The sequence below is a fragment of the Eleutherodactylus coqui genome, chromosome 4 (assembly GCF_035609145.1).
Source record: "Eleutherodactylus coqui strain aEleCoq1 chromosome 4, aEleCoq1.hap1, whole genome shotgun sequence".
Taxonomy (NCBI): Eukaryota; Metazoa; Chordata; class Amphibia; order Anura; family Eleutherodactylidae; genus Eleutherodactylus; species Eleutherodactylus coqui.
In genome coordinates, this window is record NC_089840.1 from 60,207,325 (window position 1) to 60,484,583 (window position 277,259).

Here is a 277,259-nt window from a genome sequence, read left to right on the forward strand (position 1 = left end):
TTCCTTAAAAGTCTGATAGGTTCCTACTCAAGTATTTCCATTACTCCTACTGAAATGGAGCGTTGACCACACATACTCGACCAGCGCTCCATTCCAAGTGAAGTTACTGCTGGGGTAGCAGCAATCCCTGCAGTAAGAGGTGAACAGGACATGGGAGTCCTGTTCTTGAGATCAACGGGGGTCCTGCTGAGACCTCCACTGCTCAGTAAGTTATTCCCTATCCTGTGGATAGGGGATAACTTGCTATTCTGGTAAAACCCCCTTAAACTAAAGGCTCTTTCAAACGAGCGCATGCGTTTTTACGTTTGCTCGTACACGTTATTAATTTGCATGAATAGACGATTTTCTGTGATCAAGTCCCAAGCTTAATTACTGTTTTCTCGTCCATTCACGCGGCCGGATGCAACGTATTAGCGAAAAAATACGTTGCAGCCTGGAAATCCCTCGCTCGACATAAATCCTTGGAATGATTTCAAAAGCCTAAATAGAGGCACCTGTAAGCTTTCCACTGCGTTGGATGCTGCTACACTGCCTCCCCCTCCCTTTTTTTCCTAGCTCCCATAGAAGTCTATGGGAGCCGCCAGCGTATATCGGTTAAAAGACAGCTCCAGACCTATTTTTTCATGTAGCGTATAATAGCAGTCGCCGATTTTGGTTGCGTATGTTCTATTTTTTTTCCGGTGCTTTGTTTTTACATGCCACAAAATCGCCCATGTGAACGAATGCATTGGAATCCAATGCCTCAGATGGTCGTGTCTGGGAGAAAAACATCACTGAATCCTAAACACCAGTAACAAATTGTCATTAATTCTACTATTGCGGCTCATTTCTGACAATGTGTATGATCTAAGACGGGACCATCCACATTCTTCCTCCTTTTTGTGTCTCCTTGGATCATTGAACATCTTCAAACAATCTGATTTGCAGCAAATGTTTTCGAAGCTTTAGCATCTTCCTGATGTTTGCTGTACGGCTCTGATTCTCCTCCTAAACTCTTTATTGCCACTTTAGGTTTATTGCTTATCCTACTTGCTAAATATTACTTCATGCTGGGCCACAGTTGTCTCTATCTTTGAGCACACTAGGCCGCCAACTTAACACCACGGATTAGCCAAAATAAATTGTCTTAAACTGCCCAAATACATGAGATTAGGATGAGCCATAATGTGGCCAATCAGTCTTACGGTGAATCGTTCTTATGAAGGATTCGGCCGCCAACATGCTAGATTGCTAGACAAATCTGGTCTATTTATCTCCAAGGACAACAATTGGACAGAATGTTGGATTATAATAGGGGCTATTGGGGTTCGGCCCCAGGCCTAAGGCTCCATGGCTGGCCTACTGCCGACCAAATGGTCCCTGTTATTAATGAGCCGCTAGTAGAAATGCACTGGAATAAAAATAAAATAAAACACAGCTTATACTCACCTCACTTGCATAGCTTCTTCTGCTCCTGACCTCTGCAGTCCATGTCGCTGGTCATCAGTTTGTTTCCAGGTAGACGGATCACATGCATGTCTCAAATGCTGAGGTCAGGGACTTGTCTAGCGGGGACTTGTCTGACCAGACATCAGCAGGGAACCACTGGTGCAGACTGCAGACGCAGAGGTCAAGAGCTGGAGGAGCGATGCAGGTGGGTGTAGCTAATGTATTTATTTTAGTGGTTAAAAAGCACATTTTTATTAAACAGGGGCTCAGTGCATCAGGTATGACTTATAGTAGTGTACACTAAGCCCCTGTCAGTGCATTGGATCCAGTGGGGAGTAAGCGCTGGGAGGGGAGAAGCCGTCTGCAGAATAGAACAGCTTCCTTTCATAGCTCGCAGGAGGATGGTTGCATATAAGTAGGACAGGAGTGGAATAGAACCAGAGGCGTAACTTGAATCTTCTGGGCTCTGATGCAAAATCTGTAAAAGGGACCCCAATTATAATGCTTTATTCATAGTACTGGGCTCACTATATGGAGAGGGCCCCCTAAGGCTCCTCGGCCCGTATGCAACTGCATCCCCTAAACTGACGCCTCTGAGTAGAACACATGGCTAGGATGAGACAGAATGGCGGCACAGCATTATTAAACATAAATTATTTCTCATACACACACTTATTAATAAACTGTAAATGGGAGCAGAACAGTTGTGTCTACAGCTGTTCTATAGAGAACAGCTGCAGCCTCATCTGAAGTGCCCTGTACTGTTATGCAGCTAGTTGAAGACAGATTTCTCAGCCACGTCTTCGCCTAACTGCATAGCAGAAGGGGTTTTGTAAGGAAAATGTACAGAATAGACTAATAAAAGCTATTGCAAAAATGCTTAGAATCGCCTATTCTGTACATTAAAAGATGTGTAGATATTCTTCAAATGTTATTTTGCCGCACTGAGTCTTGCAATTGATTAAATATAATTTTCTGCTACTTTTTTATAGGCTATGAATGATTGAACCCCAAAAGTGTTTTGAACTGTTATATCTTTTGCTTTCTACATGTCTGGTTCTTGGAGTGGGGGTCATAATTAGTGGAGAATTGGTAGGGAAATTGAAACACATAAACCTGTCTGTTTTCACATGGGCAATTTTGCTGTGCGAGTTCTGTCTGATTCTGAGATGGACAGAACTCGCACGGGAAAGAACCCATTCATATGAATTGGTTAATTCACATGAGTGATTATTCTCTCTGACCAATAGTTCGAGTTGGAAAAATTGCTGCATGTCCTATTTTTGTGCAATTCTTCTTCCAATATCACCCATTATTTTCTATGGAAGCACAAAAAAAGCATAGCAGGGGGTGGGGCTTGCGAATGCAGGAGGAGGCCACGTTTTAGACGAGCCTCTAATTCTACTAGGCTTGTAATCCACACCAGGCTAACAAATCCAACTCAGGAACATCCCTGTGAGAACATGGGGCACAAGAAAGGCCAAACAAAGCAACCAATGGCTGCAGAGGGAAATCCCAGCGGTATTGAGCACTTTCTAAGCACTCCTCAACATCCAAGATAAAATCAAAGAATAGGATTCAAGACAACGCTCCACAATTATGGAACAGAAAGCCTTCTGTAAAGGCGACAAGGGGAAATGTGAGTAAATGTATTTGTATAAATGTCTGTGAGAAGTTTGTATTTTTTATGCTTGATAAAGATGCTGGTGAGTGTCGAAACGTGTTGCATGATTAAAGGGTTATCTATCTACATCTGATGAAGGCTGCCTAGAGATTTTCTTTCCTATGGAGCACAGAGATTTTTTTTATTTTTTCTACATTGATATTCAACATCCAAGATGGCGCCGCCGTGCGCTTCCTCGATTTCACAGCATGCCGGGCCGAAAGGAGAGAACAATGGGTCATCCAGCCCCAGAATCGTGGCATCTGATGGCGAGCAGAGGTGGAATAGAAGGGGAGACTCCTCTCAATCACGCCGTACCAGAGCACCTCTCACACAGAACTCGCCATGTCTTGATGGGCTGAGGGAATCCCCCTTGGTGACTCCTTTGGTAGAGGGCAGCAGATCTACAGTGCTCAGCTTGGATGCAGGACACCACAAGGGCTCATCAGCGGGGTCCTCCGAAGCACTGGAGGGGGCCCCAGGCGAGGTGAGAACCCACCATGGCACTGGAACTGAAGCATCCCAGGATTCAGGGATGGTGCTGTGGCATGACTGCTCTCCCTTGTCACAGGACACATCACAGGAGGCCATAAACAGCTCAGTGTTACAGGGTGCTGAGAATGAAAAGGAGCAAGAACATCTAATCATGAGTAGAAAGGGAGGTTACTCCCACTACCAATACACCAGCCCTCAATTAGTGCCCGAACACTCTGCCAACACTGGGCCTCGGAGCCAGCCCTCATGGGCTTCATCACCAGGAGACTATTCTGGATCATCTCAGACAACAGCAACAAGTGGGCCATAGACTGAACACAGTAGAAGAAACTCAGGAACAAATATTCACCCAGCTTAAAACTCACAACCAAGTCATACAAGCTCATTCAACCCAAATTGCAAATATATTGAACCATATTGGCAACTTAGAGAATAGACACAGATGAAATAATCTGTGCATACGGGGTTTCTCTCAGGAAATAACAACTTCCCAGTTGGAGCCCTGGGCCCAAAGCTTTTTCAGTTCCGTTCTTCTGCGCTCTGTGAACAAACCCATAGAAACTGATTGTATACACAGAGCCTTGGCTGCTAAATCTCCAGCTCCGAAAAGACCGAGAGACATTATCTATTTTTACAGGGATAAAGAGGTCATATTAAAAAGCGCCAGTGAATTTGACAATTTGTCATTCCTTGGTACTCAAATAGCTCAAATTATGCCTGATCTGGTGGGACGTACCATACAACTCAGAAGAGCCCTTCTGAACACCCCGAGAGAGAGGGAGATTCCTTACCGTTGGGGCTATCCCTTTCAACTTTCGGCAAAAAAAGAGGGCAAATCAGCCATTTTCTGCTCCCTGGGCGACCTGCCTAATTTTCCAAGAACCTTTGAACTGCCAATGATTTCCCTTCTGGATTGGCCATCTGTCCCATCACTTCCAATTTCAGCTACAAGAGGACAATGCCAAAGGGAAAAATGTCGCTATTGAGTCCAAACCAATTGAGCGAGCACTAAAATGACCCCAATCATCTCTCATTGATGGTCCCGACCCGGAAACACGCCAATCGAAAATCTAGCGCGGTTGCCCTCATAACACTATCGTTTATTTGGCCATTTAAGGAACTTACCAACAAGAGTCAACTTTGTTGCATACAGACCTTTCATTGCCAATTTCTTTCTACTCTTGAAATCTTGATTAATGTTATTGTTGTTAGTAATGAGCATTTCGCCTGGTGATTGATTCATAAGCCTTTTGAGTTTCCGTTTATTAGCCATTTGGGATGCTCCTCTGATACTTCCCTCCTTTCCCCCTGATTTGGACCTACACCAGGATTTGTTGTCTTGGCACTCATTCTCTGCCAGTGGCTAACCTAATTTCCATGGGATTTACCTGGTCAGATTACGTTTTATCTACTCTATATCTTTACTTCTCTTTTCTTTTGCGTTCTTTTCTTTGTGCGGTGGTGGAAGCCCATCGAGACAAAATGATGACATGGCCTACATAACATTTTGCTTATACAGCATGAAGGGCTTTAATAAACCCGCAAAGAGAAATCATATTCTAGACCAGTGATGGTAAACCTTTTAGAGACCGAGTGCCCAAACTGCAACCCAAAACCCACTTATTTACCGCAAAGTGCCAACACGTCAGGGGGCGAGGTTTATCACGACGTATGATTTTACCCCTGTCGTTCTAAAAAGGACAGGGCCGCTTCAAAATAGACAGGGTGTGGATTTTAACTGCTTTTTAGATGCGGAAATACTGTGGAAAATTCTGCAGCATTTCTGCATCCAAAAAGCAGTCAAAATCTGCACCCCGTCTTTTTTGAAACAGCCCTGCCCATTTCTGCCACATGTAAACATACCCCAGCGATAATAGCGACCCCCCCCCCCCCCAGCAATAATAGTGACATCCCACAGCGGACCCCAGTATAATAGTGACTCCCCTCCAGCAGTAATATTAGTGACACCCCCCAGAGCGGGCCCCCAGCAGTAATAATAGTGACACCCCCCTAGCGGCCCCCCAGCAGTAATAATAATAACAGCCCCTAGCAATAATAATAGTGACACCCCTCAGCGGCCACCTAGCAGTAATAATAGTGACATCCCCCAGCGTCCCCCCAGCAGTAATAATGCCCCCCAGCAGTAATAATGCCCCCGCAGCGGTTCCTCCAGCAGTCATAATGCCCCCTTCCCCCCAGCGGTTCCTCCAGCAGTCATAATGCCCGTCCCAGCGTTCCCCCAGCAGTCATAATGCCCCTCACAGCATTCCCCCAGCAGTGATAATGCCCCCCAAGCAGTCCCCCCAACAATAATAATGCCCCCCCAGCGGTCCCCCAACAGTAATAATGACCCCCAGCGGTCCCCCAACAGTAATAATGACCCCCTTAGCGGTCCTAATGCCCCCCCAGCCCCACATACTTACCCCTCCTCCTCTTGGAAGCGCCACTCCTCTTCTGCCTGATTGCTGGTGCACACTGACGTCAGTGTGCTGTCGGATGCCTCCTCCCCTTGTTCTCGCGAAACCAAGTAGGAGACGTCGGGGGACGGGGAGGAGGATCCCAGCTGCACACTGATGTCACAGTGTGCGCCGCAATCAGCGCTGAGTGAATGCCTGCAGGGGAGCCACGGCCCCTGCAGGAATTCACTAATGGGGTGAGTGGCCGATGGTGAAGCGTGCCAGCAGGGAGGGCTCTGCGTGCCGCCTCCGGCACGCGTGCCATAGGTTCGCCACCACTGTTCTAGACCATGTCGCGGCAAAAATATATGGCCGTCTAGGGAAAGCGGAGTGTACCTTGTGAATGACGTCATATGACCCATGCTACGGCGATAGCCTGGTGAGGGACAGCAGAGTGTACCCTGTGACTGAAGTCTAGGTGACCCGTGCAGTAGGGCTGCTCACACCTAGAGTTCAGTACGTCATATGACGGAGGAATTAAATGTCAGAGCCCACACAGTAATGGATTCATCAAAGTAATTCCCAACAAATCGATGTCGGGCATCTTTATTTATAGTCCCCTTACAATGGGGTGTCGCAACATCATTGGACAATTAACTATGCAGTTTATTGGTTAGTTTCCAATCCAACATTTGTCATAGGTCAACTTAACCCTTCATTTGCATACCTTCCAGAATCTTCCAAGTCAGCAGTGAATAACCTCTTGATGGAGTGCTGAGGGGCCCAAGTAGCTCGAAGTTCTTATCTTATCAACACACATGTATTCCCTGTACTTTAGCAAAGCATGTGGTCGGCCATTTTGTGTAGTCCTTTTCATGACTCTGTGGCGTAATATTAAATATTACTTATATACCCACATTTACATACATATAGGCACACATACATACATGTGCACCTTCATATATACATACACATACATATGCACATATATATATATATATATATATATATATATATATACATACATGTATATCCATATATATACACATCCACATATTTCTAGTTTATGAACATTATTCTCTAGTCTTAGTGTGAGGCGTCAACCCCTCCCTTAGTATCTTGTTATTCCTAGGGCCCCTTCAGCTAACATGTGGAAGCTTCTTGATATTCTTATCTCATCTAGAAATATGTCCCTAGTTTGTGAAGTAACTTCTCCTGGTATATTTCAATGGCGTCTCTAATTGCGCAGTTTTAATTCATATAACAATTATAATACCTTAATTTCCATTACATCTCCTCCTCTTATATGATTTGAAACTGGGCAATGCAATCTTCCTGCGGTGGCTTCTTAACGTCCTCCTCTTCACAGTTAGTAAAATATATATATTCACAGAACACATTATATTCTATGTTGCTATTATCTTATGCTTTTGTCAAAGATGACTCCTGTGATAACAGGTGTCTCATTACCAGTTCCTGGTCTCGTAGGTAGTTATAGTGAATCACTTTTTAACATACCAGAGAGCATTACCTGGACCTTGGTTACTTGCTCCTTAAGAGAACAGCGACGCACATGATTTATTCTTACATCATGTATATACTCACCCAATATGCTACTTGATATGTCAACTCCTAAAGCTTCACACACTATACTCTAACTCCTAGAGTTTAAATTTCTAAGAAACACAACACTTTATTATCTTCCCGATCAGCCCTATTACTGCTACTCTTAATATTTCAATATATGTTAACTCAAAGACACATATACAATTTTATTATCATGACACAAATGTGTATTCTTCATTGTTTCCACTGTTTTGAGATCATCTCTGCTTTCCTACTATGTTATACCACGCAAATATCTCACTCTCCTTCCCGATCCCAAACTAAACTATCCTACAGGGGCAGGTTGCCTTACCTAACACTGGGAGAAGGGCATAAACGCCTTGGGCTCTCTTCAGGAGTCCACACCCTTTACCCATACAAGGTAACACCCCGTAGGGCATCCCCTCGCTGGAACCTATGGCAGCTATGCTATCCCTGGGTAGGAGAAGGAGCGTGCGTGTGTCTTCATGAGACAAGCAGAAGCGGAACACAATATTGTGAAGAGGTGTTTAGGAAACACATTTCAAAGTACAGTCCATCTTTGTTCAGCTGTCCATAACTCATGCAGAATGCAGTCTTTGTAAGCGAACAGTACTTGCTGCTTTACTCTGTGGTTCAATAGCTTCATAGATCAGGTAAGCTAGTATGATAGAGATCATGGAGATTTCTCCTTAGAGATGATACTGGAGGGACAACAATTCCACAATGTTAGAACACATATAAATATTAGACTTTTTAAAGTTTATATTTGTCTGTTTCCCAGTCTCAATCTGTGATTCATAATTTGTGTTTTTCATCAATCAGATAACAATTCTTCAAAAATGCTCATTATTGGTCATTAAGTTAGACTGAGCATATTTATACATCTCTCAACCTACATTCTATACTTTAACACTCTAATTAGGATGAGTAGCTAAGCTAGCATTTTAAAATTCTTAACACATTTTATCACAATCCAAACATTAAACACTGAGGAGAATAAATGGATGGCATCCACTGGGCCGTAGGTTTACTGCCTGAGCCTCATTTGCTCTGGCCTGAGATCATATCAGTAAAGTTCAGTACTCCCACTGCAATACCTATTGCTCCCAGTAGGGTGTCATACCATTACCCCTTCCCCATTATTATTATGAGGATAAGTATTACATTTATTTTACATAGGATACAATGATATATGATTACTCTCCTGCCATGGTCACTCTCTGGCAGTGACCAGCGTGAACCCAGTTTGTTTTCCCTTCAGGCTTCACTGAAGTGGCTGTTGTCATCAGAACATGTTAAGGACCCTCATAGCGTGGTCCTGGAGATTTCCTTACATGTTTCCAATATCCTGGCTCCAGAACATGTGTTGTATACACGGAGTCAGGATCTGGAAGGGAAGCAAACACTGGTTTATGCATCAAATATAAATGTTTCTACAGGGCCTGGACATATCCAGAGAAAGTACCATACTGTATAGAAGCCGTTATTTCTATTGTCTCTGGAATCCCATACCCACAGAATTACCTCGTTCAACAATTTGGTTGCTACCTCTGTAGTGGCAAAACGATACCTGATTGGACAGGCCTTAACGTATACAGATAAGCTGTCAACACAGATATGGCATAATATACAAATTTGCAACCTTTAGAAGTGGGTAGAGCGGCCCAGGTGTGCCTCTGTGCTGTCTTCACTACTCTCCCTATGTATGTAAAGCACAAGTCATATGCTCCTGGGTATACCTGGCAGCGACCGTGCTGAATCCAGGAACAATCCAATGTTGAGACACAAGGTTTCACATCAGTCTTTGACTGGTGTGTCTCTCTGTGTGCACAATGGGCCATCATTGAGTAGAGGGCATGAGAGAGACATAAGCAGTGGTCTCTTCACACAGACCGGCGTCCGTCTGGCTTGCCCCTGCCTTCGTCCAGCAGCTCAGTTATTAAGCTCACTGGAGGGGCCGGGGTTACAGGTTTGGACGTTGACTTAACCCTCTTACCCTAGGTCTTGCCACAGCTGCCTTGGCAGCAGCGCCCACACGTGCGTTTCCTTTTGCTTCTATTCTGTCCTCCTCTATTATCCCTAGCTATATGAGCAACATAAGAGCCTGCATATTAGGCCATAATCTGTGTATATGTCTGCCTTACCCTCTGCCGCTCTACATGCTTCTGTCAGGGCCTTCACTTCCGCCTCCTGTGCTGACAGATGAGGTGGAAATGGTTCTGCTTGTTACCTCATTCTGTGTGACTGCTACATACCGCTGTACCTGCCATGTTCCTGGTATCCTCAGCCATCTCCAAAACAAAACTTAAAATCTGGGTTAGCCATCAGTTCATCATTATACATATTCAAACCCCTCAGTTTCTTGTGACAGGAAGGTAATGCGGTCAGGTGACAGGAGTGCATCCTATTACTGTAACAAAAAAAAAACTAAAATATTCTGTCTTTCTCCCCCCTTCTAAATCCAGCGGAAGACCGAAGTGCGGTATAGCGCCCAACCCAGCCACATGGCTTCTGCCGGATTTAGAAGTACACCACAAAACAAAATATGGGGGTAGAAGTAACTGTACACATGTTATAAGTAAATACCATAATACTGCCCTGATACATATACTGGGCATGTCCTTGACATAAAAATGTGTTAATCCTACATATTTATTTATCTCTCCGCCAATTAGGAATGCCAGACAAAACCAAGACTCTGACCGTAATATACCTGTGAGGACTGTATAGCACTTGAAATAAGCAGAACTAATACATATATGTCCAATATATATCATACACAGCCTGAGCTGTACATTTTCTATGTATGTTATAATTATTTAGTACTCATCGTCACAATATTCTTTAGCACAGGTGAAATACTAATTTACCAAGGGTGTTACATGCATCATTCTGTCTGGTCAGCTAAAACTAAGAGTCTATATTGTAATGCTGACATTGTGTTCTTACCAAAACCGTCACTTCCCAGCAGTGGCCACCTACTGGTTGTGAGAGAGGCAGAAAACAAAATATATAAACCATGTACAAATACTATAGAGATATGCAGTTATTAAATGTAAAGGGAAATTCTATCAACAGCTCAGATAACAACAAAACATGTAATACTGCATTCTGAACATATTATGTGTGGGGGCAGCGGTTGGTGGTCTCCGTATGCAGATGTCTCACCAGTACAGCAGGGTAACAAGTCAGTAATATTAACCTTTGATGCTGGACCGTAAGCTGTCTATACAGCGACCTATATCTTCGCCCAATCTTTCTCAGCTGTGTTATAGTCTCTCTTTTCCTGGATGTCTAGTGTCTGAGCATAAAGTTGCTTGCGGAGATTGTCATTGTCAAAGTTAACTTGTATAAACTCTGTACACTGTCCCAGTCCAGTAATTGTCTGCGTATGCGAAGATGTTCCGTCATCTGTCACTACTGTGTCTGTATAGTCTAAGTTATCGACACTCTTATAAGTCAATCTATTGCAATCAGCGCATCTGACAGGGGTGCTTATTGTCTCCTGGATTATCTGCCTAGTGAGCGTTTGAACACATACTTCCCCTTCCCCCTCATTTCCCAGTGAGCCTTCCATGATCCACCTGGGTATTACTAAGCCTCAGGTGTATCCTGCATAATCATGTACAAATGTCATCACATAGGTGGATGCTTCCCCCCCCCTTTGTCTATGCACAGCCGTCTGGGGCTGATACCACCCCAGTGCCGTCACAACGGGTCACTAGGCGAAAAAATCCACCTCCGTCTGGTACCCTATGGGGCTGATACCACCCCAAAGTGACCAAGATGGGTGATGATATAAAGCTTAATATAATGGCTCACTTCATCGTCCTACCCAGGTTGCGCATACCCAGGTCACGGTGGTGAATAAGTTGAATCTCACCTACCTCAGTACCAAAAGAAAACTTATAACTCAGAGAAACAACAACATTTTAGCCGGCCGGCATCTATACAATGGCATCTGTGCCATACATGTATATACTTACGGGAAATGGGGGCAACTCAACTGCTACTGCTGTTCATACATCAGTGACTTAAGGGCAATGCAGTACATTGAGTCATTGTCCAATTCACCTCTCTGACAGTGAAATTGGATTACACATATACACTTATAATGCTGGGGAATTGTCAGCTGCTGAAGACCTACAGGCACCTCACAGCAATCTATCAAATGTGTGTTGTTAACAAAAATCATAAAAACTCCACTAGGAATGCAATTAATTAAATTAAATTAATTAATTAAGTAATAATGTAAAATATATATATATATTCTCCCCAAGTTGCGGTAACAGCAATAAACTCTTATCTATACATATTCAGTCTCTAAGAAGTCAATTGGCAGTCTGCCAAAATTAGTGTAATCTGCTACAGACGGGTTGCGGTAAGTTAACTCATTGCATCTGACAAAAATGCACTCGTCAACAGTAAGTTATTTGAATAACAGCGTCTTTAAACTAATTTAACTGCACTGTATCTTACGTTGTGTCACATATAACAGTCAAGTCAGTCTTGTCATCTGGGTCTTTATATAGCGTGCACGTGACATGTACATATATCTGCAGGCTGTTCCCTTCTGTATTGTCAGTCTATGTAATGCTTAAAAGGTCTTATTCCCTCAGTCAAGGGAGTCTCTGTACACACAAAACTTTGTCATCACATATAGAATAGTCATTAACACATTTAGACATACCATAAAAGTGTCAGTCTAAGACCTTGCAGCCAGCGACAGTCAATACAGAAAAAGTTACACAAATAAATCTGACAGACTCAGGAGGAGCACAGAGGAGGGAACAGATAAGCACATTTAAAGCAGCAACATTCACTAGTACACTAAACAGCGCATGACGTCACACACCAAACCACAGACCAGGGAGCAGAGCTCAGGAGACAGGCAGTAACACAATGGGTTACTTACCGCGGTCTCTCTGTGTCCTGGTCTCCACCTCCGGAGCGTCCGTGGCTAGGGGTGCTGTTGTGAGGCCCGCTTCATTCTCCACCAAAAATGTCGCGGCAAAAATATATGGCCGTCTAGGGAAAGCGGAGTGTACCTTGTGAATGACGTCATATGACCCATGCTACGGCGATAGCCTGGTGAGGGACAGCAGAGTGTACCCTGTGACTGAAGTCTAGGTGCCCCGTGCAGTAGGGCTGCCACACCTAGAGTTCAGTACGTCATATGACGGAGGAATTAAATGACAGAGTCCACACAGTTATGGATTCATCAAAGAATTCCCAACAAATCGATGTCGGGCATCTTTATTTATAGTCCCCTTACAATGGGGTGTCGCAGCATCATTGGACAATTAACTATGCAGTTTATTGGTTAGTTTCCAATCCAACATTTGTCATAGGTCAACTTAACCCTTCATTTGCATACCTTCCAGAATCTTCCAAGTCAGCAGTGAATAACCTCTTGATGGAGTGCTGAGGGGCCCAAGTAGCTCGAAGTTCTTATCTTATCAACACACATGTATTCCCTGTACTTTAGCAAAGCATGTGGTCGGCCATTTTGTGTAGTCCTTTTCATGACTCTGTGGCGTAATATTAAATATTACTTATATACCCACATTTACATACATATAGGCACACATACATACATGTGCACCTTCATATATACATACACATACATATGCACATATATATATATATATATATATATATACATACATGTATATCCATATATATACACATCCACATATTTCTAGTTTATGAACATTATTCTCTAGTCTTAGTGTGAGGCGTCAACCCCTCCCTTAGTATCTTGTTATTCCTAGGGCCCCTTCAGCTAACATGTGGAAGCTTCTTGATATTCTTATCTCATCTAGAAATATGTCCCTAGTTTGTGAAGTAACTTCTCCTGGTATATTTCAATGGCGTCTCTAATTGCGCAGTTTTAATTCATATAACAATTATAATACCTTAATTTCCATTACAACCATCTCCACAAAAAAAGGAGTGATGATAGTCCTATTGCAAGAAACACATTTCCAAGCTGCAAATGTTCTAAAATGTATGTCACACAACTACACAACTTGGCATCATAACCCTCACCCTACTACTAAGATGTGTGGCGTATCAATAGCCATTCATAAACAAATTCCCCACCAAACAATCTCTACAGAAGCAGACCATGAGGAGCGGTACATATTCCTCAAGGTAGCTGTGGGTACAAACATTTACAATAGCAAATATTTATTTACCCAATCAATCACAGGTGCCCTTGGGACTTAAGATGCTGAAGGCGCTATCGCGATTTGCTGCCGGCTCCAATGTGATACTGGGTAGAGACTTGAACCTTTGCTAGATTCGTCCACGGGAAGGTCCTGTGTCTCTTTTGCCGTTTAGTTGACAGGCTCACTTACCAACTTTGACTATCCAGAGACTTCCAATAAATAATCCCTGTCTGAGCATAAAATCAATGGGAGCCGTGCCTGCAGTTACAAGCACTGGCCACTCCATAGGGGCTTCAACTTCGACCTTTGTGTATTTGGGGCGGAGGTCTCCGTGCCAACCTCCCCAGCCGATCAATTATTGATGACCGATGATAGGAAATCAATAGTATTTTTGACCAGAAAACCACTTTAATGCACATGGAGAAACTTTGTGCCTGCGATGACAGCAGGTTCTCTAGTTTCTACTATACATGGGCTCCTTGGATTATGTATCGTTCCCCTCTTAGTTTGCAAACGTGGCTCCTTAAGTAATACTTAAGTAATATTTAATCTGGTTTACCTGCACCCGCGCATCTGACTTCCGATTCCTGACTCCTTATCTATGTCCTTTCTGCTTCATTCTTTACTCGGCCCTACTTTACCTTCTCTCTTATTGTAACGTTTCTAATTTGGTTTCCTTAAGTTTGTTGTCCCGAGTCACAAAGTTTATGGCAGAGACTTGGAGTTTAGTATTTAGAAGATCTGAAAAACAGAAGCTATGGATTATCGGGTCATGGAAATGTAAAGTTTTATGGGATTAACACTGTATATCTCGTCATCCAGAGGAATATCATGTCCTTTTCTTTACTTGAAAATGTAGTTTTGCAATACAAATATTTTGAACCTAAAAGATGAAAACTAATTGCATGTCATGCAATTTGCTTATCATTTTCATGCGCGAGCAAGTAGTGCCTTATGCGAGTACCTGCCCAATCGACTCTAAAGATTCGGCTGCCGGCGCGGGTGAGAGGTGAGTTGCGGCGGTGAGCAGGGGGGAGAGAGGGAGAGAGAGATCTCCCCTCCGTTCCTCCCTGCTCTCCCCCGCCGCTCCCCGCCTGCTGCCGGCAGCCGAATCTTCAGAGACCAGTGGGCAGGTACTCAAATAAGGCACTACTCACTCGAGTAGTTTGCCTTAGCTAATATGCTCGCTCATCTCTAGTTAGGTCCAATTGACACAGCCCTATTTTCTGTCTCTATTACGTCCAGGTTTTTTACGGGCATAGTAGGAACAGCATGCAATGTCATAAATCTGCATTGGTGTATTTAGATGAGTGTTTTTTTTTCTGCTGACCAATCGTTCATGTAAAAAAAATATTAATAAAAAGAAAATGCAGCATATCCTATTTTTCCTGTATTTTCTGACTGAAATCGTGCATTAAAATCGATGGGATCACATACAAATTCAGCATATATCCAGTTGCATGCATATTCACTGCATTTTTTTATGCATGTTGCCAGAAGATAGTGGAAAAAATGACCTCAGTTTTCATGTATATGAAAATATATAGATGCATCAAAAACGCGTGCAATATGTATATACACAGTGAAAACGCTACGCTTTTTACTGATTGAAGTTGCATACACCAATGTAAATGAACCCTTACTATGGGGGTCACATCTTTCACACGTGATATTTGCATTCAAGTAGCATGAAAATCTCAAGGTCCGTTTTTTACTGACCAATGTAAAACCCACCCTTGTGAATATGGCCTAAGGGCTCATTCACATGGACATAGGAGTGAACAGGCGCACAAATCTCCCGTTTGTGCGCCCATTCAGACGGTCCGTTCCGGCAAGTATACGCCAAGCCTGGAATATTGTCGGGCGGGGAGAGACAGTTTAGCTCTGCTAAACTGCCTCCACCTTTGTGCTAAGCTCCTGCCCCCTCCCATTGCTGGCAGCCGACAAGGGGTGGAGAGGGGTCTTAGCAACTAGCTCCCGCCCCGTCCCGCCCCCTCCTATTGCAAACAGCCAGCAAGAGGCGGAGAGGAGGAGGAAAAGGGGTGGGAGTTCAGCAGACACGCTGCTAAAGTCCCTCCCTTCTCCAGCAGCTTCCATAGGCTCCCATAGGAGTCTATGGGAGCCGTCGCTGTATTCCGGCCGGAAGATAGTTCATATAAAAGCACCCGGCCGAAATGTGTACCTTATGCGCTATCTAGGCCAGAGGCGGGCGCTTTTACGCCACAGGAATATGACCATCTAAACTGGGGCATTGTAAACCAATGTTTATATATATTTTTTTATTTTTCACTACTTTTGCACAATAAAAACACATTTTTAAAGAAAAGCAATTGAATCTGCATCGCTGCATTCTAAGACCCATGACATTTTTACTTTTCTGGCAATGGCTATGGCTATGTGAGGGCGTGTTTTTTGAAGAGTTGTAGTTTTTATTTGTACCACTTTGGGGTACATGTGGCTTTTGGATTGCTTTTATTGTGTTTTATGGGAGGTCAACAAAATGCAAAAAAAAAAAAAAATTCTGGCATTTACAAAATGATTGTTATGGCATTCACTATGTGAGATAAATAACAAAATATTTTAACTATCTGGGTTGTTACGAATGCGACAATACCTATCATGAAGTGAATGGGACTCAGAACGGCTGCTGTAAATAGGAGTATGATTGTGCTCAGATGTAAATATTGAATAGACTGCAGTGCTGGCACGAGTGCCACGGCCCTTCAATCGGCAGGGGCCCGGAGCAGCAGACCTCCAACAATCAGATATGCTGAGGATAGGCTATCAATTTTTAAAGTCTGGTTAAACCCTTTAAAAGGGAACTATTGCTTTGAGGGCACAGAGGAGGCACTGCTTGGTGGCTGTTACCTTTGGGGGACACTGTTACTTTGAGGAGGAAGAAGGGACACCATTTGCGCCACAGTTATCTTTAGAGGGCACTATTACTTTGTGGGGCACAAAAAAGGTACTGAGAGGGGACTGTGGGTAGCAACAAGTGTACGGAGAGGAGTTGTGACTGGAAGAGGTCGACATGGCAATCTGGGCCCAGGCTGAGAAGAAAAGGGAGATGGACAACTGGAATCAGAGGTGGCATAAAGTGAGATCACTGGAGGTAACTGCGCTATAATCACTATCACAGTTTAGAACTGCAATTTGACAGTTATGTGGTGATTGCCGCTGTGTTTAATACCGCCATCTTGGGGGTGGGGGTCAAGTTAAACTTTTGCACCCAGGCCCACCAGCCCTTAGCTATGCTCCTGTATATTTGTTCAGGGTCTCAGTAGTACAATTAGCAGTGGGGAGAGAGTGACTGAAAGATATCCTGTAATAGCAACAGTTTCTCATGTTCTGAGCTTTCAGGAAGCTGTAATGCATTCATCACTGAAAATCCCAGGATGTGGCTCCGGAAAAAATAGATAAATAATCAGACTGTGTAATCCCTATTTCCAGTGAGGGGGGGGGGGGGGGGGGGGCACATTTCCTGCTATTCTGTTTTTTCAAGGAAACTGGAATCCATCTTCAAATACACTAAAAATAACCATTGATTCATTTGAAATGGATGTTACAAAAACTTTCAACCATCAGGGAGGGACTAATTGTGTGATTTATCACAGTGTGACATTCATAAACTATCAGATGAAGGGATGGAAAAATGAAGTAACATACATTGAATAATATATATATAGGCAAGGTATATAATCCCTTGATTTATGTAACACATACATATCACACAACCCTTTATAACACTTGATATTGAGTTCTGTTCCCAATGGGGCTTACAATTTTGAAATTCACCTACTGTATTACTGTGTTCTTGGAATGTGGGAAGAAACTCACACAAGCATAGGGAGAACATACAAACTCCGTACAGATGTTGCCCTTAGTTGGATTTGAACCCAGGACCCCAGTGCTTGCAAGCCACCATGCTACCCATAAAAAATATTAAAAGTAAAAAAATCGGTATTGATTTATTCATAAACATCCAATGTATTAAAATATCACATTATGAATCCTACATGGTTAACTCCATCAGAAAAAAAATACGCAATGGTAAAAATTCACTTGGTCTCCAAGACAAACATTAATAAAAAGATTCATGCAGGCCCTTAAGACAGCGTCTCAGTGGGTCCCTATGTAGTATGTCACAACACATGCAGCAGTAAATCTGCAACAGCTCATACAATGCCCATATAATGGTAGATACCAGCTAACACAGGTGCTTTGTAGATGATATTGCTGATTACAGCACCATTATATCCAGTGATCACAAGTGACGTCCTTTTTGACTGAAGTAGTTGAGTTTCCTTTTTTTTCTTTATCTTGCTCAGTCCGCCATGATGACTTCTTCCTGCCACAACTTGTCTCCGATACAGACATCTTTGGTTTCTTGCTTTTTCATCACCATCCCTATGTTATATACACTTTAAACCAAGATAGTAATAATGCCACACAGAAGTACTGCTTATAGTGAGCCTCACGCAGCAAAAGTGCCCTCCTTTAGCAATAATGTATTTTTTATGTCCCCAATCAGTAATAATACCCCCTTTTGCCTGCACTCAGTAATACTGCCCCTTTTGTCCCTATTCACTAACAAAAGTCTTTTAGAAATAATGCCCCTTTCAGAAATTATGTCCCCATTTGCCCCCTTTTAGAAGTAATACCCCATTTCAGAACTGCCCCTTTCAGAAATAATGACTGTTGGACTCATTTAGTAATAATTCCCCCAGTGTCCCCTTGTATTTAAAGGGGTTGTCCCGCGCCGAAACGGTTTTGGTTTTTTTTCAATAGCCCCCCCGTTCGGCGCGAGACAAACCCAATGCAGGGGTTAAAAAAGAAAACCGGATAGTGCTTACCTGAATCCCCGCGCTCCGGTGACTTCTTACTTACCTGGTGAAGATGGCCGCCGGGATCTTCACCCTCGGGGGACCGCAGGTCTTCTGTGCGGTCCATTGCCGATTCCAGCCTCCTGATTGGCTGGAATCGGCACGTGACGGGGCGGAGCTACAAGGAGCCGCTCTCCGGCACGAGCGGCCCCATTCAGAAAAGAAGAAGACCGGACTGCGCAAGCGCGTCTAATCCGGCGATTAGACGCTGAAAATTAGATGGCACCATGGAGACGAGGACGCCAGCAACGGAACAGGTAAGTGAATAACTTCTGTATGGCTCATATTTAATGCACGATGTACATTACAAAGTGCATTAATATGGCCATACAGAAGTGTATACCCCCACTTTGTTTCGCGGGACAACCCCTTTAATAAAATAAAAAACAAACATGCTCCCCTCCCGTGTCTCTCCCTGGCAGCTGCAATGGGCGTACTGTCCCCCGCTGACTTTGGCTTTGTGCGGTCATGTCACAAGCACGTTCGCTGCTGACATTCCCGGCCTCACAAACACTGAGGCTTGAAATTGACTACAGTGATTACGATACAGAAATAAGTGGGGGACAGAGTGCCCATTACAGACGCCGTGGGACAACACAGTGGCCCCCAACATCTGCCCGGGTTTGATGGGTGCTGATGCTTGGCCTGCTACAGTCTTCTAGTTTAGTTGTGAGCGGTGAGAATGGGGCATGCCTACTGAAATCCAATATACCCAAGTATTTTTGCCCCGACATCTGCGATCGGGAGTAGAACCCCCATCCACATGAAATTGGTTGCTCTTTCTATAATGTATATGGCCAGCACTACACTATTAATGACTTATCCTCAGATCAGCTGACTGAAATGACAGTGGTGTTTAGATGGAACCCCTCTATCACTTCAGACCATACCAGGCACAGTGCCGTATATTGTAGAGTGGCTGTGCCTAGTATTGCAATTCAATCCCATTTACTTGAAAGGAACTGAGCTGCTTTCCGTTGATGTGATGATGAAGGAGACATCATATGTATGAAAAGAGCCCGCAGTGCTCTTCTAAATGCTGTAGCGGCTTCAATAAGCTGATTGGCGGGAGTCCTGAGCGGCAGACCCCCACAATCAACTATCGATGGCCTATCCAGGAAAGCTCCCTTTGACTCCTATGTTGTATATAGTTACCTTATATCACCAGCACTTACAATTCTGTGAGCAAAAACCATATAGTGACAAAAATTATGTAATGTTTTATACAGCCACAGAACAGAATGATTAAAAAAAACTTTAAAAAGAAAGCTCATAAACGTATTTAATCTTAATGTAATGTGAATGCAGAATTAATGCATGGAACAACTCAAGTACAATAAAAGTAAACATCAGCATTTTATGATCCACACCTGGAAAACATTTAAGGAGATTAACCACATCCTGAAATGCTATATGTGGGTCAACTTTTCTCCATCAGGCCGTGATTCAGACCACTTACTGCTTTTATTACCATTGCTACAGACGAAATTTTTTCATCTGAAGTTGGGGGATATTTACGAAAGACTGCTCTGCTACCATCAAGGTTAATGTATATATAATGCAGGGTAGGTTCATAAGCTTGTGCTATTGTTATTGTATTAGACACAAACTAATTACTGAAAACTGCATGTCAAAAATCAGGCCATTATGTCAATAACATTCTGCATTAATATTCTATACTTAATTGGAAAAATGTGAAAAATCCCAGCAGAAAGAAAAGTGTACATCCACTATTAACCCTTTCCAATCCACTGTCTGACCTCTGAAGACATTATGATTTAAGGCTGTACAGCTCCGATGTTGGAAGACATCCGTCGGGGTTCTCTTACTGTATATTGCCAGCCTCTCTGCCAGCCTCACCAATAGGTGGCGCTGCTAGAGGTATTGTTCCATCTCCCTTATTTGCATATTACCCAGAGGAGCATGAATGGCCTTTTTAAGTCTCCTCACTCACTGCTCTCCTTAATGAGAAAAGATAGCGTTCCTAACCCACATCATAGGCCTCTCACTAGCAAAGCCAGAAAACTACTGCACACTGATGAGGGGCAAACACCCCGAAACATCTGTCTGTGCATGGAATCTGGCTTGGCTTTCAATTCCCAGTCGTTGTTACAAGGCTTGTATAAAGAGTCTAACGCTGATTTGAAGGAATGCTGCCTTCCAATAGGTGGCGCTGCTAGAGGTATTGTTCCATCTCCCTTATTTGCATAATAAAAAAACACTATGAAAATACTTCTACTTGATGACATTTGTTTATAAGTATTTAAACACAGATGTACAGGAAAATAGAGCATGCTGCGCAATTTTATGTGCAAACGAAAAACGTGCACGAAATACGCTTATGCGAATGAATCCATTGAAATCAATGGGCTGTATTCCTTGCACATTGCAGGAATAAAACGCTGCGCAAATCCGTCCGTGCGACTCCAGCCTTATACTTCCTCTTTAAATCTCAATTGTCATTTATTTGAACTTTATTACATTTTGAAATGCTGTTTAAGCAATTACCGCCAGAATTGTCTGTACTTTAAGAATAAATGTGCAATATTTGCAAGGAAAAATAAGAAATCTCTTTTTTTCCAGGCTTGTATAAAACTTGATGGTGGGTGATGTCATGACAAACCAGAAGGAGGGTGAGTAATGAGAGCTGAAAATCCCGCAGCTGGTAACTTAATAATGTTTGACCTTGTGAATTTAACCTTGTAACCAATACCTCCTTTTGTTTCATTGGTGTAACCATATGTGCTTCCTATGTGAGAGGTTCCCATAATATGCAAATGCTGGAAATGTTTATTTATGCACTCTTGAATAAAGGTCAGCAAAATATATATTGCAACTGTGAACGTGTATATTATGGACTTCAGGCTAAACGGGTGGATTGTAGGATATTATATAAAAAATAATAGCGCTTTATAGAATTTATTCGAAATGTAGCTAAATATTCGATCTCGCTGAAACATCACATGAGGATTCTTCAGCTTTGTAAGGACATGTTCACATGGCTATCAGGAGTATCAGATTCGTGTTGGATTTTTTTGATGTTTCACACAGGTTTTTGTTGCTGTTTTTTGAGCCAAAGCCAGAAGTGGATTGAACAGGAAGTCCTTCCTTTATATTTTCCACTCATTTTGGCTAAAAAAACGCCACTAAATGTGCAGTATTTAAAAAAAAAAAAAAATCATTCTTCCTGTGAGCCATTGGATATAATAGAGCCCAATGAAGCAATCTGTAATGTAGCCCCTGTATCTAATTTGCCTCCATTTGTCCGTTCACGTGATCCTGAGGATAGACATTTCCGAGCATTCAGGTGAACGCCATGCCCATTATGTTCGTCCCACTTCTATTCCAGTCCTGTCCATCTCTTCTGAAATTCCTCAGGCTCATTGGAAGAGTAGGCAGACAGGACCAGAATTTCCAGTGCAGCCACTAGCTCAGGAACATCTTCAATCATGCATTGTGATCTGCGCATGCGCCAACTCCTGAATGTCTTCGATCGCACATTACAATGTGAACATGCACCCCACATGTACTTAGATCTGGAGTAGAGATGAGCGAGCGTACTCGGAAAAGCACTACTCGCTCGAGTAATTTGCTTTATCCGAGTATCGCTGTGCTCGTCCCTGAAGATTCGGGTGCCGCTGCGGCTGACAGGTGAGTCGCAGCGGGGAGCAGGGGAGAGCGGGTGGGAGAGAGGGAGAGAAAGATCTCCCCTCCGTTCCTCCCCGCTCTCCTCTGCAGCTCCCCGCTCCGTGCCGGCACCCGAATCTTCAGGGGCGAGCACAGTGATACTCGGATAAAGCAAATTACTCGAGCGAGTAGTGCTTTTCCGAGTACGCTCGCTCATCTCTAATCTGAAGGGATGCTAGAAAGTCTTATTTCTGTAGGTGCTCCTAAATATCAATACAATGTCCTGTGATATATTCACAATGCTCTTTTTCTGTTTCTATCCTACTCTTTGGACACCAGTAGTGTCTCTGTCTCTCATTCTTGGTTGAGCGATTGTCTACCGACAGTCAAGCGATTGTCTCTTGCCTAGTAGTCAAGCAATTGTCTCTCTCCCTGAAAACGCAATTTCAGGAGTTGAGCGATTGTCCCTCTCTTCCCCCACAAAATTAACATTTCAGTGGTTGATGGTCAACTGATTGTCTACAGTATTATTTAAAATTTAAGTAGCCATTATACTTTCTTGCATTTCAAAAACATTCTTTGGTTGCCTTTTTAGATGCAAATTCTTGTTATGGATACTTATAGTTAAGATGATTACTCGACTGGCAACCGCTCGACTGTTTAGGCAATGCAAATTCAAGTTAAAAGTAGCTGACATCTGAATTTGTATTGCCTAGACATTTAGCGCATGTCAGTCAAGCAATTGCCTGTAGCATGATCTAAAATATAAGTGGCAGTAGTCTATTGCTCGACTGTCGGCCACTCAACTGCTTGGGAAATGCAAATTCATGTTAAAAATAGCTGTAAAAGTCGCATTTTCAAAACCCTAAGTGGTTGCCAGTCAAGCAATTACCTATCGCATTATCTAAACTGTAAGTAGCCATAACACGGATCTGCATTTCCAAAACCTTGCGATTTTGACAGTCGAGTAATTGTCTATAGTATTATCTAAAAAAACAAGTTACTGTTTTTTACATACTGTCATAAAAAAAAGGTCCACTGGCAACTCCTCAACTGTTTTCAGATTATGGCTGCTTTTATTTTCAAAACTGCTCTAGGCAATTCCTTGACTGCCAACAGCTCAATGCTTTAGAAATGCAGAATCATGTTACAGTTACTTTTACTTAATTTACTTTTACGCTGTAGGTAATTGCTCTACTAGCAACCGCTCTACTCTTTGAAAATTATTTTTTCTGTGCCTGGGATGGAGATCTATCACAGGGCAACCCCTTTCCTGTGGGAACATTTAGTTTTCGTAGTCATAGCATTTGGACCGGATGGTATTGATGTAGTCACAAATCCCAAGGAAGTCTGAGCAGGGGTTACACTGATCTGATTTCACACTGGGAGTTTGTCATCTCAGTAGAGAAAAGTCCTGCAGCTGGGAAGCAGGATGATCATGTGTGCAGTATGCATGGGTTAGCAGTTAGGAGAGGTGGGAAGAGAAAACTATACTGTCTGAGATGAAACCAAGGGGATTATGGGAAATGTAGTAGAAGCAGCGGACAGAAAGTCTAAACAGATCTAAACAAACAGTGCACAATAGATACATCAAAATGCAAAAATCAAGAGGAAAGGTAATGGATGGACTAACTATAGTATTGTGTGATGATTTGGGATCATTTTGAAATTTGACTTTGTTGTAGGAAAACCCCTTTAAGAAGAAAGAGAGGTGGTGCAGGTTGTTTATGGAGAGGCGAGCTATAAAGACACCATGTTGGTACCAGACAGTGCCAGATTTTGCTCTTACTGAAGAACATGAAGATGTATATTTCGTATGTGAAAATAACCAGATGTAACTAACTGGTTTCTGGACTCTTAATTTACTAAGTTAAGGGATTACTTCTTAACTTTTCAGACATTCTCCAACTACATATCTTTAGATGAGCCTGCCACCAGTGGTCGAGCGATTGTCACTCTCTTTCCCCACAAAATTGACATTTGAGTGGTTGATGGTCAAGTTGCGTTTATAGAATACTCTTTCTTCGAGGCTTAGGTCTTGGACCCGCTGAGATGAGTTTTTGCTTTGGAAATTCTTGGTTAGATCCTTACTTTTGGAACTATTTATCCTTAACCCGTTTAGGACCAGCCACAGTAAATTTACGGCAGCTGGTCCTGGGCTTACAGCACCGCCGATAGTAAAATTACGGTGGTGCTCTAAGTCTCCTGCCTCTGCAATCAGACAGAGAGAGGAACGGTTTATCAGCTGTTAGTGACAGCTGATAACCCAGAGCAGAAGGCAGGAGGGCTTTTTAACCCTTCCTGCCTTCTGCTTCCCCGATAAACAGTGCTCAATGATCATTGTATGGGGAAAGTGAAAGTAACATTTACTTTCACTACGGGAGCCTCGGGGGGTCATGTGACCTCCTGGGATTCCCTGCTATGCAGAGCTGGAGGGTCAGACTAGACCCTGGCAGCTCTGCAGGTGACTAATGTCACCACAGGGGTTGCTTTCCCCTGTAACTAGGGCTCCTATGGACGCCCCAGCTACAGTGGGAAAGTGTCAAATAAAGGAAAAAAAAAAAAATTAATGTCCCCCAGAGGTCTTACATGACTCATGGGGGACACAGATAGTAAAAAACACAATTACATAAATAAGTAAAACAAAATAACAGAATAAAACAACAATACATACAAAAGAAAGAGAATAACACAAAGCAGACGCCAACAAAAACCGTCGCCGTATGCGCCCTATAAACCAAAACCATACATACTATATATCAAAATGTCCGAAATAAATAGAGGAACCCATTTCCATACTTTATTTTAGTGTAAATATAAAAATAATTAAGAAAAACTATAAATGTTAAAAAAAACTTCTTTTTTTTTTTAGCATTTTAGCCCCAATAAAACTAAAAAACGGGAAAAAAAAGTCTATGAAAAAGATATTAAAAAAATAGTCCTATATGTCACGGAAAAAAAATGCAGCAAAAATAATTTTGGTAGCTAAAGGAAAAAAAATGGAGCAGTAAAACCGCCACATGGGTAAAATCCCTAAAAAGTGTCCTTAAGTGTCCTTGGTCCTTAAGGTACAAAACAACCTGGTCCTTAAGGGGTTAAAGAAAGTATAGACATGCTGCAGTATTTCCCATCAGCCGGTGTTATTTTTGTGCTACAAATAGAAGGGAAACTCTTTCTTGGGATATGGTGACCAACATAGCACTTTTGAAAACATTTTAGAAGCTTGCATGATCATGAAGGACCCCTATAAAGATGTACCCTCTTAGTATCCTGACAGGGCAGACAAGAAAGATTCTGGACGATCCCATTGCAGTGAAGATGTAAAGGTCTGTGGTGGTCACATTGGGTCTTAGCTGCTCGGCATGGTCAAGCATACGCTGTTCAAGTTGACAGAAATAAACTTTTTATTGCTATTTTGGTGGAGGCGCAGGACATCCAGTGGACAGTCTTGATTAAATTTCTTTGTTTATTTTAGGAATGTCTGTGCAAAATAAAAAGAAACAATATAGAAGGCGGTTTACAGAGCCTCAGGATAACAGACTACAAATAACTTTGCGAATACAATGAAACAATTACTCAAAATTGGAGAAATTGTTCTCTATAGGCGTGGTCCTCTCCAGAGGCCAATATAAATAGGATGTAAGGGAATGGAATACATCACAGAAAAATATGGGTTGACTTATCAAACATATCCTCCATTATTCAAATAATTTTGTATTCAGGATAACAGAACGTACCTACCTACGTTCATGAGAAGAATGACTTTAACTGTGCAGTTTCGTATCCAGGAAGAGAGAAGGAATCCATAGTGATAGGGTCCCTCAAAAAGTATTGGGTGAAAGAATAATAGTGTGTTTATAATATCATTAGGGCCAAGTAGCAGCTATCCAAGTTTCTATATGTAATGGGTAGGCTTACATTGTATCTATTAAAGCAACCCTCCAGACCTGAACAAGCAAAGATGGCCCCACATCTGGTGCACACTGTGCATTAGTATGCATTGGTAGTCTAAGACACTACATGCTGATCTAACTGGACAGCACTGGTCAATCAAAGCAGTAGTGTCTTATATGCAAATAAGAAAGATGAAAGAATACCTCCCCAGTGCTACCTATTGGAAGGCAGCATTCCTGCAAGGCAATGTCAGACTCTTTATACAAGTCTTTATAACACTAACTGGGAATTGAAAAGCAAAAGCCAGAAAACTATACACAGACAGCTGTTTCAGGGGGTTTACTCCTCATTGGTGTGCAGTAGGTTTCTGGCTTGGCTAGTGAGAGGCCTATGATGTAGGTTGGGAAGGGTATCATCTCTCCTTAAGGAGAGCACCTAGAACGTTTGTGAGGAGCACCTTAGTGACCCGTATGCTTACACTGCTGCATGAATGGGGGACACACTGCTTTTACAATGGCTAGATGCACTAAACAACCACTCTGACCACATCATTTAATAGAATGCAATTTATGATCTGGGTAGGTATTATACTCAATGGTCTATTGAAAAAAAGGACAGAGAAAATGATAATTTGCTCCAAGTACATAATGTTTGATGCAGATTTGATGCATTAGTTGTGTCCATGTTTTAAACTAAAAGGGTATTGAACTAATGTAATACAGTTTATAAATAAAATATATAATTATACATTGGACATAATGGGGAAAGGGGCTCTATTACTTTGAGGGGGCACAGATGGGCTCTGTTACTTTAAAGGCCTTAAAGGAGGTGTTATTACTTTGAGAGGCACAGAGAGGGCACTACTACCTTGTGAGCAGTGCTATCATTAACTTTCGGGGTAACATAGTGGGTAATATTACCTTGTAATGTACACAGAGGGGTATTATTACTATGTGGGCGCACAAAGGAGGGCACTTTAACTACAGCTCTGCTTCCATGTCTCTTCCCCACTTAACCTTGCTGATTTGTGTCCTCTACCTAATCTTGTGTTAGTTCTGTGGAAAGTTTTAAATTAAAATCTTTTCTAATTTTAGCCTTTTCTAGTCCTTCTAACAACTCTTAAACTTTTTTTTCACTAATTTAAGTACTAGTCATTAAACTACAGACCAATACATAAAATGCGAGACAGGATTTCATCAATGTTTTGTCCTGATCATTCTGGCCATCCCCAGGCTTTTCTTATTGGCTCTTTTATTTTGAGGGGGTTCAGAAGGGGCATTTACTTTGGAGGTGGCACAGAAGGGCTCTATTACTTTTGAGGGGAATGGAAGGGGCTCTATAACTTTAGGAATATAAAGGGGAATCGGGATCTCTTACTTTAAGGGGCACAGAGAGGGCACTACTATGCAGTGAGCGCACCAGAGCTGCTATTAACTTTCAGGGTGACATAGTGGGTAATATTATCTTGTGAAGGACACAGATGGGTATTATTGCTATTTGAGGGCACAAAGGAAGGCACTTTAGCCTTTAGCTATGCGGATTTGTGTCCTTTATCTAATCTTTTATGAGTTCTGCGTAATGTTTTGAAATAAAATATTTTCTAGTTTTAGTCTTTTCTAGTTCTTATAACAACTCTTAACCTTTTCTTTCTCTCATTTAAGTGTTAGTCATTCATTAAATTACAGGCCAACACATGAGATGTGAAATAAAGTCTCATCACATCTTCTCCTGATCATTCCAGCCATCTCCAGGCTTTTCGTATTGGCTAAGTGTGATTACACTAAGGTTACTGCTCCCAGTGGGAAAATATTGCTAAAGTAATCTGGGTCTTCTGAGGTGAGATGTCTGGTAATAGTCAGGCTACGGGTTCCAGTAGCAGCTATTCCTCTTGAAGTTTAATTACAAATGCATCCAGGCCATCTACTTTACTCTGTGTACAGAAATACGTGTATAATATCTATCCCCAAACAAGCGACGTCTACTTGGCTACGTCTGACATTTTTTTTTCTTTTAACTGCAGTCACACTCAGATCACAGACTATTCTTCATTCTGCAGCCATAGAAAATGCTGCCTGTCAGACTAATAATGTAATTGCCTGTGAGGTGTGATTATATTTGACAGATCAAATATACAAGTGCCAGATGATCCTTTCTATTAAAGGCAGTGACAGACAGATGAGAAGTGCAAAATGACTAGATGAAAGGATGCCGAGGAAGGGAAAGGGAGAGGAAAGAAAGAGCAAAGGATGTAAGGAACACAGGGGAGATTACAAGGTTAAATAAAGAGACAAAAAGGGAGAAAAAAACATGAAAAAGACAGTAGATGTTTTGCAGGAAGACGTTATACTACACCAGAGACTGTGCGACACAGCCAGGAAGTCATCACTGGGATGGAGAGAGATTAGAATTGACATATGATCCAATAATTGTAAGACTCCAGTTAATTTATATAATATTAGTAGCTTCAGGGCTACAGAAAGTCTTAGCAGTCTAATGGAAACACATGCACTAACAAAGATGCTTGAAGCTTATAAAAGACAGGATCCATCATATGAAAATGATCTTTTAAGCAGTTTATAGGGGTTGTACCCGAATTAAATAATAAAATAAATGAATCTTGTTATTTGTAGAGCGCCAACTTATTCAGCAGCGCTTTCAAGTAATTATTTATTACCCCTCACCAAGCTGGGTACTCATTTTACCGACCTCGAGCCGGCTACCTGAACCAAGCGGGGATTGAACTTGCAACCTTTAGGTTGTGAACGAGAGCTTAGAACTGCATTTCTATTGGCTTAGCACTTTGCACCATCATGTTATCCCCTATTCACAGGATAAGGGATAACTTGTGATCAGTGAGGGCCTCACCACTGAGACCTAAGAAGGGGGTCTCCCATGCTCTCTGTTCTCCTCACTGTGGGCATATTGTGCCCTCAGCACTTAAATTGAGACTGGAGCTCTGCTCGCGCAAGGTTGCTGATACTCCATTCACTCTCAGTGGAACTGCGAAGATAGCCGAATGGCAAGATATTTGGGGCAGATATTTTCATCAGCCCCATTGACATGAAAGGAGTGGCAGCTGCGCATGTGCTACCAACACTTCATTCATTCTGATGTCATTGCAGGTGGAGAAGAAACTCCAGAGTGGTAGGTAAATGTGGAAATGGCACCGCTGTTCTTGAACAAAAAATATTTATTAAAAGAAACACAAAAGGCAATACAGAAAACTGCCCCCAATCCTCTGACACGCCCAAAAGCGGAGCACTCGTACTGATCAGGGCAACCCCACATCAGGAATTGGGAGACTCTAACTTATGGCAAAGGATAGATGACACTATAATATGTGAATGACCACTAAGACTCAAAGTAAAGTGCATGAGTCATAGGAGAAACAACTGTATTAACAGCTTGCAACTGGATGCATTAATTCACCTTCAGTTGTCCATTATACATTCGTGGCAGCAGAGCATTGGATTTTTTTTTGTATATAATCCATCTCCGTTTTACATTTTAGTATTAGCACATTTTTTGCCTAAACTTTTTCAAAGATGTGAGATTTGCGAATCCTGCTGACTTTGACAGGGAGTATTGACAATATTTTGTTTAGGGAACATGGCGGAAGTGCGGCAGAAGTTTCCGTGTGAATTCCACCTCAAAAACGTGTCAAAGTCTGTGGCTTTATGCTGCACTTTAAGGGTGCCTGTCCACGAATCACGCCGGCCGACACTTCCTATACCATTGCTATGGAAAGCGCCGGCACCTGTCCACGAGCGGAGAATCATTACGATTCACATGCTGCGAATTGCCCTGATTCTCCATGGCCAGCCTATCTATCAGATAGGGCTGACCGGCAGAGATTCATCGGTGGCTCCTGCTCCCGGGCGGCGGAGATCTGCCACGGGACTTCGCAACGCCCGTGGACAGGGGGCCTTAAGCTTGGATCCACTTTCAGATTTTGTCATGTCAATGGGCGAAATCCGTGTGCGTAATTCTGACGTGTTTCTGCGTCAAAAAGAGACATGTCACTTCTTGACGTGGAAATACTTGTTTCCGTGTCAAAATTTTGCCCTTCCATGCCAAAAACTGTGGCAGAAAGGTGCGGATTTTGACATGGGTTTGTCAGGCGGAATTGAGAAAGGAAAATTACGACGTGATTCTGCCATGTGCAGATACCCTTATAGGAACAGCCAAAAATAGACCCCCATATACAGTATGCTGTCAGGGGGGAAAAAGTGACACTTGGGTTTCAACCTGTCCGTTGTCCGTGAGATAAGTGGCATTAGGGGTCCTGATGAGATGCTTATCCCCTCTACAGACATAAGATACCCATTCGGCCTTGCCAGTGTGTATGCTTATGGGGAAAATGAGAAAGATACCCAGCATCTTAATTTTATATCCAGACTAAATGGAGTACTTAGTTGATAATTAATAGGGCAGAGAGGTTCTCTTTTATCATCCAGCGAGGGGACTCCAATATGCAAGACCATGGGGAATTGTTAGCAATGAAAAAAAAAGGGCATTTACTTGAAAACAAGCTTGTTGCCAGACTTGTGCTAAATACTAGACAAATTGCATGGAGCCAAAGAGACACGAGCCGTCATTAATCCACTACTGTTCATTTCTGTAGGTAGTAAATTGAACTGACGTCACCGCATAGACACACAGCTTCCTCTTTATATCACAGCCATTGCTGTCTTCACAAGGCAAGCGCCAATTGTTCTATGTCAGAAGTATAAAAGCTCTGTCCATGACATCAATGAGCCCCGTGACCCTACTGATTGCGAGCTGACTATGACACTAACAGGGCAGGGGGTCATAAAAGGCCAGCAATGAAAGGCCCATTGATGTAGATTGGAATGCCATTATCTTTCATTAGACACGGGATAATCCTCCAAGTTTTGCTATATATCCAACAATACACGTAATAGTAAGATTCTTCCATAAATAATTCTGCAACATGATGGCAACATAGTATTGCCCTATAGCGGAAACTTGGCATCAACTTCAGTCCTAGTAACATCTACATGGCATTTGTATATTTTCACAATATGCTACTTTGTTAGTGTATTGTCGCGATGTTAATTGGCATATAGAGAAAGTGGCTTTTGTGCTTTGTGTGTTCCGCTGGTTACAGAAAGAAATCTAAGCATATAAGTTACTGTTAGGTTTTGTTCACACCGTGCAGTTTTGGAGCAGTTTTTAACCCTATTACGACTAAGCAATGTACATTTAGGAACCTTTCACACATGTGAAATATTTCTGCAAGATGCACCAAAATCCGCATATAAACAGCAGATTAAGGCCCAATGTGCATGGGCGGGTTTGATTTGTGGAATCCGCAAAGCAAGCCGCCCATGGGGATACATGGGCATCTGCAAATGAAATAAAGCATGCGGATTTGTTTGCGAAAAACAAATCGCAGCATGCCCAATTTCAATACGGATCCAGCACGGACGGCTTCCATGGAAGTCAACGGAAGCCATCCTATCCGTGGCCTGTCCACAATCCAATTGCGGATGGGCCGTGGATTCCACGGAAAAGGAGTTAAAGAAAAGAGTACTGCGCATGCGCACTGTCCGGCACTTCCGCAGGCCAAGATATAGAAGACCCGGACACTACGCAGAAGACCCAGACAGGTAACGGGATGTTCTCGGCCGGGGGCAGGGTCAGATTCCACTATGGGCTCCCACATGTGGAATCCGCCCAGGAAAATGAGGCCTAAGTTTAGTTTTTAGGTGCAGATTGCAGACATATTCTGCATGTGTGAAAGCTCCCTAAATGTAAGGCGCATGTTTAAAGCTCCTGCAACCTAGCAGGAGGATGTTTGGTGCCCGGCTGTCAGAGGTAGCCAGTGACTCAGAGGAGAAGACAGCAGTGGTTTATAATTGCTTCTATGCTCTGTTTTCCAGCCTACATAGCGCTCAGTTACACCCAAAAGCCGGATTCACACAAACGTATGCATATCTGTGCGCGCATTTGCATTGCATTTTTGCAGAATAAGCATTGCCTATTTGTGTTCTTACGAGTGTTTTGGGTTAAGAGCTCCATCATGGAACGAATTAAACTCTTAACCCAAGGCACCACTGTATGTGATAATATAAAAAACTGTGCATATTCACTTCCTTTGTCACTCCATTGTCACAGCTGTAGTTAGCGCCGCTGTCCCCGCTGTCTGAGTTATATGATCGTGTGACACACACATAATTGTTGTGGACATTCCCTGATCTCAGTGTGTGTGTTCGAATCTAGTTAAGCGAGAAGACAAGATCAATCACTCTAGCTCGAGCACTTATAAGTCTGTAGGAAACTTTTGGCACTCACACATGTGGTCATCCAGAAGATGGCGCTGGCAGCACGGTAAGGTGGTAGGCCGCAGGTCAAAAGCTCAGCTACAGCACTTGTTTCACAGTCATATTAGTAAATCCCTAGTGGCGACTCTATCCCTTGAAGCTTGCCACCATCCCACTAGGGCTAAGCAGGACTCTGTAAATAGCGGGCTGAAACAGTCCCTGTCCTCTAAGTATCTCTACTAACTTGCTTCAGCATCTGGGTGCGCTCTGACACTCTTTGAACTCAAGACTTGTATGACTATGACATGCAGCCACACCATTCCATATTAAAAAAGGAGGTCCTGCTCATCCAACGGGAAAATGAATGAAGACACTAAATTTTAATTTAACTTGCTTTTAAAAAAAAAAATTATAGTCATGTGGACCAAAAATAACCATAATGCACAAAAAAATGCTGTAAACCCAGTGACATGTTTACAGTGCCTTCCGTCGTAGTAAGTGAAATAAAAACAACACCGTGTATTTAAAACCCCTAGGAGTCATTACATGGAACCAATTAAAGCCACATGATCATGAGACCAAAACTGCAAATGCAGGGTACTAATTATCCAATCAAACGACAAACTCTAACAATAAGAAAATACATGCACAAAAAACATATATGTACACAAAAACCACAAAAAAACAAAGTATTTTTGCATCTATACAACTTTAGGGTATTACTTCCCATGCTGTTCTGTCTCTAGTCCAACCAGCAGGGGGGCAGTATCTGAATGTCTGTCCCTCTGCTTTCCCGGGAGGATTGTATGAGATGGGCGTCCAGAAACATTCTGGCCAAATGGTTAGTACAAGCGTACACAGAAACACATGCTGTGACATCAGGAGTGGCAAAGAATATGGAGAATGTAGGCACTGTGTCTGCAGATCTGTCAGCCTGTGAAGATAGCCCTTCCCCTACAGCTAAGCAAACGTCCTAACATCTCCGTTACTACAGAAGCCCAAAACCTAACAACAGACAGTGGATTGCAGAGGAGTTGAAAGGGAGACTCCTAATAGCGGCCACTTCAAACTTGATTTACAGTGGTAAAACAGCAACATTTTTAATGAAAGTATATTACAAGATTATTGAGACACACACAGGCTATTAGATGAGCAGAAGTTGTCTGAAAAGTTAGTGCCCCTTTAAGTGTCCCAGTATATCCTAAATACAATCCAAGCAAATAAGAATTAAAATGCGGAGCCATTTTTATTTTGACCTAGATACAGGCAACTACAGAGTTGGAATAGTGGTGCTCAAAAGTGCTGTAGGCATTGTCATCGCCGTGTCTTATGTAAACGCCAGCATGTCATGTTCTCTCCTCATATGACACTATTCTCTGGTTGATTAACGGGAGCAGAATATTCAGAGGTTTTCCCTGGAGAGGCGTGATGTAACCGCACATTACATGCACTTACTTTAGTCTCAGCAGACTACCCGGACAATGACAATGTTTCCAAGATATACTTTACATTCTTAGTCCCAGGAGCTCAGGATGAGGTCATCAATCATAAATAGGAGTGCAAAGTAATGAACCAAATTCCCTGCCTAGATGTCATCGTATGCAAATAAACTAGAAAGAAGCCAGATGAGCAGAGAAAGTTGACTTGGCACAGAGTGCTTGCTCAGTGGCCATAGCTTATCCCCTGGGTATTGGCTAATGAAGGGAGATTATAAATAAAATTGAATCACGGGGTCTTGTAAGGACAGAACAATGCAAAGTATGGCCACAATGTAGAAGTGCTGAAGTCCTGACAGCATAATGGATAGTGAAAATGCTCACAGTTTGATCAATACTGGACATTAGGTAGAAGGGGTGCAGAGTGTTAAGGCAGCAAAAAAAAACAGTCCTAAGCTCTCGCTCACGACCTGAAGGTTGCAAGTTCAATCCCTGCTTGGTTCAGGTAGCCGGCTCAAGGTTCACTCAGCCATCCTTCTGAGGTTGGTAAAATCAGTACCCAGCTTGGTGGTGGTGGTGGGGTTATAAGTAGATTACCTGACAGATGAGCGTATAAAAACACATCTGTAATGCTAATTCGTATTATGAACTTGTTACATCTGTATGTCATTAATTAAAAAAAAAGATTATACTGTGTTTTTGAAAAACAGTTGCAAAAAATATATCCATGTGATTAGCTCCTTATAAGGGCTCCCACCCACTGGCGATATTTTCTTTCTTGCGCTGCAAGAGCACGAGAAAAATCTCGCAGCGCAGCGCAAGAAAGAGGCCAGTATAGAAGCGGCATATCGCAAATGGTTTCAGTGGGGCTAGCGACAGCTGTGGCAGAAGTCCGCGGTATTCTATTCTATTGCTTTCAATGGGATCGGCACTGCTGCCGATCCCATTGAAATCAATGGTTTCAGCAAGCCTCGCAGAATGACTATCGGGGAAGGGCTTGAAATATAAGCCCTTCCCTGATAATCATCAATAAGTCTGGAAAAAAAAAATTATACTCACCTCTCCTGCTCTCAGCCGTATCCTCCTGCTGGCTCCCCGGCACTGCTACTGAGCTCTTTCAGCAGTCGGGGATTTAAAAATCCCCGCCTCCTGAAAGGGCTGTGCAGATTGGCTGAGGGCTCAGCCAATAGCAGCTACTGCTTAGCTATTGGCTGAGTGCTCAGCCAATCACACATAGCTCTTAGCTATTCATTCATCCGCGGGGATGAAGGAAACTCCTGCCACAGCTGTCACAGCTGTTGCAGAAGTCCCCGGCATTCTCCATGTCTTTTTCTTAATGGGGCTAGCGCTGCTGCCGCTGGCCCCATTGAAAAGACTGGCGATATGTCTGCATGATGCCGATATCCCCGACGTCATGCCGATTTTTTTCTCGCACTGCGATGCAAGAATTTAACTTTAGAATTGCATCGCAGTGGAGAAAATATCGCCAGTGGGTAGGAGCCCTTACAGTCTCCTCAATGTAGACCTAAGAGCAGCTTCACATGGGTGCGTTTGTGCAGACAATAGAACCCATTGTTTTCACTTTCACATGTGCAAAAAAAACCCTTTGGTGCATTTGCGCACCAAAGGCACCATAGGAGTCTATGTAGGTATGGAGGTGTGCAAATGTGCAACCGATCACCGTGCAATAACGCATTGAACTGCGCAATTTTGCTGAGAAATTGAAAATACCAGGGACTAAGGCTCTTACCCACTTGCGTTTTTTTTTATGCTGCGATATCGCTGCGTTTTTCTTTAACGCGATTGTCAATGGGACTTTCTAATGTTAAAAACGCATCGCACAAAAATTGCAAAGCACAAACTTGTGATGTGTTTTTTAACATTAGACGTGCCTTTGACAATTGTGTTAAAAAAGCACAGCGCTATCGCAGCGTTAAAAAAACGCAAGTGGGTAGGAGCCCTAAGGCTGGATTAGGAGATTTGAAGCTTAAGCACCTTTCTTAGGCCGAATACACAAGACCAGGTCGGATTCCGCATACGGGGTCCTGCAGAGGAATCCAATCCTGTGCCTGGCCGGTGACCCCTGTGTACCTGTCTGGATTCTTGTTATCTGTGCTGTGGAGGTGCAGATTGTGCCGCGCTGCCGCTAGGTGATGATGCGGATCCCGCAGCCTTTCCGCAATGCCATTGCGGAAGGGGCGTGGATCGGACAGCTTACATTGGCTTCAATGGAAGCAGTCTGCACGGAATCCACGCTGGAATAGAACATTTTGCCTCCGCGATGGGAAAATCACAATTGATTTCCGCTTGTGGACAGGGAAAAGCAATTTTCAATAGCATGTCTATGGCAGTATTTGCTGTGGAATCCGGAGGCGGACGCCAACTCCAGATTGCACAATGCAAATACGTCTGTGTGCATTTGGTCTTAAGGTGAAGGTGCTCGATATAAACAGATGGGATCAGAGATTGGAGGGGAATAGAATTACAGAATTACTGTCCATTTTAAACTGCATGCCCTTTGGGCAGCAGAAAGAAGCTCACAAGAGACCAGAAAATAGTGCCTGTCATGGACAGGAGGAAAGCGCTGCCATGGCCATTGGGCAAAGGTGAGGCAAGATGGCGACCGTGAATCGTAGCACATTATTTAGAAGTAGCAGACATTGGCTGGTAGGTCATACATTAAGGTCGTACATAATCAACACTAAACCTCTAAAATGAATAAAGAAATAATAGTTGTCCTTACAACAGAAGAACGTGTCAGTCAACAAAACTTTCTGCAAGCTCCTGGCACAACCAATAATTAGTCTGGATCATAGGTTCCTCTTCTACTGTTCCAATCCATTTACAACTGTGGACCGATTTAGGTGGCAAAGTATAATGTGCCTCTGCTTTGGTAGTAGGAGAGCTTGTGAGTGGTGTATGTGAAAGGGGCCCTTGGGATGACAGAGGAACAATAGGTAACTGGGGGGCCTGTGGAGATCTGAGGCTCTGCGATACATAAATGGGATGGACAGTCTAAGCTCAAACCTGGGGACCACACGTTGAGCATTTTCCTTCATATTGCTCAAAGCCTGGGACACAGTGCTTCGGTTGCTGGATTCCATAATAGGCATGATAGGCCCAATCACAGCGCTGGCACCAGATGGACGTGGGCTTCCTGTGTGGTGCCATAATACATATGCGGGCATTTTGGACTACTTCAAACAATAGTCTTTTCTTTTAACTCATGGCACTGAGTGGTCACTTTAACAGCCACCAGTGATCGAAGGTACGTTAGCAGTGGCTGGACACCTGGAAGTAACAAGGCGCGAGTTCTCTGGGGAGCACAGCTTCAGCTCCGACTTTGACCTCTGGAGGTGATTTCCCATTACAAACTGTCCGGACTTCAGCAGTCACGACCCGGGTACCAGAGTGTGGGTTGGTGCTGTGCCAGAGAGCCTGGTACAACAACACAACTTGGCTGCCAACTCTATGCCGCTCTCTCTTCCCGATGTAGTGTACACTTTTTTCTTATCGGTGCGTAGTCCAAACGTTGGCATGCCCAATTATCCAACCGCAGCCAATCAGGAGCTACAGAATATCAGCATTAACAGTAGAACTCTAAATGGCCTTATCACAGCGTGGCTCGTAGGGGTCAATCCATACTGGCAAATCACAGATCACACAAAGCAAATGTCAATTTGGATTGTTACCTCACAACTCAGACCCTTTACATATGGGCAGAGTATACAGCCATCTGAACAATTTGGTATAATCTATTCCTAAAGTTATACCTCTTTGATTCTGAGCCGAGGAGTTTCCTGGTTCTGATTACTGAATCAAACTCACTCAGTAGACCTATCAGTGTACCTTTTCAAAAGCCTATGAATGCGCCCGATACTCAATTTTATCCCTCATTCTGATCAGCCTTTGCCAGTTATTGTATCTAAGTACTTAGTATGTTCTCTATATGTGGTTGACTTCTGTGATTTCAGCCCAGCTTTCTTAACTACTTTCCTAGATTATCCTCTTCTGCTGATACCTGGATCCTGTCCTTGGATTGTCCTGACTTCCTTGCCTGCTATTCTTCTTCCTGTTGTCCTCCTGATATTTGACCCTACTCTGTTCCTGACTCTGTTTGTGATTTACCCTTTGGCTCTGACATACTCTAACTTCCTCATACCAACCCCTGGCTTGTTTAACTCTCTTGCCTGTTTGCTCCACCAAGCAACAACTACTCTGGTGATGCATCTTAATAATTTCCAGTAGCAAAGGCTAGATCCCTTAAAAAGGGGTTAAAGGGTAAAGACCTGTGGTCCCTAGGAGCTGTTAACCAAATTAGCCAGTGCAAAGCAAGGTTTTGGACACATATTTGCCGGATATTGGCATAAAAGTTACACAGAGTTTAGCTTGCATTAGTTCCATCACAGTTAATCCAGTGAGGAAGGTTTCTGCTGCAGAAAGCTACCTCCCAGCTCAAGACTGAGGATCTATTTGATTTGAATGACCATAAATGGCTTAATTTGATTACTAATCCATTTGTACATTCTGGAAATGCTTTCTGTGAAACTGTGTGTATTAGAAACATTCATATGACATCTATCAATAGTAAATTGTGAATATGCAGCCTGTTGAAAATGAATTATTGTGCAAAATGTATGCACAGTTAGATTAATAAACTGCAGTACAATGGTTAATGCTTATTTATGAGTCCTGTAGTATAAAATTTGGGAAGAGATAGGAAAAAACTTCTCTTCTTGCGTGCATTGCCATAACCGATGGACAAGGAATAGAAATGACCTTTTTTCTTCATGTTGCTGTCAGCCCTCAAGCTTTACACAAAGGGAAATGCCATTCTTGCACTGCTCCAGAGACCTTGAGAGCTCGGAATGAAATCTCTAACATAGAAACTGAACAGCTGCCTCCACATCCATATATTTAATTATTGATATCCCCTGACCTTCCACCTTTCCCTTGGACCCACTCAGCTGCAACCAATTTACACAGATCAAGCAGATCTAATTGCCACAGCCATGCCTACTCCTGGGTAATGACTGATTAGGATCATGCAATGCTATGAGCAAGCTTTAAGCCTGGAAAAGGGTACGTTTTAGGCAATGACCTTCCTTGCATTGCTCCCTCTAAACTGTACATTCTGGAACTGATAGAGTTAAAGGGTCCAAACTCAGCAAACAGGAAGAGCTGTTAATGGGTTTGTCAATCCTCATTAATATGGTGTTTTAACTATTTCCTTCCCAGAGCACACAGTTTATAGGAAACTTGTCCCCCCAGGTACCATAATACAGTACATGTATATATTGAATTGTGCATGACAATAACGGTAAAGCAATATAGTCTTTAGTCAAGTCATGACTATATCAACTGCCCGCAGCTTTCTAATATGCTCAGATATGATATATTGATAATTCAGGTTCATTCTATAGAATGGTATCCTTCATTTAACTGCTGGGGTTATGAATTAAAATCTGAGCAAGGACAATATCTGCATGGAGTTTGTATGTTCTCCTTGGATTTGTTTGAGTTTCTTCTGGGTCATCCAGTCTCCCTCCACACTTCTAAAACATCCTTATAAGTGAATTTCGATTATAACAGGAGCCAGTGTAAGTGTGACAATCCCAGTACAGCGCTACAGAAATTGTATGCGCTATATGAATGAGTAAAATAAAGATAATAGAATTTATAATGTAAGTCAATAATAGAAGATAAATCAAAAATGAAAAATCACAGTAATACCCTCCCTTCCCATGATGTCTTGGAACAGCCCTGTTCTCATTTGCACAAGGAAACACTAGGAGCAATGGGATGAAACTGAAAGGGAGGAGACGCAAATTAGATATTAGAAAAAACATTCTAACAGTGAGGGTGATCAATCAGTGGAACAGGTTACCACGGGAGGTGGTGAGTTCTCCTTCAATGGAAGTCTTCAAACAGAGGCTGGACAGACATCTGTCTGGGATGATTTAGTGAATCCTGCATTCAGCAGGGGGTTGGACCAGATGACCCTGGAGGTCCCTTCCAACTCTACCATTCTATGATTCTATGATTTTATAATTAAACATATATAAAGAATTCTCTGTATGTATCCCAGGTGATCAGTCATTGCTCCATTCCTCCTTCTTCTTTCTGTGTTTGACTGTGAGGCAGCTAGCCATGGAAGGAGCCTCCCCCCAAGCTCCTTTGTCTGCAATGAGAGACAAACAGTAAAATCACACATGGCAGATTTGTTGCAAACTGAAAATAACCATATATTCGCGAGTATAAGCCGAGTTTTCAGCACAAAAAAATGTGCTGAACCCCCCACCCCTCAGCTTATACTCGAGTGAGGTAAAAAAAACAACAAAGAACGCAATACTCCCCTCTCAGCCGGCATCTGTGTCCCCGGCGTGATGCTCTCCCCGGTGGTGCGGCAAGCTGCTTCAGTCTTCCCCCCGCTGTCATCTCCCTGGCTTGCTTTAGAAATCCCCCACCTTCAGCGCTGTGTGAGGAAGCGCTGTGATTGGATCAAGCACCGGTCAATCACAGCTGTCCCTTGATAAACCAATCACAGCCATTCAGTTAATGACATCACTAAATGGCTGTGATTGGTTTATCGAGTGCCCGCTGTGATTGGCCGGCACTCGATCCAATCACAGTGCTGACAGCGGTGAATTTCAAAACTAAGCCAAGGAGATGACAGCGGGGAGAAGACTGAAGCAGCTTGCCGCACCCCTGGGGAGAGCATCGAGCCAGGGAGAGAAGTGCACCAGGGAAACACATACGCCAGCTGAGAGGGGAGATTGCTTCTTTCTTTTTTTTACCTAGTATATACTCGAGAATAGCTAGGCTTATACTCGAGTCAATAAGTTTTACCAGGTTTTTGTGGCGAATACACAAGTATATACGGTAATTAATTTAATCTTAATTGGATTATTTCTGCAGCAATGGTTTTTTTACAATAATCATTCAAATGAATAGGACAGTCAGGGAAATTTCTACATTACATTTGCAGAGTGTGAGATATATCAAAGAAGATTTAAGAACAAGGCCGGGTGCGCATGCCCCTTATGCCGCTGTCACAGAGTAGGCAGATGCCGGAGCCAGACATCTGTCATAAAAAGGGACTGCACAAGCGCTGCGGCAGCTAGGATGGGTAGGTCAGAGGCCGTGGCCATAAACTGTAACAAAACTACACATAATTGGTATCACCACATCTGTAATAACCCGCTCTATAAAATATTACAATATTTAAATTCCCTAAAAAACATAGTAAAAAAAAAATAGATTAAAAAATAACCATTTTCAATTATCTCATTTCCCCAAAACAGGAATGAAATGTAATCAAAAAGTCTTATAGTACCTGAAAATGATACCAATAAAAAGTCATCTAGCAAAAAAACAAGCCCTCATACAGCTTTTAACAGAAAAATAAAAATGCTATGGTCTTGAAATGTGGTCCCACAAAAAACTCTTTGTAGAAAAAAAGTGTTTATGTTGTGCAAAAGCAGTAAAACATATTAAAACATCTATAAATGTGGTGCTGTCATAATAGTAATGACCAAAGTATAAAGATAATATATTTTTAGCATGTGGTGAACGCTGGGGGAAAAAAAAATCACAAAAGATTTCACAATAGTGAAATAGCTTTTTTTCCCCATTGCCTCCCAGCAAAAAATGAATAAAAATTATTATGTATATGCACCAAATTGGGTTCCGGCAAAATACAAGGCCTCATGCAGCTACATTGACGAAAATCTAAAAAAGTTATGACTGCTGGAACACAAAAGAGAAAATGATTTACTGGTTCTCAAGGCTAAAATTAGTTATGTCACTAAGGGCTTAAAAATGGACTTACGACGACTGAGTTATAGAGCAAATATATATTTACATGAGACATAAATTCAAAATCTACAATAAAAAAGTGACATTTCCTGGAGGGTTTTTCCAATTTTAATGTGACGGCTAGGGGATTAATATAAACACAAATACTGTAAAAGTAATTTTAATTCAAGAAAAACCATCTGTTGATTCCATTGAGACGGCGCTGCTAGAGATCCATTTTCTCCATGTCTTTGATTGATAATTAGGTTCCTGTTCTTCCTGGAACTCAATTTGGTTCATGGATGTTAGTAACGGAGTAGGGGCCAATGAGAAGTCAAGGAAATAAATTAACTATTAGTCACTATGGACTCAGCAATCTGCCGTTCACTCAGCAACACGGGATTGGGAATATAGAACTGGACTAAGGGCCCTTTTACGCATTTAGATCCTCGCTGGATTGTGGGAATCTAAATGCTAATGATTCAGTGTAAATGTCTGCATGATCTGAACGATCAACGTTCTCCCCCCCTCCAAGTCGTGCAGCTACTTTGCATGTTTACTGGCCGTGGCTCATCCTAAAAACCATACACACACATATATTGTATATAGCAGACAGCATATTTTAAGAGAATATTTATAGCAGGAGGGATAAATAATGGGAAGGTGCCATGTGCTTCTCACACAGCAGTGAAGACTATTAGGAGTTTAAGGATTACTCAATGTAGACATTCAATGGCCACTGAGCCCTGTAGCAGATATAGCAAAGCTGTGATGAGGGCACATTACACACTGAGGGATTTCTGGCAGACGACACCTCTGTTGCCTTCTTCAGTGACAGGAGGAAGGCAGCACGTTGTATGTCATTTGTAAGTTTGGAAGTGCAGTCTATGGAAACTTATATGTCATTGTTTATTACTTTCACTCCATGTCATGAGTTGTAACAGAGAATAATAAACTTGTGATACCTCTGGAGTACAGACAGTAAATTGGACATTTGTAAAACCATCTTAAATACTCACTGTGATCGGTTCATATCTTACAGAAATAAAAGCGCTAGGAATAGGAGAAAACTACTGTTGCTCAATAAGGCTGTAAAGGTGGCAATAAACAACAAAAAGAAGGTATTTAAAGTACTAAAACAAGAAGGTAGCGAAGAAGCACTAGAAAACTATAGGGAAAAAGCAAATTATGTAAAAGCAGATAAAAGCAGCAAAGGTGGAGACAGAGAGGTTCATTGCCAAAGACAGTAAAACTAATGCTTTATTTACACGGGAAAACTGTCGTCTAAATGAGTGCATGAGCGGGTGACGTCACTCCTAGTGGCTAGCGCTCACACAAAGTGTTAAGATAGGCAGATAACATAAATGGCCCTTAAGCCTAAACTGTTCTTCATCTATATAAATAGTAAAAAGATTGATACTGAAAGTGCTGGCCCTTTAAAAAATAATGTAGGAAAAATTGTAAAGGCTGATGAGGAGAAAACAAATCTATTAAATTGTTTTTTCACCAGTGTATTCTCTCAGGAAAATGAAGTGTCAAGTGAAATGCAAAGTTATAAAGTAAACTCTCCACTAAATGTCATCAGTCTAATGGGCCATTTACATGGGACAATTATCACTCAAAATTCATTCAAACAAACGAGTTTCAGTGGTCATCTATTTGCTAGATATATGTATGATTTGCAGGCAGCTGCTATCCTTTTACAACAAATTTGACACAATCAAGATATACCTTCAAGATGGGCACCTGTGGTGCCAGCTGCCTCTGTTTGTTTTGCTAATTATGCTCGCTAAGTAAAAGTTGCTTTAAAAAAAAAAGATATAACTGAGTCCGCAGATTATCGCAGTAACAGATTTAATATTTCATATCACATAAATACCGCTATTATTCAAACAATCCTGGAGTAATAACAGTTCCAGTATATTAATAGTGATATCACAGTGGACCATAATCATACCTGTGAGAGCCTCACATTTCTTTTATTTACATTGTTATTATATCTGTTTTATAATTTAATATTAAAATACTGTGGTTTTTATGTGATATATTGAATCCATTTATATATATATATATATATATATATATATATATACACTACCGTTCAAAAGTTTGGGGTCACATTGAAATGTCCTTATTTTTGAAGGAAAAGCACTGTACTTTTCAATGAAGATAACTTTAAACTAGTCCTAACTTTAAACAAATGCACTCTATACATTGCTAATGTGGTAAATGACTATTCTAGCTGCAAATGCCTGTTTTTTTGTGCAATATCTACAAAGGTGAATAGAGGCCCATTTCCAGCAACTATCACTCCAGTGTTCTAATGGTACAATGTGTTTGCTCATTGGCTCAGAAGGCTAATTGATAATTAGAAAACCCTTGTGCAATCATGTTCACACATCTGAAAACAGTCTAGCTCGTTACAGAAGCTACAAAACTGACCTTCCTGTGAGCAGATTGAGTTTCTGGAGCATCACATTTGTGGGGTCAATTAAACGCTCAAAATGGCCAGAAAAAGAGAACTTTCATCTGAAACTCGACAGTCTATTCTTGTTCTTAGAAATGAAGGCTATTCCATGCGAGAAATTGCTAAGAAATTGAAGATTTCCTACAACGGTGTGTACTACTCCCTTCAGAGGACAGCACAAACAGGCTCTAACCAGAGTAGAAAAAGAAGTGGGAGGCCGCGTTGCACAACTAAGCAAGAAGATAAGCACATTAGAGTCTCTAGTTTGAGAAACAGACGCCTCACAGGTACCCAACTGGCATCTTCATTAAATAGTACCCGCAAAAAACCAGTGTCAACATCTACAGTGAAGAGGCGGCTGCGGGATTTTGGGCTTCAGGGCAGAGTGGCAAAGAAAAAGCCATATCTGAGACTGGCCAATAAAAGAAAAAGATTAAGATGGGCAAAAGAACACAGACATTGGACAGAGGAAGACTGGAAAAAAGTGTTGTGGACGGATGAATCCAAGTTTGAGGTGTTTGGATCACAAAGAAGAACGTTTGTGAGACGCAGAACAAATGAAAAGATGCTGGAAGAATGCCTGATGCCATCTGTTAAGCATGGTGGAGGTAATGTGATGGTCTGGGGTTGCTTTGGTGCTGGTAAGGTGGGAGATTTGTACAGGGTAAAAGGGATTCTGAATAAGGAAGGCTATCACTCCATTTTGCAACGCCATGCCATACCCAGTGGACAGCGCTTGATTGGAACCAATTTCATCCTACAACAGGACAATGACCCTAAACACACCTCCAAATTGTGCAAGAACTATTTACAGCAGAAGCAGGCAGCTGGTATTCTATCGGTAATGGAGTGGCCAGCGCAGTCACCAGATCTGAACCCCATTGAGCTGTTGTGGGAGCAGCTGGACCGTATGGTACGCCAGAAGTGCCCATCCAACCAATCCAACTTGTGGGAGATGCTTCTAGAAGCGTGGGGTGCAATTTCACAAGCTTACCTCAACAAATTAACAGCTAGAATGTCAAAGGTGTGCAATGCTGTAATTGCTGCAAAAGGAGGATTCTTTGACGAAAGCAAAGTTTGATGTAAAAACAATGTTATTTCAAATACAAATCATTATTTCTAACCTTGTCAATGTCTTGACTCTATTTTCTATTCATTTCACAACGCATGGTGGTGAATAAGTGTGACTTTTCATGGAAAACACAAAATTGTTTGGGTGACCCCAAACTTTTGAACAGTAGTGTATATATATAACTGTGTTGTAATGGTATATTCATAAGTATATAATTTGATATTACCTTTACTTGTTTTGTGTGTGGATACCTCACTGGTATACTCCATGTTTTGTTATTAGTATGGTGAGAGATCTTGTATTGTGCTTTCATTAACACTGATAAATGTAAGGTTATGCACATGGACAGAGAAAATACATGTCACCATTACACACTGAGGGTGCATTCACACGAGCATGTGCGTACATAGGTGCACACAAAACTGCGCACCCACGTACGTGCACAAACACGCGTGAATGCAGGTCCATGCAGCATTGCTTTCAATAGGCTGCAACTGCTGCCGGCGGCCCCATTGAACGCAATCGGATGCCGGCACCTCTGCAGTAATTTTCAGGGGAAGGGCTTTAAATATAAGTCCTTCCCTGAAAATCATCCCTGGTTTGTATAAAAAAATATATATATACACTCACCTCTACCACTCCGCCACTGCCGTGTAAATATTCCCCACTGTCACAGTATTTAGTGTCAAGGGGACTCCCCGCCGGGAGTTAAGAATCCCCTGCCACAGCTGTGACAGCTGTGGCAGAGGATCGCGATGTTCTCCCATTGCTTTCAATGGGACCAGCGCTTCTGCAGTCCCATTGAAAGCAATGGGCTGACGGCAAGCCCTGCAGGGATTTTCGGGGAAGGGCTTTAACCCTTTCCAATCCACTGTCTGACACCTGAAGACATTATGATTTAAGGCTGTACAGCTCGGATGTTGGAAGAGGTCCGTCGGGGTTCTCTTACTGTATATTGCCAGCCTCTCTGCTGTTGGAGCCTATCCAACGTGTCACCTCATGCAGTACTGGCTTTAGCCAGCAGATAGCGCCATTCTATAACAGCAGAAAAAGAGTAAGCCCCCTAGGAAAACTGGTATACAAATTGGATTGTAAAGGGTTAAATATAAGCCCTTCCTTGAAAATCATCCATAGAATGTGTTAAAGATAGAAAAAATATTTACTCACCTCTGCTTAGCTGCCAGGGCTTAGGCAGCCGTCTTCTCCCTGCACTACTCTGAATCTCTTTCAGCAGCTGGGGATTTAAAATCCCCGCCTGCTGAAAGGGCTGTATCTGATTGGCTAAGTGCTCAGCCAATCACAGGCAACACTGAGCCATTCATTGAATGACAGCTGAGTGCTGCCTGTGATTGGTCACAGCACTTAGCTAATCACAGGCAGTGCTTGGTCATTCATTGAATTCAATGACAACCGGATCTGCTCCAACCCAACGGACAGAGAGGAACATTTGTACCATCTTAAAAGAACATTTATAAATCAGGGCTACCATCCCACCTCACTTGATGACCAAATCACCAGAGCCACCAGGATACCCAGAAATCAACTACTCCAATACAAGGAGAAGGAAAGAAACAATCGTGTGCCTCTAGTAGTGACCTACAATCCGCAACTAGAGGTACTAAGGAAAACCGCAAGAAAACTCCACCATACCCTGCACAAGGATGACCGTCTGAAAACCATATTCCCGGACCCTCCGCTTCTGTGTTACAGGCAGCCTCCTAACTTGAGGAACTTTATAATCAGGAGTGCATTACCCTCTGACACACAAAAAGGAACTTATCCCTGTAATGTAAGGAGCTGTAAGACCTGCTCACATATACTGACTACGGACAGGATACGGATCCCCAACACACAGCAGGACTATAAGATCCCGGGGACATTCACATGTTCCTCGTCCAATGTTGTGTACCTGATCATGTGCAGTAAATGTCCTGTTGGGGGTCTTTATGTTGGGGAAACAGGACAGAAACTGAAAGCCAGGATGAGATCTCATCGCCATACAATTGAACACAGAAAAAGAGAATTACCTGTGGCCGAGCACTTCTCTAACCATGGACATGACATAGGAGATATGAGAGTTTTGATATTGAAGGGTGGTTTCAAGTCACAAAACCACAGAAGAATTTGGGAATATAAATTGATAACAACCTTTGACACGCTGAATACTGGGTTAAATTATTCCCCAGGATTTATACGTGAATGGGAGGTGTGAGACATTTATTATACAGATAAGACCCCCATCAACAGTAATTCAGGGACCATAAACTTTCACTCCCTTATCAGTATTTAGCTAAAAATGTTTGTGTATCTCTTGTAGAAAGTCAAGCCTGATGACCTCCCCCCCCTCCAACAGTAATTTAGGGACCATAAAACTTTCACTCCGCTATCAGTGCCTAGACAAAAAAAGTTTGTTTGCTGTTGCAGAATTCCTTTTAAGTGCGAACCAATCACATCCATATCTGTGCCTTGCCATAAGTATGTATGTTATAAGTGTGTATAAATATCCATGCCTCTTCAGATCCAATCCATAAGCCTGAAGAAGTACCCTGCGTTGGTACGAAAGCTCGCTATTATTACATCATGTATTTTTGTTAGCCATTAAAAGGTATCATATCTACAAGATTACGTCGTTTCTCTTACTGAGAACAATCACATTTTGAATTCAACTGTGACAGCTATGGCAGGGGATTCTTTACTCCACGCGGGGATGAAGAAATCCTCTGCCACAGCTTTGACAGCTGTGGCGGGGGTTCTTTAACCCCAGTGGGGAGCCCCCTTGACAATGAACACTCTGACAGTGCTGTTTTCAGAATTACAATCAGCATATCCGGTGGGTAGCCATGCCCAGAGTCCAATATAAGGCAGAGTACCACTGACCCAAGCTGATCCTGGCCAGATCCAGGTTATGATATTTTAATTAGCCTGATACCGGTAAGTTCAGATAAAGCTAAAATGAGACTTATCACCACATGAGCTCTGGGACAAACAAAAGTTTCAGTTCCAGTGGTTGTAGCATCCCGCCCGATTTCACCAGCTTCGACTCCCAGTGGTAGGGAAAAACATCCCCAAAGCTCCCACTTGCCAGAATGTGACATCACCTCCAAGTCCCCCTATTACAACACATTACATTGAATGTGGCCAATATGCAGGTACGGACATCACTTGCTGCATTTTTGTGGGGAGCTAAGACATCCAATGCAGTCACGGACTTACTGTATTACCAAATGTATTTGGATGCAGTCTAGCGAGCCAGAGCACATGAATAATGTATGAATGAATAATTACTACAGGAAACTCTGTTATTACCAGAGAGATCTGTCAAATAAAGCTGTAGTCAACGTGTCTGTAAAACATCTCCAGGAGAACTCGGGAGAAGATAGAAATTATTTGTATCGTCTCGCGCAAAATGATTGGCCTTTATCATACGTTTAGTGAGATGTGTGGCCAGAGAAAAGAGATGATGGATTGTTTGCCACAGGAGATGATCTCATGGTACTCTATTTCTTGTCTACTGGGACAAGACACCTACTTGTATACCGATAAATCAAGCCTAGTGTTAAGAGGGGGGAGGATGTCACAATGCCCCGAATCCTCAAATTGAGAGATATCCTCTAAATATGGAGTAATATCGAAAATGACAAAGTAGAGATAGATTTCTTCCATGGAATCAATACTTATTCAATGTGTAATATAGTTTATTGACTATAGATTGTATATTAATATTTTTCTATGCCATGTAATGTTGGGAACCCCTCTTACACCAACAGTTTTCTACCATGACACCTTAAGACTAAAATCAGCACTTCGCTGACCAGGACAATGGCAATCACTGGCTTCTGTGGTTTACGGCACAAGACTGCTGAGGTAGTGTGATTGGCTGCAGTGGTCATGTGTATATGAGTACATCATCACTGCTGTATGTAAAGAAAGCCCAAGGGGTAAGATGGGAATGGTGGTGCTGGTGAATACAGCTTTAAGTGGCTTCACATCTGTGTTGGAACCTCCGCTCGGAGGTTCCATCGTAGATCCGGCACAAAATACCTGAAGAAAAAGTGTTCCATGCCGGGCTTTCTCTTCTGGTAAAAAGTTGGGCAACTGAGCGGAAAGCGAACTGAGCCAATTATAGTCAATGGGGTGCATTTGGCGCTATTTGCTTCCATCGTGAGACGGAGCTGTTTCGCTAGGCGATTATCCTTTCCTGCTTCCCGCATGAAAACTGGAACCTCTGATGCAGATGTGAAAGCTCCCTTATTTTATAATATTCCAGTTAAAATAACTTTTAGGACTCGGACAACCTCTTTAAGTTCATGGTAGTGTAGCTGCTTCTCCAAAGGGGCATTGTTCCTGCACCTGAGTGGGGTCCTATGATTGTACAGTATCGTACCAAAAGTATTTGGACCCCCTTATCACTAGAAAGGATCATGTCTTATTAGCATGTCCCGTATCCTAGACCAGGGGTCCCCAACTACTGGTCCGCGGACCGGGGCCGGGCCGTTAGGTGGTTAGCGCCGGTCCGCGGCACCGACGGAACTTTTCTTCTAAACACAAGGCCTGCGGGCCGAATCCAGCCCGCTGCCTCGTGTTATGTGGCTCGCGGCGTGCCGACGCCGCTGACCACTGAGGCGATTACCAGCGGGGGGCGCCGCAGCTCCCCGCTGGTAATCGCGCTCATCCCGGCGCACACTGACGTCAGTGTGCAGCCAGGATCCTCCTCTCCAAGTCCCCTGCTCATTAGTTCCGCAGGAGAGGACTCGGGGAGGAAGCATGCCGGGCTACACACTGACATCAGGGCAAGCAGAGAGGGAGCGACGCTGACAGCAGGGAGGAGGTACGTATATGGGTTGGAGGGGGTTTATTACTGGGGGGGGCTGTTTACTACTGGGGGGCTGCTAATTACTCGGGGGGCTGGGGGCTGCCTGTTACTGGGGGGGTCTGCTTACTACTGGGGGGCTGCCTGTTACTGGGGGGGCTGCTTACAACTGGGGGGGCTGCTTACTGCTGAGGGGCTTACAACTGGGGGGGCTGCTTACTACTGGGGGGGCTGCTTGTTACTGGGGGGGCTGCCTGTTACTGGAGATGGGCTGCTTAGTACTGGGGGGGGGCTGCCTGTTACTGGGGGTGGGGCTGCTTACTACTGGGGGGCTGCTTACTACTATGCAGAGCTGCTTACAACTGGGGGGCTGCTTACTACGGGGGGGCTGCTTACTACTGGGGGGGCTGCTAATTACTGAGGGGGGGCGATAAATTATATGCTGCCCTATGTGTGTGCTGGGGGGGAAATAGATTATATACTGCTCTATGTGTGTGCTGGGGGGGGGGAATAGATTATATACCGTCCTATGTGTGTGCTACCAGGCGGGGGGGGGGGGGGGGATATATTATACTGCCCTATGTGTGTACTGCCAGAACATTCTAAATGTCATAGTTGAATAAGTATGCACTAAACTCCAACCCCCTTAATAACCCTGCCCCATATAACCAAAGCCTCGCCCATGTCCCGCCCAGCCCTGCCGGGCCTTGTAAAAATGTTCTTTCTTGAAGTCGGTCCCTGGTGCCAAAAAGGTTGGGGACCACTGTCCTAGACCATGTTACATAAAATGCAGACCCTTGGAGGTATCGGCCATAGTTTGTTTTGCTTATGCCTTGATCCAAAGAACTTACAGAGTTTACACGTGGTATCATTGTTAGTTGTCAGATTAGTGGACTATTGGTTTGTGACCTTTCCACTAAACCACAGATTAGCTGTGAGATATGTGATCACAAGATAAAGGAGAGAGCGACCTACTAAGTCTAAACCAAGATCCGGGTGACCCAGCATATTAGCTGAAAGGGACAAATAACAGCTGGGAAAAAAATTGCTCACAGAGTTCGCTTCCACTATCCTGGAGGACATTGAGAGTCTACAAGCAAGTGAAAACCAAGTCAATGACGACACCATACGACAGGAACTGAACATTATTGGATATACGGGTTATGGCTGTACACACAAGCCATCATGAAGCCACCAGAAAGTTCTGGTCCAAATTTTTTGGTTAGCATAGTGTATGTAACTTGACCAAAACCAGACGTATACCTGAATTATGTCAGATAATCATGAGTATAGATCGGGGATGAGTCTTTAAACTGTACGAAGTAGTAGATTGTGTAGATTAATAATCCCCCTTACATCCGCGGCGGGGGTTCCATTTTCGGGCAGCAGGAAAGGGGAATACCCTGGCCGAATGGATCAATTTTATGAGTGTACTGAGAAGCACCAAAGGACCCCATCAACTATAATGGGGTCCATTCATTTGTCGCTCATCTGCCCGGCATTTTACCGGAAGAAAAAGTGGTGCATGCAGCACTGTTTCTTCCAGTATATTGTGCCGAATCTGCGACTGAACCTCCGAACCGCGGTACCAGCAAAGACGTGAGCCTGGCCTTACATATTAATCACCGTTCATAATCTGATCCACCCAATTGTATCATCAAAAATTGAATTCCCATGTTGGCATTTCCTTGATCGTATACTGTGTATGGTAAGAAAGCTGCGAGCTATGAAATCATAAGGAAATTGCAATGCCTCGATATATGATGGGGATACACAACATGGCTGTTGGAGAATGGATCAGTGTAGGAGTATGGAGCCAGGTAAGTGACACTTATTTTGGAGCAGGACCCAAGGAAAACTTGTTAAACGTTTGTCTTTTTTTTACAGGAAATGCACTTTTTAATGCTTTTCTCTCTGTTAACTCTATTTACTTATTTATTCCAACATTCAGATTTTATGACTCTTTTTGTGAAGTCTGCCATACAATATGACTCTCTAGGGAGGCATTAACACAGGGGTGGTGATAATACAGCAACTGCAGGAACCTCTCATTAATAATAACTACACATCAGAGCAGTTTTCTGGATGACCGAGCTTTGTTTTCCTGGAAACAGAAACAAATTGAAAACAGCCCATCCTGCAGAGACTCAGCAATGATCTACTTGAAAGTGTAACAAATGCTGCATCTGATGATGAGAATACCAGGGATGTCTCCATTGTTGTATCCATCATAGACTCAGGATCCAGCTCTGAACCTATTGGGGTCCAATGAAAGTTTTAGGCTTGAGTTCTAACCTGCGATTGCTTTCTTTTCTGTTTCTTTTTGCTCAATTAGGACACAGCCTTGTTCAGTGACTACTGCTTAAATGGACACTAACTTTTCACAGAACTTCTGCTCATCTAACAGCCTGTGTGTATTATCAATCTTGTAATATAGTGTATTGTACCAGCATTATTCTTTTTTTGCTTTATCACTGAAAATCAAGTTTGAAGTGCTGGCCACTAGGGGTCCTTCCAGCACTTTTGCAATTCACCGTTAGTCATTTAGCTTTCCTAGTAAAAGGGACATGGGGACATTGCTAGTTGCATGCAACAGAGGGACGGGCCTTCAGATGCTGCCTTTCAGCCAATTGGAGCTAAGTTATGCAAGGCAGCATTAGAAGTGTGTAAGAGGAAGTTCTGGCCAGTAAAGTACTAGCAGCTTGGCTGGCTTAGGACACCCCCTACTGTAAATGGAAAAGCAGAAAAATAGGAAAAACTACAAGGAAAGCTGAGCGGATAGCGCTCAACCTGGGTGCAAACAACAGTAAAGCAACGGCCAATGAGAACTTGGGGGTGGTTAAAGAAAAAAGTCAGGGTTTCAAATTCACCAGCGTTATGGTGTGTAAATTACACTTACTCGAGGGAGAAGGAGTCCTGGTGGAGGCCCACAGACACCCCTTCAACGTCCAAGGTGACAAAATAGTGTGGATTGACAGTGAAGGAATCCAGTCCAAGGAGGATTAATATGTAGAGTTCAATTTATTTGTGAAACAAGTCACACAATGACAAACACAAAGAGACATAGGGTACAACGCGTTTCAGGGCCTTCTTTTTCTGTGAGCTATGTCTTTGTACATTTTTTCTCTCAGCTCTATGATTTTATGTAGCTGTTAGTGAGATAGCGTAGGTTCTGACGGACACGTGGTGGCCTTGCTGCAACCCGTCAGCTTATGTGTTTTGACCAAAATGCAAACTAACACCCGCATTTATCAGTAATTTTTTTCCATGCAGTTTGCATAGATGCTGGGGTTGCCCGGGGAGCCCTGTCAGTGTGGCGCACTGATGATACAGGGCAATCCACTGCTTTGCCATTAGGGGTTGTAATATTTGGTGTATTGCACTTATCTATGGCTGGCATCAGTTCACATGTGCAGACTATGTTGTCTGCAGTCACCCCTCCCCTAATCTTGGGTTGAGCTGAGTGGCTGCTAGAGATGAGCGAGCGTACTCGGCCTTGCCCCTTTTTCGCCCAAGTACCGCGATTTTCGAGTACTTCCGTACTCGGGCGAAAAGATTCGGGGGGTGAGTGGGGGGTGAGTGGGGGGTTGCAGCGGGGAGTGGGGGGGAGAGGGCTCCCCCCTGTTCCCCGCTGCTACCCACGTGCCGCCACGCCTCCCCCCGCCCCCCGAATCTTTTCACCCAAGTACTGAAGTACTCGAAAATCGCGGTGCTCGATCGAGTAATTACTCGAAACGAGTACGTTCGCTCATCTCTAGTGGCTGCACATTAGTCTGCACTGAACATTTAGCTCCCTCATTTTGCACTCTGGTTGTCTGCTGACTACTGGGGTATATGGTGATTGGGCCTGCCCTGCAGTATTGAGTAATGCATATTTGCTTCATTTTTTGTGAGTTAGGTCATTATAGTCAATGGGATCTATCAGCTGCCATTGGTTTCAGTCATTCAAAGGATCCGACATTCTGTTTTCTTGCTCCCATGAAAGAACAGAAAACTGACCAAAAGTGTAAATGGCCGTGAATTTATTTTTTCAGCATACACTTTAGTAAATAGCAACTTAAGAGATATCAACTATTCCCCGGGTGATACTGGAGTAGTGTCATGGCAAAAATTGGTAGCAGTTGTGCTGTAGAAGAACAAAGTACATAGCGTTATGACTGGAATGCACACTGGTTATAGCAATATGTACACAGTTTAGATGACTCATATGACAAATTAGCTTTCCCTTTACTATGTAGTAATCAAATAAAAGATACAGGTGACGAGAACAACCTATGTAGGCTACCTACTATCACATGAACCATGATTTGGTTACTCATCAGCTGTTGTGTGGCACTCCGCACCCTCCGCCCACGTGTAGCTCTCCTGCAGCTCCCACTTCTTGCTCTGCTGCACTTTATGTACAATACACAACTTTCTAGGAAACTTTCATTCTACACTGCTATAGAAAATTAAAGGGACTTTTTTCTCAAAACAATTAAAGGGAAGGGATTATGTGACAATAAAATTTTTTGGGGGGTGTTAAAATAAAACATACTCACCTGCCTTTGTTCTGTCCTGGCACTGCTAACTGGCTCCTGATGTTCCGTCCCTGTCCTCCACTGCCGGAAATCAGGTGCCCACTGCTGCCAATTAGAGGCTGCAGCAAACTCCTGGCATCCTGATGCCAGGAGTTTGGGTGGTGACATTGCAGTCTCTGATTAGCCGCAGCGATCACCTAGTTTTCAGTGGCCATCCACGAATGGGGCACTGGGGGCAGCTCAGCTGGGTCCTGGGGGGGTGGGGGGGTGGCAAAGACAGGTGAGTACATGGTCTTTTTTATTTTATCACCTGCTCAGCCTTTTAAGAAAAATTCTCATTGGCACACAACTCCTTTTAGGGGACACTTACCTCACAAACCAGTCATGCTGGATGATATTGCAGACAACATAATGTTCACCACAGCATTGCCAGACTTTTTTAAGTCTGTGCCATGTTCTCAATATGAACCTACTTTCAGCTGTGAAGAGATGAAGGTACCAATGGTGGATCTCCCAGTTATGGTATTCTCTGGTGAATGCCAATCAGGCTACATGGCGCTGGGCTGTGAGCACAGATCCCAATACAGGATGTCAGGGCCTCATGCCACCCTCATGGAGTCTGTTTCTGTCAGTTTGGTCACAAACATGCAAACCAGTAGCCCACTGGACGTATCTTGTAGAGCTCTTGGCAGTGCTTCTCCTGTTCTTCCGGTCTTAATGCTGGTTGATGCTGTTATGTCTGTGCTACACCATTGCACCAAGCCTTAGCGTGAATGCAAGACTGCGTTCACACAAACGCCATAAGCGCATACAAAATGCATACTGAACACCAAGGCAGGACTGCGTACAGAACTCACAGGCAGGCATAACATGTCCCTACTCTAAGGAGACAACCACCACGTGAAGCCTGCAAGCAGAGCGATCATCCCGATAAGGATGGCCCTGCGCTGGAACCTAGGGACCTACCTATACCTGGATGGCAAAAGATCCACAGCAGGACAGGACGCAGCTCACACCAACTCACAGAACAGGACTGTTCACACCTGATGTCAGGAAACCTACACAGACACTGGACATGTCGCTGTTCACACCAACACTCCAGGGACTTGCATGGAAGATAGAACAAGACAGTTCATACATCTTGTCTGGGACCAGCACAGACCCAATGAACACCACACTGTTCACATACATGTCTGGCCACTTGTACAGACATGTACCACACATCATGCATAAAAGCAAAACCCTAGAGTGACTGAGAAACGCAACACAAAAGCCTCACTCAGAGTTCACATGCATACAGATAAACCATTGCTAGCGCAAGTGTCCTCACACCAAGGGTAAAGAGCCAGACACCGTACTGACATACAGGGAACCGTGTCAGGCATCACCCATCTGACACACATACCCTGTTTCCCTGAAAATAAGACCTACCCTGAAAATAAGACCAAGCATGATTTTTAAATGGTGTCCAGGCAGATATACATGTAAAAAAGAAATATTTTGTAGCAAAAATTAATATAATACCTTGTCTTATTTTCGGGGAAACACGGTAAGACATCAGACAACTGGAGGCTGCACCTGTAAGAGGGAAGAGAAGAGGGGGTCTGCATATGATGCAGATGGGGACTACAGGTGTCCAGACCATCCTCAGGGAAAGTGAGATAGACACACTACAGACTAGACCTGCATAACACTAAACTTAGAGTCGGATTAACACAGAGTGCATAAATAGAATAAAATGACCACCATTATCTGGCAAGAGAAGATGGTATTTATGTGCAGCAGACCAGGGGGATTAGCTGGCGAATACCACACCCAGCTAGCTCAATTAACCCACAGCTGAGAAGGTGTGCTCATGGAATCTCATAGAATTACAGATCCCAGAATCACAACCTAACACTACCTACCCTTTAAAAAGAGGGGGCCTCTGGACCCTTAGGGCATAAAAAAAATTAGCCCCTCCTCCAACAGATACATGCATTATAGGACTTATCCTACGGGCCTGACACCAACAAATGAACATACAGGAAGGAGTAAACCATTGTGCACCTCTGAACAGGATCACTGCGCCTTACACAAATGGCTTCAGTCACAGTAGCCTGCAAAGAGAAGTGCACAAGCCCAGAGGGGAAAAAAATTGCAACCTCTCCTACTGACACAACCTCGCATAGGACTTATTTGTACAGGCCTAGTGCCGACACAGACGTGTCTGATATGATGGGAATAGAACGCAGGTACATACACAGTGGTCTGCAGCAAAAGGTCAGGCTGATCATTATGTTATGTCTGCTGTCCCACTCACCTTGCATATCCACACGCATAACCAGATGGAATAGCTATCGTAAGTATAAGGTATCAGTTCATGGATTGGCCAAATCACTTAAGCCCGCAAGCCCACTTCAAGGGTCCTCGTTGTCTCGCAGATCCCAACTCAAACAAGACAACATCCACATGACACCTGTCTGCAAGCAGGGCGATCGTCCCAATAAGAACGGCCCCGCACTGGAACCTAAGGACCTAACTCACCCATAGATGGTAAGCGATCTACAGCAGGAAAGGATGCAGTTCACATCAAAACACTAGGTATAGCATGCAACACAGAACAGGACTGTTCATACCTAATGTCTAAACAGACAAACAGACACATAGACAGACAGACAGACACACGCGAAAACCAAGCCCTAGAGCAGAGGTGTCAAACTTATTTTCACCGAGGGCCACATCAGCCTTCAAAGGGCTGAATCAAATTGTAACACAGTATAGTAAAAATGAACCCCATAGTGGCCCGATTAGTAATAAGATCCCCCATAGTCACAGTGGCGCACACTATTATACATATATATATATATATACACACACACACACAGGTGCACACTATTATTATACATATATACGCACAGACGCAGACTATTCTACACATATACGCACAAATGCAGACTATTCTACACATATACGCACAGACGCACACTATTCTACACATATACGCACAGACGCACACTATTATACACATATACGCACAGACGCACACTATTATACACATATACGCACAGACGCACACTATTATACACATATACGCACAGACGCACACTATTATACACATATACGCACAGACGCACACTATTATACACATATACGCACAGACGCACACTATTATACACATATACGCACAGACGCACACTATTATACACATATACACACAGACGCACACTATTATACACATATACGCTCAGACGCACACTATTATACACATATACGCTCAGACGCACACTATTATACACATATACGCTCAAACGCACACTATTATACAATATACGCACACTATTATAAATATATACGCACAGATGCACACTAATATACACATATACGCTCAGACGCACACTATTATACACATATACGCTCAAACGCACACTATTATACAATATACGCACACTATTATAAATATATACGCACAGATGCACACTAATATATATATATATATATATATATATATATATATATATATATATATATATATACACACATACTATATGCACACAAGGACATTTCTGCATTTTTATACTTACCTGCATCCAATATGGTCCCACTGGCAGGTATACCGGCTGCTCTCAGTCCTTTTTGGGGCCCTCCTGTATACTTGGGCCCCTGATGTCTCCCCAAACCTGCAGCCGTGAGCAGAGGTAGGGCAGCTGAGAGGAGGTCAGCGCTGACCAGGCTCTCACCCTGCAGCTGCTCCTCCTCAGCGTCACCCTCCTCGCTGCAGAGATCATGTCTTCTGCAGTCTTCTTCCCTCCTCCATGACTGTTGTCAGTGTGCTATCGGCACTCCTCTGTTTTTGTCTACTGAGACAGAACAAGCCGATAGAAGATCTCTTACTGACAACAGCACGGAGGGTGAGGGAACTTGCTGCACAGCCGGCAGGCCACAGAAAATGAGGTGGCGGGCCGGATTCGGCCTGCGGGCCTTGTGTTTGACACATGTGCCCTAGAGTAAAGGGATACCAGCTTCCTTTAGCAGAGGGACTGGTATATATATGCAGCAGGCCAGTGGAGATTGGCTGGTAGAAGTCCACACCCAGCCAGCACAATTATTCCACACCTGTGAAGGTGTGCTTCTGGAAACCTGCAGAACAACAGATCCCAGCAGCACAAACTTGACAGATGCCCTTCTACAGCCCTGTCCAGCTCTCCTTATGTAATGGCCAGTGTTCTGGTATCTACTCTATGCTATTGAGACTATGCTGGGAGATATATCAAATCTCCTTGCGATGGCATGTATAGATGTGCCATCCTGAAGGAGTGGGACTACCTATGCTATCTGATTGGGCAATAGGTACTGGCTTATCCGCGGCGGAGGATCAGCAAGTATTTACTATTGTTTTCAATGTGAAATCCCGCAACATGCGATGTGTTTTACAGTCCCATTGAAAACAATGGGCGATGCGATCCGAGGAATGTGAAAGTTAGGACATGCCACAATTTTTTCTCGCACCGCATCGGAGGAAAATCGCTCATGTGTATGACTCCATTCAAATGAATGGGGTTCATATTCATGCAAAATTTGTACCGTATATACCGGCGTATAAGACGACTTTTGAACCCCGAAAAATCGGGTCTGAAGTCGGGGGTCGTCTTATGCGCCGGTAATACAAAAAAAAAAAAAGTGTAAAAAAAAAAAAAATTATTACTCACCTCCCCCGGCGTTCTGTCGCGCTCCGGCAGGATGTCGCTCGCTCCAGCAGGCTGTCGCTCGCTCCTCGTCCCCGGCGCAGCATGGCAGCATAGCTTTCTGAATGCGGGGCTTGAAATCCCCGCTTCCAGAAAGCTAATACACACGCCGGTAGCCATGACAGCATTGAATGGCTGTGATTGGCTGAAGGCGCACGTGTTAGCAATCACACCCATTCAATGATATCATTGAATAATGTGATTGGCTGAAGCCACGTGCGCCTTAGCCAATCACAGCCATTCAATGATGTCATGGCTGCCGGCGTGTGTATTAGCTTTCTGGAAGCGGGGATCTCAAGCCCCGCATTCAGAAAGTTATGCTGCGCCGGGGACGAGGAGCGAGCGACAGCCTGCCGGAGCGAGCGACAGCCTGCCGGAGCGAGCGACAGCCTGCCGGAGCGAGCGACATCCTGCCGGAGCGCGACAGAACGCCGTGGGAGGTGAGTAATGAATTTATTTTTTTTTCTCCACTGAATACCGGCGTATAAGGTGACAGTTGGGGGGTCGTCTTATACGCCCCGTCGCCTTATACGCCGGTATATACGGTATGTCTTGCCACACACAAAAATAAAACATACTCACCTGCCTTTGTTCTGTCCCAGCACTGCTAACTGGCTCCTGATGTTCCGTCCCTGTCCTCCACTGCCGGAAATCAGGTGCCCACTGCTGCCAATCAGAGGTTTTATTTTAAAACCCCCAAAAACTTTTTATTGTCTCACAATCCCTTCCCTTTAATTGTTTTGAGGAGTTTGAGTGGTGACATTGCAGTCTCTGATTAGCCGCAGCGATCACCAAATCTATCAGTTTGTTCTCATTTGCTTCTGTTTAGATCCATTAAAAACGCATCCATTAAATGGACATCAAAAACAGAACCAAACAATAACGCTTCCATTCAGTTTTGTCACCCATTGACTATCATGTAAAATAATGTAAGCGTCCTTTCTGTTTGACTTCTGTTTTTTCTTCAAGGAAACGATAGCTCCGCAGTCTGTGCTATTAATTCCCTTTAAAAAATGGAAATCAAATGGAACAGGGGCAATCTGAGCTGAACTGAAGCACTTGAAATCAATGGTTACTTAAACGGAACCATTTGTTTCTGTTTCGCTGCACCGGGGATGGAACAGCCTAAACAGAAAACAAAAGCACAGATGTGAACAAGCCCCTACGAAGCTGCTGAGGAATGAGCATAATCAACCCTTTCCAATCCAATTTTGGATTAAGGGTTTCCTAAAAGGCTTTCTCTTTTTGCTGTTGTACAACAGTGCCATCTGCTGGCTAAAGCCAGTGTGTGTGCGCCAGAGAGGCTCCAACAGCAGAGTAGCTGGCAATAGACGGTAAGAATACCTTGTCGGACGTCTTCTGAAATTGGAGCTGTACAAGCTTCAATCAAAATGTAGGAAGGCGTCAGACAGTGGATTGGAAAGGGTTCATAGACACCAACACTATCAGACATTCTGTACTGACCGTAGACTTGCGTTCGTCAAGCAAACAAATACCCCCTCCTTACAAGGGTTGTTGTGTGCAACATTTCTGTGGATATTTTTGATCCTTTTTTTGGTGTTTAATGTTTAGAATTTTTTTTCTTATGAAGAAACAGTGTTGCCAGTAAAACCAAATTTGTGCCGCCCTGGACCCAGAGCAGATCCTCGAATGCTGACACATTGTTACCTTCGTAGAAACTACTAGCACGTTGTAAAAAAACGGAGAAAACATGCCTTTCATTTAGACATACAACAGCTGCAAAATCTGGCAAGTCTAACTTTTTGTTCTTATTGTTTGCACCTTGGTATTGACAGACATAGCTCTGCTTGCGGTAAGGTCTCACTTCTTAATTAACCATCAGCGCCATCTATTGGAAGGAAGTAATTGGAAACAGAAAGTTCAAGCTCCTTGTGGTTTCTCATGTATCTGCCTTCAATTATTGCTGCTTACTTGTAATCACATTTTCTTGGCAGAATACTTCACTTTATGTTCCTCTATAAATGTTGCATAAACAAAAAAAGATGGCGTGACATCTGTGTTCACTCAAACGGGATTAGATTTTAGGAAAATATAGCGCAGATCATAAGTGCTGCAGTACTAGTGCCACCATAGGACATCGGTAGGAGGCATCAACCCCAATATTATCAATGTATGATGCTTATTGCTGGAGGCTCTATAAAAGAAGAACAGAAACTCCTCAGGACCATCAGTCGTAGTTACCATGTACAATGGGTGAGCTGAGTCGTTGGTGGGTGCACATTATTTTGGTTAAGTGGGTCTGGCGTCTGTTAATGTTTACATGTGGCACATACACAGATCAGCCATAACATTAAACCCTTGCCGCCATAGCTAGTTTTTGATTTATTTTTTTTTGTTGTTGCTGTAAATTCCTGTAAATTTAGGATTTTTAAAAATAAATAATCACATAATGTATCAATAATAATCTTTATTTACATAGCGCAGCTTACAAAGTAGGGGAGAACAAATAAGACCACGGTTACATGAAGTAATCGATCGATGGAAACAATAGGGGTGAAGGTCCTGCTCCAACGAGCTTACATACTACAAATAATAGGGTGATACAGAAGGTAAAGGGCTGGAGATGTGCACGGTATGGCGAGGTGGAGAGTGAGGGATGCTATACACATAGACAATGGTCAGACATTAGTGGCTAATTCACTATGACGGCAGGGGGCGATTGATTGCGGCTAGCACAGATTGCAGTCAGTAGGTCAGAGAGCATGTTATCAGGCGGAGTACAGAGGGGTTTGGTTTAGGGTATGTGGTATGCCTCCCTGAAGAGGTGCGTTTTTAGAGCACGCCTGAAATTTTGTGTGTCGGGGATAGGGTTGCCACCCGGGTGGTAATTCACCGGCCTGACCAGTATTTTACCTGCAAGGCTGATACCGGTATTTTTTTTTTACAACCCGGTATTTTTAAATACCAGCCCCTACCACCCATCTGACACCGAGGCTGGTATTCTCAGTGATTCCCAAGCGGGTTGCCGCTGCTCCACGCTGATAATCACACTGGGTGGGTCTAATACTCGCCTACTGCAGGCATTCCGGTGCGCTTGCGGGTCTCCATCGTTCCTGCAGGCTGCCGCGATGTCCTCCATGCCGGCAGAGCATTTCTTTCTGGAAGCAGGGCTTGAATTCCCCAGTTGCAGCAAAGATAATGCTCTGATTGGCTAGCCAGCGCTGGCGTCAGCCAATCAGAGCATTATTTTTGCTAGAGGCAGGGAATTAAAGCCCTGCTTCCAGAAAGAAATGCTCTGCTGGCAAGGAAGACATCGCAGCAGCCTGCAGGAGCGACAGAGACCCGCAAGCGCACCGGAATGCCAGCGGTAGGTGAGTATTGGTGTTTATTTTTTTAGGTGTAGTGTGGTGTAGTTAAGGGTTATTTTTTTGTACATTTTTTCCCCAGAATTTTGGGTGGGAAGTAGGGGGTGCATCTTACGGTATAAGGGTTGGGGGGAACTATTACTACTGAGGGGGTTACTACTATTGCTGAGGGGGGGGTGGTTAATATTCCTGAGGGGGGGTTAATATTGTTGAGGGAGGTTATTATTATTGTGGGGTTAATATTATTACTGAGGGGGGTTAAAAATATTGCTGATGGGAGTTAATATTATTGTGGGGGTCGCTATTTCTACTGGGGCCATTGTGTGGGGTCGCTATTTCTACAGGGGCCACTGTGGGGATCACCATTTCAACTGGGGCCACTGTGGGAATCACCATTTCAACTGGGGCCACTGTGTCAAGTGATGCAGCAGCCAGTGAGGCTGCGATCACCAGAGGCCACCGGGTGCCCAGAGGTCAAATAATATGCCATAATAATCCATGCCCTAAGCCACGCCCCTTTTTAAACCATGGCCGGAATTATTTCATGACAAAGGTAGCAACCCTAGTCGGGGATAGCCCACATAACTTTGGATAGCGCTTTCCAGAGGACTGGTGCTGCACTGGAGAAGTCTTGGAGACAGGAATGAGAGGTTCGAATTAAAGGGGCACTTAATCTGATTTAGTTGGCGGAGCGGAGGGCGCGAACTGTGTGGTGGATTGAGATGAGGGAGGCAATGTAGGGCGGCGCTGCACTGTGGAGGGCTTTATGGATGAGGGTGGCCAGTTTAAATTGAATTCTGTATTTGACAGGCGGCCAGTGCAGTGAGGCTTGATCAAAAAGGTCAAAACTGGCTGCAGAGCGAAGAGGTTAAAAAAAACTTGGAAAAGCTCTTTAAAGGGCTTACACAAAAACTACAGGTTATCCCCTATCAACAGGATGGGGGATAACATGCTGATCGGTGGGCGTCTCACAGCTGAGAATCTCACCGATCTCAAGAATGGGTGCCCCATTTCCCTTGTCCTTCTCTTTGCGTTATCTGTGACTGACAGCCAGTGCCTCGCTACAAGAGCAGAGATTGGAGAGAACACGGGTCCCCACCACTAACCCCTTACGAACCACGATAAATTTTGATCATAGCATGTACCAAGTTAAGGCTGCTTTCACACTGTCATGAAAATCACACAAGAGTTGAGTGTTGTGAGACGCACAAATCTCGCACGAATATGAACTCCATTCTTTTAAATGGGGTCATATACACAAGCAATCTTTTCCTGCATCGTGGTGTGGGAAAAAATCGTGGCATGTCCTATCCTTGGGCGTTCCCTCGGAACACATTGCCCATTGTTTTCAATGGAAGAGGAAAACACATTGCGCGCAAGTGCAATGTTTCCATTGAAAACCATGGGAAACACTTGCCGATACAGTTGTGCTGGAGAATCGCAACTCTACTCAAGTAATGGGAGGCGGTTTTGACCCAACAACACCTCCATCTGTTAGTACCTCGCACATTGGTGAACGCAATATTAGGTCAAGTTTCACGGCCTGATATCGCGATCGACTGTGTGACGTAATCAGCCCTCCACCATGTAATCAGGGAAGGCCAATGGCTTGACTCGGCAACTGGACACCGGTCAATGGCGTCCAGGTCTGCTATGGACTGCAATAGTACAAAATATAGATAATACACTGCAGTACAGATGTACTGCAATGTATTATCTGAGTGACCATAAAATCAAAGGTTAAAAAAAAAATGTAAATAGTAAAAGAATAATTAAAAATCCTAATAATGTTTGCCCACTTTTCCCTTTGTTTGAGTATTGCTGCATCTGTAATGACCCGTACAATAAAGTGAAAATACTTTTTATCCCGCATGGCAAGTACTATTAACAAAAGGAAAAAAATGCAGACAAAATGCTTTATTTGTTTATTTTGCCTCCCAAAAAACTCATTAAAAGTTATTATGTACCCCAAAATTGTGCCAATAAAAACTAGAGCTTATCACGCCACAAACAAGCCTTCACACACCTCCGCAATGGAAAAATATAGTAATGGCTCTTTGAATACAGCAATGGTAAAAAAAAAAAATTCCTACCAAAAAAGGTGTTTATTGTGTAAAAACGAAAAAACCTAAAAAGAGTTATAATTTAGGTATTGTTGTGATCGTACAGATCTGCGGAGTAAGGGCTTATTCAGACGACCGGATTTTCACGCCCGGCCGATATACGGTGTCCCTCTCTGCAGGGGGAGGAGGCAGGCTGGGAGAAGTGCACTGAGCTCCCGCCCCCTCTCCACTCCTCGCAACTATTTGCAATGGAAGGGGGCGGGGCTAAGTTCTGTAGCTAAGCTCCGCCCCCTCCCATTGCAAATAGTAGCAAGGGGCGGAGATGGGGCAGGAGCTCAGTGCACTGCTCCCAGGTTTTTCCAGCCTCATCCCCCTGTGGAGCGGGACATCATATATCAGCCGGGCGTGATAACTCGGCCGATATACGGTCGTCTGAATAAGCCATGAAGCTATCATGTCATTTACACCAAATAATGAACACTGCAAAAAAAGGCATGATTGGTGTTTTTTACCCTGCCCCACCAAAAAAATAAAATAAAAGTTAAATGACTTGACGAGCTGTAGTTTTTATTGGTAGCATTTTGGGGTGCATACCGGTATAATGTATTGTATAACGTTTATTTATTTTGGGGGGACAAGAAAATCAAAAGACATCAATGCTGCCAATATGTTTTTTTTACGGAATAAATGACATAACTTTTTTCTGCGGGTCGGTATGGTTATGATGATACTAAATTTATACATATTTCTTTTAGGATTTCAACTTTTTTACAATAAAACCCCTTTTTTGGAAAATATGCATTTTTTTTTAGCATTGCTGCATTCAAAGTGCCATAACTTTGCAATTTTCCATGGACGCATCTGTGTGAGGGCTCGCTTTATGTCCTCACATGACGAGCTGTAGTTTTTATGGGTATCATTTTGGGGGTACATATGACTCTTATTCACTTTTAGGCTAGTTTCACATGGGCAAGTGTGATGTCGCCGCAGGAAAATCACAGCAAAATCGCAGTTTTGTTCATGCAATGATGCCGTGTCAGCGATGCTTCTCCGTGTGAAAAATTGTGCATCGCATCACTGCCGCCGCAATTTTCTCACGCAAAAGACAATAGGAGTTTCTAACGTTAAAACGCATTGCATCGCACAAAAATTGCAAGTTCGTGCTATGCGATGCAATGAAAAATGAGGCTTTATAGGGAAGCATGCACGATAAAAAAAAAGTGAAATGCAGAAAGATAGAGCAGGCGGCTATTTCTAAATCTTGCAACATTGCATCTCTCTATTGATCAGAGGTGTAACTTGAAGCTTCTGGGCCCCAGTGCAAAACCTGTAACAGGGTCCCCAACTATAATGCTTTATTCATAGTACTGGGCTCCCCATATATAGAAAAGTGGCCATATGGGCCCCTAACACTCATGGGCCCGGGTGCGACCGCATCCTCTGCATCCCCTATAGTTACGCCTCTGCTATTGATTGTCACTGAAAGCAATGGCAAACCAAGAGGCCACTGCTAGGCCTCTAGTTGCCATTGCAATCCTTCACCTTCCGTGATTTTATGGTGGAGGGCCAATGACATCACAGAGGAAGTTTCCGCCTTCTGTTAACTCCATACATGTTGTGATCAACATTGATGGCGTCATGTAGGAGGTTAATGGCGATGATCAGAGCCAATCCTCACAGACACAGTGGAAGACTGGCTGTCAATTACAATCGGCTCCCGCTGCAGATGGCTCATGCTCAGCTCCTGAGCTTGTGCCATCCAAATAATGTAAATATATGTCATTTTGTGGCAACCCCTTCCCACCCAGGATGTATATATGTGTTGGGGCAGGAAGGGGTTTATTCTCTGAATGTAAATAATATATTTTTTCATTCATTCTCAGTAAGTAGAGATTGTAAACCTTTTGAGGAATTGATCCAAAAAATATATATAGGGTGATTCTCTTGCTAGGCGACCCAAACAATTCCAACATGGACGAAGATTTAGTGAACCAACAAATCTCTCGATGGAATGGACTGTATCTGTGATGTTGAGACGCGACCGCCAAACAGGCGTTTGATGCAGTGTGCCACAAATACGTACTCAGTTCAACAACGCGTGTTTACTGTTCGCGAATACTGGCAAGTGGGTTCGCTTAAACATTGTCAAAGGGCATTCTGGAAAAGGTACAGTGAAGGAAGTGACCGACGAAATCCTGAAGTAACAAATTGTCGCAGTCGGCGCCAGGAAAGGTTTTAATTGCAATAACTGAACTTCGCGAACGATGATTACACAGGATGTAATCGGTCTGATTTCGATGGAGGCCATTGGGTGATGTCCACGTGTGCAGTCGGCATTTGGGTTGCATAAACCATGTTTTTGCTATACTGAGACGATTTTCTTGGCAGAACTGTGCCAGGTGATCACCAGCTATTTTTTTGCTGTACTACTTTTAGGCTGCATTCAGACGAACGTATATCGGCTTGGTTTTCACGCCAAGCCGATATACGTTGTCCTCGTGTGCAGGGGGGGGAGAATGGAAGAGCCAGGAGCAGGAACTGAGCTCCCACCCCCTCTCTGCCTCCTCTCCGTCCCTCTGCACTATTTGCAATAGGGAGAGGCGGGGCGGGGCTAATTCTCGGAACTTGGCCCCACCCCCGGCCCTCCTCTCCCCATTGCAAATAGTGCAGAGGGGCGGAGAGGAGGCAGAGAGGGGGCGGGAGCTCAGGTCCTGCTCCTGGCTCTTCCATCCTCCCCCCCCCCTGCACACGAGGACAATGTATATCGGCTCGGCGTGAAAACCGAGCTGATATACGTTCGTCTGAATGCAGCCCCAAATAATAAAATCTCTAAAAAAACAATCTATATATTTTCTTGCGCCACCTTCTGACTGCCATAATGTTATTTATCTTTCCGTCAGTGGGCTGTGTGAGAGTTTGTTTTTTGCAGGATAATCTGTGGTTTGTAGTGGAACCATTTTAGAGCGCGTATTACTTTTTGTTCGATTTTTATTGTATTTTTTTGTTAGAGACAGATTGAGCAAAAACATGCAATTGTGGGATAAATAATGTACTATTTTGATAGCTTGGACCGGTAAGACCAAATATGTTTTTGCTCTGATTTTTAATTGTGTATATATTAGCAAAAAGTTGTTTTTTTAACTTGAACTTTTTTTTAATGATAGTAAATAAAAACCTAGTTTTTCACTCATTTTTTTAATCCTCTAAGGCAGGGGTGTCAAATTCATTTTTACAGAGGGCCACATCAGCCTTATGGCTGCCTTCAAAGGGCCGATTCTATTTGTAAGGCAGTATAGTAAAAGTGAACCCCATAGTGGCCCACTTGGTAATAAGGTCCCCCATAGTGGCCAGTGGCACCCACTATTATACATATATATATATATATATATATATATACATACACACACAGGCGCAAACTATTATTATACACACACACACACACATATATATATATATATATATATATATATATATATATATATATATATATATATATATACAGTCGCACACTATTCTAAATATATATGCACAGACGCACACTGGTCTACTCATATACGCACAGACGCACACTATTCTACATATATACACACAGATGCACACTATTCTACATATATACGGACAGATGCACACTATTCTACATATATACTGTACGCACAGAGGTACACTATTCTACATATATATGCACAGACGCACACCATTCTACATATATGAGCACAGATGATCACCATTCTGCACATATATACGCACAGACGCACACCATTCTGCATATATACGCACAGACGCACACCATTCTGCATATATACGCACAGACGCACACCAATGTAGACATATACGCACAGATGCAGACCACTGTACACATATACGCAGACGCACACCATTGTGCATATATACGCACAGACGCACACCATTGTACACATATACGCACAAACGCACATATACGCACACTATTCTACACATATAGCACAGACACACACTATTATACAAATATATGTACAGACACACACACACACACACACACACACACACACACACACACATATATATATATATATATATATATACATATATATATACATACATACACATATTTGTGCCCCCGATGTCTCCCCAGGCCTGCAGCCATGAACAGAGGTAGGGCTAGTGAGAGGAGGTCAGCGCTGACCAGCTCTCACCCTGCAGCTGCTCCTCCTCAGCGCCGCTCTCCTCGCTGCAGAGATCATGTTATCTGCAGGCGTCTTCCCTCCTCCGCGGCTGTTGTCAGTCTGCTATCGGCACTCCTCTATTACTGTCTGCACTAGACAGAACAAGCTGACAGAAGATCGCTTACTGACAACAGCACGGAGGTGAGGGAACTTTGTGCACAGCCGGCGGGCCACAGAAAATGAGGTGGCGGGCTGAATTCGGCCCGTGGGCCTTGTGTTTGACACCTGTGCTCTAAGGGGACTTGAGCTTGCGATCGTATGTTCACTCAAACAGTATAATACAGGCACATCTTGATAGGTGATCATTCATGGCAGGCTTCAAAAGGTACTGGGCTGCCATGACAACAGAACAGTATCTAATGATCTCATCACGAGGGTGCCATTCAGAACCCACAGATGCTGATTGCAGCATTTAATGGGTACGCAGCTGCAATCAGTGGTTGATCATGACTGTTGCGGGTGGATATTAGCTATTCAGGATAGCCAGCACCCGCTGTGTATAGGGTGGAATTGGATGCTGATAGTGCTCCATATAAATCCCACACCCAGAGGGCGCACATGTAAGCCCTTTATCACTAAGATCGATTAATTTAAAAAAATCTGTGTCCACCAAGATCACCAGACGTGATGCCACTTGATTTCTTCTTGTTGGTGTACTGTAGGCCTTGTATACAGCAATAACCACAAATAATTGACACCCTGAAAGACAGAATACAGCAAAAAGATGCTGCTATTACCAATGTTATATTACTAGATGGTTTTGTCAATATGCAAACAAACATACAAAAGTGCTTGGATGCTGGAGGGACCGTTTTCAGCGTGTGATCTAGGCAGACTTCGTATTGCAAACATTAAAATGTTATTGAGTAATATTTGGGATTCCTCCAGTAGTGAGAAAATCACTCTGTAGTCGGACATTTTCTGCAATTTTATTCAGTTTTTAATATAGCTTTATTTCCAGGAGAAAACTGAAACATTATCAAAATTGACCACAAGATGGCAGCACAAACAAGCATAAACCACAAAGTACAGCGCAAAGAACCGCTATCCTACTAGCATTTATGATTAGTAAATTAGATTCAGAGCCATTAAGGGGCATGTGCATTCATGCAAACATATATTTTATTGCCCTAATGCAATAGATCATGTGTGTGGTCATATCCTCAAGTCTTTGTATTCTCTTTTGAATGACTTCTACTGTCTGTAGGTTAAAGATAAATAAATCTTATTATTTGTTTAGTCCAACTTATTCTGCAGTGCTTTCAGGTAATTTATTGGTGAACGGAGAGAGTAGGAGAGGGTAGAATGTGCTCATACAATGGTGGCAGCAGGGCTACTGTAGGTTGTAGGACTTTCTGAAGAGGGTTTCAGGTTCTAGTTGAAGCTTTCAAGGTGGTAGAGACTAATGTATTGGGCTAGTGACTTCCAGAGTATAGATGATGCACTGGAGACGACAGTGTGAGAAGCAGATCTAGAGGAGAGCCGAGAAAAAGGTCTTGTGTGGACCGGAGAATACATGTGGGGAAGTATCAGAATATGGAGGGGACAGAATATGGAGTGGGGAGGTATTGGTATGGAGGGGACATGTTGAAGACAGCCTTATAGGTCATTTATAACATCTTGAAGTAAATTCTCTGGATAACGGGTCCTCCACAAGTTCCTGTTTTTTTCAGTAGGGATTGGCAGAGGACCAACGCGAGGAGAGCTGGATTAGTCAAGCAGCAAAATCGAGAATGGATTGGTGGGGCGCAAGAGTGTTGGATGGGAAGCCACAGAGGATCTTGCAGTAGTCTATATGGGAGATAATGAGAATGAAGATGATGAACGATCTATCCAGGAGATATTTTTGAATTGGTGTTGAGGGCTTGTATGTACGGTTTGAAGGAGAAGGCGAATTAAATGTTACACCAAGACAGTGGACTTGTGGGATCGGTGAAAGTATGGAGCCATTGCTAGTGATTGAAAGGTCTAGTGGTGGTGTTGAGTCAGATGGAGGAAGGATGATGTATTCAGTTTCGTCTATGTTGAGTTTCAGAAAGTTTTTGTACAATCCCCCTCTATGCATCCAATTTCATTGAGGCTTTTTTTCTGGCATATTACTTCTACAGGAGATTAGCACTGACATACGATGTTATAGAGCATCACATTAGCGTATACAGTGCTGAAAAAGGCGCTGACACATGTCTATGGCTGTTTTTCATGCAGCCCTTTTAGCTAAAAACCTAAAAAAGGTTTCAATAAAATGGGAGAATAATGTCCTCACCCCTATACCTCTTTTAATGCACCCCAAGACTTCATTTGCTTTTGCAGCAGCTGACTGGCATTGATTTCTCCAGTTAGGTCTACAGTCCACTAGTACCCCCAGGCAATGTATGAATTGGGCCTCATTAGGCAGAAAAAAAAGTTATCATGTGTTTCCTAGTGAAGTGCGCTTATTTGCACCAAGTATTTCAATAACCTTCTCTATTACCTTTCTGTGTTGTTCATGCACTACATTCACTTGCTCCTTGGCCTACCCATGCCCATTCATGGACTTAGCATATTCTCATTTTCCATGTCTAGGAGAATACATTTTGTTTCGAATCACAGACAGCGACTCCTCCACAAGTTCCTGTTTTCTTCAGACCACAGCTTTCCTAACACAAACAAAAAAATGGTTTATTTAAGCCAAGATGGTATCATAAATTACATCCTGTTGTTTTCTTGCTCCGCAGAGACTGTAAGAGAACTCTGAGATGCCAATGCGCCCTAGGAGATGAAATCAGGAATCAAGGATGAAGCCGCCTCTTCAGGATGATAACCTCTATGACTTTGCACTGCGTCTGTGATATTAAGTACAATGCACAATAGAAGCATTACAGACTTTTATTGGAAAATGTAGAGAACACTAGTTTAGCCTTTATGGCGAAACATACAGCAGCAGTGAACCTGGCCTTAAAGGGTTTTTTCCGGACTAACATATTGACCATCTATGCTCAGGATAGGTCATCACTATCAGATCGATGGGGTCAACAGCTTCGGATCCCCACTGATTAGCTGATTGAAGAGGTTGCAGTGCTCAGCTTCTTCTCCAGCCACGGTTATCAGTCATACGGTCTAAGAGCAGCTCAGGCCCATTCAAGTGAATGGGTTTGAGCAGCTATATCAGGCACAACCGCTATGGAATGGCCTGTTTGTGCGATTGCATTGCCCTTACCATTACTGCACTGGCACTGACATCTTTAATATTGCTGTATGATATATTTTCCTTTAATTTGAAGATGGGGATGTACTGTGAATATGCATTGGTTGATGAGCAGTGGCATAGCTATTGCGGTCCAATTGCAACCTGACCCCTAAGCCAGGGGGGCCAGGGGTCCCCCTTGCCACATTAACAGAAGCTGCAGCAACCCAACAACCCCTTTCCTGGTACACCCACAACTCCATTCAGCAGAACTCAGTCACTTCTTCACTAAGTCAATTGTGCATCTGTCTGCCTATGTGACTTCCTGCTCACCATAGCCCGATTCCTCCGCTCTGTCTTCGCTACTTTAGGCAAATGAGTTGGAAAGAAAGGAGAGGGCTATGCTGTGCAAGACGTCATCTAGTTCCACAGCCAGCTGCACAATAGACTTAGTGAGGGTCTGTTCACACTGGCATTTTCACATGCGCTTCAGGTATATGAGAAACGTGTAAAAACGCATGCATTTTAAGCATCTATGTGCATTTTTAAGGATGTAATTGCTGTATTTGTTTTGATACGTTCTTCACTGTAAACTTTTTTTTTTTAGGTTGGTGGTTCCACACATTTTTTCCCCTGTTTATCACAACAAAAAAAAACATATTTGTTAAGCGTATGGAAACATACAGCCATGTGTTGACATATGTTTTCCATTGACTGCAATGTTTAAAAAAAGTAGACATTTCGACATATTTTTTGTGGGTCAGAAAAATGCAGCAGGCTACGCATGAAAACGTGTGTCAGGCTAAAAGTAGCCAGATTTATGTATAGTTTGAATATTACAGTGTATGGATTGATGAAACGCTACATTTTCATTTGTTTTTTGGACTATGCCAGTGTGAACACGTCCTGAGTAGAGATGAGCGAGCACGCTCGGATCAAGCAGTTACTCGAGCGAGCATCGCTCTTCTCAAGTAACTGCTTACTGGTCCGAGCAGGCTCCGGGGGGAGGGATCTCTCTCCCCGATCACACCCCTGCTCGGACAAATTAGCAGTTACTTGAGAAGAGCGATGCTCGCTCGAGTAACTGCTTGATCCGAGCGTGCTCGCTCATCTCTATTCCTGAGTTCTTTGTGACAGCACCAGTTGGAGAGGCAGATCTTCTACTGGAAATCAATGACGGAACCTCCAATTGGAGCCCTTAAGGGCGCATTAACTTGGGGCAGTTTTCCCACGGGACATTTGAACAACTATAATATGGTCAGATATCACATGTGAAAAGAACACGTCGCTTGCAATAGGATTATTCACATGAGCGATTTTTCATCAGTGTGCAGTAAGTTTCTGGCTTTGCTAGTGAGAGGTCTATAGACATGGCTCAGGAAGGGTTTTAGTCATTGCTATAAGGCCTGCTTAAAAAGTCTGACATTGATTTGCAGGAATGCTGCTTTTCAACAGGTGGCGCTGCAGTGGTATTGTTCCATTTCCCTTATTTGCATATTTCCTAGAGGAGCATGGATGGCCTTATAAGTCTCCTCCCACATCTTCTAGGTGCTCTCCCTAAGGAGAAATGATACCCTTCTAATAACAAGTTAACGGGTATAACAGTAAGAAAATGCAGTTGTAGAATAATAATAATCTTTATTTGTATAGCAACAACCTATTCTGAAGCGCTTTCGAGGCATAAGGGGAACACACACAAAACAAAAATTATAGACATTCCAAAAGTTACATGTGGTATTCAATTATTTGGAAACAAAGAGGGTGGGGTGATAACAGAAGGTAGAGGGGCAGGCAGCAGAGCAAGGGGGAACACAGCAATGTGACGATAACATGATATACAGTTTTTGGGACATAAACAGTGTGGGGGTAGTACAGGAGGTGTGGGGCAGTAAGTGGTACATGATAGGCGAAAGTGGAAAGCCATAGGGAGGGGCAGGGGGCAAGTTGTGAGGGTGGGGGACTAGATCAAGAGCTTTGTTATGTTCTTTGAAGAGGTGCGTCTGAAGTTCCGTGCATCGGGGATTGTCCAGATGTTTTAGGGTAGAGCGTTCCAGAGGGTCGGTGCTGCTCTAGAGAAGTCCTGGAGGTGAGAATGTAAGGTTTGTAGTAGCGGGGGGGTTTAGTCTGAGTGTTTAGGCAGAGCAGAGCGCGCAGGCTGGGTGATGTATGGACAGGAGGGAAGCGATATACGTTGGCGTGGAGAGATTTGTTGGGGAGGGTGATGAGTTTGAAATCCAATAGACATATAATATGTATTGTGAATTACATACATTATGGGATGACAGTAAAATCCATTGGTATAAGCAAATGAATAAAAGGGAAAGGTAGGTGAATAACTAGTATCAGGTAGTAACAAAGAGAAAAACTGTAGACAAAGCTCCAGCGCATTATCAATTATCTGATAAAAATAAAGCATCTGGCTCTGCAAGTACAGCGGAATACGATAATTACCCCGATACACACTGATTGCACGATATGCACGCTCTCCATATATGTAAGACTGTAGATGTGTTACTCACGGATAGCTCTTCATGAATAAACGTTCGGCTGATTAAATTGATAGTTTCTTCTATTTTCGGGACGTCAGTACTTTTCCAATGTCTAAGAATAACCAAGTTTGATAATGGCAGCACTTCAGAGCCTAGGATTCATCATTTCGGTAGGATTAGATGGGAGTTAATATTCATCAAGGCTAGGGAGGGTGATTTTTGGACTGTATAACCAACTGAGGAATACTGCTAAAGAAGAGGGCAGCTCCACAATATATGTAGTAATGAACCCTTGCTACCACCATTTCTCAAACAATCTGGGTATATTTTAGACAGATGGATTGGTGTGTAATACCATCTCAGCCCGATTTTCATTCTTGTTTCCACACTTGAGTGCCCTATGAGTGAGGTAGGAGGCTTGCTTCCACTTTTTGTCACTAAATTTTTTACTTACCCTCTGAAAGAGTGGAAAATGGGTTATTTTTTTTAAAAAGTGAGCATGATCGTGTACTAATGCATATATATGCCTTAATCCTTTAGTTCCTTTGGAAAATATGTAGAATATATGTAAGTTGCCTCGAAGAGGAAGGAGTTTATGTGTGTGCAAAAAATGCTGTATTTGTAAGTATTAGCATTATTGGTCCCCTAGGGTCAAATCATATTTAGTTTTAAGTTGCTCAAATGGAGCAAGAGATTTTTCCATTAATAAGTGTAGAAATACCCAGTGATCTCCAATTTGAAATATTCAGATATCGGATGGTATATTAGAGAAAGTCTAACGTAACATTATATTTGTGGTTTTGAAAAGTCGTGAAAATTTTTTGCCAGATATTTTTATAGATGTTTGAGTAAGCGGAGAAAAGTAAGGTGGAAAACGCAAGTGCCACAAAGGAAATACCCTGTTTCCCCAAAAATAAGACCTATCCCGAAAATAAGCCCTGTCGCGATTTTTGGGGGTTTTTTTTTGGAGGCTTGAAATATAAGCCTTACCTCAAAAATAAGCCCTAACTGCATTACATAAAAAAAGGAATATATTACCTAGCAGGCTTGGTCCATGTCCCTCCCACTGCTCTCCAGAGCAACGACGTGCTTCTTGCAGTCCTCGGCCGTCCACAGAAATCACGGGATTCATAAATCCACCTCCAGGAAGCGATGGCTCTGATTGCTTCTTGAGCGCTGCTTGGCCAATCAATGCAGCACTCGATGAACCAATTTGATAGCTATGATTGGTTCTTCAAGCACTGCATTGATTGGTTGCGCGGCAGTCGAAAAACCAGTCACAGCCATCGTGTTGTGGAGGCGGGATTTATGAATTGGTCAAGCAATGCTGCGGCTCAGCGCATCGGAGCTCTGGAGAGCAGCCTTAGGGATCAGCTTGCTGGCGCTGATTGGCTGAGACAGTCAATGAAGGGCTGTGATTGGGTATCGAGCCAGCGCCGAGAACCAATCACAGCAATCTATTGCTGGAGGCGGGGTTCTCAAACCAGGCCTACGGCAATAGACTTATGAGTGCAGGGGAAGCCCGGATCAGTGGCAGAGACCAGCGGCCGTGACCCGGACTGCAGCGGCTAAGTGAGTATTGCTTATGCAGCCAAAACGCTGACATAAAGTATGCCAGTGCTGCTGAAACCGGGCGGCATCTGCAGTAAATGCAGCGTGTGAGGGAGGCCTTAGGCTGGTGACACACTGCAGTATTTTGGCCACCTTTTTAAGTCCATAATACAGAAGTGGGTCCTGGCCTGATGGAGGGTCTCCTGACCTGAACTCCGAACAGCATGATGCTTGGAGTTTGGGGCAGGAGAGCCATTGTTCAGGCCGGGACACACTTTTGTATTACAGAAGCAAAACGGCAGCCAAAATATGGCAGCGTGACACTGGCTTGAGTGAAACTTTGATAGATCAGCTACTTCGGGGAAGGTTCTCCATCATTTCAAGTTTTCTCCATTTGTGGATAATGGGCTCTCATAGCCTTAGCACTAGCTTTGTAACCCTTTCCAGACTGGTAGGATTGACTTTGTTTTGCATTTGTATTTGAATTTCTTCAGAACTTGGCATCACATATGCTGCTTTTTGAGACCTTCTAGCTGCTTCATGCTGCCAGACAGGTTCTATTTAAGCAATATTTAGATTCAACAGATCTGTCAGTAATCATGCCTGGGTGTGGCTAGTGAAAATCAATTTCAAATGACATTTGGATTCATAACTGATTGATTTAGTAGCTAAATGGGGCAGTTACTTTTTTCAGATAGGACTAGGTAGGGCTGAACAGCATTTTTCCTTCAATATATGAAGTAATCACTTAAAAACAGCATTTTGTGTTTATTTGGGTAATCTTTGTCTAATACTGAATTAGTTTAATGATCTGATAAATAGTGGTCCCAACGGCCACCTAGACATGAGGCCCACACTGAGGAGCTGGCGGACAGAGTTGGCACTCATCATGGTGGCTCTACCAGACTCCTCCCGGAGGGGCGCACGCAACTTGGGTACAAGTACCGCTAGGCCTCTCCCAGGCAACGCTGGGACAGCGGTTACCTGTATAAGTGTGGCAGGCTTTAAATGTGTCACGCGTGACACCACCGTTCCTTCTCACCGTAGCTTGTACCCGGCGGATAAATGAAGAGAGTCCACACACACAGTTGAAGCTTGATGACTTGGTCACTGGGAACGGGCAATGACTGGTGATCTTTACTTAAAGCTTTGCAGATTACAGCTTGACACACCAGTGCAGGAAAGACAGAGGATGTGAGGTCAGGGAGTAGACACAGGATGACACCGGTCCTACAGGCCAAGTTATCTGTAAGGTACCGCTCCTGGAAAGGTAACACTCTGGAGGAGGATGAGGGTAGGAACACTCCACAGACACTCAATCAGTACTAGAAGACTGCTCTGCACGGCGGACTCCTCACTTCATTCTCTCTTCAGAGGCGGTTCCTGGTATAGAGGACTTCAGCATACCTCTCCTCTTCTTCCAGTTTTCTAATCCTCTCAATTGCCAACTCTCTTCTTGGGGCCATACATTCTTTCAATTAGCTAAATCCACCAGTTGGTAGCGTCTGTAAGCACTTTCTTTTAAAGAGGTTGTACAGGATTAGTAAAATATGGCTTTTTTCCTCTAAAATAGACCAATACCTGTCCATGGGTGGTGTGTGGTTGCAGCTTTACTCTAGATGCTTCAATGGAACTGAGCTGTCAATACCAGATACAACCTATGGCTAGTAGTTATGCTTTTACTTGCAGAAAGAAGCCATGTTTTTCTAATACTACACAAACCCCTTTAACCATAGACTAATTTGAATCCTAAGGCTTCTTTCCCACGAGCGTATATAGGCCAGTTTTCACGGTCGGCCGATATACGCTACCATCTGTGGCGTTAAAGCTCCTGAAGGGGCGCACAAATCTAATGTTTGTGCGCTCGTTTACACGGTATGAGCTCCAGTGCATATAGGCCGAGGCTACCATGCTGTTGACCCTTTCCCCTCGCTCCCCCCGCTCGCTCTATGCCATAGGAGGGGGGGGGGGCAGGATAGGGGCGGAGCCCTAACAGCGACCAACGTATTCCGGTCCAAAAGATAGCTCCAGTTCCAGGATCTTTTGGGCCCGACGTAAAAACGCCTGGTGCTATATTGCTATATTGGCCGGCCGGGCGCTTTTACGTCACGAGAATATGGCCATGTGATCTAATGCATTGGAAGCCAATGCATCAGATCACAGCACATATCGGCCGACCGTGAAAATGGCAGGCCTATTTACGCTCGTGGGAAAGAAGCCTAAGACTCATGTCCGTGTTGGTTATAAAAATGCAAATTAAACTCCTGTCCCGTTGGTATAGGACTCTGATCAAACTCCCTAAGTTTTTACCTCAGATCACAGATGCCTGTTGGAGATACCCGTTGGCTTTAGGAACAGTACTCCATATTTAGTGGGAATGTCCCCTTATTGCACCTCTATTCCAGGATGTATCTATATTATATAGATCTCTAAAGCGGTATTCTGTGTCTAGGATGTTGTTTTCAAGACTTTGCAGATCCATTGGATGGGTTATAGTTGATAGATTGGTGGGGGCCCACCGATTCCAAGAATGGGGAACCCGTGTCCCCTGTATTTCATATTTGAAAATACAGGTTCTCATTTCTGCAGGGAAGTGGAGCATGGAGCCACTGGTCCCTCATTTTCAGTATCGGTGGGGTTCCTAGCAGTTGGTCCCCCACCGATCTATCAATTTTCACCTATCCAGTGGATGAATGAAAACTTAAAACAATTACCTAACTACCTATTACTGGAATACCCCTTTAAACTTTCCTTCTAGTCCCATAACTCCAGAAATAGCTGTATTGTCTATATTCCCTGTTCCGTTTTTGTCAGTCAAAAAGCATTGTCCACGGGCGGGTCGGATTCCGTGTGGGGAATCCCGCAAGGAATTCAGCCCTGCCTGCAGGGACTGTATCCGAGCTTGTTGAACACCCCAATCCAAAACTTGGTGTGTTAATATGGAGTCAGACTTTCTTTGGTGGCTTTAAGAGTCCCAATTTTTCTGTGGAATTTGTGTCCATTCGGCCAAGAGTAGCTGTAGGACCAGGCACTAATGCTGATGAGGGCTAGCTTGCAATTGGTATTTTACTTGAACCCAAAGGTGTTTGCTGACGTTAAGATCCGGACTCTACGTATCTCACGAATTTCTCTGTACCAGTGACCGTGTATTCACATGCACAGTACACTTGTTTCTTTTCCTATTTCCTGCGCCGTCGCTTAGTGATGACGTGGATATCCGAAGCCCATATGCAATGTAATTGGGCATGGGCTGTGGGTACATAAGTGACCATAGAGCACAATGGGCTCTATATCGTGGATATCCTCTGTAAAATAGAACATCTAGCGTTTTATTTTCCACTTGCAGATTACATAATTCCGACACGCTAATATGATCAAAACTGCGTAAGGCAATGCAATTGATTGCCTGCAAGCTACCGCGTATCAGAGTCCGCGGAATCTGCATTTCAAATCCGGTAGCGTGAGACCGGCCTTACTGTGACAAATGCTCATAACTATGAACAATTGTTCCATAAGCTGGCTGTACAGCTCCCCGTTCCCAGGGTACGGACAATCAGGGGGCATTTTCAGGAATACTGAAGAGTAACGATCAGCCGATAAACGAACACTTGCTCATTCGTTGGCTGATTGTTATACCTTGTACATAGGCCAAGGATCGGACGAATGTTTGTGCTTGACAACTGGGCTGTGCAATAGGGATTTCAAGGCTATTTTCCTACTTTTTGCAATGCACATTTGGCATAGGCATGGGAAATCTCCATAGGTCCCCATTCTAATGTCAGACACCAAAAGAGTACCCTTACCAGAGGTTAGTATACTTTTTTTTTTTTTTTTTTTAATATACATGGGGGCCTATATTCCATACCAGTCACTATAGTCCTATAGAGTAGTCATATGTCAGGGGAGTGTTTTGCAAAGTTTAGAGTATACTATGAAGAGAGACTAAGCAATTGGACCAGATCAAAGAGCCAATGTTCAGCCGACTAATGAGCAAACGCTCGTTTACCAGCTCATCGTTGATTTTCAGCGAGCATACAATTGCTTGCTCGTCAGCTGTATATCTTCTTGTGTGCACAAGTAAATGTACAGCCGGCCTAAGGGAACAAACAATTGTACTAATGATTGTTTGTCCCCAAAGCTGCGATTCTTGACCTATGAAAAACAAATTATTTTACTTGCATGCAAACAACCTGTTAGTAAAGAAGTGCAGCCATCTCCGTCACACCCAATGGTGGATAAAAATCAAGCACAGAACCAAACGATTCCCGTACATAAACATATAATGACTGCGCTGAAGAGTTGATTTATGGTACTATCATTGTGATGTTTGTAAAACTTGCGCAACACCTACAGATGTACATTTAAGGGAGGGAGAGTTTTGAAGAGGTATTCCCTCTAAACTTGTATAGCTTTGCCCTGCCTTCTTCTTATTGCAGCCCGTTTTGCCTGGCATATAATGCAAAACTTAGGGTCACGAGATCACGTTCTTATAATTGGTGACAGTAGGACTTTTATTCCTCCCTAAAACTAGGGAAATTGGTTTTATCTCCTGTTTTTTTTTTGCTTTCCTCTGGATCAACATTAGGGGGGAAGGGGGGTGGGAAATAGGCTGAACTAAACTGACAGAGGGGGTGCACAAAAAATGGAAACAATGTACGAAATACATGCCTTAAATAACATGGGATTATAAATCTTATTCCAATAAGACATGTAGAGACCGATTTTAAGTGGAGGTTATCTGACACAGATGCTGCCGGGCAGAAGAGAACATCTGCCTGAGCAACAAAATTCAGAGGTTTGAGCCAATCAGCTGCTGTTACCGCTGGCTCCCAAAACCACCCAGAGCAGGGCAAGAGGTGAAGTAAACACAAATTTGGCAGAAAGCTCTCAGCTAAGAAGGGGTCAAAAGGTAAATCAGCACCAATGATTAAAACCCCATGCATTTGTATGGGGTTTCCATATCCCCCTATCCTCCGTAGGTCTTTTTTTTTAGCCTTACACAGTGTTCCAAATGTTTACCTATCAGACATTTGTAGCAATATATCTGGCTACAAAATAAAAAGGCAATTCAAAATATTACCATCTTACAAATGTTCGATTTAACTTAAAATGCAGATTTACGAGGGTCACACATAAAAGTATAAAGCTATATAAGGTTATAAATGAACAAAGTTTTACGCACCTTGTGATATTATTGGAAGTGGTAGTTAGACATCTGCTGGAGATCATAATGATGTCCTTTGACTAAAAACATATATATATGAGGCTTGAAAATTAGATATATATTTAAAAAAAACCACTAAAAATACAATAAAACACCAACCAACAGTTAAGGTTACTGTGGCCCCCATGTACTGTATTAATCCTAGCAAGTGATTTCTCTTTAGTGACTGCTGCAGAGGCTTTAGCTTGAAAAGTTATATTTCACATATAAAAGATAGTAGCGCCTCGGGTATTCCAGAATATAGTAGCTTCTTGCCAATTAAAAATGTTATAACCTCCTTTTTTGTAGAAGCTTTTCTCCAAATGTCAGATATGTCTTTGAGCACCTCTTAACCTTTCCATAGCCTAATGAGTACATAAAAACTGGTGCGACAATGACAAAGCGAAGACTACATTAGAGAAGTATAAAAGGCGTTGGGGAAGAGATAACCCACTGTCCTCATATAACAATACTGATGGGAAGTTAGTTTTCAGAGAAAATGGGCCTTATTTCAAATTACATTTCAAGAAAACGTCTTTCTACCTGAGCATTAATGGATTCACACAAGAACTACAGGACTCATCTTAAGATCAGAAGTGCTGTCATTATCTATGATCATCTCCTAATTCTCCCGATAATACCTTTCACTGACTTAGTCGCTTTGGATAAGTTTTGGTAGAAGACATGCAGACTTTCATTTTGCAGCTCCTCTGGGTTTGTACAAGACCGTTAACAAGCTCAAGTGGTACCGGAGCGAGCTTTACCTTGAACAGCTGATAATCTGCCACTTACCTATGTAGGACCGCCAAGATTGAAACCTACATGATCGAATTCTGGGACTTCGTTAGGGATAGAATAAAATGACTTCTAATTATCTTTTTTCCAAATATAGTTTGTTTTAAATGTACACCAATAAAAATCAATTTTGTGTGAATTCCTGAGGTCAACTTCCGACTGTAGGTTCCCAAATATTGGACACATGTGGGCCATTGAGTAGCAACGATCCAAAAATGGATGAAAACTGCAACTTTTCCTAACCCTCTGTAATTTTGCTGTCATTGTTGTACCCGTGCCCTTTCCTGCAGATATCAGGTTATTGCCAACAGTCATCTGTGACCCTCACTGCAGTGGGCTAGAGTTTGCTCAATGCCATTGACAGGCATACTGCTACCATGTTTCCCCGAAAATAAGACCGTCATATTAATCTTTGCCCCAAAAGAGGCGCTAGATCCTATTTTCGGGGGATGTCTTTATATAATTACCTAGCAGGCCCGGGTTAAGGTCCCACCTGAAGCTCTCTGGCGTCCTCGGCTGCCCGTAGACGATCAGTTCCTGGTAACGGGATTCATAAACCCCGCCTCCAGGGAGCAATGGCTTTGATCAGTTCTTGAGCGCTGCCTGCCAATCAATGCAGCGCTCGATGAACCAATGCAATAGCTGCGATTGGTTCTTTGACCGCTGCTCAGCCAATCTATGCAGCGCTCAATGAACCAATTACAGCAATTGCATTGTGCAGGCGGGATTTATGAATTGGCCGAGCCATGGCATTGATTTACCAATTCATAAATCCCGCCCCCACAACACGACGGCTGATTGGCTGATCAGAGGTCAAAAAACCAATCAATACAGTTCTTGATGAACCAATCACAGCCATTGCATTGGTTCAGAGAGCGCTGCATTGCTTGGCTGAGCAGTGCTCGAGAACCAATCAGAGCCATCGCTTCCTGGAGGCGGGATTTATGAATCCTGTAACCAGGAATTGATCTTCTGTGGGCAGCCAAGGACTGCAAGAAGCGTGTTGGAGCTCCGAAAAGCAGCGGGGGGGGGGGGGGGGGGGTACCTGGATGAAGACTGCTAGGTAATGTAATGCAGGTAGGGCTTATATTTCAAGCCTCACCAAAAAATCAGGGAAGGGCTTTTTCAGGGTAGGTCTTATTTTTAGGGAAACAGGGTAGTACTGCGCAAGCATGAGTCTCTCTTATGTCTTCAGGTGCCCATACACCTTCAATAGCAGTTGGGACAATTGAGGGCTCACTTGACAGCTATCTACTTCCCAAACACATGAGCACTTGGTTTTGCCAAACATTGAGCTAAGAAAGGTACAACCACACAGGTCAGGTGGCAGCTAATCTCCAGGGCAGATTAGTGAAAGTTTTGACCTTTAGGAAATTGGTGGCTGATGTGTATGCAGGCCTTAAGTTCAGCATCTTTGGCTCTCCAAGATCCAATTTTGTAATGTCCTCATTTTTATAAATGTGATCTGGCCCCACCTTCCTTTGTGAAGAACAGGTAACACGACATCTGTACTGACGCTAATAAAGTGGTTCCACCAAATTCATCAGAAAAGGCCACTTTTAAATTACTGCAGTCTCAGTCTTATTTGACCTCTTCTTGACAAGTACCTTTAGCACTTAGTAGAGCAGTCTTCTACTGTTACGACTTGCTGCAAACATGATGCCTACACAGACATCAACTTGCTTCCGACTGCATTTCTAAGGAATCTTAGCCAATTGCTCAAAGGCCATGGCCTCCAGTTCAATAATATTCTTAGGTTTGCATGTTGCAATTGCCTTCTTCACATGCCAGCAAAAAGATTTTCTGTTGGCTTCAAGTCAGGCGACTATGGCACTCAAAATTCTTCTGAAACCAAGCCTTGGTAGGCTTTGAGTTATGTTGGGATAATTGTCCTGTTGGAAGGTCTAATGAGGCTCAGGCTTTAGAAAGCATGACATTTTCTCCTAGGTTTTCCCAATACTTCTTTGAATCCATCTTGCCCCCAACAAGCTGCAGGTTTCAAGTGTCGGAGGAAGCAAAACAGCCCAAGAGCATCACTAAGCCACCATCATGCTTCACTGCAAGCAATGTTCTTTCCAGTGTATGCTTCATTCTTCCTCTTTAAGACATACCGCTGATCTATAGGCTGAAAAATAGGCAATTTTGTTCCATAGCTCCACGGAGCAGAATCCCAAAACTTCTGTGGCTTATTTATATGGTTTTGAGCATATGGGAACCAGTTTTTCTTGCGCTTTTTGGGGCAGTAGAAGTGTACGTCTTGGCATGAAGACCCTCAAAGTTTAGTATGCACGTTACTGTTTGAATAGAAACCTCAGTGCCTGCTACCCCTCAATTTTGTTGCAGTTTGCAGTGACATGATGGTTTTTGAGCACCTGCCTCCTTAGGAATCTGGTGGCAGCCAATAACTTTGTTTATGCCCTTTACAGGCAGTGGAGCCAGTCTGCCTTTAACTTTGAACTTCCTAACTGTGCTTCCAACTTTATCTCTAGGAACATTCAGTGCCTTTGCTATCTTTTTATATCCATGGTTTTTGTTTCTGCAATTCAATAAGCTCTCCTTTCTTAACACTTTGGAACATTCTCTTGACTTAGGGCTCTTCGACACTTATGTTTTTCTTACACGATATTGCTGCATTTTTTAAACATGAATAGCAAATGGGACTTTCGAACGTTAAAAACACATCGCTCAAAAATCACAAAACTTGCACTTTTTGTGCAATGCGTTTTAAAACAAAGTGCAATTAACATTCGCGTTAAAAAAAAACCCACAGTGATAGCAAATGAGAAAAAAAACACGCAAGAAAAACGCAAGTGTCAAGAGCCATATTTCAAATGTTGAGGTTTTTACTCAAGCACACCTGATACAACTAATGAAGCCCTTGATTAGTTGCACCAGGTGTACTTGAGCTAACACAATTTGCAAATGTGTGCTCATAAAAGATACTATTCAGGGGGTTGAATAATTCATAAATGCCAGTAATTAAAAGTGCCATTTTGTAATTAATTTGGAGAAACCACTTGTTAGTGTTCAGCTATTTAAATTGTTCTTGATTTTTATTTTGGTTTGTAATTTTAGCAAAAAAATTAATTTGAAAGCGGGGTTGATTTTAATTGCAACTTGTTACGAGAGCTACTGCCAGGCGATGCACATTTCTACAATTTAAGGCCTTAGTCAGACGGGCGTTTTTTGCCGCGATTTGCGGATCGCATGACCGATGCGCGCAAGTCGCCCGCAAATCGCCCGAAAATCTGCTCCTAGCCGCGTTTCATTAGAAACGGGCCGGAGCTGTCCAGCGCATTGCATTCAATGGAGACGGCAATACAGCCGTCTCCATTGAAAGCAATGCGCTGCGGGCGAGCCCGGGATGAATTGTCGGTAAGGGCTTAAATATATAAGCCCTTACCTGCAATCCATCCTAAAATGTGTTAAAATAAAAAAAAATTGCATTCTCACCTTCTGCCTGCAGCTTCGGGCAGCCGTCCTGCAGTGGGTGTGAAGGGGGTGTGAGTCAGACCTGCCCCCTGATTGGCTCAGCGCTGAGCCAATCAGAGGCATGCCTCACTCACACCCATTCATGAATTCATGAATGGATGTGAGTCAGACCTGCCCCTGATTGGCTCAGCGCTGAGAGGCAGCAGTCACTCACCCATTCATGAATTCATGAATGGGTGTGTGAGTAAAACCGGCCTCTGATTGGTCAGGGCTGTGACCAATCAGAGGCAGATCATTCAGCAGGCGGGAATTTTAAAGCCCCGCCGGCAGAATAGTGTCGAGAAGCAGTTCAGGAGAACTGACAGCGGCCGCCGCTGGACTCCGGCTGCAGCGGAAAGGTGAGTATACAATTTTTTTTTATTTTAACACATTTTAGCATGAATTGCAGGGAAGGGTTTATATATTTAACCCCTTCCCGACAATTAACCCCGCGCACGCCGGCAGCCCATTGCTTTCAATGGAGCGGCTGTATTGCCGCTCCATTGAATTCAATGGGCAAACATCGTTCTTCTCTGCCACAGCTGTTACAGCTGTGGCAGAGAAGAATGATTTGTCTTCTATATGTTCTCAATGGGGTCGGCGCTACTGCCGCCGGCCCCATTGAGCGCATATACAGAAGCGAACAGGAATCGCAGATCGCAGATAGGTGCGATCTGCGATTTTTTGTTCTATAATTTTTCGGACGAGCGCATAAAAAGCGCTCATGTGTCCGATACCATTGCGAAGCAATGGTTTTAAAAAAAAAAAAAAAAAAAAATACTGATACTAGCACCATCACATTACCTGTATTCAATTTGCATTTCGAGTGGTTAAGGAAAAAGAATGGTACAGTAGTGTGCCTAAACTAACATAGAAATGGTTAGGCTACTTGCCCAGAGGTTTTCTCAGGTCTACGTGGTACTGAATATTTTGCCAAAAATTGAAGAGGCTTTTGTGCACTTGCCCGATTGGGTCCTACAGGGCCTGAAAAAACAGCCGTTTTAGTTAACTAAACACACTTTTAACAAACGGACTTGTAACAAAGTTGGTCTTTTTATTAACATCTGTTACATGAAAGTTTCCTGGAAGCTACAGGACTCGAAATAGGCTTCTGACCGGCCGTTGTCAAGTAAAGAGACTGTAACCCCAGCATAAAGCTCCTTGTCAACCTGAAGGAAGATACAGCCAGTCCTACCACTTGTCATATGTGTGGAGGCCTTATGCCTTTCAAGTGACAAATGAAAAAAAAAAATCTGAGGAAAAAGGATCAGTCATAGTGCATTTCAACATAGCCTTTTGTTCTCTGGTGGTGGCTCATCTCCAAAAGGAAGTCTGGCTGCAGCTTTCTCTACCATCCATCCCAAAAACACGAAATGTGCAGCTGAACCAAGAATTCATATGTTTCGGGACATTCAAGGGGGGCACCTTAGAGCCTTAACCATGGGAGTCTTAAAAGGACACCTGCATCATCACATCTCAATAAAAGGATTTATTTTAGATTGCCCAAATGTGTTTTAAAAGAGGTTGTCCAGCAGTGTCAGAACCTTCATATCCAACCTAATTCCGACATTGAGTCACATTACAGGGCACTGGCTATTTGGTTCATTTTGACACCTAAACCAGCCCATTTCTGTGACATGGGTGATGTAGAGGGCTGGCTTAGTGAAATGCATTGAACAGCCATCCCCCCCCCCCCCCCCCCCCCAATGACACGAAGGCCAAAAGAAGGGGCTCTGTCGAAAGAGTCAGAAGTCTATTAAGAAAAAAAACCACTATAAAAGTAATGTATATACCAGTACCTACAGAGTTAGAGACTCTGCATAGCCTTTCTGGCTAGTAGATAAAGGTCCAGTAGAGTAGTCTCCCTTTAATCAACTCAGAAGTCCACAATAAAGTATTTTAATGGTTTTCTAACTTTGTTTTAACACAAGCCCGACCACCCAACCGAAACCCAACAAAACATGGTAAAACAAGAGGAAAGGATTCCAATTTTTTCTTTTTTATTAGAGGAGGTGGTTTGTATTTGGATGGTAAAATACAGCTTACAGGGTCCAACATAACAGGATATCACTTTAAAAGTCAGGGCCCAGGCAAGGTATGGAATGAAGGAGGAGGAGGAAACCGTGGCTTTTGGGAGGTAACATGTTTGGGAAATATTGCATGACATGACAGCCTCAGTCTCACATTAAGTTTTCCAGCACTGGAAACAGTGACTACTCATGACACCATTGTGAAATAAATTAGAACTTCATTTCTTGCTGTTATTTGGCAGAACATAGGCATGTTTTACATTACTTGCATTTTTCAGTTTTTTTTTTTAAATCACTTTTTTGTTTAGTTTTTTATTTTTTTAATATAAGGCAACACCAGCCAGCACGTAATGTTTTAGTCCAAAGTTTCTTACTGTGCTATGGATATTCTGCCATTAGCCTCTGCCAGGATGAAGACTAATAGCAGCACTCTGGCACAGGGGAAAAAAAACAAACAAAAAAAACATTAATTCAGAAAACCTTTCAATAAGCTAGTACAAATATTAAATAAAAGCAGGGTCCTTGCTCTTGGTAAAAGGTAGGTAACTGGAAATAAAAAATAGAAATAGCTAAATTTTGGGGAAAAAAATTTGTTAGACCTACATAGAAAAAAAATATATATATACCCCCCCCCCCCCCCCCGCCACTACTAACAAATTAAAGAATTTCTACCCACCTAGGAACGTCACTTCAAAACTTGTACTTTTTCTATTTTTTAAATATAATTTTGCTTTTTCTTCTTCTAGAGAGGTTAGGTTTCAAACATGCTAAAAATGAAAAGTAGTTTTATGGACTGGCCTTCATGTTTTAATGAAAAAAAAATGTTTTGTTTATAGTTTCAAGTTATCTGGGATTGTAGGTCTTTAAACTAGTTAAATGTGGATAAAAAAAAAAACACATGTATGAAAAAAGGCAAATAAAGGGAATTAAAGCAAAAATTAATAAAACTATAAATACAATTAAGTTTAATACCAGTCACATGACACAGAGTAAAAGCAGCAATGAACACGCCTTATGAGCTAGTGTTTTATTGGTATCACCCCATCCCCATCGAGTTTTGGTCCAAATTATTTGTACAGCTTAAGTCTAAAAGGAAATCATGAGTTACGCTACTTGGTTCGAGTTCATAGCTGTGCCCTTGCAGCGGCCATATTGGAAATTAAAAAAAAACAAAACATCAAAAACACATGTTCTGAGCAAAGAACACCATTCATGATACATGGTCTTGTGTAATACTGCTTTAACTCATTTGTCCATAAGGTCACCTGCACACCCGTCAGCTCTTAGTGAAGAGGCAGCCATTTTGTTTGCTTAGGACTCAATATGCATAAAATTGTGTTGGAAATGTGAAGTCCATCACATATTTCTCATCCAGAAATTGGAAGAGATACAGGCAGAATTCAGAAAACTTCTCAAAAAGTAAAAGGTCTTCACCTTCTATGCTGATATAAAAAGCTTTTCACAGGTCAAGAAAAAGGGGTAAGGAAGAAAAAAAAAAAAAAGCTAAAAGAAACTGACTACTGCTGTGAATAGATACATCGAATGCTTTTTTAAAAGGGTAACGCTACTTTATAAGGACTTTCACATGTCAAAAGTTTTGATAAGTGGGGTCTGGGAGCAGAGACCGCCCTGACCACTAAAACGGAAGGGGTTGCAATGCTCACTCAAGCGCTGTACCCCTTTGGCTGTCTTTGTTGCTTATCTCCTTTCAGCTGCTGAAGAGGGAAGCATAGACCTCCATAAATGTATGTATTCCTCTTCAGCAGTCATTTACCCTTAACTCTTTGCAATCCAATTTTGGATTCAGGGTTTCCTAGGGGGTTTTCTCCTTCTGCCATTATACAATGGTGCCACCTGCTGGCTAGAGGTAGTTCTGTGGTATTGGACATGCTGGAGAGGCCCCCGACAACAGAGCAGCCAGTAACATACAGTAAGAATACCCTGCCGGATGTCTTCCAACATCGGAAGCTTTACAGCCTTCAATCAGAATGTCTTTAGACATCAGACAGTGGATTAGAAAGGGTTAATGGTAATGTCTTGAACAAGAAAAGGCTCTGATCTTAGGATAAAACCAAAAACATTGCCTGTAAATGTGGTTTTTACTGCATTACTAAATAAAGTTCTGGATTTTATCCTAAGACCAAAGCCCTTTTTTGGCCAAGTTATCTACCACGCCGGAGCTAGTGCTCCTCGGAAAGAACTTAATTAATGAGAATGGCTGTAGAGGTGATGGGAAGTGTGTTTTTTCTACATTAAAGAGATAACTAGCCCAAATCATTAGAGTTTCAGAACCTAAAAAGGCAACAAAATCCAGCCGCCTCCACTAGGGTGCTTTACAAAACCATATGGACCAAGAAACTCCGATAACCAAAACTGAGTGACTGGAATTGATCATTAATTGCATGAATCCATTACAACATGTAGGATAATAAAACACGGTTGCTTAGAATTAAAAAAACAAAAACCAAAAACTTTAGGCAAATACTTAAGGCTTTGTTTGTCTATCTGAAGGTCAGTGAAGGGCGCAGCCAGTGACGGCAGTGGGTTCACTCATACTTGTCTACTCAAACCCACACTAACAAGCAACATTCGTACAGAAATATTACACTTAATTACAGTAGTATAGCATTAACTTTTAGCCAGTGTACATAGAAAGTATTACATTTTCTCCCTCCCCATGTTTAATATTCAAACTTCATTGTGATCATTATATTCAAGTTGTTTCTTCAAAAAAAAAAAAAAAAAAAAAAAAAAAAAAACCTTTGCTGTACGATAAAATAAAAGCCAAACCGTGCTCGAATTCATTAGTCAAGAGTTCAGGGAGCACCGAAGAAGCCAACAAGCGGTAAAGGCTGTCCAGCAGCAATGAAATACATAGGGCGGCGTAACACAAACCAATCACCAAATATTCTTAAAAAAGGCTAGAGATGTGGATGCGTCACGGGCCGAGCCAGGGCCAGACTAACTACGATAGATTTTTGAGGTCAAGACCGCTCCAGGAACCAGTTGGATTCATGTTAAAGTTACCAGGCATTTGCAACCAACAGATAACAATCCAAGTAGACGCAAGTAGCAATTTTGTGTATTTGAAGCGCAGTGTCTACCTATTGCTCCTGGAATTTGTCCAGCCCTGGCCCAAGTCATCAGGTCCCTCGGAGGATACAGGAATTGCAGTCATTAGAAACCAACTTTTTGAGAAGTTTGGGCTTCATGACTCGGCAAAAAGCTATAATTCCCAGTGATCTGATAATGGTGAAATTGTTGACGCAAATATGGCAGCATCCACAGCGTGTAAGAGAAAAAACAAAAAAAACTACATTAAAAGTATATTGAGGCGAATGCCTTTCTTGTAGTCTACCTTCCGATACAGAATCATAAATATATAAATTAAAAAAGGGGGGAGTACTTGTAATCAGTGGGGGAGGGGGGGGGGGGGGGGGAACAGTTCTACCGGTTAGAAAGCAAAATTGAGGAACGGTTAACATTACTAAAAAGAGAAAAACCTTGTATATATACACACATTTTCACAGTTGACAAAGCCTCGAGGCTTTTAAATTATATATACACATACAAATACGGAAGTCGGCCCCCGGGTCGTTTCACTAGTATTCATAATGTAACCCTTTGGTTGCTGTAGAGCACGCACTGCATGAGGACTTCACAGTGTATTGTACACTCATTCATCTTCCGAGAACTTTGGGATCAGCGAGGAGATAAACAAGCTTTTAATGTAAACAAAAGTTTGGGGCTCAATTGGCACCAACAGTCGATCTACACTTTAGTCCTGGTCAGCAGGAAATCGCTACTTCTGAGAAGCTCTTTAATTAACCCTAACCCACAGGGGAAGATAAAAGGGAGTAAAAAAAATAATAGTTGCACCTCCATATTGGGGTTGTACCCAGTATCTCAAGCTGCACTCACACGGCTGTATGTTATATCTTTCGGTTTTCCACCAGTTTAGAGTAAGAAAAAAATACGGGAGTGGCAATCAATGAGTCAATGATTGAGTAGTCATGCGTTAAGTGTTGTCTGAGGATTTTTTTTATTCTATTCATGACCCATCTTCAAAATAGGTCATCAACAAATGATCGGCAATGGCGCCACGACTGCTGTCAGAAATAGCATATCTGGTTTGGCGCCACCACTGCTGTCAGAAATAGCATATCTGGTTTGGTAGTGCAGGCGCAGCTGCCAATAGGAGCTACCAAACCAGGCTGCGGTAGTAGAGTCGGCAGATCTGCTTCCTGCGCTGTCTGTACGGACAGCCGTTTCGTGAATCAGCTGATCGGCAGACCTCTTGCCAATCATGCATTGATGACCTATCCGGAGGGCAGGTTATCAATAGAAAAAAAAAAATCTCCAATTCCCAGACAAACCCTTTAGTATTGATATACGTTGACAGTATTGAAGTGGGAATGTTGGACATTTACAACTACACACTACAGCCTGCCTCAATCCATTATTCCAATGGTTGTGTATGGAAACTATATGGCCACGCTTGACCTACGGTGCTTCTACACATGTGCTGCCCTAAAGGGAATGTCCACCTTTCAACCCTTCTTTGCCCCATTCAGATTCTTTGTTGTTTAATTTATGGGTATAGGAGTGGTATGAGAGTTCACAGTGTTGGAAGGTGGAGCAAAAGTCTCCGAAAAACAAAAACACATGCCCTCTAATTGGGAACCCAATATCTGGATGCCCAAGTAAGTCTACAAAGTTGCCTATGGAGGCTGTGAGATTCTGCCAAGATCAGATCGCACTAGAAAAATAAGGTGTCCGAACAAGTCTGAATGCAGTGGTCAGTGCGGACCCCAACAAATCACATTTATTAATGCACATGGTGGAAAAACAACTTTATGAGGGCACAATCTGCTCCGAGGGCCAAATTATCCTGATCGCAATAAAATATCAAGTATCTCCATCCAGGATGAACGTACGTTCACACCTAGCAGAATGGATGCAGATTTTCCAACAAGATCAAAATCTGTACTATTGGTGCAGATTTTGACAACGATCCACATCAGATTTCACCCCATCAATTAAAAGGGTGGAATCTATTGGATTCACAACAGAAACCGCAGATTTTCAGGCAGTTTTTCACATGGTTTTGATGTGGATTTTCAGCACCATTTATGCCATCTGTGAACGCGCCTTAAAGTGGGGTTCACACTAAACACATTCTGTGGCAAGGTGAGACAAATGTATGAATATTGGACAATGGGGCTTCCAGGTTCACGAAAATGGCAATCAAGCCACAGTGAATAGAACAGTGGGATACGTGTTGACTCGCGCGCCATTTATGGAGGTAGCTGAGCGCAGTGTGCAGCCCATCTCCGTCAGCCCCATGGAAGTGAATGAAGCAGGGCGTCACGCATGAACACCAGCGCTACATTCACTGAGAGGACACCGGTACCGCTGCTCTAGTCATCCCGGTTATTCCCAGCAGTCCGGCATACCCAGCAATCATACATTTATCACCGATCCTGTAGCGAAGGGATAAGTGTGGTTAGTGGGAACGCTCCTCCAAGTTCCTTAAGGCTTCCTACAGTTTTTCCAGTGTTATTGGGTTGCTTTTTTAATGCTGACCATTTTAACAAGTCTAGGGAGAGGAGAGAAAAAAAAAAATTATTATATATATATATATATATATATATATATATATATATATATATATATATATATATATATATATATATATATATATATATATATATATATATATATATATAGAGCCAAACCTAGACTTGCTGCATTTTGGGTGGAGGGTGGGATGTGTTCACACTGTGCAGTCCTGAACCACAGCCAAAAAAAAAAACAAACAAAAAAAAAACATGCACTGTTGAAAAATTGCATGTTTTTATTCATGTGGTTCAAAAATATACGAAAAAAAGATCCCAGCATGAATGCAGCCTAATTTTCCTCTCAATAATTACTGTACGGCATATTTAAAGGTCTGGCTGAGAACTCCAGGTAGAGTCGTGCAGGCTGAGTCCTACTGAAGTGAATGGGACTCAACTTGCAGTACCAACCCTGGCCACTGCAAAATGTATGGAGTCATCTGCTTCCTGCAGCAAAAACAGCTAGAATTGGGACAACCCCTTTAATCTAAGGGTAACTCATACAAGTTATATAAAGTGTCTTTACCCCAAGTCTCCACAAACAGGCATAGTGGCCTCAAGTAAGAAACCTAGAAGCCCTCAAACGTGGATTTTAAGTGCTTAAGTAAAACATTGCCTCTCAACACCAGGTTTTGCAATGCATAAACCAGCTGCATCAATTGAAGCCAATCTATCCGGAATATTACACCACCACTAGGGGCGGATACAAAGCTTGGGCAGGTATATTTATGTCAAGTGAAGTCTACAACGTTCCCTGGCTATTTCTAACTGCTTAATCACAAAGGAAGGTTTACGGAATGACCTTCTCTGAGGGGCAATGCAATGCTAAAAGTAAGGGCCCATCGTGGATGCGCTGGTCCAGAAGGGGGATAGTCTATATATGTTCAGTCACCAATGTTCAAATGGAAACCATAACTCAGTCTGCGCAGATTGGGTCAGTTTCCGGCACCCGTGTTGCAGAGAACACGGTCCACCACATTATTCTCTTTGGCACAAATCCTGGAAACTGATAAGATAGATAAGTCACTGCAGAATTTTGAACCTACTTTAATAAGAAAAAAAAAAAAAAAGTGTGTACATAGGTATTGTACTTTTAGCAAACACACACAACATAAAGTAGTTTCGAGAAAAATACGTCTCTCGCTGCTCAAATCCAGAGTGTCAGACTATCGACTGAGGGATCAGGTGACATGCTGCCCACTGAAGGTCTATGAGAAGAGGAAGAATAAACTACAGTGCGAGTGGGCACAAAAAGAAAACTTACTAAATCCGCCAGCAGTTTCTATCTCACTCCAGCGCTACATGCACAGCTACACTGCTCAGTACTGCTGTATAATGTCCCTGCTGCAAAAAGATGGAGAGGAACTCCTCCTAATAGCAGACATCAGCTAGTCCACACCCTATAGCTCAGGGAAAACTAAGAATTGGGGAGGGGAAAACTGCTTATAAAGTTATGTTATGATGGTCACATTGTGTACAAGGAAGTAGAACTGATAGCTTATGCTAGAAAGCTACCTGGAACGAGAAATGATTTTCTTTGTACGGGGAAGGTTCCCCTTCGGCCATGTAATAAGTACTTTCCCATTTTTAAGCGAAAAAAAAAAAAAACCAACAACCAAAAAGGAAAACTGATCTCCCAAGTATGTGTCCGTTTTCCACCATACAACAGGTCTCAGTCTGAGGCCTCTGGCATAATAGTGTATTTTGGTACTTGTTAATTCGAGGACAGCACACAGACTCATTGTAGCCTATGCACACTTGACGGTTTTTTTTTCTTGTCCGTACTATGGAGAATTAAGACACGCAACTGCATATCAATGACAAGGCCATCCACGTATCAAGACAGGTGTCCTATGCACGCTGCGTCCCAGCCTCTTGGACACAAGGCAAGTGTGTTGGAGGCCTTAACGGTTTATGTTCTGATTAATCAAAAAGCTGTCAGACTTCAGATTTATCCTTCATACCAGAGATGATCAGTGCATACACAGGGACAAGAAGTTAAAATACCCGATTTAAAGAAAAAAAAAAAAAAGTTTTGAAAGCCCTAGTCTTTTACTTAGCCATACTAAGTGTCTGATTTGCTAACTAAAACCTGTAGAGCTAAGAAATGCATTTTTTTATTTTATTTTAGATAACTACAGGACCCCCCCCCCCCCCCAATAAGACAAAAAGAAAAACAAAAAAAAAAAAAAACTTAGTTCATGATTCTCTGATTAACTTAATCCCATCTAGGCTTTCTCTGAGGGGGGGGGGGGGGGGGCAGCCATGAGATCTAACCTTGCCCTCCTGAGCTTCCTTTGGAGCCTGGTAACGAAGTAGTATTGTCATGAGTAAGTCTGCATGAGTCGCACTTTCCTCTATTCGAGACAGTGCTATCCTGAAGGAACATTTGTATGCATATTCTTTGGCTGCCTGACATCTCCAAGCAGACTGCACTAAAGGCCTGAGATGTCCACAGTGTGGGGACAACACACACAATAGGAGAACGCGCCTGAATTTTGAGTTTCTGCCTTGGTTAGACTTTTACTTAAAGGTCTTTGCATATTGTCCTGATCACTGTAGACTAGTCTAAAGCGTAAATTTTGCAACTAAGACCAGCAATAAAGAGAACATGGCGATGTTCCATGTGACTGATATAAGGCACTACAGCAGCTAGGCTATACATATATATCTTAACGAAAAAGATGACATATCAAGGGTAACCAAACTGCTTTAGTGCACGAACAAAAACACACGACCACCTCGAAAAAAAAAAAAAAAAGAACCCCAAACTACTACTTTACTGAAAACCTCAACTTCTTAAAAACATTTTTAAAAAATTGTTTTTAATTCAAAGTGGAATAAATGCTGCACAAGAAAGGGACTTCTTGTAAACCATAGGGACCTTTGGGCTCTTAGCGTAAAGACCTAACAATACTGTTAAAAATGATCACATTTTCTGCGAAATCATAAAACAAATTTAATGGTTATGCTAAAAAAGAAAAAAAAAATCTTTATGTATCCAGTGATAAATTCCACAATTTATTTTATCTGCTGCACCAACCGTAAAAAGGGAATTAAAATTAATCCGTTCGCTGTTGCGCAACGGCACTAATTCATGACCAGAGGTACGCTGATGCAACGTCTACAAGTCCCTCTCTGCTGAAGAAAGGTCGATGTATCAACCTCTAAAGCCCAAAAGAAAGAAATAGGGTTGTGGGGTGCACGAAAAGGGGTTGTGGGGTGGAAGAAATTAAAACGTAGGGGGGAAGAAGAAAAAAAAAACAAAAAAACTACCACACTTCTTAGGGCTTAGTGTTCCCAAGATTAAAATAAAGCAGCATTTTGAAGCCCAATCAGTTCTGAGAAGCTAAAAACGGAACAGCAACAGTCTTCTCAACTACCGCCACCAAAAGAAAAAAAGAGGAGCAAAGTACATTATTCTGAATTACAGCACCGTACGGCTAATTTTTTTTGCATATAATGATCACAAGAAGTTTGTAGATTGCAGAGGATATAAGAGCCTTGCTAATCAATTAAGACTAAATCCTCTCGGTTGCAAAGTGACTGGAGCCTACCTATACCCTGGATGCTGAATGTGAATACTTCGACTATCAGCTGACTCAGGGGCTCTACTCATTTGGGACCTTTGAACCTTAGCAAGTGGAGCCATGCTCTGATCTCTGAAGCAGGACTGCTGAAAGTCCCCTCCAGTTAGGTAATCCATGGTCTGCATCAAGTTGTTCTGGTTAGATGATCCTCCAACGCTTCTATAGTGCGCACCCCCGGCACAATCCAAGGGTGCACCAGCCGCCTGTGCTCCGTGGAAAGGCATAGTAAGGTCCTGTGATCCCGAACTGTCGCTGTTTGGAGTAGGCAAAATGTTATTCCATATGGGTTGAAAATAATGTCCATTGGTATATGGCAAGGGACCCGGCAATCCATTCACAGGAGGGGAAGGAGTAGGTTTCTCAATTGGGGGTTTTAGGCCAAAAGACTGGCTCATGCACAGTTCTTGTTGGTAAGGGGTCTGCTTACCAGGAAAGCCCTGGGCAGCAATTTCTCTCTGAGTGTGTTTCCCAGGACCACCAGATTCTCCACACATTTGTTGCAGATGTGCCAGCTGATGTTGGTTCCATGCCATGGGTTTAAGATCGCCAGGATATGAAGCAGGCACTCTGCTCATGTTCACCATGGGGACATTTCCCGAGGCGGCAGAGGAAATAGCAGCAGCAGCAGCATGGTCTACAGATGGCCCAACACATGAAGGCATGGGGATGCTATGAGTGGAAACCCTGGTACTTGCATTGATAAGAAGGTTACGACTGATAGGACTAGGGTTGGCTATCTGGCCCTCACATACCGAGGTAGTGCCTATGCCAGCCCTGGCCTGGCAGAACTGGTTTATCTGGTGCACAATGCTGCCAAGGTCTGGTGGTCTATTTTGCTGCAAGGTTGCAGCCATAGAAAGAGGAATAGTTGAGGTAGACACTGTCACATTCGGAGGGGCATCCGCATCAGGCATCTTTCGTGTTCCATGTAAACCTGGCTGCAGAAGGTTGTTGGCAGGGTGTGGCAGAGTCTGGTGACTTACCCCAGGGGCATGTTGTAACGCTGACTGTTGGGGCAGGCTTTGCGAATGTTGAGACCCCATGTTCTGCGGATGCTGCATTCCCTGTGTGTGCTGCATCGCTTGAGACATATTCTGAGAGTGCTGCAGGACCTGCGGGAGGGCCTGTTGGTGCTGCAAAGCCTGCGACATGCTCTGCTGGCGTGGCATTGTCTGTGGAAGTCCCTGCCCATGATGCAGCGCCTGTGGCATACTCTGCGCATGCTGCACACCTTGCGTGTGTTGCACACTTTGTGGATGCTGAAGAGCCTGTTGCTGGGATATACTCTGCGTATTCTGCAGACCCTGAGAATGCTGCAGCCCCTGTGGCAGGCCCTGTGGGTGCTGCATCGTTTGAGGGTGTGGCAAGCTTTGAGGGTGCTGCAGTCCAGGTGGCAGGCTCTGCGAGTGTGACAAAGTCTGCTGTTGCATGTTCTGAGCATGCTGCAGGGCCTGCGCATGCTGCAGAGCTTGCTGGGGGCGTGCAAGCCCCTGAGGGTGGTTTAAAGTGCTAGGTGCAACATATGGAGCTGAAGGGGGATTCATCATAGAGTCTGGCAAAAGGCGGGCACGGGCGCCGTCAAAGCCTTTCAAAACACTTTTAGCTGGGGACTTGACAATTGCCAAGAGTCCTGTCTTTGTGCTGACCTGCGAAGGGTACGGGCTGTAACGTTGGCCTGAAGTATCCAGTCCGTTCACGGTGCGGCGGATATGCTTCCTTTGGGGAACCTTTACACTGTTTGGAAAGATTTTTATTGTCAGGGGATTGTTGGCAACCGTCTTAGCATAAGCATCCAATTCTGCAGGAGTAGGATGCTGAGCAGATCTCATCTTCTGTGTAGTATCCCCTGCCAAAGAGAGGGAAAACAAAGAACAACGCTGTTATCTAAAAAGGTTTTAAAGAGATGTAATCATCTTAACAGATAATATAATACTTTATGACAATATGAAGCAGTTGTACTTGACAACCCAGTGGAAAACAAAGTATTCCGGAGGAGTGAACCTTGACAATGCAGTGACAATCAATCCACTAAAAACTATACAAAAGCAAGAAAAGTCTGAAAAAAAAAAAAAAAAAATTATTGCAGTCTCTGAAAAACAAAGTGGCTTTATATACACACGGAGCAACCGATACATCTCAAATCCATTACCCCTTGAACGTCACTAGTTGTGCCTATGGGCCGACAGGTGCTCACCCTGTTGTACCCTCAAGCCCTCGCACACTAGAACACGAGTCTATATAAAACACAATACACCACAGAAGCCAATGATCTAGCGCAAATATGAGTTTTGCATTAAAAGGTTATGTACAGCGTTGCATTTTTTTCCTCTTCTTGGAAATCAGCGTTTTTGAAAAGGAAGACTTTTTGTAATTGGTTTTTAAATAACTTTTTTTTTCTAGGCTTGCATGGTTTTCCAAGGCACTGCAGACTCGCAGACTGAAAGCTTAGCTAATTCCATCAGCCAGAGTAAACTGCTGAGTTGTTTCACAGATCCTCCACTGTCAGATCTGAGAAAACTACTATTACAGAGGGCAAGGAGATGGTAGAGGGATCTCTTACAGTGAAAGGGAAGGGGGACCTGCAGCTACTCAGAGAGGATGGGATAAAGGAGATAGCTGTGTAGTATTGAGTGGGCGTGGTTATGCTACACAGCCTCTGAAATGATGAAAAAGGGGGAGTCGAGCTTGTGTGCATTCAAGAGAGACCAACTGTTCAGTGCTGGGAATGCCCTCCAGCCAGAAACATGAATGCAGGACAGCCTGCAAACAAAGTATGAGGCTTTCTAAGTGCATGAGAGGGGAAAAGATGCAAAAAAGGATCATTTTTCTGCAGGGACTTAGTAAGGGTGTATTGATTTTTAAAACACAGCATTTTTCCATAGTCTTCAAGAGTCATATAGTGCAGACAATGACTGACAATATTGTTTTATACCCATCTGGGATCCGTAGCCAGACAGAAAAGTGAGAGTGACAGGCTGCTGGAGCATGACAAAGATGCATATTCCCTGCATGATCGGGTGGGGAGAAATCACAGTACAGCATCAGGATTATAGCAGTCAAGTCCTTACACACAGGCTGAGGGAGATGCATTTTTAAGCGTTTGTATTGTGCCAACTGTCCAGCATGTTTAATGACACGATACTCCTAAAGCAGTAGCAGAATTGGGGAACCCGACTGGTCAGAGCTCAGCTCCGACTTTACACCATGAAGAGCGATTTTCAAAAGAATCAGCAAAGATAGAGCTAAAGTATCGGAGGTTAGACAGAACATTTCTGGCTCCTCTACAACTACAAAAAAAAAACAAAAACACAGGCATCGAAGAGAACTACATCCACCATTGACAACAAAATCTTCTTCACCCAAAGTGAACATGCATCATTCCATTAACATCAAGCTCACCTACACAAGATTTCAAGGGCCCGTTCACACCGTGGAATTCCTGCTGCAGAATTCTGCAACACTGCAGTTACAAGCACTGGCCACTACATCGGAGTAATACCAACAGCAGGGGCCTGACCAGCGGATCAGCCAGGATCTCAAGCGGGGGACTCCACCTGATCAACTATGGATGACCTATCCTTAGCATTGGTCATCAACCTTATTCCCCTGGAAAACCCCTTTATGCGCCAGGAGAGCACCCGGCACGTAAGCCACACTACTCCATGGACTAGTCTTATGCAAAAGACGTTTTTTTGGCCACTATGCATCGCCATACCACTTTATTTCACTGTATCGAAAAGTTAAGCCCGTTTTTGACCATGTGGCACGCTGCCTGCCCATATGAAAAAACACCCATTGCGGTGTCTTTAAGGCAACAGACACCTTTGCTGACTTTTTGTAAATATATGCATTCTAACTTAAGAATTGCAATCTGAACACGGAATTTCAGGCAAGAACAGATCCGCCCTAGGATGGTAAAAAACATGGGGCCTGCTGCGCTTCCACCATGCTACCCGGCATTGTATTGGACAAGATAGCTTAACATGCTGCACTATGTTGTCCTGAATGTTACGCTGGAGCCCCCGACACACGAACAAAGCCTTACTCCATTGTAATGCGTCTTACAACCATTATGCACGGTTGCTTTGTATAGTTCATTTTTTATAGTGGCCAACTTTAAGCAAAAAGCCCAAAAACCTAATTATAGTGTAAAAGCACAATGCAATACTAGAAATCGTAGCTCAGCTTTGTGGCATTACATCAAATCTCTAATAATACCGGACCAGCGCTGCCAAGGATTAAATTTATCTCTGTGTTCTATACAAAGTTACGACGCCACAATCCTAAAACTGTGGAGCTTTCTGGAAGAAAAAAAAAAAAAGACATTTTTAGATTATATCGTTTAATGGTCCAACAAAAGCTACATTTCACTGCCCATCTAGTGGGTTACATGAAGTGAAGCTTCTTGGTGACTTAGGATAAAAGTTTAGCATTTCGAATGTTCGTCACTTGGCCCCAACGTTTGGCCGACCGCTATTGAAGGCAGCTTTAGACAAAATTGTCTAGCAAGTGGACTTGTACCTTTAAATTAGGTATCCTCAACGGATATGCCATAAATGTTTATTAGGTGCGGGTCTGGCATCTATCTCCAGAATAGGAACACCCCAAACCCAACTTTGCCCGTTGAGTCGGCCATCGGACACCGCATCCAGGTGAAGATCGAATGCAGAGGTGATAACATGTCTCTCAATTTTATGGACATTGTGGAAACAGTAGGGGGAGACATGAGGATGTGTCATAAGTCTCTTGGCACAACCTCTCTTAAAACTGTATTCCTATCCAAGACAGAAAGTTATCCCCTATTGGCAGGGGTTTGACTCTTGGGATCCCCATTGAACCCAAAAGGTTCCTGCAGAAATAGAGCGGTGGCAATGCATGTGTGCTATTGCTCCATTCATTTCAAGGTGAGCGCCAGAGATTGCCGAGTACTTGAACTTGGCCATTACCAGTGCTTCCATTGAAAGGAATGGAGAGGTAGCATACAAATGTCCGCCACTCCATTCATGCTGGGACCTTTGGAATTGGTAGGCTTGGCCCCACTGATCTGAAAGTGATCCCCTAACCTACGGATAGGGGATAACTTTCCACCTTGGCACAACCCCTTTAAGTTTTTGCCAACCTCAGTAGCAGGACTTCCCGAATGCAATTACTGACAAGAATAGGACTGGTTTCATTAAAACAGATGTTCCTCTCTGTATAGTAAAGGCGGTTTCTAACAAAATGTCATGTGTACCTGCAGGCAAGGGCGGAGGAGAAGATGTATTGGCAGGTGTACGTGAGACCTGTGTAAGCTTTATATTGTTCGCGTTCATTTGTAATCTCAGACACATCCCGGCTTTCAGCTTCCAAGAATAATAAAGTGTGCAACTACTGATTAGCAATTGTTCACAGGCCCGGTTAACTATATCACCCACCCAACATCCTGGGACCAGGACCAAACGTGCCCTGAACGCTCGGACGGGAGATGATTATCAGAGCTGGACAAATCCCAGGAGCCGGGGAAATGTGTGGCGGGCGCTCATGGGATTGTGATCCCCAGCAACCTCGTTTTATACATACAGAAAGGAGGCGGCAAAGAGGGTACCGGGCTGCAGTCTGGGGGCATTTTTCACTGATACACTGGGCAATCTGTCTACGACCCCGTAGGGAATGAAACAGCGGTCACGCATGCGCACCACCGATCCAGTCACATGGGGTCCAGATCACTGATGGTCCGAGCGGTCACACCCATATGCTCTAGAAGCGGGATGTCGCTAGTGGGAAAGCCCCAAAGGAAGTGTAACGAAGACGAGATAGCGAAGCATTTTTCCATTGGTCTCATCGGGTGGTTTCTCATCCGGCTGGATGTTCCGTCTGAAAATACTGGAAGAGCGAGCACTGCATGTGCTTTTTCTTCCAACCAAACGTCGGGCAGCTGGGCGGACCTCATCACACTCAGTGGGTCCGCAAGGTGCTGTTCAGTTCTATCCACAGACCGAACTGTTCAGCCGTGGGGATTCCCCCTCCTCCTGGAACGGAGCAGGAAAGCGGAATCCCCAGATGTGAAAGCAGCCTAACCAGTTTTTATTTTCTGATTGCAGATTTTTTTGTATTTTGGAGTAGACTTCTAAACCGGGGAACAGTTCAAATTGGAATTGCCTAAAGTATTAACACGTTGCTGATTTGTTGCGGCTTGTCGCAGATCTGCAGCCATTTTCACTTCAATAGGAATGCAGTTGAAAGGTGAAAACTGCTGCAGAACTGCGCCAAATCAGCGATGTGAGCTTGTATGGCAGAGCGCACGTACGGCACTCTGAAAAGAGTTTGATTTTCACGCGACGCGCAATCTTCAGTGGGTGACAGCGTTGGAACCAGGGAGCGAGAGAGTAACCAAAAGAAAAAAAAAGACCATCACCTGGCTGTCACAGCCCCCAATCTTTGTTTATGGCAGGTTCTCTTAAAGGGACAGGGTGGCATATCACATAATGGTTCACTTGTCTGGAGTACCACATCCTGGAAAGGAGAAGCTCTAGTGTGTCCCATTCTAAATCGAGATATCCGAAGGCTTCTGTAGGCAAGTGTTTTTACGTAGCAATGAGCACCGCTAGTGAATAGAGGTGGAACAGACTGGGGATTGTTCCGGCCCACCTGCCTCCATTCACAGTAAACAGGCAGTGCCTTATAAGTGAGCTACTGCCTGTTCACACAGGCAGATCTGTCGTTCAGTGTTTTGCATGCAGAAACTGAATGAGAAGCAAATGAATTCTTGTTCGTCATTCAGTCGGGGCGTGCCTTTACACTGAACAATAATCAGATTCTGAAAGATTGGTCCGCGTAAAAAGACCTAGAATGATACGTCAGAACACTTCAGGATTAGAATGCTTTAAAAGAGTAGAGCAAGATTAGGCAATAGCTTCTTTCACCCCAAAACAGCATCGTACCCATCTACATGTATAGTACTGCAGTTAAGGACCAGTGAGGTGAAGTGGGCTCTTCTACCATCACAAGCAACCGATGCATGGGTGTTCACCGTTTTTGGAAGAAAGCAGCCATGTTTTTTCTAATCTGGGATAACCCCTTTAAAACTAGGTTAGGTCTAGGAGGCAGAAAATATTAGGAGCCAGTTAGACAACTGCAGGAGCAACGTTCACCTACGGTGGTTTATTAGTATTAGGTAAGTTACACACGGGCAATCATGAGTTTGCCACAAGAAAATCGCATCATTATTCCCGCGATTTTGGAGCAGTAGCGATTTTTTTTTTAGAATCTCGCATCGCTGCTGGCGATAAAGCCGTGCAATTTTTTTATTGCAAGAGTCAATCGGACTGTCTACTGTTAAAAAAGGAAGACATGGGACGAGAAGAACAAACCCACAAAGAAATAAGTGCACATCGCAGAAAAAACACGGTGATTTTTCTCTCTCGCAACCATTACTTCCCGAATTCTGCTTTTTTATTCACTCTCGCATTGTGCAATTCAGTCGCCAGTGTGAGACCACCCTTAGGCTGCCTGTCCACGGGTGGGTTTGCATTGTGTTCCCCGCTGTGATAATCCAGCCACAGGGAACGCAATGCACGCTTTCCATAGCGTTGCTATGGAAAGTGCAGCCCCCCTGTCCATGAGCGGATAAACATTGCGATTCTCCGCTCGCGGCCGACAATTTGCAGCATGCTGCGAACTGCCACGATTCTCCGCGGCGAGTTTGTCAGATAGGCTGACCGCGGAGATCCATCTGCCGGCTCCTGCTCCCGCCTTAGGCCTCCCTCACAGACTGTTTTAGCGCAATAAGCGTTGCACTTCCAGCGTGCGCTAATCGTGGTATAACGCTCCCATTACCTTCAATGGAGCCTCTCAGACAGCCGATCGATATTCGAGCGGAGTCTGTTCTATTTTGAACGTTTAGTGCACCTTATCGGTGATGAGGTATGCTAAACTCCGCAGCTTCCTGCAGCTGAAAAAAGTAAAATCGGGTAAGCACCGAGTCATGACTGACTCCTTGGGTAATGTCACATTGTGACACTTTCTAGGCAGACTTTTTGTGGGGTGGTTTGCCATTGCCTTCCACAGTCATCTTTTTACCCCCACCATGCTGGGTACTCATTTTACCGACTTCGGAAGGAAGGACGGCTGAGTCAACCTTGAGCCGGCTACCTGAACCATGTGAGGATTGAACCCGCAACCTTCAGGTCATGAGCGAGAGCTTAGTACTGCAATTCTGCTGCCTTACAAGGCTATAAAGGGGCTTGTCAGGCTCCTGTAGGTTGGTGAAGTCCTGCATTAAAGGGACTCTAGACATATCGATGTACTTCACTACACCTGTAGCAACAGTGTTGCTCATGACTGAATGTAACTACGTATCCCATTGCACATGGCCTCACACAAGGCACCACGGCGGGGCCCACTACAATTTCTTGGGAGACCACCCAACTTGCTACTATTTCCTTATTTTAGTTCTTTCATTTCTGGGACTGAAAGTCCAAAAGTAACAGGGTCAGGATGGTTCTACAAGACGGTAACGGCAAACATTTTGTTCTAGCGCTTAGACTCAAGACAACAAAGACCGTCACTAAAGACCTTACAAAGCGCTAGCGGAGACGGGCGAGTGTGCTACACCGAAATCACACCCCGTCGGAAAAGCAGATTTCCCCAAGTTACTAGACCTGTTTGACTCATGTCTTTTTTTTCTGAGCGCAAAGAAGAAACTGTTCACGCTAGCAACCCAGATAGTCGCCGACTACTACAGGCAGAGTGAAAAAGCAACTATTCATAACCAGGCGTCAAACAAACAAAAAGACTAAAAAAGCAAAAAAATCTGACAAATAGACTTCTTATGCCAACCAGTGCCCAGAAGTGATGCCATCTCATTCCCATAGCTGTACGTAAGCATCCCTCACTCGAGGCTCAAAGCAAGTCGTCAGCACTCTCTTTCTTCAAGACAATGGCCTTGATAAAACTGTAATTAAAATCATTTTCAGAGAATTGGTAATCCTTTGAATGCAGATTATGTGAAGCAGCAGTAAAATTATCACCGACTCCATCAGGCATTTGAACAAGAATACAATAAAAAGCTTCGATAAGGAAGAAGAAACGGCGCACTAAATATATGGAGGCCGAACCGGGGAAGTACAATGAGGTTTTAGCCCAGCTCTTTCCTCGTAGAAAGTATGGCGGAGACTACAGATCGGCACGGAGATTTCAGTGCATCGGGGGGGGCAGATAAGGCTTGTGGGAAAAAAGGAACCCGTTGCATCATATCCATGCTATAAACTAAGTTATGGCGCTTGTAGGGAGCGAGGAGTCCGGGGTGTGCTTATTATACTTTATCAGCTTTCCGTGCCGCCACCGGTGGAATTTGGCGCTCGGTCATTTTGACTTTTCTTCACTTAGCAGTGTTCTCTACGGTAGTACGCACAACACTGCCGGCAAAAGTCGCACGGACTGACCACGCAATGACTTCCGCCAGTGAGAGCGCAGGAAAGGGAAGCTGGGAAAGTACAAAAAGCACATCCCCAAACTCCTCGTTCCCTGTCCTATAGGCACCAGAGACTATAAAATGCTACACTCTGCAAATACGCTGTATTAGGGGGGGGCTTTATACGTTTTCATAATGTCGGCAATAAAACCGCTTGCTTGAATGTATCTCCCTGCAACAACCACACCGGAGGTAACTAAACGCTCGCACTCGGCAATCTACGGCACAGTCACTGACATGACTGGAGCGGCGGCACACGTGCACAACCTAAACTCTATTTATATAGGAATGATCAGAAAACCTGCATTCCCTGGGGTCCCAGTGGTCAGACCCCCACCAATCATAATGTAATCTTTTTAGCTGGGCGATAACTTTAGATCTTGGTACAACCCCTTTGAAGAGACCGTCAGCTTCTTTGAGCCTTATAAACTTAGCCGAGCTCAAGGACGTAAGTCTTATACTTACTTTCCCCGCTGTCCCCTCATTGCCAGCGCTCAAACCCGCCGCAGAAGGCACTGACCGCACTACATAGGCACGCGGTAAGTAGTTCTGCCATTCTATTCTTCGAGTGGGAGGACAACTCAATGCACGACAGTGACGGGTTTGAGCGTCGACACCAGAAAACAGTGAAGGCGGCAAGTATAAGAACGTACATTCCTGGAGCTAGTGGGTCAGCTACTTTAAGGAGGTCTTAAACTTAGTTTATAGGGCTCAAAGTAGCTGACAGATTTAATCCGAGATCAAATGTGGTTTGGGGGGGGGATTCGGAATTCGATGTGTCTGTAGAGCCGTCAACCAGCAACGTTGCTCCTTGGATCACCTTCCGATGGGAATTAGAAGAAGGATGCAAGTGTCCAACTGTTGGGCGTTCCTCGATGGTCAGAAAGAATGGCCGAGTGACGAGTTCATTAGGTTTTACCTGCGTGAATAAAGCTAGATGCCAAAGGGAAAAGCAAAAATGTCAAGAGCGGCTCAAGAGACCATTAGGAATTTGTGAAGCACGGCGGCTGGAGAGCAAAATATGCCGACTGGCACTTACTAGACACAAGCAGGAGGAAGCATCCGGTGACCAACGTACTTGGTCACACATTCAAAAATGTAATATTAACCGGCTGAAAGGACCGGACTAAAGGGGTTTTACGCTGCTGAAAAGCGACAGCTTGGTCATAAATAGCAGATCAGTAGAGTCCGGCTTCCAGCATCCAGAGCTGCTCGGTGGCCGTCCACATAAGGCTGGGCTGACAAGGCCATAAGCATAGAATGTCCCACAGCGTCTTTACAGCCGTCAAGCCGGGCCATGAGCCTGCGTACAGCTGCTAAATTGTACTGCGCACCAAACCACGCGGTCAGACGCAGCGCACCTGTTTGTCCATCTCCAGCGCGGTCACATTTTTCACTCACGAATTACGCAAATCCGACATGCTGATGTGAGCTGAACTGCATAAGGCAATGTAGTCGATTGCCTGCGAGTTATCGCGTGGGCGTACAGTGCCCACATAATACGCGCTAAACATACGGTCGTGTGAACCCGGCCTAAATAAGAGTGACCATGAGTCACAGAATCAGCAATTTCTATACACACCTGGGAGATTGGATCAGGAGATTTGGTATGCCTCCCTGAAGGTGCGTTTAAAGAGCGTCTGAGGTTCCGGATGTTTTGGGGTAGTGCGTTCCAGGGGACTGGTGCTGCTCTAGAGAGGTCCTGAGGACGAGCATGTGAGGATCAAATGAGAGGGGCGTTTAATCTTAATGTGTTGGCTGATCGGAGCGTGCGGGCTGGGCGATGTACGGACAGGAGGGAGGCGACGTACATTGGCGCGGCGCCATGGAGAGCCTTGTGGGTGAGGGTTACGAGTTTGAAATTAGTTCTGTAGTGGACAGGCAGCCAGTGCAGTGACTGGCATCGTCTGAGAATCAGCTGGATGGGAAACCCGGCCCGTGTAGACTGCCATGAGCATGTAACGATCTTTGATTTTACACGCAGTCACACTTTGGGGGGGGGGGGGGGGTTTGCTCATATGGAAACCGTGACAAAGCTGGGGTGAATTCCATCATCCGAAGTCTTATAGAACGCCTCAACAAGGAGCATTACTTCTAGGGGAGAAGAGGATGCCTCAAAAGGCACCGGAATATCAATGGGTCCGTAGCATGAACCCTTAGGGAAAAGCTACATGGATCCTTAGGGTATATTCACACATTCAGGAATATATTCACACATGCCACAGGCAAATATGATAAGCATCTTACAAGATCAGAGGTGGACACTGTCTCATGCAGCAGGTGAGCGAGTGAAGACTAGACCCACTATTATGTAATGGCGCTAATCCATGGCTTTTTTGTACAGAATCCAAGCAAACAACAAGTATGCTGCACATTTTAAAATCCACAATAGTCAACAAGGTATGGAATACACCATTCACTTGTACCGGACGCAGAATATTGGTGGAGCATTTCTGTTCAGAACCCGGCCTTACTGGTCCATGCTAGAAGAAGCCCCCCAGAGAACTAAACTTACAACAAAGTAAACTTCTAAAGCCGCCAGTCCCATTGGCTGAACATCAGAGTCGCTTTCACTTGATTCAAAGTGTGGTAGACACCAACCAAGGTGTCCATGAAAGTAGAACCAACACGTTGGATGTCGAGTTGTCGTCATCATCTAGCGCAGAGCTTGGCATCAATGGCACTTTGCTTACGAGAAACCAAAAGCACGGACTATTAAGACTCTCCTACTGTGTTTAGTTTTCTGCGTGCATGATAAGGAACAACAGAAAAGTGTCGAAAGACCTACATCCCTTCATTCTCATGGTCAGTCGAGGTCCCAAACATGTGAATATGCCACTACTTCATAGAAGACACTCCGTAAATATCCACTCCGACTAGAAGCAGCGGGCATCAATGCCACATCCATTACAATGTAGGGGCTGATGGCATCTCGTATTTGTAGTTTAGACTCATGATATAACTACCCAATTTCTTTAAACGGTTTGTTCAAAGAACACAAAAGCCTCAGACTAAACAAGAAAAAGTACAATCTAATGTAGTGTGTATGCTGAACCCGGCACCTTGCAGAGAATGTAGCAGCCATTACATGCGTGTGATTCATCAGCTCAGCTGTAAACACAATACGGCAGTATTAGAAGACAATTAAAGGACTCATAAGGAAACCGTCTAATTACCTAACCTCCTTCCGCTTGGCAGCTTCCATGTACTTCTTCAGCAACTGGAGAGGGTGGCGATGGGCTGGCAGCGGCATTATCACAACCTACTCCCGCACAACAAGCCCAGCACAAAAGGGACAAGCAGATAGCGAATCCGGCCAACAAACACCGCCTGCATTTTAAGCATCGCTCTCCCGAAAGGAATGCAGAGGGTAGGTGGTCTCCTGGGGTCTGCACTGACAGAACACCCAATTCAAGGGGACTAGAAAGACTTACAGTAACTCGGCAATAATGGAAGAAACAGCAACGCATGCATTTCTAAAGTTAACCCTCATGGAAAGGGGAGAGGGCAGCTTGAGAATTGGGCTTGTTGGTACACCGTTGAGTCATTATTATGACCAGCTCCTACTTTCGACAATCGGCAGCATGTAGCCCATGTTAGTGACGTGTGGTGGGCAATAGGCTGTCTGCCCACATATCACTCAATGTCCTTGGGGGCAATATATCAGAGGTGAAGAAAAAAAAGGGGGGGGGGGGGTGATTATTGGCTTTCGGGCCAAGGGTGGTGGTATTTCTCAGACAGCGCAGTTTGTGGACTCTCCGCATGCTGTTGTGGTGAAAGTATCATGAGTGGAGAAATGGCAGTATTGGGAATAACCGTCGAGCAAACTGCGGAGCACCACGTGCCATCGGTGTGAGAGGTGAACGTCAGCTACGAAGGTGCATGAGGGCCAACCGATACGCTACAGTGGAGCAGCTCACCATAGACGTGAACCAGGGGGCTACCAGACATAGGTCTACAACAACAGACCAGCGAACCCTACTGCATATGGGGCTCCAAGGCAGACAGATGGTGGCCGCACCTATGCTGACAAGGGTACATCCGAAGAAAAGGCTTCAATGTGTACGGCAGTATCGGAATTGGACCACCGCCGATTGGTAAAGAGTTGCCTTCTCTGCATCATGGAACGGATGGGCGGTGGCGGGTTAGGCGAGAAACGGAGAACAAACACCCTGCAACCATTACTGGAAAAACATAAGCTGGTGGCGGCAGGGATATCTGGGGAATCTGTTGTGGCATTCTCTGGGCCACTCATCCACGTAGATGACACTCCGAGCCGACTCGCTAATGAATGCATCCTTACAGATCACATACACCCATACATGCAGTGTGTCTTCTCTGGGGCAGATTGGGATCTTCCCATAAGACTTTGTGACCGGTCATACAGCTAGAAATGTCCGACAGTGGGTGAAAGAGCACAACCAGGACTTCTAAGTACTTCATTGGCTCCTTATTAACCAAAGCTGGAACCCAATTGAGCATCTGTGTGCCCACCTCAATTATAGCATTTGCTCTATAGGTCCTCCCCTTCGCACCCTCCAGCAACTGTGGGATGTACTGCAGTCAGCATGGCTCCAGATACAGGAGACAACCTACCAGCACCCTACCGAGTCTCTCCTGAACCAGTCTAGCCTCAGTCCATGCGGCACACGGTGGTTACTCTGGATATTAGCTGGTGGTCATACGAATGTGACTCGACTCTGGATATACCAAAACAGAGCAGACTTTTTTTATACCAGTTTAATGTATGAAGCATCATCACTGGCAGATTAGCTTTAGGATGCCAAGGCCAACGCCACTGGACTGGCAGCATCATCACCCACCATTATTTTACAGCTTCTTGCAACTCTCAGGACTGATGACGTTGCTAAACCCGTATATTAGGTACTGCTGTCTTACAACACAATCACCATCCAGCCCCCCACCCTGGGGTATAATGTCCGACTACTGCAGGGAACAGGTGGAGACTGAACCTAATATTCATGGGTCTGACCAACCTACGAGTTACCGGTCCCTGATGAGAGGATAGTCTCTGTATATAGATATGTTAGATGGTTTTTAGAGGACAAAATGGCTTCCCCATAGGTGATTATATACATGATAGCGAGTACTAGGAAAGGATCTTATATCAAAACGTGAAAGATTTAGCATAGATCATAGAGGCGGTTCTCAACGATGCCGGTAGGATCATGAGCCCGGTACAGTCATCCAACCAAGTCAGTATTCTGCGCACTGCATTCATGCCTTCACTTTGGGTGAGTTGATTTAGCTGGCATAACCCTAAACCCTAACTGACGTTTTAGGGTAGGTCATCAATAGTTGATCCCCCGGTGATCAGCTGATCTGGCCCGCTGTCAGTACAGCATGGCTGGACATCAATGAGATTGGAGCACGAAGTCTGAGGCGACTTCAATGGGAGTGAAGCTGTTTGAGACTTCTTGCTTCGACCCCCAACGCGTATCAGTTCGTTTACTAGGCGGCTTCGCTCCCACCGATTTCAATGGGAGTAAAGCACCTCTAAGAATTCAACCCCAATGGAGACATCCGGCCAACTGCACTGAAAGCAGTATATATAATCAGCTGATCCCCAGCAATCAACAACTGATGACCTAGTCGGAGGAAAGGTCATCAATGGTGTTTGTCTGACAAAGCCTTACATTGTGTAGGGTGCATAACTCACTGTGCCGTACAACAACGCTATAGATTATATAGGGTCCTTGTGTAGCGCACCAAGTTAGTGTAGGGAGTCTTACAGGCCATGCAATGCTCCCTGGGAGAACAGATATGCAAATAAGTTCTGGGAGGAAGAAAAGCTCTCTAGTGCCACCTACTGGACAACAACCCTATAAGTCACTATCTGGCCTTTTAAGAGGACATGACTAAGGACATAGGGCGAGTCAGAAAGAAAGGCTTCGCTGATCTCATTAGGCTCCAGCCCTGTCCTTGGCCCAGGATTAGTTTTTCCCACAGGACCATGAAACGGTCACATGCACAGACGCTTATGGTGACCAATTCTTCATCTCCGTGTGAAGATCAGGACCAAGAATAGACCAAGTATGGAAAGTTTCTGATGACCGTATATTCCTAGAAGCAATAGGATTATGACGGTTATAGAGTGGCACACGCTGCAGGTATATTTATAGGCAGGGCTGTATATGGCCTTACGAGATCCAAGTGCCACAATGTCAGACTCTACTTAAGGCCGTAAGAAGGATTTGGACTAAATGCCTGCGATAAAGCCTGAGAACGCTCAAGAGATAAGTTAGTTTTCTTCATATAAACCTTGTGGTGTTCAGTGATAAGACAGACGATGCAGCATTATCTATAGAATGCCTAGGGTGGCAGCGCCAACCCAATGGCTGTAGTGTAGTAGAATGGGTCTAGGGAGGTAGGGTTTTTCCTTGAGGTGACCACCAAGCTGGTGTAGGAAGCAGTCCTAGCAATGCTCCCTGGGAAAAGGGATATGTGAATAGGCTCTCATCCAGGAGGAAGGAAGCACGCCCGCCCTGCTGTAGCATAATGGGGATGTGTGATGGCAGTAGATCAGACGTCGCCATAACATTGGGTTATCCCACCACGAATCTGCCAACTCCCCTGTGATCGTATCATCAAGATGGTCTTAAAGTTGCTGTCCCACCAAAGTTAGTTCTCTTCCATCCACAGGATACGGGTGGGGGGGGGGTCTAATGGCTGGGACCCCAACCACTCATGGTCCCGAATGACTAGAGCTGTGATCATACATAGGCACTACCATGGGACTGCCGGAAATGGTTGAGAACTTGGAAGTTTGCCAAACACAGCAATCCCATTAAAACATATGAAGCGGTAGTGGGCATGTGTCACCGTCACTTTAGTCATGCAGGGACCCTCAGTGGGTTATGGGTGGTCAGTCCCCACCAGACACTTACCTATTCTGTGGATATGGGACAGTCTACCTTCACAGGACAATCCCTTTATAGCGACCCCACGAGTTCAGGACAAACTCCCCTCCCAAAACCAGAGGTGGCTGGGGGGCACAGCACGCATTACCTGAAGATGATGCTTCTGCCATCCCTCCAGGTCCCGTTTCCAGACGTCGAATGTAATCTCCTACAAGCTAATCCCCCTAGCAAATTGGTAGGACTAAAGGGGCTATAGGACAAGATTTCCTCTATACCAACTGTGCTAGACAGAAAGATCACTACTTACCCCCGCAGCGGTCCCGGTGATTGTAGTAGAGGACGTCATTGGAAGTCACCTGACTGCTTGTGCCACTGGCATCGGTGCTCACACCCCGGGTGCTAGGATGCCAGGAAATGAGAACAGCAACGCTGCCGCGGTCAGGTGTCATTCATCGACATTATCTGCCACAACAAACACTGGGACCACCGCGGGACTACAACACTGGACTGCAGCGGCCGAGAAGAGGTAAGCACAGCGGATGGTATGAGAGGAGTGGGGATGCTATCTGGTAACTGACAACCCCTTTAAGGCCCTCTCACAAGTGTGGAGTCAATTAGCACAATAATTATTAGTTGCAAACAGGTGTAGCGACTGAACGAGGAGGCGTTATATTAGCTGACCAATTGGGACTGACCAATCATTGTGCGCAGGCCATATAGGAGATAAGCTGGTCACATTCCCACACCCCAGGACGGCTTGGAGTCTGCAGTATACCAGCCCTCGCTGGGGGCTGCAACCACCTTGGACGGGCAAGAACGGAACAGTCGGATCAGCGGGACGGCAGAGGAGCCCACCGCACGTCTGGAGGATGGCGGCCCTGCAGTGTCCCATGCTGCAGGTAATCGGCATCTTTCTGGGCAGTGCCTGTCCCACTCTACTGTCCCCTACTGTGGGAAATCGGACCGCCGGGCATCTTTTTGGACAGTGCCCATCCCACACTGCAAGTACTCAGACCGCCCTGCCTCTCTTCGGGCAGTGCCTGTCCCAATATACCATCCCATACCGTGGGTAATCGGACCGCCGGGCATCTTTTTGGGCAGTGCCTGTCCCACACTGCGGGTACTCAGACCACCCGACCTCTGCGGGCAGTGCCCGTCCCACTATACCATCCCATACCGCAGGTAATTGGACCGCCAGGCATCTCTTCGGGCAGTGCCCGTCCCGCGGTCCCACCCCATCTGACAGTGGCGGCGCGGGCACCATTGTGTGGGCACATGTGCAGCAGGATGAGGCCTCACTTACATTTCTGAAGTCCAGTGTTCATCTGCGGCTGAGGGAGAAGCTGGAAGGCGAGGTCCCCGGTCCTGGCTAACAGGCCAGCATGGCAGAGCTGCACTAACACCGCATGGGGGTCACACACTCCTCCTCGCTCTGTACAGGGAGAGAAAGCACAGGTCAGACACTGCGGGGCGTAGCCACAGGAGGGCCGCAATGTGCGCCGGGGCCCACCCAACCCGCACCGGGGGAACAATGAGCAGCCGCCGAGCGCACGAGCGGCCGGGCAGAGGAGGGAGGAGACGGCGGGGCCGCAGTGGAGGCTGCGCTCACTCACCAGGGCTGGATCATCGGATGATCAATGGCAGAGATCAGCCCCGTCCTCCTAGTGCCCGCTGATTTGCCGATTACTATTTGGTGAATCAGCAGGCACTGAGAGAAGGGGCTGAACTCTCCCCATTGGTCCGCCCGGCACAAGTGACGTCAGCACGTCCTAACGCCTGTGCGCCGTGTCGTCACGCGCAACCCAAAGCGAGGCGTGGTCACGCCCACCGTCCTCCCAGCGAGAGGGAGGAGGGTGGTTGCTCGGCGATGCCGTCCCTTCCGCCTCTGGCTGCGGCTTACCGCACTAACAAGGGACACTGAATGCCTATTAGATTATGTTTTGTGCATTGCAAGCTATTTCCCCCTGGTATCAGCCACCTCTGCAGCAGTTACAATAAAAACACATCAATCAACCATGTTTATTCATTTTTTTTTCTCTCTCTTGTGCTTGAAAAATAAGCAGGTGACGGCCAGTCTGTGCAGAAGCTGGGGAGACGCTGCAGATAAATCGCGTTTTACCGCCTGCGATGTATGCTGCGCATCTCACGTTCTGCAGCGGCTTCCTGGTTTTTTTTTTTTTTTTATTTCTTCAACTTTGAAGTCATGTTTCCTAGCAACATGCGCAAAAACTGCCGTACGTACGCAATGTAATTACGTAGGTACGGCGGTTTAATACGCACCGATAGAGAATGGTCTCTGTCGCGTGTAATACGTGGTAAAATAGAATATATGTTCTTTTTTTTACGTGCGTATTATATGTATTGAATATACGCAAGTGTGATTGGATCAATGAAAAGCACTGCACTTTCATGGTCTCCATTCGCCACGCCTTATGCGCATGTAATAAGCAATGAAATAAGCCCGAACACGGTCATCTATCAATACTAACCGGAAGTGGGGAGGAAATGTAGGCGCGGACGTTCCATTTTATGGGCCGAACCTGCCTGTTCCCACAACCGCTATTTACGGATTGCTAAGGCTGCAGTCATACCAGCGTTTATTTCGACTGATACGGTTTTATTAAAAATGGAAATCGCAAAAAGAAAGTAAAATGGAAAGTATCCGTGAGCTTTCAGCTTAGGCCGTTTCACATCCGGTCGGAGAGTCCATCGCCGATCCGGCTTAAAATACCGGAAGAAAAACTGCTGCGTGCAACACTTTTTTTCCGTCTAAAATCCGGGCATCTGAGCGGAAACCGAACAGACTCCATTATAGTCAATGGGTTCCGCTCCAAGATGGAGCCATACACCCGCGGGGATTCGTCTTTCCTGCTTCTCAAACGCAGCAGGAAACCGCAACCCCCAACGCAGATGTGAAGTCACCCTTATAGATATGCTTTTCAGCATTTTTAAGAGGCTTCTGGTGGTTGAATGAACGTGGCTCAGTGGTTAGCACTGTTGCCTAAGAACTCATGCCCACGGGCGGATCTGATTTACGGAATCAGCAGGGGATCACCCGTGCAGGAAATCTGCAAATAAAGCCGCCCATAGGGAAACACGAGCATCCGCAGGTGAATTAGAGCATGCAGATTTTCTTTGCGTAGGGAAATCAAATCGCAGCATGCCCCATTCCACCACCGATTCCGTGTGGATGGACCCCATAGATGTCTATGGGTTGCGGACAATCCGCAAAGCCAAATAATTAAAATACTCCCACACGCAGATTCCAATCCGCCCATGAACATGAGGCCTCACACTCCAGGGGCCTAGCTTCCAAATTCCTCAGGGGCAACATCAATTTGAAAGGCTCCCTACTAGAGATGAGCGAGTATGCTCGAGTAATGTACCTTAGCCGAGTATCTCCCCGCTCGTCCATAAAGATTCGGGGGCCGCCGCAGCTGACAGGTGAGTTGCGGCGGGGAGAGCGGGAGAGAAAGATCTCCCCTCCGTTCCTCCCTGCTCTGCCCCGCGGACGCAACCGAATCTTTCGGGACGAGCGGGGAGATACTCGGCTAAGGCACATTACTCAAGCGAGTAGTGCCTTAGCGAGTATACTCGCTCATCTCTACTCCCTACACGTATCACGTTTGGTCAGGTTTGAACCTACAATTCCAGCACTGCAAGGCAGCAGCACTAACAACTGAGCCACCATGCTTGAGAAGAATGAACACAATGAGAACACACAAACTCCATGATGTTGTCCCTAGTCAGATGGGATCTTAGAACCCCAGTGTTACAAGGTGTGGTGGCTCAGTTGTTAGTGCTGCTGCCTTGCAGTGCTGGAGTTCTAGGTTCAAAGGTGATGGCTGTCTAGAGTTTTTTAAAGTTGAGGTAGCCCCTGATGAGGCTTGAACTCAAGACCCCTGCTGGGCAGCACACGGCGTAGTGCGCTTCTGCACTGAACAATTATCGTTCCGTTAATCGCTGAATCGTGTGAACCGTTCAGTGTAAACATGGCGAATGGCAGAAAAAAATAAAATAAGTTCGCAATACCAGAAACTTTTACTTTGTTGTTTACCGCCCAGTACGCAATTACGCCATCAAATCGCATCCTTCCTGTGAGTTAGCGCATCACTGCAGAATCATGGCCTCTTCTCCTGCTCGATGCCTCCCAGGGTACTGACATTAGTGCTGAAATCTTGCATACGTGCGAGGTGTATAGAACTGGATTCCACCAGCGCATGCGCTGGAAGATGCGGTCGGAGGGCGCATGTCGTGTTCACGAGTTTTCTGTGCTATCAGAGCTGACATCAATACATAGGGAGAGGCGGCAAGTAGGAGAAGAGGCTGGGTCTCCGCAGTGGCGCGCTGACTTAGAGGGATGATGGCACTGTCTTGGAGTCGTGGTGCCATGTTTGCATTCTGGGTGCGCAAACCACAAAGTAAGTATTACTTTTAATGCTGAATGGCTTTTTTCTGCAGAACCATGTGCACCATTATTATGGATAAAAAGGAGGCATGGTGACAGGTAGCAGAGATCTTGAGAATGGAGATGAATGAAGTAAGATGATGTAATCGAGTGGAGCTGGTGGGTTCTTCCTGGTAGATGGTATACAGGGTAGTAATAGGATGACAGTCCAAACTGAAGTTCCAACATTTCCAACACACAACAACATTTCCTGGGTCATCGTAAAGGGAATCTGTCACCAGCGTTATGTTGCCCTCTATGAGAACAGCAAAACTTAGTGAGAGGGACCCCGAATCTGGCACTGAATCACTCATTTTTTCCCTCTAAGTAGATCTCTTTATCAGTTGCCGTGCGAGCTGGGAGCCGAGTCCTTGTATTGCTAGGGGCACCCTCTTAACTTCAATATTCATGAGCTGCCACCGCTGATTGACACCTTTCTCCCTATGCTGCATATAGAGAGAAAGCTGTCAATCAGCAGCAGGAACCCCACCCATCACAGATCCTCAGGTGCTGTCAGTGCAGCAGAGTCGGATGTCCGCATCAACGCTTAGGGCAGGAAGTGTAATAGACTGCTTCACTCCTATTGAAATGAATGGAAGCGAAGCCTCCTACTACATTTCTGGCTCCTCATTGGCATTCAGATGCCGCAGCGTTACCGTTTGCAACTCCCAGCATCTTGGCACTCAGGATGTGAATGTTAACGCCACGAAAATGAGCTGTGACGCTGCTTCTTGAGATTGACAGGTGGCGGTCACCTGACTTCCACTGTCGACAGAGGCCTGAAGAGTTGGAGGGCTGCAGCGCTGGCTTGCCAGGGTGTGCAAGTTAGCTTTGTTTCATCTTTTTAACCTGTTTAGCTTGAATTTAAGAAGGTTAAATTGTACTCAGAAAACCCTTTAAAAAATGCCGTATCTAGCACACACAAATTGCATTATTTGCCGTGCATTTAATGTTTCTCTATTGACTTACAACTGCCATATGGGTACAATTTTTTTTCTTTTTTCTAAAAAAAAAAACAAGGAAAAAAAACAGCGGAAAAAAATGTCACATGTAAAACCACCACAAAGCTTAAAGGGGTTTTCCAGGGAGAATACTATTCATGACCTGTTCTCAGGATAGGTGATCAATAGTTGATCGGCGGGGTTACGGCATTCGGGAGCCTGCCCGATCAGCTGATTGTGCGCCCGCTGACAGTGACGCAATTACATGGGGGGGGGGGGGGGGGGGGGGGGGTCGCAGCGGAAGTCTCTGCTCCGACCTCCGTGTAGTGGCTGGCACTTGTAACTGCAGGCTGGGGTCTCATTGAAATCATCGCGAGCTGTGCCTGCAGTTACAAGCGCCAGCCACTAGTATTTGCGGCACTGTGAGCGGGCGCACAATCAGCTTATCGGTCAGGGTTCCCGAGCGACGGCCCCCAGCCGATCAACTATTGATGATCTATCCCGAGGATTGGTCATCCGTAGTATTCTCCTTGGAACACCCCTTTCATCTACTCTCTATTTCTTAGTCTCCTTGGAGCGATAATATGTTTGCACAAGTTCGCTCATGCAGCGTGTTCACACTCCCTGTACTAGTGAATGACTGAACGATCATTGTTCACACGCAACGACATCAGGATTAACAGAAAGATGACATCTTGACCCTTTAACCCCCGGGCGTAATCAGATGATTAAATACAGTGCTGTCACCAAAGCTTTGCGCCAATTACCCGTACTTGAAAAGTGCACTGATGGTGCTTCCCCCATCTCCCCCCCCCCCCCCCCGTTGCCTCCATCTATTCTTCTGGAATGCTGTGTTTCAGAATAAACACACGTTGAAGTTTGAGTCCAAATGGAAATTTGAGTCAAAGAGGCGGATTGCAATGGCCGCTCACCGCACTTAGACTGGCAGCTCTCACCTGATATACCAAAGGGGAGAGAGCTGTCACAGTCAACATGCTGCGGGCGGTGAGAGGCCGATGCGGCCCACCTCTTTGCCTCGGAACTCTGTTCTGAATCAACCTTCAAAGTGTGTTTATTCTGAAATGGCGCAGTGTTTGAGAATAACACACGTGGCACTGTACATAGCTGTCCCAGGTTGCCTTTAAATCGGCTTAAAGAGAACCTCTTAGGTCCCCACAGCACTATAAACTAAGTTATCATGCTGTTAGGCAACGTGATAGGGAGCTGGGTGATGTATTTTTTTTACACGCTCCCGCAATTCAGCGCTGTCACCTACTGAGGTCTGTGCACCGCAGTAAAATCTGGCTCTTTTCAGAGTCCCGTGCGCACACTCTTCCACACAAGTCTATGGGAGTGCGCACACACACGAGATACTGAAAAGAGTCAGAGTTTCGTGCGTCGCGGAGACTTCACTAGGTGACCGCGCTGAATCGCGGGAGAGTGTAAAAAAATACATCACCCGGCTTCCAATCACGTTCCCCAAGAGCACCATAACTTAGTTTGTAGTGCCGTGGGGATGCGACAAGTTCCCTTTAACAGTAGTATTACTGCTGAGGTCAATTTGATCCTACAGAATGACAGTTTACAAAACTGAAGCTTGTAAGAGTGATAGAAAATCAGAGTTTTTGTATTTTATTAACTCCATCTGTAATGGAAACATTCACTTGCTTTGCTGTAGAGCGAAAGAACCTGAAACCACCGGAAATAACACAGGGTTCAAAGTGACCCCAAACATAATTTTAAGGGAGCCTGTCACCTACTTTAAGCCCTATAAGCTAAGCTGTGACCTGTGGAGTCTGGGAATGTAAGTTTTATACTTACCTTCCACGTCGTTCCCCCGATATGAGTGCTGAATGATACAAAGGCTGCCTAGTGGCTGGCACTGGTCATTGCAGGCACACCTCCCACTGATTTTAATGAGAGCTGCACCTGCAATGTCCACCACTTAGGAGCCGGGGCGCTCTGCTTTCCTTCTGTATCCTGTGTGTTATGGCACTCACAGCAGTCACCTAAACCAAGGGTTCCCAACCATAGTCCTCAGGGACCACCAACAGGTCATGTTTTCAGGATATCCTATGGTAAGAACAACTGCGGCAATGTCTGAGGCACAGACAATATTTACATCACCTGTGCAACACTGAGGAAATCCTGAAAACATGACCTGTTGGCGGTCCCTGAGGACTGGAGCTGGGGAACACTGACCTAAACAACTCATCGGTGTCCTGGGAGGCGGACATCAGTCTATCGACTACTGATGATCTATCCTGAATTGACAGTTGCCTGCCAAATGCCTTTAAATAAGCGCTGTGCCTCTTTGACTGTCTTTGATGCCTATCAGCCCCTCTCGGTCGCTGAAGACGGGATGCATAGATGTCTATAGAAGTTTATGCGTCCATCTTCATCTGCCAATAGACAGCAAAAGGGGCACAGCGCCCAGGTGAGCGATGCAGCCCCTTCATTTCAGTGATCAGTTAGAATCTCAGCACCCACACCCTCACTGATCAAAACTTTTGACAGGTCAAAACTTTTTAAATAGTCCAGTTAGGGCTCATGTCCACCGGCAGGTCAGATTCCGCATGCGGGAGCCCGAGGCGGAATCCGACCCTGCCCGCGGCCGAGAACCCTGTTTCCACGTCCGGGTCTTCTTTTTTCTCTACTGCTGATGTATGTCGAAGCGCCGGTCGCCACACATGTGCAGTAGAGGGTTTTTTTTTGTTCTTTTTTAAATTCTGCTTTCCTGCAGATCAGATGACTTCCATAGCCTTCAACGGAAGCCGTCCATGCGTGAACCGCAGTGAAACGGAGCATACTGCAATTTGATTTCCGCACCCAAAGGTCCGCAAATGAAATCCGTATGCTTTAATTTAGTTGCGGACGCCCATGATTCCCTATGAGCGGCTTGAACTGCGGATCATCCGCACGGGCGCCCCACGCGGATTCTGCAATTCAAATCCGCCTGTGGACATTGGGACTTTACTCTTTAACCTTTGGTTTCTATATTTTGTTTTATCTTGTTGATTGTCAAATGTATCACTGCAAGCTTAATAAAATAAATAAATAAACCCCAAACCCAGCGTGCCGCCCCACCACCGCCCCTGGCAGCGGCAGGAACATTTCTGACATCCTGAAAACCTGTTGGTTGTGCTCCTCCGCACGTTCTTTATGTCGAATTTCCTTCTTGAGCCTGTCAATTAATAATTTATTAGCAAACTGTTGAGACTTGCAGCGAAAAAAGTTACACCAAGGTCTGTTCTACAAGCGCAACGAAAGAAAGACCTTGACAAAACTTGCTCCATACCTGGCGAGTGAGGAGAAGTAACATGTAATAGCCTTGGCGTAAAGCGCCATCAAAAGTAAAATGGTAATCTACTTTTATATTATTGAAGGAAAGCCTTTGAGCTGCGGGCCTATAAAAGCCGAACCTGCAATTTCTCACAGCCTGCAATAAGCAGTGTTTTCAAAGGCCTGTTAAAAAAAAGAAAAAGGAGCAAAGTCACAATACTGGCTTCCAACCTTCAAAGCTTATCTGAAATACATTAGGAAAGGCGTCCTGTGACCTCACCATTTACAATTCAAACAAGCTTTTCAGAAGTCCATGAATACAAATGAAGGGAATTAATTCCACACGCAAATTTTCCCAGCATCCGCCTACTGGAAATGGCAACTGACAACACAATTCAGGTCTCTCCTCCCGACCCTTTCGCTGCCACGTGACAGGCGCTGACAGTCCAGGGGTTGCAGGGAAGCTCGGCTGTCTGTGGGTGACAGCAGAAACACAACTCTGTCAAACCGCGGCAGATAATAAGGAAACAAATCATTTATCACACATTTACAGATTCTTTTCCCAGGACTACCGCAGAAGTGTCACATTCATTTCTGCTTTTCACTCATCAAAAAGTGTGTTCCTCCCATAGGGAGCCCTCGTCGGATGCAGGCGCGGTAATAGCGATAATGCCGCTTTACATCTTTTTAACTCTTCCCTTCTTTCTATTCTGCACAACTTTCTCTGCTATTTTCCTACCTTATCAACAAAGTTAGAAAGACGCCTAGAAAAAAAAACGACAGTCCTGGAGTGTGCAAAAGTCAAGGACCCAAAAAACTGCGCAAAAGTCAGAAAACACAGCACTAATAATGAAAAAATCCCAAAAATGTCTATAGAGCATTTCATACTGACTACTGATCTACAGCAAACATCTGGACTCGAGGGAAAAAAAAGCCATTGTCCAAAGGCCACGAAAAAACTGCGTTTTTGCTAAAAAGGACTGTGTAAAACAAGCATAAATAATAAAAATAAAAGATTCAGGTTTGCCTAGTTGCAACGTCTAACAGACAGACCTGCAGGGGTCCCCCCTGACTGAGTGCTTGCTTGCTTTAAAGAAGGGGTGTTCTACCGGGATCCACCCCTTTTAAAGAGCTTGTACAAGGATTTTTACAAACAACCTCTTTTTTAAATGAAGCAGGTCAAGATGGTTTGGACTTCTGAAACCCCTAGGGGGCAATGGGGCAACCTCATTATCTTTATTAATTTACAATCAATTACTTACAACATGCAAGAACACCAAACAGAAGATTGTGAAAAGTGTCAACTGGTTCTCTACCTGAACTACATGTACTCTACTACTCTCTCCCTATGCTACATGTACTCTACTACTCTCTCCCTATGCTACATGTACTCTACTACTCTCCCCCTAGACTACATGTACTCTTCTACTCTCTCCCTATGCTACATGTACTCTTCTACTCTCTCCCTATGCTACATGTACTCTTCTACTCTCTCCCTATGCTACATGTACTCTTCTACTCTCTCCCTATGCTACATGTACTCTTCTACTCTCTCCCTATGCTACATGTACTCTACTACTCTCTCCCTATGCTACATGTACTCTACTACTCTCTTCCTATGCTACATGTACTCTTCTACTCTCCCCCTAGACTACATGTACTCTTCTACTCTCCCCCTAGACTACATGTACTCTACTACTCTCTCCCTATGCTACATGTACTCTTCTACTCTCTCCCTATGCTACATGTACTCTTCTGCTCTCCCCCTAGACTACATGTACTCTTCTGCTCTCTCCCTATGCTACATGTACTCTACTACTCTCTCCCTATGCTACATGTACTCTACTACTCTCTCCCTATGCTACATGTATCTACTACTCTCCCCCTAGACTACATGTACTTTACTACTCTCTCCCTATGCTACATGTACTTTACTACTCTCCCTATGCTACATGTACTTTACTACTCTCCCTATGCTACATGTACTTTACTACTCTCCCTATGCTACATGTACTTTACTACTCTCCCCCTAGACTACATGTACTCTACTACTCTCCCCCTAGACTACATGTACTTTACTAATCTCTCCCTATGCTACATGTACTCTACTACTCTCCCCCTAGACTACATGTACTTTACTACTCTCTCCCTATGCTACATGTACTCTATCTGTACATTTTCTCTACCTGAACTACATGTACTGTATTACTCTCTCCCAATACTGCCTGTACTCTACTACTATCTGTACATGTTTTCTACCAGTACTACATGCACTATACTACTCTCTACTTGTACCCCATATACTGTCCTGCTCTCTTCCTGTACTCCATGCATGCCACTGCTCTCTCCCTGTAGAGAGAGAGTATTCAAAAAGATCTAGAAACGCTTGAACAGTGGGCAGCGACTAACAGAATGGTATTTAACAAGGAGAAATGCAAAGTCCTACATCTGCGCAAGAAAAATGAAAAAAAGCACAAACAGAATGGGAGGAATTGGGATAAGCAGCAGCACATGTGAAAAAGACTTGGGTATACTAATAGGGTATTAGTGTATCTTGACGCCACCGGAAGCTAGGGGTTTGACAGGGGGAACGACCCTCTCACACCCCTAGCTCCCGATTGGGTCAAAGTTTTAAGGTCCTACCAGCGTGTAGATACATGTACGGTTTAGCTGCAGTTGGTAGGAGGACACTTATCAAGTTAGCGTTCATGGTTGGAACCCAGCGCTCCCTCACTGTCTGTCCCGACTTGATTGCAGTGCATGGAGTCCGAACGCCGCTTCTGGTTGTCTCTTCTGGGCGCTGCCGTGTCCGTCCTCCCGTTCGATATGTTATAGTGATGGTGCCCGCTGCCCTCCAGCCTTCCCCAGAGGGTCCCTGTCCCCCTTCTTTAGTGTAACCCACATCGCCAGTCGCTCCCTCACTGTCCCCCGCCGTGGCTCTGTGCTCCGATATGTTGGCACTGCAGGGAGGCCGCACACCGGCTCTGCTGTCTCTTCTGCCCACTATAGGCTCTCTGCTCCCAGATGGCGAGGTGACACCACGAAGGGGGAGGGTGGCCGAGCGGCCGCTCTGAACGGCAAGCCGAGGTCAAAATGACATGGCTGTGCTGCAGGCTGCCGCTGTTCACTGCACTACTACAAGAAATTAACGCGGTGGGGGCCGGCTGCAGGTCACGCCGCCGAACGGTGCTGTGGAATGGCTGCTGCAGACCCCACTCTCCGCTTCCTATCTACATGGGGCTGCGCGGCTGCAGTAGGGACTGCTGTGTACATTGTACCTTTAGTGGCCTGCCAGGACCTTCAGCTGAAGTTTCTCTGCAGCCAATCACGTTCAGAGGGCGTCACCCCCCTGTCAATCTTAACTCCACCAGGACTTCCTGGTGACGTCAAGATACACTAATACCTACTAATAGATCATAGACTGAACATGATGCAGCAGCCAAACAGGCAAACACAATTCTGAGTTGTATTAAGAGAAGCATAGAGTCTAGATCGCATGAGGTAATTATCTCCCTCTACTCTTCCTTAGGGTGCGTTCCCACGAACGTATATCGGCTTGGTTTTCACACCGAGCCGATATACGTTGTCCTCGTGTGCAGGGGGGGGGAGGGGGGGGGGAAGAGCCAGGAGCAGAAACTGAGCTCCCGCCCCCTCTCTGCCTCCTCTCCGCTCCTCTGCACTATTTGCAATGGGGAGAGGCGGGGCTGGGCTAAGTTCCGCAACTTAGCCCTGCCCCCGCCCAACCCCCTTCCATTGCAAATAGTGCAGAGGGGCGGAGAGGAGGAAGAGAGGGGGCGGGAGCTCAGTTCCTGCTCCTGGCTCTTCCATCCTCCCCCCCCCCCCCCTGCACACGAGCACCACGTATATCGTCGCAGCCTGAAAACCGAGCCGATATACGTTCGTGGGAATGCAGCCTTAGATAGACCTCATCTGGAATACGGTGTCCAGTTCTGGGCACCATATTTTAAAAAAAGACATTGACAAACTGGCTCAGAGAAGAGTTACCAAGATGATGAGCGGTCTGCAAATCATGTCCTATGAGGAACGGTTCAAGGATCTGGGAACATTTAGCTTGCAAAAAAGAAGGCTGAGAGGAGACTTAATAGCGGTCTACAAATATCTGAAGGGCTATCACAGTGCAGAGGGATCAGCCCTATTCTCATTTGTACAAAGTAAAAACTAGAAGCAATGGGATGAAACTGAAAGGGAGGAAACAGAGATTAGATATTAGAAAAAACTTTCTGACAGTGAGAGTGATCAATGAGTGGGACAGGTTACCACGGGAGGTGGTGAGTTCTCCTTCAATGGAAGCATTCAAACAAAGGCTGGACAGACATATGTCTGGGATAATTTAGTGATCCTGCACTGAGCAGGGGGTTGGACCCGATGACCCTGGAGGTCCCTTCCAGCTCTACCATTCTATGATTCTATGTACTCCATGCACGCCACTGCTCTCTCCCCGTATTAAAAGTGCTGTACTTGCTCTGTACCAGTACTCCATGCACTGTGTTGCTATTTTCCTATACTAGCTGTACTGCCATGCTCTCTACCTGTACATTGCAGTGCTTTATTCCTATACTGCACTATTCTGCATTGCTACTACATGCAATGCTTCCTACCTGTACAAGGTGCACTGTTCTGCACCTAGCATCTACAATTCTCTATCTGTATTTCATGCACTGTACTTCATGTACCACACAGCTATCTACATATGCTACAAGTTCTTTTGTGCTCTCCACCTGTACCAGGGTGCTCCTTGTAACATCAGGTATAACCTTCATCTTAGTATACTCGCTAAAGGCAATTGCTCGAGCGAGCATTGCCCTTAGCGAGTACCTGCCCGTTCGAGACAGAAGGTTCGGATGCCAGCGCGGGGGAGCGGTGAGTAGCAGCAGTCAGCAGGAGGGAGCGGGGGGGTGGGGGGGTGGAGGGAGAGAGAGATCTCCCCTCCGCTCCGTCCCGCTCTCCTCCGCAGCTCCCTGCCCGCCGCCGGCACCCGAACCTTTCGTCTCGAGCGGGCAGGTACTGGCTAAGGGCAATGCTCGCTCGAGCAATTGCCTATAGCGAGTATACTGGCTCATCTCTAATTACTATACATTTTGTGTTCTGTATAGCACTCAACACAGAATGTGATTCTCCAGCTTCCAGCAGCTCCTGTGGATTCTATGTGTCAGGACCTGCCTTATGTCTATTAGTTATGCTCTTATTTTTATGTAAAAGGTGTTATTCAGCACAGAATATTGGGGGAACTCATCAGGCACTTTGAACTAGTTTTCAATATTCCCCTGCTCAACTTTTTTTTTTATTGGGTGGAAATTAGTGGAAGGGATGGGGACAGTCACGGTCCAACAGAGTTACTATAATGGATGTCATTGCTGTCGTAGGTTTCATTTTCTTGGGCGCTGTGTCACATTTATTAAGAGGTCTTAATAAACTTGGCACATCTTACTTCAGATTAAGACGAGGTGTGAGACACTTGTCTTAATAAACTCCCCCATGAGGTTTATTTAAATAATGCACCAAGTTCTAAACACATTTTGTACTTAAACTCATTTAAAAAGGATTAAGTGAAGAGTTATGGCATTTCCTTCCATAATATGGCACCGCTTGGTGTTCACAGTGTATAGCAATGGGCACATTTAAGCCTTCTTACATACATGAAAAGTACAGTGAACACGGATGCAACATGGACGTAAAAATGTGCATACGCAACTAAAATGCACACGTAAATGCAGTGAAAATGGTGCGGTTTTCGCAGACCAAAACTGCATACGCCCGTGTTAATGAGCCCTAATGAGCCGAGACACATGCTCAGCCACTTTACCCACAACCAGGTCTCTGTATATCGATCCTTTCTTCAATGCAGAACAGCCACAGAAATAGCTTTCTGCCCTACATGTCAAAAGAACCTCTGTAGCAACATGGCCCTATAGCGGAGAAGATAACACACTGTCAGCTGCCAGAGGGGGAAGAGGACTGATTCTCTGCAGCTCTCTCTTCCAACAGCATACATCAGCAGCAGCACCAAGGGGGAAATACCATGTAAACAAAATGAAGGATAAGGTATTTTGTATGCAACAAACATTAACCCCTTAATGACGCGGCCATTTTTCGTTTTCCATTTTCGTTTTTTCCTCCCCCCTTTAAAAAAATCATAACTCCTTTATTTATCCATCCACGTCACTGTATGAGGGCTTGTTTTTTGCGATATGAGTTGTATTTTTCAATGGTGCTATTTAAAGTACCATATAATGTACTGAAAAACTTTTAAAAAATTCTAAGTGGAGTAAAATGGAAAAAAAACGACATTTTGCCATCTTTTAGTACGTCTTGCTTCTACGGCGCACAAATGGCAACAAAAACGACATGATAACTTTATTCTATGGGTCGGTACGATTACTACGATGCCAAACTTGTTTAGGTTTTTTTTTACTATACTCCTCTTTTTTTTTTTTAAAGACATAAAATTTTTTTCAATTATTTTCTGTCGTCATTTTGTGCGCACGATAACTTTTTTATTTTTCCGTCGACGTAGTTGAGCAAGGTCTCATTTTTTGCGGGATGTCCTGTAGTTTCTGATAGTACCATTTTGGAATACATATGACTTTTTGATCGCTTTTTATTGCGTTTTTTATTGGAGACAGGGTAACTAAAAAAGTGCATTTCTGGCGTTCTTCATTTTTTGTTTCGGACGACGTTCACCGTGCGGGAAAAATTATGTGCTACTTTGATAGATCGGACTTTTACGGACGCGGCGATATCAAATACATATTTTTAATTTATTATTTAGATTTTTTAATAATAGATATGGCAAAAGGGGGGTGATTTAAACTTTTACAACTTTTTTTTTTTTTCAATTAAAAAAAAACTTTATTGATTCTTTTTTTTACTTTACTTTGAAGTCCCCCTGGGGGACTTTAAGATGCGATGCTTTGATCGCTCCTGCAGTATGACGTAATGCTATAGCATTACGTCATACTGCTTTTTGACAGGCAGCCTATGAAGCCACCCCACGGGGACGGCTTGATAGGCAGTCTGCTAAGGCAGCCCTGGGGCCTTTCATTAGGCCCCCGGCTGCCATGATACATGCAAGGCTCCCCCGATCTCACCGCGGGGGGGCCGCGCGGGACCCCCGAACATCGTTCGGGGGATTTAAATGCCGCTGTCAGAATTGACAGCGGCGTTTAAATGGTTAATAGCCGCGATCGGCCGCGCGGCCGCTCGCGGCTATTGCCCGCGGGTGTCAGCTGTTATAAACAGCTGATGCCCGCACTGTATGAAGAGAGGTTGCCACGCAACCTCTCTTCATACATACCCCGACGCTCCATGACGTACCAGGTACGTCATTGGTCGTTAAGGGGTTAAAAAGTAGTTTAAAATTGCTCTTAACAGTTTTTTGGGGACTTTTGGTATCAAAATGATTCATGGAATAACCTCCTTTAAAGGGTTTCTCCGGTTGTAAACTATGAATGGCCTATGCTCAGGAGAAGTCATAAATAGTAGATTGGCGGAGTTCTGTTGCCTGTCACCCCTTGCTGTTTGCCAGACCAATATGCTTATGAGTTGATTTCTGTAGAAAGCAGACAGCTCTGTTCTCATTATAGTGGCCAAGCTTGGTATTGCAGGCAAAGTTGCCGTAGATTTAAATAGAAACTTGGCTTGTAATACCAAGCCTGGCCACTACAGTAAGAACAAAGCTGTCTGCTTCCTGAAGAATTCAGTTCAGCACACGAATGCACAGGCCCAGTGAACAGCTAATCAGCAAGAGGCCCGGGTAACAGACCTCTACCAATCCACTATTGATGACTTATCCTGAAGCTAGGCCAAGAATAGTTTACAGCTGGACAACCCCTTGAATCTTCCTTCATCTTACTTTTATTGACATTTTGGATTTAGGCCTCTTTAACACGGGCGATGAGATATCACTGCTAGAAAAGTCGCACGCGGTGCTACAAAGTTGAGCGACTTTGTAGCACTCTTTTGCCAGGATTTTTTTTTTGGGGACGGGTGGGGGGGGGGGGAAGGGGAGCCTGAAATGTAAGCCCTACCCTGACAATAAGCCCTAGTTGCATAAAAAATCTTTTAAAAACCCACATACATCACCTAACAGCTGCTGTTCACTCCGCCGCGTCTTCTCTGCAGGACCCCAGTAGCTGCTTGTAGTTTTCTTTCACCGCTTCCTGGTCAGGGGTTCAAAATCCCCGCCTTAAGGGAGCGCTGCCTGTGATTGGCTGAGCCGTGGCGTTCGAGAACCAATCAGAGCCAGCGCTCGCTGAACCAATCACAGCCATTCAATTAATCTGAATGATGTATGAATGAAAGTCATAAAAGAGCATATATAGAGGGCCAACTCATTTCACAAATTAAAGGGGTTGTCCCGCGCCGAAACAGGTTTTTTTTTTTTTTAAACCCCCCCCCCCGTTCGGCGCGAGACAACCCCGATGCAGGGGTTAAAAAAACCACCCGCACAGCGCTTACCTGAATCCCGGCGGTCCGGCGTCTTCATACTCACCTGCTGAAGATGGCCGCCGGGATCCTCTGTCTTCATGGACCGCAGGGCTTCTGTGCGGTCCATTGCCGATTCCAGCCTCCTGATTGGCTGGAATCGGCACGTGACGGGGCGGAGCTACACGGAGCTACACGGAGCCCCATAGAGAAGAGGAGAAGACCCGGACTGCGCAAGCGCGGCTAATTTGGCCATCGGAGGGCGAAAATTAGTCGGCACCATGGAGACGAGGACGCCAGCAACGGAGCAGGTAAGTATAAAACTTTTTATAACTTCTGTATGGCTCATAATTAATGCACAATGTACATTACAAAGTGCATTATTATGGCCATGCAGAAGTGTATAGACCCACTTGCTGCCTCGGGACAACCCCTTTAATAGATATATGTTTTCACCATGCCTTTGATCTCTTTAAACTAATATATTTAACCTGCATTCAGTAATTGCAGCAAAGACCAATGTGAACAGTTCTGAATAATGCCATAGCCCTACTGAAATAATTGCTAGTGACCCACAAAAGGGCTCCATCCATTGTGAAGGTGACAAACTCACATTAAGTGTTATATGTACAGAAAGGAACTGGGAAAAACACCTTCACAAGATTCTGGTATCAGCTGTCTAGAAATGTCTCACCATAATCAGAACTGAACATTCCCTTCAAGATGTTCAGAGGCTAATTATGTCGAGACATCAAGTAAGAAGAACATAGGCTTGTTCCAATTATTTGCAAGATCAAAAAGAGGAACTGCTGTTATGGGCTCCGTTCGGAAAAGTTTCCTACAAATGAATGTCGAGGACTAAAAAAAATATCAGGAACAAGAAACCGTATAGGCAAGAAGCTCCGGGCTTTCATATCACATACGGGATGTTCGGAGTAGTAAAAATAAAACGCATTAGCATTTTGCACAAAAAAATGTGCCAGAAGGTAAGAAAAACATGGCTGCAATATAAAAGGAAGCGTCTCTGAAGAAAAAAATATAAATAAAAACACACTTTAAAGAGGCCAAAAATGTTTACCTACAAAACCTGACAATAATGTAAAGAAAAATATATACTGAAGGGCCCCTTTATCAGAGATATCGGCTCTTTTTACAATCTGATCATCGCAGTACGGAAATTAGACATGTGGCCCCAGAGTGCAGCGTAAAATGAAAGGAGCAAATTTTCCACGGACCGGTGTTACCATGAGGCCGGTCAGGAACCATGGGTGGCAGTGGCGCGGTTCGTCGGACGCGGCGTGTGGCTGGCGCGTGCGCGCTCTACCTCTGAGTTATAGTGTCTGGCTGGAAGCTCCAGTCAGCCAGCTTGATTGGGCGGAGACTCCTGAATATACTCTGGAAGCTGCTGTTAGCAGTTGCCAGTTATTGGTTCCGTTCCCCGTGTGTCTGACTTCGGTCCTGCTCCAGTGAAAGTTACCTTGTCTCGATCCAACTCTGCCTGTGTTCTGTGGTTTCCTGTCGTGTTGGTTTATTCTATCAGCCTTGCCTGACGCTACCAGTAAGTTGTCATCTGCATAGGTACGGCAGTTCCTTCCTGTCCTGCCACTAGGCAGCGTAGAGTCAGTGTTAGCGCCTTTGGGGCTACCTCCAGGATTAGACATTGGCATGGGTGAGGGTCAGGGAGTCCCACGCCGTGCGTACCTGTGCACACTACTAGTACTGTAACAATCAGTTTCAGCAAAATAGGAAAATTGAGTGATTTCCAGTAAGGTCTGGTCATCAGTGCTCGACTAGCCTGGGCCAGGATTTCGTGTCGAGAGTATACTAGGTCAAGGGAAAACATGCAGCGAAAGGGGATCCTGTGGATGGAAATAACTTGTCAAACAGATGATGTCAAGAATTGTTCTGACGAACAGGCCTTAAAGGGGTTGTCCCGCGCCGAAACGGGTTTTTTTTTTTTTCAACCCCCCCCCCGTTCGGCGCGAGACAACCCCGATGCAGGGACCTAAGGAAAGCTTACCGGAGCGCTTACCTTAATCCCCGCGCTCCGGTGACTTCTATACTTACCGGTGAAGATGGCCGCCGGGATCCTCTACCTCCGTGGACCGCAGCTCTTCTGTGCGGTCCATTGCCGATTCCAGCCTCCTGATTGGCTGGAATCGGCACGTGACGGGGCGGAGCTACACGGAGCTACACGGAGCCCCATAGAGAACAGGAGAAGACCTGGACTGCGCAAGCGCGGCTAATTTGGCCATCGGAGGCCGAAAATTAGTCGGCACCATGGAGACGAGGACGCTAGCAACGGAGCAGGTAAGTATAAAACTTTTTATAACTTCTGTATGGCTCATAATTAATGCACAATGTACATTACAAAGTGCATTATTATGGCCATACAGAAGTGTATAGACCCACTTGCTGCCGCGGGACAACCCCTTTAAGCCGAGTGCACATGGCCGGGTCAGATTCCACATGCAGGATCCCGCAGAGGAATTTCACCTGGTGCTTGACCAGTAACTCCTGCGTACCTGTTCACAGTGTTCTTTATCTGCAATGCGGATTTGCCTAGCGGTGCGGCAGGGCAGATGCGCAATAGAGATGATGCGCGGATCGGACGACTTCCCTCGACTTCAATGGAAGCCATCCACGCCGAAATAGGACAGGCTGTGATTTTCCCTCAACGAGTGTAAAATCGCTATTGATTTCAGCTTGTGGACAGGAAAAGCGATTTTCTATAGCAAGTCTATGGGTAGTATTTGCTGCGGAAACCGGAGGCGGACGCCCGCTCCAGATTCCACAATGCAAATACACCCGTGTGCACTGGACTTTATATAGTCAAGCAAATGGCAGCCACTGATGATCCAACTAACATATCCAAATGCACAATTTGTTGTTCCTTAGCATGGATGGGCTATAACAGTAGGTAAGCAGGTTCACTACCGTTACTGTTTAAGAGAAACAGAAATTTGAGACTGCAGTGGACAAGAGTGCAAAAATTGGATCACCGAGCAGTGGAAAAACCATGGCCTGGTTAGAAGAATCCAGATTTCTGTTGCACCAAGCTTCCTGTCGTCATGGGCCAATATTCCTGCAGAACGATCCCAACACCTAGGGGAATCTATGCCATGACAAATTGCTGCGTGTTAAGGCTGGTAGGGGACAGATGGCCAGGGGTGGGGATCCCTACACCAGCCCACTCCCGTATCCCTACCTACATGATTTGCAGACCGCTCACAATCTTGGTAACTCTTCTCTGAACTTGCTCCAGTTTCTCTATGTATTTTTTAAAGTGGGGTGCCCAGAACTGGACCCAGTATTCCAGATGAGGTCTGACTAAGGAAAAGTAGAAGGGGTACCCCAGGTGGGCCTACTTCTCCAAGGCTGGTATGGCCATCCTATGTTGGACCAAGCAGCCCTGTTACACATTCTCTGCAGGTTAAAGGAATAACTCCGGTTCACTATGTCCAATTGACATACACGAAGGAAGCATTTACGAGCTCCATGTGAAAGTTTGACTTTATTCTAAGGGTCATAGTGGAGCTTTGGAGACAGAGAACGCAGAAGTGGAAACTGATATTGGCCATTATCTGTTGACTCACAACCAGTAAATATAGAGCCTGCGCTGCGCCTCATTGGGTGCACAGATCCCATAGCAGTGATATCGGTAGTTACGCCCCTGCATAAAATTTCTCTTATTAACTAAACCTGCAAATTAGCTGCAATTGTATAGTCTAGTAATGTACTGCTTTAGACATATCATGCCGAGCCGTACAGCTGGAGTTCCAAATGTTATAAATCATTTATTCCATAGCTATTTGTGTTCATAGATATTTTTTTGAACCGTGCACTTTCCTTTTTGTTGTTTTTTCCTTTATCCCCCACTGTTTCTTCCTCACTCTTATGCGTTTTAGTTAAGTCTTTTATACCTTTCAGTAGATAGAATTGTTGCGAATGCCATAAGTGACACCTGGATGCTGAGAGGAGACAACTCTATTGACTGCAGAGTTCTGTGTCATACTCTTTGCTAAAATAACGTAATCCTGTTTCATAACAGAGAAACTGGCATAAACAGCACAATAGGAAGCCACTCCAATGAAAACAGGTACTCGGTAAATAAAAAAAAGGAGCATGCTAAATAAAAGCCATTTACTGGAGTGGTAACATGGCGACATCTTAGCATTTGATTTTAGCAAAATGTCTGTTTAAACTAAATACGTCAAATCCAACAGTCTTTATGTGAGATTGCTGCGCCTGGCCAGGGCAAAGTTTTCCTTTTAGTAGAGCACATTTGGCAAATCTTCTTTACTCCCTTATTAGCGTAGGTGGACAGTAGAGAAGGTTTGGGTTGGGTTGGGTAGAAGAAGGGACAATTTATTTTTTTTTTGGGGGGGGGGGGGGGATGAAATTAAGGTGAATCAAAAAGTAATGCCTCCATGTTTGTAACAATTCATCTACTCGAGTGACTGAATGGCTAGGAACAACGTTATGTAGGTGTTCTTACTCTACTAATGTATGTTTTTCTTCATCAGACTAGAGTAGAACCGTAGATCTAAAACAAAGGGCGGTCATTGTCTTTCTGGTGAACAGGGGTGCGCACCATAGGAAACTCATAATCGTCTGAAGAGTGTTTATGGGGGCGCTATAATAGATATTAGCAATGTATGGCATTGGGTGAGGAAGTGTCAAGCAGTAGAAACCAAAATTGTAGATAAGCTGAAGAGTGGCCGTCTGTCAACATTAGTCACCGATAATAACCAAGAAGGCTGATGCGTTGATTTAAGGCAATGGATAAAGTACAGTTTATGGTGTTGATGATGCATTGAATGTGTCATCTGGTTCTTCATAAATGATGACTACTGTCTTGGGGTATTAGAGTTGGTACAAAGTGGGTTCCCAAGCAGTCGACAAGCGGAGGAGGCGGGTGGAAGTCTGTCAAGAGCATCTAGATTCCTTTGAAGATGTGGAATGCGGTCACTGGGGATGAGACCTTGGCATATCTGCATCACTCAGAGAGTAAGGTTCAATCCAAGGAATGGTGCCACAGTGGTTCTCCACATCCCAAAAAATTCAATTCTGCCAGATCAACACCGAAGGTGACGCCAACAATGTTTTGGGACACACATGGCGTTATTCTCATTGACTCTTGCAATAGGTGACACAAATCAACAGTAAAACCTACATTACAACACTTAAGAAGCTGAGGGAGGAAGAATAGACCTCCTAAAGACATTTCTGCAATAGAGCTGCATCAGGATAATGAACGACCTCATATGTCATTCTACACAATGCAGACAACTGCCAAAACATGATGGTTTGTGCTGCCTCATTCACCTTACAGCCATGCTTTGGCCCCTTTGGACTTCTACCTGTTTAGTCCTATGAATGACAGACTACATCTGATTTAACTTTATCCAAGTTTTCAAACTTCATACCATGTAAAGTCATGGGTTAGGAAGCAAACGCCTCAAATATTTCCGAACTGGATTTCATACTTTTGTTCAATGATGGCATAAATGTATGTCACTGTGTGTGACTATGTAGTTTCACAACAGGAGACTTCAGGCTATACTCTGCCACTTTTGCATTAATCTAATAATTAATAAAGCTGTGGTGACGATGGAGGCCTCGTACATTCCACGCAGACGTAAAATGGCTTGTGTGATGCCAATTAAAAGTACATCTATGTGACACAGGATGACTGTATAGATGGGCTGAAGGAGCCATATGTTGTTATGGTTATTCTTCACCACTTTTTTTAGGTTTTGTTTGACAGTATGTCATTTTTACCTCTTTTATTCTTTATTTTCATGTCCTCCAAGCATCCAATTCTGAACCCCTTGTGATATCAGATATTTACAGAGACAGGCGATGAAACGATAAGGCAATAAATTCACACATTTTTGAAAGATCAGGCTGGAACTGTTACAGCTCAATCTCATTAAAAAAAACATGATCCAGTATTAAATTTAGAATATAATATATATAGACAGCTCTAGGAAGATAATTTACTTATTCCCGATGCATTCTGGGAAGAGTGAAGAGTCGCTGGGTTGAGCCGGGTCTAGCTATATTGGAACCCATTAAAGGAGTTTTCCCTGGAAAATACTATTGATGACCTATCCTAAGGATAGGTCATTAATAGAGATGAGCGAACGTACTCGAATAGGCACTACTCGTCCGAGTAATGTGCCTTATCCGAGTACCTCCCCGCTCGTGCTGAAAGGTTCGGGAGCTGCCGCTGCTGACAGGTGAGTCGCAGCGGGGAGCGGGGCAGAGCGGGCGGGAGAGAAGGAGAGAAAGATCTCCCCTCCGTTCCTCCCCGCTCTCCCCTGCAGCTCCCCGCTCCGTGCCGGCACCCGAACCTTTCAGCACGAGCGGGGAGGTACTCGGATAAGGCACATTACTCGGACGAGTAGTGCCTATCCGAGTACGTTCGCTCATCTCTAGTCATTAACCCTTTGCAATACAATTTTGGATTCAGGGTTTCCTAGGGGGCTCTCTCTTTCTACCATTATACAATGGCGCCATCTGCTGGCTAGAGCCAGTACTGTGGTATGGGACATGCTGGAGAAGCCCCCAACAACAGAGTGGCCAGTGTAAGAATACCCTGCCGGATGTCTTCCGACATCACAGCTGTACAGCCTTCAGTCAGAATGTCTTCAGACGTCAGACAGTGGATTGGAAAGGGTTAATAGTTGATCGGCTGAGGTCCATCGCTGTAGTGGCTGTCGCTTGTAACTGAGGTCATGGCTCTCATTGAAATCAACGCAAGCTGTGCCTGCAGTTACAAGCACCAGCCACTACACAGAGGTTGGCACGGAGACTTCCACGCCAAAATCTGTGTATTTGTGGCGCTGACAGCATGCACCCGCTGAGCTGAACGGTCGGGGTGCTGAGTGATGTACCCCAGCCGATCAACTATTGATCACATATCCTGAGGATAGGTTACCAATAGTATTCTCCCTGGAAAACCCCTTTAAGGAAAAAGAGGATTTCCTTGACATGGCAGAAGTAAGTCTTCAGGATGTTGAAGGAAAATATATTTTCAGTCTACCTGTCAACCCAAAATACATGCATTTTTAAAGTAAAAAAAAAAAAATTACCCCCTCAAAAGGTGTCCATAGAGGCAACCAGAAAAGTATGCCATCTGCATCCCTTGTGTGAGTCAGTCACACTCAATTACTGTGTTGCACCTTAATTAGCCGAGAATTGCCTTTCCAAATAAAAGGGCTATCATGGGTCACATATCTTTTTCTGTCACTAGATTACATACAAGAAAAAATGATGCGAATAGGAAAGGTGCTAGAGGCCATTCACCCTGGAAGGGGAAAGTACGTTACCATAAAAGCCAATTCAGAAAAAGCTTTTGGCACCCCTGGCAATTAGCGGACTTTGCTGTTGGAGGCAAAGCCATCCTGACCTGTCCCCTGCAATGGCCATTGTTGGGTAAATTTAGGCCGTTGACATGAATGGCTGTCGTATAATTCCAGGACAGTAGAAGATCCTCCAGTATAAAAGCCACTCTTACTGATCAGCTCTCCTGGATCACAGAGGGGTTCCAAGCAGAGGACCTTACTCTATGACATTCTCATACCCTAATAAGGCATATGAAAAAATGTTGTGTAATTGGCACAAGCCCTTTAAAGCGATTCTCCAACCCCAGGGACACAATTTTGGGGAGTAATATTACCTAGCACCTTCCTTTCTTGAAGTTCTGTCAGAGATCCACCGGTTCCCCTCTTTGGTCTTCCAAGGGGACTGCTCAAGTGAGTGGCACTGGCCAATCACAACAATATGTAGCGTGTTAAGACCCATTTACACAAAACGATGTCTTTTGAGCGATAATCGTTGCGTGTGAATGTTACCATCGTTAGCTTTTTGGCCGAATGATGATTTTCAGTTCAGCATAAAAACCATAGTTCGGCCAGCTCATAGCAGGGACAGCACGCTGTGATTCTCCTTGGAAGCGCTGATAACATTGTTTTCAGCTGCTGTCCCACGGGAGAACAATGGAGCTGTATGCAGATAACAAACCACCCTCTGTTATCTGCATACAGCAAAGGGAGCTTCATTTAAATGCAAATTAAGCTAATAAGCTACTAATAGGCATCAGTGCCCATTAGTAGCTATGCAAAATGATCGCTCAAAACTATAATTCAAAATGTCTTTTAAGTGATCATCTTTGTTTGTAAATGGGGCTTTAGACTACTGATATACAGTGTCCATCACGTAGTCACAGAGGTGCAACGGCCATCTTGGAAGACTGAAGAAGGGTCTGGGAAAGGGCAGCTCCAAAGCAGAACCATGAGAAAAGAGGACACCAAATGTTATTATTCTCCCTCTCCGATATCAGGACAAACTTTGTCCTATACCGGAAGGTTGCTTTAATCATTACATAACTCTCGGGTCATCTAAGTTCAGTAGAAGTATTGTATAATACAGACACGAAAACGCTAAAAAAAAACATTTAGGGCCATCTGAGATAGACTCAAGAATAAGTCATCAGCACACAAGCTTGTTCCCCGTGACTTGGAAGCTGTTCCTACATGCTGTATCCAGAGCATCGAGCTTCACACATTTTCTTGGGCTGTACGCCAACTACCGCAGCATTATAGCCTTTATACATTATGTATTTGGAGGTATTCTTTTTGTCATATAACAGTTTTTCTAAGGAAATACACAGGGGAAAAAACACAGAAAAAGCCTACAGCTTAAAAGGATTAATAAATGCAGCATGCTCTGAAATTACCCGAAACCCACTGTAGTCGCTTATGTAACGTATGTATAGAAACGTGGAAATTCACATTCACGAACTCCGCGCACGTGCGGCAGCTACAGTACAATATTAGAACATGCCCGTGTGAATGCGCCTTAAAGGAAATTGTCCATATTAGACAAGGACTGATTTTAAAAGATCTGCTCAAGTGCAGATTTATTAATAAGGCTATAGGGGCACGGCCTGGCGCCAAATAAAATCCCTCTTAAATCTTAGTTATATTCAGATCATCCCCATACGTGTCATCAGAGGGGGAAAAAAGTCAGGTTGAATTTGAAATCGGTCTGATTCTATAGCTTCTCCAGAGATAAGCGACTAAGACCCCATTTACACTGACAGATGATCGATCAAAAGCCGCTCAAATGATAGTCTTTAGTAGCTAAGTAGCTACTTAAGAGCTATGCAGGGGGAGCAGGACACCGCCATTATCGCTAGGCAAACAATACAGCGGTTCTGCATAAGCATACAGCTGTATTGTTCTCTGTGATTACAGCTTGCATCATGCTGTGAACTACCAGTGGGACGTGAGCTGAAAGAATCTTGTCAGCGCTGCCGACTGTGATAACAGCCTGTACTGCTGATAAGAGTTCATCGCTCAATTCAAGAAAACTAGAATTGAGCGAGGAACTGCTCGTGCACGAAAACTGCACGATGTCCGTGCAGTTAGACCCGACGATTCTCGCTCAAAGGATGGCTATAAGTGAATTTTGAGCAAGAATTCTTGGTTCTAAAAACGGGCCTTAAGGGGGCTTTAATGAGACAACTATTCTCTGAATAGTTTCTCGAAATAGTGTACAAATGACCGTTAGTGTGCTTTTACGCAAAGTGATTGTTGTTCGCTTGCTCAATTTCACGATTGATGAACAAACTGTTGGGAACATTTACGCAGGTTGAAATATCATCCATCGACTAGTCGGGGGTATAAGGTTCCTTTGGCAGGCTTCTATTTGAAATTTCGACCCCTCTCCAACACACGCTCATTGGTTGCCAAGTCCACTGAATGCACAAATACATACATGTGAGCGGTCTTTCAGTGAACACTTGTTGCTGCGGTCTCTCGCTGATTCGGTTGAACAGTCAGTGATGCAGCGAACGTATCTTCAAGTGTTCTTTCAAAGACCAGCAGGAGCCGATCAGTCAAGGATCACTTATATGTTCTTTGGTTTTTGAAAACCAAGGAGTGTGAAGTAGGAGGTCAAATTGTTAAGAAATATAAAGGCAGTCAGCATTCCGTGGGAGGCGCACGCCAAACAAGCCACACCACTCTGCAAAGTTGTTGGCTAGCCATTTAAAAGACAACAATTACCTCTTTACAATAAACAATATTTAACCAGCGACTATTTTTAGGTGAGCCGAAATGAAGCAACTAGTGAATAAACTCTCACTCGTCAACTGGTTGATAGCTGTATTAACAAGGAACGACTATGACTTGCATTAACTCTATTGAGAGCAACTATTCGAAGGGGGGTTGTGTCTTATACTCACCTGGTCCGCGGCTTCCCGATGCCTCACGCTGCTCGTCTCCGGTGGTGATGTGCAAGTCTGCAGTGTCCTCTGTGCTGAGATCCCCTCTTCTTTCTGGTGATGGGGCTTTGAATACCCTGCCTTCAGCAAAGCGAGCGCTGTGATTGGATAGCGCGCCAACCAATCACAGCTGTCGCTCGATGAGCCAATCACAGCCATTCAGTGATGTCATTCATTGGCTGGCGTTTGATCCAATCACAGCGCTCGCTTTGCTGGAGGCGGGGTATCAAAGCCCTGTCACCAGAAAGAAAAGGATTTCTCAGTACAGAGGACATGGCAGCTTGCCACAGTGCTAGGGACCATCGCGAGGGGCTTTGACTCCAGGTGAGTATTGATGTTTTTTTCCATATACTTTAGCTAAGGGTTATTTTTGAGGGAAGGCTTATATTTCCAGCCTCCCCGAAAACCGGGGTAGGTCTTATTTTAGGGGAAGAACGGTAGTGACAACTCTGGCAGTAGCTCACCTTCCAAGTATAATATGAAGAACTGCCCAATTCTTATCTACCGTCAGGACAAAGTAGGGAGGCCGCCATATACACCAGATGCCGGGCTGATTTATATCTAATGAGTATGGCCACCATAAGTTTGTAGGACACTTCAGTTTAGCAGCTGCACATTGACAAACCTCTCTTTGTTCAACACTGGGGAAGATGCTGGAGCTCTATCAATAACGGGAAAGGTATCGTTAATGCAAATAAATGTTTTATTGTTGTGAGCATTACTGTAAGCCACCGCCAACCTGCACCATTAGAGTTAGCCATAGCATCCTCTTGTCTTATAGAACATGCTTTTATATTGAAGAGTTTCAATTAGCAAATCTCATTTCAGGGTCATGACTCGATGTCTCGTAGGAGTCTTCAGCTTTTCTTGAATCTATTCCATAATGCCGGTAGCACCTAATTAGGCACTGATGATATTAACAGACTAATGTAACTTTATTAAGACACTGGAAATTAAAGGTTCAAAAAACAGAAAAATTACCAGCAACATTCGCAATTTTGTTCCTCCAAACTAGCTAAGATATTCCAAAGGAGCTACAGCCCTTTAGAAATCTTATAATGTGATCCTCCAGTTAATGGCAAAAATTTCTCTCTCTATGCAGAATGGACAGTTATAACACACCTCTTGCCCTCCTTTTCAATGTTTCTGCTGCGGTCAGTTCCGATCCCAGTCCCCGCATTATGTGTATAAAATGGCTGCAAACTCACCCAGTGTACAGTGTGCTTCAATAGTCTGAGAAATTCCCCCTGCTCTCAAATGGACCAGCATTGATGATGTAAGCACTGTGTCCATTCTGTACCTTCTCTGGGGAGCAGGAGGGAGTGTCTCAGACTACTGAAACATACTGTGCACAGGGGCGTAACTATAGAGGGTGCAGGGGATGCGGTTGCACCCGGGCCCAGGAACCTTAGGGGGCCCATAAGGCCTCTCTTCTCCATGTAGGGAGCCTAGTACTATGAATAAAGCATTATAGTTGGGGGGCCTGTTACAGGTTTTGTATTGAGGCCCAGGAGCTTCAAGATATGCCTCTGTGCAGCATGGTTTAGGTATGGGTACGGGTACAGATAGAGGGGGGGGGGGCAGCTCACCTTTTGCATCAGGGCCCCTGAGCCTTTAGTTACGCCCCTGACTGTGCATACAAGAATTTGCAAATCTGGCGGCCATTTTGAAACATTAAGAGGAAACTAGAAATACCGTAGGTCATATTTCGGCAGTAACATTAAAATAGAGGGCACCAAATATCTAGACATTCTGCCTGTAGAGTGGCATTTTTACTGTGAACAGGAGGGACACTTGAAGATCCTCCAGTCTTCATTTTCATTCTTCGGTCTGGTTCTCTCCACCATTCATGAAATTTTAAATTCTCTCCTGTAGCTTTTTACAAACCAAAATATTCCATTTTTTTCTTTAGGTCTTGTTTCGGTGCTCAGCTTTGATCTTTACATTTTATATGGCTAACCCACAGAAGTTTCACAGTGCTTCCCCCAAATGTTGCTTTTGTAGATTATTAAGTCCAGTTCTTCAGTGGTCTCCATCAGCCATATGTCCCAGTTACTGATTGATCCATGGGTTCTCTTCTCAGAACCTTCTCGGTATTCTGGATCAAGCTTCATATCCATATGTTCTAAGCATCCTAGCTCAGAGAAGAAACAAAAACTCCCAATGGTCTGGTATTCGATGATGGAACAAGGAGACACTTCCAACGCCTCTGATGCTGGTTTTAATTAAGCAGAGGACTAGGGCTGCACATTGACTTTAGCTAAGTGACAAAGATTTCAGCAGCAAAAACACACGTGTCAACACTCTTAGGCATTTAAGATTTGAATACAACTGCATAACTGTTATGTACTCTAAAAGCACAAAAATAAAAGGTTCCTAATGCAGACTTTGATCAAAACATATGGGCCCATCCGCCACATCTAGTGGACTATTGCTTTCAGATGAGTACTTAACTGTAGCAGGTGTCTGTTAAGAGTATGGGTTATATTCTTTAATATACCCATTGCGGTTCCCTGAGCGCTAACTTTAAATTTGTTCCTTGTTATTACTACCAAGACAGTTTGACCTGGTTGTGGTTGTACCTGGGATCAAAGTCCTTCCCCAACACCTTTTTGAGTGTACCGTGGTATTTTCATAGATATATACTGGCTCACTGGGGCGCTGTTCTCCTGTTTCAATTCTTGATTTAATGTTTATAATAGGGTAGCACTGCAACCTGCGAACTAATGCAACCATGACATGAGTCGCAAAAAATCTAGAACTATCAGATATTTGGTTGCAGGTCACACATGACTATAGCATCATAGACTGTTAAGCAAGTTACTTGTGAATTTCAGCTTGACGCAAATATTTTGGTCGTGTGAATCTTCTGAGACTAATGGCCCATTCACATGGCCGTTTTTCTCACCCGTGTGCCATCAGTGTATTTTGAGGACAGCACAATGACCTGTTATAGACTATTCACATGGACCGATGGTCTGTGTTAAAAAAAGAAGACAGCATCTCCTATTCTGGTCCGTATCACAGACAAGAGGAGGACATAAAAATATGCACTGTTCTACACATCAAACAGTACATGGAGGAGCTGTCTAATATGAGTTGAGCCTGAGAATTTCAGATCAGGACAGGGGTGACGACATGGCATCAGTACTGGCCCATGTGATCCACCGGAACATGCCCAGTGTCATTTATATTGTTCATTGTAGTAATTGTATCCATATAGGGAGAGTCAGGGTCGCCCTTATCAGGGTGAGCGCTCTGCTTTTAGGTAGGGCCTCACTGCATTAGTAAGTTAGGGTCAGATACCCCAGTCCCACACTTCCTGTTTTTGTTATAAATATTTTGTGTTCTCCATGTCAGAACATTGTGTCCTTTTAGGACAACAAATTACATCCTGCTTGGATGCAACAGCGGCCTTAATGTCGTGCGACCAAAGCTGCTGTGCAGCCATAGCCGAAAGGATATCAATTTTATTTGGCAAAGTTGAACAGCTGCAACTCCAGCATAAGGCCGGCTGCGATGGAATATCACTGGCAATATTCCGCGGTGGGGGAGGAGCCCTAAACGGTTTCCACGATGAGCCTATATTAGTGATAATCGTGTGAGTACGCCCTCAAATGGTGTAAGATGAAATCGACAGTGATTTTCTTTCTGCTGTAGTTGTATATGATTTGATAGAAAAATACAGAAGAGGCCTTATGCATCTCTAAGCCAGCCCTACAAAACGGACCCATGTTACTGCCCATATTGTTTATATGCCATTAGTGGTGCCACAATGTGCATTGTACACCACGGACCTTGTCATGAGCCTTGTACATTTCGTTAACCTTTAAAAGCCCCGTCGGTACTTGCTTCCTCCGGATCTCCTATGGTCTACACAACATTCTGTGCACATTGTAGAGCATTTAGCAGCACTTACTTTTCATAGTACTCAACAGTAGGGATAATGCCACATGATGTGTTACCATTCATGGGAGAAAAAGCGGCGACAGCGATCTGAATTCTGCTAATAACTAGGATTCTTTTTGAAAAGTATATAATGAAAGTATCTAGAAGCAAAAGTGGCAGAGATTGCCGGAGTAAGTAGAGGACAGGCCGGCCGCTACCTCGTCATTTCACGTTATTAAAACCCATCAAGCTAATATTTTAGCCCTGGGACAACCACAGGCAAGTCAATTTTTGGAAGTAATTATCACCGCTATCTGCAATAAAAGCTAATTGGACATAATTGAACTAAAGCCCTAGTTTGAATGAAACAGGCGCTGGCAAGAAGTGTTTTTCTTACATACAAAACCGTTCCCGATAATTTGCGGACAAACAAAAGCCGACTCTTGCGGTTAAACTCATACCACAGGACAGCATGCGGCTTAGCTAATTCCCATCTATGCATGCCAAGATGTAATGGCTCAAATGACTATTTCCAAAGACGTAGAGAAAAAAAAGTCATGATCAGATATAATAAAGTAAAGGTTCATGAACTGCCAGTTGTTGATCCAGAGACAAGGATTAACTGAGGGAACCTATGGGTCTTTAGACAGACTGGAACGATAAGATCAAGAATGCTTCAGGTCTATTACTAAGGCACTGTTCGCACATCGGCAAGAGCTTTCAGTCGGGAGGGTTCACTGATGTATACCCCTGTATAGGCAAACAGTGGCACATGTTGCCCATTGGCCACTAGAAACATACAGTATGTTTTTTTTGTGGCGGTGGTCTAGTGCTTAGAAATAAGCAGTCTGCTGTATTTTCTTATACAGTTAAAAATCTAAGTATGCCGATACAACCTATGGAAGCCAAGAGGGCGCTCTTTTGGCCTTCATCATGTAAATAGAGGAGGCCTATGGCTATGTTTGTCAAATGCGTCATAAGGTTTCCTGGTGCATAAGCCAACGGTATTCACTAAAAGTGATGTGAACACAACCTACTTAGTGGAGCAATGACAGATGCAGAAGAAAAATGGATGGAGCAAACCCATATTACAGATGAGGCCAGCAGTATAGTGTGGAGGCCGCAGAGTAAAATTAGGTGCGAGATGATATAGGGGTGCGGCCAACCAGATGGACGCTCCACTTAAGCTCATAGTTGCCACCAATATGGCTTTCGACAGCAGTCACTACTAGGCTTTGAACCTGCACATACATCTTTTTTTAAGGCGTTGGCTAGGCTGACTACTGCCAACCAAGGTCCTACTGTAGCCACCAGGAATGACAAAATCTCAGATCCTGCCCATTTAACCTCTTACAACCCCAATCAATAGCAACTACAGGATGTAAGCAGATGACAGGGTAAAGGGGCTCCTACTGTCACCAATCGGGATCCCACAATGTGACCGCAAGGTACCAATTGGTTCCCATGGCAGCCTAAGGCCTGACAAAGGCCTCCATGTCTGTCATGCAAATCAGCCTCTTAAACCCCACCCCAGTCTAATAGGCTGATGTCATATTCATTGTAGAATATACTACATAAGTAATGCAGTGCACAATCCTAGCGATCAAACGATCACATCTTCAAGTCTTCTTGAGGGACTTAAAACGTGTAAAAAAAAAAAAAAAGTTCAATTAAGTTTTTTTTTTTTTAGAAAAAAAGTCTAGAAAGAGTACAAATTTTTCATACAAAAACACTTCAATAGGATGAAATACTAAAAAATGTAAAAAAACAAAAAACAGACAAACAATCATTATTCCCACGTTCTTAATGACCCTAACAATGAAGATATTTTGTTGTTATTTATCTCGCTTGCTGATTACTATACAAAATCATTTTAAAAAGTAATGCCAGAAAGGCTAATTCTTTTCTATTCCCCCCTCCCAAAAAAAAAATATAAAAAGTAATCCAAAAGCCATGTGTACCTCAAACTTGTATCAATAAAAACTTCAACTCTTCCTTAAAAAATACCCCCCCCCCCCAAAAAAAAAATGCAATAAAAGTTATGCATTATATGTACCTCAGAGTGGTGCCAATAAAAAATTTACAACTTAGCCATATGAAGGCTTGTTTTTTTGGGACAAGTTACCGAGTTATGGTTCTTGCAATGTGACTATGAACAACGCTTGGTTCTTAAATCACTAAATCGGATTGTCACTAAGGTGTAACGTGGGCGTAAGCATAAATGGATACAGTAAACAACAAGAACTTATGATAAGGCACAACCTTCCAAAGACACTGGAGAACAATAGAGAGTAAAACCAACTTCTGTTTCATTTCAACAACCAGCAATAAAAATGTGTTTCGCGGTAAAGGACCCCTTCTTCAGTTTAGCTGGAATAGGAACAGTAGAACTCCAGTATAGGGTTGGGTTGCACCTGCAGTGGGTAAAAAAGGTTGTACCCAGCTTGGTGGGGAGTAATAAATTACCTGAAAGCACTGCGGAATAAGTTGGCGCTATACAAGATTTATCTCTTTTATTTTTATTTTAACACCAGTGTGAGGGGGGCGTCCTATTCGGCTAAACTGAAGAAGGGGTCCTTTATGTCCAAACAAGTTTTTATTGCTGTTTGTTGTAATAAAGCAGTTGGATTTTACTCTAGTGTCTTTGGAAGGTTGCGCCATGTCACCAGTTTTTGTTGGAACAACCAGTACATTCCTAGACTAACATTTCTAGTATAATTACTAATTCAATCTGAAACTCTATGCCGCTAGCAGAATACAATTCTAGGGGATGATGCAAGTGACAAATTTTACACCAGTTAAAGGTTATTTAGATCTGAGATAATTATGGCAAAGATGAGGAAAACCCAACAGCCAAAAGGCGGTCGGGGTTAAGGAAACTACCTAGCACAATGAGCAAAGCTTCTTCTGGAGCCCCCAAGTATTCGGAGGATAGGCCATCAGTTTTGTTTAAAACCCAGATTACCACTTTCATTCCATACACTATAACTTGGGTAAGCACTGCAGCGGCTTCAGTCCTTACGAGGCATAGACACCACACATTGTGCAGCAGCTGTGCCGAACTGGCGGACCCCCATTGATCAACTATTGATGACTTATCTTGAGGATCAATAGTTTAGCCCTGGAAACCCCCTTTAATTCCATACACGGTGACTATGTAAGACACGGGTAAGCACCGCAGTGGCTTCAGTCCTAACGAGGCATAGACACCACACAGCAGCTGTGCCGAAATGGTGGACCACCATTGATCGACTATTGATGACCTATCTTGAGGATCAATCATCAATAGTTTAGTCCTGGAAACCCCCTTTAAATACTGAACTCCTTTTAAGATGTGCTCCATGAAAGGAGATATCCTGTTTGTGAGTACATGTCTCTTTTGCTATGATTAATGCTTTGCACAAAGTATTATACGCCGGCTCTGTACAATTATCTCCTCTACTCCTTTATCTCAAGCATTTTGTTGAATAGGAATTCTTGATGAATTATTTTCCAGCTCTGCGGTTTGCTAAGCAGCTGTCCAAATACATAGGGGACACGGTCTAACAAAAACAATGGATGAAGATACGCGCCACAGGTAACGGCTCCAGATTTATTTATTGACACATCACCAGCCTAGTCTGCAGCATTGTATAGAGAATGTTTCCACTGAACCTAGAAATGGATTATAATAGTAGAACTGGAATAGTGCAAGAAAGCAAAAACTTGCCCAATTTTGAGTCGGTAATGGCTTTTGCAAGTTATTGAAATTCAGACCCTGGTTTTCTCCATTCTGTCGTTGAGCTGGGAATGGGTAGGTTTGTCAAAAGGGTCCCAATTTAGGTTTACGTGGTGTCAATTGAAGTCAAAGTAGTAAGAAGAGACGTTAGATAGGTCTGCTTGATACCGTGTTAGCCAGTAGAGATTTGTTCCATTATGCCTGAGGAAGAACCTGATGTAGGTTCGAAAGCTCGCTGTAACATCATGTATTTTTGTTCGCCATTAAAAGGCATCATATCTACAAGATTACTTGATTTCTCTAACTAAGAACAATCACATTATAAAGTCTGTTTTACACGCAGCGTTTATGGAAAAACACCACAGCAATTTTAATGCAGTTCTTTAAGGCTGCGTTCATATGTAGCAAAAATGCTGCGGAGCCGCACCAAAATCCATACTAGTGGTGCAAATTTTGACTCCGATTCAGCCACAAGTCTGCAGCTGATTTCAGCCTTTCATCTTCAGTTAGTATTTAAGAAAAGTAATTAAATATACTTATCGTCATTCCTGCCTTGACGAAGAACACCACTTACTGCCTTTCCAACCGAAGCGCTCTTCCGTATCACCTGACCAAAACCACGTTGGTCAGATGATGTAGATTTGCCCTCTGTCCGAGTGCGGGCAGTGAGCACTGCTGTTTGCCAAGGAAGAAACGGCAATAAGTATCTTTAATTGCTCCGCTTAAATACGAGCTGTAATTGAAATGAGCCGTGGTTCCGCAGCTGAATCAGAGTCAAAATCTGCACCAGTGTTGATTTTTGATGCAGAAATGCTGCGGATTTTGGTGCGGTCCGCAGCATTTGTTACGTTTGAACGCACCCTAAAAGGGTTTTCTGAGACTTTTATGATGCTGACAGGTTCCCTTTAGGCTGGTTTCAGATGGGTGACAAAATCGCGCGATTTTCTCGCGTTGCGCCAGTGCTACAAATCGCGAAAATAAAAATTGTGGGTTGCTAAGTATTGCCTCGATTTGTAAGGTTTTGTAGCAATGCAACTTTTACTGTAAGAAGTCCTACTGTAAAAGCTCTAAAACAAAACCCTATCTGCATTAAAAAAAATAAATAAAAAAAAACAATACATCACCTAACAGCCGCGGTCAGGTCGGCTGCACTTCTCCTTGCAGGTCCCCGGCACTTGTTTGAAGTCTGTCAGCGCTCCCTGGATTGGAGGTTCAAAATCCCCGCCTCCAGGAAGTGCTGGCTGTGACTGGTTCTTCAGTGCCGCGGCTTAGCCAATCAGAGCCAAAGCTCGATGAACCAATCAGAGCTATTCATTGACTGGCTGTGATTGGTTCTCGAGTGTTGCGGCTCAGCTAATCACAGCCAGTGCTTCCTGGAGGCGGGATTTTTCAGACTCCTGACCAGGAAGTTCTGCCGGAGGACTTCAAACAAGTGTGGGGGACTTGCGAGGAGAAGTGCAGCGGACCTGACCGCGGCTGTCAGGTGATGTATTGTTTTTTTCATTCAGCTACAGCTTACTTCGTGGTAGGGTTTATATTTCAAGCCCCCAACCCTCCTTCCCCGAAAATCCCAGCAAAAGAGCGCTACAAGGTCGTGCAACTTTGTAGTGACACAAAATCGCGATATTGCTGTGATTTTCTCGCTGTGACATCGCGGTCACCCTTGTAAAGGGGCCTTAAGATAACTTGTCACAGAAAGCGATCACAGTCAAGTTAATCTTTAATACAGATGACAGATCTACATTTTTAAGACGCCCATGTTTTAGTCAATCATACTAATGATATCATTTCAGACTTTGTGGTAGTGCAGTACGTGTTCAAGTATTCTTGCATGTAAAAGAAGGATTCCTGGGCTGATGACGGCACTACTAAGTATAGCCTGCAGGAGATACAACTAGAGCCATTAAAAAAAACGCTTGAACAAGAGCAATATGTATAAGAGCCAATGGGATTCCAGAGAATAATGAAATCAGCCACGAGTGTGATCTCCGTAGATTACTTTATACACCGGCTGCAGAAATCATATCCAGCTTAATGCTATAAGAAAGTTCAGCTGGAAGTCAGAGAGTGCCGTCCTTTAGGCCGTTACACAGTAATCTTATTGCTAACTTCTAAGTCATTTAAATAATGTTAATTTCAGCTATTTCAATGTTAATCCCCGCTGGGCATTTTCTGTGCTGTTAGCTATATGAAATTGGAAAGAAAGATGGCAAACAGACATAACTGACAGAATGCTAGCTAGAATGCCATAAAAAATATAAAGCACTTCAGCTTCATGGGCCTTTAACACAAAGAAGAAGAATTCCTCAAACAAGGAAAAATTAGCAAATCAGATTTCTCCGTCAATTTGGTCATTATCCATACTCTGTATGTACGATAAATACCTTCTGCGTGTCAGTAAGTTTAAGGCCAGGGCTACCCGGAAACACGTCGTACGACTGTTCCAGAGCTGCGATTTGGCTGTTAAAAAGCACTCAAATGACAGGAAAGCTGCAGTCACGTACATACAGCTTACATTGATGTCTGTGGAGGAAAAAGTTGCATAAAACTTGTAACCCCAAACCCTCCGAGTTTGGATTTTCTGCAACTGTTGTGTTGGGTAGCAGTGCAACACCATTGATAATCATTAGACGCAATGTCATATTCAATACGTCGGCGTCTAGCCCTAGCCTAAAGGGGGTTAACCCAGGATTTGAAAAGCATGGTTACTTTCTAACAAAAACAGCACCAAGCCTGCTTAGAGGTCATGTGTGGTATTGCAGCTCAACAGCATTGACTTCAATTCTGCAAGAGCAGACACTAAAGGCCCATTTACATGGAGCGAGGATCGCTAAAAAGCAATCGTTTGAGCGATCATCATTGCATCTAAACATGCCGCCATCGTGCACTTCTCGTGCACTGCTAGATGATCGTTAAATTCAGGCCAACCTAAAAATCGTCCTTCAGCCTTATCAGGAGTTCTCCACGGGTAGCATTGTTTCTGATATAATTGTTTGCCATCTAAGAACAAAGGAACTGAAAGCAGATAAGAGACCACAGGCTATTAACTGCATTCAGCTAAGGCTTCATTTGCATGCTAGATTGCTATTAAGTAGCTGAGTAGCTACTTAGTAGTTTATGCAAAATGATCGCTCAAAGCTGTCACTCAAACTGTCGTTGGAGCGATCATCGGCCCGTGTAAATGGGCCTTAAATTCAAATTTAGATCTGCAGACTTTGGCTATTCAATTGTGGATCTGTAGTCAGATATCTCTCTGGTTGTTCTGAGACCAAGAAGGGAGGAGGGGGAAGGCAGTCACTGTGGGCTTGCGATTTTTTTCCGCACGGACGATCCGCTTTCGCTGCGCGGAACCCGCGCAAGCCGTGTGCATGAGGCCTAAAGTGATCCTACGTTGCAGCAGTCTGGAGGAGTGCGAGCTCTTCGGTATTAGTGTTCCAAGATTAGACAGAGTCCTCTATGCACATGAGCAGGAAAGACAGCTGCTCTCTGCAAGTTCCGGCTAGGCACCAACAAAGGCACCAGTGGGCTCAATGCCACCCACTGGTGCCACACTGATCAGCCGTGCACTATGGGATTGTGGGAGCCCAAAATAAAAATCTACATGCCTCAAATACAAGCCTAAAATCGACAGCGAATACAACCAATACTGAAATAAGTCAATATCTTAAACAAGAAGATCAACACTGCTAGCTAAAGGAATCAAGAAGGCTTTACGACTTTCTTTGGCAACGCGTTTCAATGCTTATTTCCCAGTTTTTCTTTGCTTATTTTTATGTATGAACTGATGTATTTGACTGCATAAGCTTCTGTGTTCTATTGTTCGGGTTTCATCTCTTAGTCACTGAGAGTGATCAATGTGACCGGATGACGTCACTTACTCCATCTAGTGCTGCTATTTTGTAACTAGCCTGAAGATTGTGCCATTCCGGCACTGAAATGTATTGCTGATTAAAGCCCCATCTTCAAAAGCCTCCTTGATATCTTTAACCAGCAGCGCCAATCATCTACTCTACATTCCTTCTGCATTCTTCAATTGTGGACCTGAATCCCAGTGATCTCACAGAAGAAGGGCTGTACATGATATATGATATACCCGCTATGATGTGTTGGGCCATTAGCACAACAAGACCAGGTAAGAGCTTTTTCCAGCTTTTATATTTACCAACTGATTTTCTTGTGGATTTCCTGCACTATGGAGCGCTGTCTTTATCTGTATTACACTCTTTGGATTATCTCAAAGTCCATTAGCTCTGATCAAACAATCCAGCAAAAGCTAAATAGGGGAAGGGGGGGACTTGTTATTTGTATAGCGCCAACTTATTCTGCAGCACTTTTAGGTAATTTGTTTATTACCCATCACCAAGCTGGGAACTCATTTTACCGACGTGGTAAGGATGGAGTGAGCTGGCTACCTGAACTATGCAGGGATTGACCCCGTAACCTTCAGGTCATGAGTGAGAGCTTAGGACTGCATTCTGCTGCCTTAACACACTGCACCACACGAGGCCCAATATTAGGTAAATGGAGCCACAGATTGGATGCACACTAGCCGTAACTGTGAGCTGCGCCCAAGAGACTCGGGCAGAACTCACATTGGCCCATAAACGGACACCAGTTCGTGTGCGGTCTGATATACACAGACACAGCACATGCAAGGACATGTCCTACCTGTCGTCCGTGAAAGAAATAAGTAACAAAACACACCATGAGACTTTTCACGGGGGCTATTGGTCTGTGTTGAATAAAGTCCATGTGTATAGCTTCATAGAATATAAATGTGTCCATGTACTGCCTATGGACTTACAGGTAGACAGAAGAAGGAATTGCAGCAAACTCAATAGTGCCAGAGGCTCGAATCCCAGATATGTGACCAGGATTCAAAAAGCCTTGGGAAGGGTTGCGAAAGTTAGACAATTGGAGGCGCTACTTACCAGGTGGACCCAGCAACGGTGGGCGGACTAGACACGTAAAAACAAAAAACTGGTATCTCGGCGCCACTCTCCAATACAAGTCGAAATACAATAGGATGAATTAAAAACCAGGAGGAGACACGTGTTTTGGGTTGAACCCCTTCATCAGTCAGACTGGGTAGTACATCACTCTTGGGACTGCAGAGATATGGACCGAAAAGTGCTGGTGGCACCAGAAGCAGAGAGGCCTGGAGCTGTGACATCAGAAGAAGCGGAAGTGGGCAGGGATCCTAAGAGGGAGGTATTATATGGGAGCCGAATTGGCGGGCTGCGCAAACTGGAGCGGGGGTAATGGGGAACAGTGCGCCGGTGCAAAGTAAGAGGGATTGGAGGGGATAGGAAGGGCATTACAGAAAAAGCACAAGGCCTCGAAACATTCTAGGTGCACGAGCCTAATTTTTACCCTATGAACAATACATCTACAGCTACCATGAACTCAATTCCAATCAAGTGCACTATGAAAAAAAAAAAAGTCTTTGGCATATTTGAGATTTGTAATGCTCTGTGCACAAAATACGGACACAACATAACACATTCATTTATTTAGCAGAGATAGAGTGTCTTCAATAAAGGCGAGGGAATGTCTCCCCCGATAATAAAGCTCCCCCTTATACGCACCTAGATTTTCTTCTGCTACTTACAAATAGTTCCAGACACTGACCATTACTGCTTAGCCGAAGGAGCCTCACCTCACCGGGCAGATAAATAAGGCTCGATATGTGTCTAATGTCAGAGATGGGAATACTGGCATTTTATAGGGAAATAGAAATCTAGTCATTTGTTCTCTTTTATTGCTTTTATAAAGTACGCCACAGAGAGAAAGACAAGGTAGAAAAGGTGCTTCTGCTGCAGGTCGGCAAATTCCCAGCAGTGAGTCCAACAAGCTCTCACCGCAGGGCACGGCGAGGACTCATTTCCATTCCAGGCTGATAACGCTCTTCTAAATTTAGGTGGAATTTAAAGTTATAAAGAAGCACTTTCTGGATAAAAAGGATAATCAGAGGCCATTACAATGTACTCAATGCACTTTCTGCTAAAAGTCTTACATTAGTATATAGTTTAAAGTGTGAAATATTAGAGCAGATGAAGTATGGAAGTTCTTATGTAAAACTTAAGGGGAAAATAGGGTGACGAGCAAAGCCCAGTCTAATGAGATACGAGGATACGTTCCTACGGAAAAGTTTAGTGCAGTCAAGAATAGTTCTTAAAGGGAGGAAAAGTCCGATTGGTGGAGGTCTTGTCATGGAGACCTTCACCGATCCTGAGAAAGGGGGTCCCGTGATCCCTCTCCTCCTCGTTGTGGGCTCACTGCACTCCTACAGTGAGGAGGAAATTGAATGGAGTGGTGGTCACGCATGTGTAGTTCTGCTCCATTCATCATCAATGAGACTGCCAGAGAAAGCCAAGCGCTTGTACTTGGCCATTTCATCAGCCGCAATTAAATGAATGGAGCAGCACTGCGCATGCTTGACTGACGCTCCACTCAATCTCTTCCTAAAGCCTCCTGCGTACAGGGGCGGAAATTCTGCGGCGGGATTCCCTACAGAATTTCCGCCTGTACATGCCTGCATAGGATTGCAATACAATACGCAATACTATGCAGACGGCCGCGGTTTGTCTGCGCAAAATCACGCGCAGAAAACAAACAGCAGCGTGCTCTATTTCAGAAACGTCACTCCCCGTCTGCCAGCTCCACTCTGCGCATGCGCCGGCTGCTGGACATGAAAGAGCCAGAGCTGTAGGCGCGGGTGAGTTTCGCGCTGCTCTCTGCAGGCGCTCCGATCAGGTCCCGCGGCGAGAATTCTAGCAGCCGGATACGACCCGGCTGTCTGCAGGCGGCCTTAGCGCAGGGGAAGCAGTAGGTCCACAATGAAGAGAAAAGGGGTCACATGGTCCTTCTACTCCGGATCAGTGAGGGTCTCAGTGGTGAACCCTCACTGCTCAAAATGTATTTACTTAACCGATGGCATCCCCATCTCCACATATTTGGCTGAGATTGGGATATCAACTCATTCACAGTGGTCAGAAATGGCAGAATTATGGAACTGGCTGTTCTACGCGGCTTCCATAGGTCTCATACATGTGAATGGTAATTACATAAATACACTCATTGTCAAAAAAAATCCCTCCCCTAGGAGGAGTTGTCAAAATTAAATGATACTTATATCAGTGTTACAATCACGCAGAGAAAGTAAGTGATTACAATATCAGAGTAAAAGGAGAATTTATTGCAGAAAACTGACCCCTTAAGGGAGGCTCTAGTACCCTGTTGTACCGCCTCTAGCTTGGATACAAGATGTGATACGGGCGGGCATGGAGGCTCTAGTACCCTGTTGTACCGCCTCTAGCTTGGATACAAGATGTGATACGGGCGGGCATGGAGGCTCTAGTACCCTGTTGCCACGCCTCTGGATTGGATACAAGATGTGATACAGGCAGGCATAGAGGCTCTAGTACCCTGTTGTACTCCTCTAGCTTGGATACAAGATGTGATACGGGGGCGCGAATGAAGGCTCTAATACCTTGTTGTACCCACTCTAGCTTGGATACAAGATACGATATGGGCAGGCATGGAGGCTCTAGTACCTTGTTGTACTCTCTCTAGCTTAGATACAAGATGTTATATGGGCAGGCATGGAGGCTCTAGTACTCTGTGGTACCGCCTCTAGCTTGGATACAAGATGTGATACAGGCAGGTATGGAGGCTCCAGTTCCCTGTTGTACCGCCTCTAGCTTGGATACAAGATGTGATACGGGCGGGCATGGAGGCTCTAGGACCCTGTTGTACCGCCTCTAGCTTGGATACAAGATGTGATACGGGCAGGCATGTAGGCTCTAGTACCCTGTTGCCACGCCTCTGGATTGGATACAAGATGTGATACAGGCAGGCATAGAGGCTCTAGTACCCTGTTGTACCCCTCTAGCTTTTATACAAGATGTGATACGGGGGCGCGAATGGAGGCTCTAATACCTTGTTGTACCCACTCTAGCTTGGATACAAGATACGATATGGGCAGGCATGGAGGCTCTAGTACCCTGTTGTACTCCCTCTAGCTTAGATACAAGATGTTATATGGGCAGGCATGGAGGCTCTAGTACCCTGTTGTCCCACCTCTAGCTTGGATACAAGATGTGATACAGGCAGGTATGGAGGCTCTAGTTCCCTGTTGTACCGCCTCTAGCTTGGATACAAGATGTGATACAGGTGAGCATAGAGGTTCCATATGGTATTCTGCGGCATATATTGATCCACATTAGCTGTAACTGATTCTCTAGATTGTGTAAACTCATAGGCTATCGAAGTTGGTGTCCCAGATGATCCCATACATGCTGTATTGGTGATAAATCTGGTGACCGGGCAGCCACAGAAGTGCGACAATGTTGTGGGGGTATTCCTGTGACCCCCTTGTGTGTGCGGCCGAGCATTATCCTGCTGGAAGCCTCTTGGAAGCCGCCATGAGAGGAACACGTGGCTGCAGGATGTCCTGAACATATCGCTGCCATTGTCCCTCAGAAAGTGCTTCTTTATAACTACAAGGGTGACCAACTGTCGTATGCGATGGCTGCCCAGACCGTCACACTAGTAGTGCGCCGCTCCACAACAAAGGCAGGATTGAGGCGCTCACCCCAAGGTCTCCAAACACGAACACAGCCGTCGTCTGTGCCCAAACTAAATCTGCATTTGGCGCTGAAGACAACCCGGTTCCACTTCATAGCAGTCTCATTTCGTTGTTCGTAACACTGCTGAAAACGGAGGAGACAGTAGGTGGGTGTCAAAAGGCAGTATATGCAATGGGTGCTCTGAGACCAAATGTCCTTCAGCCGACAGACACAGAGACCGGTAACGATGGTGGACAACAGAACAGCTAGAGCTGTTCATGCTTGTCGGGCAATCAGACGATCCTCTCTACTGTCGGGGGCATCCTGAGACCAGTCACCTTGTGTGCCCTCATGCATGCACTGGTCCCAATACCTCCTAACAGTCTAGTCAGAACGGCCCGGGTAGCGGCAATTCCTCGAGAAGACCATCCAGCTTCTCCAAATATCCTGTGGACACGCCATAGATGTCCGAGATGCGAAATACTCTTTGAAGGCGATCAGGTACATGGCTGTGTTACATCTCCATAACGCCCCATACATACAGATCTAGGAGCCTGCAGCACACGGGCACAACTCTGCAGAGCAGACTACAAATGCAAGTTTCCTACTTCAAAAAGTATCGGAAAACAAAGCCAAGCCCGACCTGCTGTTGCTTTAAGACAAGGGCATATTTATCAACAGGGTGTGTGCGCCGCATTGGGTGAGAAACCGTTCATACGGGGCAGGCGATTTTTTTATTTTATTTTTTTTTAAATCTCCCATGGGAAAAAGTTTGCAAAAAAAATAAAATAAATCTGCCTTTCGTCATGTGATCTGCAATGAGCAAGCTGAAGGGAAGGCTGTGCACACAAACACTACCCACAGAATTGGGTGAAAATGTTATTTTGTTCAAATCCCTGTAGCAAAGATAAATAATCAGAGCTAAATAAAGTGCAGGTCGGGCGGAGGAAGCGGTGAGCGCATGGATGATGCGTAATGTGTGATTGGCACATTGATAGCCGTCGGTAAGCATGGCGTTCAGACTGAATGTGAAGTGTTCTCAGTACTTTTCCAAGAACAACAGATAATATTTGTCCTAAACCACATGTTGATTGCAGACTGGCTTATATAAATGTCTCTTGTGTGCTTATAAACCTATAACCTACTTCCTCATAAAAGACTCCAGCACAGAACCAGGGCTCTACCCAGCCGTCTACTGCCCGAGGCTGCAACCGGCGCAACCTCTTCCTCCTCCTTCATTCTACACGTCCCAACTGCAAAAGGTGATCACATAAGTCACATAACATACAAGTATTCTCCGAGGGCCACATCAGCATTACTGTTTATAAGGGCTCATTCGCACGGCCGTATTTGCAGTCCATATGATGCATTTTTAGGCGCGTAATACGGACAGCTTAATCCCCATTCGGGAATTCAGACGTTCGTTTTTTTTGCACGTGTGAAAAATAATAAAAAAAAAAAAAATCACCACATATCCTATTTTAATGGACCGAAATTGTGAACGGGATTTTGTAAATATTCAATGCATATTTATGCACAAAGGTAGGAGAAATCCATTGGACCTTTTTTGCATTTTTTTGCGCACGTGAAAAAAAAAATGCAACAAGGTCCGAATATGCTGCTTATTTCAGGGATCGAAACTGCATACGTCTGTGTGAATGAGCTCGGAATGTAACTACTCCTTGATATGGCTATAGAGCTCTATGCACTATGATGGCGTTTCCCCCCATTCTACCTTGGAGGGTGGCTAGTATGCCGGGTTAGGGCTGTCGGAGTTCTGCCACTACCTGTGTGTTGTTGATAAGAGCAGTGTGGAGGTGAGCGTAAATTTCTGTCTAGGCGCATGGAGTTGCTGGGGATACGTAGGCAGGGGTGCCCCCTATCATGAGGCAACATAAGCCTTCTGCCTCAGGCAGTGCCCTCTGGTGGGAAGGGGTAGGGGCGCAGTGACCAAATGATAGGCAAGCCTCGACTTTTGCAAAGCTGCCTACAAGCAACCAGGGTGAGCCGCTACCTTCACTCTCTACTCACTGGGTCTGACTGTTTCTCGGAAGAGCAGTGCTGAAATTAAGTCTAACCCTGTTGGCTGAGCCTCTGCCAATCAGTGCTAGGCTTATTTCAGCTCCGCCCCGACTACACAGCACAATAAAAACAAGCCACTGGTGTCTGTTGTGCTGATGCCGCCTGTGCCGCTCCGAGGAGGATTGCTGCCTCTGCTGTCAGGACTTAGTTGTGGCTTGTAGAGGGGGACAATTTGGTTTGTAGCAATAGGCCAAACACAGTTATTAAGAGTCCTGCACATTACCCAAAACTTTATAAAGATCCCCATCAGTAAGTGTGTGTGGGATTGTGGAGGAGGTTATGGTTAAATATGGGCAATAGGTCTGATCGGTGGGGACCTTACTGCCCCCCACTGATCCAGAGAACAAGAGTCCCGTGTCCTCTCTTCTGTCACTGTGGGCTTACTGCACCCATTCTCGGGATTGGTGGGGATCTCCGCAGAGAAACCCTCAGAAACCTTTATCATCTATACTATGGATAGGTAATAAAAGTTTATTGTGGTAAACCCCTTTAATTAATGTTATGGTGGTAGGAGAGTGTTGCAAAGTAATAGAGGAGGGGGCCCTGTAAAATCCTGCGCAGGGTATATTTACACGTAGTGGAAACGCTGCGGCATTTCTGCAGCTGCAAATTCCACGGTAAATTTTGCAACATTACCGCAGCTGATTTCTGAAGATCCCGCGCTGCCCTCACCTCCGAGGTCTTATCGCTCTTGGCACTTCCTTCACCAGGTGAACTACATTCAACGTATGCACCGGTAAAGCTCCCAGCGCAGATGCTGGATTTATCTATAGTTAGGGCTGACTTCAGTGCTGTGCGGCTGCCATAAACGCACACACCCTCCTCGCCAAAAAACGTAAGAAAATGGCTAAAAAAAAAGAAAATGTATGCAATCCAAGAAGATATCAATGAAAGCTACCGCTAATCACGCAAAAAAATACCTCACAGCTCCAATGATGGAAAAGAAAAAATCGTTATAGGTCTTTGAATGCAGCAACGCGAGTTCTTAGAGTACAATTATCATTAAAAAAAAAGTTCACATGAGCGAAAGTGAGTGATAACCATTCAGTCTGAACCCGAACCCCGACTGATCATCATTGGCTTGTTCACTGCTCACTTGGTTAAATCCGTGTTTTACATATCAAATGTCTAAAATGGGCTGCACGAGAGCGAACGAGCTAGCGATGACATCACTCGCCCTCGCGAATGAGAATCGTCCAGTCTAAAAACACCCTTAAGCTAGTAAAGAGTACACGCCTATATTTATTTCCACTGATTCTGATAGGTTACTATTGGATTTGGGGCGGGCCGCCATTCTATAGTTCCCCTCCAGGCAGCAGAGAGGCTAGGTTCACCCCTGTGCTCCGAATACCCATAGAGGTGTGCGACTCTTCACGTATTCAGCGCACCGCGCTTCGGGGAATTTGAGCTAAGCCTGGCGCAGGACATGCCGGGCTTAGTAAATATTCCCCATACTGTTTAAAAGACCTCTTTCAAATGTAGCTCTACCAACAAATGAAGCATCCCTGATCCCTCGGCACCTTAGACAACAGCCGGTTAACCCTTTCCCGCCGCAGCCATTTACGCATCCTGTTTCATCGTAGGAACAGTAGAATAGTTTTATCCGCAGCTCAACTCTTCAACCGGTAGACTGCAGAACAAAACAGGTCATGCAGAAAGGAGGTCACCGAATAAAAGAAATGTGATTAGAATCATGATTCCAGGTAATTATTAGCACAAAGACAGAGATGACAAAGTGTATTCTGCAGCTGCCGTCAAGTCCAGCTCCGCTAATCCCACTTGGCATAATGCTGTAGTTCTGCCCTCCTGTGCACCTTTCCAGGGAAACTGATAGTTTGTTAGTGCCGTATAATGAACTGTACAACGTGAGCTACAAAACTAAGCTAGCAGTCGGAAAATTTGTAAAATGATTGCGCAATTTAGTGTTTCCAGGCAATCATTTCCTACGGTAATTGCTGATCATTACACCAGAGAAGAGGACTTCTGCACAGAGATTTATGAGAATGCTAGGACGGTAGTCCGACCGTTTCCGGGAACCGGTGACAGCAAAACTTCTTCGATTCTGCTGGTTGCAAATGAACTAACAGGCTGCAGAGAGGTCACCGATTCCTAGTATGGCCAGGCTTTATCATAATGGAGTTAACAATTCATCACCAAGTCAACCCCAAGTCAATAGGTGCCATGTGCAATTGTATATGGACAAAACATCCTAGGGTAATGGTACTCAACCATTGGCTTGGGTGCCAAGAGTCACTCTCGGGCTTCCTACATAAGGCCAGCTGCTGGTAAATACTATTATGCCTTATTGGCACCATGAATATCATCATATTAGTGAAATTTGACACAACGGTACAAAAAAAAAAAAAAAGAGTAACACTGACAGTTAATATTACGATTATTAGGGGCAATTTCCATTTGCGTGCTGTCCATTAAATTAACAGATAGGCTATAATGGTGCCATGTGCTTAGAGCCTATACAGATGGGCGATCTTTCACACAGACTAATGGGCTATGTGAAAAATAATTGCTGTATGTCCTATTGTTGTCCGTTTCAGAAACCAGAATATTATATACAATGTGCACTGTCAATGCAGACTGGACAGCACATAGGAAGGGGGCAATATGCAGTCCAATGCAAGTTGTGTCCAAGATTTTCGGTCACAACTCACAATACGGACGTTTGAACAAAATCGAAGGGTCCATTCCTACAGTATTATTGCATAGGCTGTGGTCTACAGTTCCAGGTTCCATCTGGAACCATAGACTTTAATGAGTCAAATAGAGATCAGATGGTTTCCATTCATTCCCCAGAAAACTAAAAACGCACTCCATTCTGTGGTACAGTACCACAGGTGAAAAGACATGTATATGGGGTATTGGTACCTGGGGGTATTGTGCCTGCAGCAAGAGTTGGGTATACACCAGTAGCAGCCTCCCCAACGGAGCGAGCAGAGGATCGGCTGTGAAACTGTAGAAGTCTTGGGATGAAGGACGTGACTGCAGTTTATATTGTAGTCGACCACACTACTTTGAGTTCCAGAACTGACGGAAATGAATTGATATCCTGGAATGAGGAAGGGGACTAGGCACACTCTACAAGAAGCAGAGAAGTGCTGGAATACTGATAATTGAAGCAAAGTGTTTCGGCACCACACCAGGGTCTTCACCTGGCTTATACAAGAACAGGAGATTTTAAAAGCCGCGGGATTAACAGTGGGTAACGTCATAGCGGTTATGTGAATAAGCAGTGGATATTGCTTATTGCTTATTGTCCCCTGACTTGCTGGAATACTACCTACAAGCCCAAAGGTTATGTTTCAAAAACCCACCACATTTTGGTCCCCAGCAGACAACGCAAAAAAACCTGGGTTATCCATCTCCTTTTTGCCATGTAACCGGCTTAACATAGGTCCAATGTTTTCAACAAGGTTGCTCTGCCCAGTGTATCATGCCATTTTATGTTGGCACACAAATCCAATTATAGACAGCTTACGGTCACCCTAATCGAGAAGAAACCATCAGCCTCCCACAATAAGATTCATACTTCACATAATTTGTTGCGTGCCGCCTAGCAAGTAGGCAATGACATTGTGTACTTGCTGTGGGCCACTGATCGCCATACACTATCTTGGCATGTATGTGCGCATAATACACATAGGACATGATGCAAATCTTTATTATGCGCATATTTCACGCAATGTGTGAGACTGGCAGCATGGGAGCCTATGGCAGTTTGGTAAAGCGTATTCTGCGCGGAATATGCTGTAACATAACGTTTTTGTGAAGGAGCCCTTAGACTACTTTGCACTTTGGTCCCCAACGGCCTTAATGAAGGTATGGTGACAGGTTATTAATTATGATCTGTTATTAATAATTATTTTTAATTAATTCATTTTATTACCAAATTATTTTTTTACTTTTGCTATTTGTTACTTTTGTTACGGTCAACCCCTTTTTTTTCGCTGTCACATGATAATGGAAAACTAACATTTATCCTTTTATTTCTTTTATGCTTCATTTGTTTCTTGATTGCTTGAATCAACTTATTAATCTTTCTTTTTAATTTATTCATTTTCCTTTACTTTCTTTGCATTTTTATCATACTTCAATAAATTACTATACCGCATATTCTTTACTTTCCTATTGCTGTTATGTTTTTTATGTTTCAACCAGTCAAATTGTTACAATCAGCTAACATCTTTAATCACATGACCGCTATGACATCATCTGCCGCTAATCCCATGGCTTTTAAATATCCTATCATTTCTGTATTGTTGTTGTATAAGCCAGATGAAGGCGCCAAAACACGTTGCTTCAATAAACCGTATTTCGGGACATCTTCTCTGCCTCTTGTGGAGTGTGACAAGTCCCCTTCTCCACCCTAGGATTTCCATCACTTCTGGGGGACAGAATAAAGTAGTCAACTACAATACAAACTGCACTAAGGTCCATTGCGTAGCAAATCATAGAGAAAGGACAAATAAATAGAAAAATCACTGCCCGCGGCCATACTTATTGGTATACTAATGAACAACCACTCACACATCTGCCATATACTTAGGGAAGTGGCTGCCTATAATTATACTTGCACATAGTTTAGGCAAAGAAATGGGGCCAGCCCACTGATATGTGTAGTGCACCATGCAGGCGAAAAGCCCTTTTACACACAAAGATCAGCGCTCAAAAGATGGCTTTTGAACGATCAATTTGCATAAATTACTATTTGGTACTAATGCTTATTAGTACCAATTAGTAGAGTGAGAGCCGCCAGGAGCTGTATTCATGGAACAGACCACCTGCTGTTCTCTGAATAAATTCCCTCTGTTCTGCCACGGGGCTGACAGCTGACACAATGTAATCAGCGCTCCCCGGGCAGAACACAGCGTGCGGTCCTTCTTATCGGCTCTTCTGCCAAACGATGGATTTCATCGTTTGGCAGAAAAGTGAAAGATGTGCACTAGAGATGAGCGAACGTACTCGGATAGGCACTACTCGTCCGAGTAATGTGCCTTATCCGAGTACCGCTGTACTCGTGCAGAAAGATTCGGGACGCGCTGCGGAGCGGGGAGCTGCAGGGGAGAGCCGGGAGGAACGGAGGGGAGATCTTTCTCTCCTTCTCTCCCGGCCGCTCTGCCCCGCTCCCCGCTGCGACTCACCTGTCAGCAGCGGAGCGTCCCGAATCTTTCTGCACGAGTACAGCGGTACTCGGATAAGGCACATTACTCGGACGAGTAGTGCCTATCCGAGTACGTTCGCTCATCTCTAATGTGCACATTTAAACCCATTAATGATGCCATTAAGAGAAGGTTCAGTTAGCTGATTAGCATCTTACAAGAAGACCACACTAGTATTGACACCCGGGGCTCCCCAAGCATTTTAAAGCCAGAATATAGCATAGCAATTTGGAAGAGGTATTTGTACCTGTCCTTGTATTTTTGTATCAGTATACCTATATGGCTGCTGGCAGTGGTTTTACCTTATGCAGTCCACATTAGTGATGGACGCCAATTTCAGCGGTCCATCACTAATGTGGATTGGCAAAGCAGTTTTTAAACTCACACGCTAGACTCTTAGCGCATGGCCAGTGCTGCCAGTGAAGAGTTCAATGATATCCCTGACTTCCAGTTGCTGATTATTAGGTCTCTCTGTATACAAAGCAATGGGAATAGACCCGTTAATCAGCAGCTGGAGGAAGGCCACATATCACTGGAATCATCTCTGGCAGGGTTGGCACGCACTGCAGAGCTTAACATGTAAGTTCCCAAAAACTGCTGCACATGTTCACACAGGTGACAGATTGCCGAAATCATTGTGTCTGTCACTATACTGGTGTTCTCTCAGAGAGGACTACATAAGGGACCTGAGAAGTGCTCTTTAAATAGAAGCACAGGAAGCCTGGTTACTGACAAATCTGTACTTCTCAAGAAATATTGGTAAGTATGAACCATGCCTCAATGCATAAAACTTCTCAAAGACGTTGGTGCGTTTACAATCAGCGGAAAATGGTGCGGTTTTTGAAGAGGAGATGATGCAAATTTTGGTGCAGATTTTCGACATTGCTTGAACATTCCCTTATAGAGAAACATCAATCTGGAAAATGCTACAAAAACATTGCTAAAGACCTGCGTGCATACCAATGATCATCTACAAATAGTGAAAATTCAGTACTGCTACTACTCTCTAGAAGTGAGAGTCCTGATAATATCACTCCAAGAGCACAACCAAAAAGGTAACCGCAGACCTACAGAAGACTCTAGAAACTGCAAAACCCTCTGTTCATGTGTCCACTATTAGAAAGCCACTGAACAAGAATGGTGATCATGGAAGGACACTACTAAGGAAGCTACTCCTATCTAAAAAATATATCTCAGCCCATCTCAGGTTTGCCCGAAACCACTTGGATGTTCCACAATTCGTCTAGGAAAATGTTCGATAAGAGAAAGGTGGAACTCTTCAACAGAAAAAAATACATTATATTTGAGTACAGCATTATATTTGGAGGAAGAACACCTCTGCGCACAACACAAGAACGTCATCCCAACTGTGAAGCATGGTGAAAGGAGCATAATGGTTTGCAGTAGTTTTGCTGCCTCAGGATCTCTGGACACCTTGTGAGCGTTGAGGAAATAATGAATTCTAAATTTGAACAAACTTTGTATAGGAGAATGTAAAGGCAGCCGTCCATGACCTCAAGCTGAAGAGATGTTTGGTAATGCAACAAGACAATGACCCAGAGCACACAAGTAAATCAACTAAAGAATGGCTGGAAAAGAAGATTTGTGTTTTATTATGACCCGGTCATATTTCCGATCTTAATGTTACGTTGAGTCATGACCTGAAGAAGGCTGTGTACACAAGGCATCCCAGAAATATTGATGAACTGAAACTTATTTGCAGGAAGAAAAAGGTCCAAAATTCCTCCCCATCATCATGCAAATCTTATTTACAGCCTCAGGAAATGCTTGGTGGAGGTGACTGTTGCTAAAGGGGTACTACAAGTTATTAATTTTAAAGGTTCACTTATTTTTTTTTCCCCCTGCACTGTAAATGTTTACTCAATATGCCAAATAAAAGACATGAAAGACACAAATGTGTGTGTGTGTTACTGGTTTAATTAGATTGTGTTTGTCTATAACTAGGGATGAGCAAGTATACTCGCTAAGGCACTACTCGCTCGAGTAATGTGCCTTAGCCAAGTATCTCCCTGCTCGTCCCTAAAGATTCGGGGGCCGCCGCAGCTGACAGGTGAGTCGCAGCGGGGAGCAGGGGAGAGCGGGCGGGAGAGAGAGATCTCCCCTCCGTTCCTGCCCGCTCTCCCCCGCAGCTCCCCGCCCCGCGGCGGCCCCCGAATCTTTCGGGACGAGCAGGGAGATACTCAGCTAAGGCACATTAATTGAGCGACTAGTGCCTTAGCGAGTATACTCGCTCATCCCTATCTATAACCATTACTTAAGGCCTATTTAGACACAACGATTGTCGCTCAAAAGATGTCTTTTGTGAGATAATCGTTGTGTCCATTCATAGCGCAAAGTGATTGCTCAAACGTTGAGCGATCACCTTGCGCTCCGAGCGGGGAATGCAGAAGACAAGTGGGGCCGCTTGTCTTCTGCATACAGACATTTTTTGCACGGAGCGCTCGGCTGTATAACAGGCGGGCGCTCCAAGCGGAGGATGCAGAAAACAAGCAGGGCTGCTTGTCTTCTGAATCCAGCTGTTCCCTGCTCGGAGCGCCCGCCTGTTATACAGCCGAGCGCTCTGAGTGGAGGATGCAGAAGACAAGCTGGGTGGCCCCGCTTGTCTTCTGCATCCAGCTGTTCTCTGCTCGGAGCGCCCGTCTGTTATACAGCCGAGCGCTCTGAGCAGGGTATGGAGAACACAGCTGGACCGCTCTGTTCTTCATACCCAGCCTGTCATCAGGGAGCGGGATACAGCTGAAACAATAGTATCAGCTGTATCCCGCTGTGAATTCCTCATGGGGCTCATCGTTGACTTTGAGAATGCTGAAAGACAACGATGAGCGACGGTTTAACAAAAACTGCACGATGTCAGTGCAGTTAGACACAACGAATTTCAAGCGATAATCATTGTGTCTAAATAGGTCTTTAGATAACAATTAATCTGCATTCTATTACTAATTAATGCAGAAATCCAGGTAATTCCAAAGGGTTCACTTACTTTTTCTTCCAACTGTAAACTATTAGGTGCAGATTCTAAGAAAATCCAGCTAGATAAAATGGTGTACAAGTATTTTACCATAATTTGTTCGCAAAGAAAATCTGTGACTGTGCCATGATAACAAAGAAAGCCAGATCCTTTCATGTCGACATGGACATTACAGAAAATGCATAATGTCTGATGAATGACTATGTAACTTCAAAGGAAACCGTGGAGTACACAAGAGCGGCATGTAAGCAGGGACAAGTTTTTTTTTCAGATGACGTTGAAGCTGCTCAAAGTACATTTTAAGCAATCTTATGCAACAGCACCAACTATTATCCGTACGAATCAATACTGGCAAGACATTTTTACAGCATGTGCCAGTATTGTGATGGCAAATACACATATACTCAGGGATTACAATGGGCAGTTTTGACACGCACATCAAAGTGTGATTACTTTTTTAGAGTTCTCCTGTCCGTTTTAGAAATGTTCAATCTTTTTTAAAACTTGGAATCGTGCGTTTCCTCTCTTATTCCTCCTGGAAATGTATGAATAAATTGACAAGCGGGCAACTAAGTATTTAGTAAAATAGTAAATGTGTCGGGAAAGCAGATTTCCCAAAGAAAGCGCAATCCCACTTAAAAGTGCTGACAGGACCCGTTGATAATGCACAATGAAACCTGCCATCGGCTTGCAATTTCTGAAACCTTGGGAAAGGATGGATGATAACAGAAGATTTTCTAGAATTATTTCTAGAATCAGATGCTTTGAGATTGATAAAGAAAGTTTCAAAAGGTGAGGATTACTTGACAACAGTTTAACTGGATGACTATAGGACACAGTCCATCTACTTTCGGGGCAGGCCGTGCATCCTAAAGAGGTATTCCCCTCTCTGCTTTTAATAGCTGAGATAGGAAACTGCTGCCATTGCTGCTGTCCACCAGGCTGGAACCTTATGGAAAGAGCCAAGCACTTCCCTTGACTCTAACTGAAGTAACATTGCTAAGCGCTCTACTCTTTCCGACAGGTGATCGGAACAGAGAATCTTGGCCATGAAAAGCCAATAGAATACCCCTTTAAAGGTGCTGTGCACCACCCAATAGCTGTCAAGCGAATGCTTGCTTGGCCAACAGCTACTTCTCCCGGCTCCTCATACACATGAGCACTCAATTCAGTAGAGTGCTCATATACTTTCAATGGGAAGAGTAGCGAAAACCACAGTGAAACTGTTTTGCCGGCAGCTTATGTCCAAAAAAATTAGGCGTTGAAAGTCAGCATGCCTGATCGTTCTTTCTCCTCCCCGATATCATCCTTCAAGGTCAATGTCAACAGGCCCCCACACAATCTGGACTCACTGAAATTAGTAGGTTCGTATTACTATTTTTTAAATATGTATGGGGGCCTTAAACAACCCTCCGGTTTTGGGCCAAAGTTTTGACCTAGGAGTTCTATTACCTGCCGTTTGTCTCCTGTGCCAATGCCCCACTGTGCCGCTTGTTCTGGGTCCCATTTTCAGATGTCCACCACAATCTTTAGACTACCTAATCCCCAGAATGCATTGGTAATATTAGACTACCAATGCCCTAATGTGATTAGTGCAGTGTGCATTAGGGAACTAGAAAATTGAAGTGACTATCTGGAAAGGCTGAAAACAGGATCCCGAACCGGCGGGATGACAGCAAGTAATATTCTCTCTCCTTTGGTCCCGGAATGGAATTATGTCTCAAAAACCGGAGGGTTGCTTTAAGATGGTTCTCCTTGGGAATCTATTGGTGATAAACTGAGCAGGCGGTTGGACCCGATGACCCTGGAGGTCTCTTCCAACTCTACCATTCTATGAGTGGTTGGCTAGAACAAGACCTTTATTAATTAGTGTTCTCCTAATCTATAATGGTCTACAAACATCTACTAACAGATTGGAGAAACAAGAAACAGGTCCATAAGACATAACCGCATTATAGGCCCGCTGAATGCAAGAACAGATTGGTTGGCCTGTACTACAATAAACTAAGATAAAACATTTACAATCAAGTGCGTAATTACATGGCTGCCACGCATTACTACAGCATAGTCTCCCATCACATTTGAATTCTCCCCATGTAGAGATCCTTTTCTAATCTTTGTAGCGGAGGAGGCTCTAAAGCATACGCTCATAAACCTGCACAAGAGTAAATTAACTTACAGTATTCAGTCCGAGAACAATCACTAGCCAATTTATTCTCTGCAATACCTTAATCATTCTTCTGTGCTAGGGCTGTAAAATCCTACTTTAATCTTAATAAAACAGCATTAAGCCGGGCAAGATATTGCTATGGATTTCCTTCATTTTAAAGAATATGAAGCTCAGATCAATAGTTCAAGCAAGAAAAGATAATGGCTGTTAAGGCTTATTATTTGCTAGGCAAAAAAAAAAATAGCGTGCGGCTCTGATCCATCATGTACCGATTGTTACAGAAGCGAGATGCTGTTTGTGCTAAAATATTCAGCTGTTTATAGGAGAACAATAAAAGAGCAAAAAACTGTCAGGACAGCAACCTTTCATCTACGTGATGGAGCCGCATTTTGTTGGCCGATACAATACAAGTCTTTTAAGAGGAAGTAGTGTAAATACAGCAATTACCATTGAGAACATTGTATTTGACATCTTTTCTAGTACAGAACAGAATGGTTGTCAATAAAAGTGTTAAAGTGTACTTTGTGGTAACTTTAAGGGGGAAACCGGTAAAAGCAAAGGCCAAGTGGTAAGTATATATTTTCAGGGCGCTGCAGTCAATGGGTGAATACAATATACTGATGAAGGACTACCAGCACTACCCCTTATATTTCTCACGGGTGCATGACTTGCAGCCCCCAGTACTATAGTGAAGAGTTCTACAGTCTTGTGAAAGTATTTGTTGTCTTCCAGAAAAACAAAAAGTAGCCCAATTTCTAACATTACCCATGTGGAATATTTGCCCCTGAGGTCATTCGAATTGGTAAACATGTACAGTGGCACAATAACTGTGTGTCCTGGCCAGCATTTCAGCACTAGAGCTGCCCACAGAAATCTTCCAGGGTTTAACTGCATGGTCAGTGCAGCAAGCTCTGGAGATTTTCCGGGTATGCCACTAAAGGGGTTAAATGTAATAACTTGTTGCATCACCTTTGGCAGCAACAACTGCAACCAAAAAAATGTAATACAGTGATCCCTCAAGGTATTATGGCCTCATCTAACAATATTTTCAACATAAACTAGTCTTTCCTGAAACACGGAAATTGTGCAATCACTTCACAATACTATAGGATTTCCCAGCATCTACTGCATTTCCGACAGATGTCACTGCATGATCATACAGTAACACTTGTCACCCATTGGCTCACAATGTATAACGTTACAAGATGGACACTTATGTCCTGGAGGTTTGTATAGAGCGGGATCAGCAGCGGATACCGCTCCATACAATGTGGGCTTCAGCTGTCTTTGCCAGCTGATATCTGCCTGCAGCAGCCACGGTCAGCGTCCACTGTTAAACCATTGAAATGCTGCTGTCAGTTCTGACAGTAGTATTAAAATTCCCTCGATAGGTATTTCGGGGTCCCAAATGATCTACAATCAGATCACAAGGATCTCATGTTATTGCCATGACAGCCTGGAACCATCTGAAGGCTCTCAGGGCTGCCACGGCTGATTGCTTACCGAGCTATGCCTGTGGCGTGGCACATTAGACTGACTGTTAGAATGCAGTAAAGTGCAATAATTTGGTATTGCGTTACCCTCTATGAGCGATCAAACAATGAAAAAAAGTGTAAAAAAGTGATTTTTAAAAAGTCTGAAAAAATAAAAAAAAGGATTACAAGTTTAAATCCCCTTTTCCCATATTCATAATAAAAAAATATAAACAAAATAACCCAAAAGCATATTTGTTATCCATTAAAATCCGATCTATGAAAGTAATACATTATTCATCCCGCACGGTGAACATCTTAAAAAAAAAAAATACACAATGCCAGAATTATGCTTTTTTTTGGTCGTCCAGTCCTATAAAATCCTATAAAAAGCTATCAAAGAGTGGTATAAACTCCAAAATAGTACTACAGGACGTCCCGCAAAAAATAAAAAAAACGAGCTTTCGCACAACTATATTGAAGGAAATTCAATATGGTGGCCGAAAATAATTGTATTTTTTGCCAAAGATATTTTATGCTTATAAATAGTACGGCAAAAAAATATATATATAAATTTGGTATAGTCAGACTTGTACTGACTAATCGTACGTAGAATAAAGCTATCGTGTCATTTTTGCTGCAGTGTGCACTTCAGAAAAACAAGAACTACCCTCAAAGATGGCGGAATTTAGTTTTATTTCCATTTCACTTTAAAAGAAGTGAAACTTTTAAAAGTTTTTGTAGTACAGTATATGGTACATTAAACAGTACCATTAGTAAATACAACTCGTCCCGCAAAAAACAACAAGCCCTCAAGACAGCTATGTCAATGAATAACTAAAAAAGTGTTAGGATTTTTTGAACGTAGGGGGCGTGGGGCAAAAATGGAAAAAAGGGCTCATGTTATTAATTACAATGTGAAAGTAGACGAACTTGAAACTGTATTCAACACACAATGCCCATGCCATTGCCTATAAGACCCAGACAATCTCAGCATGGGCATTTCCTTAGTAAAACACCTGTATTACTGAAATGCAAGTGCTGAATGGCTCTCTAGTAGCAATTCTCTATAGTACACTGCAGTACATGTCCTGGATGATTTGCTCCTTTGGACACCAGGTGAGGCAGTACGTTATGTTTCTTGTACACCATGTGCACTGTACAGGACCCTGAAGAATCTCCTGTCCTTAGATAGAAAGTGATTTATATACTTCCACAGTTCCTTCTGACGTTTTATGTAAGGACTCACTTTATCTGTTATAACTGCTGTGCTAATTAGTCTTCAATAGTGTTGGGCGAACTGAAACAGTCCTATCTGGTTTTGGGCTGAATTTCACTAAAAGTTCAGTTCGGCAAGAACCAGAACCTTGGACTGTTTGTCTCGACCAAATTCGAAGGAGGAAGAAAAAGCTGAAGGAAAAATGAAAAAAAGAAACAGAAAAAGAAGGAGAAGGAAAATGAATAATAATAATAATAAGGAGGAAGTAGAAGGAAGGAGAAAAAAAAAGCCAGTTTCACATCAGCATTGGAAACTTCGGCTGTAGGTTCCGTCGCAGATCTGGCTGAAAAGACCAGAAGAAAAAGCACAACATGCAGCGCTTAATCTTCCTTCCAAAAGCAGGGCAAAAATCAGGCGGACCCCATAACAGCCAATAGGGTGTGCCTGGCGCCACCTAGAGACAGAACCAATCAGCAAGAACCGAACAGAGCAGGAAATCGGAATCCCTGACGCAAATGTGAAACCACCCAAAGAAACAGAGAGAGAAGGAAGAAAGAAGAAGGAAAGAAGATAGAGGAGAAGGAAAAAAAACAATGAAAAAGAAGGGAAAAGAAGATAAAGGAAAAAAATCTTTCCTTCTTTCTTTTTTCTTCATTAACCTTGCCTTAAAACAGCTCAAAAGATAGAGTTTTAGGTCCCCTATGAGTGTTATACAGGGCTCTTATGGCTCTAAGTGCTATACACTATTTTAGAGTAGAGCATTGGTGAAGTTCCTATTCGGTTCAAACTAATTTGGACTGAATTAAACTTTTTGCCGAAATTCAACAAACCAGCCAAACCGAACATTTCAAAAGTTCACTAATCACTATTCATTAATCGACATTTTGTAGCCTATTTTGAGTGAAAATTTTCAACTTTTGGAATCAATTATTGTAGTAATTTTCCACAGTTATGGTCATCCCAGAACAAATGAATATTGTAACTTGACGGACCGCAGTAACTTTATCTACTTTTCAGTAATAATTCAAATCCTGTGTTATGCGGTTATTCAGGTTTCCTTTTTCTAATGTTGCATTCTGTGTAAAGATGACAAACCATTCAGTGTGATACATTTGTAAACTGATAGAATAACCGGAAACCTTTTCACAGCACTGGAGGCGGCAAATAATAGAATTCTCATGGCCAGATATTCACTAAAGAGAATAGTATACAGGCTATAGTTTCGTACTACAATTACACCCTATGACAAGAACTTATAAGAAGAGGCCTTGTCAGACAACCCCTTACTGTCCAAACTTCAGGCAACACATTAACCCTTTGCAATCCAATTTTGGATTCAGGGTTTCCTAGGGGGCTTTCTCTTTCTGCCATTATACAATGGCGCCATCTGCTGGCTAGAGCCAGTACTGCGGTGTGGGACATACAGGAGAGGCCCACGAAGACAGAGCGGCCAGTAATATACGGTAAGAATGCCCTGCTGGACGTCTTCCAACGACATCGGAGCTGTATAGTCTTCAATCAGAATGTCTTCAGACGTCAGAAAGTGGATTGGAAAGGGGTAAAGAGCAAGCGGAGCTGAACAGATGGATATATAGTTTTGTTAGATAGATTCAGTACAACTAGTAATTTATTCATTTATAGGTCTGCCCATTCCTGGCATAGGGGTCCAGCGGGTGGTCTTATCAGTGATTGAAAGCTATTCCAGTATGCCCAGTCATAAACAAATCAATGCCAATTACTGATAGGACCGCCCACTGGACCTCTAAGCCCAATATGCGTGGAGATATAAATGAATACATTACTAGTCATACTGAATCTTCTGCCACAAAACTATATATCAATGCATGTTTAAGCTGACAGACTCCCTTTAATTAGAGAGTAGCTGCGTCAATCTGCTGAGCGTCGCTGGTCTTGCTCTTGAAAACCACAGCAAACCATTGATTATGCCAGTGGAAGTTGCCATCAGCTGCCCATTTGCCCCGGAGGGAACACTACATAGGAAATATAATACTTGTGGACATTCAAAAGACTCTTAGGCCGCCTGCACACGGGCGGATTGGATTCTGCATACAGAACCCCACAGCGGAATCCGGCCCTGGCAGGAGCGGCATCCGTGCGTACCTGGTTTGTTTTTCTTCTTTCTGTACTGCGGATGGTCCGCACGGCTCGCTGTTAGACATGCGCAGGAAAGATTTTTAATTTTTTTAAAACTCCTGCTTTTCTAAAGCCCACCATTCCATAAACTTCTTTTCATGGGTCCACATCACATTGCCGGAAAAGTATGAATAGAGAGGTTTAAAAGTCAAGGAAGGCTAGAGACTCAACCAGGTGTGCATGACCCAGGTAACACCATAAGACTGGGCGCCTCTTCTGCAAAATGTTATCTGAAGAACTCAAATAGTTAAATCTGATAAAACTGGGGAAAAAATTAGGGCAAACACTTTTTCACCGCATTGTATAAGCAGACTAGATTTGCTTTCTGGTAAATATAATGTGACAAATGATTTACCATCTTAGATTCAGACTCCTACCAACCCCCTGGTAGGCATTAGTAAGCGGTACGAGCACCTAGAAACCCACACGGGAATCGCTAATCTCCTCATACAGCACATTGCCTTCCTATCTATGACGCACTCATGTCCATCTGAAATACAGGTTGCAGGCCTTTTCATAATTGGGATTGCTCTCCCGCTGCCCCCAGGTCCTCAGCTGATTTTAACACACAGAGCTCATAATCAGCGGTAATATCGGAACTCGGCTATGCAACTTACTTGATGGTATTTAAGGACACAATGGTAGAAAATTACCCTCATAATAACAGAAATGATAAATAGCATATGTTACGCTGGCTCTCGACAAAATCTCCAGCCACTTCACAGAAGCAGCACACCATCAATACACATCCATTTGCGTGTGTGTTGCATGAATTAGGAGCTTTCTTGCGATTTATATTCATTTCATTGTAGATTCAGATATTGGAGATTTAATTAAAGGGGTTGTGCCAAAAAGGCAACCCCCCTTCATATGCCCTAGTAGGGCATATGAACATCATCGAGACTGGTTCCGCACTCGGGGCCCTCTTCTAGAAGCGAAAACAGAGAGCTGTACTCTAAGACTCTGGAGGGATTTGTGCTTTTCTTGTATTACAGGATAGACATTGACTTGCATGGCCATCCTGTAATACTACACTCACCCACCAGGAGAAAGGACCAACTGGTCATGGCTTCCCCCAGCAAAATCGACCATTTATCGGGGGTGACGGGGCCAGGACCAAGAGTGATCAGCTGTCTCATGGCAAAGTTCCTTTGCAGGAACGCTTCAGAAAAAAATAGGTTTATACCTAATGTATGGACTGAATGGTTGGGGCATGCCTTCTCTCTTTGGTCTTCTTTCAATCTCCGTACCCTCAGGCCCTGCACCGAAAACAAGGCTGGCTTTGCACACAATTTTCGGAATAATTGCTCGATGGAGCGAATGTAAGCAAGAGTTGGTCCATGTGAACACAGCCACCAACTGGGAGATGAGCAAGAATTCATTCACCAGTCGCTTCAATTCAGCTCACTTAAAAAAAATAGTCGCTGATTGATCATCATTTGGTGTACACGGGTAATCTTTGCTTTTCAACAACTAGCCAACAACTGTGCAAGAAGGTGTGTCCTCGTTTGGTGTGCATCTCCCACTGAATGGCGATTGGCTCCTCCCTTTTTTTGAACTTTTTGCCCTCTTACTTAGCTCCCAAAAAGACATAGCTAGGTGCGAGTGAACAGTACTTACAGGTCTTCAAGAGAACAATCACTACTACGGTCCCTGGCTAGTTTTGGTCTTCGAAGATACACTGCAGCAGCGAGTGTCTTACTGGTTTGGCCTTCAACAGAGCAGTATACTTGGCAGCAATAAGTGTGCGTTTGGGGGGAGGGTGTCAAAATTTCAAAGTGCTGTGAGCTCCCGCCCCTCTCTGCCTTCTTTCCACCCCCTCTCCACTATTTGCAAAGAGAGGAGGCGGGATGGGGGCGGGGCTACGTTCCGTGAAGTAGCTCCACCCCGTTCCACCTCTCCTCATTGAAAATAGTACAGAGGGGTGGGGAGGAGGCAGAGAGGGGGCGGGAGCTCAGAGCACTGCTCCCGGCTCTTCTAGCCTCTTCCCCGTGCAGAGAGAGACGCCGTTTATCAGCTGGGCGTGAAAACCCAGCCGATATACGGTCGTCTGAATGCACCCTAACACAGTAAGAGCTTTGTCTGAAATCTTCGCTTAAAAGGAGGACAAATTATATATATCCTAACAGATATGATACCGTTAAAAGGCAGAAATGGTCCCGAAAATTATTTTAATTAACAGAACTGGAAAAAGTACACATATAATTTGAGCAGCTGCTAAAAATAGTGGCTGCTATGTGGCCTCAATTTTTTAGAAGATCCTAGCTACAAGATCAAGAACCCCTCCTTAAATCCCAAACGTGCTTTAAATCAATCACTTGGAAAGATGAGGTCCACGATCTAAAATTCTGAATTGGACACTATTTTATTACTAAAATATGCATACAGAAATAAGAGTTGTGCTTTGCATTTTGAAGGCAGTTCCCGCTTTACAAATCGAGTGTCCTTTTCCTTTTCTCCGTGCTTGATAAAGTACATAATCTCTTGTCTACCGATTAGTGGATATGGGGGGAGTGGTTATTATCTCCCGCCAAAATGTGCAATTGCCCACCAATTTGAGCATGGCTAAATGCAGACAGTAATGACGTAAGATTACATCACCTAAATCGGAAAAAAAGGGATTTGGTACCGTGTTAGCCAGTAGAGCAAAATGTGATTGTTCTCAGTAAGAGGAACCAAGTAATCTTGTAGATATGATACCTTTTAATGGCTAACAAAAATACATGAGCTTTCGGACCTCACAGGATCCTTCCTCAGGCATAATGGACAAATCTAAAGACGTATTTAAAAACAGGACAAAAACAGAGTCAGGATGAGATCTCATCGCTACACAATTAGAGAGAGAAAAACTGAATTACTTGTGGCAAAACATTTTTGTGGTCACGGACACAGCATAGAGCAGATCAGGATTATCGTACTGAAGGGCAACTTCAAGTCACAGCATCACAGAAGAATTTGGGAGAATAAATTTATGGCCATTTTTGATACCCTCAAAAATGGAATGAACCTCGGAGAGGGTTCTTGCATCAGTGGAGAATATGAAAGGTCTGATAGAGGTTAAGAGGGGTGCCCTTAAAGAGAGCACCTAGGGGGTGTGTGGAGACACCTGGGGGGTGGATGGGTCAGGGGATGGCATTGTTATTCCCCAAGGAGAGTACCCAGAAGGGGTGCTATTGCCAATGATTGTTTTACAGACTTGGTAAAAACTCATACATTGATTTGAAGGAATGCTGTCATCCAATAGGTGGCGCTGCAGAGGTATTGTTCAATCTTCCTTCTTTGCAGGTCTGAAGGAGAAATTTCACATTTCTTGTCACTGGACTAATTATTTACTGTTATGGTCATCCCTCCCTGGTATTTATCTAAATGCTATTAATCCCAACATGTCTATGCCCTCTTACCCTCTGTATCTGGTAATTATCTAGTGCAAATTAAGCTCACTATGTTTGTGCCCTCCCATGTGATCATGTGTATTTATTAAATAGGTCCTTAGATTTGTTCCACTATGCGTGAGGAAGGACCCAGAGTTCCGAAAGCTCACTATAACATCCTGTATTTTTGTTAGCCATTAAAAAGGTATATCTACAAGATTACTCGATTTCTATTACTGAGAACAATCAAATATTACATCGCCTGGAGCATTTAAACTTGCGCTCCATCGACCGGAAGGTTTTTAAGAAAAAACAACACTATGGATCAAGAAAAGGGATCCAGCAGAGACTGCAAAGTATATGAATTTGATGTTCTAGGTAATAAAAAGAGATCAGAAACCTTGACTTTACTTTCCCCATAATTTACCATTTCTCTTAATACAACATTTACGTTTAGAGTACATGCACGGATAATATTTCTATCCGATTTTCAGACTGAAAATTGGAGAGAAATAGCCCATTCATTCGAATGGGTGTATGAATATGAGATTTTTTTTATTTATTTTTTACTCGGCCTGATGAAAAAGGAGTAAAAAAAATACTGCGGCATGTCTTATTCTTGACTAAAAATGGCACATGTACACGTGCCGGGTGCCATATATTGGTCAGCACACTTGCTATCCGATGTGAGTTGTGCTTGAGAATTTCGGGGTCAACTTTTTTTTATTATCCCTGTGAAAGTAGGCTTAGCTGTCTTTGTACAAAACGGTGACACAGAGTGAAAAATTGGGTCACCATTAAACACCTTTATTGCCTCTGCAGCATTAAAGGGAATGGAAGTAAGAGGTGATTACTGCGTCTTGTCCGTGTCATCTACAAGTACAGATGGTTCGAGAACCTAGTAAACAGCGCTCTGTGTCTCAGCTTCCTCATACTTCTTGAGTCTGACATCTGGGAGGGAGATTCTGGAGCTTACACCAGTCAAACCTGAATTTTTAGGTTCTGCATTAAGTAAAGATTTACAGGCACGACATAAAACTTCACATTAAACTACATTGCGCAAATTCTTTCTATAAAATGAATCTTTCAAGCAAATTATAGTGTGAGGTCTTGTGGTTTTACTGGTTCCTAGAACTCACAAGGCAACTGAGCTAGCTTAATATTCTTGCGATATACTGGTTCTTAGTGGTAGCTTTACACGGCACAACGATCGTCCGAATAGTCGCTCAATAGAGAGAAAATAAGCAACAGTTGTTCCATGTGAACGTGGTCACCAACTGGGTGAGGAGCAAGAAGTTGTTCCATTAGTTGATCGTTACTTCGTTTCATGCTCACTTAAAAATAGTTGCTGGTTGATTAGATATCTTTTAGTATAAACAGGTAATTGTTGTCCTTCAACGACTAGCCAACAAATTTGCAACTAATTCTTTTATATAAGAGCAGCCAAATATATGATGCAGAAGAGGTATTCCTAGGCTCCACTGCTGGGACCCCCTCAGAGTGGTGGTCCAAAGTATAGCACTCTACTTTTTCCAACAGCCCTATAGATATTAAATGAAGCAACAGTGCACATGCTTTAACCCTTTCCAATCCAATTTGTATCCTAGTTTTCCTAGGGGGCTTACTCTTTTTCTGCCGTTATACAACGGCGCTATCTGCTGGCTAAAGCCAGTACTGCATGAGGTGACACGTTGGATAGGCTCCGACAGCAGAGAGGCTGGCACTATACAGTAAGAGAACCCCGACGGACGTCTTCCAACATCGGAGCTGTACAGCCTTAAATCATAATGTCTTCAGAGGTCAGACAGTGGATTGAAAAGGGTTAAACTCCTTCTCACGCAGTGAGTGGGGCTCAGAATCTCAGAGATCGGTGGGGATCCCAATGGTGAAATCCTCAACAATCAGGTATAAATATCAATTGTGGCACAACCCCTTTATGCTTTATTCACAAGGTAGAATTTTCCATAGATTTTATGCTGAATCCTCGTAACATTCATTTGAATAGGAAACAAAAAAAATTGTTATGTCACTTCTTGATGTAAAACCTGTATCAGGCCATCTCCATGCAGCTTAGACCCAATAAATAGGGCCAAAACGCGTGTGGATTAGAGATGAGCGAGCGTACTCGGTTCGGGTGTTTTTGGACTCGAGCATCGCTTTTTCCGAGTAACTGACTACTCGGACGAAAAGATTTGTGGAGGCGCCGGGGGGTTGCAGAGGGAGAGAGAGCTCCCCCCTGTTCCCCACTGCTACCCCCCCCCCCCCTCCACCACGCCGCCCCCCGAATCTTTTCACCCGAGTTGTCAGTTACTCGGAAAAAGCGGTGCTAAAGTGCAAAAATGCCCTAAACGAGTACGTTCGCTCATCTCTAGTGTGGATCCATGACGCAAATCTGCATCAGGAGTCAGCGGATTTCTAACGTGGATTTCCATTGAGTTTTTGCCATCTGAATTCTCAAACTTTTAATCATCCATCTGGTACTTTCTCATTCACTAAGGCTGGTTCCACATCTGCGTTGGAACCTCCGGTTGGAGTTGCTGCCGCAGATCCGGCTCAAAATAAGCATGCCGTTTTAATTTCCGTCCAAAGCTGGGCAGCTGAGTGGAAACCGAATGGACCCCATTATAGGGCCCGTTCGGTTCCATCCTGAGACTAAGCAGTTGGGCAGTGGGGATTCCCCTTTCCTGCTTTCTTAACGGAGCAGGAAAGAGGAACCTCGGACACATGTGTGAAAGCACGCTTATTTACATAGCCAGGATCTCTTCACATACTAAACATTATAATGCTATAATGAACCACCACATGCATGTCCCTTTGTGCCTAATAACCATATACCTCACTGCTAGTTATAGTTCAATATCTACATCCAATATCAGACACACCCACGTTATCATCACCCATGAAAAGAATATATGTTTAATGTAATTCTGCCATAATAAATGATTAAAAATGGGTTGTCCGAGTCTGAAACTGCTGATGACCTATCCTCAGAATAGATAATCAATAGTTGATCCACTGCTCAGGACCCCTGGTGATCAACTGTTTTCCATCCCACTGTCAGTGTGGACGGAGCAAGAGGCTGACAGCTCTATACACATTGCAATGGCCCAGGTGGGTAATGCAGGCACTGTTCCTACTATATTCAGCTGATTGCTGGGGGTCCTGAGCATTAGACCCCGCTGATGATGAACTATCCTGAAGGTTATCAATGGTTTCAGACCAGAACAAATCATTTAAGGAGTTTTCTATTTCTATGTATAAAAAAAGCTTATTTATTGTATATTGCAACCTACGAATATAGAAAAGGATCTCTGCTTGCAGTAAATGAATGGAAATAGTGAAAAGCTATTCTAATCATGACCTGCTGCTCCTCAGTCGTATGGCGTTACGTTCCAAAGTCTGCGGTCTGACTAAACAATTTCCTGATAAGTATTCTATCCCTTGTCAATTATTCTGACCCTTGTCAGTTTTCTGACTGGCTGCTGCTTTAGTTCTCGAAGAAGGGACCTGTACATGACATGCAGAGGATTAAACTGATTGAGATGCAATTTGCCTAGCAACCATTCATTAGGCAAGGTTCAGAAACAGGCCAGCAATCCAATCCCCCTCCTTATCTGCCCGCTGAAGAGATAACCGTCTCCTTTACCCTCAATTCCAGTCCTGCTGCTAAACATTGCAAAGAGCAAAACACCTCAACTTCTGACAATTTATTGCACTGCTGACTTCACCACTTGTGTCTTTGTCCTACTTTTATCTCTTCCAGATGTGGAACTCTACAATCCTTTTCTTCTAGATCGGAGCCAGACTTAAAATTCCAGATCTGGCTACAATGTATTCAGGATAACTTGTCTTTAAGATTTATGACAGATCTCAGTTTTAGGGGATTCTCCAAATCAATGGGGGTCCCAACAGTTAGACCCCCATCAATTATTATTTTTTACCTATCCAATGGATGAGTGAAAAAATGAAAAAACATCCTGTAACCGGAATACCCCTTTAAGATCAGTGTGGCGCCACTAGCGGCTAAATCCTGTTAATTTACACCCGGAAGTGACAGTAAAAGTTTGCTTATGCCAATAGTGCTTTAACGTTAATTTTCGACCTGATGTAAAGAGTGCTGACCGAAAAACATGTCCATTAGCACTCGTTAACATTACTATTACATGGGCTGAAAATTGTTCATAGGAGGGCGAACAATCGTTCATACAGTCAGTCGCCCCCATAGAGGCGGCTGTAGGTCGCCCCATTCACGCAGAGACCAGCCAACAGTTTTCATGCTTGCTAAAAAGCAACAATCAGGCGATGAATGAGCATTTATTCGTTGACTGATTGTTGTCCGTTTTACACAGCCCAATAGGTCCCGAACAATCTGTGAAAAAAGGGGTTTTAAAGGGATAGTCTGGTTGCAGGACGATTTTGTAATTATAAGTGCAAAAGTGTTAAAATAATAAAAGCTAGGGTACTTACTCGTCCCCTGCCCCATCGGTCCAGAGCGGAAGCCCCGTGGCCCTCCTGGTCTTTATTGTGGAACAGCTACCACCTGGATGCTGCAGCCAATCAGAGGCTACAGGGGTCTGGTGCCATTCTTCTGGCATCACCACTCAGATGATGGAAGGCATGCTACCAGGAAAACGGCACATGACCGTTCAGGCCCCTGATTGGTTGTAGCAGTCAGCTAGTAGCTGTTCCACAACAAAGACCAGGAGGGCCTCAGTGCTGGGGCAGAAGACAGGTGAGTACCCCTACTTTTGATAGTTTGAAGGCGTTTTACACTGAGAATACTATTGCTGACCTATTGTCAGGCTAGGTCATCAACAGTTGATAGTCTGATGTCTGTTGCTCAGGACCCCAACCAATCAGCTGACAGCACCGCATATATACAGGGGTTGGAGCGGAAGTCTCTGTGAAGGGGCCGGCGCTTGTAACTGCAGACATGGCTTCCGCTGTCAGCGGGTGCACAATCGGCAGATCGGTCAGGGTCCCGAGCAATGGATCCCAGCCAATCAACTATTGATGACCTATCCTGAGGATACATCATCAATACTATTCTCCCTGGAAAACCCTTTAACACTTTTGCAACTGTAATTAAAAAATCGTTAAGCCAATGTATAATCCCTTTAAATCACCAGTACCATCATAACTATATAGTCACATTGAGCAAAGTCTGCTAGACTCTCTTGGACAATGCTTGCTGTATGAGAGTACCCTGATCCATTATATCTGCTGCCTCCCTCATTTGCAGAAGGAAGGGGGTGAGATTTTACTCGCTGCTCCATACTACATTACCACCTGGGAACCATATATATTACCAGCAAATATGGGATTACAATCATCAAGGGACTGCAGTGAAAACTTCTCAAATGGCTCACTCCAACGATGAGATTCAGTCTAGTTTTGTGTTGCCAAAAAAAAAATGTCTGTCACACAGTAATAGGTTACTCTAAATTGGCCCTAAAGGGGGAATCCGACTGATGGTTTCCCTACCAATACACGACTGTTTGAAGACTCAATGCAAAGTAAAGTAAAAGGTATAAAGTAAAGTAGAAAGTAAAGTTGCATGCAGAGATGTCATTGTCACCAGGTCAGAATTCTGGTGTAGAAGCTTTCCGTGGAACGACAGCAAATTGCGAACATATATACACCCAATGGCCTGACCACTTCTATGAGACTGAAAGAAATAGTCGAGCATACCCAGTTGTCTATCTCCATAGACAGTAAATGGAGCAGTGGTCAGCATGCATCCCGCTGCTTCATTCACTATGGGGACTGCTGTTCCCGTTATCCTAGCAGTCAGACCCGCCGCAATCATACATTTTTCAACTATCCTATTATAAATGTTTTTGCTAGAATAACCCCTTTAACCCCAACTGTCTATTTAATATCAAAGCACTGCAACAATTACATTTAGGAAATAAGCCCAGCCAACCCTTTAAGATCCATTGTAAGTCTTTATCATAAATTTTCTTAGCATTTCCGATTATTATTGTCAAAGTACGGTTTTCAAAATAAATCTAAAATGACCCAATACTACAGTCAGGTGCAGAATCAGGCTGCTTATAGACAGCGCTCCTTGCATTACCTGAAGCACACTGTGCAGCGCTGCCCAATTAAAGAGCAGCATGGAGTGACTTAGCACTACCAACGCACAGTATGCATCATGTAGCTAGAAGAGTGCTGCAAACATCTTGGAAGACAGAAGGAGGCCTGGGAACCAGTAGATTGTGGCACAACAGCACAAGCAGAAGACACCGGGTAATATAACTCCCCACTCTCGGTGTGGATACTACAATTGATCAGAAACACCCAAAATCACACTGTTAGAAAATTTCTAAATACTGTAGTTGGAAAATGATGCAATGCAATGAATTATCTTTCGGCATTTAAAAAGGAATGACTGAATGCCTAATACACGGCCATTACCCTCTAGAGTTGCGATCAAAGTTATTTAATCCCCATTGCAAATTTTTATTTTTTTTTTTAACCAAATTTGCAAACTTTCAGCTGTCTGCAACATACTAAACAAACAAAAACAATTTAAATAGCTCAAAGCAAATAATAAAATAAGCGGTTTCTGCAAATTCAACACATAATACAACTTTTAATGACATATGCAGTCTCAGATTAAGGGCGCATCACCGCCGGCACATCATGTGCTGCACTGCACATGCGCCCCGTTAGCAGGACGGGACTCGTGCGGCGGATCAGGAAAAGGGAGTATGGGCTGTTTGGGGGGCGCGCTGCGATATTCTACTGACAAAGTCCAACACTGCCGTGGACATGAGAGGCCTTACTCAACTTCTGAATGGAATCCCTCATAGGAGCAGGCACTTGCAAATCAAGTACAAAAGATCTTCAGGTATGAAGACCTTCAGCAGTTAAGACACAGCATGTTCTAATTTCCTGTAAGTCTCACAGGAGACTAGAACATGCAGATATGCGGTCTCCCGCACATCGCACAGAACACAGACACAGTATCTGTGTGCTATGCGATGCGAGTCGCATCCAAGAATGTCAGGTGCAACTCACTCTCCCTGTGTGAATGCACCCTTAGCTATATTTCTAACATATAATCAAATTTCAGTCATCAAAGCCCAATCCAGATATTTGAGGTTTTATCTTAAGCACACCTGATGCAACTAATAAGGCCTTTGATTAGTTGCATCAGGTGTGCTTGAGACTATATCCGATTTGCAAACATGTGCTCTAATGAGGGATTCTTTTCAGGGGGTTAAATAATCCTGAGACTGCCCTAATTATTAAGGGGCTAACCAAACTATTTTATGTGTGGTCTCCATTTTACGTATGGACTTTGGAAGTATGATCTGCAGAGTTTGGGTTGGGGGGCCCATGGTGAGCCCGGAATAGACTTAAAAGGCCTCACGTAAAACAGAGGCAACATAAAGCAGCGTGGAGAAACCACTTTTTATATTAGCTGTGTTGAGTGATTTAAATTGTTCCTGTTTGACGGTTTTCTTTTGCAGACAATTGAAAATTTGTAAATTGGGCAAATAAACCATTTCCATTTTGATTGCAACTGTATGAAATCTAAGTATAAATGAAGGTCTTCCACAATCTTGCAATATTATCCCATACATACGGTAGTCTTAAAAGTGACACTTATACTTCTAAACAGTTTTATTAAACTACTTGCTGTATAACTTAAGCAAATCATCTCACAGATTACAGTAGTTCCATCGGTATGACTAGTAAATACTTACCAGAGTAGAATGGGCTCCAGGCCAGGTGAACTACAGTGAGGGGAGCTTCATCCAGCAAATGTCAATGTCCCTAGAACAGAGAGGGGCAAAAGACAAAAAGATGGCTAAATAATTAAGTAAATAAAACAGGCAAATACATGAAAACTTTATATTATATATTTTGGACTGGAGGACCCGTCCTCTGGACTTGTTAGAGATAAGCAAGTCTGCTGGGAATTTCGACTTTATTTCTATATATACTGTATACATGCTGTCCTCAGACAGATCCTCCCCAAGTACATATTTATGAAAACATGGGTAATTAAATAAGAAATATCCAGTGGTATAGGAAATCTTTCTTTAAAAAAAGTCTACAGTACTGAAATTTCAGCTAACGATTCACCCTTTCCAATCCACTGTCTGACGTCCGAAGACATTCTAATTGAAGCCTGAACAGCTCCGATGTCGGAAGACACCCGGCAGGGTATTCTTACTGTATATTACTAGCCGCTCTGTTGTCGGGGGCCTCTCCAGCATGTCCCATACCACAATACTAGCTCTAGCCAGCAGATGGCACCATTGTATAATGGCGGAAAGAAAAAGCCCTCTAGGAAACCCTAAATTCAAAATTTGATTGTAAAGGGTTAAGGGTATACACCCACATTAGGGATTTCCGTTTGAAGTGAGTCTGTTCCATTTTTGGAGCAGAAAAACAATTTGAACAGAATTAAGTGTTTAAGGTTTTGGTCCCCGTCGATTTCAATGGGTTTAAAAAATTTGGAACAAACAGTGCTGCAGACGGTGCTTTTTGTTTTGCCAACCCCCCACCCAAAAAAACGGAACCTTAATATAATGAAATCAAGCTGAAAGCTTTTTTAAAAACCCACTGAAATCAATGGGGAAAACACTGAAGTGCTTAATTCGATTTTCCTGCTCCTCGGTCGCTGATTTCTGCTGGAAAACAGGATTAAATAGCACTGCATGCAGCGCTATTTTGTCCTCTTAAATCCGGCAAAATGCCAGACAGCTGGAAACCAAACAGACTACACGTGTTGTTAATGCGGTCTGTTCCGCGCCATTCAGTTCTATTTAGACCGGGGGTTGCCATTTTTGCTCCACACATGGAGGAGGAAAACAAAAACCTCTAGCGCCAATGTGAACAAGCCCTTAATCACATGGGCCCATTACCCCACCTACCTCCAGAGACCAATGGATAGAACATTTTGTTGGTATACATTACGGATAATATTGTGTGACCATTGGTCACCACAAGAGAGAGTAGTTTCAACCGCATTCAGTTCACTTCATCGTGGAACCCTCACCTAATGGTTCAGAATTCTGTGCTGGTTAATATTTTTTTAGAGAACACCATGTGAAGAGTTAACAAAAAAAAATTTTTAAATTGTGTTTAAGGGTAGACGATCTTTCATGCACGCACATCTGACAAGATACATACTTGGAATAGCAATAAAATCTAGCAATTAAAAATTACTCCTTTATTTAACCCATTTGAAAATGGTCAGCATTACAAACAATCTACGCATTTTGAGGTCATGTACCTTTACATGGCCTCAATTGGTATCATGCTAGGAGGCCCATCAGCTAACCATGCACCACTACATTTGTGCCTGGAAGTCAGTATACTAAAAGAAAAGTCCGTGATCCGGTATGCTGTACCATTCTTATGTTTACGGGCTGAAAATCGGAAGGTCACAATACGAGAGCACAAGCCCAGTAAGAAATATACCATTCTAGAGACGCATTGGAATGTGAATCAACCTATTAAACTGCACCAATAGTTACAAAATGCAGCTTAAATCATGCCCCATAACAATGCAGGTGATACCGGAGCAGAATGCGATACAGCACCGGCATATTGATTTCCCACCCATAATTAGCCTCCAGCTACAATGACCTCTGAGAGGTACATTTCACTTGCCGAGGAACCTTAAAATTCCTTTTAATGTTTTGCTAAAGGTCTCCAAATAATTGACATTCAGTCTGGCTGCATCTCGAACTGCGAATTAGTCATGCTGTTTGCTAATCACCGGAAGATAAACTTGCTCCGCACATCCAGTTAGAAATGCCCACTTGCAGCAACTTTTAGAAATCATAGCAACCCAATTAGCATGTATGCACCAGCTGGCTACAAGATGCCAATTTTAGATCTTTATGTTTAAAAGCTAATTAGTCTTTTTCTTAATTTCTGAAATGTTGTTGCTGACCCTGTTTCTGCAGAAGAGGATTTTCAATATAGTAAATGCTTTATACAAATTAAGAGTTGTTATATACAGCGGACTGAAAATATCTACCCTGCCAAATCCGAAGACTGTAATAGAGCATGCCCAACGCTAAAAACAAAAAAAAAGATCATTCTAAATAAAACTATTCAGTTGTCGTCTTCTGTAAAAAAGAGAATGACCACGGGAATTGTCATTTACCCTTCCAAGAGGCACAGCTCACTAATTATGTGCTGATGTGTAGTGCACTTCATTATATCACTTGACTCAACTCATTCTCATATAACACATATTTACAAATATTTCACATGTAAACAGTGTGGGTAATTGTTATAATGACCACTTGAGCAAAAGAAACAAAAACACTATTGAACGGGCTGCATAGTCCCCCATTCACATTAATTGTTGATCCAGAAGTGCAAACATGTGGATATTGGAAAATGTGTGTTTTACGTGTTCTACATGCAATGGAGTTGAGTAATGTGATGAAACTCCTATTTTTTATTTTACTTACCATGCTATATAAATGTAGAAGACTTTGATCTGACTTAACTAATGTGGTGATCGGCCAAGCGGTGGAGGAGGCAGCAGGGAAAAGGAGGTAGAAGGGAAGATGAAGAGGAGGAAGAAGGGCACAAGGGAGACGGAAGAAGGAGGGCACAAGGGAGACGGAAGAAGGAGGGCACAAGGGAGACGGAAGAAGGAGGGCACAAGGGAGACGGAAGAAGGAGGGCACAAGGGAGACGGAAGAAGGAGGGCACAAGGGAGACGGAAAAAGGAGGGCACAAGGGAGACGGAAGAAGAAGGGCATAAGGGAGACGGAAGAAGAAGGGCATAAGGGAGACGGAAGAAGAAGGGCATAAGGGAGACGGAAGAAGAAGGGCATAAGGGAGACGGAAGAAGAAGGGCATAAGGGAGACGGAAGAAGAAGGGCATAAGGGAGACGGAAGAAGAAGGGCAAAGGGAGAGGGAAGAAGAAGGGCAAAGGGAGAGGGAAGAAGAAGGGCATAAGGGAGACGGAAGAAGAAGGGCATAAGGGAGACGGAAGAAGAAGGGCATAAGGGAGAGGGAAGAAGAAGGACATAAGGGAGAGGGAAGAAGAAGGGCATAAGGGAGAGGGAAGAAGAAGGGCATAAGGGAGAGGGAAGAAGAAGGGCATAAGGGAGAGGGAAGAAGAAGGGCATAAGGGAGAGGGAAGAAGAAGGGCATAAGGGAGAGGGAAGAAGAAGGGCATAAGGGAGAGGGAAGAAGAAGGGCATAAGGGAGAGGGAAGAAGAAGGGCATAAGGGAGAGGGAAGAAGAAGGGCATAAGGGAGAGGGAAGAAGAAGGGCATAAGGGAGAGGGAAGAAGAAGGGCATAAGGGAGAGGGAAGAAGAAGGGCATAAGGGAGACGGAAGAAGAAGGGCATAAGGGAGACGGAAGAAGAAGGGCATAAGGGAGACGGAAGAAGAAGGGCATAAGGGAGACGGAAGAAGAAGGGCATAAGGGAGACGGAAGAAGAAGGGCATAAGGGAGACGGAAGAAGAAGGGCATAAGGGAGACGGAAGAAGAAGGGCATAAGGGAGACGGAAGAAGAAGGGCATAAGGGAGACGGAAGAAGAAGGGCATAAGGGAGACGGAAGAAGAAGGGCATAAGGGAGACGGAAGAAGAAGGGCATAAGGGAGACGGAAGAAGAAGGGCAAAGGGAGAGGGAAGAAGAAGGGCATAAGGGAGACGGAAGAAGAAGGGCAAAGGGAGAGGGAAGAAGAAGGGCATAAGGGAGAGGGAAGAAGAAGGGCATAAGGGAGAGGGAAGAAGAAGGGCATAAGGGAGAGGGAAGAAGAAGGGCATAAGGGAGAGGGAAGAAGAAGGGCATAAGGGAGAGGGAAGAAGAAGGGCATAAGGGAGAGGGAAGAAGAAGGGCATAAGGGAGAGGGAAGAAGAAGGGCATAAGGGAGAGGGAAGAAGAAGGGCATAAGGGAGAGGGAAGAAGAAGGGCATAAGGGAGAGGGAAGAAGAAGGGCATAAGGGAGAGGGAAGAAGAAGGGCATAAGGGAGAGGGAAGAAGAAGGGCATAAGGGAGAGGGAAGAAGAAGGGCATAAGGGAGAGGGAAGAAGAAGGGCATAAGGGAGAGGGAAGAAGAAGGGCATAAGGGAGAGGGAAGAAGAAGGGCATAAGGGAGAGGGAAGAAGAAGGGCATAAGGGAGAGGGAAGAAGAAGGGCATAAGGGAGAGGGAAGAAGAAGGGCATAAGGGAGAGGGAAGAAGAAGGGCATAAGGGAGAGGGAAGAAGAAGGGCATAAGGGAGAGGGAAGAAGAAGGGCATAAGGGAGAGGGAAGAAGAAGGGCATAAGGGAGAGGGAAGAAGAAGGGCATAAGGGAGAGGGAAGAAGAAGGGCATAAGGGAGACGGAAGAAGAAGGGCATAAGGGAGACGGAAGAAGAAGGGCATAAGGGAGACGGAAGAAGAAGGGCATAAGGGAGACGGAAGAAGAAGGGCATAAGGGAGACGGAAGAAGAAGGGCATAAGGGAGACGGAAGAAGAAGGGCATAAGGGAGACGGAAGAAGAAGGGCATAAGGGAGACGGAAGAAGAAGGGCATAAGGGAGACGGAAGAAGAAGGGCATAAGGGAGACGGAAGAAGAAGGGCATAAGGGAGACGGAAGAAGAAGGGCATAAGGGAGACGGAAGAAGAAGGGCATAAGGGAGACGGAAGAAGAAGGGCATAAGGGAGACGGAAGAAGAAGGGCATAAGGGAGACGGAAGAAGAAGGGCATAAGGGAGACGGAAGAAGAAGGGCATAAGGGAGACGGAAGAAGAAGGGCATAAGGGAGACGGAAGAAGAAGGGCATAAGGGAGACGGAAGAAGAAGGGCATAAGGGAGACGGAAGAAGAAGGGCAAAGGGAGACGGAAGAAGAAGGGCAAAGGGAGACGGAAGAAGAAGGGCAAAGGGAGACGGAAGAAGAAGGGCAAAGGGAGACGGAAGAAGAAGGGCAAAGGGAGACGGAAGAAGAAGGGCAAAGGGAGACGGAAGAAGAAGGGCAAAGGGAGACGGAAGAAGAAGGGCAAAGGGAGACGGAAGAAGAAGGGCAAAGGGAGACGGAAGAAGAAGGGCAAAGGGAGACGGAAGAAGAAGGGCAAAGGGAGACGGAAGAAGAAGGGCATAAGGGAGACGGAAGAAGAAGGGCATAAGGGAGACGGAAGAAGAAGGGCATAAGGGAGACGGAAGAAGAAGGGCATAAGGGAGACGGAAGAAGAAGGGCATAAGGGAGACGGAAGAAGAAGGGCATAAGGGAGACGGAAGAAGAAGGGCATAAGGGAGACGGAAGAAGAAGGGCATAAGGGAGACGGAAGAAGAAGGGCATAAGGGAGACGGAAGAAGAAGGGCATAAGGGAGACGGAAGAAGAAGGGCATAAGGGAGACGAAAGAAGAAGGGCATAAGGGAGACGGAAGAAGAAGGGCATAAGGGAGACGGAAGAAGAAGGGCATAAGGGAGACGGAAGAAGAAGGGCATAAGAGAGACGGAAGAAGAAGGGCATAAGGGAGAAGGAAGAAGGGCAAAGGGAGAAGGAAAAAGAAGGGCAAAGGGAGAAGGAAGAAGAAGGGCAAAGGAGAGTGATATAAATACGCCCTTAGTTGAAAACAGGATCTAATTGACTTGTGTTGTACTTAAAAAAAAAATGTTCTCCTGTGACTATCAAGTGAATGTAAAAATCTGATAACTCCAGCCTTGTAAGAACTGTGGAGAACTAAATCTGCAGATGGCGCGTCTAACAGGCTTGTTAATTTTCCATTGTGCTGTGTCGTTGCAAAGCTTAAACCTCAAGTAAGATTACAGAAAGTAATTTGGCAAATGTTTAGGGATTTAGATTATTGGGAGTCAGCTACACCTTCCATAGAGAAAATTGCATTTTCCCTGTCTGGTCTCGTGTCTGCATCTGGTTGTATATTTCTCCACACAGCATCGTGAAAATGACGTTTTTAAAACATATTGCAGGCAGCCTAGCTCTCCATAGCGGCACATTCAGTACAGGAGCTAATTAATTTTATCTTTGTTCTCTCCTCGATTAAGCCCCATGGTAAGCCAAGCTGAACGGTGTGAAAAAACCCCAGAGATAAGATCGCTTCATCAATATGCTAGCTGACTCATGGCCACCAGTCCCCAGGCATAGACACCTTCCCACTGAGCGCTTCCAACAGAAAAACCATTTGCACCTTTTAGACATCAATCATTCTCTGCCCAGGCTGGAACATTCAGCACATGTAACAGACTACAGAAATCAAGCATTCAAAAGGCCGCACCAACCTTGCCAAGAGCTTACATACTCGTGCTCCTGGCACTGGCATAGAAGAAAACAGATCAGCTGATTGCAAAATAAGCATTCTGATCACGTCACTCTTTTAAATGGTTATTTTTGTCTGTACAGAATAATGTAAAACCACAGAAAAAGTCCTGGCGCAAATCTTTGAACTGTGGGTGCACTGCAAAGCTAGGCTGTAGGCCAAAATTTCCAAAAATGAAAACACATCTGAAATACCCTATGAGTGAATACTGGGTTAATAGAGGAGGATCTCCTACTCAGAACCTTCATCTATTAGGCTGGGCTCACACAAGCATATGCTCACTGCGTATTCCCTGTGCATAATACGCAGTAGCAAAATACCATAGACTTCAATGTTACCGCTCACACGAACCATGCAAAATATGTGTGAAAAAAAAAAAATCGAGGCATGCACTATCTTGGCGCGTATTACACGCGCACATGCTCCAAGATAGTATATGGGGATGGCGGCATGCAAGTACGCATGTCATTGCGCGTTTGTTGTGTGTTCACGCGCGGAATGCTGGCAGACACGTTCATGTGAGCCTGGCCTTAGTCAAAATGGACAGTACCTAACAAAGAAACACTTGTTCTAGAGCAGTGTCTCTGAACTCTAGTCCTCAAGTACCCCCAACAGGACAGGTTTTCAAGATTTCCTTAGTATTGTACAGGTAATGTAATTATCATCAGGGCCTTCGGAAATTGCCTCTATAGGAGATCCTCAAATCATGGTTGTACATGGGGACTGAAGTTGAGAAACACCGCTCTAAAAGAACTGGTATGTCCATGCATTAAAGGACAGTCTATTGAGTTCCATGAGCACCATGTATTACCTTATCTTTCCTGTGGAGGTGCTGCAGGGAAACTGAGAAGGTGAACAACCGCTTTAGTCAAGTTGCTTAGGACTGGAAAAGTCTAAAATTAGCCAACACATTGGTCCATTTTGACTTTTTGATAACAACACTGAAAGCTAATATTGAGAGACACCTTCATTAGATTCCATTTACACTGACAGATGATCGCTCAAAAGTCGCTAAAACGACAGTTGAAGTGACAGTTTTGAACGATCATCTTTTCATAGTCTATAGTAGCTAAGTAGGTACTTAAGAGCTATGCAGGCAGAGTGGGACACGGCCGCTATCACTCGGCGAACAATAGAGCTGTTTTGCATAAGCAAACAGCTGTATTGTTCTCCGCGATTACAGCTCAGGTCTTGCTGTGAACTACCAGCAGGACACGGGCCATAAGAATCTTATCAGCACTGCCAACTGAGATAACAGCCTGCACCACTGATAAGCATTCATCGCTCAATTCAAGAAAACTAGAATTGAGCGAGGAACAACTCATGCACGAAAACTGCACGATGTTTGTGCATTTAGACCCAACGATTTTCGCTCAAAAGACGGCTTTGAGCGAGAATCCTTGGGGCTAAATGGGCATTCAAACTGCTAACTTTTGGCTTAAGTCTACTATTCTCTTAGGAGTAAAATGGAAAAATGACTTTTAGAGGTCATCGAGGGCTATAAAAGCTTCATTCAAACAGCCGCATTGTGAGTTGCAACTTACGGCCAAGATTCTAGAATACATCAGACAGCGCACGGACACCCATCCATGTGCTGACAGATCTCCACAGATACAGCAAACTGCATAAATGTAGACCGGAATAGAATATGTATCAATTTTTTTTTTTCACATGGACAATTGGACCGTGTGAAAACTCACCCACGTGAATAGCCTCATAGTCTATAATCGGTCTGTCTGTGAAATACACGGACAGAACACGGATGGAGAATAAGGCCCAATATTGGTGACCTATCCTCAAGATAGGCCAACAATAAAAAATAAATAAAAATATCACTGCAATATTGAAATGCAATGACAAAGACCAACAAGGAACTTCTCACGGCAAAAGGATACCCCTTAAAAATATACTCCTTTATTAGAATTTTTTTTAAATCATTAGTAACCACAGTATACACACACACAAAATAAAAAATGTACGTCTCATCTTAGCGTCAAGGGCTATAAAGCAGGTAGTACTTTAGTACTCACGGTTTGTTGATTCAAACTCTGATGCTCGTTGTACCACATGAATAGAATATCTTTAGGGATTATCAGCTTAAATTCGAGGCGATGTTCTGATAGCCCACTATTCCTATAAAAGGCCATGTGATCACCCTACCTATCTGTGGAGCGATCGCCCTGACAACTGTGCCCCACTCAACGGAGGCTAACCCTGCTGTAACCCAGCAAAACCCAAAACTGCATCCACATCTCAACGCGTTTCTCCTATATGGATAGTTGACAGGGTCATGAGGAAATATTCATAGTATTGAAGGAAATGGAAAGCAAATGTAACCACTATCGCCACTGATGAGGACATCATGATGATGGATGCTAACCTTCAAGAGAAAATGTAACAGCGGCACCTCCAGTGAAACCACAATTGAATAGAGCAATGGCTGAGCATGTGAGGAAGACAGACATTGCGGAGCGCTAAGCACTTGTACCTCGGCTATCTCCGCAGTCCCGCTGAAAGTGAATGGAACAGCACCAAACAAGCATGACTGCTGCAAGGGGTGCAGTAAGCCCACAGTGAAGAGGAAGGGGAACACAGGACCCCCATTCTCGGGATCAATGGGGGTCTCTGCAATGAGAACCCTACTGATCATAAAGTTATCCTGTGGATAACGAACAAGTTTATAGATTCTGGGATAACTCCTTTAAAATGCAGGGAATGCCATGTTTTGGTTACATAAATCTTGCAAGATCTATTCTGGTAAAAGACTACATAAATTAAATAACAGCATTTACTCATTAGCTAAAATTCTTAAATTGCGCGATAATAAAAATGAAGCCATCCATCAAGGTTACAGAGTTGTTCTAGCATAAATAACATCACAGCCCAAACTCCGCAGCGCAAGGTCATAAATGCAGGTCGGTCCTGCTGCTAACTTTTACATTTATGGATCACGCTGTGACAAGATGATGTGTGACAAAACAACGAGGTCAGAAAAAAAAAAAAGCAGGTTTAGTTCTTGGCTATGCTTCCCAGATGAACTATAGTGTTTCTAATGAATCTGTACCGCTGGGCAGGGGAATGTAACCTAGAAGCCATTAAATTTATTTCTCATTCCCTATATAGCACCAACATATTCAGTCACTCACTGAGTCCGAGGGGGTTATGTTTCTCCTTGTGGAGAGTACCACGAAGGTATAGGGAGTCTTATAGACCTTGCAATGCTTCCTGGGAAAAAATACAAATGAGCGATGGAATACAATGAAACGGCACCTATTGAAAGATAGCTACCCTATGAGTCAATATCTGACCTTCTAAGAAGCCTTACAACATGACCAGAGATGTAAACCAAACCAGGATACCCATGTACAGACAGCTCTTTCGACGTTCCTGTCCCTCATCAATGCAAGCAGGGTTCTAGATGGCTAGGTGAGAGGCCATCAACATGATGACTAGGGCGCGAATGTTTCTCCTTCTGGGTGTTATCTCCTGTAGTGCTCTTCACAAGTAGTGACATTACCTTTCCCTTCATCCAATTCATGTCCGAGTCCCGTGACCTCGCGCCCAGTCAACCACAAGCCTACTGTGTACCGATGTAGGGGAAGATTCCTGAAACAGCTGTCTGTAGGTGGGTATTCTATTTTCACTTACATCCCCAGTCATTCTCCCTATTGACTCAAAGTAGCTACCTTCCAATAGATAGCACTATAGAGGTTTATTCCATTCCTCATGTACATACCCATCTCAGATACATACACACTCTAGAGCCAATTTCAAAGAAAGTCAATTAACTTATCAGTATGTTTATATGGGCAGAATTCCGAGTACCGTGCAAAGATGGGGAGAACACACAAACTCCATGCAGTTGTTGCTACTGGTCCAATGCAAACCCAAGACCCCAATGCTGCAAGGCAACCACCGAGCTCCTGAAAGTCATCAGTGATGCACATATACTGTTGGAGCAGAGGTATTTACCGCATACTTATTCCACTCTCGTGGCGCCCAAGTCTCATACCAGTGGCCAAGACCATGAAGAACAGCTATGTGCAGTAATGCTCCATCATGCAGAGAAGGCAGGAAAGTACATGACACTGAACTTCTTAACCAAGGGCAGTGAAACTCCCGTAGGATGTAAGAAGTCATTCACCTGCTTGCAGAAACCTCGGAGGTAACGTAATACAAAATGAAGGCCTTGATCCACTGATTAAAACATATTTGGGACAAATATCAGCATGTATTAAGGAGAATTTCGGAAGCCTGCTGGAGATGTGATAGCTACAGTGCACTACATAACTGTGTCAATTGGAAAGGGTATTAGGGACTAGCCTTAGAGGAATATCCTACATCTCAGATCAAACTTTGCCTTCTATTTGATGAAAGGTGAATGTCCCCTTAAAACATCAAAAGAAGTGCACCCAAGCTCTGTCTTCTTCAAGGAATGGCAGCATATTCTTTTGTAAGCAAAAATGATATACCGAAACATATTATTCTTTACTCCATTCTAACTGCATATGTTTTCATTCTATATATTTATATCATTATAGAGGATGGCATCTTCCCTATGCAAGGAGACAAGAGTCCTGTTCACAGCACTCCTAGCAAACAACTGATTTGGCCAGGAGAAACCGCAGCTAGCCAGGCATTTTCCCTACAGCGGCCACTGCAGGATAAGTAGAGTATTACAGGACAAAAATTCACCTGAATGCCCATCTTGTTAAACAAGGAGGCCACAAAGGGAGCTCTCTTACAGTGTGGCTCCCTGTTCAGGGTTATCAAAAGGGGGACACCGCTCTATGATGTTCGTATGCCCTAATAAGTGTTTCCCTGTTGGCACAAACCCTTAAAAAAAGGGTTGTCCAGTTGTAAACTATTGATGGCTTAGATTCCATTTACACTGAAAGATGATCACTCAAAACTATCACTCAAGCTGTCGTTTTAGCGATTTTTGAGCGATCGTCTTTGCATGCTCTATAGTAGCTAAGTAGCTACTAAAGAGCTATGCAGGCGGAGCCGGACATTGCCACTATCGCTCGGCAAACAATGCAGCTGTTTTGCATAAGCAAACAGCTGCATTGTTCTCTGCGCTTACAGCTCACATCCCGCTGTGAACTACCAGCGGGACACGAGCTGAAAGTATCTTATCAGCGCTGCCGACTGTGATAACAGCCTACACCGCTGACAAGAGTTCATTGCTCAATTCTAGAAAACTAGAATTGAGCAATGAAGAATGAATCGTGCATGAACACTGCACGATGTCCGTGCATTTAGATGCAACAGTTATCGCTTAAAAGATGTCTTTGAGCGAATTTTGAGCGAGAATCGTTGTGTCTAAATGGGTCTTTAGCCTTACAGTGCTTTCACACATAGTAACATAGTAACATAGTATGTAAGGCCGAATGAAGACATTGTCCATCTAGTCCAGCCTGTCTATCCTACTGTGTTGATCCAGAGGAAGGCAAAAAACCCCAAGGCCAGAAGCCAATTAGCCCTTTTGGGGGAAAAATTCCTTCCCGACTCCCTAATGGCAATCAGACTGTTCCCTGGATCAACCCCTAATAGTTCCTACCTGCCTGTATACCAGGATTGACCCTTAACCTAATATTTATATCCTGTAATATACTTCTTCTCCAGAAAGACATCAAGTCCCCTTTTAAACTCCTCTATCGATTTTGCCATCACCACTTCCTCCGGTAGAGAGTTCCACAGTCTAACTGCTCTTACAGTAAAGAACCCCTTTCTATGTTGGTGATGAAACCTACTTTCCTCTAATCGTAGCGGATGTGCTCTTGTTACCTTTGTGGTCCTGGGTGTAAACAGATCACGGGAGAGATCCATGTGTTGTCCCCTCATGTACTTATACATGGTTATTTGGTCGCCTCTTAACCTTCTTTTTTCTAGAGTAAATAGTCCCAATTTGGATAGCCTCTCTGGGTATTCCAGTCCCGTCATTCCATGTATTAGTTTAGTTGCCCTTCTTTGAACCCCTTCAAGCACTGTGACATCTTTCCTGAGCACCGGTGTCCAGAATTGTACGCAGTATTCCATGTGAGGCCTGACAAGTGCCTTATATAATGGAAGGATAATGTTCTCGTCCTTCGCCCCTATACCTCTTTTAATGCACCCCAAGACTTTATTTGCCTTTGCAGCAGCTGACTGGCATTGGTTACTCCAGTTTAGTCTATTATCCACTAATACCCCTAGATCCTTTTCCATATCACTTTTCCCCAGCGGTACCCCATTAAGTGAATATTTGTGACATCCGTTCCTCCTGCCCATGTGCATAGTCTTACATTTTTCAACATTGAACTTCATTTGACATTTTTCTGCCCAAGCCCCCATCTTATCCAGGTCCGTTTGTAGCCGCACATTGTCCTCCGTTGCATTAATTATATTGTATAATTTTGTGTCATCTGCAAATATTGATATTTTGCTGTGCAGCCCCTCTATCAGGTCATTAATAAATATGTTGAACAGAGTGGGGCCTAATACTGAACCCTGTGGCACCCCGCTAGCGACTGTGGTCCAATCAGAGTACGAACCATTTATTACCACCCTCTGCTTTCTATCGTTGAGCCAATTTTTTACCCACTTACACACGTTTTCGCCCAGTCCGAGCTGCCTCATTTTGTATATTAGCCTATTATGTGGCACGGTGTCAAAGGCTTTAGAGAAGTCCAGATATACAAGATCAATAGATTCTCCCTGGTCCAGCTTAGAGCTTACTTCATCGTAGAAACTGATCAGATTTGTCTGACATGAGCGACCCTTCATGAATCCATGCTGGTGAGGAGTTATTCCCTTAGTCTCCTTGAGGTACTCATCGATGGCGTCTCTCAGAATCCCCTCGAAAATTTTTCCCGTTACTGAAGTGAGACTTACTGGCCTGTAGTTACCAGGCTCACTTTTGCTCCCTTTTTTGTAAATTGGAACCACGTTGGCAATGCGCCAGTCCAATGGTACTACTCCGGTCTTGATAGTGTCTAGAAATATTAGGTATAGCGGCCTAGCTATCTCGTCACTTAGTTCCTTTAGTATCCTTGGGTGTAAGTCGACTTGTCAGGAACAGATGCCTGACCGGTTGTCCCAGTGATGAGCTTCTAGTGCTTTCACATAGGAGCGATCATCACCCAGCGCATGGAGGTAGAGCAAATCGGCGATTATTGCAGCCTGCCCACCTCTATTCACAATAAACAGGCAGTCCTTCATAGATGACTGACTGCCTGTTTACACGGGCCAATCCATTGTTTTTATGCATGCAGAAACTGAACGCCAAACAAATTTATAATTTCTCCTTCAGTTGTGCATGCATTTAGACTGAATGATCATTCAGATTCTCGCTGATCACAGGAATCTGAACGATTTCTTGGCCCATGTAAAACGACCCTTAGAATAAGCCATTAACCCCTTTGTGATGTGGCTTATTTTGAACCAAAGGTTGCAACAATTTTGCGGGGAATTTTCATCTCCACTTTTCAAAAGTCATACTTATTCAGACGTCTGTATATCGGCCAGGTTTTCACGCCCGGCCTATATACAGTCTCCCTTTCTGCAGGGGGAGGAGGCAGGCCGGGCAGGGAGCAGTCCACTGAGCTCCGTCCCCTCTCCACTATTTGCAATAAGAGGCGGCAGGGTGGAACTTAGCTCCGCCCCCATCCCGCCCCACCTATTGCAAACAGTGGCAAACTTAAGATGCTATGATCGGTCTGATAATACACTACAGTACTTTTCTACTGCAATGCATTATCGCTTATCATAGCAGTCACAGGCTATGGCAGACCCAGACGCCATTGACTGGCATTCGGTTGCCACCCATCGACGGCAAATTACATGGTGGAGCACCCTCTGTATGAACCTTTTACATGCCACGATCAACATTGAGCTTGGCATGTAATGGGTCAACAGCAGGAATCTGTGTTCTCACTGCTACCCACTGTTGAGCAGGAGGCAGGCTGTCAGTCACAGCCGACACCCACTGCAGATGGTGCAGGCTCAGCTTCTGAGCTCGCGCCATACATAGGACGTAACTATATACCCATTTGTGGGAACACCTTTTGCACTCAGGGCGCACATTTACACCCTGGAGCGGGAAGGGGCTATTAGTAGATTGTCTGGGGTCTGTAGCCAAGGACTTCCACTGATCAGTTGTTCATTGAACCAGTGTGCTCATGCACTAAGCTGATTTCTGCAAGACGCAGACAACTTTATTTCCACTGCAGTGGCCCAGTTTGCTATTGCAGGCAAAGCACCCAAAAAAATGAGTGCAAACTTGGCCTGTAATACCAAACCGGGCCACTACAATGGGAATGGAGCAGTCTGCTTCCTGCAGAAATCATGTCAGTGACGAGCACACCGGCCCAGAGAACAGCTCATTTGCAGGGATCCTGAGAGACAGACCACCGCCGATCTTCTATTGATGGCCTATCCTGACGATAAGCCATCAATGTTTTACAAATCATCAACCTTTTTAACTTAAATACTAATGAAGGCAAAGCATTGTTTTAAAAGGGACATTTCCCTCTTTCGGACTGCCATTTTCTGCTTTACCTCACAATGTGCGATGGCTCCTGTAGAGAAGAAGGCGAGGCCGCAGATGATGTAAGGCTTTTCAGATCAGTAGCCAACGACTGTCAATTTCCAAAGAGTTCTGTAACAAAAACAAAAAAAACAGAACAAAAAGCACCAATATTTAGAACTAGAAGCGGATATGCTATCTATACTTACTGCCGCATTTTCACAGTGGTTTCGAGGAATTACAGGGATACATCCTTAACCCTCTTTAGGGATGCATGGTGGTCAAGTCCCTTCTGATGTCCTCAATAAAAAGTCCAATGTATCTGGAAGTGATGATCTAGGAAATAAAAAATATTTAATATGATCTGTTATTTGTAGTGTATGGCTCATAACCTATCATTACACGGCTTTTACTTGAACGTTAGTGAATGGAACAGGAGCGGGTCGGGGATAGTTCCTGCCCGCCAGCCCACTACCATTCACAATAAATGACTGCCTGTTGAAATGGGCCGATCCAGCGCTCAGTTTTTATGCATGAAGAAACTGAACGACAAACAAATTTACCGTTCGTCGCTCAGTCATGCATGGATTTAGACTGAAAGATAACCGTTTCGATTCTCGCTGATCGCAGGAATCTGAATGATTTATCGGCCCATGTAAAAGGGCTCATAGCTTGATATACTGCGAATTGTTATCACCAGAAAACTCTGCCCTCATGTGTCTGCATAATGTAACTGCACGCTATGATTCACACTCACTCATCATCACCATAGCATCTATAGGGTGGGTCATGAGAAAGTACTCCAGCACCACACTCAAATGAAAACTGCCTTAGTTTCCCATAGCAACCAATCACAATGCAGCTTTCATTTCTTAACACTGCTGAGGTAAAATGAAAGCTGCACTGTGATTGGTTCCTATGGGCAACAAAGATTTTCTTTTTGACAGCTTTCTTAACAGTGCTGAAAGTAAGCCAGCAGGACAACAAGCAAAGGGACCTCCACGTTGGTTTGCCCTGAGTATTTTGTGTATGCAAAATAGTTGACACCTCTGCATTATAACTAATACTCGTAATCCCACTAATTAATTTTCCTCAGCGCGTGTATATATTTTCTTTTTAGTTGTTGTCCTGGGGTGGGCTTTCTACCAGGGCTGTGGAGTCAGAGTCCCACTTTGATAGAATCAGTAGAAGTGTACCGACTCCAGCTTCAAAAAAAAAAAAAAAAATGTAAGTACCATATAAAAAAAACAATTACATTAAATTTAAGATCTGATGGAGGCGATACTATTTCTGAGATTCAATTCATAGAGTACACAAATGTTGCTTACTACGTTTCTGTTGAAAACCTTTTTTGCCCACTTACTAAATACATAGTGTATTGCATTTAGTAAAGGTTTGTGAAATTTTATTTCAATAGATATATTTTATGTTCTATCTAAATAGCTTATTTTATCATAACGTCGATGAAAAACCCGACGTTACCATTTTAATAACTTAAAAAAACATGAGCCATATATGAAGGAGTTGGGCGTCTGAAATCGGGAATGGGAGTTGGAGTCAGCAGTCGGGAGTGGGAGTTGGAGTCAGGGGAAAATTGAGGAGTCAGAGGTTTGACTTACCAACTCCCCAGACCTGCTTTCTACTAGTATTCATATGATCAACCAGCACAGAGAGGCCACCAAAAACCTCCTAATTTTACTCCCTGTACATCTATCTAACAATGACTTGTATGGCATGATGGACTTGGCAACTTTTATTGTGATTGTCTTTCATGTCACATTAACTTCAATGGCAATGTGACTACATACTGCGTCCCTTAAGCTCTACTTATATTCAATTGCTACTATCAGAGTTATCACAGTATTGTGAAACGTTTAAAGGAGATGTCTCGAGGAAGCAGTGATTTTTTTTTTTTTGCCCAGTCCCCCTAATTAAACATACATTACTAATTACCCCTGTAAATTACTTTCCTAGCTGGTTTCTACTTACCGTTCCAGCGTTTCAGCAACTTATAAAAGTTTCCCCAAGATGGCCGCCGTCTCTTTCCCCGTCGCTCGCTGCAGCCCGACGTGCGCGCTCCCGAGACGCTGCCAGCTGTGTCTCCATGGCAACCGGACGCCAAGCAGCCGCCGACCGGACGCCCCGCAGCCGCCGACCAGTCACCCACCGCCAGGCAGAAGGTAACCGGCGCAGCCCCCCCCCCCAGCGACAGCCCCCCCGGCCTAGCGCTAGTTCCCCCATCACAGCGGCAGCCCCCCCCGGCCTAGCGCTAGTTCCCCCATCACATCGGCAGCCCCCCCGGCGCAGCGACAGCCCCCCCCGGCCTAGCACTAGTTCCCCCATCACATCGGCAGCCCCCCCGGCGCAGCGACAGGCCCCCCCCGGCCTAGCGCTAGTTCCCCCATCACATCGGCAGCCCCCCCGGCGCAGCGACAGCCCCCCCCGGCCTAGCGCTAGTTCCCCCATCACATCGGCAGCCCCCCCGGCGCAGCGACAGCCCCCCCCCGGCCTAGCGCTAGTTCCCCCATCACAGCGGCAGCCCCCCCGGCGCAGCGACAGCCCCCCCCCCCCGGCGCAGCGCTAGTTCCCCCGGCGCAGCGGCAGCCCCCCCCGACCCATCACTTACCTGGGGCGCTTCTCGGGGCTGCTGGGCTGGGCTGGGCTTCTCCGCTGGGCAGCTCCAGTTTCTGCACCTTCCTCTAACAGAGGAAGGTACAGAATGGCCGCTCCAGCGCGCTCCCGAGCAGTGACAGCTCGTCTGCGCGTGCGCAGAAGAGCTGTAGCGGGGAGCACACTGAAGCGGCTCGTGCTGAATGGAGAAGACCGGACTGCGCAAGCGCGTCTAAAAAAGCAAGCTGCCGGCGAATTTAGACGGAACCATGGAGACGAGGACGCTAGCAACGGAGCAGGTAAGTGGAATAACTTCTGTATGGCTCATATTTAATGCACGATGTATATTACAAAGTGCATTAATATGGCCATACGGAAGTGTATAACCCCACTTGGTTTCGCGAGACCACCCCTTTAACCCCTTCCCGCTCCTGGACGTACCTGGTACGTCATGGTAGCGGGATACTTCCCGCAACATGACGTACCTGGTACGTCATGCCATTAAAGTGTCGCCGCGGTGACAATCGCGGCGACACAGCAGTGATGTCTGCTGATATAGTCAGCAGACAAGTGCTGCGTCCGGGCTGGGGACCAATCAGAGCGGTCCCTCCCCCACGATCGCTGTGATTGGTCAGAGAAAAACTCCCTGACCAATCACAGCGCAGCAGCGGACTTCGCGCTGTTTACAGTAGGGGCTCCATGTGCAAGCATCCGGTGCTTGTAGATAGAGCACCTACTGTGATAAAAAAGAGCGATTAGTGTGTAGATTAGGCAGGGAGTGAGTGTAGTGTAGTGTAGTGTAGTGTAGTGGAGTGTAGTGGAGTGGAGTGGAGTGGAGTGGAGTGTAGTGTAGTGTAGTGTAGCAGAGTGGAGTTAGTGATCAGTGTAGTGGAGAGGAGTTAGTCATCAGTGTGGTGTAGTGGAGTGTAGTGGAGTGTAGTGTAGTGTAGTGGAGTGTAGTGTAGCAGAGTGGAGTTAGTGAGCAGAGTGGAGTTAGTGATCAGTGTAGTGGAGAGGAGTTAGTCATCAGTGTAGTGGAGAGGAGTTAGTCATCAGTGTAGTGGAGTGTAGTGTAGTGGAGTGGAGTGTAGTGGAGTTAGTGATCAGTGTAGTGGAGAGGAGTTAGTCATCAGTGTGGTGTAGTGGAGTGAGTGTTAGTGATCAGTGTGGTGTAGTGTAGTGAGTGTAGTGAGTGATTGATCAGGCAGTGTAGTGTAGCAGAGTGGAGTGAGTGATCAGAAGTGCAGTGTAGTGTAGTGAGTGAGGGATCTGTAGTGTGTGATCAGAAGTGTAGTGAGTGAGCTGTAGCGTGCGATCAGCAGTGTAGTGTAGCGCAGCGTGTAGTCAGTGTATCCCTTGGTGTAAAAAAATAAAAAAATTAAAAAAAAGTTCCTGTTGTTCCCATTTCGTTACCTGTCCCGTCACCCGTCATTAGTTAGTGTAGCGTGTCGTTAGTCCGTCTAGTGTGTAGTGTGTCGTTAGTCCGTGTTGTGTCAGTGTATTCGTCTGTGTAAAAATAAATAAATAAAAAAAAAACACACTTACGTGAATACACCACATAAGTTTCCGCGTTCTTTCCGACCCCCGTCCCGTGGTCACCCCATCCCGCAGTGTCCCATCTAATAAAACTTTTTCCCCGTGTGCCCCATTTTATATAAATATGGCCCGCAGGAGGTACACTTCAGAGGAACTGTATGCAATCATTGCATCAGACTCGGACTCAGGTAGTGGTGATGACGACCCCACTTTTTTGGCATTCTCCGACTCCTCATCCTCATCCTCATCCAGCGAGTCTGAGCTCCCTGCACCCCCGAGAAGGCGTCCAAGGACCGCCACTGACCCCAATGCATCAGATGCTCACTGGAGTACCCCGGAAGATTACAGACCCCAGATCCCTGATTTTATTGGGAACCCAGGGATTCAATTTGACACAGAAGGGCTCAGAGGGAAGGACTTCTTCAAGTTTTTTTTTTCTGAAGAGTTCATTGCCCACATTGTTACCCAGACTAATTTGTACGCCCAGAATTTTATAGAAGAAAATCCCACCTCCAGCTATGCCAGACCCGATAAGTGGACCCCTGTGGATGCACCAGAGATAAAAAAATTTGGGGGGCTTATACTAACCATGGGGCTAATAAAGAAGCCAACAATCAGGGCGTACTGGTCTACCGATATTTTGTACCACACCCCAATGTTCCGCATGGCGATGTCGAGGACGCGCTTTGAGTGTATTTTAAAATTTCTGCACTACAATGACAACCAGCTGTGCCCCCCCAGCGATCACCCCAATTACGATCGGTTGTATAAGATCAGGCCCGTAATAGACCATTTTAACGCCAAGTTTGCCCAGGCGTATGCCCCACAGATAAACATTGCAGTAGACGAGTCCCTGGTACACTTCAAGGGGAGGCTAAAATTCCGCCAGTACCTGCCCAGTAAGCGGGCACGGTATGGTGTGAAGTTGTACAAGCTGTGCGAAAGTACATCAGGGTACACCCACAAGTTCCGTATTTACGAGGGGAAGGACACTAAAATTGAGCCCCCAGAATGCGCCCCCGTGCTGGGAGTAACAGGGAAAATAGTGTGGGAACTGGTGCACCCACTATTAGACCAGGGTTACCATCTGTACCTGGATAACTTTTATACCAGTGTCCCCCTGTTTCAGTGCCTCGCTTCCAGAGGAACAGTGGCATGTGGCACTGTTCGGAAAAATCAAAAAAGCCTCCCTAAGACGCTGCTTGGGCAACTGCTCAGAAGGGGTGAGAGCCGGGCCCAATGCAGCGACAATGTATTGTGCGTTAAATATAAGGACAAGAGGGATGTCCTTATGTTGACGACAATACACGGCCACAGCAGTACCCCCTGCCCAGTACGAGGTACCAGTGCAGAGACCCCCAAACCAGACTGCGTCCTCGACTATAATAAGTACATGGGAGGGGTCGATCTATCAGACCAGGTACTGGAGCCCTATAGAGCCATGCGGAAAACACGGGTGTGGTACAAAAAACTGGCCGTGCACCTCGTACAGATGGCACTGTATAATGCCTACGTGCTGTTCCGAGGTGCAGGCCACAGGGGGACATTCCTTGAATTTCAAGAGGAAGTTATCAAGGACCTAATATTTGGGGACCAGGAGGTGGGGGAGAGGCCCAGTACTTCTGGAAGCGAGGCCACAAGAATTGTACCAGGGCAGCATTTTCTCAGTGAAATTCCCTCCACTGCGACGAAGGGAAGGCCCCAAAAGAGGTGCAGAGTGTGCTACAAACAGGGGATAAGAAAAGACACCATATACCAGTGTGAAACGTGCCCCACACAACCCGGCCTCTGTATAAATGAGTGTTTTAAGATCTACCACACGTCCCTGAAATGTTAATTTTTTTATTGCCCTGACGTTTTACCCTGATGTACTTCGCACAGCTTGTACATAAAGCCACATGCTAAGTCCTTCCCTTCTGAGCCCTGCGCCCTAAAAACAGTTTAGATTCACATATGGGGCATTTCCCTGTTGGGTAACATCATGGGTTACGTTTTCTCCTTCTGCCCCTGGTGAAAAATAAAAATCTGGGCCTAAACTGAGCATTATTGGAAAAATGTGAATTTTTCGTTCTCAACTCAAAATGTTAAAAAAAAATCCTCAAATACCTGTGGGTTCAAACCGCTCACTACACCCCTTAGAAAATTCCCTGAGGGGTGTAGTTTCCAAAATGGGGTCAGTTGTTGGGGGTCTCAAATGCACTGGTACCTCAGGGGCACTGTAAACACTACATGGGGTCTGAAAATTATTCCAGCAAAATCTGCATTCAAAAAAAGCGCTCCTTTCTTTCTGAGCCCTGCCATGTGCCCAAACAACAGTTTACATCCACATATGGGGCATTTCCGTGCTCGAGAGTAATTGGGTAATGCATTATGGACTATGTTTTCTCCTTCTGCCCCTGGTAAAAAATGAAAATCTGGGCCTAAAGCTGAACATTATTGGAAAAATCTGAATTTTTCGTTCTCAACTCAAATTGTTAAAAAAAATTCCTCAAATACCTGTGGGTTCAAACCGCTCACTACACCCCTTAAAAAATTCCCTGAGGGGTGTAGTTTCCAAAATGGGGTCGGTTGTTGGGGGTTTCAAATGCACTGGTACCTCAGGGGCACTGCAAACACTACATGGGGTCTGAAAATTATTCCAGCAAAATCTGCATTCAAAAAGCCAAGAAGCGCTCCTATCCTTCTGAGTCCTGCCATGTGCCCATACAACAGGCTACGTCCACATATGGGGCATTTCCGTGTTCGAGAGCAACTGGGTAACGCATCATGGGGTACGTTTTTTCCTTCTGCCACTGGTAAAAAATATAAATCTGGGCCTAAAGCTGAACATTATGTGAAAAATGTGATTTTTTTGTATTGAACTCAAACTGTTAAAAAAATTCCTCAAATACCTGTGGGTTCAAACCGCTCACTACACCCCTTAAAAAATTCCCTGAGGGGTCTAGTTTCCAAAATGGGGTCAGTTGTTGGGGGTTTCAAATGCACTGGTACCTCAGGGGCACTGCAAACACTACATGGGGTCTGAAAATTATTCCAGCAAAATCTGCATTCAAAAAGCCAAGAAGCGCTCCTATCCTTCTGAGTCCTGCCATGTGCCCATACAACAGACTACGTCCACATATGGGGCATTTCCGTGTTCGAGAGCAACTGGGTAACGCATCATGGGGTACGTTTTTTCCTTCTGCCACTGGTAAAAAATATAAATCTGGGCCTAAAGCTGAACATTATGTGAAAAATGTGAATTTTTCGTTCTCAACTCAAATTGTTAAAAAAAATTCCTCAAATACCTGTGGGTTCAAACCGCTCACTACACACCTTAAAAAATTCCCTGAGGGGTGTAGTTTCCAAAATGGGGTCAGTTGTTGGGGGTTTCAAATGCACTGGTACCTCAGGGGCACTGTAAACACTACATGGGGTCTGAAAATTATTCCAGCAAAATCTGCATTCAAAAAGCCAAGAAGCGCTCCTATCCTTCTGAGTCCTGCCATGTGCCCATACAACAGGCTACGTCCACATATGGGGCATTTCCGTGTTCGAGAGCAACTGGGTAACGCATCATGGGGTACGTTTTTCCTTCTGCCACTGGTGAAAAATGAAAATCTGGGCCTAAAGCTAAACATTATGTGAAAAATTGGATTTTTTCGTATTGAACTCAAACTGTTAAAAAAAATTCCTCAAACATCTGTGGATTCAAACCGCTCACTACACCCCTTAATAAATTCCCTGAGGGGTGTAGTTTCCAAAATGGGGTCAGTTATTGGGGGTTTCAAATGTACTGCTACCTCAGGGGCACTGCAAACACTACATGGGGTCTGAAAATTATTCCTGCCAAATCTGCATTCAAAAAGACAAGAAGCGCTCCTTTCCTTCTGAGACCTACCATGTGCCCATACAACAGGCTACGTCCACATATGGGGCATTTCTAAAAACTGCGGAATCTGGGTAATACATTCCAAGTTTTGTTTCTTTGCTAACTCCTACTGTTTTATATAAAAAAAAAGGTTTTATATTGAAAATCAGTAGAAAAAAGGAACTGTTCTAATTTTTGATGCACTTTCCTTTAATTCCTGTAAAACATCTAAAGGGTTAATAAACTTTCTAAATGCCATTTTGAATACTTTGAAGGGTGCTGATTTTAAAATGGGGCAATTCATGGGGGATTCTGATATACAGGCTCGGCAAAACTATGTCTGAACTGCATTGGTCCTTAAAAAATTAAGATTTTGAAATTTGCTAGTAAATGGGAAAAATTACTGCTAAATTTATATACTTTGTGGAGTCTGCAAAAAGTAAAATAACACTTAAAAAATGATTGCTGTGTAAAGTAGGCCTATGGGAAATGTTAATTAATAACTATGTTGTGGTGTTTGACTTTCTATCTTACAAAGAAAACAATTCAAAGTTTGAAAATTGTGAATTTTTCCAAATTTTCAGTAAATTTGGATTTTTTTTCCTGATAAGGACAAAATTTATTGATGAAATTTTTACACTAACATAAAGTACAATATGTCACGAAAAAACAATCTCAGAATCACCTTGATAAGTAAAAGCATTCAAAAGTTATTAGCACAGAAAGTGGCAGATGTCAGATTTGAAAAATAAGGCTTGGTCCTTAAGCTCAAAATAGGCCATGTCATTAAGGGGTTAAAGAAAAGATTTACCTTTCCAGTCTCTCTCCTTTCTAGACAAACCAACTCAGTTTGGAGTGACCATTTTTTCGATATCCAGTTACACTGCAGCTTTCACATAGCAGTCACTGTATCTAGATGTAGAGAGGTCGTACCGTGCTGCATTGCTCATTACCTGGATCAGTAATGCCACACTGCTACTGACCATTAGTCACCAATTATAATACCAACTCACTCCAAAAAACACAAAGCTCCTTAGTGCTGTCCTCAATATTTATATTCAACACACTCAGCAGTCTTTAGTAACAGGTCAAACACATCCTTACAAAACTGAATATAAAAAGATCAAAAACCCCAAAGAGCTAAAAGATCAAAAACACCAAAGATCAAGAACACCAAAGAGCTCCAATTTTTGAACATCTCCAAATGCTACAAGCAACTCTATAACTAATACAAAGAGATGGAAATATTAGCGAGAACCCCTGGCCTACATACTGCATGTCCAATTCTCATCCGTTTTCATGGACGAAAAAAGGAAATGCAATGGGTATTAGTGGAATATATCGACACCGAAACTACGCCTTGGGCTGCCTGAGCAAAGTGAAACGCCCAGGTCACGGCAAAAAACTTCCCAACGGCTGCCGGTTGATTGGACAGCACATGGATAGGCGTCCCGACTTTCTCTGGTGCAACATTTACACGCCCATGTGAATAAGCCCTTACAAAGTACATAGTGCTACAATTTGTCTTCACAGATAACACGTATCTGCTACTGAGGAACTGCTCTGCTATTCATCATTTCTGCACAAACTGCTACCCAGTATGTGAAAAGGGTTTTTATGCTCTACTACATTTATTTTTTTTTAATTATTTTCTCCCGCTATCTTCTGCGCACGATAACATCTTTATTCTCCCATCGACATAGTTGCGTGGGGGCTCATTTCTTGCGGGACTTCCTGTAGTTTGCATTGGTACCATTTTGGAATACGTATGACTTTTTGTTAACTTTTTATCGCATGTTTTCTTGGAGACAGGCTGACCAGAACATTTCTAGCATTTCCCTCCCTCCCTCCCCCCCCCCCCCCCCCGGATGACGTTCACCGTGCAGGGTACATAAGGCATTACTTTGATAGATCAGACTTTTACGGACGCAGCGATACCAAATATGTATTTTTATTTTGCCATTTAGATTATATTATTGTGGATAAGGCAAAGGGGTGTTTTTTTTAATATTACTTTTTTTGACAATTAGTAAAACATTTTTGTTCTTATTTTACTTTTTTTTTTAGTCCCCAGAGGGTACAACAACTTGCAATGCTTTGATCGCTCCTGCAGTATGATGTAATGCCACAGCATGAAATCATGTTGCAATCGGGCAGGCAGTCTATCAAGCCATCGCACGGGCATGGCTCGATAGGCATGATGCCATGACTGCCCTGGAGCCTTTCAGAAGGCGCCCGGCTGCCATGACACCAGCACGGCTCTCTAAGATCTCTTCGCGGGGGGGGGGGGGGGGGGGGACACGGACATATGCTGCTGCGTTTCAGAATAAACATACTTTAAAGTTTAACTCAAGAATGGCACACCAAGTCACAAGGGGGGGGGGGTGGATCGTAGGGCCTCTCCCTATAGGAGTGCAATGTACATACCGGTCTTGGGTTGATGTTGCCCGTGGTTCGGGTCATGAACCAGTTGACAGGGTCCCTTTAAACTTGCACCATCTCAATCCATTAATGAATATGCATGCAGGCTGTACTATGAAGCTTTTACCTTTACAACTGATTTTCAAGGTTTAGGTGGCCATTACAAAATCTGAAGATTACAGAATATACAGTACAGTAGGAAATACAAGATAAGTAGCTACACTGAATGCACTAAGTCCAAGACCATAAATCAAACCAACGTCTGTGCAGCACTGTACTGTACAATTCCCAGCCTTGTCAGCCATACAGATGAAAGGTCAGTCTAACGTGACCTTTAGTATCACAGCGAGGAAACAAATACTGACTTATCCGAGATCCCTGGCATTCAAACATAGCAAACAATTCACAGAATCCCCCATGTTTGTCGAACAAGTAAAGGACACCCGGCTGCTTCTAGTTTAGTAACTGTATGCTCTATGTGGCATTAATCTCGGTATACACTGCACTAAAAACGGAAGCAATTCACAATGCACGGTAATCAATGGACACAATAAATAAAATATAATTGCACTATATGTGAAAAATGTTGCATTAGAGCATAGCGTAATAATGATAAAAAGCCCAATTCTGAGTGGTCCACTAGAGACTGGAGGAGCGTGTCCGCCCTCTTGACCACTACCTTTTTACGGAATTTACTCCCCACTACCTGTGGATGCGAGCATGTAAATGTGCATGTCATCCAACGCTCTACACAATGGTAGCACAGACCCCAAAACTACTGGGTGATCAAGTCCAAGTCCTTTGTTATGAAGCCTATCACCACTTTAAGGGTCACTGAACTGTACGTTTCTCAGGACTGAAGTCTCACACAAGCCACAAAGTTTTTGAAAACTCCATTTCCTTCTCAGTCACCTCACCAGTTTTCCATCCGTGACAACGTTCAGAACTTGCCACACACAACTGTCCCGGTAGTACTTCTTTGAACTTGCACCAGTTTGTCCGGGTCTTTTTTTTTTTTTTAATCTGGCGCCTAGAACTGGACACTGGATTCCAGATGAGGTCTAACTAAGGAAGAGTAGAGGGGAGTAATTGCCTCATGTGATCTAGACTCTAGGCTTCTCTTAATACATCCCAAAATTATGGTTGGCTTTTGTTTGCTGCTGTATCACACTGTTGACTCATGTTCAGTCTGTGATCTATTAGTATACCCAAATCTTTTGCACATGTCCCTACTTCTGGGTCCCATTGTGCATCTTCCACTCAGGCTTACTGTCATTTGCGCCTTCTGAACTCTATTATCAGTCCATCGGTGAAATCCCTAGAAGATACCCTTGGACTTCCCGGTATCTCAGTCCAACGACAGATCTCCCAGGTAACTCAAAGGGTCCCACCACACAAATTAGTGTCTGGCGTCAAACACTGTCCTAATATTGACTCATCTCTGCCCCATCCTGCCTATGTTGTGGTACAGCGCTTCAGCACCACAAGCAGTCAAAAAAGTTTTAGAATACCTCAGTTTTTCCAGTTTTTATTGATATTTACACAGTTTAATATCTCAAATGTACTTTGAACTGAAAGCACAGAACAAAAGAACAAGTTAAGAACAAGCAAAAATGGATTAACTTTGTTTCACAAAATTAAATCTAGCTTTTTGGCTCTTCAAGGTCGGTTTTAAAATAAAAAATAATCAAACCTTCTAAACTGTATGGTGAACAATGCTAGAAGTCTGACCAATAAAGTAGATGAACTGGAATAATTAATGTCCGCGGAAAACTATGACATAGCAGGAATAACTGAGACCTGGTTGGATGAAAGCTGTGACTGGGCGGTGAACTTACAGGGTTGCAGTCTGCTCAGAAGGGATCGTAAAAAAACAGAAAGGGGGAGGGGTTTGTCTTTATGCAAAAAGCCCACATGATACAGGAGACTACCAAAAATAACAGAAGCCACCAAAAATCTATTACTGAGGGCTCCTGCACACTTACATTTTTCTTCGCGTTTTTTCACGCGATTGTCAATAGGACTTTCTAATGTTAAAAACGCATCATAAGTTGGTGCTTTGCTATATTTGTGCGATGCGTTTTTAACATTAGAAAGTCCCATTGACAACCGCATGAAAAAACGCAGCGATATCACGTGAAAAAAATGCACAAGAAAAACACAAGTGTGCAGGAGCCCTGAGGCTGGCTTCACACGGGGCGAAAAAAATCATGTGAGATTTATTCGTTGTGGAACGCACAAATCTCACACAAATATGAACCCCTTTCTTTTGAATTGGGTCATACTCATGAGAATTGTTTTCCTGCATGGCACTGCGATGCAGGAAACAAATCGCAGCATGTTCCATCTCCGTGTGCTCTCGCATTGCAGCGCCCATTGTTTTCAATAGGGCCGGCGGCAGCATTGTGTGGTCTACCATTGAAAACAATGGGAGAAGCTCCGGGATCCTCCATTGCGGCCGTCAGCCGCAGTGACGGATTGCTTCTTCCCCGAAGTGATGCAAGGCTGTTTTGACATGTAAACGCCTTACATGCTCAGAGAATTCACATGGTGGGAAGCGTGATATGGGGGCGGGATTCACAGCCCAATATCACGCTGCCAGTGTGAAGTTAGCCTAAGGGCTCTTTCTCACGAGCACATATCGGACGCCCGTTTTCATGGCCGGCCGATATACGCTGTGATCTGATACATTGGATTCCAATGCATCAGATCACATTGGTGTATTTTTGAGACGTAAAAACGCCCGGCTAAGCCAATATAGTGCCAGGCGTTTTTACGTCAGGCCTAAAAGATAGTCCTGGAACTATCTTTTGGTCTGGAATACGTCAGCCGCTGCATAGGCTCCCATGGGAGCCCATGGCAGCCCATGGCAGCGGCCATAGGTGGAAGGGAGTTTAGCAGCATGGTTGCTGAACTCCCTTCCTCTGTTTTCCTCCCCCCGTGCAGGCTCACCTCTCGTACCTCCCTGCTCGTTCTGTGCAATGAGAGGGGGCGGGATGTGGGTGGAGCTAAGCGCCCACCTTCTCCTCGCCCCTTGTCCATAGCCAACAATGGGAGAAGGCGGGCCGGGCCGATGCTTAGCTCTGCCCCCGTTCCTCCTATTGCACAGAACGAGCAGGGAGGAACGAAAGGTGAGCCTACAATGGTGAGGAAGGGGAAATGGGCGATGGCCTAGTCAGCTCGCTGCATTCGCGCTGGGCTCACCAAGCCATCTGAACAGGCGCACAAAGGTTTGATTTGTGCACCCGTTCACCAGATTTCCCTCTCCATCCCTCTGTTCTCCTCTCTCCTGTGCAGGCTCACCTCTCGTTCCTCCCTGCTCGTTCTGTGCCAAGCCATCTGAACGGGCACACAAAGGTTTGATTTGTGTGCCCGTTCACCAGATTTCCCTCTCCCAATGTAGTATATATCGGCTGGCCGTGAAAACGGTGGCCGATATGCGCTTGTGGGAATAAAGCCTAAGGCAAATAAATGAAGTGGCAAATCACAATGAGGTAATTATTATGGGGGACTTATTAGGAAAGGACTTATTAGCATTTATTTATATTTCTTCAGGTTTTGCATTTTACAACGGATGGGAAAAATATAACATTGTGTTGAAAATCAAGTACAATGTGAAAAGTGACAGAACAAATAACAGGTGACCCGTGAATAAGGGCAAAAAGTAAATGAGGAATGACTGAAGCATATTGACAATATCACAAATGCGCTTGTGTAAACAGAGTAAAATCTTTTATATTGAGAGCGGTCACATGTTAACCCTTTCCAATCCAATTTGTATCCTTGTTTTCCTAGGGGGCTTACTTTTTCTGCCGTTATACAACGGCGCTATATGCTGGCTAAAGCCAGTACTGCATGAGGTGACACATTGGATAGGCTCCGACAGCAGAGAGGCTGGCAATATACAGTAAGAGAACCCCGACGGACGTCTTCCAGCATCAGAGCTGTACAGCCATAAATCATAATGTCTTAAGACGTCAGACAGTGGATTGGAAAGGGTTAAACAATGGCCTGGCCTGGGCCCAACTGGGGAAAGAGGAAAAAGGGGAAAGGGACTAAAAAAAAAAGTCCATGAATTCAAAATACATGGGCCTTATTACAGAAATTACAGAAACTTTGGGAGGGCTGAATATAGACTAACCATGGGGTCCAGACTCTCAGGAAATTATCATGCCCATCAGCAATTATGGATGGTAATTTCTCATTAATAATGTACCAACTCAGGCGTCTTCTTACTTCGGAAGTCTAAAGACGCTTTCCACCACACTTTAGCAATGGAAAAAGGGAGATCATTCACCAAGATTCTGAAGGGATATGGGCAATTCGCTTATTTACGAGGATTTCCCACGAGATTTTCCATATATCACAACCCGTTACGGAGTAAATGAGAGAATAAACACTAATCTAGAGTCTTTTTACACAAGGGCAGGAGCACCAAATATGAAGTACATCCGTAGGGAATTGGCAACGGCGGAAACAATTTGATGGGTAGCCAGGTGCCCCATGGGCTATTCTAGTAGAAACCGAGTCAGACCGTTGGTTCTTATATTTAAGGACTCTATAGTGATGGGGTCTGTTCCATCGCAGATGTAAATGAAACCATTGAAAGATATTGGTTTCATAAATCTGCCTCTTTACTCACTCTCGCATAGAACACAAAGTGCAGCGTTTTAGCGCCTGTGTGGAGGCATCCTTACACACTAAATGGGAAACCCCTGGGAAACACAGACATGGAAAAGGACTTGGGGATTTTAGATAACAGCAAATTTAACTAGAGCAACCAGTGTCAGGCAGCTGCTGCCAAGGTAAATAGGATCATGGGGTGCATCAAGACAGATCTAGGAGCGCATGGCGAGAACATTATTCTTCCTCTTGAGCCACACAGGGAATATTCTGGACAGTTTTGGGCACCAGTACTCAAGTATATCAGAGCATGAGCGGGTACAAAGGCGGGCAACTAAGGTAATAAAAGGAATGGGCGGACTACATCACCCAGAGAGGTTATCAAAATTGGGGGTATTTAGTTTAGAAAAAAAAAAGGCTTAGGGGTAACCAAATAACTATGTATAAATATATCAGGGAACACTATAAAGATCTCTCCCATGATATAGTTATACCCAGGACTATGACAAGGGGGCGCCCTCTACGTCTAGAGGAAAGAAGGTTTCTTCCCCTGACACAGAAGGGGGTTCTTTACTCTAAGAGTAGTAAGACTATGGAACTCTCTGCCTGAGGACGTGGTGATGGTGAACACACAGAGTTCAAGAGGGACTTGGATGCCCTTCTTGAGTGGAACAGTTTTATATGTTATAGTCACTATATTACTTCAGAAGGGTTGGTGATCCAGGGAGCAGTGGCACTGATTGGCCAATTCATGAATCCTGCCTCTACAACATGATTGGTTCTTCAAACTCTGCTCATCCAATCAATGCAGAGCTGAATGAACCAATCACAGCCCTCACATTGGATAATCGAGCGCTGCATTGATTGCCTGAGTAGTGCTGGATGAGCCAATCAGAGCCATTGCTTTGAATTCGATTTTTGAATTCCGCAACCACTAAGTGATATTCTGTGCGCGGACTGCAGGATGCCCAGCGGAGCTCTGGAAAGCAGTGGAGGACCTGGACCGTGCCTGCTAGGCAAGTATTTATTTTTTTCCCTGAGAATGCAGTTAGTGCTTATTTTAGGGGGAGGGAAATGTATTGCATCACATGAAAATCGCTAGTTTGCGAGATGTGGCAAATCGCAGCAGTATAGAGCATGCGGCAAATTTTTTTTTCTCGCAACATAGCATCAGTGAAAACATCGCTAATGTGAAGGAACCCATAGAAAAGCCGGGCTTCACAAACATGTGATTTGTAGCACTGCCGCATCGCGAGAAAATCGCGCGATCTTGTCGCCCTTGTGAAAGTGGCCTTAGGTTGAAATTAAGACCTATGTTACTATGTAAATGTCAGTAAGGGCTGATTCAGGAGGCCGTATATTAGGATGGTCTGATCGCTGCCCATGAAATACAGCGAACGGATCCATTAAAGTCTATTAGACTATACACACAAGTTTTGTTCACACCGCTGTTCTACGCGGAAAAAAAATCTCTGCATGTCCTATTTTCGTCCATAGGACAGACAAGAATAGGACATGCACTGTCCCCGCAGCTCAGACCGCACACAGATAGTTGTCAATGTGCTTTATGATACAAGTTACGTCTGAGCTTCTTTGGCGTAATTCACATACAGTTGTGCAAATCTGGCCTAAGTATAGAAGAAAGGCAAAACAGCATCATGTGGACTGTGGAGCAGGAGCCAAGTGTACATATTGTGAATAGTTATGATATAAAAACACATAATGATACAGCCAAGCGCTCCCAGCGGAGGATGCAGAAGACAAGCGGACTGTCCCCACTTGCCTTCTGCATCGAGCTGTTCCCCACTTCGAGTGCCCAGCTGTTATGCACCCGAGTGCTCTGAGCGAGGATGCAGAAGACAAGCGGGGGGGCCCCGCTTATCTTCTGCATACAACTCTTTTCTGCACAGAGCGCCCGACTGTTACAGCCGAACGCTCCGTGCGGGGTATGAAGAACGCAGCCGGACAGCTGCATTCTTCATACTACGCCTGTCATCAGGGAGCGGGATACAGCTGAAACAATAGGATCAGCTGTATCCGCTGTGAATCCCTGATAAGGCTCATCGTTGTCAGAAAGACAACGATGAGCGATGGTTTAACGAAAACTACACGATGCCAGTGCAGTTACACACAACGATTATCGCTCAAAAGACAGCTTTGAGCGATTTTTGAGCGATAATCGTTGTGTCTAAATGGGCCTTTAGTCGTCATACATAGAAACGTGAACAAATACAATCCGTGTTCCCCATGCCAGTGAGACTCCCAATGTAAACTACCACAGGAAGTCAATTATTTCCATAAAACAAACTTGAAAATTGCTCCCCCCCCCCCCCCCTCTTTTATTAACCAAGCCATGTCAATGACGTCAGATAACGCGGCCGCGCTGAGGGTCTGCTTCTCTGGTATTCTGTATAAATCAGTTATTGCAAAAGTAAATATTTAGAGGAAATTCACAGCGAGGCACCACCCTGCGAGATATCAACATTCGTAAACTTCTAAAAACATCCTGTTATGTATACATAACAATGGAAATACTGGATATCAGCAGAAAGTGATTTGTGGAATCAATGAAGGAGCGGAGGAATGTTGTATGAAAGGAAAAGGTTTCTGGCAGTAATCAGCTGCATTTCCAAAATTGCTAAGCTACGCTTCACCTACATAAATTACTCTACTAGCCGAAATATATTACCCCAGTGATCAGGTCATCATGGAAAGCGCAGCGTGATATTAAATAGGACCTGTCAAAGAGTGCATTGCATGGAGTAGATACAGGCTGATTCTCTTGCTAAAAAAACTCAAAACATTCCTCCGTAACTTTGCATTTTTTGTAGTTTCCTATGAAAAATTGACAGTATTTACTTTGCATGTTGCAGACCAGGTCTTCCTTGAGCATATGCTGAAAATAGCAGCCCCCCCCCCCCACATCCAAGCACTTTTGTATGCAAGTCTGCATATTGGCTAAGACATTTGCTAATGTGACATCAGTAATGGCAGCGACCTCTCGCCGTATCACATTTTTGAGGGCGTCAACCATAGACAATACTTTTCCAAGACATGGCTTGATAGGCATTCTGCAATGGCAGCTATGGGGCCTTTCATAAAACCCCCGGCTGCCACCACAATTTCATCGCGGGGGCTGTACAGGACCCCCGATCATCAGTCGGGGCATTTAAATGCCACTGTCAGAATTGATGGTGGCATTTAAAGGGTTAACAGCTCCAATAAGCAGTGCGGCTTATCGGAGCTGTTGCGGGTGGGTGTCAGCTATAAGAAACGGCTAGTACCCGCATTGTATGGAGCGGGGTCAACCTTCGATACCCCAAACGTGCAGGACATAACTGTACGTCCTGTGTTGTTAAGGGGTTAAAGAAACCCTTTGTTTTCAGGGGAACAAAATTTGATTTTGGATGTGAGGGAGAACTTATATTATTACGCAGTTGGTCTTTTGCGCGGATTCCCCTCTGTTTCACCACTTTCTGGGTCCCGTTTTCAGCTGTCCAAGATGGCCAAAGCAATCTTCAGACTATCCTATCCCAACAGTGCTTCAGTAATGCTTGACTACCAAGATTAGTGCTGGCCAATCAGAGAGCAATGGCAAGTATATATTTAAAAAAAAAAAAAAAGATGTAGTAGCCATCTTGGAGGTCCAAAAACAGGATCCCAAACCAGTAGATCAAAGGGACATTGACAGAGAAGAACAGCAGTTAACACATCCTCCCCATCCAGTCATGGGACAGAATTCTGTCCAAAAACCAAATGCCAGTAAATGGTCCTTCACACCCTGCAACATGCAATCAGATATCTTCTGGCCTCCAGCGAGTCAAAACACTTTTGGTTGTTCCACATTATTTCACCAATTATTGAATTCCTTCACGATACTTATTCCAAAATACCCTTTGACAGTGTTCAAATGAACCTATTCTGCCCATATTCATGATCAATAAACATATGGTGTTCAACTGAGTCAATCACCTGTTTGGCAATCGCGTCTCGATATCACAGGTGCAGTCCAGTTTGTTGAGAGGTGTGTTGGTTCGATAGACAAAGAAGGGAAGAATGCTTATGTCAATTTTTATAGTGAACCATACAAAAATTAAAGGAGTTGTCTTGTTACCCGCCATCAACCCCCTTATCGTGCTTACTGTGATAAAACAACAAAAGGCGCTGTACTTACTCATGCTCAGGGATCCAGCTCCGCCATTCTCCAAGTGTGTTTGTTGTGGAAGATGAGGTTACCAGAAAAATCGCTGATCGCTTGTTCTGCTGGCTTCTGGGCGCACATTCCGAGTGCCATGATGCCAAAAGTTCGGAACAGAGATGCTACAGTGGTCAGATGATTTCTGGTGACATCTTCCACAACAAACACCGGCAGGATGGCAGAGCTGAACTGCTAGATCGTGGCGGCACAGGAGGGGCAAGTGTTGCTCCTTTTGTTATTTTAGCACAATGGGCACTAGAGGGGGAATGGTGCCCGGCAGCCGAACAACCTCTTTAAAAAGTTATTGAAAAAAGTTTAAGTTTCCTTGGGAGAGAATTACTCTGTGCTCTTTGCTTAGAACACAGCTTTGCGCCGTTTCTCAGTTATTCCGCCTAGAAATTAGGGGGAGGGGAATTATCCATACACAATCTGACATTAACTAATCAAACTGTTGGGAGCATATCACTTTGACAAGAGGATTAGTAACAGCCATTTGTCAAGAGGAGAAATGCCATCACACCGCTATAAGAAAATATGCACCAGAATTGTTGTTATTTCATGGGAAATACAAACATTTACTAAAACAGACATTTCTGAAGAACAGATAGGTCCTCTTTAAACGCAATTCAAGAACAGAAAAAAAAAATTTGCATTACAGACTTATTTCGATGTCGATATTTCAGATGTAATCTTATTAGACAGAAATAAACATAGGTTCTAAGTACTAGTCAAAAGTTTTTATAGGAACTTCTCAGACTTGGTTTGTCCTCCTTCAGGCTTATGGAAAAATGAGGGATAATAGATGAGCGAAATCCCCTACCCAGGTGGAGAACCGGACCCCAAAGTAATTCTACTGTACTTCAACTGTGTAGTATACCAGTGTTAGGAATATGCTGATTGCGTGATTTGGACTCTTATTTTGCTTTTCTCAGACATACATGAACTAAAGAATTATTTTCTGCCCTAGACAGAGAACTAAAGTCCATGTTTAGGGAGGTATTTATGGCTGTATAACAAAATGAAGATGTGTATGTAAGTTAGCACATAATAAAGAGTCAAGTTATCATGCACCTGGGAGGAGGATCACCTGTGCATGTTTTAGATAAAGATTCTATACAATAGGTTTGCTTTTCTGTTTCATTGCCAAGATAGTATAAAAGTTTTACTTTCCAGAACCAAGCCAGAAGCCATTCAGACAAGTAAGAAGGGTATGCTCTACTTGTCCAGTTTCCTGGAGGATCTCTCTGTCTTGGTGTCGTTTGGAAGTAGGGTTCTCCGGCTGTTGATATACAAGTTAAATGATGCTACCTCCCAATTATGCAAGGTAACTTCCATGGAGAAGGTTTTCTGTTAAGGCAGATGTTGCAGTCTTCCAGTGATGTGCTGTAAGTTGTAACTTTTATATATAGATAATGATGTGATGTAATTTACAAGCTTTATATTTTGTGATGTGGTGTAAGCTGTAACCTTTACCCTTTGTATATAGATAATAATAATTTACAAAAGAAGGACAATTATTCATCACTATTCTCAATTTGATTAAACCTTCCATATTGTCGGTCTTTAAAGCCGTATCCGAACCGAAGTCTTGCCCCTTAAAGCCAAACAACCAGAACCCGTACCATACTACACAGTTGAAGAAGTACAGAGGAATTACTTGGAGATCTGAACCCCACACAACAATATGACCTTTCCGAATAGGGAATTTCAAGGGCTATTCAGCTGGTTCACTATCACCCACAAGCTTAATGCCGTTATGACATGGTATATGCCAGAATATAGGCTATGATTTCTCCCCTCAGTTTGGCATTGATTTTTGTGCAGGTCTGTAGCAGACTTCAGCTGAAGAGAGGAAATTTGTAACAGATCTGCACCAAAATTTGCGTGAAAATTCACAATCTGGTGCAGATTTTTTCTGCTGCAGAAAACTCACAGCAAATCATCGGAACGCACCCAAGCTGTTCCTTTCAGAGATTAAAGTTGTCTAGAATTAGAAAATTATAAGCTTTTTCTTTCTAGAAACCAAACAAGCAACAGTTCATCCACATTCAAGTGAATGGAGCTCAGCTACAATACCAGACACAGATTTTGGACAAAAGTGTGGCTTCTAAAAAAAAAAAAATTTTTTTAAGTGCCCTTTTCTTATCCCAGACACCCATTTTTATCCGAATGGTCAACTACCGGGTCCTGCCATATACAGGGAGGAAAATCGAGGCTTGCCCAACTGCCCAAGCCATTCAGTTTGCTTCTACCTCTAAAAGGTGGCCATACACATTAACCACCATTGTCCCTAAAATTCTCGTTGGAAGCAGAATTTGGACGATAATTATCCCGTGTACATGCTGCTGCTAATAGGGCACTGACAAGAAATTGTTCACTTGTCAGAGTCGCTTGTTTTTTAGTAAAACTAAAAACCAAGCAACTATCAATCAGCCTGTATAAATAGGAAACGCTCAATGTTTGAGCAAATCCTGTTTACTGTGAATGGAGGCGGGCCAGGACGATCTCAGCTCACTCCACCTCCATTCACTTTTAGATAAAAGAAAGTATATGGAAAGCGCCTACAGGTGCATTGGTCTGTGCTCACCTGGTGTAGGCTCCTAGACACTATGGGTCTCCAGGTGCCTCACCTGTGGTCCTTCAAGAAATGTTCATTCGGCCTTATCCTATGCTGTTCGCATCCACTTAATTAAGGGGGGCGCTGCATGGCTACTGGGGGACCTCTGGATAGAGAGTCACTCCCCAGTGTATAGAATAGAAGAAAAGAAAAAGTAAGTGTTATAAAGACTCACGTGGTATGGTTGGCGATACTTTGTAATTTTCCTACGGCTATCCTAGGAGCACAGAATTTTTTTACTATATATTTTTTCCTTTTCTTCCATTCACTTTTAGGCACAGGAGTGACAGCTAGGCAGCAGTCCACGGGAGGGCTGTAAGGCGCTTATGCATAGATGTATATTGGCCAAACTTTCCAATTTTGGTGGGTAAGGCCATTCATGTAATGTGCATGGAGTCCTTCTGACTTATCACTTATGGCAGATGTCGGAGAAGAAAAGGATCAAAAAGTTGGATTTCTGTCCTTGGGGAAGGAAGCCATTGCCAGAAGTGTCTGGCAGCAACATTCTCCTCTCTACAGCAGAAATGTGTATGGGGATGTCGGATAACACAGCTGATGCCTGAACGAACGCTTGGCCATCAGCTACTTAATGTGTATTGCGACCTTTACAATGTATAGGCACTATAGGGATATCTACAATCAAAAACATTTGTTCGGCTAATGCCCACTTGGTGCTGCAAGTCATGCAAGTCACCTGCAGGAAATCAATAATGGGCTCCACTCTACAGAAACCAATCTGATCTATTTTGTGCACATAAAAGGCGACTGACTGGTTTTCATTAAAAAAAAAAAAAAAAAGCAGCAAACTACTGTTTACTGTACAATAGGCTCGGAAGTAGGAAAGAGACCCATAGCAACCAATGAAAAGGGCACCCTAGTGCTGGGCATCTCAGATGGCATTCTTTGTTTATTTAAAGCTTTGTTACAATTTATCTCGCTACCTTTTTTTATCTGATGCCAGACGAAATCAATCGTAGACGCAGGAAGAAAAAAAAAAAAAGTGTTAGAAGCGGAGGAGGGGAGCCTTTATGTCACCAAGCACTGTAAGCTAAAAAGGCCAAAAATGCAAGTTAAGCATACAGTAAAATAATGTCGGAGGTAAAAGTGCTGCCGAGGAAATGTAAGCAAATGTAGAAATGAATTATAGCCCACTCAGACAAAAGGCTTTGTGAATTTCCTAGCGTAATGCATATACAGCCCTTGAAAACCATGACTAAGCTGACTAGTACGGAGAAACGGTAATTGGAGCAAATCTCATCCACCAAACACTATTGGGTCCAATAGAAAATACATCTATTTAAAGAGGACATGTCACCGTGACCTTCCGTCAGCGCATTCACTAAGGATCTCCTGTAAGTGCAACTTTTTTAACCCCCTGAGCCCATATTTCCCTTTTTGTTTTTACCTTTCCACTTTAAAAAGAAATCATACCATTTTTGCTTTTCAGTCAACATAGCTGCAAGAGATCTTGTTTTTGGCAGGACGAGTTGTATTTTTCAATGATGCCACTTAGGCCTCCTTCACACGGGCGACACCGCATCGCTGCGAGAAAATCGCAGCGATATCGCATCGCTGCACCGTATGATATCGCTGCGATTTTCTCGCAGCAATACCGCGATTTTGTAGCGCTACAAAGTCGCATGTGACGCTACAAAATCACGCAACTTTGTAGCATCTGCTACTGTCAAAGTTGCATCGCATCACATCCAACTCGTGTTTTCGTGCGATGCAACAGAGAGGAAGGCTCCATAGAGAAACATGGGCTACAAAACCTAGTGTGTCGCGGGCATATCGCCGGACCTGCGAGGTTTGTGTGTCGTTTTGTAGCATGCTACAAAACATCTCATGTGTGAAGGAACTCACAGGAAACCATGGGCTTCTCATACATGCGATTTGTAGCATCGTAGCAATGTTACAAAATCGCGCGACTTTGTCGCCTGTGTGAAGGAGGCCTTAATGTACCATATAATGTGCTGAAAAACTTTATAAAGTTTCAAAGTGGGCGGAACTGGAAAAAAAAAAAAAAGACAAATGCGCCATTTCTGTGGGGGTACATTATTGCGGCACGCATTTTTCCATCACTGAGGTCATATTAAAGTTGCTTTTCCTGCGAGTCAAGCTGTAGTTTCTATTGGTACTGTTTTGGGGTACATAATGACTTTTTGATCGCTTCTGTACATTGTTTTTGTTAAAGGCAGGTTAACCCCAAAAAAAAAAAGCAATTCTGGCATTGTGTAATTTGTTATTACGTCATTCATCACACACGATATCTAATGTTTTATTTTAATAGACTGGCTTTTACAGAAAAGTTGAACCCAAACCTCTTTTTTTTCTTTACATTTTTTTATGTGAATACTGGGAAATATTTTTTTTACTTATTTTACACTTTATAAACGTTAATAAACACGTCTTTACTTTCATTTCTTTTAGTCCCCCGAGGCGACTTACGTATGCGATCGTTTGATCGCTTACACAATATACTGCAATATTTCAGTATTGCAGTATGTTGTATTTACTGCAGGATTTTTGTTGAAGTAACCCTCTGGGCCTGGACAAACAAAGATGGCCGCATTGCTTCTCTCACAACCTAATGCACATGGTGCAGTAGTGTGCTACATGTTAGCAGGTAGTCAGAGAAGCGGTGTGGTCATCTAGGATTCTTCAAGATCAGAGGGTCACTTTAAGTCCTGCCACAGGCAGGCCTTAATAGGCTGGCTATAGAGAGCTAAAGACAGCCGCCACGTATGGAGTGGGTTCAACTTCCGAGCCTGTTCCATACAAACCCTGCACATGTCTGACGTACATGTATGGTGGACTTCGCCAAAAGATTAAAGACCTTTCAAGTCTAAATGACATATTTTAGTAAATACTTATATTCTTCTTGAAAAACAAAGGAGCACCTTTTCTTACATTATCCCCTCCTGGACATGTATGAAATAATTGACAATTGGGCGTTACCATTCGCAATGGCAATACCAACGTGTGGTTATATTCCCAAGAGGTATACCAGAGGTATGGCACAACAAAGAGTTCTAAGGAAATATGCTCCAGAATTAGCAGTAGGATTTACTATCAAAGCAGAGCTGACAAGGGCACTTTAGGTGGGCAGAATATGGGCACAACGACACATGCCAGTTACACAATGGTGGGGATAAGTCAGCGACTGCTCTCACTTCAGTACAGCATATCTCTTCATGTAAACAGGTTATATGCTGCCGACAAATAACTGCAATGAGTAATGACCATTCATACGACCATTTGCATGGGCAATGCTTGTTCAATGTGATGTCCTTTTAAATGGCCACCGATCAGCAATTTTTTTAGTATGAGAAAAAGATCTGTCTGTCAAAGTGCCTTAGAGCATTATAATATCTTTGCAATCAAAGGGACTGTCCAAACATAAACGATTAACGACCTATCAATAGGACAGTTCGTCAATAGCAGAAGAGTGGGTGTCTGCCACCCAGGTCCCCGTCAGTCAGCCGTTTGGCGGGCCAATGCACTGATCTGATTTCACCTGGAAGCAGACAGCTCCAATCTCACTGCAGTGGCCAGGCTTGGTATAACACGCAAAGTTCCCATTGAAGTGAATGAGTGTAATACCAAACATTGCGAGAATGGAAACCGCCTGCTTCCTGCAGAAATCAGCTTTGTGCGCAAGCACCTCTGCCTAGAAAAAGGCTGATCAGTGGGGAATCCCGGGCGGAAGACCACCACTGATCTACTATTGATGACCTATCCTAGGGATAGGCTATCAATAGTTTACAAGTGGACAACCCCTTTAAAGGGAAGGTCCACTTTTGCAGCCCATTTTTTTTCCTTCCTTGAATGCACTGAATTGGAAATGAAGCGACTTTTCCTGATCCTGCTGTTATATTTATCTGCTACTTATCTGCTTTTGGTAGGTTAGCAAGCAATAAGAGACTGATGAATGTAAGAAAGTGCAGAGGACAGAAGGTAAGACTTAGGACTGCAGGCTTAGACGACGAAGCGTTTGCTCGTGGTACGTTAATATGGAAACACATGGCCCCCCCATAGGAGCTGTAGTCACATAACAAAAGGTACTATTCAATTAAGGCCATTTGCAAAGCGGATTCAATTTTTTGTTATTTCAGAGTCACTGGGACATTGATACAAGTGATTATGTGAGTACCTGCCCCTTCTGTGTAACGTTATTGGTCGTTATGCAGTATAGCCATGGCCCTACTGCACCCAGGGGCCACAAGCTGTGCCTTTAGGTAGAAATAACCTTCAGAAGAATGCAGGAACTGGAAACAAAGTAATTACAGATGTAACTCAAGAACAATTAATGACTTAATGGGATGGATTATTACGACTATCTCAGCAGTAAATGGCCATCAGTGGTATTCCCTTTACTGGGTTTATGAGGGTCCAAATGCACCTTGTCCTTATATCTAAAGGCCCAACACTTGTCCTCCATCAAAGACTGCACATTACTTGTATAATCCTTCTAGTATAAAAAGTGAATGGCACTCTAGGCGGGGATCCAAGGATCCTCAAGCTATGGGGAACTCTACTCTAAGCAGTATACAAGCAAATAGCCTATTAGTCCGTCTCAGTGCACAAGGAACGACCACTTTCTTTGAGAGACCCATCTAGTAGCGCAACAGACCTCCTCTGACCTTCAGAACCGCAGCAGTTCGGCGTGGCGAAGATTCCAGCAATATTTGACACAGGGTGCGTGAAGAAAACATTCCTCATGCCTTTACAAGGGCATTTTTTTGTGCACAAAAAGTTACACGCAATACGCAGAGAGCAGAACTCATTTATTTTAACCCTTTGCAATCCAATTTTGGATTCAGAGTTTCCTAGGGGGCTTTCTCTTTCTGCCATTATACAATGGCGCCATCTGCTGGCTAGAGACAGTACTGCGGTATGTGACATGCTGGGGAGGCCGCCGACAACAGAATGGCCAGTAATCTACATAAAGAATACCCTGCCGGAAGTCTTCCAACATTGGAGCTGTATATCCTTTAATCAGTATGTCTTTACACGTCAGACAGTGGATTGGAAAGGGTTAATGGGGTCGTACACATTCCCATATTTTGCGTGCACAAAAATAGCAAAAGAAACCCCCAAAAAACAGCACACTATACTTTTGAGCACATTCGCGCACCAAAAAGGTTCCCATAGAAGACTATGGGGGTGCACAAATGCATGTGCAGTATGCTGCGCAATTCCGCTGGAAAATACACATCTGGAACTTTGCCTAAGGCCGCCTGCACACGAGCGTTCCGGATTCCACTCGCGGATTTTCACGCGCGTATGGTACCTAAATGTGCTTGCGGATAGGTGCGGATGCGTGAAAAATCACGCGCGGATATACGCGGATGTGTTGCGGAAAAAAACGCGCAGAAAAATCCGGAAGACACCCTTATTGTAAACCCAACCCCTAGAGAACTGCCCATTCCCTGGAAAACAGCTTAAAAACCAACACCCAGACTCCGTTCTGTCCCTCTTGCTTGTGTGAGCACTGTTAAATTATTCTGGCAACATGCTTTCACCCGGTGAGCAGATGTCTTTGTGGGCATGGTTGATCCATGTAACTTTTTTCGGACGTACTGCGGTAACGGAGGAGGAAGAGCCCCCCAGGAAAAAAAGGAGGTACTGGGTGCACCCTGGCTGGTGTCTGCTGGCTGCTCTCTGGTAGATGAGGGGACTGAAAGGACAGATCTGCAGTTGAAATGTGCCTGTGAAGCTCTGTGCTGTGTGCTGGGACGCCTCCTACCACGCCTACTTCCTGTAGTCATAGCAACCAGTGACTCCATCCGCAGCTGCACTGCGGATGTACTGCGTGAAAAAACGCACCCATTCACTTGTATTGGAGGCTTCACACGCATGATCCGACCAAAATTAGAACAGGTCGCAGATTTTTTCACTCGCGTGAAAAAACGCGATACACATCCGTCCGTCTGGGGACAACTGCGGATCCTCATAGGAGTATATTGGCTGCGGTCTGGGGCGGATTATGTGCCTAAAATCACGCGCTTGAAATTCTGCTCGTGTGCAGGCACCCTAAATAGTTATTTAAATTATGCAATGTTTGTCTGCGGCTTGCAAACAAACATGCCCTGCAGGTGCAGAAAGCACAGTAACATACCGCAATATGTGTACAGAAAAAAAAATGTTTATAGAGCAAACACGTTGTGCTGAAGCATGTGCAATTGCGCATACGTCTGTGTGAAGCTGTCCTAACTCCACCTCCAACGGCCTGAACTGATGGGAAGGGCTCACCAATTTATGTCTCTTGCACCAACTTTCTGACCCTTCCATCAGCACGATGCCCAAGAATCTGGATTCATCTGACTAGTCAATGTTTTTCCACTGCTTCAGCAATCCATTTTGGCACTTTGTCTACTGGAGTCTTGCCTTTCCGTTTCTCTTGGGCAGCAATGACACTCAAGCGAGTCGTTTGCAACAATATAACTATTAGAGCCAGTCTATGCTAAGGAACAAAAAGTTGTGCATTCGACTGCAATTTGTTTGACTGTGCACTGCCTGTTCATTGGAACAATTCTTGACATCCTCCTCTGACCCTTTTAATAGATGGTGTTTACACCCACAGGATCCCTTTATCTCAATCACACCATTCTCTGTATACGGTTGACACTGTTTCACAAGAAAACCCCACAAGGTTGGCAGTGTATGAAATCCTGACCCCGCTAGTCTAGCACCGATAACCAGACCTCCTCAGAAGTCCTGCAAATTGCTTCATTTTCCAATTCTAAAGTGGATTTGAACTGAAAACGTGGATTCACAGAAAACGTGCTCATTTGATTTTATGCTGCACTCCGGGATTGTATGTCTAATTTACATACAGGGATGCTCCAATCAGGAGAGGGCAGGCATCTCTAATAAAGTGGTCAGTGTATATATGTTAATTAGAATATAGTCTTTTTCCTAGTTGTGGTTTAGTTTGCTCGCATTTAAAATAATCCTTTTTGATCGCACAATTCAGAGCTACATCCACTGAATGCTATATATGAGCACAAGCTCATTAGGTAATCAACAAGGGTATTAGTGTAGCATTTCTCCACCGGAAGTATGGGTTGGCCAGGCTCAGCTACAGGTAATGCCCAAAGCTGACAAAAGTTCCAGATTGGCGCGCGCACGCACGCACGCACACACACGCACACACACGCACACACACGCACACACGAGGTCTGAGCTAGCAAGTGAGCAGCTCTGAGGCTACAGCCACGCCTACCTCCCAGTTCCCAAGCGCTACCGGTTCCTGCTCAGCAGCTTTCATGATGCCTTCTTGGAACAACTGGATGTGCAGCCCTAGTTTTGGCTGCGAAGAAAACATACGCTAGCTGGTCGGGAGCTCGGAGGTGACCGTGGCTGTAGCTTCAGGGCTGATCGCTCCTCAGCTCAGAGCTCGCTCATGTGGGCGTGGCTGTAGCCTCAGGGTTGATCGCTCGTCAGATCAGAGCTCGCTCGTGTGGGCGTGGCTGTAGCCTCGGGGTTGATCGCTCGTCAGATCAGAGCTCGCTCGTGTGGGCGTGGCTGTAGCCTCGGGGTTGATCGCTCATCAGCTCGGAGCTCGCTCGTGTGGGTGTTGCTGTAGCCTTGGGGTTGATCGCTTGTCAGCTCAGAGCTCACTTGTGTGGGTGTGGCTGTAACCACAGGGCTGATTGCTCGTCAGCTCAGAGCTCACTCGCGTGGGCGTGGCTGTAGCCTCGGGGCTGATTGCTCGTCAGCTCAGAGCTCACTCGCGTGGGCGTGGCTGTAGCCTCGGGGCTGATTGCTCGTCAGCTCAGAGCTCACTCGCGTGGGCGTGGCTGTAGCCTCGGGGCTGATTGCTCGTCAGCTCAGAGCTCACTCGCGTGGGCGTGGCTGTAGCCTCGGGGCTGATCGCTCGTCAGCTCAGAGCTCGCTCGCGTGGGCGTGGCTGATCAATCGCTCGGCTGCTGAGCTCAGGGCCGATCGGGTGCTCGGAGTTTGGTCTGTCTGTAGCCTCGGGGCTGATGGCTCGCTCAGCAGCTCAGATTGGGCCGAGGGGATCTGTGAAGGTGTGTGTGTGTGGGGGAGCCAAATCGGAAGCTTTTGGCAACTTTTGCCGTGACCTGGGCATTACCTGTAGCTGAGTCCTGCCAACCCATACTTCCGGTGAAGACATACTACACTAATACCATCATCAAGAACATGGAGAGCTGCAGTTTAAAGCAGGGAAGAGGACACAATAGCAGCCTGAGCCTCCATTGCACCATACACTGATTTTCAGGCTATCTTGGATTCCAGCAGACAATAGTACTGTAGAAAGCTCCAGATTATAGCTGTGCATTATCAGATAAGTATAACCCATATTATGCAACCAATATGTCAGGGCCGCAAACCACTCTGTGCCTACGGCCTTGAGTGGAAATAACATACTCCATGTCCCTTTTATTCATTTATTGCCAGTTCTTTTATAATACAAAGCTCTTTGTCCTTGTTTTTAGCAATCATGAGAATAATGCATATTTCCCTTGGGCTAGGCTATGACAACACAATGCAGGCTGACCGGGTAGAAGAATGCAGAACAACCTTCATCCGTATTACCGCCATTGTGTGCTACATCTCTCAGCATTTCAGTCTCCGGCTGTTATATGACAACAGCCAAGACCATAGGACTGCAGTAATTACAGAACATGTAAAATGCCCTCAGTGGACAGTTCTCTTACAAATGCAGGTTGAGGCAAGCTCAGGGAGATTAATGAAGTGCAGTATATATAAAAAAAACTGCAGTACTGGACCGATACTATTAGAAATGTATTGAATATATGCAAATCTTAGAGTGGTATAAAGCATATAGTACTGCATATGGGAATAGGTAACTGCTCGTTCTCTCTCCTTTAGCCCAAACTCTGCACTGTGCCTAGTGACGGACGGCTCCGGCGCTCATAGGCTGGAGGCACCGTCTGTGCCAAGGGAGCCGGAGCCGTCAATCACTAGGCAAGGGTCGGGGTTTACACCAAACATCTGAGATATGTTGGACCTGTCTCCGCATGTCAACTACCCATTGGGCACACTTCCCTTACATATTGCAAAAACAGCAATTTTAGGGAGCACTGCAAGTTGGAAAAAAATACCGTTGACACTACTATTCCTATGGGAACGTTTAGCCATAGCGGACAGTTTTTGCAATACACACCTAAAGATGCAGCTTTATCTGCAGCTGCGGATTTACGCTCTATAACCTGCATCTTTAACCCTTTCCAATCCACTGTCTGACATCTTCCTACATTCTTATTGAAGCTTCAACAGCTCCAATGTCAGAAGACGTCCGACAGGGTATTCTTACCCTCTATTGCCAGCCACTCCGCTGTTGGAGCCTCTCTGGCGCACACACACTAGCTTTAGCCAGCCGATGGCACCATTGTATAACAGCAAAAAGAGAAAGCCTTTTAGGAAACCCTGAATCCAAAATTGGATTGAAGAGGGTTAACTGTGTATGGCACGAACTTTCCGCTTGTGTAAAAAGGTCCCCATTCCCCCTCCCTAATGGTTAACATAAGGGGAAAATCGGAATGACAGACTAATGTTGGATAATGTTGGGAAGGACCTTATGAGGAAGCGTCCAATTGGTAAGGCTTGAAACATGTAAGACTCATTCCCCTTATTTTTCAGTCTTCTTCTATGAGGATGTTTTTAAGGATACTACAATCAAAATTATGTTTTAAACTTCATATGAATGCACTGCAATACCAGACACAACCCACTGGCTAGGTGTGGCGCTGTTTCTGGAAGGAATCAGCCAAGTTTTGTTAAAAAGGGGGTTATCTGATAATCGGAAAGCTTTTTTTAATGTTTCAGACTCCACAAAGTGTGGACCTGCTGGGAATATCTGCCTTTATTTCCAGCATTGCTCCCCTTTTATATCTCTGCCTCCAGTCGGTGAGCGTTGTTTCATTATTTTCTGACTATTATCGTAGCAGTATTTCTCCAAGCCCTAAACTTGCCTCATTTTACACTGCAAGACACATAAAAATTACACATTAAAAGTTAACGTATTCCGTCTCCAGTGTGCGCGCCGCTCTCCGCACTGATAACAAGTGCATTATTTATGCCGAAATTATACTTGACATGTTCCACGTCTGAATAGTGAGAGGCATGATAGGATGACAGAGTATAGCGCCAATAACAATAAGGCACAATGCAGTAGAAGCGGTATGATTGATCACCGGGCTCGGTAATGACTGCAGACCGCCGGCTCATAACTCTGCCACAGCTATGTATAATTACGTTACCTAATACAATGCCTCTCAATTACAAAGTTCGCAGCAATTATGTGTCAAAAGCAGTTGTGCAGCTACGTCAGTGATAAAATCCTGCTGACACAGAACGGCCGCCGCTCGCCAGACGAACAGTAAAAAATACCAACATTTCATCCATGTGTAAAATATAACAATGGGGAAGAAGGAGACTTTTAGAAGGAGACATAAAACTTTATCTGTACCTGCTTTATGGCTGTTTTTATCACAGCGACTCGCTAGAATGTGGTGAGAGGGTAATTATCATCCTCCAGGTCACTCCGTGAACTTTTTTGCTGCAGTTTTATTTATGGCATGCACTTATTCTAAAATTTGCTTGAGGACACAAAATTAAACAGAAATTAAATTAATAGCGTGGCTTCTGTATCACAAGTCTCCAAAAACGTGCAGCGCAATAACTGTGGAAGGGGGTCTTCAAAGCCACATGCACACCAAACAAAAATATTCCCTAAAATACAACTACACTATATTAGGGCATTCCAAAATCAGCGTAAGGCACTGGCGTTACTGTAGGGGATGCAGGGGGTGCGGTTGTACCCGGGCCCAGGAGCCTTAAAGGGGCTCTCTTCTCCATATAGGGAGCCCAGTACTATGAATAAAATATTATAGTTGGGGGCCCCGTTACAGGTTTTGCTTTGGGGCCCAGAAGCCTTAAGTTATGCCTCTGTGTTTAGGGGTTAAGAGATAAACTTTTGCACCCAGGCCCATGAGCCTTTAGCTATGCCATTGGTCTAGGGCTACCTATACACGGGAGAGCGTGAGATTAGGGTGTGTTCACACGGTAGAATCTGTTCCACATGGATGACGTCTTTTATGGCACATTCACACGAGCGTATTTGTGGTGCGTTTTAAGCGTGCCGTGTATGTGTGTAATACAGAGTGAATAGAACCCATTGATCTCAATAGGTTCACTCATATGAGTATTTTTTTCAAGCAATGTGCGAAATTTGTGGCATGCCCTATTTTGGTGCGTATTACCGCAGTGGGCCAGAGATGTAAATGGGCTGGCACAAATACGCAGAAAATGTGTATTTACTGCATATTTACACAGGATATCAATGGGCCCATCTGAGTTCTTTTTGGACATGCAAATTCGCAGCTTATTTGCGCCCATAAAAACACCCCATAGCAGGAGGAAAAAAAACAAACAAAAACACGGATATAATCAATTTTCGGTTGTGTAAATGCGCAGCGTATTTATAAGACTAAAGACCACGCTTACACCCGTGGCTGAAAGTTGAGCCAAAGGATTGCTACTTCCCAGAAATGATGGGAGGCATTTTTGCTCGCAAAACGTCTCACATTGCTGTGAAAACACACGTTGGCGAGCGCGTTATCGGGCTGAGTTTCTCGTGTAGGTAGTCCAAGGATAACTTGACACGGGCGAGCGCGATATCGGGCCCTATATTACGCTTGCCAGCATGCAATTTCCTCGCGGATGCGAGGCGTTTTTATGTCAAAACCGCTTAGCAATCAGGCAGTAGGGGGGGGGTGGGAAATCACAGAGTATCTACCATTGTTTTTAATAGGGAAAGCTAGCATGTGGTGCGATGCTGCCGCCTGCCCCACTGAAAACAATGAATGAAGCGATGCGTCAAAAGATAGGACATGTGGCGATGCAAGGGGAAAAAAAACGCTGCATGTCCGATTCTTGAATGAGAATAGAAAGTGTAATGTGCGGTGTCCCATACATCAGACAGCACATAGACTGCAGTCCGTTTGCACTTAATTTCACGCTGCACCCAAGATTCTCAGGAGCTACTGGTACCAGCCATGTGAATACGGCCTTACTGGAGTACTACTAAGGCCTCATTTCCATGGGCGGATCGGATATGCGGAATTTGAGCAGAAGATCTGCAAATCAGGCCGCCCATAAGGATGCATGGGCGTCCGCAAATACATTAAAGCATGCAGATTTGATTTGTGGACCTTTCGGTCTGGAAAACATATTGAAGCATGCTCCATTTTCTGTGGATCCCGCACAGACGGCTTCCATTGAAGTCAATGGAAACCGTCCGATCTGCAGCACATCCGCACACATCTGCCATGCAGAAGAAAGAAGATCTGGCCAGGACAGAGTAGACCTGCACAGAATCCGGGCAGGTAAGAAAATGTCCATGGCTGCGGGCAGGGCCGGATCCTGCTGCAGGCTCCCGTAGGCGGAATCCAACCGCCTGTGGACATGAGGCCTCACACTCGGATGTTAATACTAATTGTTGGTCCGCACCTGGACTTGCACTTTCAGCCCAGCAACTAGCTGTGAATTGCGTCCGCTGGCGCTCACGCACTAGCGCTCTTCTCAAGCACTCCCACAGCATTTACACTGCACCATGGAATTCCATCTGGGGGTTCCATCACAGGTATTGTAAACAGCGCCATGGCAGAACCCCCAAACGGAAGCATTCGTTAGGGCTGGGCGATTTGGACGAAAATTAAAGTCTCGATTTGTTCTCAATCTATCTTGAATTTTTTTCTTTGTTTTTGTCGCTAAACAAGATAAAAATACCAAAAACACCTTTTTTTTACTTAAGGGAATCTCATACACAGTAAATCCTTAATATATACCGCTTATTGGAATTGTATGGGACAGTTCTGATCAGTCCTTATCAAGGATTGCTGTATGTGTGATTCCCTTATGGGAAAGAATAGTAAAGTCTAAACTTTAGTAATATACACATGAAAGATGGGGTTCCACAGCCCGCCCCCACGTATTATTTACACACCGCATCACAGCTCCCATCTACTGTCGTCTTACCACTGATGCCAAGCATCCTGGAAGAACTCTCCCTACCAATGCTCTATGTGCAATTAGCTTCTGAAGATAACGGTGGTCATCTTAGCTGCCCAAAAACATCACCCGGAACCAGGAGAGCAAAGAGCCCACCAAGAAGGTCATCTACAGGTAATAGACCCTATCCGATGCCAGGATAGACTTTTGTCTTGAGATTGGAGGATGCCCTTTAAAGGGAGCTTTGGGGGACTAAAGTATTAATAACCTATTATGAGATCATGGAGGTCATCAATTTCACATCAGTGAAGGTCCACCTCTAGTGACCCTGCCTGAAGATAACGGTGGTCATCTTAGCTGCCCAAAAACATCACCCGGAACCAGGAGAGCAAAGAGCCCACCAAGAAGGTCATCTACAGGTAATAGACCCTATCCGATGCCAGGATAGACTTTTGTCTTGAGATTGGAGGATGCCCTTTAAAGGGAGCTTTGGGGGACTAAAGTATTAATAACCTATTATGAGATCATGGAGGTCATCAATTTCACATCAGTGAAGGTCCACCTCTAGTGACCCTGCCGATCTGCTAACTGAAGACACCCCAGCACTCCCGTGAGCACCATGGCCTTTGCTCAGGCCTGCGACATCACAAGGCCTGAGAGCAGCTCAGTGCCGTCCAAGTGAATAGAACTCAGCTTCAGTACCAGTGCTCAGCCTCTATAAAATGGACAGCGCTGTAGCCACTTCAGAACTTGATCGACGGAGATCCTCAGAGGCAGACCCCCACTAGTCTGATATTGTTGACCTACGATAAATTAGGAAGCCCTAAAAAACCTTGGGCACTGGTTGCAACGGCCGCATAGGTATACAAGTTAATCACTGCTGCAGCCACGTATATAAAACCCAGCAGGGAAAACAAGAGTTGTGGTTGGAATGGTGGGGGAAATCAAATCAGTAAGTAAGTGCGCCTTTTTATATCTTGTAACATTTTACGGTTAGAAAAAAAAAATTATATATAGCGTCTTGTAAGGTGTAGATTGTTATGGCAGCATACCAGTCCTAAGCTCTTGCTCACAACCTGAAGGTTGCAAGTTCAATCCCCGCTGGTTCAAGTCGATAAAACGAGTACCCAACTTGGTTGGGGTAATAAATAAATTACCTGAACGCGCTGCAGAATAAGTTGGCGCTATATAAATAACTAGATTTTTTTTTTTTATCGTCTGACCCCTTTAAGACTCCATTGCCCTTTTGCTTTACCAATGCAGTCTGCTAATTTAGCTACGGCAGCATTACAGGTTTCTCTGAGATTAATGTAAGTGTTCGGCATAGCGGGTTTTCTTTTATAAATTCCTTCAGTCAGAAATCTCCGCTCCCCTGCCGGCTCCTAACTGTTCCACACGTAAGCTTTTAAATAGAGATTGTGATTATTTATTGACTTCTCCAGAGCGTGCAATAAAACTTCACAACATGCGGCTGTCTGAAACCTTTCTCATGCTCACCGAAAGGTACGTTCTTTGTTTCACACTGCAGAGGAAACTCCGCTCAGGCTGATGAATTCAACCAGTATTCTGGAAACGGGCGCAATCGTTCTACGCTAAATCAGATACAGTCAATCAATACACCGATTCTCATTATACGGGGGGCAAGCTGTAAAGTAACATTGCTGATTGACGATACGGGCTCGTAGCTTCAGTCGACCTCCGGAAATACAAGTTCGTGTTAAGACGAAGCCTAGTAATATCATTATATCAACACGACTGCTATGGTGATAAAACGGTGGTTGACACCGGTGGTTCTCGAATCCCGCAACAGGCCACAACACTAAGGCCTCTTTCACACAGGTGGCCGCAAGAAAATTGCAGCTATACTGCCGCGTTTTCTCGCGGCGATATCGCGACTATGTAGCGCTCATTTGCCAGGATTTTTTTTTTTTGGGGGGGGGGGGGGGTTGAAATATAAACCCTACTCTAAAAATAAGCCATGTTTGCATAAAAAAAAACAATACATCACCTAACAGGTGCTGTCTGCTCCACCATACTTCTTCGCAGCTCCGGCACACTTGTTTCTAGTGTTCAGACAGCGCTTCCTGGTTAGGGGTTTCAAAAACCTTGCCCCCAGGAAGCACCAGCTCCGATTGGCTGAGCTGCACCGCTCGAGAACCAATCAGTGCATTCAATGTGATGGCTGTGATTGGTTCTTCAAGCACTGCAATGACTGGTTCTTGAGTGCCATGGCTCAGCCAAGCACAGCCATCACATTGAATGCAGTGATTGGTTCTCAAGCACTGCGGCTCAGCCAATCACTGCAGCGCTTGATGAACCAATCACAGCTATCGCCTTGAATGCAGTGATTGGTTCCTCGAGCGCTACAATGGCTGAGCCGTGGCACTCGAGAATCAAATCACTGCATTTAAGGTGATAGCTGCGATTAGTTGAGCTGTGGTGCTTGAGTAACAATCACTGCAGCATTTGATGAACCAATCACTGTATTCAATGCGATGGCTGCGATTGGTTCTCGAGCACCGTGGCTCAACCAATCAGAGCCAGCGCTTCCTGGAGGCAGGGTTTTTGAAACCCCTGAGCAGAAAGCACTGGCTGAAGACTACAGACGAGTATGCTGTTAGGTAATGTATTGCTTCTTTTTTTTTTTTTTTTTTTTTTTAATGCAGCTAGGAGTAATTTTAGGGCTCAAACAGTAGGACTTCCTACTGTAACAGTTGCATCGCACAACAGAAACGGAGGCTCCACAGGAGAACATAGGCTACAAAACATCGCAAATTGCAGCTATACAGAGCATGCTACAGTTTTTCCAATGAAACATCGGGCTTCATTGAAAAGCATGGGCTTCACATACATGCAATTTGTAGCGCTGCCGCATCGAGACAAAATCGTGTGATTTTGTCGCCCATGTGAAAGCGGCCTTAAGAAGACGGTTGCTAGTATTTTAAATTGTGCGCCATTTATGCTTCTTGTCCCTAGCCTTCTCATACAGTGCAGGATCCACAAGGGCACGTCACTCGTCAGCACCGTACAGAATAAGCTACCTTAAGTACAAGCCTGCTGGAGGGTCGGGGGGGGGGGGGGGGGGGCAATGCCTGAATGAGAATCGTTCACTTTATCCAGGTATAAAAATCACCCGCCTCCATTCACAGTAAACAGGCAGTCTTTCCGATTAAGGACTGCCTGTTCACACAGGCCGATGGTTGTTACGTTTCCGTTGCCGGCCGAAACTGACTAACGCACAATAATTTGTTGGCTTATCATTCAGTCGCTGGTAGCATTTACACTGAACAGACACCATTATAGTCAACAGGGGTCTGTTCAGCGCTATTCACTTCCGTTGTGAGAGGGAGCCCTTCGGCAGCGGTGATTCCCCTTTCTGAATGTAGAAAGCAGAACCCCGAGTGCAACCACCCTTATTGAAAAAAAAAAAAAAAAAAGTTTAGGTCCAAATAATGTGTGCAGTTTCCGGATTAACACTTTTTTTAACCCAGCAATATCTGTATGTACTTTCAGCCTACTCTTCAAAATTGCCGATTTGAGCTTAAAAAACAAATGCCGGTACCGCAGGTTCTTACTTGTGCGTAGTATGATAAAAATAGAAAAACGTGTGAGATTTCCATTAACGGACATGTCACTGACATGCTGGGAAAAAACGAAGGGTCAGCCAGCAGCAATAGTGAAAAGTGTCTGTTGCGCTCGTGTCTCACAGCTTCTGATATAACACGGGCTTTGTCTGTTCCGAGGAGAATAATAAAACAAAGTGTGAAGTTACCAGGTGAGGAGCAGGTAGATCCGTCTGTAATAATCACATCTGCGTTACAACAGGGAAAAGTCGCAGACTCTCCGTTTTATGAAGACGAGCGAAAAGGAAGAGTCATTATCAAAAGAGCAACAATGAAAGACAAAGTAGTAGAATCCTGCAGAGGAAACAAATGGAAGTAAAAGCTCGTCTTTCATGACTAAACGCTGGAAAACAGCTCAAAGTGCACGAGATAATAAGCCGCCATCATGTAAAGAGGAGCAATGTGGAGTGCACCTGCTAAACACAGCCTCCACGTAAGGAACAGGGGACTAAAAAGAAGGGTGCACTGTACTACAGGGTGGGCCACCAATCACAGCACAGCTCATTTCTTATACATAGCAGCATAGTATGTTAGGCTAAAAGAAGACAATGTCCATCTAGTTCAGCCTGTTCCCCCCCCCCCACCCTTGTTGTTCCAGAGGAAGGCAAAAAAAAAAAACCAGTGCGCGAGAAGTCAATTAGCCCATTGGGGGGGGGGGGGGGGGGGGATCCTTCCTGACTCCATAATAGTCAGAATAATCCCTAGATCAATGTTTGAAAGTTCCTACCTGACTGTAAAACTCGGATCAACAACCCGCTGGTTATTTAATGTCTAGATTCTGTAATATCATAGCGCTCTAGAAAGACATCTAGTCCCCTCTTAAGCTCCTCTATGGATTTTGCCATCACCACTTCCTCAGGCAGAGTGTTCCACAGTCTAACTGCTCTTACAGTAAAGAACCCCCTTCTGTGTTGGTGATGAAACCTGCTTTCTTTCCTCTAAACATTGAGGATTCCCTCTTGTTACCGTCGCAGTCCTGGGTGTAAACAGATCATGGGAGGGATCCTTGTATTATCCCCTAATGTATTTATACATAGTTATTTGGTCATCCCTTGACCATCTTTTTTCCAGGGTAAATAATCCTAATTTTGATAGCCTCTCTGGGTATTCCAGTCCCCTCATTCCATGTATTAGTTTAATTGCTCTTCTTTGAACCCCCTCCAGCACTGTAACATCTTTCCTGAGCACCGGTGTCCAGAACGGTCATCAGTATTCCATGTGAGGCCTGACAAGTGCCTTATATAGTGGGAGGATAATGTTCTCATCCTTCGCCCCTATACCTCTTTTATTGCACCCCAAGACTATTAGCTTTTGCAGGAGCTGACTGGCATTGATTACTACTGCCGAGGTAAAATGAAAACTGCGCTGTGATTGATTACTACAGGCAACAGACAGATTTCCTAAGAGTGCAGTGTCGGGATACTTCTGTGGCCCCCTGTAGATGCAGCCAGTTAGCACTATCCTCAGACTTGTACAATGCAATACCTGTAGGGTTTGGCGTTAGGCTGAGTGCACACTAGCCCCAACGCACTTAAGGGCCCTTCTACACAAGACGATCTGTTGGGCGCAGATGTCCGACGGTCGTCCCAGCGATAATCGTTTGTGATTCTGCACAGGGACAATCATCGGTGGGTAAGAAGGTGAAGCTGGATGGAGATCGTTCCGGCCCGTCCGCCTCCATGCACAGTAAGCAGGTAGCCATTCATAAGTGAACAACTGCCTGTTTACACAGGCCGATCCGTGCAGAAAATAGAATGGCTCCTGAATTTAGTTGGTTATTCATTCGGGGTGTGCATGGCCCTAGCTCCCATCAGACGGCGCACGGACACTCATCTGTGTGCTGTCAGATTTACAGATTCTACACAGCGAGTTTATTCATGCAGACCATCGCTCCATGTGAAAAAAATGTTCATGCACCTAGCCTTATAGGTCTATAATCGGGCCATGGGCTGTTAGTGGATGACCGTGGACAGCACATGGCCTCAAACACCGTGCCAGAGGCCTTACGGAGGCACTAACAGTCAAACGCTCCAATACTGTAGTACCAGACCAGGGGTGTGACTAGAAGGTCAGGGCCCCAGAATAATGTTCAGGGCCAAACTGAAGATTAATCAGTGCAGACACTTCCCTGCCTTCACAACACAGACCCCCAAATCCAGCCCTTTGCCCTCCTCTCAACAGGCCCATAAAGTTTGTGGTCATGTCAAGCACGTTCCCACTGACAGCCAGCAAGATGCGAGGAGTCCTTGGTGTCATGGCTGCCATGGTGTGGGCTCTCCTCTTTATGCAGGGTGGTGCGCTAGGTGCTCAGGTCCCGCTCCCTCTCCAGCGCCACATCTTGAGTTGCCTGATGCTCATCGGGAGACGCTGCACACCCTCTAGCTACGGGGAGAGTACTTTTTCAATAAGGGCTTATTTACATGGGCGTTTTTTCCATGCAAGTAAAGTTCGATTTTTAACAAGAATGAACCCGCATGGAACACATTGATTCCAAATTGTTCTATTCATATGACGCAGCGCATCCTGTCTAGGTTCGATTCTCACCCCTTCAAATCAAAGAGTGCGCTTAAGAAAAAAAAACAATTAAATAAACGAATGAAAAGCGACCGATTCTCATTCATCATTCAGTTGTTGGCTCGCATTTAGGCCAAATGAATATCATTCCATCTAAATGCTCCCCAATTCCCCATATGTGCAGTTTTTCTCAACTTTTGTCTCCTCCTACATAAATCCATCCTGCCCACCAGTCTTCCAATAGGCGGGGTCCCAACCAATGGCGCACTTACGGCATAACTTATAACAAGTTTTCTTAAAGAGTAAGCCACCAACAGTAACTCGTAGCACTGTACCACCCTAGAATGCATTCAAAATTGCATGGTGGCGCAGTGGTTAGGGTTATGGTCTTGAAGCTCTGGAGTCTTAGGCCGCTTTCACACGGCCACGAAAATCATGCGAGATTTGAGGCACATGAATATGAACCACATCCTTTTAAATAGGGTCGTGTACATGAGCGAGTTTTTCACCCATTGGGTTGCGGAGGGTGGAGGGGGAGGGGGGGGGGGTGGTTAAATTGGGGTATATCCTATTTTTGGGTGTTCCCTCAGAACACATCGCCCTTTGTTTGCAATGGGGACGGAAAATGCATCGCACAGCCTGCGATGTGCTTGTGAGCGGGATGCAAGGTTTTCTATTGAAAACAATGGGAAACACTTGCCGATTGAGGATTGCAACTGTACTGAAGTGATGGGAGGCATCTGCGGGAATATTGCATGTGCGTGATATTGGGCTGAGCTTCACGGTCTGATATCACGCTCGGCCATATAAAACTAAACCCCCCCTCCCCCTCCCCTCTCCCAAAAAATGTATAAACACTTCAACAGTGGTAATCTATGCCTTTTTAAAAACTCCAGATTAAGTATATGGAAGCAATATACAGTCTTTAAAAACATCAGCAGTCGCAGGATTGCTAAAGCTACCATGTGGCCGTCAGGGGAGTCAGATAAAACAGCAGAGGCACGCTTGATTTTCGACCAATGTTGTTTGTGTAGTATTTTGCTGAAAGCAGAAGTGTCTGGATGTTAACCCTTTCCAATCCGCTGTCTGACATCTAAAGACATTATGATTTAAGGCTGTACAGCTCCGATGTTGGAAGATGGCCGTCGGGGTTCTCTTACTGTATATTGCCAGCCTCTCTGCTGTCGGAGCCTATCCAGCATGTCACATCATGCAGTACTGGCTTTAGCCAGCAGATAGCGCCGTTGTATAACAGCAGAAAAAGAGTAAGCCCCCTAGGAAAACCAGAATACAAATTGGATTGGAAAGGGTTAATGGTGACCACTTTAAGCACCTAATGTGACAGCAGAAGTCAAACATGACTTACAGAACGCTGAAAGGACACAGTGGTAAGAAAAAGGCGCTCCATAGCGAAAACAATCAAGATGGGACCATTTCTGCACACTGCAGTACATACACGGATGAGGAGCAGAACTCAATACTTTCCATCATTCTACTCTGCAGATGTGTGATGCAAACCCTGCATGTACCGGAACCAGGCAAGCACAAGGTCAAGATCTGCTCTCCTAGTAACCACCTTCAATGCATGGGATCATCTGCCATACCGATTAAAAAAAAGCCCATGTTGTACCGGCAGAAGTGCTGTGCTTTCTGAGAAATGATGTCAGAGTGATGGATGGGGACATGCACTGCGGATGTGCAGGGGCTGCTGCTGCTGACAGGTGCACAGGGCTGGGGATCTGCACAGGAGCTCTTTGCAGGGCTAATTAATCACGACCTTGTTCCATCCAGCAATGGCTGTGACTGTCCTGCACCGGAGCTGTTGTCTATTACAATGGAGCAGCTGACACTCAGCAGCACAGCGCCTATACCTCATCGCTATAGGGGGCATACAGCCTGATCTGGCAGTGGACGCAGCAGTTACACAGGGATGACGGCAGCAGCGGCTGTCAGCAACTTACCCGGGAGTCCTCGGCCGTGGAACCATGAAGAGGAGGATTCCCAGTGCACAGTGCAGGGCCGGGCTCAGGCTGGGATCACATGCCGGAAGTGACATCACCGCCTCCCGCACGTGTAGTGTCAGGGAACTCCATAGTAGAAGAGGGCAGGCAGTACAGTACGGAGCAGAGCTGTCAGCGGCTTGTGGGGACAGTAGAGGCGGAACTGGGCTGCAGGGAGGATAGAAGGTGTTGGTTGGGAGCAGTTTTCTGAAAACTGTTTTAAAAAAAAAGTAAAAAATTGTCTTGGATGCCCATAGCGACCAATCACAGCGCAGCTTTCATTTTACCAGAGCACAATAGGAAAAGAAAGCTGCGCTGTGATTGGTTACTATGCGCAAAAAAGACTGAATCTTTCGCAGTTTTCAAATATGTCGTACTCCGCAACGTTCAGTGCTGTCCAAATATATAGTGCACAACTAATCAATAATATTGTGGTTTTGCAAATAACATACAGCAGGAAAAGGATACCGCTACCGCGTGACCAAAATGATACCCGCATATAGTTCTCAGTAATACCACCAGGTAGTGCCCAAATAAGGCCCCCTACAAACGGCAGAGTGGACACCGGCACTGGTAGCAGTGGCGTCCGCACTTATCCGCTGTGTCGCCGTCTTTTCTGTACTGCGGATGGACCCGAAGGCTCGCCGTCGCACATGCGCAGTACAGGTTTTTTTTCCAATTTTTTCCTGGGTCGTCGCTAGGTGACAACGCGTAATCCACGACCTGTCCAAAATGTTCACTGCGGACAGGCTGCAGGTCGGACGGCTTCCATTGACTTCAATGGAAGTCGTCTGTGCGGTGCCCGCATAAAAATGATGCATGCTGCCATTTTTCCTCCGCGAGTGGCAATCGCAATTGTGTGTAGGAAGCAGCGGATCTCCATAGGAAGTAATGGGTGTTATTTGCTGCAGATTCGCGGTGTGGACGGTGACCGCGGATTCCACAGCAAATATCCGTGCGTGTGAGGGAGGCCTAAGGCGGATTCTAGTGTGATTTAGTATCACACGCCACAAGTAATGGCGGCTTTACACGGGACAACTATCAGCCCAAAAAGCAAAAATTGCAGACACAATTTTCAGCTATAGGTGCCCCACGTAAATACGGAACCCAACAGGACACCGAGAAACAAATCACTCAGTAGTCGCTAGTGACGTATAAGGCCGGGGTCACACGGGACGTATTCCCAGCAAAAATCTTATGGTTTTGCCGCAGTAAAGAAATGTGAAATTTCCACCAGGAAAGCGCTGCTTCAAAACCCGCGGGTTTTGGAGCGGCTTGGCCGCATGCTTTTCCGCTGGGGTCGATGCTCCCATACAAGAGAGCACGGCCGCAACGGGAAAAAAAAAAAATTGACATGCTGCGGCTAGGACCTCCGCGCCTCAATTACCGCGGCAAATCCACCCTGTGTGAACCCAGCCTAACAAAGCGACTAATGTGCAAGAAGCCACTCGGTGTAAACAGGCCGTCATCTTTGGACTGCCTGCCTATTCATAACGAATAGAGGCGGGTCGGCGTAAGACTTCCGGCGCGCTCAACCACCATTTGGCTAACTATTACTCCTGTGTGAAAGCACAAGCGCAATAGATGTTGGGACAAATGTTGGGCGCTTCTGTACCTGTCCCGAGCAATGTGACCCCAAGGACTGCTTGTCAGTCCCAATTGCATAGGCATCGTTGGATTTTAATTTTCCCTAGTTCTCCCTTAGGGCGGCTTCGCACAAGCGCAATTTACTGCGTGCTGCACGGTACACAATGACATTGCATATTTGCTGCGGGAGCCTATCAACATGCACTATCTTGGCACGTATGCGCCCATAATATGCGTCAAAAAAAAACATACCAACGCAATAAAAATTGCAGTATTTTGCGCAATATATGTGAGCGGCAACATGGCTGCCCATTGGAAATTGGTACAGCGTATTACGCTGTAACCGTACGTTCGTGTGAAGGAGCCCTTAGCTTGGAAATAAAAGGCAACGTTTGGATCCCTCTGTGTGCTGGACCGTTAGGCCACTCTCATACATGCGCTATTTACCGCGATTACAGTGGCGTTTTGAATGCGCCATTGTTTTTAATGGGGCCTCACAGATATGCGCTCAATTGTGGCACTTTCTGCTCTTTTTTTCCACGTTTAGCGCACTAAAACCCGCTGTGAGGTTTCTGCATCTGAAAACGAAGCGGAATCGCAGTGTTTTGCCTAGCGCATGTCAGAGTGGCCTTACAATGCTGTAGATCTGTCAAGTCACCTGGATTTCCCGGTAGGCAGGTTTTGGGCCTCCTCTCCCAGTCACCTGCTCCTAACACCTGTTTAAGAGGTCAGTAACAAACAAAAAAAAAAAAAAAAAACTAAAAAAAAACAAACAATATTCACCATTTTTGCTCCACCCAATCAAAACTAAAGCTGCCATCCTGGCGGTCTCTGCTCACTTTCGGGAAGCCACAATCACATGATTTGAGCATGTGATCGATGTGGCCAGTCCAAACACAGAAGACAGGGATTGGCGGCTGTGGTCAGTGTTACCAGCTGTTGGGAGGACAGGTGAGAGCGGAAGGGACTGTCACTGGAACACTAATTATTGGGTGTGGCAGCAGAGGCAACCAAAAACTATTGTGGGGGCCACAAAAGGGGCTAGTTAACTGTGGCCACAGAAGGGGGGCAGCCAATTAGTTTGGGGCCACAAAGGGGGCATTATTGTTTCAGGGGAAAAGTAACTGTGTAGGGGGCACTTAGAGGAGCATTAGAGATAGCAGCAGGATGAAGGAGAAGGGTGTATAGAGACACAGCTGAAAGAAGCTGTCATGGCAGTCTGGAACAGATAGAGGAAATAGAGAATTTTAGGGGCACAATTGTGTTAAAAATTAGTAAGTAGCTCTTTAGTCAGGTTACATAGTGTGTGGTGCTATTTTCAGAGACAGATATTTGGGCTGCAAAAGCCAGAGAGGCAAGAATTAGCTAGAAGTCATGAAGGTCTGGACCAGATAGAGAAGAAAATAAAAGTCCAAAAGGACATCACCTGTGAGTCACTCGATGCCCATGTATATTCTAGCTCTGCCTGCATCACATCACTTTTGTGTTCGCAGATAACTGTCCAACCTAGGCTTTTCCAGCTTGCCTTCACGAACGAATAAAAGAGTTCTCACCAAGACATAACGGTACAAGATGGACCACACCAACAAACTTTAAAGGAAGTTATTCCTAGCAGCTTTTAGGGGAGTGGACCTTGCCTACAAGCAGGGCACTCATCCTGACAAGAGCACCACTGCATCGCAGAGTCTGTCCACAGATGGAAAGAGAAGAGAACTAGACAGATGCAATATAAACCCCATAGGTACTCAACACACATATCTTGTTTCATGTGTGGGGTGAGCATGCAACATGGATTTAGGTGCCTGCACACCTATAGATAGAAGGGATACATTTAGATGAGACCAAGCACCTGCAGGTGGAGAACAAATACCACCAAACCCCCCCCCCCCAACAGACTACACCCATCTCACAAGCAGGACAGCTAGACTACAGAATGACCCACACCCAGGAATGGGTGTGACCCAGTTAAATATACCCACACCATGGCTGATTGGCTAAACCAGGGCACACCTCCCTGTGGATCAATCAGTCCATACACCATAGGAGATGTTACAGCAGAGTTGAGAGGAGGGCCCCAGTAAGGTATTTCCAACAGACAATCTCACAGGGACTTTTTGCAGCTACAGGTAAAAGGCAAACAACAGAGCTGAAGTTATAGCTACTTGGACAAGGCTTACGTAATACCATCACCCTGGTTCCACTACCTGTTATGGATGGCACAACGCAACAATAAGGCTGGGTTCACACGAGGCGTATTCCCGCCGGAAATCCCGCGGTTTGGCCGCAGCAAAAACCGCGAGATTTCCGCCGGGAGAACCGCCGTGGAAAAACACGCAGCGGCTTTGAAGTGGCCCGGCCGCTCGCTCTTCCGCTGCGGCCAGCGCTCCCATATAGGAGAGCGCGGCTGCGGCAGAAATAAAAAAAAATAGACATACTGCATATTCTGAAACCGCGGCTGTGGCGGCCGCAGCCGCGGTTCCAGCCTGACTTACCACAGCAAATTGGCCGTCCCATGTGGACGAGATTTCTGAGAAATCTCGTCCACATGGCTGGCTAATCCCGAGATTAGCGTCCGCAGGCGGATTTGCCGCGGCGAAATTCGGCGCAGTATTTCCGCAGCAAATCTGCCCTGTGTGAACCCAGCCTAAGGTTTTGCAGAATTCTACTTTATAAAACTACAACTCTCAGCATAAACTGGCAGCTGTAGTTTCACAGGGTAAAAACTCCTATAGCAAAGGATTAATTACCAATAATGCTTCGCATATAGAAGGATTGTCCATTTGCAAACTATTGATTGCCTATTCGCAGGATGGGCCATCAATAGTAGATCAACAGGGATCTGCCACTTGGAATCCCCACTGATCAGCTGTGTGTCCATGTGCTTGTGTGTTAAGCTGATTTCTGCAGACAGCTCTGTTCTTACTGTAGTGTCCAAGCTTGGTATTACACATAAAATATCTGTTAAAGTGAATAAGACCTTTGTGTGTAATTCGCAGTGAATAGAATGGGTTTGTTCACATGAGCATATTTTGTGTGTGCAGTTCGTTTGCGGGAAAAAAAACACAGCATGTTCTATTTTCATGCCTATTGAGCACAAAAATAGCACATATTAAACTTAATTGCCCATTGAAATCAGTGGCAGCATGCTTCCATTTATTTTTGCGTGCGCAGATACACAGGGCATGCACATAAAATATACAGTAAAGTATGCACAAACGCGTGCAAAAACACAACGCCCATCGTGCAAATCCATGTGTAAACAAGCTTAGGGCTCATTCCCGCGCACGTAGGTGTTTTTACGTTTTCTTGACGGCGCCGTAAAAGTGCATGAAAGGACTTGTTACCACCAGGGTAATTAGCATTTTTTCACCCATTCACACGACCGGAGCAAGGTTTTTAGCGAAAAAATAAGTTGCACCCCGGAAACCGTCGCTCAACTTAAATCCTCTGAATGACTTCTAATGCACCGCTGCAAAAATGCCTCTCCCTCCCTTTTTCCCCCTGCTCCCATAGAAGTCTATGGGACCCGCGGATGTATATTGGCCAAAAGACAGTTCCAGAATTATCTTTTTGCCCAGCGTATATGCATCAGTGCATATTTCCATGTTCCATATTTCACGGTTCAATGTTTTTACGTGCCGTATATATTCGCCTATGTGAACGGATGCATTGGAAACCAATGCTGAGAGGTCGCATATATTGGCCAGGCGTAAAAACGTTGCCATTTATGCACTCGTGTGAAAGAAGCCTAACGCCTATGTAAAGTTGGCCTTAAGCGCAGAATTTGTGCTAAAAGTTGCACGCAGCCAGCAGTCACTGCGTATCCCGCAGCCTGCATGATGCAAGAATACGCTCGTTTAAGCCCGGCCTACGTGTGAGTTTCCTTCACAGATACTTGCTTAGTGTTTTTTAGTTTTCAGTTGGTAAAAATGCATCAATTTCATGTGATTTTCTTTGCAAGCATTTCTTGGGAGGCATTTTTCTATTTAGACATTTTTATATGGATCTTTTGCTGTGTTTCTTTCATTCCTCTATAGAATCCTGTAAAAAATGAATTAAAAGTTGCCCCAGATGCTCTCGAGCGCAACTCGTATTGCAATATACACGGACTTCCGTTGTGCTGAACGCCGCACATTGACGTGCATTTTTTCTCCTGAGAATGGGACAAGAATAGGATATGCTGTGCCTTTCTTGACATGAATGGTTCTATTTCCATCCATTTTTCGCACCGATTTTCCATTCCGAAAATCGTCCGGAAAAAACGTCCGCGCGCAAGTAGCCTGAATAGACAATTATATTTCACAGCGTTTAAGGCCAGTTTCATTGTAACACGTCTGTAATATGGATCTGTGATATGACCCCTATACCAAGACTTCACTTTAATGCGCTCAACAACTAATAATCTGACAGCGTGTGATATAATTATCCATACAGGTATCTGTAAGGCTTGTAGAGTTGTGGCCACTGGTAATTAGCAGTATTACTGGAGTTTACTCTTGCCAAGAGTAAAGATGGCGCCCGTGTGCCGCCCTTGTCGTGTCGCGGGCATGACGTCACCAGCGAGACCACAAGCCGTGTACAATATGGCGGCGTCCATGAGCTCAGGCGTGATACCATAACCTCTGGCCGGTGATCGGGATGTGGTGTGCGGTGCTCAGGTCGGTCAGGGCTACCCGTGTCCTGGCGGAGAGGACAGCGGCAGGTTAGTGGCGGCGCACGGTGATGACGTAATGTGCTGCGATTTTTCTCGGAGGAGACTGCAGAAAACAAACTTGCGCTCCCCGCTGGGACTTGTAGTTCCGCAGCAACTTGCGAATAACAGGTGGTTTATGTTCTGCAGTAAAACATGAGGATTGGGTGTACTACCAACATGCTGTCAGACTACAACTCCCAGCATGCCCTCACTTGCTTGTGCAGGTGCTGTATTATCAGGGTCTTGGATCTCCTCTGCTTGCAGCTCTAGTGATCCTACATGTTAAGAGCTGCAAAATCCGTAACATTAGGGTTAGACTCCAGATTATTATTCCCAATTGAAGTCATTGGGGAAAATCCAGAATAACTTCTGCAGTAGAAATGGCCATACTGTATTCTGAAAGATCCGCTCCGCAGGTAAATCTCCACGCGGAGTATGCAGATGACATGTAGCGATAATCTGTCCGCGTACACATTATTATCAAGGGGCAACCAACATGTTAATTGTGGCCACGAGCAGATTTTCTGTCCATGTTAAACCACCCTTAGGCCCCCTGTCCACAACCAGATATTTGCTGCGGAATCCGCTGTGGGCGTCTGCACCGTGAATCCACAGCATATAGCGCCAATAGCATCCCATGGGAAAGCGATTCTTCCTCCACACTTGTGGAAACCAATAGCGGTTTACGTAAGCAGAGGAAAAATCGCAGCATGCTCCATTTTTCCGCACGGACTGCTTCCATTGAAGTCAATAAAAGCTGTCCGATCCGCGGCCCTTCTGCAATGATGTTGCGGAAAGGTCGCGGATTCCGCGTCATCGCTAGGCAATGACGCAGGGAAAGCCGTTTAAAAGAAAAATCTGTACTGCGCATGTCCCGACGCCTCGCTGTGCAACCATCCACAGTACAGATGAAAGCGACAAGGTATGCGCGGACGCCGCTGCTCCCACGGCTGGATTCTGCATGTGTGAAGGAGCCCTCAGTGTAGCCTCAGACAAGTGTAAGCGTATTTGCGCGTGCCTGAGCGCTGTGTATTTTATTGCACTTTTTGCGACTGCATGGCATGTTCATTTGCGTGTGGCAAACAGATGCACTGATTGAGATGGCTAATTAGTCTTTAATAAGTTCCAGATGTGTTTTTTTTTTTTTGCACAATTAGGCTGCATTCACACGACTGTATATCGGCTCGGTTTTCACGCTAAGTCGATATACGGTGTCCTCATCTGCAGAGGGGGGAGGATGGAAGAGCCAGGAGCAGGAACTGAGCTCCCGCCCCCTCTCTGCCTCCTCTCCGCCCCTCTGCACTATTTGCAATGGGGAGAGGCGGGATGGGGGCGTGGCTAAGCTCCGTGAATCCGAAGAGATTGTTGTGAAAATCTGGAGCGACTGGTACGACACCGCCACCCACGCCCAAGTGCTTGATTGGATGGATGAATGAGCAGCTTTTTCTCTTACCCATGCCCTTCCCAATATACCATTCGGCAAACTCAGTATTTGCATATTTGCTGATTTTCTGCCGCGTCTAAATCCTTTTGTCCATATAGTGTATATCTAATGTCTTTACAGTCCTTTAACTCTTTTATTATTCTTTCTTTTCTTCCAGGAAGTGTCATACTCCTAAAGAAGAGGGAACATCAAAGGATTAACAGATTTGCCGCATGTCTATATGCAAGAGATTCTGCGATTGGAACTTTGTTGGGGGTGAACCAACATATTCCGGACAATGAACTTCTCAGCCCACAAGCGCCAGCTGCCTCCTTTAATAAAGGTGAATGTGTGTGTTCACTCTGATGAAGACCCCTGATAGATACGCATCCATCGCCCATAAGCTCCCGTGTTTCTAAAAAAAGCAGATATGTTTTTTGGGTTTTTTTTGCGAGATGCCTCTGGATAGAGTACTTTAGCTGACTACATTACTCTACCCGGCAATACAAAGAGCATTCTGCCCCAATGGAGGTCAAGTGGACAGCCTTTTGGCCTTTCATCGGGTAAATGGGATCAATGGATACGTTTAATATATATGCTGGGATATATCTTAGAGATATTCCCGTAGTATCAAGTTATTCCCTATCCACAGGATCTGGGATAACTGTCTGATTGATGGAGGTCTGACTGCTGGGACCTGCACCGATGTTAAGAATGGGGCTCCCGAAGACCCCTGAATGATTGAAGTGGCAGCTATTCATCTTCACTTAGACCATCTTGATCAGATTCTAATAACTATCAACTAAAGCTGGCTGCACAGTAGTGGATTTGCGTTGTGGAATCCGCAGCGGGCGTCCGCAACACGATCTGCAGCAAATGCCATTTGTAACATGCTATGCAAAAGTGCTTCTTCCTGCATGCGAGTGGAAATGGATTGCAATTTCTGCTCGTGGAGGAAAAAAAATCGCAGCATGTTCCATTTTAGTGTGGATTCCGCACGGACGTCTTCCATTGAAGTCAATGGAAGCTGTCCGACCCACGGACCATCTGCAATTGACGTTGCAGATAGGTCGCAGGTACCCGGGTCATTGCCTAGCGACAGAGCGGGGAAAATAAACATTTGAAGAAAAAAAATCTGTACTGCGCATGCCCGGCGGCTCGCCGTCCGCACCATCCATAGTACACATAATGAAGAAAGAAGACCGGTATGTGGGATCGCCAGCGTAATCCAGCTCTGCCCTGTGCAGACGGCCTAATGCTGTTGTCCGCTTTACAAATAATGTTGCACCACCCTTTGTCATTTGTGTTCTTTTCCTGATTTTTGCAATTCAGACAAAATATTTCATTATGCTTGCAGCTGACCAAGACAGTTTATTAAAGCATGCTCCGGACCAGCCAGAGAACCCCAAAGTCCTGAAACTTGCTATTATAGGAGCTCCCAATGCTGGAAAATCAACTCTATCCAACCAGCTTCTGGGCAGAAAGGTAAAGAGCATAATCTATATATCAGTCTTATATTTAAGATGTACATCATGTTATATGTACTGTTACTGAGAAGAATTCTGAGGTCATCAAGGGGTTCCCCAGCTTTAAAGAGTACATTATGCAATATGCTAATTAGTTGTCCTACTACCAAAACAGCTCTGACCTGTTGAGGCACAAACTCCACGAGACCTTTGAAGGTGTCCAGTGGTTTCTGGTACCAAGACGGTAGCCACAGATCCTTTAAGTTCTGTAAGTTGCAAATTGTTAGACCAGGGACCTTCTACCAATATTCTGTGCTCCATTTCTGAGACTCGTGTCTGTAGTAGCTGCTTTCGAAGGCACAATGGCGCTTGAACCATATTGCAGGTTCACTTAACCCTTTCACACCAGGGTCTGTATCAAGTGGGATCAGAAGCCAAGCCTGCTCCATACATGGCCGATGTCTGCTTTTTTTAACAACTGACACCCGGCTGCAATCCGCGATCACGCCAATGTTAAGTCTTTAAATGCTGCTGTCAGTTCTAACAGTATCTAAATCCCCCACTTGAGATACAGGGGTCCCAAACGGGTCCCCCCACAATGAGCTTGCGAGGTGCCGTTCAGGACTTATAGAAGCTAGCTGCCTTCTCAAGGCTCCCAGGGCTTCCATTCCTTTCTAAGTGTTAAGATGTGCCTGAAGCAAATTTTGATACAATGCAGGCAGAAATGCCATATACTGCAATACTGAAGTATTGCAGTTTTCGTATAAGTAATTAAACAATTGCAAGTTTAAGTTCCCATTGAGTGACTATGGGGAAAAAAAAGTCTAAATAAGTTAAAAATTAATATTGTAAACCTTTTTCCCATATTTATTAAAAAAAACAAACAACATACTTGGTATTACCAATTGAAAGTCCAATCTATCAAAGTAACGCAGTATTTATCCCGTGTGGTGAACGTTGTCAGAAAAATAAATACACAACAGCAGTTTTCCCTTTTTTTGAAGGGGGTCATACAGTATCCAAGATTTCCGCTTATGGGCAGGAAAAAAAGATTTTGTATAGCATTCTATAGAAGGTACTTGCTGTTGAATTCGAAGGCGGATGCCCGCTCTGGATTTCGCAATGCAAATCCGTCCGAGTGCAGGTGGCCTTACCTAGGATTTATTATGGGCTGGCAGGATATGGATGAATAGCGTCCATATGTCAACTTGTTGCACACGTGTTTCTTCATAATCTATTTTAATGAGAACAGAGGACCTCCTTTAACTCCTTGAATGACTGACATAAAGCCTTCTTTTGTCTGCGTGGTTCTGCTGCAGCTGGACAGTCTGTTGTGCAGTTTTAGTGCTAAATCAAACTGCAGCTGCTGCAGAAACTCTTCATAAAAAGACAAAGGAGCTTGAGGTGTTTAATGCGTAGCACTGTTCCCTAATTTTTGCTGAGTGTTGAGTACTTCAGTTCATTGACATTACATATGGACCAAAGTAGCAGGGGAGCAGGGCAAACCAACAAGGAGACATCCTGAAAGTAGTCCCTACTGTTGTTGCATCACTACCAGCTGAGGGCAGCCGACAACTAAAGATATTTAGAATTGTGTCATTCTGTCATCAAAATATACTCATTAACTGTTTTAACATACATGTATGAAGACTTTTACATATTTAGTGCTTCACTGGTTGACTGACTAAAATCCTCTTGTGTATGTAGCTTTTTCCGGTATCCAGTAAAGTGCACACCACACGCTGCAGAGCACAGGGCATCCTTACAGAAGGGGACACCCAGATGGTAAGGACCACTTAGTCATCATTCTGATTATATCTGGAGTGCATAAAAGGCTGAATAACTTTGTAAAGGCAGTGGGAGTTTGATCTTCCTACTTCAGTGCTGGTCTCCAAGTTGTCGCTCTCCAGATGTTTCAAAACTACAACTCCCAGCAAGCTTTGAACTGTGGTGTTGTAACCGCTGCAGAGCCTAAAGTCTTATAGCGAACATGTCAGCACCTTTGAGCCCCATAAACTACATTATGGTACTCAAAGATCAGTGAACAGGGGTCCTTGAGCTGCTTTGTATTCTCAATGGATCCCCATTCCAACACTGTACCCCCTAAAAATTAGCAGGCACACAGCAGGACTCTTTTCAGAAGGCTATGTGCATGCGCTCTCCCATAGAGATCAAAGAGGGAAAGGTGCATGCACGCAACCTTCTGAAAAGAGTCCCGCTGTGTGCATGAGCTTATTTCTTGGGAGCGCAGCACTGGAATGGGTGAGTATAAAAAAATCAGTTCCTGGACCCCCTGTTCCCTGATCTTTACACCCCATAAAGTAGTTTCCGGGGCTCAGAGGTGCTGACTGGTTCCCTTTAAGTTCCATATCTTACAATTATTGCTTAGTTTGTTTGCTTGTTATGGTGGTTATAATGGTCTATACTTTTTTTGCATTGTGTTTTAGATTCATTTGTGTGGGTGTAGGAACAATGCTTGTAGCACCGAGTGATTACTAGATGGCGTTTTTTAATGTTCTATAGATGTGCTTGTAAAAACACTTAATGTATTATGTTGTGTTTTAGATCCTTCTAGATACTCCTGGTATGGTCAATTCTGTAAGAGCCAACAGGTGAGCCGACACTTTTTTCTTTTCATTGTAACTTGTGAAATGTTTGTATTTCATGGACAGCGCTGCATATGATTCAGTTCTGCCCCCCTCCCCTCCAAAAAATACCCTGTAACTAAAAAAAACTGCAAGAAATACTGCTAAATTCGGTGTGTGACTCTAAGACCCCCTGCATGTGACTTCCCAGCTGCAGATACTATTCTACAGTAATGGTACCACCTCATTGCTCTGAGAGACTTTATGGTCAAACCCTTTTCGCTGTCCGTTAGCACTATGGTAAGGCCGGGCTCACACGAGTGGGTTGGATTCTGCGTGCAGATATCCGCAGAGAAAGACAACGGAATGATTGCAGAAACGAATTACGTATGACCACGTATGCGTGCATTTTTCCGCGTGGAAGTACAGCGTGTCTGCAAAGAAGAAGAAAGATCGCAAGCAGGAAATGACATCTGAAAGTTGCCCAACCCCCTGGAAACACCTTTTATCACTCAGGCGACGTTCTCGTGTGCTGTCATGGTGAGGGCTCTTCTGAGAGCCTTCAGATCAGAATACTCCTCTATATGCTTGGCTGATTTATACTATTTATTTTGGAAGTAGTAAAAATCATTTAAAGAAAAACCAAACACTTATTCTTGAGGAAGAGCCCAGAAGAACAAGCAGAGGTTGCTGATAGCAGTCTGGATGGTGTGTTGCTCCCCAGACTCTGTCCTGCATTGTCTTCCCGCAAATTCCCACTTTCTTTATTCCATTTGTATCTTGTCTCCTAGGAATGTGTGTACAAATCCACGTACATACGCAATGTAATTGCGTATGGACTGTGGATCGAACGCATCCATAGAGATCAATGAAGCGCATTTGTGCGGAATCTGCAGTAAAGTGGAGTATGCCGCGATTCTTCTTCTGCTCGCAGAATCCACAATTACTGCCTGCAAGTGTGCGTGAACCAGCGAAAGTCAATGCATTGCAATGCCCGCGTATCATACGCACAGTAGGCGATTGCACAATCCGCAATTCAAATCCAGTCATGTGAGATCCCCTCCTAAGAGTCATATACTCAGTGTAGACCAATTCTATGCTAACATACAGTGAGATAAAATTAATAAATCTCGCTAATTGTAGGCTGGGTTCACACAGGGCAGAATTGCCCCGGAATTTCTGTGCGGTAAATCCGCATGGCAATTCTGCCTGCGGCTCCTAATCCCAGGAGCAGCCAGCATGCTGCAGCCAAGCCGCATGAAAACTGTGATTTTTGTGAACTCTTTTCTCTTTTCCGCAGCGGCTTCTCTATCGGGAGAGAAAGTCACAGCAGAATGCCAACGGTAAAACCGCTCCAAAAGCCGCAGCTAAAGGCCAAAGGCTGCGAGTTTTAAAGCTGCGTTTTTTTTCAGTGCGGCCATTCCGTGAGAATTCCACTGAAGTTCCGCCCCATGCGACCCCAGCCGTATAGCGCCAACTTATTCTGCAGTGCTTTCAGATAATTAATTTATTTATTTACGTGCCGTGGTCTTGGTCCTTTGGTTGTAGTGACAAGAACCATGAACCCTGAAGTGTGCCTTTTAGAGATGAGCAAATGTACTCGGTTCGGGTGTTTTTGGACTCGAGCACCGCTTTTTCCGAGTAACTGACTACTCGGACGAAAAGATTCGGGGTGCGTGGGGGGTTGCAGAGGGAAGTGGGGGGGGGGGGGGGGTGAGAGCGCTCACCCCCGGCGCCCCCCCGAATCTTTTCAGCTGAGTAGTCAGTTACTCGGAAAAAGCGGTGCTCGAGTCCAAAAACACCCGAACCGAGTACGCTCGCTCATCTCTAGTGCCTTTACATTCTAGACAATAATGTGCCGCCAACGATGTGATAATATATGATAGGAAAAATGTCCAGGTTATCCACCGGATTTAAAGAATGGATTGAAAAACAGATACTTTATTCAAAATCCTAAAAAAAAAATATCATGGTGTATATCAAAGAGGACCACGATGAAATAAAAAGAAAAGTTTATGAATATTTTTTTCTTCATGTTTCTGGTGTCATTCAGCACCCTAAGGCTTTTTACCACGATTACCAATGGGGCCTCGGAGACATGCGCTTGAACGTGGCGTTTTCTAACACCACGATTTTCGAGCGCAGTCTGCTCTATTTTACTGCGTTTTCGCACTTTTTAAAGCACCCCATCACAGTGATTCCAAGAAGCACGAAAAATTAGAACATGCCATGAAAAAATCACTCATATATATGACTCCATTCAAAAGAATGAGTTCATATTCAGGTGAGATTTGTGGGTCTTGCAACGCACAAATTTCGCGCTATTTTCTAAGGGTCGTGCTGTAATTGTGCCGGTCTTACATTTTACTCTCTGCTTCCTCTGGCTGGTCCTATAGCAGTTTATAAAACGTTTTGTACAAAGTCCTATCCATTACGATGATTGTACCGCTTTGATTCGTTTACTTCCCTGTCCGTGGGGATCTTGGAGCGGAATGTATTTTGGGTAGGGTCGCCCACTAGATTTTCCCAAGTAGCGGTGTATCTAACCTGGCCGGAGATCAATAAGACATATTTACATGAATCAATAGGTTTTGTCAGGCCAGCTTAAGGGCTTCGCTTCACAGAGGCGATCGATGCTCGGAGGGGATGTAGTTACTGCCACATTACTGGTGCTTTAGGGAACCAATAAACACAGCAAATCACCGTATATAAAATCACAAATATTGGTTCCCAGGCTCCAGCAGGAAGACCTCCTTAATGTGTCTTATTATATACTGCAGCTAAGGAGAAACTAATGGGAATATCTTAATAGTAATCATTAAGGAGTCGTTTAGGCTCGCTCATAAACCGGTTTTCACAGGCAATGCCAAGTATTGCGCATAAGCTTGAATATGTCTGGGTGATGGCGTAGCGATAGATGTCAGAAATCAAGACACCGATGTATACATCCCTCTGAGGGTGGTTTCATAGACTCACGAAAATCGCACAATGCGAGAGTCAGTAAAAAAAAAAAAGCAGATTATTAATGATTTAGGCCCAATGTCCCCAGGGAAAATAGATTTATTAAATCCGCCCGGGTCTCCCGCACGCGTGATCCGTGCCCATAGGGAATCATTGGGCACCCGCAGGTAATTAAAGACCTGCGCGTGTCAATTTCCCCAGAGTGCACACATGGAAAAACAACCGCAGCATCCTTCATTTTTGTGCGGTTGTCAGTTGAAGTCAATGGAAGCCGTCTGGATCCACAGCATAGATGCAACTGTCACTGAGTCCGTGACATGGACCTTTGGGAGGAGAAAAAAAAAAGACAGCACGGCACATGCGCCCGGGATGCCGCCGGCGTCCCGAGTGCATCCCTTGTGCAGAAGAAAGAAGATCCGGCTGCCACATAGGAGAGCCCTGCAGCGTCCGGACAGGTAAGTATTAGAGATGAGCGAGCGTACTCGGCCACGCCCCTTTTTCGCCCGAGTACCTCGATTTTCGAGTACTTCCGTACTCGGGCGCAAAAGATTCGGGGGGGCGCCGTGGGTGAGTAGGGGGTTGCAGCGGGGAGTGGGGGGGAGAGGGAGAGAGAGAGGGCTCCCCGCTGCTACCCCCTGCGCCGCCACGCCTCCCCCCGGCGCCCCCCGAATCTTTTCACCCGAGTACTGAAGTACTCGAAAATCGCGGTGCTCGATCGAGTAATTACTCGAAATGAGTACGTTCGCTCATCTCTAGTAAGTATATTGTATTTTTTGGCCTCATGTCTGCGGGCCGGGTGGAGTCCGCTGCAGGATTCTGCAGAGGGAAACTGTGCAGGCCGTGGACATGAGGTCTTAGAATGGTTTCCTTCCTGTCTGTAATGTTGCGCGAGCACAAAATCGCGGCATGCTCTATTTTTCTGCTATGTGCAATTTTTATTTTATTTACTTATTTTTTTTAAAATCTCCCATGTTTCCCTATGGAGCCTATTTTTTTTTTTTTTTTTTTTACCGCAACGCAACATTGCAATGCGATTTCAACATCAGAAAAAAACCTCAACAAAATTGCGAGCGGCAGCGATGATTTTGTAAGAAAAAGCAGCGCTGATGCTAAAAAATGGCGTGGAAAAATGTGCTTTTTTTCCCGCAATCTTCTCGCAGCAAAATTGCAATCACCTGTGTGAAACTAGCCTGACTGAGGCCACAGTCACACGGGCGAGCACGATTTCACACTTGCCAACAATGCAAAGCATTTTTTATTAAAAAACGCGTCGCTTCAGTGTAATTGCGATCCTCACTTGTGTGTTGGGACTGCAAGTGTTTCCCCTTTGAATCCCATTGAAAACAATGGGCGAGGCGTTCTGAGGGAACACGTAAATCGCTTCTGTGAATGAATCCATTCAAAAGAATGGCTTTCATAGTGGTGCAGATTATAGCATGGAGACCCGACCGTATTCTATTCATTGCCTAATATTTTATGTATAAAACGCAAAATATATTTGCTTGTGTCGTATACACATCCACAGTTCTGGTCTGACTTGAGTGAAATTTTGTATACATATTCTCCAGCACCGGGCGACGAATACTGGCAGAATTAAAAATCGAAAGCTCACCGACTTCCCCTGTAATTTTTGTTGCCAATAGCAACCAATCACAGCTGAGCTTTCATTTCTTCAGCTAAAAAAACGAAAGCTGCGCTGTGATTGGTTGCTAGAAGCTCAGCTCTCGTTTCTTATACCGCTGAGGTAAAATGAAAGCTGCACTGTGATTGGTTGCTATGACATTAATGAACATTTCAGCTAAAAGAGATATTACTAACGATGATTGCACGTAAGGTTGATGTACCAATGGCTCAGCGCCTCACAATCAAAATGTTTGACAGACGAATGATTTGGGACCGCTGCAAAATGGCGTAGTAACGTCAGTTATTATATAGAAGTAACTTTGAAAGCCCAATTTTTTTTTTTTTTTATACCCAGTCCCCGTGCTTAAAGCCCCATGCAACGCACACGTGTATAACCTAGTTGTATATATTTTTGCACCACTTATATTAGTGATTGGTTACTTATCTGCAGAAAGATTAAAAAAGTTTTCTTTAACCCCTTCCCTCCCCATGACGTAAGGGTACGTCATGGGAGCGGGGTACTTCCCGCAAAATAACGTACCCTTACGTCATAGGAATAGCGCAAGATCATGACTGAACCGGCTGTCAGTCATAGCCAGCCTCCCGCTGCAGCAGCGGGGGTGCATCGGAGATGCGCTCCCCCCCCCCCCCCTGCTGTTAACCCCTTCCCTGCTGCGATCTATATAGATTGCAGCATGGGAAGGGTTTACAGAGGGAGCACGCTCCCTCTGTGAAGTTTCCGGGCTCTCGCGATATAATGGCAGAGAGCCCGACCTGTTGCCATGGCAACAGGACGCCAGATACTAGTATCCTGTGTTGCCAGTGCCTGTGATCGCTGTATGAGCGATAAGGCATGGCAGGACAGAACTCCTGCCATGCCTTATCACAGCGATCATCAGTGCTGTGCTTTAAGTCCCTCAGAGGGAATTAGATGGTGTAGAAAAAAAAAATAGATAATAAAAATGTGCAAAAAAGAAAAATGTTAAAAAAACCATTTTTTGTGCTTTTTCTCATATTAGCATAAAAAAGTAAGAAAAAATTAAAATGGCACATATTTGGTATTGACGCGTCCGTAACGACGTGAACAAAAAGTTGAACACGCTTTTTATTTTGTACGGCAAAAAGCGTAAAAAAAAAAAAAAGAGGCAAAATGCTAATTTTTAGCATTTTGCCTCCAAAAAAATGCAATAAAAGTGATCAAAAAGCCGTATATTGCCCAAAATGGTACCAATAAAAACTACAGCTTGTCTTGCAAAAAATAAGACAAATATACATAGAAAAATATAAAAGTTACAGGACTTTGAATGCAGAAAAAAAAAAGATTTCCAAAAAAAGGGTTTTTATTGCAGAAAAGTGAAAAAACCTTAAAAAAAATACGTTTTGGTATCGTTGTAACCGTACTGACCCGCAGAAAAAATGTAATGTATCATTTATGCTGCATGATTAACGCTGTAAAAAAAAACAAACGAAAATCTATGGCAGAATTGATGCGCTTTCTCTCCCTGTTATCATAAAAAAAATAATAAAAGTTTTACAATATAGCTTATGTACCCAAAAATGATACCATCAAAAACCGCAGTTCACCACGCAAAAAACAAGCCCTTATACAGCCGCGTTGACACAAAGGTAAAAAAATTATGGCTTTTGAAAAATGGAGATGAAAATCCGCCAAAAAATCGTTGCATCCTTAAGCCCAAAATAGGCCATGTCATTAAGGGGTTAAAGGCAAAATTCATGAGCACCGCCTTTTACAATGTAAAACAAAATACACTTTCATTTTCAAAGTCGGACTGACCGCCTGAAGGCAGCGCTGGTCATGGGTACCCAGAAGCACCAAACATAGAGGGGCTGCCTCCCTATTCTATCAGCTTGTTACTAGCGACATGTCTGAAGCGGCTGGCTCTCTAACATTTTTTAGATTCGGGGTCCAGGTGGGGCGTATTTGGCGCAGAATTTCTGTGCGACCCCCCCCCCCCCCCCTTCATTTGGAAATTCTGCGACATTTACAATAGCAGCAGAGTGGATGAGATTTTGAAAATCTCGCCCACGAGCTGCAGAAATAATCAACACAAAACCTGTGCGCAAATTGACATGCGGTTCGAGATTCAGTTCCGCCGCGTGTCCTTTTTATCACCGTTTCCAAATGTTGCGGGTTTGAAGGCAGGCTTTCCCGTTTTGGACATTCCTCTGCAAATCAGCCCCAATGTCAACCCAGCCTTATAGCTCATCGGCAAAGCCAGCCACCTTGGCCGTTTCTGCACAACCAGGGGTATGGGTGGACAGAGAAATAAGAGTACAGGGTGAAAGGGGAATACTGGGATGTGTGGCGTTTCCGTGTCGCCGGGATGTGTGGCGTTTCCGTGTCGCCGGGATGTGTGGCGTTTCCGTGTCGCCGGGATGTGTGGCGTTTCCGTGTCGCCGGGATGTGTGGCGTTTCCGTGACGCCGGGATGTGTGGCGTTTCCGTGACGCCGGGATGTGTGGCGTTTCCGTGACGCCGGGATGTGTGGCGTTTCCGTGACGCCGGGATGTGTGGCGTTTCCGTGACGCCGGGATGTGTGGCGTTTCCGTGACGCCGGGATGTGTGGCGTTTCCGTGTCGCCTGAGAGAATACTGCACCTATTATCAGGCCCAAGCGTTCCTCCGACCGCTCATTGCCCTACAATCAGGCTTTGCGAAGCGACCAACAACTAGTCTACGATCAAGCAAAAGCTCATTCAAGATATGAGTGTGTCATCCAGGGAAGCATAAAAATGCATGCTGCTCAGCCACACATCTCCTTGCGTAAAAGATCGTTCTTCCCCATACTGCAGATAACCTGCCCACATACACGGAGTTCATGAGCATTGACCGACATGCTCTTTGTCAGTCGGTGGCCAGTACCGTGGGCAGCTTATCTGGCTGTGTCGAAGGACCATAAGCCCTACCCAAGACCAGGAAGACCAGCACCTCGGCCGTCACACTGGAGGGTAGTCAGTCAGGAAAATCTGACCGTTTCTTGGATTAATACTACTTGTAAGGATGAAGAAAGTGTATACATTAATGTGCCGGGTTTATGTTCCACTTCACGTAGCAAGTAGCACAAGTTGTACGTTTTGTCCAAGTTTATATTTCTTTTTCTTCTTAGGCATAATCTGGAGAAAACCTTTCAGACGGACCCCTGGGAATCGGTGAAGCTGGCTGATGTAGGTAAGAAACGTCTATTCCTTACACTTCTCTTTGATGGTAATTTTTCATTTGATGCTGTATAAATACTTCATGCTAACTTATGAGGCAGAAAACATGTAGACATTTGCAGATACCAGCGGCTGTCTATGCTTGTAATGTATGTGCTCAAACGGAGTACATTCTCTTTATGTTTACCTATCTACATTGATCAGCCATACAATTAAAACCTAGTATGATGTAGAACCCCTTATGCCATTAAAATGGCTCTAAAGGCCCTTTTACACGGGACGATTATCGTTGGTGGTTGTTCAAAACCCTCTGCTCCCGCGAGGTTTTTAGCGATACTTGTCCTGTGTAAATGCATGCAGAGACTGAACGACTGGGCGAGAGTTGTTCAGTTTCAGCATGCTTGAAAACCGAATGACACATCATTCAGTGCAAACCGCAGCCGTTCAGTACTGGACGGCCGCTGCTTACAGTGAATGGAAAGGGGCGGGGGAGAGCAGGGAGAGAACTCCCCTCCCGCCACCCTGCCAGCCGCACTCGGTGATCCACCGATGCTCACTCCTGTGTAACAGCACAGGGGCAAAGATACACAAGGACTATTGTCAGGCATCATTGACATATTGACACTCGGCCTTAATCCACCCAGGTATTGACTTCACAAGTGCTCTGAAGGTGTCCAGCGGTATCTGGCACCAAGACATTAGTTGCAGATTCTTTAAGTTTTGTGAGTTGTGAGTTGGGGCTTCCATGGGTTGGACTTGCTTTTTCTAGCAAGCACCACAGATGCTCGATAGGACGACACCTTTCTATCATAGACCACATTAAGAGGTTGTGCCATGTTTGAAAGTCATCCACTGCCACAGAATAGCGTATAACTTTGAGATTGGGGATCTGAACGCTGGGACCGCCACCAAACTGGAGAACAGTTCTTTGGCACTTCCTGAAGTGGGGGCACTGGCGGTTACACTTATGCATCACAACTCCATTCATTTCATGGAACTACCAAGGATAGTTAAACAATGTACTAACACAGTTCCTATATAGGATTGGACCAAACGAGAGAACCTTCTCTTCACTGGGCGCCCATGATCCTGTCACTGGTTGGCAGATTGTCCTTTCTTTGACCACTTTTGGTAGGTACTAACCATTACATACCAGGAACATTTGACAAGACCTGGCGTTGGAGATGTTCTGATCCAGTCGACCAGCCATCACAGATTGGCCCATTTCAGAGTGACTCAGATCCTCATACTTGCCAGTTTTTCCTGCTTCCAACGCAACAATTTTAAGACCTGGCTGTTTACTTGCTGCCTAAATATCCCAACCATCGACAGGCGCCATTGTCATGAGATAATGTGTTGTTCAATTTACCCATTTTAATATTCTGGCTGATCAGTGTTTATGCTTAGAGATTTTAATCCCTTCATTTTTCTCAACATCAAACTAACAAGGTGCATTTACACGTAGCGAAATTGGTATGGATTTGACGCAGATCCACAGCAGACTTCACCCCTTCAATTGAAAGGGTGAGATGGGTTGTGGATATGGATTTTTCATGCAGATGTGCACCATAATTCACAGCGCAAAATGTTGCGGAATTTGGTGCGGATCCATACCAAAATCCACTACGTGCAAATGTACCCTACACAAGACCCAATGCCCACAGGTGGATCTAATTTGTGGAATCTGCGCAGAAGATCCGCAAATCAAGCTGCCCATAGGGATACATGGGCATCCGCAAATGAAATAAAGCATGCAGATTTGTTTTGAGGACCTTTTGGTCCGGAGGAAAAAAATCGCAGCATGCTTCATTTCAGTGCAGATCTCGCACAGACTGCTTCCATTGAAGTCAACGGGAGTCGTCCGATCTGTGGCCCGTCCGCAAAGCAATTGGGCACAGGCTGCGGATACCGTTCGAAAAAGAAAAAAAAAAAGTTTAAAAAAAAAGTATTGCGGCGGCGCTTCCGCACGCATCCACAGACCTGGAGGCAGGAGACCCGTACAGGTAACTGCAGTGTCCTCGGCCGTGTGCAGGGTCTGCCCGTGGACATGAGGCCTAACTCTCTCCCATCTCTGTCTTCATTTCCCTTTTCTTTCTCTTTCTCGCTCTTTATCACGCCTTTCTTTCCGTGATCTCTTGCACGCTCGCGCTCTCTCTCGTGATGTAATAAACAATATAACCTTGCATCACAGATGATTTTCGCTCTCTCGTATTCTCCTTGCAGTGTTGGTTTTGGTGGATGTTTCAGATAAGTGGATGAAGAGATTTTTGCACCCCGAGGTTCTCAAATGTCTTTTCAAGAACTCGCACATCCCCAGCATCCTTGTGCTAAACAAAGTAAGATCGCAAAATACACCTCCACTTTTTTTTCTCATTGTGTCTTTTCGCTAGATGCTTTTGGTGCTGGGTAGACGAGTCTCCTACCTCATTTACATGCCGTAATGTATTCTCGTTATGCAGGAAGTAATGAATTAAGTTCATTAGGTCATCCATCTTACTCTATGCAATCTCATTGTGAGTGAGCAAATGGGAAATGGATGATCAATCCTAACTGAGGCTCTCATCACTTTTCACAACTCCTGATCTATTGACCCGTCTCTGTACATTACAGGGGCATTTAGAATAATTGCCTGCTGATACTGGAATATCTGAGTAGTGGAATAGCACATGTTATAGGTCTGCTATCAGAGCTTCTACTACACTGTTTGGTTACAGGATTTGCAGTAAGATTGTAAATTCTGTATTCCTTTCGTCTGGCATCCAGTAATGTAGAAAAGTTGATAAATCGGCACAAAACTACATAACATTGAATTTCACAAAACCAGAAATATTTAGAAGACTCCCCATATGGTATCTGATTCTGTCCTCTACATTCTATCCTTTCAAATATGTTTTATATACAAAGTGGGCCACAGAATGGCTCCTTAGCAGCACACTGTTATGAAAGCTGTCTTTAGATACACTACCGTTCAAAAGTTTGGGGTCACATTGAAATGTCCTTATTTTTGAAGGAAAAGCACTGTACCTTTCAATAAAGATAACTTTAAACTAGTCCTAACTTTAAACAAATGCACTCTATACATTGCTAATGTGGTAAATGACTATTCTAGCTGCAAATGCCTGTTTTTTTGTGCAAAATCTACAAAGGTGAATAGAGGCCCATTTCCAGCAACTATCACTCCAGTGTTCTAATGGTACAATGTGTTTGCTCATTGGCTCAGAAGGCTAATTGATGATTAGAAAACCCTTGTGCAATCATGTTCACACATCTGAAAACAGTCTAGCTCGTTACAGAAGCTACAAAACTGACCTTCCTGTGAGCAGATTGAGTTTCTGGAGCATCACATTTGTGGGGTCAATTAAATGCTCAAAATGGCCAGAAAAAGAGAACTTTCATCTGAAACTTGACAGTCTATTCTTGTTCTTAGAAATGAAGGCTATTCCATGCGAGAAATTGCTAAGAAATTGAAGATTTCCTACAACGGTGTGTACTACTCCCTTCAGAGGACAGCACAAACAGGCTCTAACCAGAGTAGAAAAAGAAGTGGGAGGCCGCGTTGCACAACTAAGCAAGAAGATAAGCACATTAGAGTCTCTAGTTTGAGAAACAGACGCCTCACAGGTACCCAACTGGCATCTTCATTAAATAGTACCCGCAAAACACCAGTGTCAACATCTACAGTGAAGAGGCGGCTGCGGGATTTTGGGCTTCAGGGCAGAGTGGCAAAGAAAAAGCCATATCTGAGACTGGCCAATAAAAGAAAAAGATTAAGATGGGCAAAAGAACACAGACATTGGACAGAGGAAGACTGGAAAAAAGTGTTGTGGACAGATAAATCCAGGTTTGAGGTGTTTGGATCACAAAGAAGAACGTTTGTGAGACGCAGAACATATGAAAAGATGCTGGAAGAATGCCTGACGCCATCTGTTAAGCATGGTGGAGGTAATGTGATGGTCTGGGGTTGCTTTGGTGCTGGTAAGGTGGGAGATTTGTACAGGGTAAAAGGGATTCTGAATAAGGAAGGCTATCACTCCATTTTGCAACGCCATGCCATACCCAGTGGACAGCGCTTGATTGGAACCAATTTCATCCTACAACAGGACAATGACCCTAAACACACCTCCAAATTGTGCAAGAACTATTTACAGCAGAAGCAGGCAGCTGGTATTCTATCGGTAATGGAGTGGCCAGCGCAGTCACCAGATCTGAACCCCATTGAGCTGTTGTGGGAGCAGCTTGACCGTATGGTACGCCAGAAGTGCCCATCCAACCAATCCAACTTGTGGGAGATGCTTCTAGAAGCGTGGGGTGCAATTTCACAAGCTTACCTCAACAAATTAACAGCTAGAATGTCAAAGGTGTGCAATGCTGTAATTGCTGCAAAAGGAGGATTCTTTGACGAAAGCAAAGTTTGATGTAAAAACAATGTTATTTCAAATACAAATCATTATTTCTAACCTTGTCAATGTCTTGACTCTATTTTCTATTCATTTCACAACGCATGGTGGTGAATAAGTGTGACTTTTCATGGAAAACACAAAATTGTTTGGGTGACCCCAAACTTTTGAACGGTAGTGTATATAGATATAGATATATTGTGCCTGTTTCCCTGAAAATAAGACCTACCTTGAAAATAAGCCCTAGTATGATTTTTCTAGATTTTTGAGAATGCAGAATATTTTCGGGTTTTTGAGGATGCTTGAAGTTATAAGCCCTACTTCAGAATTGAGTCCTAGTTACAGTTAATAAAAAAGACAATGTAAATAGTTTCCAAGCAGCTATACATGTAAAAAAGTTAAATCTATTGGAGGAAAAATTAATATAAGACACTGTCTTAATTTTGGGGGAGACGGGGTGTAATATATATATATATCAGCCATTGAATAGTACAGGATGGGCCAAACAAAAGTAGGCCAGCATCAATCATACTCTATGAAAGCTGTCTAAGAGAAAATCTGTCTTTGTTGGCCATAGCGACCAATCATAGCACAGTTTTCATTTTACCTCAGCAATATAAGAAATGAAAGCTGCATTGTGATTGGTTGCTTTGGGAACTTAGGGCTCAGTCACACGGGCGCATCGGCACCTGTGTTACTGCAGCCAGCAGACAGACGTACCTGAAGACGGCCGTCTCTCTGCAGCGCCGGGAGTAAGAGCATATGACCGGCTCCATTGCCGGTCATGTGTTCTATGATCAGCGCTGGAGAGAGACGGCCGTCTTCAGGTACGGCCGTCTTCTAACTGTCAGTCACATGGGCGCATCGGCGCTGGTGTACGGGTGCCGATGCGCCCGTGTGACTGAGCCCTTAGGCTGTATGAGGGCTTGTTTTTTACAAGACAAGCTGTAGTTTTTATTGGTACCATTTTTGGGTACATATAATGCATTATGTAACTTTTTTTTATTACATCGTTTTTTGGAGGGGAAGGAGAGAAAAAAACTCCTCAATTCTGCAATTGTTTTTTACAGCCTTAATTATGCAGCATTAATGACATGCTAACATTTTTTCTGTATGTTGGTGTATGGACACTGCGATACCAAATATCTTTTTATTTTATTTATTTTTTTATAAATCTAGGAAAGGGGAGTACAATCACAGAAAATGGCCGTTACTTACTGGGTGAGGAGTGCATATAGATGCATCCTCCTCTCACCATGCAGGTAGCAGACTACCAAATGGAGGAGCCAATAACACCTGTGCAGGACACCGATAAAACACCCACTCACACTGCCTCCTGATAATGAGGGGGGTGGCTGCTTGGCGTACACTCCCGCACATAGTGGATACAGGGTGCCAGACCATTCTGATATATGTAGTTCACCATGCAGACCAGCAACCTATTAATGATGCCATAATAATTCGGCGGGTTGTCCTGCATTTCCATCAGTGGCCCACATTGGTACTGCCACCCTGGGCTCCCCCTGGAGTCTTAAAGCCACGCTGCATGTGAATGATAGATAATAAATGCAAGGCATTGGTTGGATGTTGGCCAAGATACATGAGCCCACTAACCACTTCACGGTTCCTTGCGTTGTAGTGGGTCCCTACACTATTAATCCCTAAACTATAGTTATATTTCCCCTTCTGTGATGCATTTATATCAGTGGCTTTAGGACTCCAGGGGGAGCCCAGGGTGGCAGTACCAATGTGGTTCACTGATGGAAGTGCAGGGCAACCCGCCGAACTATTGTGGCGTCATTAATAGGTGGCTGGTCTGCATGGTGAACTACATATATCAGAATGGTCTGGCACTTTGTATCTGTGATTGTTTTAATTTTTTTTTATATTTCCCCTTCTGTGATGCATAGGAAAGGAGTATATTTTTTAATAAAACCTTTTGAAACTTTTTTTTTTTTTTTTGTCCCATAGAGGACTTGTACTTGCAATCATTTGATCGCTCCTGCAGTATTTACATTATAACACAATCTTAAAGGCAATCTATCAAGCCACACCACAGGCATGACTTGATAGGCAATCAGCCATGGCAGCACTGGGGGACTTCAGAAGATCCCAGGCTGCAATGGCAACCAAACGGCACCTCACGATCTCTTTGTGGAGGATGGCCATTCGGCACCCCGCAAAGCAATAATTAGGGGGATTTAACCCCTTGAGTGGCGCGTTTCTCACCACCCTGTCAGACCCACCAGGGCAGGTTTTTTAAATGGTCTAATCATTGAATTTCAACTAATTTTGAGGTCGCGTTCTAAGAGCCATAACTTTTTCATTTTTCCATTGACCAGGCCATATGAGGGCTTGTTTTTTGCGGGGCAAGTTGTACTTTTGGATGGCATTATTTTTGGGTTAATATAATGTTTTGCATAACTTTTGTAAAAACATATGTAGGGAGATTGGGGGGGAAAAAAAGAAATTCTGCCATTTGTTTTTTGGATTTCATTTTTACGGCGTTCAGCGCGCAGAATAAATAATGTGATACCATTATTCCGAGTTAGCACGATTCCGGCGATACCAGCTTTATACAGTTTTTATGTTTTTTGCTATTTTTGTACATTTTAAGCATTTTTTTTTAAAGGTTTGCTTTTGTGTCGCCACATTCCAAGAGCCGTATTAATTTTATTTTTCCATTGCTGGCGCTCTAGAAGGCCTTGTTTTTTGCGGGATGAACTCCAGTCTTCATTTATCTATTTTTTTTGGAACATGTAAAATTTTGATCACTTTTTATTCCATTTTTTCTAGTGGCAAGATTAACAAAATCTGTAATTCTGGCATGTTTTTTATATTTATTTTTCACTGCATTCTCTGAGCAGTATAAATAATATATTAGTCATTCTTCAGGCCGGTACGATTATGTCAATACCAAATTGTAATAGTTATTCTTTTTCATGACTTTTTCACACTTAAAAAAAAAAAGTAATAAAAGTTTAAATCACCCTCCTTTTGCCATATCTATAATAAAAAAATCTAAATCCTAAAAGAAAAATACAAATTTGGTATCGCCGCGTCCGTAAATGTCTGATCTATCAAAATAGTGCATTATTTACCCCCCACAGTGAACATAGTCCGAAAAAAAAATAAAGAACGCCACAAATGCACTTTTTCAGTCACCCTGTCTCCCAGAAAAAATGCAATATAAAGCAAACAAAAAGTCGTATGTATTCCGGATTGGTACCAACATAAACTACAGGACATCCCGCAAAAAATGAGCCCTCACTTAACTATGTCGACGGAAAAGTAAAAAAGTTATTGCGCGCAGAAGATGCAGCAGAAAATAATTTTAAAAAATTAAATGTCTTTGAAAAAAATACAAGTACTACAGCAAAAAAAACTATACAAGTTTGGTATCATAGTAATCATACTGACCCATAGAATAAAGTTATCAGGTCATTTTTGTAGCAGATTGTGCGCCATAGAAACAAGACGCACTGAAAGATGGCGGAATGTCTTTTTTTTTTTTTTTTTTTTTTTTAACTCCACTTAGAATTTTGTAAAAGTTTTTCAGTACATTATATGGTACTTTAAATAGCACCAATGAAAAGTACAACTCATTACACAAAAAACAAGGCCTCATACAGCGACATCGATGGATAAATAAAGAAGTTATGATTTTTTTAAAACGGGGAAATGAAAAAAAGAAATGGGGGAAAAAAGAAAAAAAGGGGCCATGTCATTAAGGGGTTAAATGTACCAACGTCCTTCTCTGGGTCATTATGACGCACGGTTACCACATGTGTGATTTTATTTTAATTTTTTTACAAAGTAAAGGGAGACAAGTGTTTTTTTTATTTATTTTTTACTTTTTTTTTATTTTTGTCCCTTTAGGCCTCCTTCCCACGAGCGTGACGGCGTCCGCCGCATAATATTACGCAGTGAAGCCCGTCACGGCGCCCCCCAGAGCCCCTATACTTACCTGCGGGAGATAGCGTGAAATCGCTTCCCCGCCCACCGTCACCGCCCACCGCCGCCGCGTCACCGGCCGTGTCACGTGCACGGCCGGCCGTGTCACGTGACGCGGCCGGCCGTGTCACGTGACGCGGCCGGCCGCGTCATATGGCGTCATATGACGCGCGGCGGTGGGCGGGAAATCGTTTTTTCACGCTATCTCCCGCTGGTTACAGCGGGAGATAGCGTGAACGGACGGCTTCCATTGACTGCAATGGAAGCCGTCAGTGCGTACAGCCCATCCTCACCCGCAGAAAATAGAGCATGCTGCGGGTGAGGACGGGAGAAATCGCGGTGCGTAATTCCGCGGTGGAATTACGCATCGTGAGCATTGTGCTATTAGGTTCAATAGAACCTAATAGCTGCGGGCAACGCAGCGGATTTTCGCCGCGAATTACGCGGCGGAAATCCGTTCGTGGGAAGGAGGCCTTAGGGTACTTCCACAGAGACCCATCAGGACCCCCTGATCACTTTCTGGGGGTCCGATGGTGACAGCCCTTTACATGCTGCAGTCACATAGTGACTGCTCAGTGTTCTTTGGAGGAGGGTCCTGCATATATTCTCACTACCCATTAGCAAAAGGGACGCAGCAATCAGAGCAGGTGCCCCTTAGCAGTCGCATGGTCTGCCTCTAGGCTATGTGCACCCTTGTATAAAGTATGATTCTATCACTAGGAAACACAAACATTCCGGAATACCTTTTGTCATTTTTGTCTTGTGACCTATGAAAATTGACCTGGCAAAAGACTGTGGAGGTGATTCATGAAATCTGTCTAAAAGCGAACGTTCCTTTTGCTTTCCAAAGGAACCAATTGCTGAGCAGCTTTCATGTTTCAAGAACACTATGAGAAATGAGAGATGTGCTGTGATTAGTTGCTATGGGCAACAAATGTTTTTTGTTTTAAATGTCCCCTTATGTCTATCGAACCATCACACCTCTCAATGAAGCAGACCGCACCCATGATGTCATGATATGACCGCCAAACATACATTTGACTCGGTGTCCCACAAACATGTACTCAGTAGAGCAATGTTTGTATATTGTTTGTGAATACTGGTTAACAGGTTCGTTGAAACAATATCAAAGGGCATTTTGGGATAAGTATGGTGAAGGAAGTGACCGACAAAATCCTGTAATCACAAATTGGTGAAATAATTTGAAACAATCAGAAGTGTTTTGACGCAGGAAGCCAGAAAATGCTAATTCTCATGAGGCAGAATGTAAAGGATCGATTACTGTGGTCACCAAAAAAATCCTTGAATAGGTTGTCTGAGTTGTACCATCTCAGTACAACCCCTTCCCCATTGAGAAACATAAAAAATTGTCATATACTCACCGCTCCCGCTGTGCCTCCCAGCGATCGATCGCTGAGCTCTGTTATTGGCTGCAGTCTTTGTGACGCCCCATAAATTGGACGGGACTGCAGCTGTAAATTGAGACTGAAGCTGGGGACCGAGCACTGTTGAAGGACATAGCGGAACGGGGTAGAGATGGGTATATGATATGTTATTCAATAGGGAAAGGGGTTGTACTGAGATGGTACAACTCGGACAACCCCTCTAAGAAGACTTTTTCATGTGTCCATAGTTCAAAAGTTGCTCCCAGCGTATTGGGAAAAACGTCTACAAAGACGCAATATGGCAGGAGATTGCTGATCTTGCCAATGCCACATTAGCATAGGTCTTCAACAATATGAAGGGCCTCGTGTGGCGCAGTGTGTTAAGGCAACAGAAATGCAGTCCTAAGCTCTCGCTCACGACCTGAAGGTTGTGGGTTCAATCCTCACCTGGTTTAGGTAGCCGGCTCAAGTTTGACTCATTTTACCGACTTCAGAAGGATGGAAGGCTGAGTACCCAGCTTACTGGGGGGTGGGGGTAAAATATTACTGGGAAAGGCAATGGCAAACTACCCTGCAAAAACAGTCTGCCAAGACTCACCCGAGGAGTCAATCATGACTCTGTGCTTGCACCAGGATCTTTACCTTACCTCACCAACATGCAGGCTGCATTCAAAAATGCTTGGATGATGAAGGAGCCATTTTCAGCGTAGGCTTTAAGTAGACCTTGTCTTACAACACAAAATGTAAATGTGTGTTAATTTTCATAGAGAACCAGTCAAAAACGAAAAAGGCTATTGAGGAATGTTTGAGTTTCCTAACAAAAGGATCACCCTGTTTAAGATCTTGGCAGGAGGGGACAGCCCCAGGATTTACATTTACTTAAATGGGGTGGCTCTCAATATATAATGTCTAATGTACTTTTCTGTGTTCACTCATATATTTTTTGCTTCTTTTTTTTAACGTATATTTTTATTTTAGGTTGATCTCGTAAAGGAAAAAAATAATTTGCTGGAAGTGATAGGTAGATTGACTGAAGGGCTGGTGAAAGGCAGAAAAGCTGTAATAAAAACTAGTAAAAAATCTTCAGAAAAAAACGTCCAACCAGATCTGCCTATAGGAGAAGAAGAGGGTGTCCCACCACTGAAGAAAGAAGAGACAGGAGAAATCCTTGAGGGGCATTCTCAGCAGAGAAACGCATACAAAGATCTAAAGAACAGGACTGGTTGGCCTCATTTTCAGGAGGTGTTTATGCTTTCAGCCTTACAAGGAGAGGAAGTAGAGACCCTGAAGGTAAATCTTGACATTCAACCACCTGATCAGTTTACAGTTAGTAGTCAGGGTATACAACGGCATGTTACTACACTGGGTATCTCTTCATAAGAAATGTTCTTTCAGCTCTATCACTGGAGACTTGTAGGCATAAATTCTTCCTCCAGATGTCCTAAATAGCTTCGGGAAGGGGATGTTCTGCCTCTGATGGCAATCTGGTGGAGTTTGTTGTGACTTTTGGTCCCTTTTTTATGCTTGTTCTTTTTCACTACATCCTCTACCACCTGTTAACCCCTTTAGTGGCACGCCAAGAAAATCTCCGGGGCTTGCTGCACTGACCATGCATTTAAACCCCGGAAGATTTCCATGGACAGCTCTAGTGCTGAAATGCTGCCCAGTACACACAGTTATTGTGCCACTGTACACGTTTGCCACTTCGAATTACCTCAGGAAAATCTCTGGGGCTTTCTGTGCTGACATGGTAATAATAAACCTGCCACTGAAGGGGTTAAACGAGCATCTACTAATGCAAAGTCTCCTGAAACGGAGGATATTTAACCACTTAAAAACAACCTGTTGGACCCTAAATGGCGTGGCTTTACTGAGGGCAGATCATGTCAAACTAATTTCATTGATTTCTTTGACTATGTTCACAAAAGTGGTGGATGAAGATGATGCCGTGGATATTGTCTAGCTAGATTTCAAAAAAGTCTTTGATAAAGTTCCACATAAAGAGCTCAGAGATAAGTTATTGAAACTTGAACCTAATGCTTTGGTAATCCAGTAGATTCACATTTGGTTAAAAGATAGAACACTTGGTGAGAAGAAATACTCTATCTGAGGATCTCATTGACTGTTCTGTGTTATGGCTCCCGAGCCCGCTACATACACAGCATATGCAGTGGACTGCTATATACGTGCTAACTGTATGGGGTATGTGGAGTTAGGACGTATATAGCCGTATGTGTTTCATGAAGTGGTAAATGTGCTCTATGAAGGCTTTTGTTAATTTCTGTCAGGTCCCTATAACTGGATAGCACGTCCTCTTATTTCCTAGACAAGGCACACGCCTAGGAAGTACACCGTATATAGCTTTAATTTTGCTACATTTAAACCCAGTGGGGGGTAAACTTATTTTTTCCTCGTTTTTTAGAAGTATCTGATGACTCTTGCCAAGCCTGGGGAATGGGAATATCATAGCGAGATTGTGACTACTCAACCGCCAGAGGAAATTTGCAACAATATTATTAGAGAGAAGCTTCTGGAATATTTGCCCCAGGAGATTCCTTACAACATCAAACAGGTAATGCTCAATACTGGCCTTTTGGTCTTCTCTATGTCCAAAAATGTGAACTGTATTCTTAAAAAGTTGTTGTTTTTTTTTTGTTTTTTTTTGCCCCCTTTCAAATATTTCTTACTTGTTACACTGAATCTTTTAGCATGTTTACTCAAAAGTACTACTTTTTTGTTTCTTTGGTTTGTTTTTTTCTTTTTAAATACGGTTGTCTCAAGAAGACAGGCCCTTGTTTTTTTTCAAATGAAGCCAGTATAGCCTTTAGCTAATTGTTGCAGATTTGGCTTCTCTACCTGCCGACAATTGGATCTTATGTAGCCATACACCACTGCAGGGGAAATGTAGTATTGCATGTCAACACTTCAAACAATGACCATCCATGTAGTATGGCGCCAGGTCCTCCAGAGCAGTTCTTGGTCTTTTAGAGTAACTCTCCATTCTGGTTCATAGAAGGTCTTGAGTAGAGTTAGTCCGTGGAAGTCGAAAACTGGTGTGCGGTGCATCTTTACGGTGGTCACATCTCGCCACTTATTTTCTACCACTTTAATTATAGGTCAATGACCTTTGGGAGGAAGGCTCTGGCGGGGAACTGGTTATTAAGCAGACATTGCTAGTGTCTAAAGAAAACCACGTGGTGAGTATCTAGCAAAGTTTAGTATCACTGGCAAATCTAATGCAGCTATTAGTAAGCCAAGACTCCTGTACTATAGGCCGGTCTCACATGACCGGATTTGGATTGTGGAATCTGCGATCGTCGCCCACCCGGAAGATCCGTGGTATTCCGCATCTATTAACAAGAATAGAGCATTGGCATGTCCACTCACATGAGCGAACAGCGATCCACTCGCCAAAATAAAATCGCAGCATGCTCTAATCTTGTTTGGATTCCGCACGGACGGCTTTCATTGAAGTCAATGGAAGCTGGCCAGCATGTGGTCTATTTGCCGGGAAAAGAACATTTGAAGAAAATCTGTACTGCACAAGTCCGACGGCGAGCCCATCCGCAATACATATATTTAAACATTTCCACGCCGACACTCGTTATAGGCTGATTCGCTGTGGGCTCCCGCATGCAGAATTCAACCCGTCCATGTGAGACTGGCCATACAGATGGTCTGATACGCTGAAAGCATCCATGTGACTGTGCAGATTTATTAACATAGGAGTATTTGCCTTTTCATAGAAAATTCTCATTGGTCCTTCTGGGGAACTGATCAATAAGATTGCAAAGGAAGCGGGGTGCGATCTAATGAATGCTTTCCTGTGTGATGTCCGGCTACAACTTGCAGTCAAGCATAGAAAGAGATAGTCCATGCACTGCTGGATAAAGAACAAAAGCCTGGAAGTGTGAACTGTGTGCGGGACATAACAGCCGTTTTGGATTCAACTGCAAGATATTTCTGTAGAGATCAGAAGGAAATAATACATGTGCTTTGGACTGATATATAATTTAATGCCTTTGAAGGGGACTTGCTGAACAGATGACCAAATGGTTTTGCACACATTTATAGTACATTATATTCTGGAGTCTTAAAGGGCAACTCTGTTTTTTTTTCCATTCGTTATGTAACTGGTCCCACACTGTGTATAACTGGGCTAGTGTTACCTTGTTTCATTGTGCTTTCTGTCTAAAACTCCTGGACTCCTTACCTTCAGGCAATTTTCATTGTGACTGCCTGAAAATTATTTGGCTTTGTGTTCTCTTCAGGAGTCACTATTTCCCTCATCAGAACTTCCGGCATGATGAATTAACATGGTCTATACCACACAGGCTCTTGCAAATAAAGGAGATGGAACAATACCTTTACAGTGCCCCCTATTGGAAGGCAACGTTCCTTTAAGTCAGTGTTAGACTCATTATACAAGCCCTAAAACAGTGACAGGGATACAAGGCTTTTTAAACAGTTTAACACTGAGTTGAAGGAACACTGCCTTCCAGTAGGTGGCACTGTGGAGGTATTGTTCCATCTCCCGTATTTGCATATTACCCAGCGGAGCGTAAATGTCCTTTTGAGTCTCCTCACTTACCGTCTATGTTCGCTCCCTAAGGAGAAAAGATAGCGTTTCTGACACACAGGCTCTTCACAGGTGGGGGCATAAACTTCTCTTACAGTTACTTGATAACGATTAGAGGCTCCTCTCAAGACAGTTAAATTGAAGGAGATGATAGTTCAGCCTCCTGCCTGTTTACTTGTGATCTTCAGCTTATTTAGATGAACTCAATTGCCACCTGCCAGGACTTCTTTTCCCATGCTTCCTATGCTGCTTTGCATAGCCCGACTCCAAGTCGCCGACAGGCAGCTTCTGAATGATCGCTGTTGCAGGTAGTAACTAGCAATGTCCCCAGGTCCCTGTTACTAGAGAAGC

General features: G+C 44.3%; 2 protein-coding genes and 2 long non-coding RNA genes across 5 annotated transcripts in view; 1 reads left to right on the top strand and 3 right to left on the bottom strand.

The window, feature by feature from the left end:
* Positions 1-6,544: 6,544 nt before the first annotated feature.
* Positions 6,545-13,497, bottom strand: LOC136625403 (uncharacterized). Its single transcript, XR_010792545.1, has 2 exons — positions 12,260-13,497; positions 6,545-8,956 (listed from the first exon to the last, which is right to left on the bottom strand). It is a non-coding gene; the product is annotated as an uncharacterized lncRNA (long non-coding RNA).
* An 82,445-nt stretch (positions 13,498-95,942) lies between these two features.
* On the bottom strand, positions 95,943-114,769 carry FAM222B (family with sequence similarity 222 member B). Of its 2 annotated transcripts, XM_066599557.1 has the most exons (3): positions 114,706-114,769; positions 114,396-114,524; positions 95,943-98,606 (listed from the first exon to the last, which is right to left on the bottom strand). In XM_066599557.1, exons 2-3 carry the CDS (start codon positions 114,415-114,417, stop codon positions 96,724-96,726), a joined length of 1,905 nt encoding a protein of 634 aa, XP_066455654.1. In that variant the 5' UTR covers positions 114,418-114,524; positions 114,706-114,769; the 3' UTR covers positions 95,943-96,723. The 2 variants fall into 2 exon arrangements, with proteins under 2 accessions (XP_066455654.1, XP_066455655.1); XM_066599558.1 differs by lacking the exon at positions 114,706-114,769 and having other exon boundaries at positions 114,396-114,670.
* Positions 114,770-121,702: 6,933 nt separating this feature from the next.
* On the bottom strand, positions 121,703-243,092 carry LOC136624630 (uncharacterized). Its single transcript, XR_010792362.1, has 5 exons — positions 243,042-243,092; positions 200,293-200,419; positions 200,116-200,215; positions 185,030-185,099; positions 121,703-122,235 (listed from the first exon to the last, which is right to left on the bottom strand). It is a non-coding gene; the product is annotated as an uncharacterized lncRNA (long non-coding RNA).
* Positions 243,093-249,238: 6,146 nt separating this feature from the next.
* ERAL1 (Era like 12S mitochondrial rRNA chaperone 1) overlaps positions 249,239-277,259 on the top strand; it is a 28,318-nt gene continuing 297 nt past the window's right edge. Inside the window, exons 1-11 of the mRNA XM_066599561.1 lie at positions 249,239-249,369; positions 250,962-251,126; positions 252,141-252,268; positions 253,957-254,034; positions 254,815-254,861; positions 262,545-262,606; positions 264,817-264,929; positions 273,308-273,619; positions 274,752-274,901; positions 275,446-275,526; positions 276,076-277,259. The exon at positions 276,076-277,259 is cut by the window's right edge and continues 297 nt beyond it. Coding sequence (XP_066455658.1) covers positions 249,306-249,369; positions 250,962-251,126; positions 252,141-252,268; positions 253,957-254,034; positions 254,815-254,861; positions 262,545-262,606; positions 264,817-264,929; positions 273,308-273,619; positions 274,752-274,901; positions 275,446-275,526; positions 276,076-276,201 — 1,326 coding nt within the window. The 5' untranslated portion in view covers positions 249,239-249,305 and the 3' untranslated portion in view covers positions 276,202-277,259. The remainder of the gene's footprint in view (positions 249,370-250,961; positions 251,127-252,140; positions 252,269-253,956; positions 254,035-254,814; positions 254,862-262,544; positions 262,607-264,816; positions 264,930-273,307; positions 273,620-274,751; positions 274,902-275,445; positions 275,527-276,075) is intronic.

Coding starts and splice junctions, on each gene's coding strand:
- FAM222B (XM_066599557.1), bottom strand. CDS start 114,417: ATGAACACTGGACTTCAGAAAT. Junction 98,607..114,395: donor GAACACTGGACTTCAGAAAT/GTAAGTGAGGCC, acceptor TCTCTTTGGCAG/GGGATACTACACAGAAGATG.